The sequence below is a fragment of the Eschscholzia californica genome, unplaced genomic scaffold (assembly GCF_041429995.1).
Source record: "Eschscholzia californica isolate CP2 unplaced genomic scaffold, dmEscCali1.0.p SCAF_1, whole genome shotgun sequence".
Classification (NCBI taxonomy): Eukaryota; Viridiplantae; Streptophyta; class Magnoliopsida; order Ranunculales; family Papaveraceae; genus Eschscholzia; species Eschscholzia californica.
Genome location: NW_028238198.1, coordinates 29,664,514 through 29,899,266, shown reverse-complemented (window position 1 = coordinate 29,899,266; position 234,753 = coordinate 29,664,514). Strand labels below are relative to the sequence as shown.

At 37.7% G+C, this 234,753-nt stretch overlaps 7 protein-coding genes, 1 long non-coding RNA gene and 10 pseudogenes across 13 annotated transcripts; 6 read left to right on the top strand and 12 right to left on the bottom strand.

The window, feature by feature from the left end:
* Nucleotides 1–36,805: 36,805 nt before the first annotated feature.
* LOC147565903 (putative acetyltransferase At3g50280) lies at nt 36,806–52,834 on the bottom strand. The gene is made up of 3 exons (XM_086652967.1): nt 52,327–52,834; nt 37,483–37,616; nt 36,806–37,394 (listed from the first exon to the last, which is right to left on the bottom strand). The coding sequence occupies exons 1-3, from the start codon at nt 52,801–52,803 to the stop codon at nt 36,806–36,808; spliced, it is 1,200 nt and encodes a 399-aa protein (XP_086509093.1). The 5' UTR covers nt 52,804–52,834.
* A 665-nt stretch (nt 52,835–53,499) lies between these two features.
* LOC147565902 (uncharacterized) lies at nt 53,500–55,579 on the bottom strand (annotated as a pseudogene). The gene is made up of 2 exons (XR_015230311.1): nt 54,151–55,579; nt 53,500–53,720 (listed from the first exon to the last, which is right to left on the bottom strand). The product of XR_015230311.1 is annotated as an uncharacterized LOC147565902 (transcript).
* A 5,408-nt stretch (nt 55,580–60,987) lies between these two features.
* LOC147565901 (PLC-like phosphodiesterases superfamily protein) lies at nt 60,988–63,953 on the bottom strand. The gene is made up of 9 exons (XM_086652369.1): nt 63,633–63,953; nt 63,411–63,533; nt 63,199–63,336; nt 63,009–63,107; nt 62,589–62,892; nt 62,098–62,321; nt 61,919–62,005; nt 61,328–61,816; nt 60,988–61,152 (listed from the first exon to the last, which is right to left on the bottom strand). The coding sequence occupies exons 1-8, from the start codon at nt 63,756–63,758 to the stop codon at nt 61,631–61,633; spliced, it is 1,287 nt and encodes a 428-aa protein (XP_086508495.1). The 5' UTR covers nt 63,759–63,953; the 3' UTR covers nt 60,988–61,152; nt 61,328–61,630.
* A 1,006-nt stretch (nt 63,954–64,959) lies between these two features.
* On the bottom strand, nt 64,960–67,634 carry LOC147565900 (uncharacterized). Its single transcript, XR_015230310.1, has 4 exons — nt 67,492–67,634; nt 67,351–67,410; nt 66,463–66,543; nt 64,960–65,256 (listed from the first exon to the last, which is right to left on the bottom strand). It is a non-coding gene; the product is annotated as an uncharacterized LOC147565900 (long non-coding RNA).
* A 9,392-nt stretch (nt 67,635–77,026) lies between these two features.
* Nucleotides 77,027–168,929, top strand: LOC147565891 (uncharacterized). 2 transcript variants are annotated; one of them, XM_086652367.1, is made up of 2 exons: nt 77,027–77,169; nt 166,182–168,929. In XM_086652367.1, exon 2 carries the CDS (start codon nt 166,232–166,234, stop codon nt 168,623–168,625), a length of 2,394 nt encoding a protein of 797 aa, XP_086508493.1. In that variant the 5' UTR covers nt 77,027–77,169; nt 166,182–166,231; the 3' UTR covers nt 168,626–168,929. The 2 variants fall into 2 exon arrangements, with proteins under 2 accessions (XP_086508493.1, XP_086508492.1); XM_086652366.1 differs by lacking the exon at nt 77,027–77,169 and having other exon boundaries at nt 165,877–168,929.
* Nucleotides 91,409–93,258, bottom strand: LOC147565899 (putative acetyltransferase At3g50280 pseudogene; annotated as a pseudogene). The gene has a single exon (XR_015230309.1). The product of XR_015230309.1 is annotated as a putative acetyltransferase At3g50280 pseudogene (transcript).
* Nucleotides 127,665–133,219, bottom strand: LOC147565898 (putative acetyltransferase At3g50280). The gene is made up of 3 exons (XM_086652945.1): nt 132,427–133,219; nt 129,221–129,306; nt 127,665–128,551 (listed from the first exon to the last, which is right to left on the bottom strand). Exons 1-3 carry the CDS (start codon nt 132,944–132,946, stop codon nt 127,673–127,675), a joined length of 1,485 nt encoding a protein of 494 aa, XP_086509071.1. The 5' UTR covers nt 132,947–133,219; the 3' UTR covers nt 127,665–127,672.
* On the top strand, nt 134,967–135,611 carry LOC147565897 (secreted RxLR effector protein 161 pseudogene; annotated as a pseudogene).
* LOC147565896 (putative acetyltransferase At3g50280 pseudogene) lies at nt 136,784–138,621 on the bottom strand (annotated as a pseudogene). The gene has a single exon (XR_015230308.1). The product of XR_015230308.1 is annotated as a putative acetyltransferase At3g50280 pseudogene (transcript).
* On the top strand, nt 140,369–141,013 carry LOC147565895 (secreted RxLR effector protein 161 pseudogene; annotated as a pseudogene).
* LOC147565894 (putative acetyltransferase At3g50280 pseudogene) lies at nt 142,186–144,120 on the bottom strand (annotated as a pseudogene). The gene has a single exon (XR_015230307.1). The product of XR_015230307.1 is annotated as a putative acetyltransferase At3g50280 pseudogene (transcript).
* Nucleotides 143,809–147,451, bottom strand: LOC147565893 (putative acetyltransferase At3g50280; annotated as a pseudogene).
* LOC147565892 (uncharacterized) lies at nt 158,083–159,453 on the bottom strand (annotated as a pseudogene).
* A 1,362-nt stretch (nt 168,930–170,291) lies between the features above and the next one.
* LOC147565890 (uncharacterized) lies at nt 170,292–171,904 on the top strand. Its single transcript, XM_086652893.1, has 4 exons — nt 170,292–170,431; nt 170,761–171,139; nt 171,233–171,458; nt 171,717–171,904. Exons 1-4 carry the CDS (start codon nt 170,292–170,294, stop codon nt 171,902–171,904), a joined length of 933 nt encoding a protein of 310 aa, XP_086509019.1.
* A 2,881-nt stretch (nt 171,905–174,785) lies between these two features.
* Nucleotides 174,786–177,343, top strand: LOC147565889 (cytochrome P450 CYP749A22-like). The gene is made up of 5 exons (XM_086652368.1): nt 174,786–175,285; nt 175,364–175,587; nt 175,679–175,911; nt 176,008–176,392; nt 176,640–177,343. Exons 1-5 carry the CDS (start codon nt 175,003–175,005, stop codon nt 177,066–177,068), a joined length of 1,554 nt encoding a protein of 517 aa, XP_086508494.1. The 5' UTR covers nt 174,786–175,002; the 3' UTR covers nt 177,069–177,343.
* Nucleotides 177,344–177,830: 487 nt separating this feature from the next.
* On the top strand, nt 177,831–179,378 carry LOC147565888 (uncharacterized; annotated as a pseudogene).
* Nucleotides 179,379–191,354: 11,976 nt separating this feature from the next.
* Nucleotides 191,355–192,178, bottom strand: LOC147565887 (putative acetyltransferase At3g50280; annotated as a pseudogene).
* Nucleotides 192,179–233,054: 40,876 nt separating this feature from the next.
* On the bottom strand, nt 233,055–234,573 carry LOC147565886 (uncharacterized). Its single transcript, XM_086668093.1, has one exon. It carries the CDS (start codon nt 234,526–234,528, stop codon nt 233,146–233,148), a length of 1,383 nt encoding a protein of 460 aa, XP_086524219.1. The 5' UTR covers nt 234,529–234,573; the 3' UTR covers nt 233,055–233,145.
* Between the last annotated feature and the right edge of the window lie 180 nt (nt 234,574–234,753).

Genomic DNA, 234,753 nt, shown 5'->3' with positions numbered 1-234,753 from the left:
TTGCTCGTGATGGTGTCTTCCTTGAAAAGGAATTTATTTCCAAGAAGACAAGTGGGAGAAATGTAGATATCCATGAAATTCGATATGAGTAACAGCTAAACAATGATATGTTTATCGACTCCTATCTATCCACAACAGATGTAAGAGGAATATGAGGTAGAGTTAGAGGAACTCGAGGAACCTCCCGCGCAAGTCGAATTAAATTCGCATGAGACATATCAAGTAGTTGACAACACTCCAAAAGTTGCTCAAGCCCCTCGTAGGTCTCAAAGGCCTAAAGAACTATCTCAGAAAATAGACATCCCACTATTAGAAGATAATGAGTCGAGTACCTATAAACAAGCTATGACGAGCCCCGACTCTAAAAAGTGGCTTAATGTCGTGAGATAGGAAATTGATTCCATGTCGGAAAATCAAGTATGGGACTTGGTCGATTTTCCCGATTGAGCGAAACCGATCAGATGCAAATGGGTTTTTAAGATGAAAACTGACAAGGATGGAAACGTTAGCATTTTCAAAGCTAGACTTGTGGCAAAAGGTTACAAACAGATTCATGATATAGACTATGATGAAACTTTTTCCCTTGTCGCGATGTTTAAATCCATTCAGATCATTCTAAGAATTGCAACTCATTATGATTATGAGATTTGGCAAATGGATGTCAAAATGCCTTCTTGAATGGAAATCTGGAAGAGGATGTGTACATGACACAGCCTGAAGGTTTTGAAGACTCAAATAATGTTGGAAAAGTTTGCAAGCTTAAGAGATTCATTTATGGACTAAAGCAAGCAAGCAGGAGTTGGAACCTTCGATTCGAGGAGGTAATCAAAGAGTTTGGTTTTCTCAACAACGCAGAAGAATCCTGTGTTTACAAGAAGGTTAGTGGAAACAACCTAATTTTCTTGGTCCTTTATGTCGATGACATATTAATTATTGGAGACAACATTCAGATGTTAGAATTAATGAAGGACTGGCTTCAGAAATGTTTCTCAGTAATGGATCTAGGGGAGGCAGAATACATATTGGGCATCAAGATCTATAGAGATAGACTGATGAGGATGATTAGATTTCTTCCCATGTCACATGGCATCAAGCTAAGCAAGAATCAGTGTCCTAAGAATCTTGATGAGCTAGCATTCATGCCTGATGTTCCTTACGCTTCGGCAATAGGATCAATCATGTCCGCCATGATATGCACTCGCCTAGACGTCTCATATGCCTTGAGCATGTGTAGTCGTTACAAATCGAATCCAGACGAAGCACACTTGACCGCCACCAAGAATATTCTGAAGTACCTGAGGAGGATTAAGGATCACTTCTTGGTGTATAGCGATGAAGATATACTCATGGTTGTAGGCCATATGGATGCAAGCTTTCAGACAGATAAAGACGATTTCAGATCACAGTCTGGTTACTTCTTCTGTCTGATTGGAGGAGTAGTGAGTTGGAAGAATTCTAAACAGAGCACTGTTGCAGACTCTACCACTGAAGCAGAATACCTAGCATCTTCGGAAGCGGCCAAGGAAGGAGTTTGGATCAAGAAGTTCATAAATGGAACTTGGTGTCGTACCTTGCATACATGAGAGAATAACTTTGTATTGTGACAACAATGGAGCAATCGCCCAAGCCGAGGAACCTAGAGCACACCAGAAATCCGAACATATCCAAAGGAAGTACACGTGATCAAGGAAATCACAGAAAGAAACGATGTGGTCATTTACAAAGTCCATACGGATGACAATTTAGCAGATCCGTTAACTATACCATTACCTTAGCCCAAACACAACTCACACATGAGGGGTATTGGTATAAAGTTCATTGGGGAATGGCACCAAGTATAATTGGGATTCATAAAGGAGTTTATGTATCTAATTAGTTACATTCGATATCTAAATTAAAAAAAAGTTTTATTTTGTCACTTAAATTTGGTTTAGTATTTAAGAGACAATCTGATAAAGAAATACTCCAAATATGCTTATCAGATACGTGATCTGGTGAATGAAACCCTATTAAATGAATTTGGAGTTATTTCGTTATCATCTCCCTAGTCCAGGTCATTGCATGGACAACAATGACTCATGAAGACTAGCACGTGACGTCTACGAGATAATGCAGTGTCATGGGTTATAAGAATAGTGTATTCGACTCGACTACTTGGGTGTGTAATAGGGATTATGCACTGGATAACCTACAAATGAGAGTACATCGAAGTGATGAACGTCAAATACCTCTCATTGACAAGATTGGAAAGATTCCTCAAAACATGAGTGCTCCGCTCATCTTATGTAAGGAATGTTCGACTTTGGTTCCGCCAAACGCCACGCCATAAAAAGAAGTTATAAAAGCGGATACTGGGAAAGACAGGATAGACATGAAGCTGAGTGGGAGTACAAGAATGGATTATATCCTCCTAGTTAAATTAGAATGAAGTATCTCCAGGCCACTTGATGAGTAGCAATTGAAAATGCATGACCGTGCTCAAATAAATTAAAAGTTAATCATTTGTTTTGACAGGTGTACTCGGGATCAAGAAAGTCTGAAAGACATGACGTATCAGATGGGATACTAAGTGACATGGCAATGGAGCATTGCACTTGTTCTAAGTACAAGTGGGAGTCTAAAGGAGATGCCCTTCGACTAAGGATGCAATGCGAGCAATTTGTCGGATAGGGCAATTGATGAAGAAGATCATCAAGTCTGGATGATTTAGGGATCGTAGTGTTTAGTTAGAAACCAACTACGATCGTCGAATCGCAAAGCGATTCGCGGCTAACTTCGTCCAAATCCTACAACGGGTTACACAAAGAGTGTCAACTTGATCAGAAGATATGACTAGAGGGTTGAGACATATATACATGGGTGATGCCCATAAGATATGTCCAAAGGCCTAAAAGAAGTTTAGCCAAAGATAATACAAAAGGCCCGAATGGAGGGATTTTGGGCCGGGGCACCAAAGGTATGTTTTCGGTCCAAGAGTGGGGACGAACATGCTTGATTGGATGCCCTTAGCGGGCCGGAAAGATCTGCCCAAGAAGGGCATGCGTGGAGGCTACTCTTAGGGAATTAGAAAATAGAAACATGTTTCTATTTTCAAGGATTTCCTTAATCTTATTCAAAAGGGATTTTATGGAACTTGGTTAGGATTTTATTCTAACCTATGCTTTTATATAAGGTCTTTTGGGATTTGAATAAGGTGTGGAGAATTGTCAAAAGAGCTCTCTTATTCTACAACATCAAGTAGATTAAGAAAAGGAGAATTATCCCAACTATCTATCTAGTCAAAGAAGAAGGTGTTATTCGCCTAACCACCATTGGTGTTCTAGCTAGCAATAAGGTGGGAGATCAAGGTGATTGCTCGGTGTCCCAAGTAGAGGAGATACAATTGGAGCTCTTGGTCATCTCAAAATCGATTGGAAAGTTCGAGGGAAAACTAACGATAAAGGTATTTACGCAACTAGTTTAACTAAGTTGTCATTATTAACTTATGCCTGAGATCTTGGGAAATACTAATGTTAGACATTAGATGTCTGAGATTCTGCTTAGAACACTAGAAGACACCATAACCCAGCAGAAATCGGGTTAAATATCAAACCCATATTCAAGACACTTTCAACAGTCGTTGTAGGTTTAAAGGAAGGACAAACCCGATGGGTCTATCCATGTACGGTTAAGCTGCAAAGAGCAGACTTGCAGAGTCGGTCGTGCGGTTGTAGTCAGCGACAGAGAGGTCGGTCGGAATCAGGAAGTACAAGGACAAACCCTAATGGTTTGTCTGGCTAGTCCGGAAAGAGTACATACCCTATCGATCTGTCTAGGGAGCAGGCAGACTCCGGTGAACATATCTGAAAGGTATGTTCGATAACTGGGTGTTAAAAACCGAGAACATCCCACTAGGGTTTGTTCCCCGGTAATGGGGTCGCAAGGATAATGAAGAAAATCGATCTGTTTTCCTAAGCAAACTGAGAGACATGGAAATTATTAAAAAAAAAATAGAAAAAAGATGATTAATAGTGAGAAAAGAAAGAACAATCTTTTGCGTGCCGAAAGTGATGATGATATAATAAGAGATAAGAAATAGAAATTCCAAAGCTTGTTCGTAATAGATAATGAAGGGAGATCAAATTTTGGTGAAGCTATAATACATATGAAGTATTAGGAGGCGCATAAATAATTGGAACAAAGGTAATTTCCATTAATGATAGATTACACCTTACAGGGTTACAAAGCTCAAAACCTGAACCTCAAAATTACATTAATGATATCAGTATGGATTGTACACTATCTTCAGCCATTGGATCTTGATAGAGGTTTGGACCTCAGTTGACCGGTCCGGGGGTGTGGTGGCGCCCTTGTCTAATGGCACCTCTCATTAGTCTAATAATTAGGTGGATGATTTGGAAAAATAAGAAAAATATCCAGGGTGCAAAGACTTTCCCAAAAATTAGTCAACTTTTGTTAACTCGTCTTTTTTTAATTGTTAGAGGGATATCATTGTTTTTTCTCTCTTTTTTCCTCTCTTTCTTTCTCTTCTCCTCTTTCTCTTACTAGCTAGCCATTTTCCGGCGACAAAATCGCCGAAAAACGACACTAGTTTGGGGTTCTCCCTAACCTATCGTGTTTGGGAGAACCCCAAGCCACTAGCTGGACCTGGTTTGGGGATTTCCCCAAACTAGATCGGCTTTTCGGCGAAAGGTTTGCCGGATTAAATAAAGAGAGGAAGGGGAGGGAAAAGTAAAGAGAAAAGGGAGAAATAGAGAAGGAAGAGTAGAGAGAAGAAAGATAAACGAAGGTTGTAGTTTTATTGGAAGGAGACAAGAGGAAGAAGAAAAGGAAAAAATGGTGGTGGCTGGAGTTAAAGGCGGTGACTGGAGTTGGTGGTGGTAGCCGGAGTCTGTGGTAAGACACGAGGAAGAAAAAGATGACTTGTCTCCCTTTAAAATTTTGCACCCCGGAAAATTCGTCAAAATTCACATTTTCCCTTTGAAATTTTCTGTCCCGGATATATAATTTTCTTATTCCCCAAATGATCCACCAATAGTTATGTTGGCAGTGGCATGGATGAACTTTTCACAGGCAGAGTTGCAATCAACATAGAAAGATAGAGTGCTCGGTAATGGGAAAACGACCCACTAGAGGGTTAGAGTTAGAGTTGCAATCACTATATTGAACTAGTGTTTTCAATGAAGAGGTCGTAAGCTGAGAGATCATATTAGTTAAAAATGTTGCTTCTTGTTGTTTGGGAAGTTTGGTAGTAGTAATGAGAAGACCCCTTTGTATGTAGAGAAATGGAATCGACTAAAGCAATCAGAAATCAAAAGACAGCTTAAGCAATTTCCATCTTTGACGCGTATAAGAAGAATCATGTATTGAACGACAGCTAAATCAGCTAGCATTCCATTCTAAAAGAAAAGGAAGCAACAACTGTTAAATTTGTAGTAATTTGTGGTCATCCAACTCAAAACCAATTGGCAATGAGTGGAGATAACCTATACAGTATATTCTTGGTTGCTAGTTACCCCTTCTCCCATGTGTGACTATTCTCACACGCCCCCTCACTTGTGGCGTGGTTAGCCTAACACGTATTTTTTTTGGGTGACATGGAGCATGTGTGACTTTTAAGCCTATCACGTGTGGGCCTAGATTTGATACCATGTTAAATTTGTGGTCATCCAACTCAAAAGCAATTGACAATGAGTGGAGAACACATATACTGTTGTAAAATTAGACTGAATTGAACTTGGAGAATGTTGTTTCTTTATTCTCATTAACAGGACTTTAAATAGGTTGCACATAACAAATAATGCTAAAAACTAGGAATCACAATCTCCATGACTAACTAATTCATAAGCTAGTGGACTACACAGTCTACTCCTAAATACTTGCTTATAAACAACGGTTTCTGTAAGAGGCGGTTTCTTGCAATTTCATTGAGGCGGTCTAACAATGAATTGAGGCGGTTTAACGAAGTTAACTGTGGCGGTTTAACAAAGCTCTCCATAAGCGGTTTCCAATCCTATATATAGGATATGATTGAGTGCTTGTTATATCAACAACAAACACAACAACTATTCTTTATAATGTATGTTCATACAGACACTTTTGAAATCCTTCTTCGCCAAAATAAGCATCTATGCGACTGTACCAAGCTCGGGGTGCTTGTTTTAGTCCATAAAGTACCTTTTTTTAGCTTATATACCTTCGTTTCATTACCTTGTTGCACATATCCAGGTGGTTGATCAACGAACACTTGCTCTTGCAAATCTCTATGTAGAAAGGCTGACTTCACATCTAATTGAAAAATATGCCAAGAACTTTGAGCAGCAATTGAGAGCACTAGTCGAATGGTGTCTAACCTCGCAACTGGCGCAAAGACTTCATTGTAGTCTACCCCGAACTCTTTCTTATAGCCTTTTACGACAAGGCGTGCTTTATGTTTATCAATTTTACCATCTCTAGTCAGCTTCGTTTTATATACCCATTTAACTCCAAATGACTTTTGACCTGCATGAAGCTCCGTTAGCTCCCAAGTGTTATTTTTTTCAATGGATTTGATCTTCTCATCTATGGCTTTTCGCCATTTTTCATCTTTCACTGCCTCTTGAAATACAACAAGATCAAATTCTGAAAACAAGGCAAAGTGTGTTAGTTCATGAACATATTCACCCACACCACTAACCTCATAATCTTGCATCCAAGCTGGTCTTCTTTTTTGACGTTGAATTCATGCATCTTTCTGTATTTTGATCAGAAACTCCTTCCAAAGGGCTAGCAGGTTCTACTTCAGTTTTTATAGTTGTTGGCTGATTGCTTCCTGTGATAGTTGCTAAATTGTCTTCATCTTCATTAGTTTCAAGGTCAGCTGGAACATTTTGTTGATTTGTGCTTTTATAATCTGTTTCCACAATCTTTCTTCATCAACTATAACATCACGAGTGGTTATGAGCTTTTTGTTGTCGAGATTGTATAACTTGTAAGCTTCTGAATGCTCGCTAAGTCCAAGAAAAATACATTTTTCTCCCTTTTCGTCAAGTTTATTTCGTTTCTCATCCGGAATATGGGTGTATGCTAAACACCCAAAGATTCTAAAGTGCCTCACTGATGGTTTGTGCCAACTCCAAGCTTCTTCAGAAGTCATATTCTTTACTGATAAGGTTGGACATCTATTTAATATATGAACAGTCCAACTTACCGCTTCAGGCCAGAACTTCTTTGAAACACAACAACTTGCAAACATATTTCGAACCATGTTCAGAATTATACGGTTTTTCCTTTCGAAAACACCATTTTGTTGAGGTGTGTAGGCTGTTGTAAGCTGCCTTTAATTCCGTTCATCTCACAAAAATTGGAAAATTCTTGGGAATTGAATTCTCCACCTCGATCTGTTCGAAGAACCTTAATGCTTATTTCAACTTTTTTTTTCACAAGAGTCTTGAAGCTTTTGAAAACATAAAAAGTTTCTGATTTTTCATGTAAGAAATAAACCCAAGTCTTCCTACTATAATCGTCAGTTAAAGTAAGAAAGTACCTTTTGTTCTCATTAGACAATGGACGTATAGGTCCACAAATGTCTTAATGCACCAGCTCCAAAGGTTTTTGAGTTCTCCAAGCTTTTTTTCTTCGGAAAGACTTCTCTGTGTTGTTTTCCCACAACACACTCCGCACATACTTGTGATGAGCAAATGATTTCTGGAAGCCTTGTAACCATACTCCGTTGATATAGTGTCTTCAAACCATTGAAGTTCAGATGACCATAGCGAAAATGCCAAAGCCATGATGCATTTTTTTTTTCCATTTCATATAAATTATTTGCTTTAATTGATTGACAAGATGCATCATCTGGGTCATTTGGATCATTTGAGCTGCTTACTTCGGTAGTGTGGCAAGCTTCACCTTCTCTTTTAATAATTTTGAGGCTCAACGGGAACAACCGATTTGTAGACATTTGAACCTGAGCAATCATACCCCTGTTTGTACCATATATATGACACACTCTTTCTTGAATGATGACATGATATCCTTTTTCTTGTAGCTGATCATCGAAGCGAGGGATTGAAGGTTGCACAAAGTTGTTGTTTGATGCCACCTACCCTTGTTGAACACTTGCTGCTGCAGATACTAAAAGCTGCTACTTTTCTGTTTTCCCTTTGTTTGTACTTGTCTCCAGGCCTTTTGGATGAAGGCTCGGATACCACTTGTGGTAAAATTAGAGTGAACTGAACTTGGAGAATGTTGTTTCTTTGTTCTCAATAACACGACCTTAAATAGAGTTGTACATGTAGCACTCCCGTAACAAATAGGGAAATGCTAAGTGTACAAAGAATCTTTGACAAGATTCTTGACACGATGAGTCACACGGGTAAAAGAACGGTCAAGATCAAAGTCAAACTTTGAAAAACTTCGAATTTCTTTTGTCTTTTAGTGAAAATGACTCATCATGTCAAGGATTTTGTACATGTAGCACTCCCGTAACAAATAATGCTAAAAACTAGGAATCACAGTCTCCATGACTAACTAATTCATAAGCTAGTGGACTACTCAGTCTACTCCTAAATACTTGCTAACAAACAACTGTTTTCCTGTAGAATAGGTCAACCAAATTTATTCGACATAAGTTTAACACACTGATAGTAGTAAATCTTAACATATACAGTATATTCTTGGTTACTAGTTACCACTTCTCCCATGTGGACTATTCTCACAGCAACTAACCCTTAACCCTTAATTTCTCAGAGGATACAATTTATGACAATTTGGTTCCATCCGAACTCTCAATTAAGCACTACTGATAATGACGAACCTATATAAATTTAAATTCATATCCTTTGAAGAAAAAGATTGCGATGTGGGACTTTTAGGGATCGGCAATATTTTAAACTCCACTTTGAAACAGAGGTACGTACCTCAGTAACAAAATCCATGAACTGAGAGTCATCAGCCATGGCGTCCAAGATCTCCCGAGGAAAGCAAATCTCAACATCTATACTCCCTTCCGTCAATCCAGGATTAGCCATAATCTTCCCATTGTACTTGCACACTAATCCACTTCTTACAGCTATCGGTTGTCCCCAACCTAAGTCATTCCCATACAAGTCAAACTTTAAAGAACCCCCTGCCTTCAAAGTGAACTTGGGACGTGCAGAAGTATCAGAGATGAAGTAAGCAGGTTTTTACACCCATGAATCCCAAGAACCTCGAACCTTAGCATCATTGTGGGACATAATAACTGTTACAAATAATGTCTTCGAATACACAAAGAAGATGAAAAGAAGAGGAATAGAGATTAGAAGCTTGAAACGTGTACTAAGTACACTTTCCTTAAAGCATTATTTGCCCCCTCTCGCTCGAGATTACTTGAAGGTTACAAGGCAAATTGCTTCCCAAGATATGACAAGCCTTTGGGAGACTACACCAAGTAACTTGTGGAGATTTCACTTAAGGAGCATTAGAACATAATGAGGATGGCAAAGGTTTTCCGATATTGTTTCTACATATTGTTTCATCATAATCTAGTTTGTTTAGAGAAAACTTTATTTATAGAAAACAAAAAGACATTTTTCAAATAGAAAATCTTTTCACAAAAAGAGATATCTCTCCATATAATTTATCAAAAGATATAACTATTAGACATAAATTTCAAATTCAAATATTATACGGAGTAAATCTAATTTTTAATTTTGTAAAATAATTTAATTAATAAATTGTCCAAAAATTCCAACAATCCCCCACTTGGACAATTATTAATAAAACTCCTTTGCCAAACTAAATGTATTAGTATTAGTGCATAAAGTATGGTATCTTTCGATTTGAACCATACCTTAGTGTAAGTGCACAAAGTTTTATCGAAATCCCAGGTAGCTTGTAGCTTTGAACCAGTTATTCCTTATGATAAAACCGGTAACACCACACACACAATACATTTGTTCTTTTGCTCCACACTTTTCTCGCTTAACACTTATATGGCCATGTGCTTCTTGGTTTCATGAACTCTCCTTAGATAAACTCTAAATCTAATGAGAGGCGGCACCACCTCTAAGTTCACATAATTGAAGTTCTTCCAGTATCTTTGCTACTTTAGAGATACTTGTCTTTGACTGAACTTCATTAAGAGTTTTAAACTCAACCTCAGTCCGTAGCAACCAACACTTATCATCCTAGATAGGGTTAGATAATAATTTAAGTGTTGAAACTAGTCACTTATCAATGACTTGTTGTTACCCATTGAACCTAAGACTAGTCATTTCCTAGTGTTAGGTTGGGTTGCCGTCAATGGTGACTTTTATGTAAAGAGTTTCAACCCCATCTCTCTAGATGTTAAAGTTTAAACATATCTCTCGTCAGAGATTTGATAAACGATGTTTACATTTTGCAAATGTAACACCATTAATTCCATCTTGAATTATGTGTTTCACACAAACGTATACATTTTTATTTTCTTTACCATATGTACATATTCAAGTGACTTGTCACTATTATAAACTTTTCTCAAAAGTTTTCATATATTTCCAAATTAATATTAGATTCTAAAATCTAATAATCTTATTATATTCAACACATTCTGAATATATAAATTTTCTTTTCTTTTTCTAAATCTCATTTAGAATTGAAAGAAAATGTTTATATTCTATTAACATGTAACTACAATCCTCTTGATATTAGATTGGCCACTCTAATGTCAAGATTGTTACCACTTTGTTGTGAATAATTTTCTAAATTTTATAAGGATCATCAACTCAAATATCTCTTTCGAATATCATCTCATGAAGATGAATTACCCCTACTATTTAAATTTATAAGTTAATTAGTATAATTGTATGTAATCCTCGTCGGTTTACAAATATATTAACCCCCACTATTTTAACTATTCGATAGGTGATTGTCTCTTCACAAATATCTTGTTGAATCTTAAGAGAGTGCATCTTGATTAGGGGTGTACACGAGCCGAGCTCTTAACGAGCTGCTCGAGCTCGGCTCGACTATTGCTCGTGCTCGACTCGACTATTAACGAGCCCGAACTTAACACGAGCTCAAAATCAAGCTCGTTTACATAAACGAGCCGAGCTTGAACATTCTTTAGTGTATCACGAGCTACTCGTGAACAGCTGGTTTAACATACTCTTATAATTTTATAGTACATAATTACGTATTAGTATTGAAATGTGACAAATGATCATTGAAGTATTTTGATGATTTATAAAGTTTTAATTTGAAGTATTTTGATAAACGAGTTTAAAACAATGCGAGCTCGAGTTCGAGCTCGAGCTCGTTCAAACTTATACGAACCGAGCTTGAACAAGTGGACAATTACTCGAACGAGCTCGAGCTCGAACTCGACAGTCAAATACACGAACCGAGCTTGAACATCTTACTACTCGGCTCGGCTCGACTCGAGTACACCCCTAATCTTGATATACATACATAAGTATGTATAAAACATATCAATGAGAAATTAATTACCCCACATTTGGGAAAATATGTTAGCATGATTTTATGTCATCAAGGCCAACCCAGACTAATCAATGTAACATGAAAATTGAAGGAGAGATTGACTCAGTTATAAAAGTACACCCAACTTCTGACTCATAAATTAACAATCAGTGAGATGTTTTGACTCATAAATTATATGGCTAATTTTATACAAATGTTGTCAGTTGTGTACCCAAAGGTCACCAGTTTTCATTAGCCAGCTTCTCAAAATCTTGCAATTTAATTTCTCAAAGAAATCAGTCCTGTAATGAAATCAATTCCATCCAACCAAATGGATTTTGAACAACATAGATCTGCATCTGCCTATACCCAATACCACTTGGTAATTGATCAGCAAAATATACAGTGTATCGACTCATAGGATCATCATCCATTCCAACTAAAACACAGGCTACATCTTTACAAACAAAATCATTATCGTATTCAACTGCATCAGAAGGTCTCTTTGACTAATTCTTCACTCAGTTTCTGCCTCAATAACCCATACAATAAACAAGCAAAATCAGTGTATTTCTTTATCTCTCGAAATTAATTCATTTGAAAAGTTACACCCCGGAATTAACATACACTTTTTGTTCTCATAAATATGGAAGTTCTGCCACATACTGATGACACAGGTTAATGCTCATACCATGCACTTAACTACCAAGTTTGGATAGTCTCCTATTGATAAATTCGATAGTCATATACAAACCGTTCAAGTGTACTTCAAAGAATTACAGTCTAATGTGGTACTGGTATGAAACAAGGATGCTTAATAAGCTTTTGTGAGAAAACATGTTACACCATTAATGGCACATTTGTTATCTAACCTTCTTATGACAGATTGAACTTGCAACCTTGCACAAAAGCCTTAGAAGATGGAAAATAAAGGAGTAGACTCATATGATATTATCATATGACATTAGTTTCCAAACGTTAGGATTTTAAGCATCATAGACTAGACCCTCTAGTATTTAATGCGTGTAGATACAAGACAACCATCAAACAAAATTGATACAAAATCACTGTAAATAATGTCAACATTACAAGTTATCTGAATATAAGTATTTTAATGGTTTAAAATTATATCTAGTAATTATATTATGGTGATCGGTAGAAATCCATAAAAATAGAAATTCTGATTAGAATAAATAAAAATTTAAAGAGAAAGACTTATCTGGCTGATGTTTGTGTATCGATCCTTTCGTGAAAACATGCAGAAAAAAAAATCAATCAAGTTGGTAGGATCGAGGAGAAGAAATATGTCCTACTTCACATGCCCAGTGTATTTCTTACACATTTCAACATTGTTTGTTTTAAATTAAAAAGCACCCGCAAAACTCCCTCCATCAATGAAGCCAACCACCAAATAGTTTATAACAAGAGTATGGCATTCATGAACCCGGACATATTTTCGTTTCCCTCAAGTGCCTTTGTAGAATAGTTTATAACAAGACATAACTTCATCCCACGGTTCTCACCATGAGAATTCCTTGCCGCCCATACATATCTTCATCCAATAGTGTTCTCTGTTGTTTGTAGTTCCAACTTCTCTCTCAAGTTTAAATTTGATCTTGTCATAGTAGTCTTAACCTCCATCAAAATAATGCTTTAAGATTGTTACAAATAATGTCTTCGAATACACAAAGAAGATGAAAAGAAGAGGAATGGAGATTAGAGGCTTGAAATGTGTACTAAGTACACTTTCCTTAAAGCATTATTTGCCCCCTCTCGCTCGAGATTACTTGAAGGTTACAAGGAAAATTGCTTCCCAAGATATGACAAGCCTTTGTGAAACTACACCAAGTAACTTGTGGAGATTTCACTTAAGGAGCATTAGAACATAATGAGGATGGCAAAGATTTTCCGATATTGTTTCTACATATTGTTTCATCATAATCTAGTTTGTTTAGAGAAAACTTTATTTATAGAAAACAAAAAGACATTTTTCAAGTAGAAAATCTTTTCACAAAAAGAGATATCTCTCCATATAATTTATCAAAAGATATAACTATTAGACATAAATTTCAAATTCAAATATTATAAAACTAATTTCTAATTTTGTAAAATAGTTTAATTAATAAATTGTCCAAAAATTCCAACAATAACTTCGTTCAACACCGAAGCCCCGTAGCCGATCCCCTTCTCGAGCAACTCCTCCACATTACTACTTGCTCTTCCCAAGTCGATTGGATTAAATCTTGCTTTGTTCCCCATTGGGAACGCAAACCTATTATTTTCAGTTAGTTCTAAACGTTTCGCGTGTACCACAACTACCCAAAAGTGAGCAAATAATGCTTGGAACAAAGATGACCTTCGACCATCACCTTTAGTTTGTATTTGTCAGTTCGCCTTTGCTTTAAGTCTAGCAATGTTTTTCGCTTCGAAATGAAATACTCTTTCTTGGAAAGGAGTTTGAGTATACTTCAATGTTAAAAGCTCGTTGTAAGAGAAAGGAAGGTGAATCGGGCAATGGGTATCATTAAGAAAACAAGGTTCTATAATAGGAAATTCCATATTAGGATCGTTTGTGCTTGATCTAGAGATCTTAGACCATGAGTTAAGAAAATGCCAAAACGATGTGCCATCACATACAGAATGATTCATACTACAACCTATAAATAAACCATCAGTTAGATGTGTTACCTGAATCGAAAGCAATGGTTTAGATAGACCTTCATGGTTGACTACACCATTAAGAGGAAAGAAAGAGCAAACATTGGAAGGAACATAAATTGGGTTGAGGATATCAGCTATTGTTAAGTTGGCAGTGGCATGGACGAATTCTGCACCGGTAGAGTTGCAATCCATATAGAGAGAAATAGAGCTACCATTGTCGTGCTCGGTACTAGCAAAACGACCCGCCAGAGGGAAGAAATAATCGACTGTTTTCGATAAAGAGGTCTTAAGCTGAGAGATCATATCATCTTCTTGTTGTTTGGAAGTTTTGGTAATAGGGAAAAGAAGACCCCTTTGCATATAGAGATATGGGAGCATTTGAAGATCCCATTGTGATGCAGGAAGATTTTCAGAAGATTTTCTGAAAATCCTAGATATCATCAAATCAAGTTATTTTAGTAGTTTCCTATTATTTTACTAGATAATTATTAGTTTTAACAGTTTTATATTTTTAGGAAACCTTCTGGGTTTTATATTCTAGTATTTTATTTATTTAGAAGTTGTTATTAGAATTTGATTAGGTTTAGGAAACTAGTATTTTATTTATTAGAAATTGTTAATTAAAGTCTGTTGAGGTTTAGGAAAACTCTAATGTCTATATAAAAGGGATTCAGTAGTTGTTTTATTCATTCAAGTTGATCAATAAAATTCAATATTTTAGTTTAATCTTATTAGTTTTGGTTTTACTAGTCCTAAGACGGAGATCTAAAGGTTTTTGCTGGATTCTATAAGTTTTAGACGAAGATATAATTTTTTTTATTAATTTTCCGCTGCGTCAGTTGGCATCAAGAGCGAGGATTTGCCTGGTTCGATATCATCTACGCGAAGATCACTTTAAAACACATCGATGGATTTGCCAAAGATGCATTTAAAGTTGGTTAAAAAAAAAGAATCAGATTATTATTAGTATTCTCTATTTTGTTATCAATCAATCACTATGGAGAATTGCTATCATGGTAACAGTTTTTCAGTTCAAGTGCACCTACGTAGAGAGTATAATGAGTACAAGATCAACGAAAAATACCAATTTTCGATGGGTATTTAACTATAAAAGAGTTCCTTAATTGGCTAGAGAAGGTTGAACGACAAGTTAATATGTCAAATATTGTTCTCAATGATAATATAGTTAAAATTATTGCTTGTAGGCTTAAAGGGGGTGTCGTAGATTGGTGGGATCAATTACAACATCTAAGAATGAGACAAGGAAAGACACCCATCCAGAATTGGCCGTCTATGAAAGAGAACCTGAGAGATAGGTTCTTACCTCCTGATTATCAACAACATTTGTTAAGGATATACCAAAACTGTACACAAGGGTTGCATTCAGTGGGTGAATATTACGAGGAGTTCTCGAAGTTGGCTCAAAGAAACAGTAGAGAAAACTTTACTGAACCTGATAATGTTTTAATAGATCGATTGCTGAACGGATTAAAATTTAGCTTGAGATGTAGTTTGAAAGAAAATGTGAGGTTAGTTAATTTATGGACTATTCAGGACGCATGCAACTTGGCCTTAAAAGCTGAAGCTAGTGAGCGGAAAAATAGGAACTTTGGATTTCAGAGAGAAGAACAACTTCGCTTTAATACAAAAAAGATAAAAGAAACACCATTAGAGAATGTTGAACCACCACGAATTGTCACCATAGCCGATTTTTTATTTAAGCAAAATCCGACGTTAATTTAATATGTTCTTGGTGGTTCTATTCCACATGTTATGTACTGATTTTTTTTATTTAATAAGTTTTTAGTTTATTTATAAATAGATATCCTATTATTTTAGAATTTTTGAGGTTAAAGTCCAAAATTAGAGGGGGTAATTAGTCATATATCCACTCTTAAATTAGTAAATAATATAAAACCAAAATAAACAGAAAATAGAAAATAAGTCCAAAAATTTACTATTTAGTGGGCCCCATGCATCAAGCCATTTATTTCCTCCCATTCTTACCCTTTCATAAATATATATTTAACCATTGGTAAACAAAAGGTATCTAATGGTTGAGTTAATACATTTATTCTTTCCATAAATTTTAAGAGAAATATTTATGGTGGATATTTATTGTCAATATTTATTTCCAAAACTTATATTTGTCTACAGGAACCTACCAAAACAATAGTGATTTACCTAAAACGAGCTCCTCTCTCTCTCTAACTTTATGTTCTTCGAACTTTAAGAAATTGTGAATATGTGATTGGTTTTTTTATCTCTACCTCGATATTTCCATCTCTAAAACATATTTTTTTTTCTTGGAAAATCATTAAGAAAATTGTATACATGTCGATTAAACTTAGAATCTTGTTAAAAATTTATTTTATTATAACAACATTTTTTCGTACATTGTCAATTTTGAATTCTCTATCAATAAAATCTTGTTCTCATAAAAAATTATAAACTGAATTTATTTTTTCTACATTTATAGTATTTTACTAGCATTTTCTTGATTCTATTAACATCTAATATGAATATGTTAGAAGTAGGTTAATAATCATTTTATTATTTCGCTAGCATCTTGTTGATTCTAACAACATTCTTATGTATAACAGAATTCTGAAATATTTTCTAGCATTTTATTTATTTTAAAAATTCAATAATATACTTACAAAAATAAATTCTTCTGAAATTATGATTGTTTTTCTCTACCATCTTATTGATTCTAACAAAATTCTAAAAAATTTATTTAAGAAGAAGGACCATTTTTTTTCTCTAGAATTTATTTGATTCTCCTACAATAATTATATTTCTCTAGCATCTTATTGATTCTAACAAAATTTGTCTGAAATTATATTATGTTAACCAAATTTTTAATATTTCTCTAGCATTTCATTGATTCTCCTGCACATGTCTAAAATTATGTTTCTCTAGCATTTCATTGATTCTCCTGCAATACTTATATTTCTCTAGCATCTTATTTATTCTGACACAATTCTCCTGAAATTATATTGTGTTAACCAAATCTGTATAAAAAAGGTATAAGTAGAAGAAAAAGCATGGTCATTACGATAAACAGAAAATGAAACTTTTGTCGTGGAAGGAAATTTCTTTTGGATTATTTCCCTAATGGCCCCCAACTTTGTGACCAGCTTCCCGCCTGGCCCCCTACTTTACGAGAAATACCGATATGGCCCCCTTCTGTTATAACACCGTCACTCTCTCTGCTAACTCACGCCACATCATCTGTTACGCCACCTCATCACCTTCTCCGGCAGAGGTCGTCGGCCGGTCAAATTTCCGACCGGGCGACCTTCAAATAAAAAAAAAAGTAAAAAAAATTTTCTCTCTTCCTCTCTCTCTCTCTCTAAAATTACTCCAGCGAAGGGAGACCTTCGCCAAGTCTGTTCTTCAAGAACAGACCGAGATCTGTTCTTCAAGAACAGACCACTCCGGCGAAGGTCTCCCTTCGCCGGAGTAATTTTAGAGAGAGAGAGGAAGAGAGAAAAAAAAATTTCTTTTTTTTTTAGTTTGAAGGTCGCCGACCAAAAATTTGGCCGGCCGGCGACCTCTGCCGGAGAAGGTGATGAGGTGGCGTAACGGATGATGTGGCGTGAGTTGGCAGAGAGAGAAAACATGATGGAGGAGAGAGAGTGACGGTGTTATAACGGAAGGGGGCCATATGGGTATTTCTCGTAAAGTAGGGGGCTAGGCGGGAAGCTGGTCACAAAGTTGGGGGCCATTAGGGAAATAACCCATTTCTTTTTTGAGGAAATACTTAGTGAATCTTTAATTTGGGTTAATTTTTTTCACGGTTAGGTAGTAATAAAAAAAATCAATGGTTAGACATTTAAATTATTCTAAGTGGATTTATTTTATATTTCAGATTATCTTTGGGCTCTAGACCCATTGATCATTCGATTTTGGCCTGAAAATCCATCCTCCCATTATTTTATGGCTAGACAGTGATTTCACAACATTCATTGACCTACTTCTTTTTTCTTCTCATTTGGATGGTTCGGTCGAAACCTCCTCAAATTAGGTTAGCCTAGGGTATCTTTTTAATATAATAAACTTAGCCCTAATTTCAATTTTCAAGCATTCTGGGTATCCTGTATTCAAATAAAATCTGCTATATATTGCCTACTTTTTGGTTTCGCTTGACCAAGCTAATGTTCATTTGTTGTTTTGTTGAAAAGCTAATCTTAAGTGAGTAACTATTTTTTTTTTGATGAAATGTGAAGTTAGTAACTTGAAATTCAAAAAAATAAAGGGTTTTGGTATAGGAAGAACACTTTTTAGCAAAGGCAGTGCATTAGATAGGGAGAGCACTCTTTTTAAAATAGGGAGGGATAAACATTTTTTAAAAAAATATCCCAAATTTATACTTTGGTCCCTCCCATCAAACTATTTTGGACCAAAAGAGAGATAAGAGAGTATCCTCCTGTTCGACTAAAAACCTTCAAGAGAGGAGAGAGAATCCTGTTCGATCTAAAACCTTCGATCAAATCAAAGAGAGAGAGAAAAGAGAGATGAACATCCTGAAAAGGAGAAAAGCCCTAAATCTGTTATATTCTACAAAAAGAGAGATGTAGAGATAGAAACCTAAACCCTAGATGACTAACACAACACCCATCTCCATAGAGAGTTTCTAATTCTTGTTATTGCTTGATTTCTCCATAGATTTTTAGGATTTTAACACTAACTAAAGTAACTTTTGAAGATTTCAAGTATCAATAGAATACAAACAAGGATGTAACTCGAAAAATATATAATCGCCATTTACAAAAAAGAAAATTCGCTTAGCATAAATAAAAATCATGAATACCAACTGAAAATTTAAAAAAAATTCGGCCAGTGCGGTTGAAAAAACAGACTAATTTCAGCCATCTCAGCCGAAATTTATTACTATTTTCAGCGGGACGGCCGAAATTTGTTATCTTTTTCAATCGACCCAACCGAAATTTGTCATCTTTTTCAGCCGTTACGACCGAAATTTGTTGTCTTTTTCAGCCGACCCTACCGAAATTTGTTGTCATTTTCCGTCGATCCAACCGAACATTCTTTACAAAAAAAACGACGTAAAACCCTAAAACGTTTGTTCAACCATAGGGGAAGTCAAGAAAATGATATTTCTTCACATGAGGCATATTATCTTCATTATAAATGTCTTTGTTTAAGTTGATAACTTCGTTTAAGTCGATAACTTCGTTTAAGTCGATGATTTCGTTTAAGTCGATGTCTACATTTAAGTCAAAGGAATCTTCTTTCTTGATGTAGGTTGCCTCCTTCATTAACGGTGGTTCTTCATCCGTGAGGTCTTGAGGCACCATTAAAAGCTCGAAACTGACTATAGTGATGGTAAGCTTTGCAAGTTTTTTAATACTAATGGTGATTTTGATAGTAGTGACGAATTAGGGTTTTAGTTGTTTATGTGAGAGAAACTACAAGTGAATAAAATATTAGATTTATTATTAATTTTTATCTAAGTCCTTCTATTTTGGCACTATTTATTAAATGATCCTTATAACGCCCTCTTTAAACTAATTTGGTAAAGGAAGAGCAAATACATAAATTGACCTTTTTAACGCACTGTTTTTACTAAATAGTGTTCTTCCTATACCAAAAGCCAAAATAAAGTAGAGTTTTGAGAAGTGGAAAGATCTGAATGGACAATATTCATTTTAGTTATTTGTGTGAAATGTGTTCAACCGAATTAACAGAGACAGACTCATTGACCATGTCTATCGTACCATTGGTTCCTAACGGGATGGTTACCACTGTGATCACACCGAGACGGGAAAACTACATTTGGTTGGCTGCTGCAAATTACTTTTTGTTTTAATTAGATAAACCTCTTGTAGTAGCTACAAGCAAAAGTGGCGAAGATATTTGATTCGGTAGCTACAAACAAAACTCTTGTAGCTATAAAGTTATGAATTTTTTAGTCTACTTTGAAAACAAAAGGTGAAAGTAGCAACGAGAAAATATGAAAAAGACAGGATAGTAGCAAATTGAAGGTCCTCACTATGTCTAACCCAAAAAGGTCTTCACAATATGAGTCCCCAAAATAAATCCATATCCCCGCGAGAAGAATCCCATAATGTGAAAGTTTCATCATTTGGGGTTTTTTCTTGGGTAATTATTGGCAATTTATTTATTTAGAGAGGAAGTACTTTATCAGTAACAAAATCCATGAACTCAGTGTTGTCAGCCATAGCTTCCAAAACCTCTTGAGGAAAGCATACTTCAATGTCTACACTCCCTTTGATCCTTCCAGGGCTCGCAATTATCTTCCCACTGTACTTGCACACTAATCCACTTCTCACTGCAATCGGCCGTCCCCAACCGAAGTCATTCCCATACATGTTGAAGTTTAAAGAGCCCCCTGATCTCAGACTGATTGTGGGAGTTACAAAAGTATTAGGGCAAAGTAAGAAGGTTCCTCCACCCATGATTCCCAAGAACATCGAATCGAAGCATCGTTATGGGACATAATAATTTCGTTCAACACTGAAGCCCCCCAATTAAGCCCCCTTTCGAGCAAATCCTCTACCTTACAACTTGCTATTCGTAAGTCAACTGAATTTCCAAAGTAAGTTTCGGGTAACGGTGGATTCTGTTGAAAATGGTGATGAGGTGTAAAGCTACTTTGTTTGAAACTTTAGGTGGCATCAACCAAACTCTTGGTGTCAACTATTATGTGAGGTGTCAAGCAACATGAATCACCTATTGTGAATGAGACATCTCACCTTGGTGATAAGTCTCTTACCATTTGAGGTGGCCATTTATCAAGATGACACCATGAGCTTGTGAGACACCTCATTTGTTGAGGTGTCCACACCATATTTCTCCTCCAACACTATAAAAGGAGATGAAGAACTTCAATTTAAAATCATCCCATTCTCATCCCATCCATTCCATCTCATAAGCAAGCCAAGTGAAGAGAAAGTGAGTTAGTATTAGAAAGAGAGTTTATTTTCTTCTAAATACTTGTCTTTCCTTTGGTAAAGAGAGAGTTGATAGTATATCTCATAGAAAAAGAGAGAGGTTGTTCATAATTGTTATCTCCTTATTTAGAGAGAAGAAGTTGTAAGTAATTCATCTCTAAGTGTAAATCTATCTACAAAGTTGTTTATCTTCGTGTTATTCGATATTCGACTTTAGTTGCAATTGAGTGTCTAAGACTCACCTGAAGGATTTATTCGTTCGGTCTGAAGGAGATGTCCTTCCGAAGGAGTGTCCTTCGACCAAGGTGGCAATGCGATCAATTTGTCAGTTAGGATAACGATGACCGCACGTAAAGATCATCCAGTCCGGTCCAATTAGGGGTCGTAATGCTTTGCTAGAAGCCAACTACGATCATCGGATCAAGGAGTTGATTCGAGGCTAACATAGACCGGATCCTACAACGGGTTACACATAAGAGTGGTAACTTGATCAGAGAGTATTGACTAGACGGGAACTGGCTTAAGTTGGATGGGATTCAACCGGGAAGGCCAAAAGGGTCCGAATGGAGATTCGGGACAAGATAGAAAGGAGGCTCTTTGGGCCGGCCATGAGATGGCCGACCAGAGTAAGTGGGCCGGCCATATAAGGCCCATAGTGGGCTGCCCTGGCCGGCCACACTTAAGGGGATTATCAAAATACCCCAAAAAGGGTATTTTGGTAATTATCTTTTCTGTGACCCAGAAAATAGAAAACCTAATCTGAATGAGATTCTAATTAGGGTTTGTCTATATATTGGGTCAGTTAAGAACAGAAAAGGGGTGGATTTTTCTCTAAGGAAAATTATACAGCTCTCTCTCTCTCTGAATATACAGCTATTGGAGAGAGAGGAATATAGAGAAAAAGTTCCCATTCTATCAATCTAGTCAAGAAGAAGAGTTCTTCTCAACCTTCTATTAAGTCCTAGCAGTCTGAAAGGAAGGGAGATCAAGTCTATTCACTCGGTGTCTCAAGTAGAGGAGCTACAGTTGGAGCTCTCGATCTTTGCATGCGATTGGAATGGTTCGAGGGAAAAACGCGTTAAGGTATTTATCCCTCTCTAGTTCATTGATTAGTTTATGCATATAGGTCCTGGGCAATCTAGTGTTAAACATGAGATGTTTGAGATTCCGCTTACAACACTAGGTAGTGTATGAGATACACAAAACCCTGCAGTGGCATCACGAGCCGGTTGCATGAAACTATCTCTGACTAGTCGAATTAGATTCGAGCTTGATTGATTAGATTATTTTATGTTTAAATAGGGATTTAGACATAGAATTGATTAGTTTAAATTAGATTTAGACTTAATCTGATAGAAAATTGAAAGAGTTTCAATGGGAAGACTTTAAAATTTGGTGTTTTTGAAAAGAGTTTTCAAAATAAAATTTTAAAGTGGATGGTTTTTTGAAAAGAGTTTTCAAATTGCTGATTTTGGATGAAGAGTTCATCAAAAACAGCAAAAAGTTGGAGTTTTTTTGAAAAAATTGGAGAAAACAGGGTGCTGTCCAGGAGACCGGACTGACCAGGACGCGTCCCAGGACGCGTCTGGCCAGTCGCGGACGCTCAGGACGCGTCCCAGTCCTTCCCGGACTGGGAATCCGAGAGCGTCTCGGATTAGGACGCGTCCGAGAGTTTCTCGGACAGAGGACGCGTCCGAGAGCGTCTCGGACTGGGAGTCCGAGAGCGTCTCGGACAGGGATCCCGAAGGATCCGCGTCCAGCACCTGAGGTCGCGTCTTCCAGACGCGACCACAGAGACATGTCCGGACGCGTCTCGGATTGAGAATCCGGACGCGACCAGGACAGACCTTCTATATAGCGTCTGGGACGCGTCTGGTGAGACCAGAAGCTACCTCGGACTGGGAGTCCGAGGAGCACAAACTTGGGCAGAGCGTCTAGGACGCGTCTGCTGGGATGGAAGCGTCTGGCCTAGGGCCAGGACGCGACCACCTGAGGGACAAGGCACGGTCTGGAACGTGCCAGTCCGGGTCTGACCTTGGTTCAGACCTTGACCGAGACTTGACTGGGTCAAGTCAAAGGGTCCCTTGACCAAGTTTGACTTAAGTCTTTGGAGTTGGACTCGGGTCTTTTGGGCCTTGACTTAAGTGGGAGGTTATTTTCTTCTGCCAACTTTGACCATATTTTTTCCGAAAGCGACCCGGGCCCACCAAATCCTGAATCGGAGTTTTTCCAAAACGATTTCAAAATCTTTTAGGATAAAACCAAAGCGAGCCATTAGTCAGAATTATGAGATAATTAGACTTAAGGCACGTTAGACATAGAGATGTCGGTAGTATCTCCCGAAAAGCTATCTAGAACATAGCAAACCTAGATTCGACCTGAGTAAGCGAATCTCATACATACTTGGGTGTTTTATGAATGTCATATTATGATGTGTGTATGGATGTGAATGCGGGTTCTAGTATGGCCATAGAATTGTTCTATCTTGTTTTTAAGCACGGATGGGTGCCCGATGTAATGTATTTAATTTCAAGTTTTATACGATCTGCGAATCGTTGAGTCTTGTAATTAGAGTTTAAGGGTACTATTGAGTCCATTGAAGAGCCAAAGGATGAGATCGTGGTTCGAGTGGGAGAATTCAATGGATGTTCGAGGATGGAGATCCAGGCGAACGGAGGCTAAACAAGCAAAGAACCTAAGAAGATTAGATCTTTTAGGTTAGGGGCCATACTAGGATCATATCTGCTTGATTTATTTTCTCGCGCGCATTTACTTATTTACGTTTTGTGTGGTGTATGATTATGTAAGAGTTCACAGTAATGCATGCAAACAAAAACGTAAGAGTCCCCAAAAAGAATTTTGAGTAATGCCTACCCAGATTAAGACACCTGTTGCGCCCTTGTTCATCGATGGTGGGTCATGCCAAAGCAGGGTGCCATCTTTTACCTCGGGACAATACGGGTAGACCTATGAAGAGGTCTACATGTCTAAATGGTTATTCTCAACGAGTCAGCAAAAGAGTTTTGGATTTCGAGGCAAAAGGATGAATTGAACACATAAGTGTTATTCATCAACCAAGAGTCATATGAGATATGATCAGTAAGGAGTTACTCACCCAGGAGGGTGAAGTTAAGGGCAGTGCCAAAGTACGCTTAGCTTCACAGGAATGGGGTCTTGGAATCATATTATTCAAAGGGGGACGGTTTTCACTGAATAATATGGCAAAAAGTGTTTTTGCAATGATAATAAGTTTTAGGATTTTGTTTTATTTTCTTTTAAAAGTAGAGGATATATGACTATTAGAAAAGAGTTTTCCAACCTTCGTTCATTCCTTTAGAAGGAATTAAACGAAAATTATTTTCATGATTGGAAAGGAATCCGAGAAGCGTTCTCGAATTCGAAATAAAGAAAACGTCCGAGAATATATCATTCCTAATGTTCATTGGTTCTTCAGACGACTGAGGATATGATTATCCAAAGTCTTTTGTGAACATCCATAAAATTCTTCTCTCACGTAGAGATTAATGATATGGATGCATACACAACCATTCGACAACTAAAGGAAGAGTTCCACTAGAAGTCGTGAATGGAGAGGATGGTGCCTCTAAGAAAGTCGTCTTGAAAAGAACATTGAGGAAAAGTGAATCTAAGAAACGTTCTTAAGATTCAGTTACCGAAAGAATATAAGAAGAGTTCTTATGATTCAAAAGGTTAAAGGGTCGTTGTAAAAGTTTGGCTAGGCCATTCAAGGAAACTACCCTGAGTACCTGGAAGACGAAAGAAAAGGAATTGGGAATTCTGATTCTTGTATCTTTGTTGACTAAGTTAATCTAGCAAGTTTTGTAGATTCCCTTTGTGGGAATCACATGCTTGACTAAAAGAAGAAAGGATCCAAGAGGGAGCAGAAGCAAGAGTTGCTAAGGATGCTGAAAGGGATCAAAGTCTTCTTTTAGACACTAATCTAGGTAGAACTTAATAAGAGTTATTATGTTCTTCTAGAAACATCAGATGTTTTAAAATAGTGCTAAATTAACGAAAGGTTCTTAGAGAACCAAGAACGTAAACAATGATACGATAGGCTACAATCAAAGGATTCGGAGAGGTCAACTCATGTTTTGTCATTGGTCAAATTGACATAAAACACATGAAGAAGATCCAATGGTATGGATTTCTAAGTCTAATGATTTTGAATCATACGACACATGTGAATTTTGTTCAACGTGGCCATTTGACAAAGTCACCTTTTGGAAAGGGAGAAATGGCTAGTAAGTTAATAGTTTTTGTACATACAGATGTACGTGAGACTATTAACATACTAACTAGAGTTAACCTGAATCCACTTGACGAAAATATAAGTCATTCGATTGGATCGAGATGATGAATGTTTGAATCGAAATTTGATGACCATCAAAAGAAGTTGAGAAATAGTTTCTCACTTTGCTCCACAAACACATCATACGGATGATGAGTCTAGTGGAAGTAATCGAACATGTGAGACATGTGTCGATCAGTGATGGGTTAAGGCCAATCTTCCGAACACTTTCTAGGATATATTCTCAAACACGGTCGTTCTTCCTAGCTAACCATATTCCGTCAAAAGCTGAAAAGACACCATAAGAGTATGGGTTTGGAAGGGTTCCAAAAGTGGTCTTTTCTGAAGGTCTATAGATATGAAACGTAAATGGTTTCCGAGAATCAAGTTTGCATATCAAGAAAGAATATTTATTTATGGGATAAATAAATATTGGGGTTTCTTCCACAAGCAATCAGAGAACAAGGTGGTTGTTGCTCGTGATGGTGTCTTCCTTGAAATAAGAGTTATTTCAAGAAGACAAGTGGGAGAAATATTAGAAATCGAAGAAATTCGATCTGAGCAACAAACTGACACCGTTGTACCGATGTCAGAAGTCGCGATTCCTAACTATTCTGAGCCGATAGAAAAGGAAAGAGAGGAAGAGATGGTAGATCTCGGAGATCCTCCCGCGCAGGGCGAATGAGATTCGCAGGAGAACCCTCAAGGAGTTGAGAGTGTCTCAAAGTTGCTCACACCCCTTATAGACCTTGAAAGCTCATAAATCTGTCTCAGAGGATGGGGATCCGGCTGAAGAAGAAAATGAGCTAGCTGTGACGGAATCACTCCGAAACATGGCTTGGAGCCATATGATCAGAATGGTATCCATGTCTGAAATCAAGTTTGGAACTTGGTCTATTTTGCTTGAAGGAAGGGTTCCTGTTAAGTCCAAATAGGTTTTTCAAAGTGAAAAACAGACAAGGAGGGAAACATTGGTGTTTCCCAAAGCATGACCATAATGATCTATTACTAGCAAAGGAATGTGTACATGACACATTCAGGAGGAAGTTAACTCTTCTAAAGCTAGTGAGAATGCAAGCTTCAAAATCCATCAAGGGATTAAAGCGAGCAAGTAGGAGTTGAAATCTTCGATTCAGCAAAGAATACAAGAGTTGTTTTCTTTGGGAATGAAGAGAAATCTTGAATTTAAGAAGTTCAAGAAGGTTAGTGGGAGTGACCCAGTTTTCTTTGGTCCGGTATGTAGACGACATACTAGAGATTGAGAACAACATTCTGATGTTGAAAACAGTTTAGAACTGACTCAATAAAAGGACCACATAAAGGTGAAATGCTTTTGGGCACCAAAGATCTATGGAGATAGATCGAAAAGGTGATAAGACTTGTTCAAGAAAAGGTCTTGAAAAGTCCAATGTGAAACACTCAAAAACGGAGTATTTCTACCCAAGTCTCATGGCACTAAGCTTAGCAAGATTTAGAATCTGAAGGATTCTAATGAGCAAGCACGCATGAGAAAGATGGTTATGCAAAAGGCATAAGATCGGTCATGTGGGACATGATTAGCATTCGCCTCGACGTCACAAAATACTTGGAGTATTTATGGTCGTCACCAATCAAATCCAGATAAGCTGATCTGGATCACACAATGTACTTGAGAAGAACTTGTGTGATCTCGGTATGAAAATAAAAGGTTGAAAAGTCATATGTTGCAAACTTCCAGAATAAGATGACAATCTTGACTTGGAAGAACAGTAAGCTGGAAGGGTTCCAGGCGGAGACTGTTGCAAACTTTACAAATAAAAGAAAATAGTTAAAACTTGGGAAGTTTTAATTCGGTATGGCGATACTGAAGATTATCATCGGATGATAACAAAACAAAATCCATATAGATTTGATCTATTAACTAAACTGTCACCTTGACTAAGTATGGTGGTAATACTAAGGTCGTAGGCATTAAGCTTTCCTGAAAAGCTTAGACTAGTAAACTTGGGGGTGTAAGGAGTTACACGGGAAGGCTCAAGATTTACAAACTCTTATTATCAGAAATAAGTTAATTATTTCGTCGTTAAATCATGGTTTAGTGTTTAATGACAGTCCAAAAATAATGAGGAATTCCAGGTAGGTTTATCAGATACGTGATCTGGTAAATGGAACCCTACTAAGTGAACGTGGAATAGATTCATTATAGAGTCCCTAGTCCAGGTCATTGCGTGGACAACAATGACTTAAGAAGACTAGCATGGGAATTGACTGATAGCGCAGTTCCATGGGCTATAGGAATATGGTATTTAAGTCAATTACATGGATGTAGATTGGGGAATCTACATTGGATTAACCCAAAGATGAGAGTTTTTTCAAGAAGTTGAAAAAGGCGTCACAAACTCTCATAGGCAAGATTGGAGAGATTCCGTAAACATGAGTGCTCCACTCATCTTATGTGAGGAATGTCGAACTTTGGTACTGTCAAACGCCGCGCCGTAAAAGGAGGTTATAAAGGCAGCATACTGGGGGAGACAGGATAGACATGAAGTTAAGTGGGAGTACAAGACTGGATGATGTCTTCCTATTAAGTTAGGGATAAGTATCTCCGGGCCACTTGAGGAGAAGCAACTGGAAATGTGTGGCCACACTCAAATGGATTAAGAGTTAATCATTTGGTTTGACAGTTGTTCTCTGGATCAAGAAAGTCTGAAACGTGTGACGTATCAGATGGGATACTAAGCGACATGGGAATCGAGCATTGCACTTGTTCTAAGTACAAGTGGGAGACTGAAGGATTTATTCGTTCGGTCTGAAGGAGATGTCCTTCCGAAGGAGTGTCCTTCGACCAAGGTGGCAATGCGATCAATTTGTCAGTTAGGATAACGATGACCGCACGTAAAGATCATCCAGTCCGGTCCAATTAGGGGTCGTAATGCTTTGCTAGAAGCCAACTACGATCATCGGATCAAGGAGTTGATTCGAGGCTAACATAGACCGGATCCTACAACGGGTTACACATAAGAGTGGTAACTTGATCAGAGAGTATTGACTAGACGGGAACTGGCTTAAGTTGGATGGGATTCAACCGGGAAGGCCAAAAGGGTCCGAATGGAGATTCGGGACAAGATAGAAAGGAGGCTCTTTGGGCCGGCCATGAGATGGCCGACCAGAGTAAGTGGGCCGGCCATATAAGGCCCATAGTGGGCTGCCCTGGCCGGCCACACTTAAGGGGATTATCAAAATACCCCAAAAAGGGTATTTTGGTAATTATCTTTTCTGTGACCCAGAAAATAGAAAACCTAATCTGAATGAGATTCTAATTAGGGTTTGTCTATATATTGGGTCAGTTAAGAACAGAAAAGGGGTGGATTTTTCTCTAAGGAAAATTATACAGCTCTCTCTCTCTCTGAATATACAGCTATTGGAGATAGAGGAATATAGAGAAAAAGTTCCCATTCTATCAATCTAGTCAAGAAGAAGAGTTCTTCTCAACCTTCTATTAAGTCCTAGCAGTCTGAAAGGAAGGGAGATCAAGTCTATTCACTCGGTGTCTCAAGTAGAGGAGCTACAGTTGGAGCTCTCGATCTTTGCATGCGATTGGAATGGTTCGAGGGAAAAACGCGTTAAGGTATTTATCCCTCTCTAGTTCATTGATTAGTTTATGCATATAGGTCCTGGGCAATCTAGTGTTAAACATGAGATGTTTGAGATTCCGCTTACAACACTAGGTAGTGTATGAGATACACAAAACCCTGCATCACCACCTTTCTAACAGATTCAACCTTGCTCTATTCCCCATCGGTATAGCGAACTTAGTATTTTCAGTAAGATCTAAATTCTTTGCACGTACAACAGCTACCCAAAAATGAGCAAATAATGCTTGTAACGACGATATCCTCCTACCATCACCCTTCATTTATGTCTCTAAGTTTGCTTTCTCTTTAATGAAATATTCTCTCTACTAGTAAAGGTGGTGGAATATACTTCAATATTAAAAGCTCATCATAAGATAAAGGAAGGCGAATGGGGCAATGGGTATCATTAAGAATAATAGGATACGTTACATAAAGAGGATCGAAAATAAGAGATCCGGCGGTCAAGATAAGTTGCAGAAAAAATATACGTGTATGTACGTGACGGATCGAGAAGACGAGATCCGACGATCAAGAAGAATTCAGAATATTGAAGATATGTGAAGATTTAGTTCATTATATTCAGAATATCTCTTGTAACTATCTAATGGTAATATTAGATAGATTTTGTATTATTTCCTAGTTTAGTAATCAGAAACTAAGAAACCCTAAACCCTAAGTCATCTATAAATAGGAGAGGGTTCTAGGAATAAAACTCATCGAGTTATGTCTGACCAATGTAACCGATCAAACCCACATAAAATTGTATGTGGTGAATTATAATAAAGAAGTTGTTCTCCGTGGATGTAGGTCTTGAGTATTCGACCGAACCACGTTAAATTATCGTGTCTTTTACTTCATGTTCATATCTCCGATTATTATATAATCGTAAATTTAACATGGTATCATGACCAGGTTATTTGTTCGTGTTTTATGCTTCCGCAAAATTCCAACTATTTTTTTAGTTGTGATTATATTATTTTCCAATCGTGTATACGATTTGTTTTCCAAGATTAGTCTTGTGATTATGACGAGAAAATCAAGAGAAATAAGAATTTTTTTTTACTAAGAATACGACACCGGAGATTATCAATGATTATTAAAGTTCATCGAAGAAGCACTTCTTCTCCAACAAAGGTATGATTCTATATTTCTTTCCAATTTTTTCGAAATTTTTTTCAATTTTTTTAGACCTAAAATAGGTCTGAAAATTAAAAATAACACTTCTGGAACCAAAAACGACCAAATCTGGTCTATTCCCGTTCCAGTAGCCCAACCCTATCTCGGTTTTCCCATCCTGGTTTCTTTCTAACCCGCGGCCAAACAACTCTAAGTCATTAGAACACGCTGACTTAATCAACCACAGTTGACCCGTGTTTTTTTACACGTGATGATGTCATCATTACGTCATCATTGACTAAGTTAGCGAGCATTGACCCGAACCTTCTTCTTCTTTCCCGTGAGTGAAACCCTAGGGTTTCATCCTACATTTTCCGGCGACATTTTTGTTCCCAATCGATCATTCCCATCGATTATACATCACAATACTACCCCACCACCGATTTCTTTCGGTTTGGTGACGAATAAACCGGTAATTTTCTCGGTTTTTCGATTAACAATCCATTTTTTCTCTCTAGAAATATATCACCATTGCCGGGTATATATGGCTCAAATTCATTGGCTTTTGGACATGGTAATTACCTCATGTACATTGATTAGGGTTCTTTCAATACCCTATTCATGTTTATACCTCTAATCGAGAAGATGTTAGTTTCTTCAATGAAAACCCAATTTTTTTGGTAAACCCTAATTTAGAAATTTCTAAATTTTTCCCCAATTTCATTATGCAACAGTTTCTCATACCACTATTTCGTGACAGTCACTTGCCACAGTTTTCAACTGTCGGAACATTTCTTTTGTGACAGACCACTACTGTCACCTATATCCAACTATTTATAGTTGTGACGCAATTTTCTGTCACATTTCTCTTCTATTTGTGACACTAAAATAGATTAATTTCATCTATTTTGACTTTTCTTTCCGGATATACTCGTGACATTTCCAAACTCATACTTTGTTTATGAAGATTTTATTTCTCTACCAAAATTTTGGACTTTCTCTTCAACGAATAAATAATTCCTATTTTGGATTTTAGTTCCGGAATTCAACCCGCGAAATTTTCATAATCATATTTTTCTTATGATTATTTTATTTCTTCCAATTATATTTTGGATTTTCCCACCACAAATAAAATATATCTATTTTGATCTTTATTTCTGGATTCTCCCGTGACATTTTCCAACTCATACTTAATCTATGATGACTTGTCTTTTCTACCAAATAACATTTTGGAATATTTCTCCACCGAATAGCATATCTCTTCAATGAATAGAATATCTCTATCTTTTCGGAATTATATCGATCTTGCATATTTTTGGCAATGAATTTAATGTCGACCATCTTTTTGGTTGTTTCTTCTCCAATATTTTTTGGCAATTACGACAATGATTTCTTGTCGATTTTAAACAAAACAACATTATTTTGTTGTCACTCCTAAAGTTCATACTTGACATTTTTATACGACAAGAATTGATCATCACAACCTTTCAATTGTTGACATTTTCTTCATACAATGACCAACTTTACATACATGAGAAAAATACATGTAGTTTCGTTGTCATTGATTTTCGGTCAATTTTTTGACCGCAACTACCAACTTTTTGGTTGTGACTTAATCATCGTCCAATCATCTTCCAACGCATCCACAATCCAAGAGCAAGAAGACGGATCCGACGATCAAGAAGAATTCAGAATATTGAAGATATTTGAAGATATATTGAAGATATGTGAAGATTTAGTTCATTATATTCAGAATATCTCTTGTAACTATCTAATGGTAATATTAGATAGATTTTGTATTATTTCCTAGTTTAGTAATCAGAAACTAGGAAACCCTAAACCCTAAGTCATCTATAATGGTAACCGATCAAACCCACATACAATTGTATGTGGTGAATTATAATAAAGAAGTTGTTCTCCGTGGATGTAGGTCTTGAGTATTCGACCGAACCACGTTAAATTATTGTGTCTTTTACTTCATGTTCATATCTCCGATTATTATATAATCGATTATTATATAATCGTAAATTTAACAAAGAAAACAAGGTTCTATAGTAGGAAACTGGATACTAGTCTCAACTGAGCTTGATTTAGAGATCTTAGACCATGAGTTAAGGAAATGCCAAAACGTTATTCCATCACATACAGAATGATTCATACTACAACCAATAAAGATACCATCAATTAGTTGTGTTACTTGAATAGAAAGCAGGGGTTGGGATCGACCTTCCTGGTTGACCACACCGTTAAGGGGAAAGAAGGAGCAAACAACGGAAGCAACATAAGTTGGGTTGAGAAGATAGAGCCATCATCTTTGTGTTCGGTAACAACAAGACGACCTGCCAGAAGGAAGAAGTGAGCGAGTGTTTTCCATAAAGAAGTCTTAAGCTTAAAGATCATATCATCTTCTTGTTGTTTGGAAGGTTTGGTAGTATTAGTGAAGAGAAGACCCCTTTGCATATAGAGATAAGGGAGCATTTGAAGATCCCATTTAGTTAGCTTAACTCTCCTAGCTTCAGTTGAAAGGTTGGTACTTGCTGGTTTGATTGTACTGCTGGATATGAAATTAATTTCTAAGGTTTCCATTCAGAGATCCAAAACTTAGAAAATCAAACTGGGTTTACTTCCTTATATGGAATCATTTCATGGTCCAATACTAATAGTTGAGGTTAATTCTGTTTTGACCCCTAGTCTGTGACTAACTGACGATTTTGCCCTTCAATTATTCCAACAGTTCGTTTTGTGACCAACTAGCCGCTATGGGGAATACTGGTTTGGTTGCGAGAAATACTGACTTTTGTTGTTAGAAAATTAAGAGCAAAGAAATATTCATCTTTGACCAAGTGGGAATACAACGACTTGGTTTGTCCCTCTCCTCTCTAACTTCACCTCGACGAAAGGTTGCTATCGTACGACCATTACTGACAACCATTCAAAAAGAAATATTCATCTTCTCCTCCCCTCCTTCTACCACGACCACTGTCAGACCCCCACCACCTCCACCATGATACCCGTTTTCTTCTTTCTCAGTTTCTGCAAAGCGGTTGGGTAAAGATGGTGATAGTGGTGGACAAAGATGAGGAGAGAGGTGAGGTAGACAAAAAGTTTAAGTTGGAATTTAAACTAAACAACCGTAAGAGTAGAACTGAAAAAAAAAAATAAGATAGAGAACAAAACAAACCACAAGACACAAATGAGTGACAAAACAATCAGGTTAGTACAAATTGAGGGTCGAAACAGAATTAACCCAATATTTTATAGAGATATGCCAGCAACGACTGAGATTGGTCAAACGGAAGCATGTATTGATCTATGTTTTTTAATGTTATAAGTTATTTGTTTTTAATTTATTTTGTATTTATATTATTTTATGAGTAAACAGTGATTCAACATTTAGTAACCTAACAATTTTTTTCTCATAAATTTGGTGGGAGACACTAAATCCCAATGATGATCATTGAAGTTCCAAGAGCATCTTCAGTGCTAACACTCAAAGAAAAAGTCTAACATTATAGCCCCATACGATCCCTTTTTATAGCAAACCGTTCATTTTACTACTTGTCATTTCCACCTGCTACGACTACCCAAAAGTTTATCAAAATACGATTTCATATGAATGAGTTATCATTGATTTACTTGAAAAGTATACAAGGAAAGTTACAACATGTAATTTATTATTAGTACGATATTGGCTAAATAAGGAAAGTTCTACATCTTTAAATAGACTTTTCCCACATACTAATAATAGATTCTTTGAGACGATGGGGCGCTTGCCGTGGTTTGCACCATGAATCGCGCACGCGCGTTGCGTGGGGGTATAGGGCGCTTTAGATGCGGCTGCACGCACTTTGCACGTGCGCATCATCGCTAGGAGCGATTGAAGCCACTCGTTTTTAAGATCAGAGATCTGCAACGACGATGGAGATGTAATCAACGGATCTGGGCGATCTAACGGTAGGCGTTTGAGGCGCTGGATCTAAATAGATCCGTTAAGATCTGATGGTCGAGATTAAACCTGAAACCCAACAATCAAGTGTGACTGTTGGAAACATCCATTCGTATATAGGAACCCATACGAAGTGTTGCCATTACTCCTATAAATACCATGAGAATTCAACAAACTAATCATCAATTTTTTAGCATTTTCTGGGCATTCATTTTCAAGCATTAGAGTTTAAGGATCATTGTTCAGAAGTTCGTATTGCTTACAAAGTTCGTCAGACTATCATAACAAAGAGGTACCATCTTTACTTTGATGGGTAATTCTTTTTTTCCTGGGAGACATACACCATTACTGTTGGTACTGATATACAAGGTGTAAATTGTCTTAAGGACAGAGGTATCCTCGACTCGGATATCTGTTACCTTTAATATTACTGTTTCGGTTATTTCCCAAATAACCCCTAACTTTCCTGCCTAGCCCCTAACTTTATGAAAAAATCCCAGATGGCCCCTTTTTTCAGGTACCGTTAGAACACCGTTAACCAGTCATCATTCTCTCTCCTACATCTCATCACCTCTCTCTGCCACCTCATCGTCTTCTCCGGCAAGGGTCGTCGGCCGGCCAATTTTCCGGCCGACGACCTTCAAACATAAAAAAAAAAAAAATTCTCTCTCCTCTCTCTCTCTAATTTTTTTTTATTTGGCTCTCTCTCCTCTCTCTAAATACTTCCCTTCGTCGGAGTAGGTCGAAGTGACCTTGAACAGATCGTTCAAGGTCAGTTCGACCTACTCAGGCGAAGGGTTTCCCTTCGCCAGAGTATTTAGAGAGAGAGAGAGGAGAGAGCCAAAAAAAAATTTTTAGAGAGAGAGTGAGAGAGAATTTGAAGGTCGCCAGCCAGTAAATTAGTCGGCCAGCGACCTTCGCCGGAGAAGATGATGAGAAGATGAGGTGACAGAGAGAGGTGATGAGATGTAGGGGAGAGAATTGATGACTGGTTAACGGTGTTCTAACGGTAACTGAAAAAAGGGGTCATCTGGAAATTGTTCATAAAGTTAGGGGCTAGGCAGGAAGTTGGTCACAAAGTTAGAGGCTATTTGGGAAATAACCCTTACTGTTTTCATATATTTTTGATTACTTTAGAGAAGATAACTCTTCCCTGATTTATCAGATAGTACTCTATTTTCTGTTTAAAGACAGAATAAGATTTTTTTTAGGGTTATTTCCCTAATGGCCCCCAACTTTGTGACCAGCTTCCTGCCTAGCCCCCTACTTTACGAGAAATGCCCATATGGCCCCCTCCCGTTATAACACCGTTATTCTCTCTCTTCCATTTCTTTTCTCTCTCCTCCAACATGTTTTCTCTCTCTGCCACCTTGTTAAAACCTGCCAACTCATCATCTTCTTCGGGAAGGTCGTCGGCCGGCGACTTTAAACCTAAAAAAAAAAAAATATATATTTTTTTTCATCTCTCCTCTCTCTCTCTCAAAAAATTTTTTTTTTTTTTCACTTCCCTCTCTTTCTCTAAACTCCGGCGAAGGGGGTTACCCTTCGCCGGAGGACCTTTAAGGTCTGTAATGACCATACGTGCTCAGTAATGACCATTGAACTTCATAAATACAAATCCATAACTTGTTCATCATTCTATGTTTTTTTTCGGGTAAGTTTCTCAGCTAAACTCTAAATTAAGCACTGACAATGTCGAAATTGTAAAAGTAGATTGAAATATGACAAGACCAAGAAAATGTACATTGCAAATGAATTTTAGGTTGTGTTTGTTATCACCTATTTTCATAGTAAGTCGAATATAAACAAAATATTTTAATATTTCTGTATACCTAACCTAATATTTATCTCTAGATTTGTTCAAAATGACATTTTTATCCATCAATACTAGCAACATGCACTTTTACCTGTATATTGGGCGAATGAAATTTTTGTCCTTCTATAATACCAAATTGACATGTTTACCCTTATGTTGGCAAAAAGACATTTTAGCCTTGTTTCCGAAAATTACATTTATACCTTCAAGCTGAGATTTTACCCTTATGTTGTCAAAATGACATTCTTACTCTCTTGTAATACCAATATGACATTTTTACCCTTATGTGATCTGAATGAATGACATCCTTACCTTATCTTACAAAATGATACATTTACCCTTTTATATCAAAATGATATTTTTATATTAATATATTCTCTTTTTGTCCATACTTTGTCATAATAGCATTTTATCTTGTATATTTGCACATTCACATTTTTGTCTTGTTTTATTAAGAGATTGACATTGTTACTCTTAACGTAGCGAAGTAACACTCTTATAAAATGTAATTTGACAAAATAAAGGTAAAAATGTCATCTTGGCAATATAAGTGTAAGAATGTCATTTGACTACACAAGGGTAAAAGTGTCATTTTGACTACACAAGAGGTTTATAAAACTCTTAACTAAATATTATATTCATAAAAGTGATTTGTCAAGCAAATAACAGAATTTGTAATTCCACATTACAATAAATGGGTAAGCAAACGAAAGAACTGTTATTTTTATGAAATATATTCCATGAAAGACTTTCTATGGAAACTCTTTATTTCCATGGAATTATTTCTCTGATATCAAACACAACCTTAAATCCATCTCTTTGAACCAAATAACTTACGATGTGGGACTTTTATGGATCCACAATAATTTAATCTTCACTCCGAAAGGGAGATACTTTAGTAACAAAACCCATGAACTCAGAGTCATCTACCATGGCGTGGAAGACTTCGAGAGGAAGGCAAACCTCAACATCTACGCTTCAATCTACCGATCCAAGACTCACCATAATCATCCCGTTGGACTTGCTCGCTAATCCACTCCTCACAGCTATCGGTTGTCCGCAGCCGAAATCATTCCCGTACAAGTCAAACCTTACAGAACCCCCTACCCACAAAGTGGCGAACTTGGAAGTTGTAGAATGATTAGAGACAAAGTAATCAGGTTTCTCCACCCATGAATCCCAAGAACATTGAATCTTAGTATCGTTGTGGGACATAATAACTTCGTTTAACACGGAAGCCCCATAGACTATCCCTTTCTCGAGCAACTCCTTCACATTACTACTTGCTATACCCAAGTCGATTGAATTTCCAAAGTATGATTCGTGTAATGGTGGATTCAGTCTCGCTCTATTCCCCATTGCGATAGCGAATCTAGTATTTTCAGTTAGTTCTAAACATTTCGCTTGCACCGCAGCTACCCAAAGGTGAGCAAATAATGCTTGCAACGACGATGCCCTTCGACCGCCACGTTTAGTTTTTATCTCTAAGTTTGCCTTTTCCTTAAGTCTAGCAATGTTTTTGGGTTCAAAATGAAATACTTTCGCTTCGGAAAGGAGTTGGGATATACTTCAATTTTAAAAGCTCATTGTAAGAGAAAGGAAGGAGAATCGGGCAATCGGTATCATTAAGAAAACAAGGTTCTAAAATAGGAAACTCGATATTAGGATTATTTGAGTTTGATCTAGAGATCTTAGACCATGAGTTAAGAAAACGCCAAAACGACGTGCCATCACATACAGAATGATTCATACTACAATCTATAAAGATACCATCAGTTAGTTGTGTTACCTGATGTAAGAAGAAGGAATATGTGTGAATGAAGCTAAGGAAGAAGCTAAGGAAGAAGGATTAACTGAAATACCTAACTCTGGATAAAACTAAAGGCACCGCATTCGTATGTGCCAGCTACTCGTGTGCAAGATTAGGTTAGTTAGTTGTTAAACAAGAGATTAACAACTAACCAACTTTTAACTGATTTTCTCTCTCTATCGAACTTTCTCTTTCTAGCTCAAATCTATGTACTATAAATAAATAATCTTTGTAATCGTTTTCTTTTGATGAAAGCTAATAAAAGTAAGACTTTCTCACATGGTACCAGAGCCTTAAGAGTTTCAGATCAAAGCGATTTAGAAAACCTAATTTGGGACGAGACCAATAGAAATCAAAGAAGTTGAAACTTCCGTCATCAAGGAATCAGAGTATTCAATCTTCTAAATCAAAATTCGATAGATACTCTTCTGAATCAAAGAATCAGAGAGTTCATCCCCTCAAATGGATCGTCCAGAGATCATCAACAATCCACCAATTCATAATATGAATCCAAACACAGGTCAGGTTTCATATAACGCTAATATCACTAGTTTAATTTCTATAAAGCTAGATGGTTCAAATTTCTTAATTTGGAAAGATCAGATTGAGAATGCATTTATAGGTAATGATTTAATTTGTTATATTGATGGAACCTATGAAGAATTATGGGCCTAGAAAGGTTACCCTAAATAGGTCTACACCCGCAAGTGCACGGGTGTCAAGTTGTAATTTTTCTGGTAAGACCGGTTCGTTCCTCAGAGACTAAGTCGAATTTCAATTCTAATCTTAAAACTATTAGGTTTTCAAGAAATGGTTTGATTGATAATATTTTTTCTTTAATAAGATAAATAACAATTAAAATTTAAATAATTCTAAAGTGATATTCAGATAAAGGGAACCTAGGGTTTTCGAATCCGTTTTCCTAACAATTCTAAGGACAAATTAATTTGGTCTAATTCGATGGTTCTTTGTATAACTCAGGTTTTCAGTCCATGGACGGTCTAAAAACCCGGAAGATATTATCGTTAAAATAATAAAAACTGTAATAAATTTATCATTAGAATAATCATTAAAACTTCATCTAAAACCCTAGATAGGAAAATTAGTTACTCATGGACAATATATAAAATAAATTGGAAAATAAAATAAAGAGAGGAAGAAGAAAACTTAACTTTTTCGCTCTTTCAAAACCAAACAGGACCTTATGGAAAGGAATTCCTTTTATTTTCCCGGGTTTCAGCCAAACAGACCTTTAGGGAAAGGATTTCCTTCTGATTTTCTACTGCTCTGCCAAACGCACCCTCTGGGAAAACGATTTTCTCGTCTTCCCGGAAGTATTTTCCCTGTGAGAAAATAATTTTCTCACCTGTTTTCTCACCTTCTCCAATTCTCTTTCTCTCTCTACACTTTCTGTTTCTTCTTTCTTACTTACTCTAATCTCTCTCTCTTCCTCTGTAATCTCTCTCTCTTTCTCACTAAGACATTAAGATTCCAAATAAAGAAACCAAAATCAAAATAGATAGCTCTCGGTTTTCTCTCTCTCTACTGTTCTTCTTCTCTGTTTTTTTTTCTTTTCTGTTTTAAAGCTCTCAATCTCTCTGTAACTTCTCTATTTCTCACAAATAAAAGAAATTACAGTTAAATAGATGAAAGAAAAAGAAGCAGAAATCAATGGTCTCGGAATTAATCTCTCTCTCTACTCCTCCTTCTCTGTTTTTCTCTGTTACAGCCGAGTGATACAAATCTCTCTTTCTCTCTTTTCTCTCTCTCTCTCTCTGTAAACTCTTCTCTCGCTAAAAAGTTATAATCAAAAGAAGAAGATGAAAGATAGAAGATGATGATGATGATGATGATGTTTTTCCTCCTCTCTGTCTCTGTTTCTGGTCGTGAGAAGATGATCCCTGGTCTCACCCTCTCTCTCTCTATATAGAAGAAAAATAACCTTCCTTCTCCAACCGGGTCCCCCTTCTCTCTTTCCTTTCTTCTCTCTTATTCACTTTCCTTTCTTCTCTCTTATTCACTTTCCTTCTTTGTCTCTTATCCTATCTTCTCGATTTCTTTCCATTTCTGTTTCAATTTTGAAAAAAAATCTCCTTTTCAAGAAATTAAACAGCTCTCGGTTATAAAAGGAAGAAGAAGATGATGACGTCAGCTGACGTCATCGAGTCGGGTTGGGCTGTCCGGGTCACGCGTACAGCTTGGTGTACCTCTGGACGTGACAGACAGTAGCCCGCGTATTCCCTGGTTCATTCGATTTCTTGCCGGATGCATGCCACGTGTCCCTCTTGACTTTTAGTATACCAAATTTGACCAGAACTTTGACTTGCTCTAATTTATTCATCCGGACTCCGATTTGACTTCCGTTTTCGCCTACGGGTTCATCTTGGACTCTACTTTCCATCCGAGCACTAATACTTATCATGAAATCAGAATCACAAAATGACCAAAATACCCCTGACATCAATTTCTCCCGATTTCATCTGTTTTTCACCCTGAACTCCGTAAAAGACACCTGAGAAAGAAAATCAAGCAAATCATCAGAGTAACAGCTCGAACTGGACTAACTAACCGGAGTTAAGAGATTCAAATGAGACATTTTCACGTCTCATCAAACATCCCCAAACTTAGATTTTGCTAGTCCTCGAGCAAAACAGAAAAATAAAACCAAGCCCAGTTCACCACTTTCGTAGGGAATCACGATTGCACTTAGCTCGTGCAACAAGCCGTTAAACCTCTAGGTTACCCTAAAGGGCGAGTTTTGTCTCGTGAGGGTTTGCAGTGAATATACCCACAAAATTCAAAAATTTCAAAAATGCAGAAGGGTCTAAATATGGTATGGACTAAAAATGTTATCCGGTAAGTTTTTCGAAAGTTAATAGAAATGAAATCAAAGTTGACCAAACCATACAAAGGCTAACAATCCCTTCACTAGTAATCAAGACCTAAAGTGCACATGACCAGCCAATATGAGTATCATTTCGGTTCCGAACAGACAAGACCTCGATTACCTTCTCAATACATTTCGCCTCGACTGTTGCCTCACGGTCATACACTCAAAAATTAAAGTCACTCAGAAATGTTTCACTCAATGTGCGAGTATGAGCATGAAGAAAAACTCAACACATTACAAAAGACGGACTAAATTTTTGGTAAACGATTGATCTCAAAGAAGGAAACAACCACTAATACGGAATGGGGAAGTTAACCAACTCTTCTCACCTAATCTACTATCTAACAATGCTTCCTAGAGGTCAATAGACTATAATGATGATTTGACTAGAACTCCTGAGAACTCGACGTCTTCAAATCTTCAAGAATTACTTCAAGGGATAAACACTTAAACAAAACTACACAAACACCTTTTTTCTTTTTTTTTTCTTTTTTTTTTTGGTAATACAACTCAAAATACACATCTTACTTTCTCAACAATTTCATTGGGTATAATTTTCTCCTCTTTGCTTCATGTCTTATTCTCAGGGTTCTAAATGATGGATGAGATCTATTTTCCTCTAGTTGACATTGCTTTCAAGTTTCTCAGACTACAAGAGAAGGGTTTACTACCTGATGACATCCCTAGTGGTTGTAAAATTTGAACTCAAGAGATCAACTGAGCTCTAATGAATATCGCGAGGTTGAGTAGCTCTTCATTCTACTCGGAGTTATCACAGAAGAGATCACTCAAAACAAAAGGAAAGGCTCAAAATCTCACATAGGTTAAGTCTCCACTAATGATCGATTAAGTTCTCTTAGAAAAGTCAACTCTTCACCTATCTAATACTCACATGGCTAGTGCACAGACAACTTTAAGACTCGAAATTCATGGAAAAACCTTTAGCAAACGGATAGTCTGACAAACTAGACTCTATCACTATTAACAAGCAAAAACTACTAGACTCACATTTTCAATCCAAAAATTAAAAATTTTGAACCCTTTTGAATTTTTGAAATAAGGACTAAAAATTCAATCCCCTATCCCCAAACTTAAACCGAACATTGTCCTCAATGTTCTGAAGACTATGCAAAAATAATAGGATGTAGGGAAAGATGTTACCAGATTTAGAAGTCCTATGCATGGGTTGCCTCCCAGAAAGCGCTAAGTTTAACGTCTTCAGCCAGACGATACAGATGATTCAACAATCCATAAGTAACATCTCCATAAACCAATAGGCGAAACATCTGAGGATCTACCCAAGACACGAAGTGATTAGTGAATGATAGTCTCACACTTGTGTAAATATGTTGCAGTACATGTGAGACTATCGTGATCAGGTAAGAATCCCCAAACTTAGACGACAATAAAGTCGTTAAGTTTGGCCATGGACTAGAAAGAGTATAGTCCTCGTAGAAAGGATCTAGGTATGGAGGAGAAACCAAGTGAGGTATTGCACCAACTTCTAAACATGCTTCCGAGGGATACGATACAAGAGGATTTAGAGGACTATCAAATACACCCAGAGTTAAACAAGAGGTTTCTAAAATAGGTACAAGGAGTTCTTCCAAAGGAATTACTCGGTTACCAGACTTAAGCTCTACCAAAGTTGGTTCAGATAAACCCTCTATAATTTGTTTGATTATGATGTCATTAGTGTCCTTAAAGAACTCCAAATCCTTGACCAAGTCAAGCGAGTAATCATTCTCATTTACCAGATTGAGCAGCCAAGATTCATCATCATCTTTTATGGTGGGTCCATAGCTCAGAGATAGAGCATTTGACTCAAACGATGGAGGTGGTGACTCTAAGGTTGGCAAAGTAATCGGCTCAGACACTAACAAGGAGGTAGACGCTGACATGTTATCTATCTCATTAATACTATCCTCCTCATCTAAGCATAAAAGTGCCAATAGAGTTTCTAAAGGATCCTCGGATAAAGCCTCAGGTAAAGAATCCTGAACGAACATATCTATTAGGTTCATCTCACTAAAATCATTAACATCATCAGGGAAAAGTCCAGCCTTAAAAATGTTCATCTCTACAGTCATGTTTCCAAAAGATAATTTTATAAGTCCACTCCTACAGGATATGACAGCATCAGATGTAGCTAAGAATGGTCGTCCTAAAATGACGTGAATTTGGTTTTGGGTATCACTAACTGGTTCAGTATCTAAGATGATGAAATCTACCGGAAAGATGAATTCACCAACTTTTATCAAAACATCTTCCACTATCCCACGTGGACGCCTAACAGATCGATCTGCCAACTGGAGAACTATAGAAGTGTGTTTTATTTCTCCTAACCCTAACTGTAAGTAAACTGAGTAAGGAAGTAGGTTAACACTGGCACCCAGATCTAACAATGCTCGTTCGATCTCATGTTCCCCTATGGTGCATGGTAAGGTAGGGCTTCCTGGGTCTTTATACTTAGTTGGAAGGGTTTGATGGAGAATAGAGCTGACTTGATTAGTCAAGAAGACTTTCTTATGCACATTCATCTTACGCTTCCTAGTACATAGGTCTTTAAGGAACTTAGCGTAAGCTGGGATTTGTTTAATAGCATCTAGTAATGGAATGTTAATGCTAACCTGTTTGAACATTTCCATTATCTCCTCAAACTGAGTCTTCTTCTTTAGTTCTACCAAACGCTGAGGATATGGGGCTCTAGGAACATATGGCTCAGGTACAATGGGTGGGTTTTCAGACTCAGAAGCCTTCTCAGGCTCTTTACTAGGGATACTAGTTGGTAAGGTGGGTTGTTCAGAGTTTGGTTCACTATCTTCGGGAACTCCTACCTTATTATCAATTACCCTACCACTTCTAAGGGTGGTTACTGCATTGGCCTGGTCCATCGACTGTTTACCCCTCGGGTTTGGTTCTGGTTGACTAGGAAACATACCTTGTTCTCTCTGCCTAAGGGCTTCTCTAAGTTGACCTACCTCGGTTCTTAAACTATTTACAGCTTGGTTGGTCTCTTGTACAGTCTGGTTAGTCTGTTGTAAAGCCTGGTTGGTCTGTTGTATAGCCTGGTTGGTCTGTTGCATAGACTCTCTATGGGTTTTAGCTAGTTGCTTCATGGTTTCCTCTAAAGACTCACTGTTTTGAGAAGGATATTGGGTACTAGATTGACCCTGGTTTTGAGCATAAGGATTCCTCGGAGCATTAAACCCAGGAGGGTTCATGGAGCTACTAACCTGACCCAGATTTTGACCCTTGGACCAAGCAAAATTGGGGTGATTTCTCCAACTCGGATTATAAGTGTTCGAATAAGGATCATATTTCTGACGGTAATCTTGCCTAGAGTTTAGGTAAAGAGCATTAGCTTGCTCTTTTTCGTCAGAAACAAAGAATAGGGTACACTTATTCCCTGTATGAGATGGGTCTCCACAGACGGAGCACGGATAAGAGATGGATTCATTTCCAACACTCATGACCTGAGTGGGATCCTCCCTAACTGCTTTAGGTTGACCAAGCTCTAGGGCTTCTATCCTTCTCGTCATGGCGGCGAGTTTAAGTTCGGAGTCATCAACTCTATAGATGCCGCCTTTATTCGGAGTAGGGTTTGCCCTAGTAGGAGGTCCTCTAGAAGTTTCCCATTGATGGGATTTCTCAGCTAAATCTTCTAGAAACGTCATGCAGTCATCGACGGATTTATAAGTAAATCCGCCACCACAGAATGACTCTACCATGGATGTAGTGGGATAGTCTAGTCCGTCATAGAGAAATTGGACTAGTCTGCCCTTTTCATAACCATGGTGTGGACACTGTAGTTCCAGTTCTTTAAATCTCTCAAGATATTTGTAGAGAGACTCTCCTTCTTTTTGCACAAAATTATTAAGACTTTGCCTTAAAGCGGTGGTTTTGTGTTTGGGAAAGAACTTCAGAAGGAATAAACTGGTTAATTCTTCCCATGTGGTGATGGAGTGAGGTTGTAAGGCATACAACCAAGATTTTGCTTTCTCTCTCAAAGAGAAAGGGAACAACCTAAGCCTCACTATTTCATCAGACATATTGGGGAATCTTATAGTCCCACAGATTTCTTCAAAATCCCTAACATGGTGATAGGGATTCTCGTTCTCAACTCCACGAAAGAGTGGGAGCATTTGGATAATGCTCGGCTTTAACTCAAAGTGAGCCGTGGAGTGGGGTAACTGTATGCATGATGGTTGACATGTTCTAGTAGGGTTCATATAATCCCTGAGTGTCATAGGTGGATTTCCATCCCTGGCTTGATTTAGATTTTCACCCATAGTGTCACTCAAAGAGAGATTGGCTAGAAGATTACTTAGATGAGTTTCTCTACTAATGAAACGACCTCTCTTATCACGAAATCTATCGGGCATAAACTAGAGCCCAATGACCAAGGATATTCTCAACAAAACTTTTTTTTTTTTTTTTTTTTTTAAATCGAAAACCGGGGAATTACTACGAAGACCCTAGAGGAAAGCAAACACAATCAGTCTGACTCCACCAAGCAACCTAAACAGAATCTAGACGAAAGACAAGTTGGTCAGATTTCCCTTAAAAATCTAGACAGCTCCTACTTCGTTACAAAGCTTGAACAATAATGTTTATGAGGGTTACTCCGTCCAAGTACTACGATCAAACAACTCTTGGAGACGACCAACGATAAACGTTGTGATAGCCGTCCAACCTGGTAACGTTTCCTCTTCTCGAGGCGACCTTATAAAGAGTTGAGTGAACTTTCCCTTTAGGAATGCCCAAATAAAAATCAAGTCCCTGAATTGTTTCAAAGATCCTATGAGCTCGTCACCTTAGGGGCTGATGTCTAAATCAAATTTTAGATTTTAAGTGAAGTTTGGGATCGTGAATGTTGTTACCTATTTGGGCAAGAGAACGGTGATGAAATCCGTCTCCTATCTTTCAATTGGGTTATTGCCCTTACTAGAATGCTTACACTAAGCAATTCGATCAAAACAATTAGGCACACGAAACACGCAATTACCCACTGACAGGGGCTTCGTGGGTGATTAGAGAAATTACCTCCCGTTCAGGACGGGCGATGACCCTTGCAGACGACCCGGGCCACTCTCCCCTTGAGTGTTCCAACCCGAGGCTTCGATTTTGGTTTTCGGTTACAATTTATAAAGCCCTCCAATTTAGGGTCAAAACTTTAATACCAAAAATAAAAACTAGAAAGTCTAAAAAGTCTCTCTCTCACCAAAAATAAAAAATTACTAAAAATAAAATGTAAATTTTCCTTCTTGAGCTCCTTTCCTTGTTGCGTCTTTTCCTTCGCTCCTTAGCGTTCTACACACCAAAAATGGAAAAGCAAGTCAAAGTGTCCAAAAATAAAAACTTACCAAAAATAGAAATAAAATTAGATTCAATTCAAACTAAGTCCCCGGCAGCGGCGCCAAAAACTTGATGGGCCTAGAAAGGTTACCCTAAATAGGTCTACACCCGCAAGTGCACGGGTGTCAAGTTGTAATTTTTCCGGTAAGACCGGTTCGTTCCTCAGAGACTAAGTCGAATTTCAATTCTAATCTTAAAACTATTAGGTTTTCAAGAAATGGTTTGATTGATAATATTTTTTCTTTAATAAGATAAATAACAATTAAAATTTAAATAATTCTAAAGTGATATTCAGATAAAGGGAACCTAGGGTTTTCGAATCCGTTTTCCTAACAATTCTAAGGACAAATTAATTTGGTCTAATTCGATGGTTCTTTGTATAACTCAGGTTTTCAGTCCATGGACGGTCTAAAAACCCGGAAGATATTATCGTTAAAATAATAAAAACTGTAATAAATTTATCATTAGAATAATCATTAAAACTTCATCTAAAACCCTAGATAGGAAAATTAGTTACTCATGGACAATATATAAAATAAATTGGAAAATAAAATAAAGAGAGGAAGAAGAAAACTTAACTTTTTCGCTCTTTCAAAACCAAACAGGACCTTATGGAAAGGAATTCCTTTTATTTTCCCGGGTTTCAGCCAAACAGAGCTTTAGGGAAAGGATTTCCTTATGATTTTCTACTGTTCTGCGAAACGCACCCTCTGGGAAAACGATTTTCTCGTCTTCCCGGAAGTATTTTCCCTGTGAGAAAATAATTTTCTCACCTGTTTTCTCACCTTCTCCAATTCTCTTTCTCTCTCTACACTTTCTGTTTCTTCTTTCTTACTTACTCTAATCTCTCTCTCTTCCTCTGTAATCTCTCTCTCTCTTTCATACTAAGACATTAAGATTCCAAATAAAGAAACCAAAATCAAAATAGATAGCTCTCGGTTTTCTCTCTCTCTACTGTTCTTCTTCTCTGTTTTTTTTTCTTTTCTGTTTTAAAGCTCTCAATCTCTCTGTAACTTCTCTATTTCTCACAAATAAAAGAAATTACAGTTAAATAGATAAAAGAAAAAGAAGCAGAAATCAATGGTCTCGGAATTAATCTCTCTCTCTACTACTCCTTCTCTGTTTTTCTCTGTTACAGCCGAGTGATACAAATCTCTCTTTCTCTCTTTTCTCTCTCTCTCGGTAAACTCTTCTCTCACTAAAAAGTTACAATCAAAAGAAGAAGATGAAAGATAGAAGATGATGATGATGATGATGATGTTTTTCCTCCTCTCTGTCTCTGTTTCTGGTCGTGAGAAGATGATCCCTGGTCTCACCCTCTCTCTCTCTATATAGAAGATAAATAACCTTCCTTCTCCAACCCGGGTCCCCCTTCTCTCTTTCCTTTCTTCTCTCTTATTCACTTTCCTTCTTTGTCTCTTATCCTATCTTCTCGATTTCTTTCCATTTCTGTTTCAATTTTGAAAAAAAATCTCCTTTTCAAGAAATTAAACAGCTCTCGGTTATAAAAGGAAGAAGAAGATGATGACGTCATCGAGTCGGGTTGGGCTGTCCGGGTCACGCGTACAGCTTGGTGTACCTCTGGACGTGACAGACAGTAGCCCGCGTATTCCCTGGTTCATTCGATTTCTTGCCGGATGCATGCCACGTGTCCCTCTTGACTTTTAGTATACCAAATTTGACCCGAACTTTGACTTGCTCTAATTTATTCATCCGGACTCCGATTTGACTTCCGTTTTCGCCTACGGGTTCATCTTGGACTCTACTTTCCATCCGAGCACTAATACTGATCATGAAATCAGAATCACAAAATGACCAAAATACCCCTGACATCAATTTCTCCCGATTTCATCTGTTTTTCACCCTGAACTCCGTAAAAGACACCTGAGAAAGAAAATCAAGCAAATCATCAGAGTAACAACTCGAACTGGACTAACTAACCGGAGTTAAGAGATTCAAATGAGACATTTTCACGTCTCATCAAAGAACCACCACAATTGGTTGTGATAGAAGGTAGGGATACAGTAAACCTAGACTATCTTCAATGGAGAAAGAACGATAGTTTTGTAAAATCTTGCATTAAGGCCACAATAAGTCAGTCTACAGCTTCTGATATTCTTGGCTTGAAAACTGCAAGAGATATATGGAGATATCTTGAGCAAATTTATCTCCAAGAATTCGAAGCGAAAAAATCCTCTCTTAGACATAAGCTTCAAACACTTAAAAAGGGAAATTCCTCAATTTCCTAATATCTGAGTATGATCAAGAATCTTGCTGATTCATTAGTAGTAGTAAATGATCGAGTCAGTGATGTTGAATTAGCTAGAATAGCTATTCAAGGATTGGGAAAAGAGTATTCTCAGTTTGTTATCACAATTCAGAATAGGGATGGAGTCTTAAGCTTTGGTGAACTTAGGAGTAGGTTGACTCATCATGAGCATTGGCTCAAAGAACAGGATACAAGTGAAGAAACTGAATCTTTTTTTGTGAAAAGATATCCACCTAGAGTCACCATGAAATCTCCATTCAATAACCCTAGGAGTTCAAATCAAAATCAGGGTTCTAGTGGTTTCAACAGAAAATTCATTATAAACCCAATCAAAGGCAACCTGTGTCACAACCAAGAAATATATTTTTTGATTATACCAGAATACCTTGTGGTATATGCCATAAGTGGGGTCATACTGCAAGATAATGTAGAATGAGATTTAAAGACTTTTCAGATCCCTCTCCTTCAAATAGATTACCACAAAGAAATTCTGCCAATCTACATTTACAAGAACTAGAAGAAGAAGAAGAAGAAGAGGAAGAGGAAGAAGGGTATCCTAAACAACAAAATGAGGAAGAACAAAACCACTATGATGAACAAGCTCACTATCATTATAGTTATGACACTCAAGAACTCATTCAGGAAGAGACACATATGTCATATCAAAGGGGAAATGACAAGAAGTGGATTGCTGACACAGGTGCTAGTAGCCATATGACCCATACAAAAGGTAATCTCACTGAATGCTATCCTTACAAAGGGACAAGTGGTGTTATGATAGGAGATGGCAAGTCTTTACTCATTTCAAATACAGGTCAAGCCAATGTCACTGCTGGATCAGCCTCTTTCCAACTTAAAAAGGTACTTCATGTACCCACAATCCAAAAGAATCTTCTCTCCATTTCAAAATTTACAAAAGAGAATTTTTGTAGTGTTGAATTCCTTCCCTGGGTTTTCTTGTGAGAGATTTATGGTCGAAAGAAGTCTTGGCTGATGGACCCATGGTGAACAATTTGTATAGTATTGATTTCACCATTAGTCCATATACCAACACACAAGAATGTAATGAAGAGGCCTACTCTGTGACAGCATCTGCCAATACTTGGCATAAGAGATTAGGACACCCATCAAAGGATATTATTCTTAGCTTAGAAAAGGAAAAGAGAATTAAGCTCAGCTCAAGAGATTTTCTGTCTCTTTGCTCCTCATGTCAATTGAGTAAGAGTCACAAGTTACCTTTCAGCTCATCAGATAGTCTATCTACTGGCCCTCTTGAGCTAATTCATTGTGATATATGGGGGCCATCTCCTGTCACCACAAAATCAAGTATCAAATACTATATACTGTTCATGGATGATTATAGCAAATTTCTTTGGATATATCCTATGCAACTTAGATCAGACAGTGTAAAGTGCTTCCAAACCTTTCAAAAACACTATGAAAGACTTCTGTCTGTACCCATCAAAAGCTTTCAAAGTGATGGAGCTCCTGAGTTGGCAAAAGGAGATTTTAGAGCTCACTTGCACAAATGTGGTATACTGTTTAGAAGCTCCTGTCCCTACACTCCAGAGCAAAATGGTGCTGCTGAGAGGAAGAACAGACAAGTCACATCTGTTGGTAATACACTATTGATTCAGGCATCTATGCCAAAACAATTTTGGTTTCATGCCTATGACACAGCAGCATACCTCATCAACAGAACACCAACAAAGGTACTTTCATATCTTACTCCTTATGAGGTATTTTTTGGCAAAACCCCAGATTACTCTATGCTTAAAGTCTTTGGTTCTGTGTGTTACCCTTATTTGGGAGATGTGGAGAGTGATAAATTTAGTCCTAGATCAGCTAGGTGTGTGTTTATAGGCTATAGCACATCACACAAAGGGTATAGATGTCTTGATTTCTCCTCTAACAAGGAGTATATCTCAAGGCATGTGATTTTTGATGAGACTTGTTTTCCATTTGCTGAAAATGCAGCAATTCCTACTCAGACAAATCATGAGTACTCCATATCAGTTCTTTCAACTACCTTCTCTACAACAAAGTTCATTACCTTCTATACCATCATATCATAATAGTTATCCAGTGGGTGATCAGGAGTTGTCCCAAACCCAAAGTGATAATACTATATCATCTCATATGTCACCTCCGTTATCATCTCCTTCTAATGATCACACATTGGACATTCCTCCTCCTAGTAATACTCATCCTATGCAAACCAGATTGAAAAGTGGGATAGTGAAACCAAAGGGAATTCCTGATCATGTTATACATTTTAGTATACCTCAGGCTCTCCACACTTCATATCTTGCTGCTTTTTCCCAAATACCTGAACCTAAGACATATAAGATAGCTGCTCTAAATGAGAATTGGGTTCAAGCTATGGAGTCTGAGTATCAAACATTGATTCAAAACAATACATGGATTTTGACTCCAAAGTTACCAAATATGAATATACTTGGGTGTAGATGGGTGTATAAGGTTAAGTATAACTCTGATGGATCTTTAGAAAGATATAAAGCCAGGCTTGTGGCTCAGGGTTACACCCAACAAGAAGGTGTTGATTACCAAGAGACTTTCAGTCCTGTGGTTAAAATTCAAACAGTTAGAGTGGCATTAACCTTGGCTGTGACAAATCACTGGCCTATTCAGCAACTTGATGTCTCCAATGCTTTCCTGCATGGAGATTTGAATGAAGTTGTCTATATGAAACAACCACCTGGTTTTGAAGCTACTAAACATCCTGATTATGTGTGTCTACTTCAAAAGTCTTTGTATGGACTTAAGCAGGCCCTTAGGGCATGGTTTACTAGAATTGCAACCTACTTACTTCATTGGGGTTTTGTGAAAAGCTCCTCAGATACCTCAATGTTTGTGTATTTCTCAGAAGGTCAAATTCTTGTATTTCTACTTTATGTAGATGACATTATACTCACTGGCTCTAGTATGAATTTGGTGAATGAGCTAGTTGGTGACCTTGGTAGTGAATTTGCAATGAAACAATTGGGGTCTCTTCACTATTTCTTGGGTATAGAAGTTAAAGACACTGCTTCTTCTCTTATTTTAACTCAATCCAAGTGTATTACTGAGTTACTTACCAAGGCTGAGCTTCTGGATAGCAAACCAAGTGTTATTCCAGTCTCATTTGGCAAGAGAGCCTCCAAGTTTGATGGAGAACCCATTGACAATCCACTCTTTTACAGAAGCATGGTTGGGGGTCTTCAGTATGCAACTATGACTAGGCCAGACATCACATTTGCTGTCAATTATCTGGCTCAGTTTATTCAAGCACCTAGCACTACTCATCTGGTCTTACTTAAGAAGGTGCTTAGGTATCTAAAAGGAACTTTGGGAGCAGGGATTACTATTTCATCAGGAGATATTTCATGTCTTTATGGTTATTGTGATTCAGATTGTGGGAGCTGTCCTGATTCCAGAAGATCCACCAGTGGCTATTGTCTTTTCTTGGGTTCTACTCTTATTTGCTGGTCTTCCAGGAAGCAACAAGTAGTGTCTCGATCTTCCACTGAGGCAGAGTATAAATCTCTCTCTCTTGCTGTTTCAGAAATGCTATGGCTCTCTTACTTGCTAAAGGAACTTCATCATCCAGTTCAATTACCAATGAAGTTATTCTGTGAGAATATGGGTGCCAAATATTTGGCTTCTAACCCAGTGCTCCATGCCAGAACTAAACATGTGGAAATAGACTTCCATTTCATTAGAGATTTGGTGATGAATGGTACATTTGTGATTTAGTTTGTGGTTACTCAGAAGAATTTGGCAGACATATTCACCAAGGGGGTTCTCTTCTCTACTTTGAGCTCTATAAGAGACAAACTCATGTTTGTTCCACCTTCTCCACATGTGTTTGAGGGGGGCTGTAAGAAGAAGGAAGAAGGAATATGTGTGAATGAAGCTAAGGAAGAAGGATTAACTGAAATACCTAACTCTGGATAAAACTAAAGGCACCGCATTTGTATGTGCCAGCTACTCGTGTGCAAGATTAGGTTAGTTAGTTGTTAAACAAGAGATTAACAACTAACCAACTTTTAACTGATTTTCTCTCTCTATCGAACTTTCTCTTTCTAGCTCAAATCTATGTACTATAAATAAATAATCTTTGTAGTCGTTTTCTTTTGATGAAAGCTAATAAAAGTAAGACTTTCTCACACCTGAATAGAAAGCAATGGTTTAGATCGACCTTCAAGGTTGATTACACCATTAAGAGGAAAAAAAGAGCAAACAATGGAAGGAACATAAGTTGGGTTGAGGATATCAGCTATGGTTAAGTTGGCAGTGGCATGGATGAATTCTGCATCGGAAGAGTTGCAATCGATATAGAGAGAAACTGAGCTGCCATTATTGTGCTCGGTAATGGCAAAACGACCCGCCAGAGGGAAGAAATGATCTAGTGTTTTCGATAAAGATGTCTTAAGCTGAGAGATCATATCATCTACTAATAATCCTGTTTCTTGTTGTTTGGTAGTTGTAGTAGTAGTGAAGAGAAGACCACTTTGCATATAGAGATAAGGGAGCATTTGAAGATCCCATTTTGTTAACTCAATCCTCCTACCTTCACTTGTGAGACTGGTACTTGCTGGTTGGATTAGACTGGTTGATATGTAGCTAACCTCTTCTGGAGTTGTCATTTCTCTCTCAAGCTGCCTCCTTTCTCTCTCTCTGTCTCTAGAGTTTATGTTTTCCATTGATAGAGAAGAGATTTTTCATATATTTTTAATTTAATAAGTTCTTGGTGGTTGGATCACATGTTATGTATTGATTTTTTATTTATGAGTAGACAGTGATTTAACATTCATTGACCTAATACTCTTTCTTTTTTCTCATTAGGATGGTTCCCTTGAAACTTCCTAAAATTATGTTAGTCTGGGCCCTGGGGTATCTTTTTAATATAATAAACTTAGCCCTAATTTCAAGCTTTTTGGGTATCTTGATTCTTGACATGTATTCAAATAAAAATCTGCTATATATTGTCTGCTCTTTGGTTTAGCTTGGGCAAGCTAATGTTAAGTTTCTTTTTTGTTGAAAAGCTAATGTTGAGTTAGTAACTTGAAATTTAAAAAAGTGAAGTAGAGTATTGAGAAGTCAGAAAGATCTGAATGAACAATATTCATTTTAGTTATTTGTGTGAAATGTGTTCAACCAAATTAGCGGAGGCGAACTCGTTGACCACGTCTATCATATCATTGGTTCCTAACGGGATGGTTACCACTATGATCACACGGAGACGGGAAAACTACATTTGGTTGGCTGCTGCAAATTATTTTTTGTTTTAATTAGATAAAACTCTTGTAGCTACAAACAAAACTGGCGAAGATATTTGATTTGGTAGCTACAAACAAAACTCTTGCAGTTATAAAGTTATGAAATTTTTAGTCTAATTTAAAAACAAAAGGTGAAAGTAGCAAGGAGAAAATATGAAATAGACAGGATAGTAGCAAATTGAAGGTCCTCACTATGTCTAAACCCAAAAAGGTCTTCACAAAATCCATATCCCCTCAAGAAGAATCCCTTAACCTTAATGTGAACGTCTCACCATTTAGAGCATCTCCAATGCAAAACTCAATCTTAGAAACTCGGAGTGCCACATAGGATTTTCTGAGTTTTTCTTAAAAAATAATCTCCAATGCAAAACTCAACTACGATCTCAAAGATGATGTGTCGAGATTGGAATAGAGATATCTCAAGAGGACACTCTATTTTCAGAGTGTCCTCTTGAGATATCTCTAATTGTCCAACTCATCAATATTTAAATTTCAACCAATAGAAATCAAGTCTTCGTATATTTCCAAAATAACTAATTATTTTCTTACAAAAATAACCATGACATGTAAGTAAAATAAAAGAGTTTAGAGTGTTGCATTGGAGACATACAAGAATTGAGGATCTCTATTTTCGACACCTAGGAGTGAGAATCTCAATTGGAACTTGACAAATAGGACGAATAGAGATTTTTTTGAGTTTTGCATTGGAGATGCTCTTAGGGATCTTTTTTTCCTATTTAGAGAGGAAGTACTTGATCAGTAACAAAATCCATGAACTCAGAGTCGTCAGCCATAGCTTCCAAAACCTCTTGAGGAAAGCATACTTCAATGTCTACACTCCCTTCAATCGTTCCAGGGCTCGCAATTATCTTCCCACTGTACTTGCACACTAATCCACTTCTCACTGCAATCGGCCGTCCCCAACCGAAATCATTCCCATACAAGTTGAAGTTTAAAGAGCCCCCTGCTCTCAGAGTGATCGTGGGAGTTACACAAGTATTAGCACCGAAGTACGAAGGTTCTTCCACCCATGAATCCCAAGAACATCGAATTGAAGCATCGTTATGGGACATAATAACTTCGTTCAACACTGAAGCCCCCCAAATTAGCCCCCTTTCGAGCAAATCCTGTACCTTACAACTAGCTATTCCTAAGTCAATTGAATTTCCGAAGTAAGTTTCGGGTAATGGTGGATTCAACCTTGCTCTATTCCCCATCGGTATGGCGAATTTAGTATTTTCAGTTAGATCTAAATTCTTTGCGCGTACAACAGCTACCCAAAAATGAGCGAATAATGCTTGTAACGACGATATCCTCCTACCGTCACCCTTCATTTCTGTCGCTAAGTTTGCTTTCGCTTTAAGTCTAGCAATGTTTTGTGGTTCGAAATGAAATATTCTCTCTATTAGTAGAAGAGGTGGAACATACTTCAATGTTAAAAGCTCATCGCCAGAGAAAGGAAGGCGAATGGGGCAATGGGTATCATTAAGAAAACAAGGTTCTATAGTAGGAAATTGGATACTAGTCTCAATCGAGCTTGATTTAGAGATCTTAGACCATGAGTTAATAAAATGCCAAAACGATGTTCCATCACATACAGAATGATTCATACTACAACCAATAAAGATACCGCCAATTAGTTGGGTTACCTGAACAGAAAGCAGGGGTTGGGATCGACCTTCATGGTTGACCACACCGTTAAGGGGAAAGAAGGAGCAAACAATGGAAGGAACATAAGTTGGGTTGATAAGATCAGCTACTGTTACATTGGCAGAGGCATGGATGAACTCTGCACCGGCAGAGTTGCAATCGATATGGAGAGAGATAGAGCCATCATCTTCGTGTTCGGTAACAGCAAGACGACCTGCCAGAGGGAAGAAGTGATCGAGTGTTTTCGATAAAGAAGTCTTAAGCTTAAAGATCATATCATCTTCTTCTTGTTTGGAAGGTTTGGTGGTAGTTGTGAAGAGAAGACCCCTTTGTATATAGAGATAAGGGAGCATTTGAAGATCCCATTTAGTTAACTCAACTCTCCTAGCTTCAGTTGAAAGGTTAGTACTTGCTGGTTTAATTGTACTGCTGGATATGAAATTAATCTCTTGAGAGTAAGTGTTCATCTCTGTCTCTTTTTCGCAATGAGGCAATGAGGTTTCCATTCAGAGATCCAAAACTTAGAAAATCAAATTGGGTTTACTTCCTTATATGGAATCATTTCATAGTCCAATACTAATATTTTAGGTTAATTCTGTTTTGACCCCTAATTTGTGACTAACTGTCGATTTTGCCCTTCAATTATTCCAACGGTTCGTTTTGTGACCAACTAGCCGCTACGGGGAATACTGGTTTGGTCGCGAGAAACACTGACTTTTGGATTTAGAAAATTAAGAGCAAAGAGACTTGGTCAATCATATTTGACCAAGTGGGAATACAACGACTTGGTTTGTCCCTCTCCTCTCTAACTTCACCTCGACGAAAGGTTGCTGTCGTACGACCATTACTGACAACCATTCAAAAAGAAATATTCATCTTCTCCTCCCCTCCTTCTACCACGACCACTGTCAGACCACCACCACCTCCACCATGATCCCCGTTCTCTTCTTTCTCTGTTTCGGCAAAGGGGTGGGGTAAAGATGGTGATAGTGGTGGACAAAGACGAGTACAGAAGTGAGGTAGATAAAAAGTTTAAGCTGAAATTTAAACTAAACAACCATAAGAGTAGAACTGAAAAAAAAGATAGAGAACAAAACAAACCACAAGACACAAATGAGAGACAAAACAATGAGGTTAGTACAAATTGAGGGTCCAAACATAATTAACCCAATATTTTATAGAGATGTGCAGCTATAAATCTTGATAATGCCAGCAACGACTGAGATTGGTCAACCGAAGCATGTATTCATCTATGTTTTTTAATGTTATAAGTTATTATTTTGGTGGCCAATACGCGGACAACCGTTTTTCTTATATGGACAACTATTTTCGGGCCTGATGCGAGTCAACTATGCTTGACTTAGTTGACTTTGATTTAATAAGGGGACAACTCCATAAAGTCTTAAATACTAATAATTAATAACTTGTGGACTACTAATAAAAATAATAGTTAAAGATTGAAAACCTAAACTGTCTTCTTCTTCTTCATCTTCTTCCTTCTTCTTAGTCTTATTCTTCTTTCTTCACTTCTACTAAAAGTAAACTATAGTTTCTACAATTTTTTTTATCAAACCCTAGATGGATGAAGAAGACAAAATCTCTTCTTAGTCTTATTCTTCTTTCTTCACTTCTACGAAAAGTAAACTGTAGTTTCTACCATTTTTTTTTATCAAACCCTAGATGGATGAAGAAGACAAAATCCCTCAATCTGAACCTGAAGAAGTTTTTCCGGGCGTTTCTATAATAGGCATTAATGACATTGATGAGGTAAAACAGAACATAACTTGCGACGAAAATCTGGCAAAATCGGACAATTTTCCAGATTTTCGTAGCAACTTAGCTTCTGTTATGCCGTATTTTCGGAGAAAACCGACGAAAATATTGCACAACAGAAGCTAAGTTGCGACGAAAATCTGGCAAGTTTTCTGATTATGGCAGATTTTCGTCGCAAGTGATGTTCTGTTATGCCATATTTTTGCACAACCCGAATTACCAGATTTATCTTCCTCTTCACCATCGTTTTCAGAGTCGGAACCAACAGATCCATCTTCGTCTTCCACATCTTCTCTAATTTTCTCTGCCATCAGTACCATCTTCTTCTTAATGGTTGGTTTTAGAGTTTTAGGGTTCTAACCTTTGTCTTTGGGGAGATTCTACAACAACTCCCTTGCCTTTGTTTGATGTCATAACCACCAATGCTTCTCCAAGGAGTTTCTCTCTCTAGAAATTTGGGTGATGATGAAGAACAAGTAATTGAAGAGATGAAGACTAAACTAACCTAGGGTTTATGGAGAAAGAGAGAGGTCATCAAATAATACATCTGATTCTAAGAGGACTTGAGTGAAAATAATAGAGAGTTGTCCCCTTAGAAACTGATGTCCATATAAAAATTTAATTTTTTTGCGTTGTCCACATAAGATAGTTGTCCATATAAGAAAAACGGTTGTCCGCGTATTGGCCACCATTATTTTATGAGTAAACAGTGGTTCAACATTTAGTGACCTAATAATTTTTTTTTCTCATAAATTGATTTGGTGGGAGACACCCAATCCCAATGATGATCATTGACGTTCCAAGAGCATCTTCAGTGCAACACTCAAAGAAAAACTCTAACATTATAGCCCCATACGATCAGGGACGGATCCAGGATTTTCACTTAGGGGGTGCAGAATTATATACCTAAATAATTTTTTTTTTTTTTTGCAAACACAATAATTAATAAAAATACTTATATTCATTAATTATATTGATTCATCAACGATTACAAACGCAATTGACCTCTACGAGAGTTCATATTTTGAAATGTTCACATAATCGACTCATTGTCAATTACACCAAAAACTTCTTTTTCAATAAAGACTACTAAACTATCATTTACACGCATCACTCATCCCGATTCTTAAGCGTGTTTTAACTAGCTTCATAGCTGAAAAAGCTCTTTCAACAGAGGCAGTTGTAACCGGCAAAGTTAGTGCTAAAGTGATAAGCAAATAAACTAAATGATATGCTTTATCCCTCTTAGTTTCCACCAATGTTCTAGCAAGATCTCCAATTTCATCTAAATTTGAGAAACCATCATTTTGCCTCATATCGTAAATGTAATTATCAGGCTGAGAACTTAGTAGCATAATATTAAGACTATTGAAATCTGAAGGATAAAATTCAGCAAGACGCATCAATTTACTTTTGTCGAAAAGGGCAAAATCTCTAGATGGACTCAAACATGCCATACAACGAAGCAACTCGGTATTCTTCTCAGTGAAACGAGCATTTAGTTCTTGAAGTTGCACATCAATAACGGCATTGAAAATCTCCACTTGATAGTGATACATGTTTGTAATTTGTTGTGCATTCTTTCTGCTTCTCCCTTGGACTAGGTACGAACCATTAAGATCAAGAACTTCAATATTACGTTTTTCACAAAAAGTACAAACGTTCCAGACCAATGATGACCACTCTTGGTCCCATACATATTGGATTCTAGATTATGGTCCTTTGGTTGAAATGGACCACGTTGTAAATAGTGTCTACGAATTTCATCTCTATATTTGGATTCATAACTTGAAATTGGTAGTCTAAGCCCCTGATCAATTGATAGAGATGATAAATTAAATTCGACAGGACTTACCAATGTCGGAGTCGGTTCCGGTGTTGGAGTCGGTCCTAGTGTTGGAATGGAAAATAACGTTGGAGTCGAGTCCGGAACTTCCGCTGTTGAACTTGATGAACCTGAAGAAAATTTTCTTTTAAAATACCTTTCCATAGTTACTAGTTGAACTTGAACACTTGATTAGATGAATAAGAAGAAGTAGTAGTAGAGGAGAAGTGATTTTTGTGTGGTTTGAGATGAAAAAATGAGAGATATATATAGAGGTAGAAAATTGTGTAGTTGGATGGTTGGGTAGATGAATTGAAGTTTATAAGGGTTTAGGGTAGATTAATTGAATTTTATAAGATTTATGGTAGATGATTTGACGTTTATAGAGTTTAGGCTTTAGGGTAGATGAGTTGAAGTTTGTAGGATTTATGGTTTAGAGTTGAAATTTGTAAGGGTTTAGGGCAGATGAGTTGAAGTTTGCAGGGGGTTTATCGTAGACGAATTGAAGTTTGTAGGGGTTTAGGGTAGATGAATTGAAGTTTGTAGGGGTTTACGGTAGATGAATTGAAATTTATAGAGTTTAGGGTAGATAAATTAAAGTTTGTAGGGGTTTAGGCTAGACGAATTGATTTTATATAGGTTGATAGTTGAATTGATTATATTTTAAAAAATAAAACAAAAATTGGGGGAGGCTGGGCTCGAACCCTTGCCACTTAGGTACCCTGTCCAAAAGAAAATCCGCTCTACCATCCGGCCAATATCTTACTTGGTTATAGCAATACACGCTCATTTAAATATAAACATAAAGGCACTCGCTTTCAAAATGAAAAAATAAAATGCTAACTGTGGGGTTCGAACTCATGACCTTATGCTCAAGCTGATTTGAACTCCATGTTCTATCGGTTACGCCAAAGCCATCTTAATGTCATCAATAGACATCATTATATACATATCTATACATATCTACATATATAAAAAAAAAATTTGTCACTACTACTACATTCTTTTTTCGGGAGGATCCAAGGGGTGCGGCCGCACCCCCTCGCACCCCCATGGATCCGCCCCTGCATACGATCCCTTTTTCGAGCAAACCATTCATTTTACTACGTGTCATTTCCAAGTCCACTGAATTTCCAAAGTAAGATTGGGGTAACTGTGGATTCAACATTGCTCTGTTTCCAATTGGTAAAAACATGATCGACTAGTTGTGTTACATGAACAAAAAGCAACAATTTATACCTTCGAGGTTGACTACACCACCATTAACCGAAAAGAAAGAGCAAACAATGGAGGTGCATAAGTTGGGTTGTGGATATCTGCTATGGTAGCATTGCCAATGGCACCGTTGAACTCTGCACCTCGAGAGTTGCAATATATATAAAGAGATGGGGCCATCATCTCTGTGTTCGGCAATGGCAAGAGGAAACTTGGTGGGTTTACTTCGTGTTACGTGATCATTTCATGGTTGATTACAAATATTTCATGAATATGTATACATCAATAGATCTCATAAATACTTAGTGTTGAAAGTGTCTTGAATACAAATAGACATCTAACCCGATTTGCGACCCGCTAATCCGCTTTCAGGGCAATGGTTAATTGCCTGCGGAGGCCACAGGCCTCGTTATGAAATTTTGGACCTGTTAAGCAGGAGTGATATCCAGAGACAGGGCTTATGTTAAGGCGGTTGTCAATGTTAGATGTATTCATGTGTATTCGGGAATTAGAAAGAGAGTCGGTGAGGCGATGGAATTAAGATTTTTGTAGCTATACATAAACAAAAACTCTATGGATATCTTATTCATTCTCACAAATCTCTTGTGTAACTTGTTTTCTTATCATAGTGGAAACCATCTAGTCGTTATTCTCCGTGGAGTAAGTTTCAGGAACCAAACCACGTAAATCTCTGTGTTCTATGTAATTGTTTACTTTTCGATTACTTTTCTTGATTTACTTGAATTCGTCAGAACGCACAGCAATAGGCAAAATAGCCTATAAAAGTCAAATAGGAGGTTAAGTATTGATCTATTATTTTTGAGTGCCGAAGGAAATTGAATCTTCCTCATATAACCACGTAAACCCTGATCTTAACTCTTAAGCAATATCCATTTTTGACAATTAAGCTGGTAAGAGGAATGAGGAATGAATAGAGGCTTAAGCAGTTACCATTCCATTCGAAAAGAAAAAGCAACTAAGTCTTCTAATATGTACAGAATAGCAACAGGTCTGGCGCTTTTAGTTTTAGCCTTATAAATAAGCATATGAACAAATGTGTGATAATATTATAAAAAACAAAGATGGTCTGAGCAAATTTCACTAGATAAGCAGAATATCAAGAAAAACGAAATACAAACGTCAAAAAAAGAAGGCGCGTAAATGGTGACAGGGAAGGATAAATTCTACCTGAATTCTAAGCTTTCCGCCAACTCTGAGTGCTAATATCTAAAACTAATCGATTCACACAAAACCTGGATTCATAAAGAGAAAAAGACGTGGATTAGATACTTTCATGAAAGATGAGACAACAGATACATCTTAAAGATCAAACTTTTAGGCTCTAAAGAATATGCATAAACATCTCGAAGACCAAAGCCCGGACATATTATACGAAGTAGTACAAGAGGGTACTGAAATGGAATATACCTCAACCATCAATCAGTCTAGTCAGAAAATCTCTCTTGATCAATCTCTGTCACAGATTCACACACACAACGGTATGAACACTTCCGAAAGATTTTCACTCTTCTTCTACAATTAAACTTCGCAACTTCAGCAGCTTGCTCTTTAGTGCTGAAATTCTGCAATCATGTCTAAGTCTAACCTTTTGCTAACCAATTTAGAAATGCAGCCAACTTCACCTACGTTACTCGGACACACTACAAAACCTATAGAAGTGAGCAGCTCATAAAATGGACTGTCGAAGATACTGATGTTTAATATATTTAGTTACAACATAAACACCATTACGAAAAGATGAAACAAGTTTAAGATCAAGAGACTCATAAAATGGATTGTCGAAGCAGATCCTGATAGCTGAACATATCCTTTGAAATTGCCACCACCATTAGGTGTAGCTAAAGGGGTTCTAGTAGATGAACCAATGTCTTTGCAAGTACCATTAGCCACTCCATCCTGGAAAAATCGTGGAAGAGGATTATGGTCAGAAATGAGGAAAAACAAAAAAAAGAAACTCTGAAGAATCGAAGGGGCAGAATAGTCTGAAATTATCTGAACCTGGCAAGCAGCAATGGTACTACAACCACATAAGCTCTGTCCATTCATTCTGTCCACAGCATCAAAAACACCTCCTCCATCACTTCTCTGCACAACTCATATTCCGTCAATCATTACAAAATGTAATTTACATGCATCTCTGGTTCACCTTTGACTCTATAATGTAAAAGTTTGAATACCATGTAAAAGTTCACGGCAATAAAGTTGGGCAGAATATTGCCAGCTGCTTTATAACAGGTCCCAATCATGTCAACAAGACCAACTGAATGCTCTTTGCAGCTTTCTTCTTCAACTGGGTATGTAGGAAAATAGTTCTGTAAGAACAAAGATGCACCTCGAGAATTGAGCGGCAACGATTCCTTTCTGTTAGGGCATAAGCCTGGTGTCACCCCGGGATCTCCAGCTGAAATGCATCACAATAAATACTGAAGCTATTTAGGACTTCCGCTCTTTCTCACTTGATTAGTTAAATTGAACTTCAGCTATGGTAGTTGGTATGAAAGGGAAGAATGAAGATGATGAACCGGATAAAGTGATTGGTTAATTCCCTATAAGAATCACTTATATAGCATTATAGATTTTCTTATGTATAACTCAAATTTGATCTCAAGCTCATAATATAGAAGCAATCTACTATAAAATACTATTAGCCGAAGTTAGTAGTACTTACATTCGTTTTCCACCATGTATCTCCATTGATAGGCAATTCCCTCATCAGCTTCCTTTGAAGCGATAGAAGTGAAAACCAGAAGCCGATAATTGTCAGCAACCATGTCAGTCACAGTAGGCCAATCTTGCCCATTTACAGGCATCTTTGAAACCGGAAACATATACTTAAGTAAACCAGCTGCTGTGAATAGCTTTGTTAACCCTTTCGGAGTATGAACGTAGTCTTCAATTATAATTGTCACAATCTCTGTTGGGTTCTCACTCAAGAACGATTCCACTTCTTTCAGAGTGTTAATTGCAGGTTCCTAAGATGAAAAAAAAACCATACAGTTACAAACCCTTTTTGTTAAAACAGTGACCTCTTCAAATACAAGAACAGACATGATCACACAAAAATTGGAAAGAATTGGGGGATACTTACAAAAGCGGTAAAATTGAAGCATTGCCCACGTAGCGAATGACAAAGCCAAATATCATTTTCAAAGTCATACATGTCCAACATCAACCCTCTTACACCATTCTAAACAAGACAACAAATCCAACAGACAAGAATTAGAAAACTACCCATAGTTCAAAATTTAAAATGAAGAACTAATAATTCTTAAACATACCCTTAATTGATTGGTAACAGTGTCTTCTTGGTTGTAAAATGTCACCCTTTGTACACCAAGAAGAAGTGGTGAATTAACAATGGAGAATGAATTATGGGTCACCAACCATGAGTATTTGTTAAAGGGTAACCCTTTAATCTGCCAAAATCAAGTTTATAAGTACACAAAAAATGAAAAAATGAAGAACAAATCAAAGAGACAGAAGAACTCACAACTGATGTGGGTTGAATTACTTGACCTCTGATGCAGATGGGTTGAGTTTTGGCCATGGCAGGGCAGTTACCACAGTACAAACCAGACCCACAGTCGGTAGGTATGGAACATGAGTCAAGAAGCTGTAATTTTTTCAGAAATTTCATAGGAAAAAAAAAGTACTTTTACTTGTAATGAACTCAGAAATTGATGTTTCTTAAGCTGAATAAATGAAAACAAACCTGGCAATTTCCATTTGAGCAAGCAAAGGAAGTGATTATGAAGAGGGTTTGAGCTAAAATGAGAAAGTGGAACAATTTCCCAAGTGTTGTGCAGTTTGTTGAGAAGAAGCTCAAAGAGTGGAACATTTTCGAGAGAGAGAAAGATACCCAACAGTTTGGTTTGATTAGATTTGTGTTTGAGGAACAGAGATTTACAGATTTGGTGATCAATGGAGAGCTTTACTCTTCTGCTACAATTGTTCTTTTTCTTTTTCCGGGGTCCTCTTTTTCTATTTGTTATGGGGAAATGGGAAAGTGTTGGGTAGGGATGAGAATGTGGTCGGGCTTGGGGAACTACGGCTATGCTACATAGGGGTGGGATTTTGGTCCAGAACCCGCCAACGACGGCCCGCGATCGAAGAGTCCGTGGGCGTCCGATACCTCACTACCGGACTGCCCGAAGGAGCTTAAGCGGAAGGACGCGGGCAAAAGTCGTTTACCCGGTGATCCGCCCGATAATGTCGTTCGCCCGTCCGAACCCGTTTATACAGGTCATTGTTTTGGACTTGTAATCGCAACTTTAAATGTTTTTTTGAGTCATTATGGAGAACTAGCAGTGCTAGTCTGCTAGATCTTCTAGTTAGTTTTGATATTTCAAAATGAATCGACATTCCACATTAGTGTAGATAATTAGATTTTATCTTAAAGTTTGTGAGGGTCGATGGATCGGCAACATACTGGCATGTCAAGATTTTAAATCTAATAATCAACCTCGTGTATCTTTGTCATCATCAGAGTATCTACCAAGTGATGATTTTTTAATTTTTGTATTCATTTACTTTTTTGTAATTGTAAAGAGAGAGGTTCAAAAGTTGTATTTAGCTACTAAACAGTTTTAATTTCGTATAAAAAATTCTACATTTGTTCATTAGTCACATGTGCCCGATCAAGCGATAACTGGTCTGCCCGCCTATTGAAATGGTCACAGACAGACATTTTGTTGAAGAAAAATCCGAAATGTTCGTCCGTTTTGTCCAGTCCGAGTGAAAACTGAGGACTTGTGCCTGTTCCGCCCAGATCGGTTGGGGTTGGTGTTTGTTTTCCTCCGTCCCGGATCGATCCCCACCCCTGACTATGGGTACCTGATGGGCCTAAAAAGTTTCCTAAATCGGTCTACACCCGCAAGTGCACGGGTGTTGTGACGCCCCGTACCCCATAAATAGGCACGAGCACGCCCCGTCAATTCACAGACGAGCCGAAAATTCGGCAGCACCTCCTCTATAAATCGAACCGGTCGCACCTGTAACCTGTCATGCAAACTATACATTCGCATACACAAACACAACGGAAGCTAAAATGAAACATAATCAACTAATAGACTCTGGTTCCAAGCCGAACCACCAGAACTCGGTTAACTCATCCTGAAAAAAAAACACCATACATCCCTGTACAACCTATGTGATACATATATATTTATAATACAAGGTGTCCAGTGTATAAAGGTATAACTTAAAATATAATGAGAAGAAAACAAAAGAAACCAAATAAGACAGCTGTGAAGCCACCCCACGCCCTCTGCGGATCACGAGCCTCAACTGTCTGACAACGAAAATCAAACTACAAAAAAGTACCTGCACACTAAGAACTAGTAGGGGGTCAGTAACTCACCGACACGAGTTAAACTGGTAGAGGAGTCCCAAAACCAAACGGCGATAAAACCATTTTCGCAATAAAACATGCACCCGTATAAATATATATCAATCTTACTCTAACATACAACAGCACCCATGGTATGCTCCTCAATCAACAGAGAGTTACCCAGAGAACTCTATAGTACTTTGGCTAGTACCGTCCCATACCGGCACTAACCAAGGTACTCAAGTTCTCTCGAGAAAGTGGCTTACCCCTAGGAAGGTAAGCCCCTCACCCACTAGGCGACTCCACAGTCATTGAAAAGCTCACCTCGTGATAAATATATACACCTAGCTTAACTAGATACATTTTTTATCTTCACCGAAGTCGAATAGTCAGACCGTACCTCCCGTATTCGTGTTGGGACGAAAAGCATATTCTCATCGGTACCCTAGCATGCAACTATTTTTTTGGTTTTGGAAAAGTATTTATTGTGTCAACAACTGAAATCATAATCTTTTCTTATGAAAACGTCCTTCACCCACAATCTCAGCAGATTCGGAACTCGCCCGTTACACCCTCGACTGAGATAGGCTTTTTAAAACATTATTTATCTTATCACACACAGAAGTGGCGCAACCAAGAGTCATAACAAACGTGCAAAGGGATCCCAATCACCAAACCAGTCGGGCGGTCAGAGGTGTACAGCCCCTGAGCCCCGAGGGTAAGAACAAACAGGCTTACAGTCCAATCGAGCGGTCAAGGGTAGCAAATCCCTGAGCCCCGAGAGTCCAACCTAAACGAGAATCCTGGCCAGAGAGTGGAGCACTACAACTGCCAAGACCCTCATGACTCGTCTCAGTCCACTTCATCAATCACATACCACATACGAAATCGTTACGTTTTTTAAACAACGATTATCACCAACCATTTCAAAAACCATTTCTCTAGAAATCATTCGTAAGACATGCTTGCACATATAAAACCATCGCATCAAGAAAGTCGCATTCACGATACAAAGCTCATGGAAATCAGAGTCTAAATAGTTAACCCATCAATATCAATAGTCCAAACTAACGAGACAACTTTCATTGAAATCAAGGGTTAAAATCATGCATATATGATCACCTACCAGCTACACATAATGATGCATGCATAACTCCTACTTCTAGCATGAATCTAGACAATAGTATAAAAGAAAACAAGAGGTATCCCCTACCTAGCGATTCAGGACTCCGTCCTCATCCGCTTTGCTTCGAGCATCTCGCCCCCAACTCATTTCGGCTTTCCTTCCGACACCCTAGACAAAGATAAACCTTAGATTCTTCCACAAGAATCTTGAAAACATAAGATAAATACAAAAGAAAGAAACGAGAACGAATAAACAAAACACATCCGAGTTCGACTCATCTTGAAACTCTCTCGGCTTCGGATGACTGACAACCAACCATATACTCAAATACTCCTTATATCCACTTCGAAGTATTGCTCTTAAGTTCTCTAACTTACCCGTTTTCTGTCTAAGTATCACTAGTTCGCATACCTTAAAGAGAAGTCGATGAAATTCACGTACTCGCTCTAATCCTTCCATTAAGTCTACTTGTCGGATACCCGCTTAATCACTTATACGGTTGGGAAGATATTCCAAACCCAAACATGGAATTCTTAGCATCTCTAACAATTTCCAAGCGAATAACCTCAAAACGAAGAAAATAAACACAGCAGTGCGTCAATCTGTCCCGAATGCGCGCTGTTCACTCTAACAGCCATAACTCCCTCATCCGGACTCGGAATGATTATCACCATACCATTCTGGAATCGTATCGAGACGAGCTACAAGTTTGTAGAAGACCATAAAAGCTTTCGAACTACCAATCTCGTGCTACAGACCTAACAGTACACTGTTACGGGTATGAAGTCTATAGAACTCGTAATCTCGACCTTATTTCACCTCTAGGTTCCACCATCTCTTAAATCAAGCATCACACTAAAAATACATGAAATTATCACTCATTCAAACCCTAAAATCAGAAAACCCCCAAGTTTCAAATTCATAAACCCTAAAATCAGAATAACACAATTAAATCATCAAAACTACAATTCTTACCTTGAGTTAGTTTCCTTTGATTTGCATGTCAATAAGTTCCATCAATTCCTCTCAAATTCCCTACAAATTCGAATTCAACTCGGTTAAAACTCAAATCACATAACCAATGAGTTCTAGAGAGAGAAACACAAAATCTCTTACCAAAATATCAATAACCTAGGTCAATTCACATCCTCATGCTTTTCATTCAACAAGAACAAGCTTTCCCCTCTGATTTCTAGCCAAAATACTCTCCTTCATCGATTTTTCTCCCCTGCCCTAAACTCTGTTCAGCTAAAAACCACGAGCAACTAAGCCTGGTTCGGTTTTTCCCTTAACCAGCCAAAGTTGCAGTTCAGTCCCTGAGTTTGTCCTCATTGCAAAAAGCCCCCTGATTTGGACCTGATTACACTTTTAGTCCTATCTTAACCCGAATCCATTGCCTCAATAGTCCTTCATCCAACCTTATTATTTCGCTCCTACTATCGGAAAACTTGGGACGCTACAGGTGTCAAGTTGTAATTTTCCGGTAAGACCGGTTCGTTCCTCAGAGACTTAGTCAAACTTAAATTCTAACTTTAATTCTAACTTGGAATCTAACTTGGTTTGATTGGTAATATTTTTCAGATAAAGATAACAAATAAACTTAAATGATATAAAATTCAAGAGATGGAGGAACCCTAGGGTTTCCGAATCCGTCCTTCTTACAATTCTAACGACGATTTATTATGATTTAATTAGCAAATTCTTTATATAACTAAGATTCCAGTCCATGAATGGTCTAAAAATCCAGAAGATTTGATCATGAAAAACAATAAAAATTATTAACAAATCATATCGATAAAATTAAGTACGAAGAACTTCATCTAAAACCCTAGATAAAAGATTAGTTACTCATAGACATTATATAAAAAAAATTGGAAAATAAAGTAAAAAGAGAGAAGAAAACAGACTTTTTCGCTATTTCCAAACCAAACAGGGCCTTAGGGAAATGATTTCCTTCTGTTTTTCCCGGAATTCTGCCAAACGCACCCTCAGGAAAAACGATTTTCTCGTCTTCTCGGAATTGAATTCTGCCAAATCATAGTTTTCCCACCTATTTTCTCATCTTCTTCACTTACTTTCTCTCTCTACTGTTTCTGTCTCTCTCTCTCTAAACTGTCCAGAGATGATAAATAAACTGAAAACTCTTCAAATAACCGAGAAGATGAGATAGATAAAGAGATTTAATAATAAATTGTTTTAAAGAAATATCGATTCTTCTTTCTTTCTCTCACTACAGCACACACACTCTCTCTCTATGAATCTCTCTTTCTCTCACAAAAAGAGAGATTACAAAAGAAGAAGATAAACTGAAATCAGAGATGATGAAGATTATTTAGCCGTGTAGTGGTCTCTGTTTCTCTCTCTAACTCTTGGTTATTTTTTTTCTTTAGCCGTGAGAGGATGTTCTGCCAAAAACCGAGATGATGAAGATGATAAGAATGGTTTTTTTGGTTTCTGTCTTTCTGGCCGTGAGGTGATGTCCCTATTTTCTTTCTCTCCCTGTTATAAAGAACCAACCTATTCTCTTCTTTCCTTCTTTGATTATGGTAAGAAAAACCAATTCAAACTTCTCTCTTTCCATCTTAAAGTTTGTTTCCTTTTATCTCTCTCTACTGTTGTTATATTTTTTTCCAGCCAAGAACAAATCTTCCTCTTTCTTTCCATTTCGAACAAATCTCCAACTCTCTATTCATCTCTTTCTCAATCTTTCCCTTTTCTCCCAATCTATTAATCTCTCTTTCCTTCTCTGTCTCTTATATGCCTTCTATGTTTCCTCTCGGTTATAAGAGGAAGGAAATAATAGAGACGAGAGAGAGAAAATAGCTGGGAAAAATAATCCCAATCTGAATCGCTAGGGCCCACCAGTGAGTAGCTGTCGTGTGGCATGCAAAGGTCGATACGGTGAGTCGCAGAGCAGCTGAGAGAGAGATGAGAAACGTTCCAGATGATGCCACGTTTTTAATCCGACCAATAGATTTGAACGGATGCGCGAAAGGCTCCCGCGCTTGGTTACATGGAATCGTGGGCTCTAGGAACCTTGGTATACCTCCTCTCTGCCCGAATACATCCCGTGAGGCTTGGCGGTCTTGCGATTAAGTTCTGCGTGCCATGTGTCCTCCAGTTGACTTGGAGAGTGGGTTCTGAGCCAAACTTTGACTTGCTCCTATTTTTGCATCCGGGCTCCGATTCCACTTCCGCTTTCGCCGTTGGGTTCGTCTTGGACTCTACTTTCACATGAGCACTAATATTGACCAGAATACCCTTATCATTAAAATGACCAAAATGCCCCTCAAGTATGTCTTTATCACGATGTTTCCGCATCGAACTCCGTAAATGAGACCTGAGAAAGAAAATCAAACAAATCATCAGAGTAACCGCTCGAACTGGACTAACTAACCCGAGTTAAGAGATTCAAATGAGACATTTTCATGTCTCATCAACATCCCCATACTTAGATTTTGCTAGTCCTCGAGCAAAACAGAAAAATAAAACCAAGCCCAGTTTACCACTTTCGTAGGGAATCACGATTGCACTTAGAATGTGGAACAAGCCGTTAAACCTCTAAGTTACCTTAGAGGACGAGTTTTGTCTCGTGAGGGTTTCCAGTGAATATACCCACAAAATTCAAAATTTTAAAAAATACAGAAGGGTTTAAATATGACATGGACTAAAAATGTATCCGGTAGATTTTCGAAAGTTAATAGAAATGAAATCCAAGTCAATCAAGCCATGCAAATACTGAAAATCCCTTCACTAGTAATCAAGACTCGAAGTGCACGTGACCAGCCAATATGAGTATCATTTCGGTTCCAAACAGACAAGACCTCGATTACCTTCTCAATACATTTCGCCTCGACTACTGCCTCACGGTCATACACTCAAAAAGTTAAGTCACTCAGAAATGTTTCACTCAATGTGCGAGTATGAGCATGAAGAAAAACTCAACACATTACAAAAGACAGGCTAAAATTTTTGATGAACGACTGATCTCATAGGAAAGAAACAACCACTAATACGGAATGGGGAAGCTTACCAACTCTTCTCACCTGATCTACTTTCTAACAATGCTTCCTAGAGGTCAATAAATATTAAGGATGTGACTAGAACTCCTGAGAACTCGACGTCTTCAAATCTTCAAGAATTTCTTCAAAGGATAAACACTTAAACTAAACAAACATTTTTTTCTTTCTTTTTCTATTTCTATTTTTTTTTTCACTTCTAGTAATACAACTCAAAATACACAACTCACTTTCTCAACAATTTCCTTGGGTATAATTTTCTCCACTTTGTTTCATGTCTTATTCTCAGGGTTATAAATGATGGATGAGATCTATTTTCCTCTAGTTGACATTGCTTTCAAGTTTCTCAAACTACAAGAGAAGGGTTTACTTCCTGATGACATCCCTAGTGGTTGTAAAATTTGAACTCAAGAGATCAACTGAGCTCTAATGAATATTGCGAGGTTGAGTAGCTCTTCATTCTACTCGGAGTTATCACAGAAGAGATCACTCAAAACAAAAGGAAAGGCTCAGAATCTCACATAGGTTAAGTCTCCACTAATGATCGATTAAGTTCTCTCGGAAAAGTCAACTCTTCACCTATCTAACACTCACATGGCTAGTGCACAACAACTCCAAGACTCGAAATTCGTGGAAAAAAAACTTTCAGCAAAAGCATAGTACGGCCAACTAGACTCTATAACTATTAACAAGCAAAAACAATTAGACTCGCCTTTTCAATCCAAAAATTAAAAATTTTGAACCCTTTTGAATTTTTGAAATAAGGACTAAAAATTCAATCCCCTATCCCCAAACTTAAACCGAACATTGTCCTCAATGTTCTGAAGACTATGCCAAAATAACAGGATGTAAGGAAAGATGTTACCAGATTCAGAAGTCCTATGCATGGGTTGCCTCCCAGAAAGCGCTAAGTTTAACGTCTTCAGCCAGACGAAACTGATCATAGCGGATCAGTCTAGATAGACAGGATCTTCGATAGAAAGATCCTCTGTATCGTTCAACATCTCTAAAAATGGTTTTAACCGTTGTCCATTTACTTTGAACACACTACCATTTTTGTCTTCAATGTCGACCGCACCATAAGGATAAACAAACTTGACCGTGAAAGGTCCTGACCATCTAGAACGGATTTTCCCAGGAAATAAATGCAAACGTTTGTTATATAATAAAACTTTCTGACCCGGTGAAAATGTTTTTCTTAAAATATTTTTATCATGAAACATTTTCATCTTATGCTTATACAACCTATCACTTTCATATGCATCATTTCTCAACTCCTCCAACTCACTGAGTTGCAACTTTCTCTCTCTACCCGCCTTGTCAAGGGAAAAATTCAATTGCTTGATAGCCCAATATGCTCTGTGCTCTAACTCAACAGGTAGGTGACATGCTCTGCCATACACTAGTATATATGGAGACATTCCAATAGGGGTCTTAAACGCTGTACGGTAAGCCCATAGTGCATCGGTTAGTCGTAAAGACCAATCCTTCCTATTGGTGTTAACCGTTTTCTCCAGAATGCGTTTAATCTCCCTATTCGACACCTCCACTTGACCACTAGTCTGTGGATGATATGGGGTTGACACTTTATGGGTAATACCATATTTTTTCATTAAAAGCTCAAACTGCCTATTACAAAAGTGTGTGCCCCTGTCACTAATAATTGCTCGCGGTGTACCAAAACGTGAAAATATGTTTTCCTTTAAGAAAGTGATCACAACTTTGTGATCATTCGTTTTGGAAGCAACCGCCTCTATCCACTTTGACACATAGTCAACTGCAACTAGGATGTACAGATTTCCAAATGAATTTGGGAAGGGACCCATGAAATCGGTGCCCCACACATCCAAGACCTCAACTACCAAAATAGGATTAAGGGGCATCATGTTCCTACGAGAAATGCTTCCCAACTTTTGGCATCGTTCACATGCCAAACAATATGCATGGGTATCCTTAAATATAGACGGCCAGTAAAAACCACATTGTAGAATTTTGGCAGCCGTCTTTTTACCACTAAAATGCCCTCCACATGCATGATCATGACAAAAGGAGATGATTTTGGATTGTTCCTCATCAGGAACACATCTCCTAATGATCTGGTCGGGACAATACTTGAACAAGTATGGGTCATCCCAGAAGAACTGTTTTACCTCAGATAAAAATTTATCACGATCTTGCTTGGTCCAGTGTTTGGGTATTTGACCAGTAGCAAGATAGTTCACTATATCAGCAAACCAAGGTAATTGGGAGATACTAAAAAGTTGCTCATCAGGGAAGCTCTCTCTCATGGGTAACTTGTCTTCTACAGACTCGACTACAAGTCTAGACAAGTGGTCTGCTTCTAGATTCTCGGAACTCTTTTTGTCCCGAATCTCTATGTCAAATTCCTGTAGCAGTAGTATCCATCTAATCAGCCTAGGTTTTGCATCCTTTTTAGAAAGGAGATATTTTAATGCAGCATAATCAGAGAATATAATGACCTTAGACCCAACGAGATATGATCTGAACTTCTCTAGGGCATACACTACAGCTAACAACTCTTTTTCAGTGGTAGAGTAGTTTAGTTGTGCATCGTTCAACGTCTTACTGGCATAGTATATAACGTGAAGAAGTTTATTCTCACGTTGACCTAACACGACTCCAATGGCATAATCAGATGCATCGCACATGATCTCAAATGGAGTACTCCAGTTGGGAGGTTGGACAATAGGGGCAGAAGTAAGCATAAGTTTGAGTTTCTCAAAGGCTTATAAACAAGGCTCATCGAAGACAAATTTGTTCTCTTTTGCCAAAAGATTACAAAGAGGTCTAGATATCTTGCTGAAATCTTTAATAAACCGTCGATAAAATCCAGCATATCCTAAGAACGATTGAATATCTCTAACCGTTTTAGGAACTGGAAGGCTTTTTATCAACTCTACTTTAGCCTTATCTACTTCAATGCCCTTTTCAGAAATGACATGCCCTAAGACTATTCCTGAGCGAACCATAAAGTGACATTTTTCCCAATAGGTTCTTCTCTTTGCATCGAACCAACACGAGTGTGAGGTGATGCAGACACTGATCGAATGATGAGCCAAAGACTGAAAAATCATCCATAAAGACCTCGAGAAACCTCTCTACCATATCTGAAAATATACTCATCAGACATCGTTGAAATGTAGCGGGTGCATTACACAACCCAAAAGGCATCCGACGATAAGCATACGTTCCAAATGGACAAGTGAAAGTGGTTTTCTCTTGGTCTTCAAGGGCTATCGGAATCTGATTATAGCCAGAATAGCCATCTAAGAAACAGTAGTAGCTATGCCCAGCTAGTCTTTCTAGCATCTGATCAATGAAAGGAAGAGGAAAATGGTCTTTCCTCGTGACCGTGTTCAATTTCCTGTAGTCAACACAAACACGCCACCCAGTGGTCATCCTGGTGGGTATTAACTCATTTGACTCGTTCTTGACTACAGTAATGCCTGATTTCTTGGGTACAATTTGAACAGGGCTGACCCAAGTACTATCTGAAATAGGGTATATGATACCCGCTCCTAACAATTTCAGGACTTCAGCTCTAACAACCTCCTTCATGTGAGGGTTAAGTCTAGTTGCATTTCCCTTGACGGTTTAGCATCTTCCTCTAGGTAGATATGGTGCATGCAAACAGAAGGACTTATACCCTTTAAATCACCTATTGACCACCCTAAAGCCTCTTTGTGGTTTCTAAGGACATCTAGTAATTTACTTTCCTGTTCTTTTTCTAACTCAGAAGCAATGATGACAGGTAGAGTTTCAGATGGGCCTAGAAACAAATACTTTAAGTTGTCAAGCAAGGGTTTCAATTCTAAGGAAGGTGGTTTCTCTGTGGATGGAGGCAACTCTAGGATAGAAGGACCACTGGACTCACTGGACTCACTGGTGGATGATAGTTGATTTGTCTCTACAGTTGGCGAGTCAATTGGTTCGGACAAAATGAGGGGTTCAGCTTTCACTTTCCACTTATCAGTATCCAGTAATGGGGTAGAATCCAACAAAGCATTCACCTCATTGATACTTCCCTCCTCATCAAAGTCTAAGCCAAAATGAGCCAACAGTGTTTCTAAAGGATCCTCGGATAAAGTCTCAGGTAAAGAATCCTGAGCAAAGCCTCGATTTGGGCCCCCAATTTTAAGGGCCACATTTTCATTTGTAGTCTTTCTTGTGGGGTGCCGAAAAAAGAATAACCTGGGCCTCACAACAAGAAGCGCGTTGGAGAATTCAAAGAACAGTTTGGCACATCCGCACATGGGGCCCCAAATTGAGTGGGTTTCACGCAACTTTGAAAGTTTTGTTTTTATTTGGCCCATAATTGTGATCAACCGGGAGATGGGGCCCCTAGTTGTTACCAACTACAATATTTAACCCTTGTATTTATCCAGCACTCCAACTTGGCCCCCAAATTGTAATTTCATTAGCAAATCTTAACATTCAATTTCATTAGCAAAATTCAACATTCAATTTCATTAGCAAATTGTTGTTCAAGCATTTGTCAACGAGTTACACACGCGTCGCTCACTCTTTTATTCATATGCCTCTCCCTTCTTTCTCCCGCTCTCCCTCCTCACAGTCAGAAATTCGAGAATTTGAAGGGGAAACACTGCAGAGGGTTTAAATATTTTTTGTCCGAAAAGATTGTGTAAGAACATCTTTTTACGTAACTGGAGATTTTAGATACTTGTAATTCTTATATTAATATGTATATGTATATGTATGTTATATGTATTTTTTTTAATGAACATATGTAGAAACTGAGTCGAATTTCTTATTCATCTTGGTAAAAATACATGTGAACACTTTTTAAACTTCAAGTTCCTGTGGAAACCTATGTAAATTATGAATAATTGTGGAACAACATGTGTCTAAATCTTGCATAATATGTACGGATACTTATAGACTTTATTATGTTCAAATTCCTTCAGATTTTCATTCAAAGTTGAGCTTTAAAAATTTATAGATCATCTGAGAGAAAAGATTATACCTACATGTAACAACGGTTCTCAAATATAATTAAACTAATCCCACTCATTTATGTTTATCAAATTTTGTTGTGTACAAACTATGTGGCTGAGTAGGAGGAATTAAAAAGAGGAAGAAAAAGATCTAATTTAGTACATAAAAATGTAAGTGGTAATTATATCGTGAAAATTTTATGTAAAAAATTATTTTCTTATGTTAAGAGTCGAAAGAACAAATTTCAATCTAGAAGGTAATTTAGCTAATTTTAATTCATTATTGTTAATTTTATGCACGTAAATGATCCCACCTTTGGTTCCGCCTCGGTATATACAAAAAAAGGGTACGGAGTTGGACCAAGCGCACAGAAGGTTCCGAGTTCGAGTCCCTTCACCTACATTTGTTTTTCTATCACATTTTAGTAGATATCCTTTAGGGCACTCCAAGCAGTTTGGGTCTGTGCCCAGTGATACTTCTAAAGTGCCTATGTAGTCTCCTTACTTGATTAACTTACGTCACATCACATGAGAGCTCTTTCAAAGTGTTTGGAAGCACTTTTAATCCCTTGGAAGTTTAGACCATTGTTGTATCGATAACTTATATGTTGATTATTCGCTCTGAAATATACACATTTCTTTTCTTTGTTTCTCCATATGTATTAATGCAAAAACTAAAGTTTTATTTATTGTTATATTTCATTGTATTGAATATTCATTTTGTTGTATGAATACTTCTCGAAATTCATATGTTTGAGTGTTCAATTAAATCATCACGACGTTCGTTGTAGCCGAGGCTGTGTTTTTGATATATAATTACATTATGAGTAAATTAGTTATCGAAATAGTACGTTCATGCAGATTTTCTTGCATAATACTTTTTTGTATGATGTTTTTCAAAATATTACGGCTAAACAGTTTCATATTTTCTTAAATTATATGTGTGAACTTTTTTTATATTATTTCGTGAGGACCCCCGACTAAAAAATCTCGCACCCGACTCTCAAAATCTCAGCCAATTTCGAGAGAGATAGATTTACATATTATTTCTTATTCTTCTTGGTATCATTCTCCAAATGAATCTTCATCTCGATCACAAGAAGCTATGTCTAAACCTGAGCCTTTAATGGATTTTCTTCCCTCATGAGAAGAATAAATTCCACCTACATGCAGTATGCTGAGGACCCACTCTATTTTTATCTCTCTCTCCAGAACCATGTGAGTTGGTCAGTTGGGCGGTGGAAAAAATGGCCATAACAAGTTATAATAGCCATAACAAGTTGGATCTGGGGTTCTCCAATGGGACATTCAATCTCTAACACTTAGAGTGCCACACATGACTTTTTGAAATTTTTGTTAAATAAACATCTCCAATGAGACACTTTGTTAGACACTCTATTATGAGGTGGACACATTTATTATAGAGTGTCTGATGGAGACCATCTTCCTATTGGGCCTCACGGCCATGGTGATAGTGGGCCTCACGGTTAAGAAGCTACATTAGCGTAGTTTCTATAATTAAGTATTTAGGGTTTCCATAATTATGAGTCTTAGCAATCAAGGAAAGTATTATTAGTAGTTATCTTATTTCCTTATTTGAGTCTATATAGGAAAGTACAATCTCTATATAAGAGAAGTCTAGTCTGTCTTTGTTAACCAGATCAGAGAATATTATCAACCAAGTTTATTATTAATCAAGTTTATTGTTTATCGTTATTTTATCAGTTTTATTTCGTTAGTTTAGTTTATTAATAATGGTGGATTCCATTACTTTTACGCTTCCGCAACAATCTACATCAGTGTCTAGAGAGAGAAATTCTAAAACTAGAGTTTCTCTTTGAGACTCTCTAAGTGTCACTTTAAAATTTAAACCAATAGACACCTTGATGTAAACGCAGCGGAATAATTAAAGAACAATAAAATAAACTAAGAACAATTAAAGAAAATTGTAAGAAACGATAAACTAAACTTAAACTCTTAATAATTTCAATTGTTTTTCTCTTTAAGGTGAATAATAACATAGACTAGATCCCCTTTTATAAGATAATAAACCTTCCTAGATAGACTCAAACTAGGATTCCTAAAATAATAAACTACTCAAACATAGAAACTTTAAAATAAAGAAATATCAAATTATAGTAACTTCTTTTCTATTAAATAAACTACTATTATGACTTAATAGGGTGTGGGCACGCGTGGACGTGGGCCCACACGCCTATGCGCCTGCATCAGCACCCTGTTCCCCAGAAGGTTCGCCCCGAACCTTTTCGATGAAGAAAACAATTTGATGCAACCGCATACGATGAATTTCGCCATACCGATCCTTAATTCCCATTTTTCACGAAAGTTCCTGAAAATTCGAAGAAGACAAAAATGGACCAAAACTTTAGATATTTTCCCACGTTCATCTTCGTGAAGCTTATAAACCAAAACTTCATCACAAATTGTCACGTTTGGAACCACCGTAGCCAGTATATCACAAAAATTCAATTTTGTAGTAGAAGTATCTTGTGAAGCAAGAACCGGTGTCCTATTAATTTCTTCCTTGAATGGAAAGAATCGAGTAGGTGAAACCCCATCAAGGGACATTGTATCGAAGACGTGATCGGTATATTCCAATTGGTTCCATGAAGACAACCTAAAAGTTGTAATAAGTTCATGATAATGAGGAGGTAACACCAATGACGACACAATTTGATGTGGAAGAATTTTGTGATTCGAAACAACTAATTCTTCTCTCGAAATTATATACGGATCAAATAAATTGCCGGAGCTTGTGTTATTTAATTGGACCTCTTCTTCTTTATTTGTCTCAACGAATTTCTCTTCATCCCTCATTGAAAAACTAGTATTTATTTTATGAAGAAAATTTCTTTCAACAGTATCGACCATGGAGGTTGAAGGGTTTATGTATGTTAGTGGGAAAACCGGTGAGAGTGGTGATGTAGGGTTGATGTGAATCGGGGTTGTGTTAGGTTGTCCAAGTAGGGAATTTGAAGTTGGTGTTATGGTTGGAAGTGATAATGATGCTTGAGTGGAAGTAGTAGAAGAAGGAGTAGTGGTAAAAGAGGGAGACTTACATATGCCTTCGAGTTGTTTAGATAGCTTCATGATCGAATCATTGACTTGATCGAATTTTTCCATAGTTTCCTTCTTGTGATTTTCGAATTTTTCCATAGTTTCCTTCTTTTAATTTTCGAAAGCTTCTTCCAATTTTGTAACCGAGGATAACTTCTTGTTGATGTTGTCCCATTCGGAGGCAAAAGTTGGTGTCTTCTCTTTGATTGTTGGAGTAGGAACGGTAGAATTAACCATTGTGATTTGTTAAAAAAAATGGCTCTGAATACCACTTGATGTAGACGCAGCGGAATAATTAAAGAACAATAAAATAAACTAAGAACAATTAAAGAAAACTGTAAGAAACGATAAACTAAACTTAAACTCTTAATAATTTCAATTGTTTTTCTCTTCAAGGTGAATAATAACATAGACTAGATCCCCTTTTATAAGATAATAAACCTTCCTAGATAGACTCAAACTAGGATTCCTAAAATAATAAACTACTCAAACATAGAAACTTTAAAATAAAGAAATATCAAATTATAGTAACTTCTTTTCTACTAAATAAACTACTATTATGACTTAATAGGGTGTGGGCACGCGTGGACGTGGGCCCACACGCCTATGCGCCTGCATCACACCTCTTCTTTTCAACTACTTTTTTAATATTCAATTTAAGAGTGACATGTGTATTAAGTAGAGAGATTTTAGAGATCTCTATTGGAGACCAAAAAAATTTAGACTGTCTCTATATTGACACTTAGGAAAGAGAATCTTTATTTGACACTTGACAACTAGATTTTAGAGTTTTTATTAGAGTGTCCCATTGGAGATGCTTTTATGCGGCGCACCTATACAACCGATTTTTCTTAGTAGGGTCCATTCGGGTAAACGCTTATTGAAATGTGCCCAAGTCTGCTCATTTTTAATTAATAGATAGATAGATAGATGGGTTTGGAGTTTATGCTGGTAAACTTGTTAGAGTATTAGGATCGAGATGGATCGAGATTCGAAGATATCAAATATCAACCGTCAAGATATATGAAGATTTGGAATATATTATCTTGTACTTATCCGAGATAGAGTCCTAGAAAATTAAGATACCCAAGTCACTCTATAAATAGAAGTGACCTTTATGTATTTTATTTGTTGAGTTGCATTGAGTCTTCGAGTCTGTAACCAATCAATCGCACGATTGTGGAGATAATATAATACAGCCATTAATTGCTTTCTCCGTAGATGTAGGTCGTGATCCTCCGACCGAACCACGTAAACTATTGTGTTCATTATTTTAGTTTGTATCTTCTAATCTACCAACTAACATGAACTTTCACATGGTACCAAGAGCAGGTTAATCAATCCTAATTAAATTTTCGTAAATTCTCGATTTTTTTTTTATCGATTAAATTATCCTGAGCAGGTTCATCAATCCTGTTTTATCGAATTTTTTTAGGTTCCGTTATTATCGACAATATTTTCATTGTGATACGATTTCTTTTTAATCGCTTTGTGTCGATTTAATATCCACTTGAAGAAAAGTCTCGGTTCCTTCTCATCGTTTTAGTCCCTTGAAGAAAGCTTGGATGGATATCTAACAGGACCAGTAAAGTCAGGTCAACTTTTACTAGCAATGTTAGGGTTCCTAACACTAATAAAGTCAGATTCTTCAATTTCCCTTTGATTTTATTGTTAGTATTTTTAATACTAATGACTAATGTGGACTAATATATGTGTTAATTACATAATACATGTCATTTCACTTAAGGGTCCCAAAATGTGATCTAATTAATTTATACATTATGGACCATAAAATATCAGTTTGAAGTGTGGGGAGCGTATTGGCAATATGTCATGTGTAGAGCCCTCAAAAGTAATTATCAAAGAATAATGGGCTCTTTAATAATTACTTGGGTAACTGCTAGTAACTACCTAGGCAGTTCCCATATTATTCAGGGCAAATCCCTAAACCAGAGAAGAGAGACGTGATTTTCCCAACTCCCATTTTTGAGAAATCAGAAACAACGTCCATTCTCAAGGTTTAGAAGATTTTGTCCAAATCTTAGGGGTAACAAGGAAATCTACTGTATCTTCAAGTATCTTCAAGCTATGGATTCGGGTAAGTACCTAAAACCTCCTCATCTCTTTAATTCATCAAATAAAGATCTTGGTTTAATTTCATTACTTGTGTTTTGTTATTTATATGCATGAGTAATGAATTTTCCATCAAGTGGTATCAGAGCCACTATTTGTATGATTTTTGAGATGGTAGTTGAGAGATATTTGGGTAGATGATATTCTTATGAATTTTATGTTGGATTACCCTCTTAGGTTTCTGTTGGGAGAGATAAAATATAAGTAGTTATTATTTCCTTAATTTCCTCTCCCATCATTTCTCCGTTGAATATTTAATTAGTTAACAGATATTTTAGGTAGATTATATATAACCAATTTTAAGTTTTATTTCTCTGATTAGGTTCTTTACAGAGAAAATATTGGTTAGTATAATTTTGTTTTTTTTTTAAGATTCTGTCAACTATTTTGGGTTCAACTATTTTGGGTCAGAGAAATATTGATTAGATTTTAATTTCTCAATTCCATAATCTCTCTTATTCGGTTGTTTAGAGAGATAATTGGGTATCAATTAATTCCTCCTAACATGGTTTTTTCACTAAATCAAATTTGTTTAGAGAAATTTTGATACCATTACCATTGCTTAGATACTGGAGGTATTAAACGTTATCATACATATATATCGGGCAATACATATAATAGTTTCTAGTGTGGGCGCCCATAGCAATTACCGAGGATGCCTAGAGGAACTAGGGTGCATATAGTATTTGGTTCGGTGCCTATAGCAACAGGGGGATTATACGGCATTGGCGGGTGCCAAAAGCACTAGCTGGGTGCCTATAGCATTTGCAAGGTGCCTATAGCAATAGGGTGTGACATGACGATTCCACTAGTTGGGTGCCTATAGCAATTATAGGGTGCCTATAGTTTTGGGGCGCCTGTAGCACTTGGTGTTAATCGTTTTGGGTGCCTTTAGTAGTTAGTTTGGGTGCTCGTAACATCATTTTGGATGCATACAACATCATATTTGGGCACTTGTAGACCTCTAATTACTCATTTTGGGAACACAACTGCCAGAGAGAGAGAGAGAGATTGAGATCTATTTTTCCGGCGAAGGGAGACCCTCCGCCGGAGTTTCCTCTTCTATATTTTTTTTTGTTCTTCTGTTTCCTCTTCTATGTAGATTTCTTTGATCACCAACAATTACAACTACCTTTTTTCTCTCTCTATCTATCTCTTCATCAACATTGATCATCTGGGAGAAGACGGTGAAGGACAGTGGTTTTAACTGGTAAGTTGGAAGATGAGATCTATAATCACACCTAATCTCACAATCCAAAAACTCATCTCATAATGACATCGATCACAAGATTGGCCCCATCCCTAATCTCACAATCCAAAAACTCATCTCAAAATCATGAACTTCAGATGAGATCTATAATCAAACCCTAATTAGAAAACAAAATCTGCAAACCTCGGTTGGTCTGGGCGGTTAAGTCATAATCTTTACCCTAGATGCTTTGATTCAACAATTAATCTTTTAAATTGGAAGACATAAGAGATTATTTGTTTTTCAAGAAACCTAATGTTATGGTTTTTGATGAAGAAAGATATATTATCAGAAATTACATTTATTGATGGTGATGGGTGGTGGTGGTGGAGCGATTGGTTTCTACGGCAAGATCGGGTGGTGCTTCGTGAAGGTGGTGTGGTGGTAATGTGATTTCTATGGTGGTGTGCGACGATTCTCCGGTGACGGAGGCGGTTTTCTGGCGGCAGCGGCTGTTTTCCGGTGTCGGCGGCGGTTTTCCGGTGACGGCGACGGTTTTCCGGCAAGAAGGCGGTGGTTCTTTTATTAGTTTTACTGTAATATTTTGTCGACCTTTAGGGTCTTTTCATTCACGATCTTTAGGATCTTTTGTCGGCCTTTAGGGTCTTTTGTTTGAGTCAGTGTCTAGTCCCATTTCTTTCTCTTCATGAGGCACTTTGCATTTAAAGGTATGTAACTCTCATGAAGTTTTCAGAGGAGAGAAATAAGAATGAAGTATCATCCATGTAAACATTGTGATTTTATCACTTATTAATGGAAATGGTTCCCTTGGCTTCAAAAAAAAAATTACTCATTTTGGAGTAATGTATGTTTCTCACGTCAATGCACTTGTTCTATTTGTAATGCATGAATTGTGAGTTATTGTTGAGTGCCTTAATTGGGTGTTTGAAGGCACCACAACATGTTTCTACTACTAAATAATGCACATATGATTTTTTGTTTATCGTTAATTATGGTAATTTGACGATGATTTCATGCATATGTGTACTTTGAATTATCAACCTTTAGTGGATATAATATCTATGTTGATATATGCTTAATAAGTAATAAGAAACATGATCAAGTGATTATATGTCAATAATCATTAAACATAAGGTTAGGCTATTGATTAATCTTGCACAAAATATTATGATTTTAATTTTTGTCAAAAACTTAGATGGTTATTGCATTAATTATGGGATTGAACTGACATGTCGCCAAAGTGACCTCTGTCGGGTAAAATACCATAGTCGGTGTAGATAAACATGTCTTAGTCCATGTGAAGTGATCGGCCCAAAGGAAGGTTACTTTGACAGGTCTAAGGGAAGCCTTAAATTGCCTTATGACTAAGATATGTGATATATTTAGGTGTCATGCGAGTATTGTGTCGGTCCAAAGAAAGGCACAACACTTGGCAGATCTTGTATCAATATCAGAGAGTATCACTAGTAAGTTATTATCTCTGTCCAAAGACTAGGTAGTAATGTTACACTTGATATCTTGAAATGGGCCCACAAATTGCAATATTTGGTTAATTGCTAATTTTTATGCATGATTTTAATGAACTCTAATATGAGCATGTGTGTTTTATTGTCTTTTGTATTTAGTATCATTTATATCTGCCAACATAAACAACATTCCGGTGCTTAACGGCATTAACTTTAAGAAATGGAAGAAGCACGTGATGACTGTGCTTGGTTGCATGGATCTTGACATTGCTCTTAGGATGGATCGCCCAATGCCTCTGTCCAGCTTAAGTACTACTGAACAGAAGGTTGTTATGGAAAAATGGGAGAGATCTGATCGGATGAGCCTGATGATCATGCAAAACTCAATTCCAGACTCGATAAGCAGTGGACTGACTAAGGCGAGTGCTAAGGAGTTCCTCAAGCAACTCTCTGATTGCTTTTCAGCGAGTGGGAAAATGGAGACAAGCACTACATTATCTAAGCTTGTCACCATGCGGTATAACGGTAAGGGGAACATACGGGAGTACATTATGAATATGTCTAACCTGGTGACCAAACTCAGGGAACAAATACTTGTATTGTCTGAAGACATACTTGTTCATTTGGTCCTCATATCTCTTCCTGTTCAGTATAACACACTTAAGATCTCCTATAATTCTCAAAAGGAGAAGTGGAGCTTGAACGAGCTCATTGCACATTGTGTTCAGGAAGAAGATAAGATTAACCAGGAAAAGACAGAAAGTGCTCACCTAGCATCAACTTCAGGAGTAAAAAGGCTGGATAAGCAAAAGAAGGATAAAGGTATAGCAAACACAATAACTTCACAAGTCAAAGGCAAGAGAAATTTGGATTCCAGGCATTCATGTTTCTTTTGCAAAAGGACTGGTATCGTGAAGAAAATGTGTTATGAATACGCCGCTTGGCGTGCTAAGAAAGGTTTGCCTCCACTATTGAAAGCCGATTGATGGTGAAAGATACATCTTTGTGGGCTGTAGAACAACCTTGCAGTTGTTGGAAGCACTCAGTGTTTGTTTTATTTGTAGTTCAATTACGTACTGATTGTTATTTGAATTTAGAAGAAACTTTTCATGTACCGTCATTCAGACGGAACTAATTTCTATTTACTTTTGGACAAAGTTGGTTTTAATTGTTCAATTGAAATAGATCATTTAGTGTTTCTCTAAATTCTAATATTGTGGTACTTAAATTGATTAAAGATATATAATCAAACACCATAAAGGCGAATGTGGAGTCAGGCAAAGATATTTGGGGTTCATTCCCTTAGGTATCGTGGAATGACAAACATTGTCTTGTCTGCTTCAATAATGACTCATCGCATTAGGAATACCTTTACTGGAAGCAGTTTGATCGCTCTAACAACCCTTCTTTTTAATCAAGAAACTCATGTTCGTCGAGGATGTTAATTACAGTGGGAGTAATCAGAATAAAGAGATTGTGTTTGAGGATGAGTATGCAAATATTCGTCTTAAAGTCACGACTGACAATAACTAAATTTTTTTTGGATACAATTATTGTTCAGCCTGTGAATTAAAGTATTTAATCAGATACAACCATGTTGATTAATCCCACATTTAGTGAACAACCTTTTCTCGTACTAGTTAATAAAGAACCTCTAAAAGAAACAGAGGAATAGCTAGAGAGATTATGGTTGACATTAACGACCTTGAATTAAGGAACCAATTAGGAGATCCACTATGACTTTGTTGTCTATCTTAATGAGCACAATTATGACTTAAGGTTTGAAGTATTTAACTTCTCCTAGTGAAGTCAAAATGAGCTCAAAAATTTGATGACTGAATTGAGGTCATGAAAGGAGAGTTGAAGTCTATGGACGACATTAACATTAGGATCTTGTCGAGTTACCTGTAGGGTGAGATCAATTGGTTGTAAATGCATTTACGAAACCAAAAGGACTCAAAAGGTAACATCGAAAGATATAAAGCACGTCTAATCGTCAATGACTTTACTCATAAGGGAGGATTAAACTTCGAAGAGGTATTCTCGCCTGACTTTACGAAGTATTCTTTAAGTCAAATAAATTGTACCAAAATTTTGATGAGGTATTTCCTCTTTCGGTTCTATGAGGAAAATATCATCGATCAGTGCATATATCTCAAGATCAGTGGGAGTGAATTTATGATCCTAGAACTATATGTAGGTGTGGTTCTACTAGCAAACACTGATATAGGATTGTAGCATTAGACCAAGGGCTTTCTCTCAAGCGAATTTAAAATGAAAGACCTTGGAAATGCTTCTTATGTTTTGGGTATTCAGATAGACCAAGATCACCCTAAGGACACTCTTGGTCTTTCCCAAAAGGCCTATATCGTTAATTTCTCTATGGCATCCAGAAATATTTGCTAGGAGATACGTCAGTGAATAATGACGGTTTAGTTTGCTCCAACTTGTGAAGTTCAATCTTGAGAAGGAAATTGAGCCAATCCCAAACTCGTCTGTGGTTGGAAGTCTCATGCATGCACAAGTTTGTACATGTTCGGATTTGACACTTGTTGAAGGAATGTTGGGTAGATATCCAAGTAACCCAAGGCTAGACCGTTGAAAGGTCATCCAACGGGTTATGTGATAACTGCAAAAGAGCGAAAGATTACATGCTCACTTTTGAGGAGAACCGATCATAGAGAAATCATGGGTTGCTCCGATACGGATTTACTGGATATCTTTATCATAAGAAATCCAGATCAGGTTACATTTTTGTGGTGGTTGGAAGGGTTAATTATTGGAAAGTGTAAAACAATCCCTATGACCTTCTCGACCATGAAAGCAGAGTTCTTAACATGCTTCTAAGCATCAATCATGCAATTTGGCTTTGAAATTTTGTCTTTAAGTTAGAATGTGGTTGGATACGCAAAACGACCAATGAGGATCTAACATGACGATTAGGCAGCTGAGTTGTACTTAAATAACAACAAAAGCTTTTCAAAGTCCAAATACATTGGTATGTAGTACCTTGCGGTAAAAGGTAACGTTCAGAGTCTTTTGGTATCCATTGAGCACATTGACACAAACTCCAATATGGTGAACCACTCACTAAAGATTTACCGCCTAAAGTTTTTCAGCAAGTATGTGGTTTATATCGGGATTCTAGGATCCCATTGATTAGTGGGAGTTTGTTGTCTTAATTTTTTGGATCCATTTGGTTGTGCTCATTGGAAATGTTTGGTTTCATGTATTGACCTTACGTAGTTTCAGAAATTATATTTTGGTACTCTGAACATAAGGATATAACTTTCTATTGAGGACATCATTGGGAGAAAGTTGGACTCTGTGGAGTCACTGGATTAGTTGGAAATAGACATGTTTTAGATCACAATTGCATGCAATTTCCATGCTACACATCCACACTTGATCTATGTTGTTAATTACATTAGTAATGTGACCATTAAAGGTTTAGTCATGAACTAATGCGACGAACGCCGTTTTGATCCCTTGCTAATGTGATTAATGAACCAGATTGTACGTGATATTTGAAGTCGTGAAATAACAATTTTTGTGCACACTAAGGTTCTTGTATTATGTAATTCGGGAAACATATAAAGTCCAAGTGGGAGATTGTTAGTATTTTTAATACTAATGACTAATGTGGACTAATATATGTGTTAATTACATAATACATGTTATTTCACTTAAGGGTCCCAAAATGTGATCTAATTAATTTATACATTATGGACCATAAAATATCAGTTTGAAGTGTGGGGAGCGTATTGGCAATATGTCATGTGTAGAGCCCTCAAAAGTAATTATCAAGGAATAATGGGCTCTTTAATAATTACTTGGGTAACTGCTAGTAACTACCTAGGCAGTTCCCGTATTATTCAGGGCAAATCCCTAAACCAGAGATGAGAGACGTGATTTTCCCAACTCCCATTTTTGAGAAATCAGAAACAACGTCCATTCTCAAGGTTTAGAAGATTTTGTCCAAATCTTAGGGGTAACAAGGAAATCTACTGTATCTTCAAGTATCTTCAAGCTATGGATTCGGGTAAGTACCTAAAACCTCCTCATCTCTTTAATTCATCAAATAGAGATCTTGGTTTAATTTCATTACTTGTGTTTTGTTATTTATATGCATGAGTAATGAATTTTTCATCATTTATATCAAAAGTCGTAAGGGTTCCAAGAACATTAGCTGCAACTCCAATAGTTCCTCAGGGGACTATCTATCCAATAGTTCTCACAACATGGAGAACGATAATTATCACAGCATAGTAATTGTCCACGTGAATTTGAGAGGCACCAATAACTTCCCCATTCAGGGGGAGTCTACTTCTAAAAAAAACTTGGGCACGTTTTGCTGATTTTCGTCTCTCAGATCAATTAGAAGATAAGCAACCATGTTGCATGCATGATCATCTTATTCGAATCAAAGAGCTATTTTCTTTCAGCCGAATCAAGCTTCCGTATTTCCAACGTTTTTTTTTCTTCGTTGTGATTAAATCATGTAAGTTGAAGTTTTACATATGCTCTATTATCCGTTGCCGACTCCAAACTACATTGAGTTTTGGTTTTACTGGACTTCGTCTCTCTAGCTCACCAGAAATTGGATTGAGAACTTTATTTTTGCCGATTGATTTTCCCGGCCTTCTCTTTTACCAATAGTTTGTTCCTATCGTTTTGGACAATATCTACTAAACCACCACTGACTTTCTTTCAGTTGAGTGATGAATCAACATTTTTTTCGGTTTCTTTTAAACCATCGTCGGTCTCTCTCTACATGTCTATCAACTGCGACTAGGTCATCATCTTCATGGTTTCCTTGAGTTCTTTTTATAAGCAACTCCTTCGTCAGTAATGTCTTCCAGGAACCATCACCACCCTCAGCGAGAAAATAGTTAGACAAATCAGATTCCTCGATAGGCGTCCCCATCAATCAATGATTTTTTTTATGCGCAATGTTCGCTTCCATTGTTTTCTCATCTTTCTCGATGTAAGAAAGAAAGATAGAAAGAAAAGAAGAAAATAAGAAAAGAATGTTATCCAAGCTTACGAAAGAAAGAAAAGAATATTATATCAAGTTAATGTGCGATTACAAGTTCAAGTTGCAGACAAAGTATTCAGCATCATTGCCAATTATTCGACATTAAACAAAAAAAATAAAAAATCAAGTTCAAGTTTTGAATACGATCGTATGCAAGCAACATTCATCTTTCCCAAGTTCAATCTTCAAGTTGGATACTTCACAAGTTCTGCATTCCAACTTGAGGGGGAGTGTTAGAGTATTAGGATCGAGATCCGAAGATATCAAATATCAACCGTCAAGATATATGAAGATTTGGAAGATATTATCTTGTACTTATCCTAGATAGAGTCCTAGAAAAATAAGATACCCAAGTCACTCTATAAACAGAAGTGTCCTCTACGTATTTTATTTGTTGAGTTGCCTTGAGTCTTCGAGTCTGTAACCAATCAATCCCACGATTGTGGAGACAATATAATACGACCATTAATGGCTTTCTCCGTGGATGTAAGTCGTGATCCTCCGACCGAACCACGTAAACTATTGTATTCATTATTTTAGTTTGTATCTTCTAATCTACCAACTAACATGAACTTTCACAAAACTCTAACCGCTTGTTTCCATAGAGGTAACTGAATTAACTACGGAATTTTCATTGGGTGTTCTATGAATCATTTTGTTTGTGATGGGACATCCTTTTGGCATTTCATTAATTCGTGGTCTGAGATTTCTACAACTAGTTCTAACAATATCCAAATCCTCCCATACTCAAACGTTGGTTCCTCAGATAATACTACTTATCCTATTCGCCTTCCTTTTTCTGACCTAGACGACTTTTCCGTTGAGAAGTATCGGTATCTTACACCGCCTCTTGAAGAATGAATTTTTCATTTGACAAGGGAAAATGTTTTGAGGCTTAAAGAGAAAGCCAACTTTGAAAATGATACTAATGGTGTTGTTATTTCATGTTTACAAGCTTTGTTAGCTCATATTTGGATAGCGATAACTCAGAGCTAGGAGTTTAGATCCGAATGAAGAGACTAGTTTTCGGTTAGCGATTGGACATAGAGCAAGACTGTATCCTCCTTTACCCAATACATACTTTGGTAATTCGATATTTGGAGGAGGAGCTAGTAGTATAGCACGAGAATTACTAGAAGAACGAATTGGGTATGCGGCATTGTTATAGAATCAAGCGGTTAAGACATGGAATGATGGAACCGCTCAAAGTTGTCTGCAGTCATGGTCAGAAAAGCCCGTGTTCGTTAGTCGTAATGATTTGGGGCTAATCCTCCTGTGGTTATGGGGAGGTCGCCGTGGTTTGACATGTATGGAAATGATTTTGGATGGGGACGACCGGTAGGAAATCGAAGTGGGGTTGCCAATAAGCACAACGGGACAGTTATGGTCTTTCCTGGATCAATTGAAGGAAGTATAGATTTTGAAGTTTCCCTTTCCTATGGTACTCTGAAGACTATTGAAGATGATTATGAGTTCATGGAGATGATCAATGTCTTACCCGCCTTCCAAAGGGTTTAAGTTCATGAAGATGTTCAATGTTTTATTGTTATCTTTGTCCTTTTCCTTTCTCTAGAACTGCCATATTCATGACTGGCTGTCGATTACATAGGTTAGTTGGGTTTATCTATCAAATTTTGTTTATGTTTTAATTCTTGATTTATATCTTTCTTGTCTTTCTCAGTTTTCTTTTGCGTGATAAGCATATGAGGCAGCTGACCTCGATTTTTAGTCAGTTCGCAATTTAAAGAATCGGGTTGTTGGCTTGGAGGATAAGGGTCCACTTTCGTCAAGTATTCAATTTGGAATTACAGCCTTCAATGGCTAAGGTGCTGTTTGTTTTTCTATTTGCATCTGAATCTGAATTGGCTGAATCTGAAATGCTTGAATCTTTTTAAAAGTTAGATGTTTGTTTTTTAAATCTGAATTATTATGTCTGAATTTAAAAAAATCTAATTTCAGAAAACCCTAAATTATTTCTCTCTCCTGAATAAATTGAAACCCTAAACCTTTCAACTAGAAAAAGAATAGAAACCCTAAACTCCTCTTTCCATCTATCTCAGCCGCCATCTCTCTCTCCCAAACTCTCTCTATCAGTCTCTCCGGCGAGACTGAACCTTTTTACCATCTCTCATTCTCTCTCTCTCTAGCAGTACTGTCGAGATCCCTCTCCTCTTTAACCAAACAACAGTAAGATCTCTAGTTCTAGGTCCCTTCTCCACGAAGATCTCTCTCTCTCTCTCTCTCTTTTTGCCTTACCGAAGATGGGCGAAGTTAAAGTGGCGGGGTTTTTGTGGTTGCGGGGTGTTGTCTTGTGGCCGTGGTGTTGTCTTGTGGCCGTGGTGTTGTCTTGTGGCGGTGTTGTTGTTGTTGTCTGGTGGTGTTGTTGTTGTCTGGTGGTGTTGTCGTCTGGTGGTGGATTTGTGGTGGTGTTCTTGTCTGGTGGTGGATTTGTGGTGGTGTTCTTGTCTGGTGGTCTGGTGGTGGGGTTTTGTGGTGATGGTGGTGGTGGTCTGGTGGTGGTCCGGTTCAGATTGGTGGTGGTCCGGTTCGGATTGGTGGTGATAATAGAAGGATGGAACATGAGAATATCATGAATTGACGGGGGCATAAATGACATTTGACATATTTCAGATATTGGATCTTTGTTTCAGACTTATTTTGAAGTCTGAAAAATATGGGCTAGTTTTCAGCCAATTCAGACCTTGGTCCAATTCAGCCAAATTTTCAGATTTGCTTAACTTCAAAAAACAAACATCTGAAATTTGAATAGGGACCCAATTCAGATTTCAGATCTGAAAAAGTAAAAAAACAAACAGCACCTAAGTGTGCAACTTTCTTGCGAATTTGGCATATAGGCAATGGTGATCGAACATATTTGAATTTTAATACATTAGAATTATGGTATCAAAGCACTAAAACTGCAAGGTTCTTTGTCTTCCATCTTCAATTCAATAGATTCTTCCTCTTAGCTAAAATTGAATCTCAATCAATTGCACAAGTTTTTCAAAGTTAAAATTAAATCGAATGTTTTCTTCAACTTTCTCTCTGAAAATACTACAATAATTTTCTTTTGTCATCTGCTTCTACAACCTATCTTCCCTATTAATCAAGAATTAAAACATAAACAAGATTTGATTGATAAACCCGTGTAACCTAATGTAATTTACAATCAGTCATGAATATCTGGCAGTTCTAGAGAAGGAAGAAGGATGAAGAAATCAGTTGGACTAAGATGATTATGCTAATTATCTCAAAAGTTCATATACTAGCACATTTTTTTTGGATTGGGTCCAAAACTTGAGCCCAAATTTCCACACCCATACCTAAAACTGAGGACAAAGACAACAAGGAAACAATGGCCATGAACTTACACCCTTTGGAAATTAAGAGGGTGAGACAGTGACCATCTCCATGAACTCATCATCATCTTCCATAGTCTTCAGAGTACCAAAAGAAAGGGACACTTCAACATCTATACTTCCTTCAATTGATCCAGGAAATACCATAACTGTCCCATTGTGCTTATTGGCAACCCCACTTCGAACTCCTATCGGTCGTCCCCATCCAAAATCGTTTCCATACATGTCAAACCACGACGAGCTCCCCGTAACCAGAGGAGGATTAGACCCAAACCCGTTAAAACTAACGAACACGGGCTTCTCCAACCACGACTGCAGAAAACTTCGAACAGTTCCATTATTCCAACTCTTAACAACTTGATTCAATAACAATGCTCCATACCCAGTTCCCCCTTGTAGTAATTCCCCGGCTTTACAACTAGCTCCCGCTACAAATATCGAATTACCAAAGTATGTATTGGGTAAAGGCGGATCTAGTCTCGCTCTATGTCCTATTGCTAACTGATAACTAGTCTCTTCATCCGGATCTAAATTCCTAGCTCGAGTTATCGCTATCCAAACATGAGCCAACAAAGCTTGTAAAGACGAAATAACAACACCATTGGTATCATTTTCGAAGTTGACTTTCTCTTTAAGTCTCAAAATATTTTCCCTTGTGAAATGAAAAATTCTTTCTTCAAGTGGCGGAGTAATATATCGATATTTCTCTACGAAAAATTCGTCTAAGTCAGATAAAGGAAGGCGAATCGGATAACAAGTATTATCGAGAAACCAACGTTTGACTATAGGAGGACATGAAATATTATTAGAACTAGTTCTTGAAATCTCAGACCATGAATTAAAGAAATACCAAAAGGATGTCCCATCACAAACAACATGATTTATAGAACACCCAATGAAAATTCCGTCAGTTAATTCAGTTACCTGTACGGAAAGAAGCGGCTGGAATCTACCAGCATAATTGGTCAATTCTTTTAGAGGAGAAAAGAATTGTTGTATAATCGAAGAAGGAACATAAGTTGGATTGAGTATGTCAGAAATAGTTATATCAGTGGCCGCGTGGATGAACTCTGCTCCAGCCGAATTGCAGTCAATGAAAACAGAGATGGTGTCATTAATATCTTCTTTGTGTTTTTCGAAACCAAGGCGTCCGGCGAGAGGGAAGAAAACGGAGAGAGTTTGTGATAATGAAGTTTTGAGATGATCGATTATAACTGTGAAATCTTCTTCTTCTTCTTTCGGGGGAGTAGTGAATAAAAGACCCTTTTGGATGTATTGAAATGAAAGCATGCTTAGATCCCATGGAGTTAACTCTATTCTTTCAATTGGGTCGACCTGATCATTAAATGTGGGTTGGATTGTACTACTGGAGATCAACCGAACTTTTGCATCAGAACTCATTCTTTTTCTCTCTTTTTCTCTCAAACGAACTATATACGATTATCTTGGACTACTCTTTTTAGGATAAGGTAATAAAGCAAGTTCATTAGCATCCGTGTAATATCATCAATCAAATAACATCTTCCCCTGGAATCTAAAGTGAACACTCATAATCTCTCATGGGAATCTTCATTACTCAACTAATAAACGGGTTCCTCTGAATTTGTCCTATTACAACATGAATGTTGATTTCTCATTTTCCACTTTATCTGAAAATATTGGGTAATGGAATAGTTCTTCCTGACCACATATCACAATTCATAGCAGCCACAATTAATACTCAAAAGGACGAATGAAGAAAGTTGTGGTGACAAAGAACAAGCAACCAAGAAAAGTAACGCAGAAGTTTAACAATGACATAAAACACAAGAGATTTACGTGGGTTGGATTGTGAGGACCTACACTACGGCGAACAGTGGGGCGATGATTTCCACTATGATGGAAGAACAACTTAATTATAAAAGGGATTCCGAAGATATCTTTAGGGGTTTAGTTTATGTTTATATAGCCCACTAAAAATAATAATCCCACCACCTCTCTCTTTCTAATTCCGAAATATAATGGATACCATTATTGGCGGATCTAGGATTTTCATCCAACGTAGGTTAAAATCAAAGTTAAAAAACTTTTAATTAGAAATATAGAAATATGTTGTCAAATAAAAAACTCTTGAAAAATCTTGTTTTTCCCTATGAAAACCAATTTCTCCTGTTTGTTATTATTACTCACATTAGTTTTAGGTAAAATTTATTTTCCCTTTACTATAACCCTCACTTGAGAGTTCTGCTAAAACATTTGGTCAAGAGTTCGACTAAAACCCTAGATCGAACGTTAGTTTCAACCAAACCTTCGATCGTAGTTTTATTTCATCCGAACACTCGATAGAGAGTTTTGTCTCTCTTTTTCCCTCTATAATAGAGAAAGGAAACAATGGAGAGAAAAGAGAGAGATGAAGAGAAAGAAACTAGTAATATTGTAGCTCTATAAATAGAGTCTTATAATTCTTTTGTAAACCATCAAGGAATAAAACAATTTCTTTGATCAATTTCAACTTGGTACCAGAGCCAACGGTCTTAAATTTCTTTTCTGATTCTTTGTCGGTTGAAGGAGAAAGAACATTCATCTTCATCTTCATCTTCTTTTTCTATCTTAGCTCCAAAGAAAGAAAAAAAACATTCATCAGTTTTTACTTTAAAGGAAAATAATTTATTTTTGTATTAAAAAGAAGGCAAAAAATGAAAATAATTTACAAGACTTTGAGTTGGTGGACCACATCTTCTCAGAGATTCAGTTTCTAAATTTTCTTATATAAATTTTTCCTTATAATTAATATAGTGGAAAATATGGATCAGACAATTGGTACAATTTTTCAGTCAGGTGGATCTTTTAATTCAATGATTATACTGAATGAAAAAAATTAGAGTTAATTCCTATATGGCCCCCTACTTTGTGACCAGCTTCCTTTATGGCCCCCTTTTTTTCGTAAATTCAAATATAGCCCCCTATTTTCAAGTAAATGTCATTACTACCCTTCTTAATTCTAAATTTAAAACATTTTAAAAAAGTTATTTCCACCTCACCCCTCTCTCTCTCTCCACCTCATCTCTCTTCCCAACTCACCCCTCTCTCTCTCTCCAACTCACCCCTCTCTCTCTCTCTCTCCAACTCACCCTCTCTCTCTCCCTCTCCAACTCACCCCTCTCTCTCTTTCTCCAACTCACCCCTCTCTCTCTCCAACTCACCTTCATCTTCTCCGATTGAAGTCGCCGGCCGGAAAAATTTCCGGCCGGAGACTTCCAAAAAAAAAAAAAAAATTTTTTCTCTCATCTCTCTCTCTCTCTAAAAATCCGGCGAAGGGGGTTTCCCTTCGCCGGAGCCGTGAACAGACCAGATCTGGTCTGCTCGTGAACAGACCAGATAAGGTCTGCTCGTGAACAGACCATATAAGGTCTGCTCGTGAACAGACCAGATCGGTCTGTTCACGGCTCCGGCGAAGGGAAACCCCCTTCGCCGGATTTTTAGAGAGAGAGAGAGATGAGAGAAAATATTTTTTTTTTTTTTTTTTGGAAGTCGCCGGCCGGAAGAATTTCCGGCCGGCGACTTCAATCGGAGAAGATGAAGGTGAGTTGGAGAGAGAGAGGTGAGTTGGAGAGAGAGAGAGGTGATGTGGAGAGAGAGAGTTGACATGGAGAGAGATGTGTGGTGGAGAGGAAATGAGGTGGAATTATAATTTTATTTTTATTTTTAATTTTGAAAGAAGATTTAAAGGAAGGGTAGTTAGGACAATTACATCAAAAAAGGGGGGCATATTTGAATTTACGAAAAAAAGGGGGCCATAAAGGAAGCTGGTCACAAAGTAGGGGGCCATATAGGAATTAACTCAAAAAATTATGATATCTGGTCTCAAATCATGGAGATGCATATTGTTGAAAAAGAAAAACTTTCGTTTATTCGAGGTAATTTATTACCATCTGCTGAAGATGATGTTAAATAAAAGAAGTGGTATGCAGATAATCAAAATGTCAAAAGATGGTTATTGATGGCTATGACTCCAGAAATTATGAAAAGATACATTCGTTTACCTACAACTCGTGATATTCGGGAAGCTTTATCAAAAGTTTTTTATGATGAATCCGATGAGTTGCAAGTCTTCTCTTTGAATCAGATGACATTTTCTGCCAAACATAATGGGAGGATACTCTCAATTTATTACGGTAAACTAGTTGAGATCTTTAGTGAATTAGATCAACGTGATAAATTGATCATGGAAAATGAAAATGATATTATATCTTATCGTAAATCAGTACAACGCCAACATGTACATATTTTTCTTGCTGGGTTAGATGGTGAATTTGAACAAGTTCGTGGTGAAATTTTGAGAAAGGATCTCACTCCTGATTTAGAAGAATGTTATGCTTTGGTTCTTCGTGAGCTTGTTCGACGCACCAGATGAACAGAGAATCTGAAACAATTGATGTTTCCGCAATGATGACTCGAAATAAGACAAAAAATAATCTTGTAAAAGCTATTTGTCAATCTGACAAATCTTCTTATATGTGTGCCCACTGCAAAAAAAAACTGGTCATACCAAAAGTCATTGTTATGAACTAGTAGGTTGTCCAAAATGGTGGGATCATAATCGAAAGAAAAACTCTAAGAAAACCCTTGTAGCTGCACTTGTTGAGACAAAGGAAGAAAACCCAACTGTTGAGCAAGCTTCAGCAATGGTAGTCACTACAGGTAACGTAGAAGCGGAGAAGAAGAACTCTAAGGATAAATTCTGCTACGTGGAGCAGTTAGAGAATCTCAGAAATCAACTAAACGAGTTTCTGCATCAAAAGTGCGAAATGGAGAAGAAACTATAAAGTCTTAGCTCTTTATCTTAAGAAGATATTGCCGCGGATACAAGTATTTTGGTGAAGCAGTTGCAAGAAAAGCTAAGAAACTATGAGTTTGAATTCCAAGAAGCGAGGAAGTTGAAATCATCTCATCAAAACATTGAGTTATTAAAAGAGAAATTACTGGAAGAAAAGGGTCGAAGAGAGCGTGCGGAATTCGAGTTACTTAAACAACAAGAGACTCAATTTGATGTGAGAAAGTCGGAGGATAAACTAATAGCATGGAAGCCATTAACCAATGATATTCCTGGTGTTTCATGTCCAAGTTACGTATAACGTTCACAGGCTTGCAGAAAGAGGCGAGTGAAAATATGACGACGCTTGGTCAAGTAAGCACATGTTTGAAGCAAATAGAGGTAACCCTGAAAGAAACTGAACTTGGTAAACAACATGTAGAATTTGTGGCTCCATTAACCAAGCAGAAGGCAGAAGATTCAGAATCTGAAGTTAAACGGTGTGAATTGATGATCAATTGTCTTACTGAAGAAACAGAAAGATTAAAAAGGACGCTATTGAATTGAAGATGTACATGAATGTGGAAACAAAGAGAGCAACAAAGCAAGGAACTCTTATTCCGAAGTTGGAGGCATCACTTGCTAGAAAGGAATCCTGCATAAAAAAAACTGCAAGGTAAATTATCAGAACAAAATGAGGTCATGGTTAACCAACATAACGAGATAAACCTGCTCAACGAGCGGCTAAACGACGAAGAACATAGGCTAAAATCATTGGAGCAGGAGAGTGACAAGCTCAGTGAAGAAATTTATGTTTTGTAGTCTAAGTTGGGTCATGGTGATAATTTCAAGTCATTTTTGGAATTGGTGGACAAGTGGGGTGTGTGCAATATCTATGCACCAACTTGAGGGGGAGTGGTGGAATATATTTCCATATTTTAAGATATCCCATATATTATTAGGAAATATAAAATATTAGGAACTACTAAATATAGTAGAAGCTAGTAAATCTATTTAATAAAACAAAAGGAAAAACGATGACTGGGACAAACATTTTTTTATTGTCTAGAAGCTCTTCTCAAAATTTAAATTATAGTAGTACTTCTTAGAAATAAAATAACCTATTTCAAGAAAAAAGTAACCATGTCTTTAGAAAAAAATAACTAACTTAAGAAAAAATGAAACAAAAAATATTTCAAGAGTTAAGAAAAGAAATTAAAATCTCTATCAATAAAATAATAACTAATTTAAGAAAATGAAACCAAAGAAAATAATACAATTTTTTTTGAAAATATCCCAATATTAAATATAAAAAATCGGGTTACACGTTTGGAGAGAGCGCCTAGAACAATACTAAAGGGTGACTTTAGAAGTATTGGGTTAGAATTTCATCACATTTGATTAATACAATTGTCCGTTGGGGCACGGGATATACCCTAGTATATTATAAAATTAGAAACTAGTAGTATTGTAACTCTATAAATAGAGTTTTATATTTCTTTTGTAAACCATCAAAGAAAACAACTTCTTTGATCAATTTCAACTGATATCCCCTTTTTCATACTCTCACCATAAAATTTGGCTGCATGCTTGATGCAGGCGCATAAACATGTGGGCCCACGTCTGCGCGTGCCCACACCCTATTGGGTCATAATAGTAGTTTATTTAGTAGAGGAGAAGTTACTTTAATTTGATATATCTTTAATTTTAAGTTTCTATGTTTGAGTAGTTTATTATTTTAGGAATTCTAGTTTGAGTCTATCTAGGAAGGTTTATTATCTTATAAAAGGAGATCTAGTCTATGTTATTATTCACCTTGAAGAGAAAAACAATTGAGTTATTAAGAATTTAAGTTTAGTTTATCGTTTCTTACAGTTTTCTTTAATTGTTCCTAGTTTATTTTATTGTTCTTTAATTATTCCGCTGCGTCTACATCAAGTGGTATTCAGAGCCAAATTTTTTTTAACCAATCACAATGGTTAATCCTACCGTTCCTACTCCAACAATCAAAGAGAAGACACCAACTTTTGCCTCCGAATGGGACAACATCAACAAGAATTTATCCTCGGTTACAAAATTGGAAGAAGCTTTCGAAAATTACAAGAAGGAAACTATGGAAAAATTCGAAAATCACAAGAAGGAAACTATGGAAAAATTCGATCAAGTCAATGATTCGATCATGATGCTAGCTAAACAACTCGAAGGCATATGTAAGTCTCCCTCTTTTACCACCACTCCTTCATCTACTACTTCCATTCAAACATCATTACCACAACCACTCCCAACCACAACACCAATTTCAATTCCCCTACTTGGTCAACCTATCACTAACCCATGCCCGACCACTTTCCTCCCACCGATTCACATCAACCCTACATCACCACTCTTACCGGTTTTCCCATTAACATACATAAATCCTACAACCACTCCAACCACACCACCTTTTTCCTTCAACGACCACCAATCTACTACCAACCCAAGTATAACCCAACCATACCCATTCCAGACCCCTCGGCAATATTATTCACCAAGCACCATTCCACTCGAAACCCACCACCAAAACCGCAACCCCGAACCCTTCTCCAACCAAACATTCCACCACACATATACAAACCCTAATTATGTAGGCTACAACCCGGATTCTATAGGCACCCCTAGTTTCCCTATACATAATATTCAAATTCCATCTATAGCCACCACCCAAATAACCCTACCCCAATATCACCAACATGTTCCTGTTTCCCTCCCAATCTTTTGGTGTCAAACACCATCACCAACACAACAAACCTCTCCTTACTATTCCGTATCCCCAACACTTCTACCAGAAAATTTTGAATCTTCCATATCCCCAACACTTCTGTCAGAAAATTTTGAATCTTCTCCTCAAGTTGAAACTCAGTTATCAACACACCCAAGTAATCAAAACCCAGAATTTAGTGAAGGAAAAGAAGAACAAAAAGCAATTATCAAAACCCATCACAACCAAGAAGAAGAACAACAAGAGAAACAATTAAGAAAAAGAAGAACAAGAAGAACAACCCAGAATTTTCCGAATCAATTATGTCCCACATCGCCGCTTTCTCTATCAAATCTCTTCCTACCAAATTTTCTTCAAACAATTAAGAAAAAGAGGATCAATTTCCCAATTCTTACAATGAACCTATACTCAATGGTCAAAGATCATATACCAATTGAACAACTTCCATCTAGGTTTCACATATCAATTGAAGAAAACAAACAGTGGGCTCCAGGTATTGATCACGTTAGAGTACATAAACTACATGAAGATGAACGTGGAAAAGTCAATTTTGCGTGGCATATCTACACTACATGGTTCCATATCGATATCTTAGTTAGCGATGGTTATGCTTATACTTTGGCTATTGATGAAGTATTTTGGAAATTTGTTACAATTACTCTTACTTCACACTTGCTCATAGTACTTCACACTTTCTTGAAGATTCAGTGGTTGAGCCTACCGTGGGAAGATGGCGAGATGAACATTATTTATTCACTAAGGTTAATTTTGCGAGAATCATTGGCATATGAGTTTGGGTACGAGGTTGACGATTACTTGCACATTAGTATCCTTCCATTCCAGTGCAAACTTCGTTCGAAGTGGAAATTACGGATCGCCATGACAAAGTTCATCGTCTGCGGGTGCATCAACTTGTTTTCTTCATCGAAATCGATTCGGGACGAACCTTCTGGGGAACAGGGTGCTGATGCAGGCGCATAAACGTGTGGGCCCACGTCTACGCGTGCCCACACCCTATTGGGTCATAATAGTAGTTTATTTAGTAGAGGAGAAGTTACTTTAATTTGATATTTCTTTAATTTTAAGTTTCTATGTTTGAGTAGTTTATTATTTTAGGAATTCTAGTTTGAGTCTATCTAGGAAGGTTTATTATCTTATAAAAGGAGATCTAGTCTATGTTATTATTTACCTTGAAGAGAAAAACAATTGAGTTATTAAGAATTTAAGTTTAGTTTATCGTTTCTTACAGTTTTCTTTAATTGTTCCTAGTTTATTTTATTGTTCTTTAATTATTCCGCTGCGTCTACATCAATGCTCCCTTAACACTTCCAAGAGATGCCTTTGAGACATTTTTTTTTTCAGGTGTGGTATAGAATTAAGTTTTTATTTTTCGGACTTTGGAGGTGTATCACGTTGTTATTCTTTGTTGGAAAGTGGGTTGAGTGAGAGGGAAATTGAACCTTCACCACCATCGTTTTTAATCCCGCATTCAACCAGTTCAGCTACCTTTGCATTGTGTTGTTATTGTGATACGCGGGCAACAATTAATGAATTTCTTTTTGAGGTAGTTTTCCGAAAGTGATAGCCTACCCCCGCGCTATACTGGAATTGCCACTAGATATCATTTACATTGATAACCACCTTAGCAGAAGTCCTACCTCAGAGATTAGCCTGCTTATGAGATCAACCCTGCTAAACTGGTCGATCCAAACTTTCGTGTGAAAACAGTTTGCAGGTCTAAAACTGGGTTAGATACCGACCTATATTCAACACACTTTCAACAAAAGTGAAGACAAAATAATCCTCCAAGATCTTCAATTGGCTAAGTCCGAAAACATCTCCTACCTTATAACATAAGGAGATAACTTAAACATAAAGGAAAATCTACAACAACATCAACATGAGATCCAATGACAATCAAGAGAAATGGTAAAGCAAATCAAACATCTCCAGACATCCTTTCAGTCACTCCAGTTTCAATACATTAACCGTAAATGAATACTCAAGCAAACATTTTAACTAAGTGGGCTAGAAAAACTAAAGAAGAGAGATCTTGGCCTTCAGTCCCAACTCCTCTCTCACGTCTCTATTGTAATCATCTTAAATTGTCGTGTTTAACGAAATTTCATTTCAACAACAAAAAAACGTGTCCTTTTAAATACATCCCCTTTTTGTGATTCTTATTTTGTCGCCACTTTAGAAATATAAAATTAATTTTTGAAGAAATTGTTATATTACAAGAAATTTGGGTCTAAGGCGTAAAAATGACTTTAGTAACAACATAAACCCAAACTAATCACAAAAATCCATCAAAACCCAAAAATTTTAAAAGTTTCGAGATTCACACACCGCATTTTGAAATTCATCAAACAAATCATTTTTGCATTACACGGTTATCTCATTGCATTAAATAAAACTTTAAAACCCCTACTTTTTGCAGGTTAATTTCATGCAACTTAGTTTGTATTGCATAAAAAGTAAACTCGTTCCTACACATATCTACACCTACACTAAACAACTAACACATTAGTGCGCTTTTTCATTTTGGAGACATGGCAACAATGTTATATATCGTATTCAATTAAGAAATACCTTTAATGAGATATTGCTACGGTTTCATCAACCAATCCCATAATATATGAACAAAGTAGTGACTAATTTAAAACATCTGATTAATTTGCCGAGTTACGTGTTTGATCCAGTTGAAATCAAAGAATATCCAAAGAAGATCGATGCAGCAAGAATGACACTTAATTTTTGGAACAAAACTACGGAATTAAAATTGTCAATTGAGAATTCGAAGAGAAAGAACATCTAGATTATCTTTATAAGTTGTCTACAAGTTGAATATGATTAAGGAAAAATTTAAAAGCGCCTCCAAGTTGATGCCCTGTTTCTTCATGATCCTCCTTTCAATTTTGTATTGGTGGGTGCCAGTAACACTTTAGAAGGAGGCTTTTAACACTTACTTTATGTCATTTCTACAAAGGGCTTTCACGTGAACTTAAATCGAAAAGTAATGATGTCTAACAAACCGGAGAGTCTTTCAAAAAGAAAAAAAAAAAAAAAAAAAAACAAACCGGAGAACTGTTTCAACAAAAAAAAAAAAAAAGAAAAACAAACCTGAGAACTTACATTGAAAAGGATTAAGGTGTTTACTTCTACATCCAGACTCCAAGCTATGATCACCTAAATCTTATTTATATTGGTCACGCACATTTAGATTCTAGACTCCAGCTATGATACCAAACACATCTTCACCTGTATACAAACAAACTCTTGAGGTAATAGTCACATTATAGCAGACCTTTCAAGAAAAGTTTCTCCATTGTTGCGATTGGGTAGAGAGTCAATTTATAAGTGTGGGAAAAGTCTTACCTCATGACCTAGTTTGAGTAGTGAGAATGGCCTAATACCACCCAACATTGGTATCATCGCCCAGGTATAAAAGTCTCGACCCAATAACTATCGAGGTTAAGAGCCAATGTGTGAGGAGGAGATTGGGATAAACCCTCGGTTGGCTGTGGAAGGGACAGAGGTTGCATTTATAAGTGTAAGAAAAACGTTACCAATTACCTCATAAGCTAGCTTTTGGGGTGAGACTTTGGGAGAGCCCAATACCACCCAACACCTACCACATACACACTGCCTCAAGCTATTGCAGCCAAGCAATCTTCTAAACAAATAGTCCCGTTACTGCCACACACATGCTATGAAGTATCCAAGATGGAAGGGTGGTGTGACTCTTCAATTCAGTGCACTTTTAACAACTCAACATAGAAATTTTGTTTCTTCTCACCGTCCTGAATATTTGGGGGGATGAAAAATCCAAGATAGTGTATATAACCAGTGAAGAGGGATGGACTTCTTGATAATAGAATATGGAGAGAGACAGTTATACCAAGTGTTAAGTTTGTGGTCTCTTGTCCCACGACATTCATGGAAGGATGTAGTGGGACAAGAGACCATGTATTTTGTTTATGCAAGGCAGCCATTTCCTCATTCATAGCATTACGCCAATGAGGAGATACAGAAGCAGTCTTGTAACTACGAGGTTCCTTAATAACAGAGAGAGCTGCAAAAAAAGCTGAGGCAGATAATCCAAAAATATTAGGGTCTCGAGGGGGAAGCGGATACCTTGGCAAGGAGGAAGAAGGTGTCCCGATGGGTGTCGTAGCCGCCACAATCTCTGCCAAGGGACGAAAACCTTGATGACCAAAAGATGGGGGTGAGTCCACTGATGATGATGAAACTGAGCCAAACTGCGAGGACCGAACAGTGCTAGGACTATCAATAGGTGAAATACTGACTGGGGATGATGGAGAAGAGGGTGATGAAGCAGGAAGATTGGATTCGTCAGAGTTAGAATCAAAGGAGGAGTCAGATACATGTGCATCCGGGGCAATAAAGACAGGAGAGAGAGGAGATCCCGAAGGGTCCGAGTTAGGCGGGAAGGCTGAAGTTGGGACATAAAATGAGTCAGTTAAACAGTTTACACGAGATGAGTGTGAGTCAGTCGATGGTATTGGAGAAGAAGGAAGGACGGAGGATGAAGACATAGATGAACTAGAAGAACAAGAAGAAGGATCAAGAAAAGTTACCAAATCCTTAGAAGAAGAGGATATAGTGGAGACCTTGAAGGGAAAAATTGATTCATCAAAGACTACGTGACGAGAGATATAGATTCGATTGGTTGTACGATCAAGACACTTGAATCCTTTGTAATGAGGACTGTACCCTACGAAAACACAAGGCAGACTACGAGGAGACAATTTGTTGAGAGCATAAGGTCGTAAATAGGGAAAACAAAGACAACCGAAAGACCGCAACATAGAATAAGAGGGTACCTGACCATAGAGTACGGAGTACGGCGAGGAGTCATTAAGCACCGGAGTAGGCATGCGGTTGATGAGGTAAGTGGCAGTTTGAAATGCTTCAACCCAGTAACTACTAGGGACACCACTATGAAAAAGAAGACTCAATCCCGTCTCAGTTACGTGGCGATGCTTACGCTCGACGCGGGCATTCTGAGAAGGAGTATAAGGACATGAAATACGTCTTTCAATTCCACATTGAGTCAAAAGAGATAAAAACTCGGAACTTTGAAATTCAGCTCCTCCATCCATTTGCAAAACTTTAGTTTAGTTGTGAAGTAGTTTTCTACTAAGTTTTTAAAAGTGAGAAAGACTGAATAAAAATCAGACTTCATACGAAGAGGGAATAACCACGAAAATCTACTATAGTCATCAACGAACAAAACATAATACTTAAAACCAGATGAAGAGACAACAGGAGAAGGTCCCCATAAATCAATATGAACTAAAAATAAGGGAGAGTCTGCTCGTTAATGATTTAAATCGAAAGGAATGCGATGACTCTTGCTCATGAGACAAGAGGTACAAGATGATGACGTCTGACTAGTAGAAAATTCAACTAAACTATTCTTATTAAGTAAATCTAAAACTTTGGATGAAACGTGACCAAGGCGATAATGCCAAATATCTGGAGGAGCTTTAAGAGACACCGTAGTAGAGGAGAAAAAGGCTGATTGAGGTTGATCGAGAGTGTATAAATTTCCATGCCTACTTCCGGTTGCTAGAATCCTTCCGTTCTCCTGAAAAATGGTGAAACCATGTTTAGAAAAAGTGAGAAGACAATCTAAGTCATCAGTGATACGACTAATTGATAACAAGTTCTTTTTGAGTTGAGGGACAAGAATGGCATTCGGTAAAGTTAGACGACCATGAGAAGTATGAAGAGTAAGGGAACCTTTTTGAGAAATAGGCAATGAGGAACCATCACCTATAATAACGTGACGATTACCATGATAAGGAACTAAACTTGAAAACATACCAGAGGAAGAAGCCATGTGAGTGGAGGCACCACTGTCAGCATACCAAGATGGGTCCTGAGGATCTGTTATAGTCATAGCAGTGAGAGCAGCAGTAACATCATCATTAGGAGAGTCCACAACCATGTGAGCATCATGGTTATGAGCTGGAGAAGAAGCACGGGTACGATTTGATGAAGCCCCTCGGTTAGAGTTGCGATTGTCATTAGGATGACCTCTATTTTGCTTTGTCAACTTGAAACAACGATCAGCTGTATGACCAATCTTCTTACACCATTGGCATATTGGTCGATTTCCAATATCCTGATGATTATTGCTTCGGCGTGGAGGAGGTCGAGACGAAGATGAATAATAAGCTCCCTCATGAGGAGCAACCGTGGTATCAAAAGACTTGGTAATAACATCGTGTGATAGTACCATCTGAAGAAGATCACGAAAAGTCGGCAAAGGAGGTTTAGTTAGAACCGATGAGGCAAAAGACTTGTAGTCAGAACCTAGCCCCTTAAGGAACCAAAATACTTTTTCATCATCTCCTATAGGTGCACCTACCGCTGCCAAAGATTCGAGAAGTACCCGAAATCTTCGAGCATAATCCGAAATGGTAGAGTTACCACGACATCCTTCCATGAATGTCGTTGGCTCCAAATGGGTTTTTCGTACTAAGTTGAAACCAGATGGCTCCGTCGATCGTTATAAGGCTAGATTGGTTGCTCAAGGCTTCAATCAACAACCTGGATTGGATTTTGATGAGACTTTTAGTCCTGTTGTGAAGCCTACTACAATTCGGATTTTATTGTCTATGGCAGTGGCAGGTAATTGGGATATGTTACAGTTAGATGTCAAAAATGCCTTCTTGAATGGAGATCTTCGGAAGGAGGTTTTTATGGCTCAACCACCAGGTTTTGAACATCCTTCTAAATCAGATTATGTGTGTCGCCTGAATAAGGCGCTTTATGGCCTCAAACAAGCTCCCCGTGCATGGTATGAGCGATTTAGCACCTTTCTTCTTACTCTTGGCTTTGTGGTAAGCAAATCAGACAGTTCTCTCTTTATTCTTTCAACATCTTCTGGTAATATTTTTCTTCTATTATATGTGGATGATATTATCCTAACTGGTGCAAATTCAAAAGTCATTACTGCTATTGTTGATAAGTTAAGTATGGAGTTTGAGATGAAGAATTTAGGGGGTCTTCATTACTTTCTTGGGATTGAGGCCACACCTACTACTAAGGGTCTTATACTCACTCAATCCAAGTATGCCTCTGATATATTGTCTACTCTTAATTTGGAAGGGGTTAAGCCTTCATCGACTCCTATGGTCGCCGGTCATCATCTCTCAAGTGAGGAAGTTTTTTTACCTGATCCTACTCTCTATCGCAAGATCGTTGGCTCTCTTCAGTACCTCACTCTGACTAGACCAGATTTGGCTTACTCTGTCAATGTTGCATGTCAGTTCATGCATGCTCCAATAGTTGATCACTTTCAGGCTGTCAAACGCATTCTGCGATATGTCAAAGGCACACTTCATCTCGGCTTACATATTAATCGAGACTCTGCCTGTGATACGTTATTTGCTTATGCTGATTCTGATTGGGCTGGTTGCCCTGACACTCGTCGTTCCACCACAAGTTTCTCTATTTTTCTAGGTTCAAATTTAATTACATGGAGTGCCAGAAAGCAACCAACAGTGTCTCGATCCAGTTCTGAGGCAGAGTACCGCGCCTTAGCTACTATTGCTGCTGATCTCACATGGATTAGTTTTATTCTTCAAGAACTTGGAGTTAATTTGTCTCAACCAGCCTTAATTTATTGTGATAATAAGAGTGCAATTTCAATGACTTCAAATCCAGTGTTTCATGGGCGCACAAAGCACATTGAGTTAGACTATCATTTTGTGCGTGAGAAGGTGCCTTCTGGCTCCCTACATGTAAAGTTCATTCCATCTCACTCTCAACTTGCCGATATTCTCACTAAAAGTTTGTCCCGGCTGCGATTTCTTGAATTGTGTCCCAAATTGAACCTTCGACTTCACCCGACGTTCAATTTGCGGGAGGGTATTAGGAAGGAAAATCACACCGATCTCACAAGATCGGTGGATTCATTAAAATTGGAAAGAGAATCAACTATTAGGAAGAAAGATCACACCGATCTCACAAGATCGGTGGATTCATTAAAATTGGAAAGAGAACCAACTCTTTCCAATGATGATCAATATGGCTGAAACTCTTAAGTTAAGTTTTCTTTTTTGTGTTGTACACATATGTAAAGTTTCCTAAGTATTGTATATTATTCCTAAGTATTGTATATTATTTTCAACTGAGACCGAGACCATTCAGTCATTCTTGTTACCAAGAGATGAATAGAGAGAGAGGTCGACTGAGACCGAGAGAGAGAGAGGTTGAGTGAGACCGAGAGACAGAGAGAGGTGAACAAGTGCAAAAAGAATGTATCGACAGTTGACAGTTAATTCTCTCTGTATTGATGATTAACTTTAGTGTACATAAGTAGTATTTATAGGATACAAAGAATTTAGGGTTTCCTAATCAAGAGATATAGTTTCTAATTTAAATATACAACAAATATATCTTCCTAATATTCGCATGAATCAGTCCACTCGGTTGGCCGAGTGGACCGGGATGGTATCACTTAATACCCCCCCCCCCCCTCCCAAGTTGGAGCAGTAATCGAAGTGACGCCCAACTTACCAATAATAATCTTGAACGGGTCAGCTCCCAAAGGCTTGGTAAATATGTCGGCGAGTTGATTGTTGAAAGATGTGAAGCGCGTGGCATTGACATTATTTTTATCACGAAGATGTGACAATGATTTTAATATGTTTAGTCCGTTCATGGAAGACAGGATTGTCGGCAATGTGAAAAGTTGTCCGATTGTCACAGTAAACTGTCATCGGGCGAGAGTGATCTATACCAAAGTCAAGTAAGAGATATTTGAGTCATTGCAGCTCACAAGTGAGAATAGCAAGAACGCGATATTCTGCTTCCGTAGAAGATTTGGCAACGGTGTGCTGCTTTTTTGATTTCCAGGATAATGGACAAGAACCGAGCATTGTGAAGTAGCAGGTGGTAGAACGTCGAGTAGACGGGCAACTAGCCCAGTTAGAATCACAATAACTTGTAACGTGAAGTGGGTTGTCAGCGGAGAAAAAAAAATTCCTTTGTCAAGAGAGCCTTTTATATAACAAACCACACAATAAGCAACATCTAAGAGGATTTGACTTGGAGTCTGCATAAATTGACTCAAATTATTTACTACATAAGTGATGCCGGGACGCGTGACGTTGAGATAAATAAGTCGACCAATTAGTCGACTGTAAACGGATGAGTCTTTTAAAGGAACCCCATCAGAAGGACTGAGGCATAATTTTTGTTCCATAAGAAAGTCAGAGGGATGGAAGCAGTGTGTCCTGAATCTTTGACGATATCGAAGGCATATTTTCGTTGACAAAGAAATATGTCTTTGGAAGATCTAGAAACCTCTATACCGAGGAAATATTGTAAGCGCCCCAATTCTTTGAGAGGGAAGGTATGATCAAGGAAAGTCTTGAGTTGCAAAATTGCAACAAATACGTGTAATAATGTTATCGTCGACGTAGACGAGAACAAACATCTGAGTGGAAGCCGCATATACGTAAATAGAGAATAATCACTTTTGGATTGAGACAATCCATTAGCTAAAAGGACTAAAGAAAATTTGGAAAACCACTGTCGGGATGCCTGTTTAAAGCCATACAGAGATTTTTGCAGACGAAAAACTTTGGACTCCCTCTGAGAGGAGAATATGGGAGGAAGTTTCATATACACTTCTTCATTTAAATCCGGAATTGAGGGAAACGGAGTACGGGAAGGAATGGATGGTGAGAGTGTTGGGTTTTACACCCTTATACTAATGTCAATGGCGGAAATAAGACATCTAATGTCTACATTAATATTCCCAGGATCACATGCATAAGCCCATAATAATACTAAGCAAAACTAGAAGATGAATACCTTGTTCGCTAGTTTTTTCCTCGAACCTTTCCAATTGCTTTTGAGAAGACCAAGAGCTTCAAACGTAGCTCCTTTACTTGGGACACGAGCAATCAACTTGATCTCCCACCTTGTTGTTAGCTAGCACACCAATGGTGGTTGGAAGAAGAACACCTTTCTTCTTTGACTAGATAGATAGTAATGGGAATTAGCTCACTTTCTCCTCTCTACTTGATGTGGTAGAGTAAGAAAGCTTAGAGAGAAATTCCACACCTTATTCTCTGCACTAAGAGTGTTTATATAGAACCCTCATGAGAATACACCTCCTCAAAGGTTTCCTAAAACACCCTTTAGAATAAGATTTAGGGAAATTGTCGAAAATAACAACTATTGATATTTTCTCAATTACCTAATGAGATGACGTCCAAACTCAGCCAAAATTGTCAGATTTAATGTTCATAACATAAGGAAACGTCCCTCCAAAAATCAGCCCAATCCGAGCCCTAAAAGTGTTCGAATCGGCCTAGGCCCAAAAACCCTATTTTTGGCCTTTTTGTATTATCTTTTCCTGATTCCTTTTTAGGCCTATGAGATATGTTTATGGGACACTCCCATGATTATATCTCACTCCCACTAGTCATATCCTTGATCAAATTGTCACTCTTATGTGTAACCCGTTGTAGGATCCGATCGAAGTTAGCCGCGAATTACTTCGTAATTCGACAATCGTAGTTGGTCTCTAGCTTAAACTCTACGATCCCTAAATCAATCGGACTTTATGATCTTCTACATCAATTGTCCTATCCGAAAAATTGTTCGCATTGACACCTTGGTCGAAGGACCTCTCCTTCAACTCTTTCAGACTCCCACTTGAACTTAGAACAAGTGCAATGCTCGATTCCCATGTCACTTAGTATCCCATCTGATACGTCACGTCATTCAGAGTTTCTTGATCTCGAGTACAACTTTCAAAACAAATGATTAACTTTTAATCCATTTGAGCACGGCCATGCATTTTCAGTTGTTACTCGTGAAGTGGCCCGAGGACACTGTATCCTAACGTAGTTAGGAGGACATAATCCATTCTTGCGCTCCCACTCAACTTCATGTCTATCCTGTCCTTCCCAGTATCCGCCTTTATAACCTCCTTTTACGGCGCGACGTTTAACGGAACCAATGTCTGACATTCCTTACATAAGATGAGCTGAGCATTCATGTTTTGAGGAATCTCTCAAATCTTGTCTTTTATGAGAAGTATTTTTACGCTTCATCGCGCTTGATGAACTTCTCATGTTGAGGGTTATTCCAGTGTATAATCGCTATTATACACTCACGTAGTCAAATCGAATACACTATTCCTATAGCCCTTGAAACTACGCTATCCCATCGACTCCCGTGCTAGTCTTCGTAAGTCATTGTTGTCCATGCAATGACCTGGACTAGGGAATTGATAATGAATTACTCCAAGTTCACTTTGTAGGATTTCATTTATCAGATCACGTATCTGACAAGTCTACTCGGAGTGCTTTCTTTATCTATGGACTGTCTCTTAAAATACTAAACCAAATTTTAAGGACAAAATAAAATTCCTTTTATTTTATTTAATGAATGTAAGTAATTAGGTACATAAACTCTTTTATGAATCCAAATTACATTTGTTGCCATTCCCCAATGCGCTTTATACCAATGCCCCTCATGTGTGAATCATGTTTGGGTTGAGGTAACGGTTTAGTCAACGGATCTGCAATATTGTCATCCGTGTGAACCTTGCAAATGACCACATCTTTTCTCTCTATGATTTCTCTAATCAAGTGGTACTTCCTTTGAATATGTTTAGATTTTTGGTGTGCTCTTGGTTCCTTGGCTTGGGCTATCGCTCCATTGTTGTCACAATAGAGAGTCACTCCCTCTTCTATGCCAGGTAAGACACCAAGTTCTATTATGAACTTCTTTATCCAAACTCCTTTCTTTGCAGCTTCCGAGGCCGCTAGGTATTCTGCTTCAGTGGTAGAGTCTTCAATTGTCTCTGCTTGGAACTTTTCCAACTCACTGCTCCTCTATTCAGACAGTAGACGTAACCGGACTGCGATTTGTAGTCGTCTCTATCCGTCTGAAAGCTTGCATCCACATGGCCTACAACCTTTACTGTATCTTCCCCGCCATAGTAGTCCGTAAAAGTAGTAAAAGAAATTTTTTTGGGGCCCATGCATGTGGTGGGGGCCCTGTGCGGGAGCACGCCCCGCACCCCCCACCACACGCTACTGATAATACTAAGCAAAACTAGAAGATGAATACCTTAATCGTTAGTATTTCCCTCGAACCTTTCCAATTGCTTTTGAGAAGACCAAGAGCTTCAAACGTAGCTCCTCTACTTGGGACACGAGCAATCAACTTGATCTCCCACTTTGTTGTTAGCTAGCACACTAATGGTGGTTAGAAGAAGAACACCTTTCCTCTTTGACTAGATAAATAGTAATGGGAATTAGCTCACTTTCTCCTCTCTACTTGATGTGGTAGAGTAAGAAAGCTTAGAGAGAAATTCCACACTTTATTCTCTGCCTAAGAGTGTTTATATAGAACCCTAATGAGAATACACCTCCTCAAAGATTTCCTAAAACACCCTTTAGAATAAGATTTAGGAAAATTGTCGAAAATAACAACTATTGATATTTTCTCAATTCCCTAAGGAGATAACGTCCAAACCCAGCCAAAATTGACAGATTTAATGTTCATAACATAAGGAAATGTCCCTAAAGAAATCAGTCCAATACGAGCCCTAAAAGTGCCCGAATCGGCCTAGGCCCAAAAACCCTGTTTTTGGCATTTTTGTACTATCTTTCCCTAATTCCTTTTTAGGCCTATGAGATATGTTTATGGCACACTCCCATGATTATATCTCACTCCCACTAGTCATATCCTTGATCAAATTATTACTCTTATGTGTAACCCGTTGTAGGATCCGATCGAAGTTAGCCGCGAATTACTTTGTAATTCGACGATCGTAGTTGGTCTCTAGCTTAAACTCTACGATCTCTAAATAAATCGGACTTGATGGTCTTCTACATCAATTGTCCTATCCGAAAATTTGTTAGCATTGTCACCTTGGTCAAAGGACATCCCTTTCAACTCCTTCAGAGAAAGATGCGGTCGGCCTAGCCATCAGAAACCTATTTGCATAGAACACAACAAACTGTGATCGGGTGAGAGTGATCTATACCAAAGTCAAGTAAGAGATATTTGAGTGATTGCAGCTCACAAGTGAGAATATCAAGAGCACGATATTATGCTTCCGCAGAAGATTTGGCAACGGTGTGCAGCTTTTTTTTTATGTCCAGGATAACGGACTGGAACCGAGCATTGTGATGTAGCCGGTGGTAGAACGTCGAGTAAACAGGCAACTAGCCCAGTCAGAATCACAATAACATGTAATGTGAAGTGATCTGTCAGCGGAGAGAAAAATTCCTTTGTCAAGAGAGCCTTTTAGATAACGAACCACACAATGAGCAACATCTAAGTGGATTTGACTTGGACTCTGCAGAAATTGGCTCAAATTATTTACTGCATAAGTGATGTCAGGACGCGTGACGGTAAGATAAATAAGTCGGCCAATTAGTCGACGGTAAATATATGGGTCTTTTAAAGGAACCCCATCAGAAGGACTGAGGCATAATTTTTGTTCCATAGGAAAGTCAGAGGGACGGAAGCAGTGAGTCCTGAATCTTTGACGATATCGAGGGCATATTTTCATTGACAAAGAAATATGTCTTTGGAAGATCTACAAACCTCTGTACCGAGGAAATATTGTAAGGGCCCAGATCTTTGAGAGATTAGGTATGATCAAAGAAAGTCTTGAGTTGCGAAATTGCAACAAATACCTGTAATAATGATATCGTCGACGTAGACGAGAAAAACCATCTGAGTGGAAGCCGCACAATACGTAAATAGAGAATAATCACTTTTGGATTGAGATAAACCTTTAGTTAAAAGGACTGAAGAAAATTTGAAAAACCACTGTCGGGATGTCTGTTTAAAGCCATACAAAGATTTTTGGAGATGACAGACTTTGGACTCCCCCTGAGAGGAGAATCTGGGAGGAAGTTTCATATAGACTTCTTCATTAAAATCTGGAATTGAGGGAAACGGAGTACGTGAAGGAATGGATGATGAGAGAGATGCGATCGGCTTAGCCATCAGAAACCTAGTTTCAGGGAACACAACAAACCGTGATCGGGCGAGAGTGATCTATACCAAATTCAAGTAAGAGATATTTGAGTCATTGAATCTCACAAGTGAGAATAGCAAGAGCACGATATGCTGCTTCCGCAGAAGATTTAGCAACAGTGTGCTGCTTTTTTTATGTCCAGGATAACGGACTGCAACTGAGCATTGTGAAGTAGCCGGTGGTAGAACGTCGAGTAGATGGGCAACTAGCCCAGTCAGAATCACAATAACTTATAATGTGAAGTGAGCTGTCAGCGGAGAGAAAAATTCCTTTGTCAAGAGAGCCTTATAGATAACGAACCACACAATGAGCAACATCTAAGTGGATTTGACTTGGACTCTGCATAATTGGCTCAAATTATTTACTGCATAAGTGATGTCAGGACGCGTGACGGTGAGATAAATAAGTCGGCCAATTAGTCGACGGTAAACAGATGGGTCTTTTAAAGGAACCCCATCAGAAGGACTGAGGCATTGTTCCATAGTAAAGTCAGAGGGACGAAAGCAGTGAGTCTTAAATCTTTGACGATATCGACGGCATATTTTCATTGACAATGAAATATGTCTTTGGCAGATCTACAAAATTTTTTACCGAGGAAATATTGTAAGCGCCCAAATCTTTGAGATATTAGGTATAATCAAGGAAAGTCTTGAGTTGCGAAATTGCAACAAATACCTGTAATATTGATATCGTCGAAGTAGACGAGAAAAAACATCTGAGTGGAAGCCGCACAATACATAAATAGAGAATAATCACTTTTGGATTGAGATAAACCTTTAGGTAAAAGGACTGAAGAAAATTTGAAAAACCACTGTCGGGATGTCTGTTTAAGGCCATACAGAGATTTTTGGAGACGACAGACTTTTGACTCCCCCTGAGAGGATAATCTGGGAGGAAGTTTGATATAGACTTCTTCATTTAAATCTGGAATTGAGGGAAACAGAGCTCGGGAAGGAATGGATGGTGACAGAGATGCGATCGGCCTAGCCATCAGAAGCCTAGTTTCAGGGAACACAACAAACTGTGATCGGGCGAGAGTGATCTATACCAAAGTCAAGTAAGAGATATTTGAGTCATTGAATCTCACAAGTGAGAATAGCAAGAGCACGATATGCTGCTTCCGCAAAAGATTTGGCAACAGTGTGCTGCTTTTATGTCTAGGATAACGGACTGAAATCGACCATTGTGAAGTAGCCGGTGGTAGAACGTCGAGTAGATTGGCAACTAGCCCAGTCAGAATCACAATAACAGTGTAATGTGAAGGGAGCTGTCAGCGGAGTCAAGAGAGCCTTTTAGATAACGAACTACACAATGAGCAACATCGAAGTGGATTTGACATGGACTCTGCATAATTGGCTCAAATTGTTTACTGCATAAGTGATGTCAGGACGCGTGACGGTGAGATAAATAAGTCGGCCAATTAGTCGACGATAAACAGATGGGTCTTTTAAAGGAACCCCATCAGAAGCACTGAGGCATTGTTCCATAGGAAAGTCAGAGGGACGAAAGTAGTGAGTCTTGAATCTTTGACGATATCGACGGCATATTTTCATTGACAAAGAAATATGTCTCTGGCAGATCTACAAACTTTTTTACCGAGGAAATATTGGAAGCGCCCAAATCTTTGAGATATTAGGTATAATCAAGGAAAGTCTTGAGTTGCGAAATTGCAACAAATACCTGTAATATTGATATCGTCGAAGTAGACGAGAAAAAACATCTGAGTGGAAGCCGCTCAATACGTAAATAGAGAATAATCACTTTTGGATTGAGATAAACCTTTAGCTACAAGGACTGAAAAAAATTTGAAAAACCACTGTCGGGATGTCTGTTTAAGGCCATACAGAGATTTTTGGAGACGACAGACTTTTGACTCCCCCTGAGAGGAGAATCTGGGAGGAAGTTTGATATAGACTTCTTCATTTAAATCTGGATTTGAGGGAAACGGAGCTCGGGAAGGAATGGATGGTGAGAGAGATGCGATCGGCCTAGCCATCAGAAGCCTAGTTTCAGAGAACACATCAAACTGTGATCGGGCGAGAGTGATCTATACCAAAGTCAAGTAAGAGATATTTGAGTCATTGAATCTCACAAGTGAGAATAGCAAGAGCACAATATGCTGCTTCCGCAGAAGATTTAGCAACAGTGTGCTGCTTTTTTTATGTCAAGGATAACGGACTGAAACCGACCATTGTGAAGTAGCCGGTGGTAGAACGTCGAGTAGATTGGCAACTAGCCCAGTCAGAATCACAATAACAGTGTAATGTGAAGGGAGCTGTCAGCGGAGAGAAAAATTTCATTATCAAGAGAGCCTTTTAGATAACGAACTACACAATGAGCAACATCTAAGTGGATTTGACATGGACTCTGCATAATTGGCTCAAATTGTTTACCGCATAAGTGATATCAGGACGCGTGACGGTGAGATAAATAAGTCGGCCAATTAGTCGACGGTAAACAGATGGGTCTTTTAAAGGAACCCCATCAGAAGGACTGAGGCATAATTTTTGTTCCATAGGAAAGTCAGAGGGACGGAAGCAGTGAGTCTTAAATATTTGACGATATCGAGGGCATATTATCATTGACAAAGAATTATGTCTTTGGAAGATCTACAAACCTCTTTACCGAGGAAATATTGTAAGCGCCCAAATCTTTGAGAGATTAGGTATAATCAAGGAAAGTCTTGAGTTGCGAAATTGCAACAAATACCTGTAATAATGATATCGTCGACGTAGACGAGAAAAAACATCTGAGTGGAAGCCACACAATACGTAAATAGAGAATAATCACTTTTGCATTGAGATAAACCTTTAGCTAAAAGGACTGAAGAAAATTTGAAAAACCACTGTCGGGATGCCTGTTTAAGGCCATACAGAGAGTTTTGGAGACGACATACTTTGGACTGCCCCTGAGAGGAAAATCTGGAAGGAAGTTTCATATAGACTTCTTCATTTACATCTGGAATTGAGGGAAACAGAGTACGGGAAGGAATGAATGGTGAGAGAGATGTGATCGGCCTAGTCATCAGAAACCTAGTTTCAGGGAACACAACAAACTGTGATCGGGCGAGAGTGATCTATACCAAAGTCAAGTAAGAGATATTTGAGTCATTGAATCTCACAAGTAAGAATAGCAAGAACACGATATGCTGCTTCCGCAGAAGATTTGGCAACAGTGTGCTGCTTTTTTTATGTCCAGGATAACGGACTGCAACCGAGCATTGTGAAGTAGCCGATGGTAGAACGTCGAGTAGATGGGCAACTAGCCCAGTCAGAATCACAATAACTTGTAATGTGAAGTGAGCTGTCAGCGGAGAGAAAAATTCCTTTGTCAAGAGAGCCTTTTAGATAACGAACTACACAATGAGCAACATCTAAGTGGATTTGACTTGGACTCTGCATAATTGGCTCAAATTATTTACTGCATAAGTGATGTCAGGACGCGTGACGGTGAGATAAATAAGTCGGCCAATTAGTCGACGGTAAACAAATGGGTCTTTTAAAGGAACCCCATCAGAAGGACTGAGGCATAATTTTTGTTCCATAGGAAAGTCAGAGGGACGGAAGCAGTGAGTCTTAAATCTTTGACGATATCGAGGGCATATTTTCATTGACAAAGAAATATGTCTTTGGAAGATCTACAAACCTCTTTACCGAGGAAATATTGTAAGCGCCCAAATCTTTGAGAGATTAGGTATAATCAAGGAAAGTCTTGAGTTGCGAAATTACAACAAATACCTGTAGTAATGATATCGTCGACGTAGACGAGAAAAAACATCTGAGTGGAAGCCGCAGAATACTTAAGTAGAGAATAATCACTTTTGGATTGAGATAAACCTTTAGCCAAAAGGACTGAAGAAAATTTGAAAAACCACTGTCGGGATGCCTGTTTAAGGCCATACAGAGATTTTTGGAAACGACAGACTTTGGACTCCCCCTGAGAGGAGAATCTGGAAGGAAGTTTCATATAGACTTCTTCATTTAAATCTGAAATTGAGGGAAACGGAGTACGGGAAAGAATGGATGGTGAAAGAGATGCGATCGGCCTAGCTATCAGAAACCTAGTTTCATGGAACACAACAAACTGTGATCGGGCGAGAGTGATCTATACCAAAGTCAAGTAAGAGATATTTGAGTCATTGAATCTCACAAGTGAGAATAGCAAGAGCACGATATGCTGCTTCTGCAGAAGATTTCGCAACAGTGTGCTGCTTTTTTTATGTCTAGGATAACGGACTGCAACCGAGCATTGTGAAGTAGCCGGTGGAAGAACGTCGAGTAGATGGGCAACTAGCCCAGTCAGAATCACAATAACTTGTAATGTGAAGTGAGATGTCAGCGGAGATAAAAATTCCTTTGTCAAGAGAGCCTTTTAGATAACGAACCACACAATGAGCAACATCTTAGTGGATTTGACTTGGACTCTGTTGAGATACGTGTGTAAACACGTGATATAAGAGACGAATCGGATGAGGAGATCCGACAATCAAGACTAAAGATATGTGAAGATCAAGAATATTCAGTTTCATATATTTAGAATATTTCTTGTAATAATCTAATATCATTATTAGATATATTTTATATTGTTTCTTAGTTTAGTTAGGATAAACTAGGAACCCTGATCCTAATTTCTCTATAAATAAGAAAGGGTTCTAAGGATTAAATCATTCGATTACTAATCAATCATTGTAACGAATCACCACAGTTGTGGTTAATAAAGTATGTAGTCATTCTGGCTTTCTCCAAGGATGTAGGTCGTGAATGTCCGACTGAACCTCGTTAAATATGGTGTTCTTTATTTATGTTCATCTATCTCCAATTATCACATTTTCGTGAATTTCTACATGGTATCCGAGCCAGGGCGATTGTTATTATCTATGAGAAGACTTCCTCTTCTTCGCGAAGATTGATCCAGACAAGACTAAACCAAAATCAATTTATCCTGGTTTGAATCTCTTGTTCTGATTTCTTCATTTGAACTTCTCAAGTCAAAACCCTAGGTTTGAATTCAGATTCAAAAAAAAAAAAAAAAAAATCCTCTCTTTCCAACGATTTTCTTTCATTGTGATTTCACTTTCCAGTCACTTTGTTGATTTGTTCGACTTTTACAAAATTCTCTTGTGTTTATTGTTCTCACTTCCAACCCGAGAATACCGGGTAGAAGATGACATTATGTTATCAGTTATGGCTAATGAGGTTTTCAAGAAGAGTGTGAAGAAGGTTTTGGATGTGATTATTTCACTCTTTTCTTCAAGTCGGTCACTTCAAAAGTTTTGTGTTCCGACTTGCGGGAGGGTGTTGAGATACGTGTGTAAACACGTGATATAAGAGACGAATCGAGATGAGGAGATCCGACAATCAAGACTAAAGATATTTGAAGATATGTGAAGATCAAGAATATTCAGTTTCATATGTATAGAATATTTCTTGTAATAATCTAATATTATTATTAGATATATTTTATATTGTTTCTTAGTTTAGTTAGGATAAACTAGGAACCCTGATCCTAATTTCTCTATAAATAAGAAAGGGTTCTGAGGATTAAATCATTCGATTACTAATCAATCATTGTAACGAATCACCACAATTGTGGTTAATAAAGTATGTAGTCATTCTGGCTTTCTCCGAGGATGTAGGTCGTGAATGTCCGACTGAACCTCGTTAAATATGGTGTTCTTTATTTATGTTCATCTATCTCCAATTATCACATTTTCGTGAATTTCTACAGACTCTACATAATTGGCTCAAATTATTTCCTGCATAAGTGATGTCAGGACGCGTGACGCTGAGATAAATAAGTCGGCCAATTAGTCGACGGTAAACAGATGGGTCCTTTAAAGGAACCCCATCAGAAGGATTGAGGCATAATTTTTGTTCCATAGGAAAGTCAGAGGGACGGAAGCAGTGAGTCTTGAATCTTTGACGATATCGAGGGCATATTTTCATTGACAAAGAAATATGTCTTTGGAAGATCTACAAACCTCTTTACCGAGGAAATATTGTAAGCGCCCACATTTTTGAGAGATTAGGATTCCATGATGATTATCAAGCTACATGTCTTGATGATATATGGATTTCATGATGATTTTGGCTCCTAGCCAAAATCTAGAGTCAGTTTCCGTCTCTCCGTAGGTCTTTTATCTCTTCAGAAATAACCTTTATTTTCTGAGTCTTTGAGATTACTTTTGATCTTAAGGGCTTTTGAACAACAATTTGGAGTACTCTCAGTCGCTTGAGTGTTCTCTTGCGAATGACATTCGCGTTTGTACGGTAGGTTTATAAGATCATATCTTTACCCTATCCTTTTCTGAGGAGCCGCAGTTTTGTTGCTCTTAGTCGAATTTAATCGTCCTGTACAAGTTTCATGATTGTTCTTCATGACTCTTCATGATTTTTCTCATTATCGAATTAATTCGACTTGTACTTTTCTCCCACTTATTCTTGTATTAATTAGTACCTTTCTCCGAGAAATGCTAATTACTATAAGAATACTATCATGAGCAACAAAAACTTTGTTCTCTTGATTGTATATGGTGGAAGAAGCCCAAATTTCTTCTAAAGAAATTGCGTCATGTATTAACTAATTTTGTAACGCTGTTACAAGTTTTAGCTTTAGACGGAGTAGGTTAAGTGTGAAAACAATCGTGTCTAGAATATATCCCAATGTATTCGGAAGACTGGCTTAAACCCATCATTGATCGAATCATGCATAGCAGTGTTCGATTACTCCCACTGAATCCACCATCCGTCGGATGTGTTCCATGGAGCAGAGTTGGGAAACTGTTTTTAACTCCTTTGATGGTTATCAAGTGTTTGACTCTAGTTTTTACTATCTTGTCAAAGTGATTCTTTACTTCGGTTTGTACTTTGTTTGAACCTTTCAAACATTCCGACTCACACTTTATGATTTGTACGTTTCCATATTTCATGAAGTTTATCGGAATACGTATTGAAGTATCTCTCCTTAGCTTCTGCAAGTAAACTTATAGGTCTACATAATACCGTATGAGTCCTAATAGGTTACCAGTCTTATGCCCTTTTGATAGGGTGACTTTGTCAATTAGTCCTCAAGACCTAATCGACAATGCTGAAGTTGATGAGTTTGAATCTCTTGATATCAGCCATTATCAATGTTAACCTTTAGTTTATTTACCACTGGTTTAAAACATCACATGTTTCTAGAAGAACAAAATAATAATTATTAAGTTCTAAGCTAGATTTGTGTCTAAGAGAAGACTTCGATCCCTTTCAGCATCCTTAGCATTACTGGTTCTGCTCCCTCTTGGATCTTTACTTCTTTTAGTCAAGTATGTGATTCCCTTGAGCTTTACCGAGCCGCTCATCCGGTCTTAAAATTACCTGATGAAGGAATTTTACAATACTTGTTTAGCTTTGTTAACAAGGATATGGAACCGGAATTCATAATTCCATTCCTTTTGTCCTCCAGATGCTAAGGGTAGTTTCCTTTTGAATGGTCTAGCCATTATTTGGAAACATTGACAGTAATGAGGAATACTCTTGATCATGTACTCGGCAACTGCTTTTATTTGATCAAATGTTTGTCTCACTTGACTGACCCTTTGCCCTTTTGAATCTCAAGAGCTCCTTCTTAGATTCTTTGTACCAAATCTCAAGAACCTTTCTTAGATTGGATATTCCCATATGTTTTGCTCAGTTTGTTCGTAACAACCTAAGTGACTCATTTAAGGTCTTATCTATCTTTGTTCAATCGATATTGAAATTAGGTGATAGATGTATTCTGTTGTCTTCCCTTAGGGTGAGTTTTAGATTTCCTTCGAGATCTCGTACTTCCCCATTTATGACTTCTATTGGAATTTCTTCCTCAGTTTGTCTTAATGGTCGTGCTAGCATCCATTGCTCTTTCAAAGAGAACGTTATACGTTTGCTTGCAAAAGGCTTTTGACCTTCTCTTGTATGGGTCAACATTGGGATTGGGTATTCTAGTGACCTTCCTTTTGAATCTGAGAACTATTCTCGGATTCATTCTTCCATTCTAGGAAGTGAATCAACACCTCCCTTAGGTGTGGTTTAAAGTTGAAATCGTTTCCTAGTGTCATCTTTAAAACTACATAAAGAAATGGCAAAGTTTTAAAACTCGTTATCGCTTTTTGAAAAACACTAGTTTTCCCACATTATTCAATAAAATCATCCCCCATTGAATAAGTGATTCCAAGTTCTCAGTTTTTCGGTGTAAAGCGGACGAAGGCCCTACCCTTTGACTCCGTCTTTCCGGGTGAGCGAAATACCTCACTGATCATACTTTATGACTCTTGGTTGATAGGTTTCATTGATGAATTAATGACTAATCTATCCTTTTGCCTCGAGTATCTAAGACTCTCTTGCTGATCTCGTTGAGTAGAACCATTTAGACACGTAGGCCTCTTCTATAGGCCTACCCGCATTGTCCCAAGGTAGAGGAGGTACTCTGCGAAGGCCGACCCACCTTCCTCGAACAAGGGCGCAAAGGGTGTCTTAATCTGGATAAGCGATTACTTAAGATTACGTTTGGGGACTTTTACGCTAGTCTAGCGTTTGTTATAGTGAACTATTTAGCCTAACTAACATCCACGACATAAAGCGTAAATAAGTAAGTAAATGCGCGCGAGAAAGTAAATCAAGCAGACATGAATCCTAATATGGCCCCTAACCTAGAGGATCTAATCTCCTTTGGTTTTCTTCTTGTTTCGTCTTTTGGTTCGTCTTAGATCGCCATCCTTGAACCTCCATTGTTTTCTCCCACTCGCCTTTGGACTCCTTCCTTGAGCTTCTTCAACGGACTTATTGACCCTAAACTCTAATTACAAGACTCTAACGATTCGCAGATCGTATAAACTTGGAATTAAAATTACAAATATGCACCCATCCGTGCTTAAAACAAGAATAAGAAGTAAATCTATGGCCATACTAGTTTCCCGCATTCACATCACATGCATTCATATAATATATCAAGGCTAAGAATTATATATGCATGATGATCTTGGGAGATACTTTTGTCGACATCATATGTCACATTACGGACCTTAAGTCTAAATTCGAAGAATTGGACTAATGGTGCGTTCAAGTTTTATCTTTTATGATCTGGTCAGACTCGTCCACAGCTGCTACTGGTCCGGCCAGGAAGCTTTCTGGCCGGATTTCATGAGTTTCTAAAGACTCATGTTTCCAAAAAAAAATTTTCTTTTGCAACTCTAAGTTGCTATTTTCCAATTTTAAAACACTTCTAAAATTCTTCCAAATCTTTTTAGAATACTTCTAAAATTCCAAATTTTGTTTTTCAAAGTTTCCAAAAACTCAAAAATAACTCTTAATCAAATCAATTTTGGATCAAAATCTAGGTTTTTGAAACAATTCCAATAACAAATTTTGAAATCAATTTGACAAATTCTTGAATCCTATTCAAAATTAATCAAAATTTTATGTTTAAAATACTTTTAAACACTACTATCTATCTAAACAAGCATAGATTGGATCAAAATCTAGGTTTTTGAAACACTTTCAATCATCAATTTTGATTTTCAATTTGAAAACTTATTGAATCTTGTTCATTGTAATCAAATTGTGAGTTTAAAATACTTTTAAAAAACTTTTAAACACTTTTATAAACTCAATCTATCAAACATATCAAATATCAATTAGTTCGATTTTTAGCAAAAACTAGTTAATTGCAAGAGGCTCTGACGCCACTGTAGGGTTATGGTGGTGTCTACTAATGTCGTATAAGCGGAATCTCAGACATCTAATGTCTTGACATTAGTATTGGTCCCATGATCATCATGCATAAACTAGTAATTAAACTAATGGAGATAGTAGATTACCTTAATCGCTATTTCCTCGAATCTAGTAGAATAGGTTAAAGAAGACCAAGAGCTCCAATCGTCGCTCCTCTGCTTGGGACAGCGAATGGTGTATTTAATATCCCTCCTAGAAAGCTTGCTAGCACTCCAATGGTGGTTTGATAATAAGAAGACCTTCTTCTTGCTTGACTAGAAGATAGCTTGGGAATTAGCTCACTTTCTCCTCTGTACTTGATGTGGTAGAGCAAGAAAGCTTAAGGATCCACACCTTATTCTCTGCCCTAAGAGTGTGTATATAGAACCCTAATGAGAATACACCTCCTTAAAGGTTTCCTAAAACACCCTTTAGAATAAGATTTAGGGAAATTATCGAAAATAGCAACTAGTTGATATTTTCTCAATTCCCTAAGGAGATGACGTCCAAACCCAGCCAAAATTGGCAGATTTAATTTTCATAACATAAGGAAACGTCCCTCCAAACATCAGCCCAATCCAGCCTTAAAAGTGCCAGAATCGGTTTAGGCCCAAAACCCTTATTTCAGGCCTTTTTGCTATCTTTCGCCCAAATTCTATTTAGGCCTATGAGATATGTTTATGGGGTATTCCCAATGTTATATCACACTCCCGCTAGTCATATCATCCGTTTAAATACCCATTCTTATGTGTAATCCGATGTAGGATCCGATCGAAGTTAGCGTCGAATTACTTCGTTATTCGACGATCGTAGTTGGTTCCTAGCATAAACTCTACGACCCCTAAATCAATCGGACTTGATGATCTTCTTCATCAATTGTCCTAACCGACAAATTGCTCGCTTTGCAATCTTGGTCGAAGGACATCTCCTTCAACTCCTTCATACCATGCCCTATTATCCTCCTCGTTGTTCGGTCCTAAAAGACACACAATTCAGAGTCAAATAAAATGGTGCTTCGTAGAGATTTAGAAATTCGAGAGATTGAGATGAGATTAATTTTAAAAGATGGAATGTGAAGCACATCTTGTAAAAAAAAAATCATTAGAGAAGAAAACTGAACCTATATGAAGAACACAGACTCGTGAACCATCCGGTAATCTAAGATAAAGGTTAGGAGGTGCGATTGAATATGTAGAAAAATGAGTAAGCGTCGAACATATATATATATTTAACGCCCGAATCGATAACCCAAGGAGGGAAAAAAAGAGGAAGAGAACGTACCCATGAGATTGATTTGAGGAGTGCCAAAGGAAGAAGTACTAGCCGGATTCTTCTGTTGATCCAAATGTGCTATAAGTGACTTGTATTGATCGGCAGTGAAGGACGACGCTAGAGGAATCGAATTACCGGTTGGTTCTTGAACCGAAGCAGCTAGTTGGTCTGGTCGATTGCGGGTGCGTAGGCGAGCACCGGTCAGAGCGGATAGCTATGAAGTTGATAGCAGGTTGATATGTGATGGTCGTGGATTTTACAATGATCACAATATGGGCGTGGACCCTTTGGACGTGGCCTATCTAATCGATCAGAAAAAGGTCGTCCATTGTCGTGGGGCCCGACGGCGAGAGTAGCAGCTTCATTAATGATAATGGTGGAGTTGATTAAACTTTGTTGCACTTATTCTTGCTTAACAAGAGAATGAATACGAAGAATGGATGGAAAATGATGCATTAATAAAATTTGGCTTCGAATAACCGAAAACCGGTCGTCGAGACCTTGAAGAAATTCCATTGCTCTATCTTGATTAGTACGTTTGAGAACATACATTCCATGTCCGCAAATACATGTTTCTGTAAGCATCAGAGAATTTAACTCGTCTTGAAGAGCTTTGAGATTAGTAAAATATTTGGAGATGTCATAACCATCTGGCTTAAGGGAAGAAATAACTCGTTCGAGTTGAAAAACCTTCGGAGCATTAGTTTGATAGAAACATCATGGAGATTTTTTCAGACGTCACATGCATTATCATCATAAAGAATTGATGAACGAAGAGAATGATCGACTGAGTTGATAAGCCGACTAGAAACTAAGTTGTTACAACGACCCCATAGATGCAACTCATTAGGATCAATAGTTTTGGAGATTGCCCCGTCGAGAAAACCTAATTTATTCTTAACTCGAAGAGCCTTGATCATTCCTAGAGACCATGAGGAGTAGTTATCACCAGGAGTAGTTATCACCAGTTAGAAGTGGTATGAGAATCCGAATGATGAACATCGAGTAGACCACCAAGATTAGGAAGAGAATTAGTAACAGTTTCAGAAAAGTCGTCGGAAGACATAACTTAAAAAAATACTCCTCTTATACAATATGAAGAGGAATGAACCTTTTGATAATAGAATATGGAGAGAGACAGTTAGACTGAGAGATAGAGAGAAAGAGAGACATAGGGAGAGGTCGAGTGAGACCGAGAGAGGGAGAGGTCGAGTGAGACCGAGAGATAGGGAGAGAGGTGAACAAGTACAAAGAGAATGTAAAGACAATTGCCTGTTAATCCTCTCTGTATTGATGAGTAACTTTAGTGTACATAACTAGTATTTATAGGGCTACAACGAATTTAGGGTTTCCTAATCAAGTGATGTAGTTTCTAATATAAATATGCAACAAATATATCTTCCTAATATTTGCAAGAATCGGTCCACTCGGTTGGCCGAGTGGACCCGGGATGGTATCTCCTAATAATTGTTATCCAAGAGTATTTCCACATGTCTTGAAGAGTTGTTAATAAGAGTGTTTTCACACATCTTGAAGAGTTGGTTAATCCTCTATTTGTTTAGGGAAGAGTTGGTATCCAAGAGTGTTTCCACACATCTTGAAGAGTTGGTTAATCCTCTATTTGTTTAGGCAAGAGTTGTTATCCAAGAGTGTTTCCACACTTCTTGAAGAGTTGGTTATCATCTATTTGTTTAGGAAAGACTTGTTATCTAAGAGTGTTTCTGCACATCTTGAAGAATTGGTGTATCCACCATAGGTTTGGTCAAGAATTGTGTAACCCATTATTTAATCATAGTGGAAGATTTCGGGACTAGGTCCCGAGGTTATTTTACCTTTTATCTAGGAATGGTTTTTACCACGTTAAATTATCTTGGGGTCTCTACTTTCAGTTTCGCATCTTTTATCTTCGTATTCATGAACAAGTTAATTAGTTTATTTTTCCTAACGAGTGGTATCAGAGCTCAAGGTTAGATGTGATAACTTTGGTTATTGGTTTGTTTGTGTTAGTGATGGAAAATATGGGTAGATTGATAAGTTTGAATGGTGCAAATTATCATGTATAGAAGGGTCAGATGGAAGACTTGCTCTTTGTGAAGGAACTTCACGTTCCGATGTTTCATGAGAAGAAACCCGATGAGAACTAATGGAAATTGTTACATCGCTAAGTGTTTGGTTTGATGAGGCAATAGGTAGATGATAATGTGTTGCATCATATTGAGAATGAGACTAATACTCGTTCTTTGTGGTTGAAGCTAGAGCAGTTATTTGTTTGGAAGACAGGAAACAATAAGGTGTATACGATGGAAAATGTCAGAGTTGAGATATCTTCGAGGGACTTCTGATTTGAAGCTTACCTTTAGAGCTGGATAGTCAATACTGTGCTTGTTTTTCCCACCTAGTCGGAGGGGGTAGGGGGGGGGGGGGGGGAGTTTGTTGGGTTTTGGGTTTTCCTCCTAGTGGGGAAACCTAGTTGGGTTTTGGTCTAGTAAACCAAATCCGGGCCCAAGTCGAGTTTCTATGGGTTGGTGGAATTAGGATTAAGGGGGAGTGTTTAAATACTACCTTAATCTAATTTAGTTTTGTGCGAGAAGCACCAACACAATTAGAAACGTACAACAGAAGAGAGGAGGGAGAAAGAGGTCTGTCGAGAGGAAGTTGTCGGCGGGGCTGAGTATTTTCAACACGTATAGTCTCCGGTGTTTAGGAAATCCGACAGTGAGATCTTCTCCGATTGAGCTGAAATTTTGCAGAGGTATTCCTGACTTGTTCATCTAAAATTTATACGGCGGGATTGATATTTGGTGACTGGGATCCTAGTGAATTTAGGGTCGTTTTGGACTGCATATTTCTGGGTTGTTTAAATATTTCTAGTGAATTTAGGAATCAATCTCAAACACAAAGAAAGCCTCACAAGAAAGATTAAAACATCTCAAAAATATGCAGTCTAAAACGACCCTAAATTCACTAGGATTCCGGCCACCAAATATCAATCCCGTCGTACAAATACTAGATGAACAAGTCAGGAATACCTCTGCAAAATTTCAGCTCAATCGGAGAAGATCTCACCGTCGGATTTCCCGAACACCGAAGCATATATGTGATGAAAATACTCAGCCCCGCTGACAACTTCCTCTCGGCAGACCTCTACGAAATTGGACACTTCTTCTCCAAGCCAACTACCGATTCTAAAATCGCAAACTGAAAACATAAATAAAAATCAAGGTTCGTTGCCTCATATGCTCATCACAAAAGGAAAGAAACAGCGAAACACAGTCAAGATACCGATCAAAAATGAAAAAGTAAACAAAATGTGATCAATACCCAAGTAACCTATCTAATAGGCAATAAGTCATGAATTTCTGGCAGTTCTAGAGAAGGAAACAATAAAACAGTGAACATCTCTATGAACTTAAACCCTTAAGAAAGAGGGCAAGACAGTGACCATCTCCATGAACTCAGCATCATCTTCCATAGTCTTCAGAGTACCAAAAGAAAGGGAAACTTCAACGTCTATACTTCCTTTAATTGATCCAGGAAATACCGTAACTCGCCCATTGTGCTTATTAGCAACCCCACTTCGAACTCCTATGGGTCGTCCCCATCCAAAATCATTTCCATACATGTCAAACCACGGCGAGCTCCCCGTAACCAAAGGAGGATTAGGCCCAAACCCGTTAAAACTAACGAACACGGGCTCCTCCCACCACGCCTGCAGAAAACTTCGGACAGTTCCATCATTCCAAGTTTTAACAACTTGATTCATTAACAATGCTCCATACCCAATTCCCCCTTGTAGTAATTCCCCTGCTTTACAACTAGGTCCCGCTGCAAATATCGAATTACCAAAGTATGTATTGGGCAAAGGAGGGTTAAGTCTCGTTCTATGTCCCATTGCTAACCAATAACTAGTCTCTTCATTTGGATCTAAATTCCTAGCTCGAGTTATCGCAATCCAAATATGAGCCAACATAGCTTGTAAAGACGAAATAACAACACCATTTGTATCATTTTCGAAGTTGGCTTTCTTTTTAAGTCTGAAAATATTTTCCCTTGTGAAATGAAAAATTCTTTCTTCAAGTGGGGTTGTAATATATCGATATTTCTCTATGAAAAAATCGTCTAGGTCGGATAACGGAAGGCGAACAGGATAATTAGTAATGTCGAGAAACCAACGTTTCAGTATAGGAGGATTTGAAATATTATTAGAACTTAATAGAGATGATAGAGATGATAGAGAGAGACGATGTAATGGAAGTGTAATCGTGATGTAAAGGGAGTGTAAACTCGGCTTAAATAGGTTAATAGGTAGTGCCCATAACGAGGGTCATTTTCGTCTTTTAAGCTGAAGAGAAAGTTTGTTATAACAAACTTTCCCTCCAACTCTTTCTCTCTCTACTCGAGCTATATAAACTCGATTGTAATACCATTTGATAATAATAACAAATACATCTTCTCAAACTCAATCTCTCTTCTCTCTCTAAACTTCTCTAAAACTCACATGGTATCAGAGCTCTAGGGTTTTCTTCGATCTAACAATGGAGGAAACAAGCTCACACTCGAATCCTTCTTCATCTTCTAATTCAAATCATTTTCCGTCCTTTAATGTTACAAATTTCATAGCAGAGAAGCTTGATGAAACAAACTTTTTGCTTTGGAGAGATCAATTCGAAACTATCTTGATCAGTAATGATCTAATTGGCTATGTCGATGGATCTGTAACTGAACCAGAAGCTTCGATCTATGAAAATGATAGAGAAATTCTAAATCCAGCTTAACAGATCTGGAGAAAGCAAGATAACTTTGTTAAATCATGTCTAAAAGCTACCTTTTCTAGATCTGTTTCTTCAGATGTGCTTGGATTGAAGACTTCTCAACAAATTTGGGAGTATTTGAATACTGTTTATGCAGAAGAATTCGAAGCTAAGCAAGATCTTCTTCGAAGAGAGATTCAAAATACCAGAAAAGGATCAGCTACAATTAGTGAGTATTTACGAAAAATCAAATCCTTATCTGATTCTTTAATTGCTGTTAATGATAAGATTTCTGAAAAGGAGATAATTAGAATCGTTTTAGCTGGATTAGGAAAGGATTATAGTCAATTTATAGTTGCTATTGATAATAGAACAACTAGAATAAACTTTCCTGAACTTAGATCTCGTCTTCTTCATCATGAGCAATGGCTATCTGCTCAAGAGAAGTTTGATGAACAATCTGCTTATTATGTGAAGAACACAGACTATCATAAACCATCCACATCTAATCAAAAGAACAATTATAACCAAAACAAGTCAAATTACTCAAAACCAGGCTATACTAGATACAATTCAGATCGAAATCAGACATCAAATCAAGTTAAACCAAGAAACTTTTCTCAAACAAAGCCTCAAACATCTGAAACACAACATCCACTTCATAACCAAAAAGCTGAGAACTTTGATTTCTCTAGCATTCCTTGTGGAATATGTCACAAATGGGGTCATAAGGCTAGCAAATGTAGATTTCGATATGCTCCTCCTTCTAGACCTTCAGATTCACCCTCTTTTGCTGGACTTCATATTGGAGAATCATCAAAATCTCCTCAAATTGATGGTGATTCTGATCCATCTCAAGAAGAGTGTCATATTGCTGTAACAGAAGAAGGTCTTACTGCTGGTATTCTTACTTCATCTAACTCAAAGTCCTGGATAGCAGACACAGGAGCATCAAGTCATATGACACATGACTCAAAGGTACTTACACACTCTACTCCTTATCTTGGTAGTGAATCAGTAATGGTTGGTAGTGGTAACACCATTAGTATTGCTAGTACTGGTAGCTCCAAAATGATGTCTGCCTCACAAGAATTTGATCTTCATGACATTTTACTTGTACCAAGTATTAGGAAGAACCTACTGTCCATTTCAAAATTCACTAAAGACAATGATTGCCAAAAGAAATGCCAAAAGGATATTATAACAATAACCTATGTTTGTAAATCATACAATTTTTAATGGGTTATTAGTTTGGTAATCTCAGTTTGTTAAGCGAAAAACTTATGTATATCGATTAAGACGTTTGATGGTTATTAGTTTCGTAATTGTGTTCTTATTTGTTTCATTGTTACAGGAAGGGCTATTCAAATTGATAAACAAATTTTGGAGCCGAATGTTTGTGGAGTTGAAAATCCATACCCTTTTGCGGTCTTTTATTTTTCAGCTCGGATTCAGTGACAACCAACAACATCCCAACATCTCAAACACAACCGGTTCAAAGATGGTAAAGTCTTGGTTCTATGACTTGCCCATTATATGCTTGTAATTTTTCTCAAATTAGCATGAAGTTGTTTGCTCTCAAATTACCACATTGCTTCTTTTGTTGTTCCATTCATCGAATATTTGTCCCATTTTCAAAGGATATGTTTTTATGTCACAAAATACATCTACGTTTATTCTTTTAATTCGAGGGACTAGCTCGTAATGGACTTCTTTTGTTTTTTGATTTTTCTTAAGAGTTACCTCCCCATAAATCAAATTGAGGAGACTATATTGTTCGATTTTGATTGTGATATCATTATCTTATCTGTTTCTGCTTTGACGCAAGAGATCTCATATCAATGTGACAACATCCGAACAGTCTATATTATAATGTAGGTATGATAGTTTTCTTCTTTCGAAAAATAATATATTGATTGCGTGAGTACCATGAGTACATTTTTCGACAATGCTCAGTCTCAAGATTTGTTTTGGATTATTCGATATTTAACATAGGATTGCTCTCAATACTTCAATATTTTAAACATTAATAATCTTTCCTCCAAATAATTGCTTTACTTAATTTGTTTTACATTAATCATTCACGGTAATCTGTTAGATATTAAACTGAGATAAGTCTTGACGTAGTGTACACATACACCATGTTAGGAGCATGTTGTATTTTTCTGAAGTCAAATGAAGTAAAATTTGTTATTGGTTTTTTTTATTTCTTTTGCTGATTAATACTTATTCTAAAAATTAAACCCTTTGTTTGTAGTCTTTACCTATTGAAATAATTTGGATAATACCATGACTGTCTTACTTTCTTAATTTATTGAGGTTTGGTTTACATGTTACTTCTGTAGTCTGTACTCATATTATCCAATTTGTTTTAAAGTAATAGATAGCTCTTTCAAATGTATAGAAGTTTCTTTCTCTATGTATCTCTTTCATCTGACCTGGGCTACGGTGGTTTGAAATAAAGACTTTGTTGAGTATTTGACATGATGGTCATGAGCTATTGCAAGTATATTTCAAATTCTTTTCCATCTCTACCAAAAACTACTTATAAAATAAATGACTAAAAATGTGAGTCTAATTTGTCAGTCAGACGTTAGTTTGTACCACAATATCTTGACGTTAGTTTGGGCTACGGTGGTTTATTGTTAAAATAATTAATTTAAGAAAAAAAAAATTCAAGGGTAAAAAAAAAATTAAAATCTCTTTCCCTCTCTCAATAAAATAATAACTAATTTAAGAGAAAAGAAACAAAAAAAAAATAATTAATAAATTCTCTCTCCCCATGAAATATAACAATGAATTTCGTAACATTTGATCGATACAAGTGTCCGTGCCCTAGGGCACGGGATATACCCTAGTAATAATTATAATGGATATTTAGTCCAAATTAGTTACAGGAAATTGGGCCGGATGTCCAATTTCATGTGTTTTTTTGTCAAAAAGACAAGTTATCTTTTTGTCCTTTTAGGCCCCATATATAGTTTGGAAATAGTCATGAAGGACAATTCTAAAAACACTCCCATTTCTAATGCCGAAATTGCCCTTAGAATCTTAGCTTGAGAAGTTTTGCAAACTGGTTTGCACTGCTTTGCAATCTGATTTACAGAGCTCTGCAAAATGGTTTGCACTGCTTTGCAGTCTGGTTTACAGAGCTTTGCAAACTGGTTTGCACTGCTTTGCAATCTGATTTGCAGAGCTTTGCAATCCAGTTTGCAATCTGGTTTGCCTTGCAATGACTCTGCTCATAATTTGCAATCTGTTTGCAGAGCTTTGCAAACTAGAGACCACAAACATTCAACAACAACAAAAATAATATCCAAAAATAGAAACTCGAATCAGAGCTAAATAATATCCACCATGAATTAAAGAAAGTAAGACAGTCAATACTAAAAGGATGTCCCATCACAAACACCATGATTTATAGAACACCCAATGAAAAATCCGTCAGTTAATTCAGTTACCTGTACGGAAAGAAGCGGCTGGAATCTACCAGCATAATTGATCAATTCTTTTAGAGGAGAAAAGAACTGTTGTATAATCGAAGAAGGAACATAAGTTGGATTGAGTATGTCAGAGATTGATACATCAATGGCGGCATGAATGAACTCTGCTCCGGCGGAATTGCAGTCAATGAAAACAGAGATGGTGTCATTAGTATCTTCTTCATGTTTTTCGAAACCAAGACGACCAGCAAGAGGGAAGAAGAAGGAGAGAGTTTGTGATAATGAAGTTTTGAGGTGATTGATTGTATTTGTGAAATCTTCTTGTTTTGGGGGATTGGTGAATAAGAGACCTTTTTGGATGTATTGAATTGAAAGCATCCTTAAATCCCATGGAGTTAACTCTATTCTTTCAATTGGGTTGACCTGGGTTTTTGATGTGGGTTGGATTGTACTGGTGGAGATGAACCTAACTTTTGCATCGGAATTCATTCTCTCTTGCTCTCTAGAATCTCGATCTCTCTCTCTTTTTCTATAACACTGTACTATATACAATTTAGAGCTGCCTCGAGTGCTCAGCAGGTGCTTCTATAGGCGCATCTCCTTTGTTTACTTTTGGATCTCCCTCACATTCAGCGCCCCCATAGATTGAGGCAGTCCGAGGGCACTCAGACAGTTCTTTTCCGTGTTGGCTTGAACATCCCGAATTCAAGTCAATTTGATTGCTATCGGACTGTCCCAATCCATGGGCCTCGGATTGCTCAGTGCGAGACCCAGGAGAAGTGCCTAGAAAGGGGTGGTTTAAGAAGAAAAAGACGGGGCGGGGCGCTTTCAGAGACACCGTCTACTATTTTGGAATTATCCATCTAGGGTAAGGTAACAAAGTGATGTCCATTTGGGAAATGTCACGATACCTAACTTTGTCTCTTTGTCCTCCTTTTGAGGGTCTTAGGGGCTATTTGTTTTTTCATTACCTATTAATCTGAAATCTGAAATAAACAATATGTAATTACTTATATAACTTGAGAATTTGCATGTGTTTACTTTTCTAACCAATCAGACATTAAAACAAAGTCTTCTTTTCAAATTCAGACTTGTTTTAAAAGCTGAAATCATATGCGTCGAATATGAACACTTGTTTTAAGATCTTAATATAAAAGGATACAAAACAACTAAAATTGCATACCTAATCATTTCAGTTTTCAGATTCAGATTTATAAAAAAACATACGGCACCTTATTTTGCTGTCACTTTTAGAAAAATAATTTGATTTTTTAAGAAAACTTTACAATCCAGGGAGGATGTTGTTGGTTCATTATGATGATGATATGAGACTCTAGAAAACAATTCAGATGATTTGTTATATGGTTGCATACAAACTGTTTGTGTGTTTGCTTCTTAGAGTTTCTTTAGTTAATTTCCTGCCACTCTTTTGCGACACTTTTGCCATACACTTTTTGCTACTCTCCAGCACACTTTTGACCGTACATTTTTTCCCATGCTTTTAGTGACACTTTTTGCGTTCCATTACCAATAGACCAGTTACGCTTTTTCTTTTATGCTTTTGGCATGCTTCTGGTGTTACTTTTGGCCACGCTTTTATGACATTTTTGACCATGCTTTAGTACAAAGCTTTTATCATGCTTTTGACTGGAGTTCGCCATGCCTTCTCATAAGGTGTTTCTTACTTCCGTCATTACTACGGAAGAACCAACATCTTACACAGCCACTAAGAATATTCCAGAATGACGTGCCGCTATGGCTAAAGAAATTTCAACTCTCGAGCACAATAACACTTGGTCTCTGACTTCATTGCCACCTGGCAAGAAATCTATTGGTTGTAAATGAGTTTACAAAATTAAATACCGCTCAGATGGTACGATTGAACGTCATAAAGCGCGACTTGTTGCTAAGGATTACACACAAGTCGAAGGCATCGACTATCACGACACATTCGCTCCAGTTGCCTAATTGGTCACTGTTCGTGTCTTATTATCTCTTGCTGCCATTTGTGGATGGCCACTACATCAGTTAGATGTCAATAAGGCTTTCCTCCAAGGTGATTTGGATGAAGAAGTATATATGACCATCCCTCCAGGTTTTAGCAAACCAGGTGACCATAAAGTTTGTCGCCTGAAGAAATCTCTTTATGGCTTAAAACAAGCTTCTCGGTAATGGTTTGACAAATTTTCTTCTGGCCTAAAGGCCGAAGGTTTCACACAATCTTCATCCGACCATTCCCTTTTCTATTTTTTCAATGGTCCGACTTATATATATATATATACTTGTCTATGTTGATATTATCATCATGGGCAATGACAATAAGGAAATTTTTTCTCTCCGACAACGTCTCGAGAAACGATTCTCTCTTAAAAATCTCGGAAGACTTCAATATTTTCTAGGGATCGAGGTTTCTCAATCTCCTAAGGGTATCTTTCTGTGTCAACGAAAGTACACCTAGGATATTCTTCGAGATTCTGGCCTCCTCGGAACCAATCCCATTTCATTCCCAATGGAACAACATTTGAAATTGTTACCAATAGATGGTACACCATTAGATGATCCGACTCAGTTTCGACGTTTGATTGGTCGACTTATTTATGTCCCTGTTACACGACCTGACATTGCGTTTTCAGTAAACTACCTTAGTCAATTCATGCAACATCCCCGTACTACACATATGGATGCCGCGACTCGAGTTCTACGATATTTGAAAGGTACCCTAGATCACGGGATTCTACTTTCTTCTTCTAGTTCTCTGAATATTTCTGGGTTTACTGACTCTGATTGGGTCAGTTGCCCTATTACTCGACGCTCTACCACCGGCTACTTCACTATGCTTGGTGCGAGCTCGTTGTCTTGGAAGTCCAAGAAACAACGGATTGTTTCTCGTTCCTCTGCCGAGGCAGAATATCACGCCCTTGCTTCTCTAACGACAGAACTTCAATGGCTGAAATATCTATTTCAGGACTTACTTAATCCAATTCTTGATCCATTTCAGGTTTATTGCGACAACATGGCGGCCATGCACATTGCCGCTAATCCTGTTTTTCACGAACGAACTAAACATATCGAGCTCGATTGTCACTCTTTGTTCGTGAGAAAATTGAATCTGGTCTTATTAAGACGACTCATATTCGCTCTTCTGATCAAGTAGCTGACATTTTTACGAAGCCGCTTGGTTCGGACCAATTTCACCGATTAAATAAGTTTCATGTAACGTCTATAAATACTTGTGTAAATGAATGAATTAACTTACATTTGATTTTAACTTATCAGTGTGCAAGAGGAGTTTTTATTTTATCACAAAGGGTTTAAGTTCATGAAGATGTTCAATGTTGTCTTTGTCCTCTTCCTTTCTCTAGAACTGCCATATTCATGACTTTATGTCGATTACATAGGTTAGTTGGGTTTTATCGATCAAATTTTGTTTATGTTTTAATTCTTGATTAATATCGATCTTTCTTGTGTTTCTCAGTTTTTATTTTGCGTGATAAGCATATGAGGCAGCTGACCTCGAATTTTAGTCAGTTCGCAAGTTAAAGAATGGGGTTGTTGGCTTGGAGAATAAGGGTCCAGCTTCGTCAAGTATTCTAATTGGGAATTATAGCAGTCAATGGCTAAGGGTGCAACTTTTTTGGGAACTTTGCATATAGGCAATGCCGATCGACAAATTTGAATTTTAATACCTTTGAATTATGGTATCAAAGCCCTAAAACTGCAACGTTCTTCCATCTTCAGTTCAATAGAGTTCTTCCTCTTAGCTAATCTTGAATCTCAATCAATTGCACAAGTTTTTCAAAGTAATGTTTTCTTCAACTTTCTCTCTGAAAATACTACCATAATTTTCTTTTGTCATCTGCTTCTACAACCTATCTTCCCTATTAATCAAGAATTAAAACATAAACAAAGGCATATTCAGGGATAAATCACGCTCGGTGGACCACATCTTCTTCGCGGCTAAATGTCTTATTTACCATTGGAGCAGATCTTACGGGTGGGTCAAAACCTACACGTTTAATAACATGGTTGAAACATGGGATAGTTTTTTGGTTTCTCTGTAATTCCTAATGTCTTTTCCTTGACCTGGCTCCTCATCCTTGATCCGATATAGGAAATAGCCGGATCTCAAGGAGGGAACCGGCTCTTGAGAGGCTGCTAGGCACTCTCGTTTTTTTGTAACCTTTTGGCTCCCTTTTAAATTAATTCATATCCGTTTAAAAAAAAACATAACAAAATTTGGTCGATAAACCCATGTAACCTATGTAATCGACAATCAGTCATGAATATCTGGCAGTTCTAGAGAAAGAAGCAGGATGAAGAAATAAGTTGGACTAAGATGATTATGCTGATTATCTCAAAAGTTCATATAGTAGCACATTTTTATAGGATTGGGTCCAAAACTTGATCTCAAAAGTTCTTATAGTAGCACATTTTTTTTAGGAGCCCAAAGTTCCACACCCATACCTAAAACTAAGGACAAAGATAACAACAAAACAGTGGCCATGAACTTACACCCTTTGGAAAGAGGGTAAGACAGTGACCATCTCCATGAACTCATCATCATCTTCCATAGTCTTCAGAGTACCAAAAGAAAGGGACACTTCAACATCTATACTTCCTTCAATTGATCCAGGAAATACCGTAACTGTCCCATTGTGCTTATTAGCAACCCCGCTTCGAACTCCTATCGGTCGTCCCCATCCAAAATCGTTTCCATACATGTCAAACCACGGCGAGCTCCCCGTAACCAGAGGAGGATTAGACCCAAACTCGTTAAAACTAACGAACGCGGGCTTCTCCAACCACGACTGCAGAAAACTTCGAACAGTTCCATTATTCCAAGTCTTAACAACTTGATTCAATAACAATGCTCCATACCCAATTCCCCCTTGTAGTAATTCCCCTGCTTTACAACTAGGTCCCGCTGCAAATATCGAATTACCAAAGTATGTATTGGGCAGAGGAGGGTTCAGTCTCGCTCTATGTCCCATTGCTAACCGATAACTAGTCTCTTCATTCGGATCTAAATTCCTAGCTCGAGTTATCGCAATCCAAATATGAGCCAACAAAGCTTGTAAAGACGAAATAACAACACCATTGGTATCATTTTCGAAGTTGGCTTTCTCTTTAAGTCTCAAAATATTTTCCCTTTTGAAATGAAAAATTCTTTCTTCTAGTGGCGGAGTAATATATCGATATTTCTCTACGAAGCGTTCGTCTAAGTCAGATAAAGGAAGGCGGACCGGATAACAAGTATTGTCGAGAAACCAATGTTTGAGTATAGGGGGACTTGAAATATTATTAGAACTAGTTCTTGAAATCTCAGACCATGAATTAAAGAAATGCCAAAAGGATGTCCCATCACAAACAACATGATTTATAGAACACCCAATGAAAACTCCGTCAGTCAATTCAGTTACCTGTACGGAAAGAAGCGGTTGGAATCTACCAGCATAATTGGTCAATTCTTTTACAGGAGAAAAGAATTGTTGTATAATCGAAGAAGGAACATAAGTTGGATTGAGTATGTCAGAGATTGATACATCAATGGCGGCATGAATGAACTCTGCTCCGGCGTAATTGCAGTCAATGAAAACAGAGATGGTGTCATTAGTATCTTCTTCATGTTTTTCGAAACCAAGACGACCAGCAAGAGGGAAGAAGAAGGAGAGAGTTTGTGATAATGAAGTTTTGAGGTGATTGATTGTATTTGTGAAATCTTCTTGTTTTGGGGGATTGGTGAATAAGAGACCTTTTTGGATGTATTGAATTGAAAGCATCCTTAAATCCCATGGAGTTAACTCTATTCTTTCAATTGGGTTGACCTGGGTTTTTGATGTGGGTTGGATTGTACTGGTGGAGATGAACCTAACTTTTGCATCGGAATTCATTCTCTCTTGCTCTCTAGAATCTCGATCTCTCTCTCTTTTTCTATAACACTGTACTATATACAATTTAGAGCTGCCTCGAGTGCTCAGCAGGTGCTTCTATAGGCGCATCTCCTTTGTTTACTTTTGGATCTCCCTCACATTCAGCGCCCCCATAGATTGAGGCAGTCCGAGGGCACTCAGACAGTTCTTTTCCGTGTTGGCTTGAACATCCCGAATTCAAGTCAATTTGATTGCTATCGGACTGTCCCAATCCATGGGCCTCGGATTGCTCAGTGCGAGACCCAGGAGAAGTGCCTAGAAAGGGGTGGTTTAAGAAGAAAAAGACGGGGCGGGGCGCTTTCAGAGACACCGTCTACTATTTTGGAATTATCCATCTAGGGTAAGGTAACAAAGTGATGTCCATTTGGGAAATGTCACGATACCTAACTTTGTCTCTTTGTCCTCCTTTTGAGGGTCTTAGGGGCTATTTGTTTTTTCATTACCTATTAATCTGAAATCTGAAATAAACAATATGTAATTACTTATATAACTTGAGAATTTGCATGTGTTTACTTTTCTAACCAATCAGACATTAAAACAAAGTCTTCTTTTCAAATTCAGACTTGTTTTAAAAGCTGAAATCATATGCGTCGAATATGAACACTTGTTTTAAGATCTTAATATAAAAGGATACAAAACAACTAAAATTGCATACCTAATCATTTCAGTTTTCAGATTCAGATTTATAAAAAAACATACGGCACCTTATTTTGCTGTCACTTTTAGAAAAATAATTTGATTTTTTAAGAAAACTTTACAATCCAGGGAGGATGTTGTTGGTTCATTATGATGATGATATGAGACTCTAGAAAACAATTCAGATGATTTGTTATATGGTTGCATACAAACTGTTTGTGTGTTTGCTTCTTAGAGTTTCTTTAGTTAATTTCCTGCCACTCTTTTGCGACACTTTTGCCATACACTTTTTGCTACTCTCCAGCACACTTTTGACCGTACATTTTTTCCCATGCTTTTAGCGACACTTTTTGCGTTCCATTACCAATAGACCAGTTACGCTTTTTCTTTTATGCTTTTGGCATGCTTCTGGTGTTACTTTTGGCCACGCTTTTATGACATTTTTGACCATGCTTTAGTACAAAGCTTTTATCATGCTTTTGACTGGAGTTCGCCATGCCTTCTCATAAGGTGTTTCTTACTTCCGTCATTACTACGGAAGAACCAACATCTTACACAGCCACTAAGAATATTCCAGAATGACGTGCCGCTATGGCTAAAGAAATTTCAACTCTCGAGCACAATAACACTTGGTCTCTGACTTCATTGCCACCTGGCAAGAAATCTATTGGTTGTAAATGAGTTTACAAAATTAAATACCGCTCAGATGGTACGATTGAACGTCATAAAGCGCGACTTGTTGCTAAGGATTACACACAAGTCGAAGGCATCGACTATCACGACACATTCGCTCCAGTTGCCTAATTGGTCACTGTTCGTGTCTTATTATCTCTTGCTGCCATTTGTGGATGGCCACTACGTCAGTTAGATGTCAATAAGGCTTTCCTCCAAGGTGATTTGGATGAAGAAGTATATATGACCATCCCTCCAGGTTTTAGCAAACCAGGTGACCATAAAGTTTGTCGCCTGAAGAAATCTCTTTATGGCTTAAAACAAGCTTCTCGGTAATGGTTTGACAAATTTTCTTCTGGCCTAAAGGCCGAAGGTTTCACACAATCTTCATCCGACCATTCCCTTTTCTATTTTTTCAATGGTCCGACTTATATATATATATATACTTGTCTATGTTGATATTATCATCATGGGCAATGACAATAAGGAAATTTTTTCTCTCCGACAACGTCTCGAGAAACGATTCTCTCTTAAAAATCTCGGAAGACTTCAATATTTTCTAGGGATCGAGGTTTCTCAATCTCCTAAGGGTATCTTTCTGTGTCAACGAAAGTACACCTAGGATATTCTTCGAGATTCTGGCCTCCTCGGAACCAATCCCATTTCATTCCCAATGGAACAACATTTGAAATTGTTACCAATAGATGGTACACCATTAGATGATCCGACTCAGTTTCGACGTTTGATTGGTCGACTTATTTATGTCCCTGTTACACGACCTGACATTGCGTTTTCAGTAAACTACCTTAGTCAATTCATGCAACATCCCCGTACTACACATATGGATGCCGCGACTCGAGTTCTACGATATTTGAAAGGTACCCTAGATCACGGGATTCTACTTTCTTCTTCTAGTTCTCTGAATATTTCTGGGTTTACTGACTCTGATTGGGTCAGTTGCCCTATTACTCGACGCTCTACCACCGGCTACTTCACTATGCTTGGTGCGAGCTCGTTGTCTTGGAAGTCCAAGAAACAACGGATTGTTTCTCGTTCCTCTGCCGAGGCAGAATATCACGCCCTTGCTTCTCTAACGACAGAACTTCAATGGCTGAAATATCTATTTCAGGACTTACTTAATCCAATTCTTGATCCATTTCAGGTTTATTGCGACAACATGGCGGCCATGCACATTGCCGCTAATCCTGTTTTTCACGAACGAACTAAACATATCGAGCTCGATTGTCACTCTTTGTTCGTGAGAAAATTGAATCTGGTCTTATTAAGACGACTCATATTCGCTCTTCTGATCAAGTAGCTGACATTTTTACGAAGCCGCTTGGTTCGGACCAATTTCACCGATTAAATAAGTTTCATGTAACGTCTATAAATACTTGTGTAAATGAATGAATTAACTTACATTTGATTTTAACTTATCAGTGTGCAAGAGGAGTTTTTATTTTATCACAAAGGGTTTAAGTTCATGAAGATGTTCAATGTTGTCTTTGTCCTCTTCCTTTCTCTAGAACTGCCATATTCATGACTTTATGTCGATTACATAGGTTAGTTGGGTTTTATCGATCAAATTTTGTTTATGTTTTAATTCTTGATTAATATCGATCTTTCTTGTGTTTCTCAGTTTTTATTTTGCGTGATAAGCATATGAGGCAGCTGACCTCGAATTTTAGTCAGTTCGCAAGTTAAAGAATGGGGTTGTTGGCTTGGAGAATAAGGGTCCAGCTTCGTCAAGTATTCTAATTGGGAATTATAGCAGTCAATGGCTAAGGGTGCAACTTTTTTGGGAACTTTGCATATAGGCAATGCCGATCGACAAATTTGAATTTTAATACCTTTGAATTATGGTATCAAAGCCCTAAAACTGCAACGTTCTTCCATCTTCAGTTCAATAGAGTTCTTCCTCTTAGCTAATCTTGAATCTCAATCAATTGCACAAGTTTTTCAAAGTAATGTTTTCTTCAACTTTCTCTCTGAAAATACTACCATAATTTTCTTTTGTCATCTGCTTCTACAACCTATCTTCCCTATTAATCAAGAATTAAAACATAAACAAAGGCATATTCAGGGATAAATCACGCTCGGTGGACCACATCTTCTTCGCGGCTAAATGTCTTATTTACCATTGGAGCAGATCTTACGGGTGGGTCAAAACCTACACGTTTAATAACATGGTTGAAACATGGGATAGTTTTTTGGTTTCTCTGTAATTCCTAATGTCTTTTCCTTGACCTGGCTCCTCATCCTTGATCCGATATAGGAAATAGCCGGATCTCAAGGAGGGAACCGGCTCTTGAGAGGCTGCTAGGCACTCTCGTTTTTTTGTAACCTTTTGGCTCCCTTTTAAATTAATTCATATCCGTTTAAAAAAAAACATAACAAAATTTGGTCGATAAACCCATGTAACCTATGTAATCGACAATCAGTCATGAATATCTGGCAGTTCTAGAGAAAGAAGCAGGATGAAGAAATAAGTTGGACTAAGATGATTATGCTGATTATCTCAAAAGTTCATATAGTAGCACATTTTTATAGGATTGGGTCCAAAACTTGATCTCAAAAGTTCTTATAGTAGCACATTTTTTTTAGGAGCCCAAAGTTCCACACCCATACCTAAAACTAAGGACAAAGATAACAACAAAACAGTGGCCATGAACTTACACCCTTTGGAAAGAGGGTAAGACAGTGACCATCTCCATGAACTCATCATCATCTTCCATAGTCTTCAGAGTACCAAAAGAAAGGGACACTTCAACATCTATACTTCCTTCAATTGATCCAGGAAATACCGTAACTGTCCCATTGTGCTTATTAGCAACCCCGCTTCGAACTCCTATCGGTCGTCCCCATCCAAAATCGTTTCCATACATGTCAAACCACGGCGAGCTCCCCGTAACCAGAGGAGGATTAGACCCAAACTCGTTAAAACTAACGAACGCGGGCTTCTCCAACCACGACTGCAGAAAACTTCGAACAGTTCCATTATTCCAAGTCTTAACAACTTGATTCAATAACAATGCTCCATACCCAATTCCCCCTTGTAGTAATTCCCCTGCTTTACAACTAGGTCCCGCTGCAAATATCGAATTACCAAAGTATGTATTGGGCAGAGGAGGGTTCAGTCTCGCTCTATGTCCCATTGCTAACCGATAACTAGTCTCTTCATTCGGATCTAAATTCCTAGCTCGAGTTATCGCAATCCAAATATGAGCCAACAAAGCTTGTAAAGACGAAATAACAACACCATTGGTATCATTTTCGAAGTTGGCTTTCTCTTTAAGTCTCAAAATATTTTCCCTTTTGAAATGAAAAATTCTTTCTTCTAGTGGCGGAGTAATATATCGATATTTCTCTACGAAGCGTTCGTCTAAGTCAGATAAAGGAAGGCGGACCGGATAACAAGTATTGTCGAGAAACCAATGTTTGAGTATAGGGGGACTTGAAATATTATTAGAACTAGTTCTTGAAATCTCAGACCATGAATTAAAGAAATGCCAAAAGGATGTCCCATCACAAACAACATGATTTATAGAACACCCAATGAAAACTCCGTCAGTCAATTCAGTTACCTGTACGGAAAGAAGCGGTTGGAATCTACCAGCATAATTGGTCAATTCTTTTACAGGAGAAAAGAATTGTTGTATAATCGAAGAAGGAACATAAGTTGGATTGAGTATGTCAGAGATTGATACATCAATGGCGGCATGAATGAACTCTGCTCCGGCGTAATTGCAGTCAATGAAAACAGAGATGGTGTCATTAGTATCTTCTTCATGTTTTTCGAAACCAAGACGACCAGCAAGAGGGAAGAAGAAGGAGAGAGTTTGTGATAATGAAGTTTTGAGGTGATTGATTGTATTTGTGAAATCTTCTTCTTGTTTTGGGGGATTGGTGAATAAGAGACCTTTTTGGATGTATTGAATTGAAAGCATCCTTAAATCCCATGGAGTTAACTCTATTCTTTCAATTGGGTTGACCTGGGTTTTTGATGTGGGTTGGATTGTACTGGTGGAGATGAACCTAACTTTTGCATCGGAATTCATTTTCTCTTGCTCTCTAGAATCTTGATCTCTCTCTCTCTTTTTCTATAACACAGTACTATATACAATTATAGAGCTGCCTCAAGTGCTCAGCAGGTGCTTCTATAGGCGCATCTCCTTTGTTTACTTTTGGATCTCCCTCACATTCAGCACTTCCATAGATTGAGGCAGTCCGAGGGCACTCAGACAGTTCTTTTCCGTGTTGGCTTGAACATCCCGAATTCAAGTCAACTTGATTGCTATCGGACTGTCCCAATCCATGGGCATCGGATTGCTCAGTGCGAGACCCAGGAGAAGTGCCTAGAAAGGGGTGGTTTAAGAACAAAAAGACGGGGAGCTTTCAGAGACACCGTCTGCTATTTTGGAATTATCCTTCTAGGATAAGGTAACAAAGTAAAGTCCATTTGGGAAATGTCAGGATACCTAACTTTGTCTCTTTGTCCTCCTTTTGGGGGACTTAGGTGCTATTTGTTTTTTCATTACCTCTTAATCTGAAATCTGAAATAAACAATATGTAATTACTTATATAATTTGAGAATTTGCATGTGTTTACTTTTCTTATCAATCATATGCATTCAATTTGAACACTTGTTTTAAGATCTTAATATAAAAGGATGCAAAACAACTAAAATTGCATTCCTAATCATTTTAGTTTTCAGATTCAGATTTATAAAAAAAAACAAACGGCACCTTATTTTGCTGTCACTTTTAGAAAAATAATTTGATTTTTTAAGAAAACTTTACAATCCAGGAAGGATGTTGTTGGTTCATTATGATGATGATATGAGACTCTAGAAAACAGTTCAGATGATTTGTTGTATGGTTGCATACAAACTGTTTGTGTGTTTGCTTCTTAGAGTTTCTTTAGTTAATTTCCAGCACACTTTTGACCGTACATTTTTTCCCATGCTTTTAGTGACCCTTTTCGCGTTCCATTACCAATAGACCAGTTACGCTTTTTCTTTTATGCTTTTGGCATGCTTCTGGTGACACTTTTTGCCACGCTTTTATGACATTTTTTACCACGCTTTAGTACAAAGCTTTTATCATGCTTCGGACAGGAGTTTCGCCATGCTTTTGACAGGACTATCTGTTATGCTCCTCAATGAACTTTTAACTAAACTTTTAATACGGTTTTGCTGGCACTTTTGGCCACTCTCTTTGTTCGCCTTTGCTTAAATTAGCTCTTGTCTCTGCAGTTAGAAGACTAGAGCCTACTCGACCATCGAAATTTTAACATGACTAAATCTTGGTGACATTAAGATAAGGTAATGAAGATAAAAGATCAAATTTGGAAAATGACAGGGTTGACTTGATGGTTATCTTACTTTGCTTCTTTGAGGTCTTATGAGTTATGATTACTTACATATCATAATTTTCTTCGAGTCAGATTCGAATTATCACCTCTTAGTATATTTAAAGTACTCACTAACATCTACATTATTGTCCAAGACAGAATCCAAGTTTTTCAACTTACGATTTGAATGTTATGTTAATGGTTGTTGTTTTATATTAGTGGGAAGTTGGTACCAAACTCCATGAATTTAGCATTATCCTCCATAGCCTTCAAGGTCTCAAGAGAAAGAGAAGCTTCAATACTTATACTTCCTTCAACTGGTCCAGCCATTGCTACCATCTTCCCATCAAGCTTGCAAGTAATCCCGCTTCTTACTGCAATCAGTCGGCCCCATCTGAAATCATTGCCATACATGTTGAACCTTGAATATCCTCCACTCACCAAAGCAGTATATGGAGACTCAGAACAGGTATATCCATCCATGACTCCCAGTAATCGTTAATTACTATTTCATTATGAGACATGACCATCTGATTCAGTAGCAAAGCTCCCCACGAGTGTCCCTTTTCAAGTAATTCACCCACAGTAGTAGTGGTGAATCGAGGTTGAACTGAGTTCCCGAAAGTATGTTTCAGACAAATGTGGATTTATTTTTTCTCTGTTTCTGATCACTAACCAATAACTAGTCTCTTGATTTTGATCTAATGAAGATATTCTTCATCTTGCACGAAGAAAGGCTACCCAAACATGAGCTAATAGAGCCTGTAAAGATGAGATATTGTTTTTGTTATGATCTATCTTAAGTTCCAAGTTTGCCTTGGATTTAAGTTCTGCAACATTTTCTCTTGTGAAATGAAAGACTCTCTTCAAATTGAGATGGATGATATGGTACTGTTAAAAATTCACCCGTGGGGATCGGAAGACGAATGGGGCAATCAGAATTACTCAGAAAACGACGTTCGAAAACAGGAGGGCGTGAGATGTGCCATCACAAACAACATGGTTTATGCTACAACCTATAAAAATACCGTCAATTAGTTCTGTTACCTGCACAGAGAGTAACGGTTTTGACTGACCCTCGTGGTTGGCAACTCCGTTAAGGGAGAAGAACGAGCGAACTATGTGAGGAACATAAGTTGGGTTAAGGATGTCAGCTATGGTTCCTTTTTTCCTCTAGTGATGCCTCAAAGGTCCACAAGAAAGTTTGTGGACCAGACCTATCTCTTGGTTGGTACCACCACAAATTATTCCAAAGAAATGTATATCACAAGAGTATAAGTGATATGTTGTATTCAAATATTCCTTTTCCAAATTATTCGTAGTTGTGATCTACTGATCAATTAGGACTTATCCTGCTTTTTCTTGATTATACTGATTACTAAAATATATCCTTCAGTCTTCTTGTAACACTTCCCTTTCGACTCTGAGATATCAACAAGTTAGACGGTTGAGGTGGACTAGCGTGGTCTGTAAAATTTGGTTTTGGTTTGAGATATCGATGAGTTCTCAAGAACTTGTGAATTTTATTTGCTAATTTTGAGAATCAGTGGTCATTTGGAGCTCCATCAGTAAGTGTCAACATTTATCTTATCAAATTCAGGTCTAGCCTGGCCCGATCCCAAAATACTGATTGATACTTTGTTTCTCTTTTTGCATGCATATCTCGACCCTGCCTGCACAACGAGACGTTATCATCTAGACAACGTGTCGGACCAAGTGCCAACGAAAGAGATAACTGAGAGTGCCTGCCCACACCACAATCTGCTGCCCACGAGGCAATGAATCGGCCCAAATCCTTTGGAAGGAGGTGTCAAAGTGAGTGAGGGAGTAAGAGCTCGGCCTGATCACGCTAGACCCGGCTCCCTGCCGCATCTCAAGTTGTGACAGCGAGAAACACCCTATAAGGGGTTGTAGGAGAGGGTGAGAGCCTTGTAATGCCCAGATATCCTACCACACCACAGGGCGCTACCCTCGCGGGAGGCTTCTATTATGCATTTCATTAGGTGACAACTCCAATTTATAGAAAAGAATAGGTTGGATTTGAGACTCATATATAAATTGTCCCAAGTCCCATAGTACTTATGGTTTTTTTTTTTTTTTTTTTTTTTTTGTTGAGGATAGTACTTATGGTATTGATATTCTATATGAATGACTATTAGAATTATATGACTTGTATGAATGGCTATTAAAAGATGTTAGAGTATATCACCAGGCCCAGCCCATCGGACAAGCCCAACCGACCGAAGCATGCAAAGCATGCAAGCCCGACCGACCGAACAAGAGGCCGGCAAACCGACTAGGGTTTGTTATTAGAGAAAGTTGTTATTTTATATTAGAGAAAGTTGTTAGTTTATGTAATAATTATGTACAAGGAAGTTTCCCAAAATTCCTTGATTACTTCCATATGTAAATCACATGTAAACCTATAAATACTAATGTAATCCTATTAAAAAAAATGTAAACTTATGAATAAAATACACAGAGAAATCTTCTCACGTATCTCTCTCTACTTCTCACGTTTTCTCTCCATCTCTGTGTTCAAGTTATTTATTATTATTCAAGAGGTAATTTACCTCTTCACATGGTATAAGAGCCAATTCAATTTTTTTTCTCTGAATATCAATTCCTTCAATTATGACTACTGATATTGATTCCGGAGATTATACTCCTCACGCTCCACCTAATCCGGTGTTTGATGTTCATCACTCTGATTCACCTACTACGATCCTAATTACTCCATTATTAATGGGAGATAACTATGTCTCCTGGTCAAGAGCTATGAAGATGGCTCTTCGAGCTAAGGATAAGCTAGGGTTTGTGGATGGTTCTATTCCCAAACCTACCTCTCCATCTCAATTACACTCATGGGGAAGTGTAATTATCTTGTTAGTAGTTGGATAATCAACTCCATTGCTCCGGACATTCGATCTTCCGTTTTATATGATGATAATGCCGCCGATATTTGGCGCAATCTCTATGATAGGTTTTTCCAATCCAATGCTCCAAGATTTCTCAATTAAAGAGAGCTATTTCTTCCTTCAAACAAGAAGGACATGATGTTTCTTCATACTTCACTCAACTTAACACTCTTCAAGATGAGTTACAATCTCTTTTAGTTGTTGATCCATGTATTTGTGGACAAGGGAAATCACTACCTGATCGTTCTAATCAAGAACGTGCTATGGAATTCTTCAAGGACTTCATGATCGTTTTTCGGAAATTCAGAGTCAAGTTTTGTTAATGGATTCTTTTCCTTCAATCTTAAAGATTCATTCACTTGTCAAACAAGAGGAAATCCAACAAAACATCATGGCCGCTACTTTCAATCCACTTGAGGCCGCCGCCCTTGCAACCTACAACAATGATCAACGACTTTTTCGCATGGAGAAAAAAAAAAACGCTCACCGACCTAAACGAGCTCGTCCCTTTTGTGACTATTGTCAACAACATGGCCACATTAGGGCTTCATGTGTACCAACTACACGGTTATCCAAACCGGTCCAACTCAGGTGCTCGACCACCCCGGCCAAATCGACCGAACGTCTCCCTTGCTGCCATCGTGACCGAGACGACGGAAACCCCCACGGGAGCGCGCCTAGCAACTTCATTAACTCAAGAGGAATACCAAGGCCTTATTTCCCTTCTTGACCACCAATGCCATTTTGCAGGCACCTCCAACACTAATCAAGGACCAACCGACGCAGGTATTAATTTTACAGGTATTCAATTCGTCTTTTCTCCTTGGGTTATTGATTCTAGCGCCGCCAAACACATATGTAGCTCTTTATCTCGTTTCTCTAATTATATTGATGCTCCCCCACAATGTTTTATCCGTTTACCGGATGGTACACGTATTCAAGTACGTCACATTGGAATGATTGTTTTCAATTCCAATTTAATCCTCAAAAACGTATTACATGTTCCGGAATTTAAAATCAGTTTAATTTCTGTCTCCCAACTCACCAATTCTCTTCGATGTTTAGTAACATTTGATTTCGCTTTTTGTGTCTTTCAGGACCCATGACTAAAGCGAGGATTGGACTTGGTGATCTCCATGAAGGACTATAGTTTCTTCACACGGATCTTAAGATTTGTTCTTTTTCAATTTCTAGTAATAGTCTCCATAATAAAGATGTTTCCGATATATGGCATTGGCGCCCCGGACATCCTTCTTTTTCTACTTGTAAGTTTTTAATTTCTAGTAATAGCCTCCATAATAAAGATTTGTTCTTTTTCAATTTCTAGTAATAGTCTCCTCCCAAATTTGACCATCTTCGGGTCTTTGGATGTCTATGTTATACTAGACGACCATTAGTCAAAACCAAGTTGGAATCCCGCGCCTCTCCGGGAATTTTTGTCGGCTATCCTCACAATCAAAAGGGATATTGCGTTTTCGACTTGGCTTCTCTCAAAATAATCACATCTCGTGATGCCCTTTTTCACGAAAATAAACTCCCGATGATGACTACACATCCGGTTCCTCAGCCTCCTCCTTCCCGATCGATGGTCTCCATCCCGGACGATGGCACATTTATTTTTTCCCACCATCTCATTTCCTTCTCTTATTTCGGGTTCTCGTTCCGTTCATCATGACCAGGCCGATGTGCCTCTAAGCACACCCTCTCGGGTTCCCGGCATTACCCATGCCGCGTCTCGCAACTCGGGTCAGCCCAACCGAGCTTTGTCTCCGAGCACCTCCGGGCAACATATAGATATCTCCACTAGCCCAGCTCCTTCGTCCAACGATCACACGCCCATTTCCCTAGAGGCACCCTCACCGGATGAACCGGTTCCACATGCTCGGCCTCCACGAATCCGCCGTCCGCCGACCCGTCTCGACGACTACGTTTGTCATTCTTACCCAGATCCTAAAGTGGTATACCCTCTTACTGAATATCTCAATTTAGAACAATTTTTGGACTCTCACCAAGTCTTTCACAATTCGGTTATCATTACCGTTGAGCCTACTTCATTTTCTCAGGCTGTCAAATCACCTCATTGGCGCGAGGCAATGGAAAAGGAAATTGCCGCTTTAGAATCCAATAACACATGGACCATTACAGACCTCCCCTCCGGAAAAAGGGCAATTGGCTGTAAATGAGTCTATAAAATCAAATTTAAAGCCGTTGGCTCCATTGAACGCTATAAAGCTCGTCTTGTCTCAAAATGATACACACAAATCGAGGGTCTTCATTTTTATGACACCTTTGCTCCCGTAGCAAAGTTAGTTACCGTCCGCGTTCTTCTCTCCATCGCGGCTGTTAAAGGTTGGTCTCTCCATCAACTGGATGTCAATAATGCCGTTCTCCAAGGCGACCTCGATGAAGAGGTCTTCATGAAACTTCTTCCTGGTTTTTCCAAACAGGGGAGTCCAAAGTATGTGGATTACAGAAATCTCTCTATGGCTTGAAACAAGAATCTCGTCAATGGTTCTCAAAATTTTCTTCTGTCCTAATCAAGAAAGGTTTCACACAGTCCCTTTCTGACTGTTCATTATTCTCTCTCTGTACATCCTTTGTTCGTCTATACGTGTTGGTTTACGTAGACGATATTGTCATCACTGGAAATGACGAATACGCTCTCGACATCATTACAGACTCAGGTCTTTCGACCTGTCGTCCTTCTCCATTTCCAATGGAACAAAAGCTTCGTCTCAGTCCTTCCGATGGTGATCCCCTTCCAGATACATACGTCTGATTGGCCGTCTTCTGTATCTTCCGATGGTGATCCCCTTCTGCTCCAACTTGAGGGGGACTGTTAGAGTATATGACCAGGCCCAGCCCATCGGACAAGCCCAACCGACCGAAGCATGCAAAGCATGCAAGCCCGACCGACCAAACAAGAGGTAAACCGACTAGGGTTTGTTATTAGAGAAAGTTGTTATTTTATATTAGAGAAAGTTGTTAGTTTATGTAATAATCATGTACAAGGAAGTTTCCCAAAATTCCTTGATTACCTTTGTTACAACTAAAAGTCGCGGAAGCTCGAACCTATCCTAGAAATTGATCCGACTATGAAGATTAATCGTAAAGCTAAGCCAAAATCTAAATATGCGGACAGAATTAACGAGGTTCGGCTTTAAAGCCTACGTCCTCGGGCGAACAAGAAATCTTTATTGAAGGATATATGAAGACGACTTACACAACCCGCAAGTTCGTCCCAAGATGGGACCATATAGAAATGAACCTTCTATACTAAATCTTCGACGACCAAGAAATTAAACACCGCTCAAAACTATGAACAAAATTTATCTCTTACTTGCTCTCTCTCTAATTCTCTCTAAAGAAGAGTTGTTGAGTTATTGTTGTGGTGTGTTTTACAAAGACTCAAGACCCCTATTTATATTATAATATAAGCCGGTGGGATCCTCCAATTTTGGAAACCAATTCCAATTTAGAATTGGAAACCGCCACAATCAGTTTAAACCGCCTATTGAAGCCAAGACGCCACAAGCAAACATCCATGCCTCCAAAACCGCCTCTTCAATTTTTAGAAACTGCCTCTTACAATTCTCCCCCTCGTACACAATTTGATATACTTCAAATTTTGGACGAACACCAGGATACTCCTTGTAAGATATATCTTCTTCTTGTAACTTCATTCGACTGCACCATATGACCATGGTTGCCTACGTACCCTTTTATAGGATCAAGCCTACCGTAGTTCTGCCAACTCTTCGCATAAAGATTACCTTGTTGCCATTACGTCCTTTCGGGCAACTTAACACGAGCCGATTTGTAGCAATTCCAGGCAATGCTGAAACTTGCTACATGTCACCACTTTAGTCAACATGTCTGCGGGATTCTCATCTGTGTGTACCTTCATAAGAGAAACATCACCTTCCTCTATGACATCTCGTACAAAGTGATAACTTACATCGATATGTTTAGTACGAGCATGATGGACCTGATTCTTCGCCAAATGGATCGCACTTGACTATCACACCATACATCTATGCACTTCTGCTTAACCCCTAGATCATCCAGAAGACCACACAACCACAATGCTTCCTTCACACCCTCGGCCATAGCCATATACTCGGCCTCCGTAGTAGATAACACAACTGTAGATTGTAACATCGATCGCCAACTAACTGGAGCACCATGTACCTTAAATATATACCCAGTAGTAGATCATCTTCTATCTAGATCGCCAGCATAATCCGAGTCAACATAACCGCTTACCTGACATGTGTCTCCACCAAAGCACAAAGCCGTATCAACAGTACCCTTCAAGTATCTCAAGACCCACTTCACAGCTTCCCAATGTGTCTTCCCCGGGTTTGCCATAAACCTACTAACCACATTAACCGCCTGTGAAATGTCCGGACGAGTACACACCATAGCGTACATCAAACTGCCAACTGCACTAGCATACGGTACACGATCCATATGATCCTTCTCCACCGTAGTAGTGGGAGATTGTTTTCCCGAGAGCCTGAAGTGTGGTGCCAAAGGTGTTGACACCGCCTTCGCATTCTGCATCCCGAACCGAGAAACTACTCGTTCGATGTAACCTTTCTGATTCAAGTAAAGTTTCTTACTTGACCGCTCTCTCTTAATCTCCATTCCCAGTATCTTCTTTGCAGCGCCCATGTCTTTCATCTCAAACTCTTGACTGAGTTGAGATTTCAACTTATCTATCTCCACCATGCTTCTAGAAGCAATAAGCATGTCATCCACATACAAAAGGAGATAAATAAAGTCACCTTCGCTAAGCTTCTTGATGTATACATAATAATCATAGTCACTTCTGCGAAAACCATGTTTTAGCATGAAAAAATTAAATCGTTTGTACCATTGGCGAGGGGATTGTTTCAATCCGTAAAGAGACTTCCTCAAACGACATACTTGATTTTCTTTGCCCTCAACCTTGTATCCCTCCGGTTGAGCCATATAAATTTCTTCTTCCAAATCACCGTGCAAGAAGGCGGTTTTAACATCGAGTTGTTCCAGCTCAAGATCACTGTGAGAAACAATACTCAATAGCACCCGAATAGAAGTATGTTTCACGACCGGTGAGAAAATCTCATTGTAGTCGACCCCTTCTTTCTGTGCATAACCCTTGACCACTAGTTTTGCCTTATACCTTGTACCCTTGATCTCGGAAGAATCTTCTTTCTTCTTACCTTCGGGCAATGGGACAACCTCCCATATCTTGTTCTTGTGAAGAGACTTCATCTCTTCTTGCATAGCAACCAACCAACTCTCTCTATCCTCCGCGGTAATAGCTTGTTTGAAGGTGATCGGCTCGTTATCTTCCATCGAGAGTGCATATTCAACCACATTTGCCTGCCCGTAATGCCTAAGAGGTTTGTCTGACCCTAACCTCTGTACCGACTTAGATAACCGTTTCGGCCTAGTGTGTACCGAAACATCCTACTGTTGTTGTTGTAAAACTTGTGTACCTTCTCCTTGAACCTCTTTATGATCGGGTTCATCAATTTCCTCGTCCTGAGTACTATCCTGATGCTCCACCTGATCATGATTCCTAGAAACCCGTTGGTCTTCGGCTTCTACTTCCACTACTTGAGCTTTAGTAGACCCAACATCACCACAACTAGGCACCGTATCTTTCGCCATAGCTACAATAGATGACTCGTCAAACACCACATCTCTGCTGATTACAAACTTCTCGTCTTCCGTACACCATAGTCGATAACCCTTGACTCCTGTAGAATATCCTACGAAAATTGCCTTCTTTGCTCTATTGTCAAGTTTGTTACCTTTGACATGGTAATAGGCCGTACAACCGAAAACCTTAAGTCTCCCATAATCTGCATGTTCACCTGACCACACCTCGTAAGGTATGTCTCCATCTAAAGAAGAATGTGGAGACCTGTTCACAATATAACAAGCTGTAGCAACAGATTCTGCCCACCATTCTACGCCTAATCCCGAATTGGAGCGCATACATCTAGCCTTCTCAAGTAGTGTACGGTTCAATCTCTCTGCGACTCCATTCTGCTGAGGTGTGTTTACTACTGTCCAGTGCCTCACAATGCCTTCCTGATTACAAAACTCCTTGAATGCCCCATCCGTGTACTCGGTCCCATTATCCGATCTTAACGTCTTCAGCTTTCGACCAGTTTTGTTCTCAACCATTGCTTTCCACACCAGGAACGTGTTGAATACCTCATTCTTATGCTTTAAAAAATAAAGCCAGACAAATCTCGAATGATCATCAACGAATGTAACAAAATACCTAGAACCACCTTTGGAAGGTAACTTTGCCGGTCCCCAGACATCGGTATGTACGTAGTCTAATACCTCTTTGCTCCTGTGTTTGCTTGTAGAGAACGTCACCCTGTGTGCCTTCCCGAACACACAATGCTCACAAAACTCCCTGCAAGGCTTCTTCATGTCCTTCAACAAGCCTTTCCCGCACATCAAAGAAAGACCCTTTTCTGACATATGCCCAAGGCGCATATGTCAAAGCCTCGTACTAGCCGTTGGATCCCTTCCACTGATTCCTACTGCTACATCTCCCGTAATTGTTGTCCCCAAAAGTTTGTATAAATTACCGTAACGAGTACCTCTCATTACCACCAAAGAACCCTTAACGACTTTTATGGAGCCATTCTCTATAATTATCTTAGCCGTTCCGCTCCAACACACCAAGGGAAATTAGATTTTTCCGCAAATCGGGTATGTGTCTTACGTCCGTCAATGTTCTCACCACTCCATCGTGCTTCTTGATACGTATTGTTCCGAGTCCCACAGTTTTACATATACTATCATCACCCAGTATAACTGTACCACCATCTATACTCCTATAGGTAGTAAACCACTCCCTATTTGGACACATATGGTGTGACGCCCCTGAATCAAGCATCCACTTATCGGAGATCTTCTCAGACACCTCTGTCACCGAGAAACATTCGTCAGGGTCTTCTGACACATATCCCGCTTCTTGCATATCTTGTTTCCCCTTGTAGCCTTCGTTCTTTTGCTTCAACTTTCTCTTTGGGCAAGCCGCTTTAAAGTGGTCAAGCTCACCACAACTAAAGCACGTTTTCTTGAAAGAGCCTCTAGATTTGGATCTAGATTTCCCGCCTTTTCCCTTTCCCCTTTCATTACTCCTCCCCCTCGTTACAAACAACCATTGTGCTTGATTCTTGTCTACTCCACCCGACGCCATACTGTTAGTAGCAACCTTACGAAGGTCATTCGCTAATAACCAATTTCTCGTCTCTTCCATGCTTAGACTATCACCAACAAGCATCAAAGTTTGAACAAGGTTCTCATAGGATTTAGGTAATGAAAGTAACAATATGAGGGCTTGGTCCTCATCCTCAACCTTAACATCAATATCCTTCAAATCTGAGATAATCCTGTCAAACCTATTCACATATTCCTGAATAGAAGAACCCTCTTCCATTCTACATGTGAATAATTTGGATTTTAAGTAGACCCGATTTGTTAAAGTTTTTGTCATGAAACTGCTTTCTAGCTTTAACCACACACTCGCCGCCGTTGTTTCTCCGTCTACTAGGAACGCCACGTCCCTCTCAAGACACAACATAATGGTTGTCCGTGCTTCGAGATCTAACTCTTCCCAATCCTCATCTGACATATCTCCTGGTTTCTTTCCCGTCAACGTCTTGTGTAATTTCTGCGAGATTAACAGATTCTTCATCTGCATCCGCCAATATGAAAAATCGTTTTTCCCACTGAACTTCTCTATCTCATATTTCCCTGATTTGACAGTACCACTTCTCGATCCCATCTTCTCTTCGTTCAATCTCAACAAGGCTCTTGATACCTATTGTTAGAACTAAAAGTCGCGGAAGCTCGAACCTATACTAGAAATTGATCCGACTATGAAGATTAATCGTAAAGCTAAGCCAAAATCTAAATATGCGAACAGAATTAACGAGGTTCGGCTTTAAAGCCTACGTCCTCGGGCGAACAAAAAATCTTTATTGAAGGATAGATGAAGACGACTTACACAACCCGCAAGTTCGTCCCAAGATGGGAACATATAAAAATGAGTTAATTCCTATATGGCCCCCTACTTTGTGACCAGCTTCCTTTATGGCCCCCTATTTTCTGTAAATTCAAATTTGGCCCCCTATTTTCATTTAAATGTCATAACTACCCCTCCCATTAATATAATTTTAAAATAAATTTAGTTAGGAAATATTTCTCTCCACCTCACTTCCACCTCTACCACACATGTCTCTCCACCTCATCTCTCTCTCCACCTCATCTCTTTCTTCTCCGACGAAGGTTGCCGGCCGGAAATTTTTCCGGCCGGCGACCTTCAACATAAAAAAAAAAAACTTTTTTTTAAACTCTCCTCTTTCTCTTTCTCTCTCTCTCTAAAAAAAATAAATAAATAAATAAAAAAAAAAAAAAACTCCATCCTCTCTCTCTCTAAATATTCCGGCGAAGGGGAAGGTCTGGTTTGAACCAGATCTGGTCTGGTGTCAAACCAGATCGGGATCTGGTTTAAACAACCAGATCCCGGTCTGGTTTGAAACCAGACCAGATCTGGTTTCATCAACCAGAACTCTGTCTGGTTGATGAAACCAGATCCCGTCTGGTTTCATCAACCAGACCGAGTTCTGGTTAATGAAACTAGATTCCGGTCTGGTTTCAAACCAGACCGGGATCTGGTTGTTTAAACCAGATCTCGGTCTGGTTTGAAACCAGACCAGATCTGGTTTCAACCCAGACCTTGAAGGTCTGGTTTCAGTTCGAAACCAGACCTTCAAGGTTTGGTTTTTCCGGCGAAGGGGAACCCCCTTCGCCGGAATATTTAGAGAGAGAGAGAGAGAGAAGGGAGTTTTTTTTTTTTTTTTAGAGAGAGAAAGAGAAAGAGGAGAGTTTAAAAAAAAAATTATTATTTTTTATGTTGAAGGTCGCCCGGCCGGAAAATTTTCCGGCCGGCAACTTTCGTCGGAGAAGAAAGAGGTGAGGTGGAGAGAGAGATGAGGTGGAGAGACATGTGTGGTGGAGAGGGATGTGAGGTGGAAATGAGGTGGAGAGAGATATTTCCTAACTAAATTTATTTTAAACTTATATTAATGGGAGGGGTAGTTATGGCATTTACATGAAAATAGGGGGCCAAATTTGAATTTACAGAAAATAGGGGGCCATAAAGGAAGCTGGTCACAAAGTAGGGGGCCATATAGGAATTAACTCTATAAAAATTAACCTTCTATACTAAATCTTCGACGACCGAGAAATTAAACACCGCTCAAAACTATGAACAAAATTTCTCTCTTACTTTCTCTCTCTCTAATTCTCTCTAAAGAAGAGTTGTTGAGTTGTTGTTGTGGTGTGTTTTACAAAGACTCAAGACCCCTATTTATATTATAATATAAGCCGGTGGGATCCTCCAATTTTGAAAACCAATTCCAATTTAGAATTGGAAACCGCCACAATCAGTTTAAACCGCCTATTGAAGCCAAACCGCCACAAGCAAACATCCATGCCTCCAAAACCGCCTCTTCAATTTTTAGAAACGGCCTCTTACAACCTTCATATGTAAATCACATGTAAACCTATTAAAAAAAATGTAAACCTATGAATAAAATACACAGAGAAATCTTCACACATATCTCTCTCTACTTCTCACGTTTTCTCTCCATCTCTGTGTTCAAGTTATTTATTATTATTATTCAAGAGGTAATTTACCTCTCCACAAAAGATCTTATTTTTGTGCATGTAGATCAATGGTTTGGATGAATGCAACTACCTTAAGGTGGATTAGTCGAATTATGTGATGATGAAGGGAAATTATTATTGACTTGCTTTAAAGAAAGCACATAGGTTAGCTAGAAATTGTTATTGATTTGCTTCAAAGAAACCATTTTTATACTATACCATGTGCCTCACTAGATATGATTTCATGCGCACATCTCTCGGAGGGTTTTCTTGGAATCATTAGTGGGTCGAATAGTCCGAGAAGTTATTCAAAATTAATTTCAAAGGAATGAGATATTGGTGATCGAACTTCGAACTAATGAACTTATTCGTGTCGATGGTTCACATGTTTACACAACAAAACTAAAACAGCACCAATAAACTACTTTAAGATCTGAAAATGAGGTAAAACTGTAACAAACTCCATAAACTCAGTATCTTTTGCCATGGCCTCAAATGTCTCTACCCTAAGGCAAGCTTGGATATCTATACTCCCTTCCTCGCGCCCAGCAGTCACCCCGGCCATACCCTCAAACTTACAGGCATTTCCACTTCGAGTCGCTATCGGTTTTCCCCATCCAAAATCGTTGCCATATTGTTTAAAATTCGGAGAATTACCCGTTGCCATACTAAAAAACGGGTTTTTAATTGGAAAAAATAACTGAGGATTATCAACCCAATACTCCAAATGACTTCGAATGCGTTCATCGGTATGAGACACAACCAACTCGTTAAATTTTGAAGCGGCCCAACCAAGACCATTTTCTAGCAAATCTCCTGCTCTAACCTTGACGTGTTTCACACTAACTGAATTGCCGAAGTACTCATCAGGTAAAGGTGGATTTAACCTGGACCTATTTCCCAAAGCTAAAGCATGAACTGTTTCTTGATGTGGGTCTAAACATTTAGCTTTTATTACTCCCTTCCAGAAATGACCTAACAATGCTTGAAAAGATGAGATTATCAGTTTACCCCCTGTTTCTTGATTTGCCTTTGCTTTTAATCTTGCTATATTTTCTCTAGTGAAATGAAATATTCCATCTTCTAGTACTAAAGATGGAACATATGGGTTTCTTTTCGTTAGACGTTGTTGGACGTCTATTGGAAATGGAATGCTAATGGGATACTCAGTGTCGTTTGGAAACCAACGTTTGAGAACGGGTGGCCGAGAGATACTATTTTCACCCGTCTCAGATCTGGAAATCTCAGACCATGAGCTAAAGAAATGCCAAAGCGATGAGCCATCCGCTACACAATGGTTCATACTGCATCCTATGAACATACCATCTTTAAGTTCTGTCACTTGGACTGAAACCAAAGGGTAGTTTTGACCATCATAACCAATTAAATCGTTTAGGCGAAAGAATGACCGAACAATATGGGGAACGAATTTTTGGTCGACGATATCAGATATTGTTATATCTGCACTGGCATGGACGAACTCGACTCCAGCTGAGTTGCAGTTAATGTAAACAGACATGGTTGCATTTTTATTGTTGTTTTCTATAACGAACCGACCGGCTAGAGGGTAGAAATGGTCTAGGGTTTTCGACAATGAAGCCTTAAGGTGAGAGATGCCATTGGTTTTGTTCTTTGGGCTACTGAAGAGAAGACCAGATTGCATATAACGTATAGGGAGGAATGTGATATCCCATGGAGTCAAGTCTATCCTTTTGTGAGCTTCCTCTAGATTTGATGGTAAGACTTTGTCGATCGACACTATCCGAATTTCCTCTGCACAACTCTGCCCCATAACCATGATCTCTCTGACTCTCGATTGGTTGGTGATTTATTGATTAAAACTGAATAGAATTTCGATTATGATATGAAAATATATATAGGCTGAGATATCAGATTACGATATGAAAATATATATAGGCAGAGATATTAGGTTACGATATGAAAATATATATAGACCGAGATATTAGATTACGATATGAAAATATATATAGGCAGAGATATCAATTTCATAATGTTATTTGCGAAGATTCACGTGGGTGGAGCACATCTTTAACATTTCCTATTTCAAAAGTAAATAACTTCCTGCCGCATCTATTGGGTCTCAATGTTTATTTTAATCCATTTATGTAGATCACCGGCCTATAAACAATCCACGTTAACCTGGCCATAATGTGAAAGATATTTATATATCACAGAGGAAAAATGCTGCCAGTGACATATTTTCATGTGTACGTCTTTTTAGCCTATTTCATTGAATTTTGCAATAGTTGGTGGGATTAAAAGGATAAACTAATACTTTCTTACTATAAACAAGATAGTTTGTTAAACTAATGGCCTGAGTCCTTTGGAAAATGGTAAACTGAACTTATACTTTTGCCATAGTTGACCATAAAATGAATTTTATTTCGGAAACAGATAACTTCATTGATAAAGCCAAGGGCTGTAAGTACAAACAGAACAAAGTAAAAAAGTGGACTGAAATACAAAGATTGCAAAGGATAAGGCCTATGGTGGGATAAACTAAGGTGGCCTAAAGCTGAGTGGTCTAGTGAATGAGCTAACGTATTAGCTTCCCTATAACAAAATCGAAGAGCCCATTGAGGGGAGGCGTCCAATCCCATTTTTGCTTCTAGACGAAGGGTTTACTTCTCCATGGGATGAAATCTGAGTCGTTTGTTACTCCTTCTATGAGAGACATGAAGTCCCCTTCGAGAATTAAAGGTATCTGCCTTAACTCCTTTCTAAGTTGCACCGCCACTAGCAAAGCTTGAACTTTACTTTCCAAGGTCGATTCAGCTTCAATCCTCTGTGTCTTTTGGCGAAGTATTTCTCCTCTTCCATCTCGAATGACGACCCCATTTGCAGATCTAACTCTGGTGTATGCTCCATCAAAATTGATCTTTAGATCTCGATTTTGTGGTGGTATCCATGTCGTCTGCTGAGGGACCTGTGCCGGAATAGTAGATCTGTTGGTAAAAATTAAAGCATTGAGTTTGGCTAGATGAATAATCAAGGAGGGATTCAGATGTTGGGTTCTGAATATGAGATCGTTGCACCCTATCCAGAAGTCACAAATGAGGTAAGCCATAAAAACTGCTGGGTTATACCACTACCTAACGTTGTTAGCGGAATCTCAAACATCTAGTATGTCTAACACTAGGTTTCGAGGATCACATGCATGAAATAATTATGAACTAAATATGGAAAGAAGAATACCATATTCGCTTTCCCTCGAACTAGAATTCGTTGCCTTTTCGGAAGATTGAAAGCTTCAAAAGAGTAGCTCCTCTACTTGAGACACCGAGTAGGTTAACTCGAACTCCCTCCCTTTAAGTCAGCTAGGACCTTGATGAAGGTTTAGATGAAGAACTGCTTCTTCTTGACTAGTTAGAAAGAACTGGGACCTTTTTCTCTAAAATCCCCCCTCTCTCTAAGATGTCTGAGAGATTAGTTTTCTTGAGAAAATTCCACACCTTTTCTGTTTGTCTAGTTGGTCTATATATGGAGAAACGCTAATAGGAATCCAATTCCAATTTGGATTTAATCTAGACTACAAAAAAGATAACTATCGGAAACCTTTCTGATTGGGAATCCCAGATGGGAAGGAATTTCCCATCTAGGGTTTCCCACAATGTGGCCGGCCAGAGTAGCCCACTAATGGGCTTGGCCTGGCCGGCCCACTCTCGTGTTATGGCAAGTTGGATCAACCCATTACTGGGCTTGATCCACCCGGTCCAAAACATGTTTTTAAGCCTTTCCGAGTTTCCCTTTCGAGCCCAGTTCTTTCTTTTTATTTAACACTGTCATACTGGATCACATCCGTCTATAAGAAAGCTCCCACTAGTCAAGTCTCTCCGTTCAAGACACAACTTATATGTGTAACCCGTTGTAGGATCTGGTCTCTGTTAGTTGCGGACAACTGAAGTGATTTGACGATCCTAAGCGGCTTCTAGCCTGGCCCCACTAAAGGTCATAATTCTTGGAATTAGAAAGTGTTAAGGAAGCACTGCGACCTTATCTCTGATATGATAATCTGGGAAGTTAACACAGGAGAACTAATTAATATATGGGGGGACAACTGGATCCCGGGTCAGTCTGGCCTATCGCCCAATATCTATAACTCGGATCTAGTCAAAGTCTCTCAACTTATTACCAATCAGACCTGGAATGACACTATCATTACTGCCACCTTTGCTACTCCCTTGATTAATCTCATCATAACCATCCCACTCAACAACAATGGCGTAGATCAAATGAAATGGTCCCTTACTGAATCAGGTCTCTTTACTGTTAAATCTATGTAGTGTCACCTAAACAGCAACTTCCACTCGGAGCCGACTACTGAGATCAACTGGAACTTCATTTCGACGCTCCACACCGTCCCCCGAATCAAATTGTTTATTTGGAAGATCTGTACTAATGCTCTTCCAGTTCGGAAGAGAATAGGTACGTATATCCGTAACATTCTTTTTTGCCCAAATTGCACTAATATTGAATTTATTGAACATGCAATGCTACACTGCCCTTTAGCTAAGAATATATGTTTCTACTTTAATATTATTTCCACGAACATTACATCTTTATCAGAATGGATCTTCTCCTGGCAAGACACGAAACAAACCTCTCTCACGTCGAAAACACAATCTCTTCTACGAGCACGGTGATTAAAATGATAATGTATTTCCCGAAAAACAGCTTACCTAAGGAAAGAACAGCTCCAATATCTGCAGAAAAATGGAAATCTCCGCTATATCCCTACTTGAAAATTAATGTGGATGCATCTTTCACTGCTATTTCGGCTAACATTGGAACTAGCTTAATGGTTCATAATTCAGAATCAAAATTTATAGAAGCGAAAGGGTCCTCGGGCAGAGCACGTAATAGTGAAGAAAGCGAAGTAATAGCTATTCTCAATGGCCTCTTGTGGGCAAGCGAAACCAATCAAAGTAGTATTATTATCGAACGCGACAACATCAATATTATCAAGCATTTGAACAACAGAAGACACCAGATCCAATGGCAATCAAAAATCCATATTAGCAAAATCCGAGAAATGAAGGTCAAATTTGATAATGTCAAGTTCATACACACTAAACGACATCTCGATACACAGGCAGACAAGTTGGCTAAGTGGGCTCGAAAGAAGGATCAGTCTAAGACATGGAAAAAAGTATCTTATTGTCTAGCTTCAATGTATTGTAATAATACTCTTGTTAATTAATGTATGGCATCTGTTCATCAAAGAAAAATGATACAAAAAATTATAATCCCACAAGAAGAAACAGAACAACAAATAACAAATCAACTTATACTCATCTAGAAGTAGAAACGGTATTGCACAATTTATACTCGTATTTATAAGACTTGAGATAATAGAATATATTACCAAATTACACAAGACGATATATGTTACAGCCACATCAACTTTAAATCTATATATAACAATGAGTGGACGTCAACAACTTGGCTAAGAGACATATAAACAAGAAGATTCTTGTTCGTTGTTATTGGTTTAGAGCTTTTTTTAAGAACATTAAAGATCAGCGTACGTTATTGGTTCAGAGCCTTTTTTAAGATCTTTAAAAGTCAGTGTTATTAGTTTAGAACCTTTTTTAAGAAGTTTTACGGGACGTGTTACTCGTTTTTTTACGAGACATTCAGATATTTTAGTTGAAAATCTGTCTCGGACCTTTTGGAGACGTTTGTACTTGTATTTTTGCCTAATTAAAGGATCCACCTATTTACGTAGAACTTTAAAGTGCTAATTAATATGGATGTGCATAAAAATTCTAGGGTTGAAACAACTAACACCCAAACCCAAAACCCTACTTCTCCTTATAAAAAACGACTAAACATCTCAAAACTCACGTAGATATCTGACTTCTGTCCTCCTATCTCTTTATCCCTGTGCTTCAAGCTGCCAACCATGTACTACTTTTTGTTTGTTTATGTTTATTTTTATGTTTATGTTTATGTTTATGTTTAGGTTAGGTTCATCATAGAATAGATTAGAGAAATAGAAAACAAAAAACACATCACGATGAGACATCAATATTTCATAGTCTAGAGAGATAAAGTGGTCTAGAGAGATAAACGTCTTCTCTCATTAAACCCATACTTCTTTCTCTGAGTAAAACTGTTTTGTATATTGTGCAAAACTAGGTTAAGTGGAGGTGGGATTAAATAATTAATAGTGAAAGGTGAACAATGTTACTTTTTTTTCCCTACTGTTCTTTTTTTTTTTTTTTTTTGAAAGGTAATACATTAATATAAAGAGAGTATTACAACAAACTACAAAGAAAATTAAAATTACAGTACATAAAATAGTAAAACAAAATAACAGAATTAAAGAAGTGCACAAAATATCTTCGATTTGTCGAACAGTCTTCATTCTGTAACTTGCTAAGCTGGCAGCTCTTCTTTAGTATGATATGATATTTGCTCTTGAGATTCCGTCTGATTGATTTGAAGATGAAACTTTTTCCTAGCTTCCTGTAACACTTGAGATGGATTAAGCATACATCTAAAATTTCTTGAAGAAATAGAGATGTTTGCAAGATGGAATCAAACAATGATTCCTGGGTATCCCGCCAGTATTCTCCATATAAAGAGACCATATCTAGTTGAATTCTACAATGTTAATAGTGAAGGGTGAACAATGTTATGTTTTTTTTTTTTGTTAAGATGTGAACAATGTTATGTTGGCAGTAGGTAGGTATGATGTTATGTTTTTTTTTTTGAAATATTTAATGATGTTATGTTATGTTAGATTATTTAATTATTGTAAGAATAAAGTCTCTGAAAAACAACATAAGTTAGGTATTTAATTAGTATTGTAAAAAAGAGAGGTTATATTATTTTCGAATTGATTGTTTGATATTTGTTCCATACTTTTTTTTGAGATATTTGTTTCATATTTAGTATGATAATATTTTTATGATCAATTTAGATATAAATGTTGTCCATTTTTAATTTGTTTTGATTAGATGAATTCAGAGAAAAAATATATATGAAGTGGAATTTAAATGAGAATGAGTTTCTACTTCAACTTGTTGTTGAAGTCGTGAATAGTGGTAAAGATGGTTCGCTTTCAAAGAATTACTATGAACAAGTTGTTATTCCAACTCTAAATCAAAAATGCAACGGGAATAAAACATGGAAACATGTAAGTAGTAAAATTAAGAAATGGAAAAGCAAGTATAAACAAATTAGAGGCTTAATGGCTTCCTGCTCTGGGTTTGGTTGGGATGAAAGTACCGGTAAGATCACCGCTCCACAAGAAGTTTGGGATGATTATTTTAAGCTAAACTCAAATTTACTTCATAAATAGAAAAGATATTGCTTATTTAAATATTGATTCAAGTAGTTTATTGCATAAACACCCTGATGCTAAAGATTACCTGAATGGAAAATTTTCAGAATACATAGATTTGTCAACAGTTTTTTATGGGTCTTATGTTGTTAGAGATAATGCATGTGAAGCATCAACCGAAGATTTACAAGGAATTAATGTAGACAATTTTGATGTCGACTTTGACCCTTTTCCAAGTGAGACTAACAATGACGAACCTAACAATCCTTAACTGGGAACAACAATACTTGTAGATCCCAACAACCTAATAGAAGCAAACTACCTCTCGAACGAAAATGAGCAAGGACACATCATGATGATGTTAGTGAACGAATGTCTTTGAGTCTTGAACAACTAGTTCAGACTACAAAAAGTGCAAACGATTGGTGTAAAGAACTTTATCATATTCCTGATCTGGACTACTCAATGAAAATGGAAGGAGCAAAACTTTTAAAAACACCAGAGCAGAAAATGATGTTTGCCATGCTGAATATGGATGAGAGAAAAAATTGGATACTGCCTGAGCTTGATAAGTGAGAGCTTAGAGTCCAGGGTTTAGAATTTATTTTGGTTTGTTTAGTTTATGATTTAATTTAGATACTATGTGAGCCTAATAAATGAGAGTTTAGAGTTTAGGATTTAAGATTCATATTGGTTTATTTACTTCAGTTTATTACTTTTTCTTGAAACTTCATATGCTATATTTTTCATGTTGATCTTATTAAAGCTTAATATTAAGTCTTATAGAATAACTTTTTTTTTCTTACGTATTTTATGTGATGGAGACCATCAAGATGGGCCTCACGGTCGAACTAGTTAGAGGGCCTCATGGCCGAGCCCATTAGGGTTAGAGTTTAGGAGTTTTCATGTTTTAGTATTTCCTACTAAGTCTAGGTTTAGAAGTTTCTATATTTGAGTATCTTTGATATTTAGGAATCCTAATTTGAGTCTATCTAGAAGTTTCTAAGTTCCTATAAAAGGAAGTCAGATCTGTCCTTGTTATTCAGATCAGAGAATATTATCAATCGAGTTTACTATTAATCAGGTTTATCGTTTTGTTCTTTACTTTATCAATTTATTTACGGATTTTATCAGTTTATTTACGTATTTTATCATTGTTATAATGGTGGATTCCATTACTTTTACGCTTCCGCAACAATCTACATCAGCTGGTATTCAGAGCTTTAAAAATCTGGGAACAAAAGATGAAATTTTTTTCATGGATACATCTCTCCTTGAGTGTTGGAAATTTTTTCCACGTTTAGATTGGGATCCCTTTCGAGATTCAAAACAATTCTATGTTGATCGAAAAGATCAAGAAAAAATTAATACCGTTTCCAAAATTCCTCTATTCGACGGTCAATATCATATAGACTTTTGGATTCAACAGATGGAGGATTGGTTCATAAATCAAGATGTACATGACGAAGATAAAGTTTTTGTCGTGGAACAACATATGTCTGAAAGAATTTATGAACAATTCAATGCAATGCAATGGAGACTCATTGATGAAGGGAAAAAATTCATCGATGATTGGACTACTTTGAAAATTTTATTCAGGTATGTTTTCCTTCCTTTGGATGAATATTTGTCTTATGTAGGAACAAAGATTGAATCGAGAAGGCAATACTGCGAACTTAATTCTATCTCTGTGATCAGTGATATTGAAGAAGAACTTCTTGACAAAAGGAACAAAATTTTCTCAATGGTCGAGGAAGAAGAAATAATTGATTTTCCTTCATCAAACCTAAACTCTATTCGTGATACGAAGAAACCAAGTCCGGACCAATTATTTGATCCATATACGATTCCGGGAGAAGAAATTCTCGTTTCGAATCACAAAATTCTTTCAGATCATTCTCTGTCGTCATTGATTTTATCTCCTACAAACCAACATACTCAGAAATCAAAATCCAAACAGTGGAACAAGGAAACACAATCTCCTTATACCCAAATCCTAGTTCCGTCTCTTTCTGGCGACAACAACCCACTCCAATACCGAGAAAAACTCAATTCGACCCTACTACACCAACAACTCGGACAACACCGCATGTCTGTTGATATAAAATTAAGGGTAAGGTTTGAACGTTTAGGGAAAGAAGAGATGCTTCAACGACTTTCAAAGAACAACAACGGTCTTGCTTACTTCACATACGATGAGAAGAAAAAGCTTGGATATGGTACTCAAAGAGAGAGACTTGGGAAGGATTCAATAAAACCCTTTGATTCTTGTTGTCTCTGCTTGAAACCCTTCATGGCTCCTCTTTCTTGTCAAAAAGGTCATATTTTCTACAAAGAATGCATTCTGGAGTATTTATTATCCCAAAAGAAAGATATCCAAAGGAAGCTAGCATCTCATGCTATCCAACAGAAGCAAGAGAAAGAGGAAGAAGATGAGAAATTACAGCTTCAAAAAACTAGAGAGCTAGATGCCTTCAATCAACAAAATCACAACGCACTTCCTCAACCCAATGACAGAAACTACTCTAGGGACAAGAATGGCTTCCATGGGGCAAATAGTTTGAAAGTAACATCATATGAGGATGAAGCCTTTCGAAACATGAAAGCTTTTTGGCTACCATCTGCAACACCAGAAACTCCCATTAAAGTCGATCTCCCACCCACCTCTACTATCTGTCCAGAAGGCAAAAAGAAACTCAAATTGAAAACCCTTTTCAACGTTTACTTCACCGAAGAAACTAACGAGCAAGAGAAGTCAAACTCTATAAACAAAACCTACGTTTGCCCTAACTTCAAGGTAACTTTAACTAATACACTTACCCTTGTGGCTCTAAACACATGTGGGCATGTATTTTATAGTAAATGTGGACATAGGTTTATGGCTGTTGATAAGGTGTTATCTGTTATTGGGCTTCTACAAGACGAAGTTGTGGTGGCCGTTATGAAGGTAGACACAACTCTATTGGAGTCTTGTGCATACATTTGTGGCCTAAAGGCACAAATTCAGGTAATCAAAGAGGCATTTGAACAATTCAGGATGAAAAAACTATTTTGGCACACTAAAATCTCACAAATGGCTGCAATTTATCTTGGGAATATTCATGAACCTATTACAAGTTTTTGGTTTTCTTCATGGAATCAAGTGGACGACGCCCATCACCTATTCGATTTCATGTTTCTTAGAGTTTTTTTCCCTACTCGATTAATTCGAGTGAAGACAATGGTCCTTACTAAACAATACAATTCAGCTGAAATAACGATGGTTTCATGTGGTGATGTTTCTCATGTATTTCCTAACTTGACGTATTATGATCGAGTTTTGGTTTATAAGCATCACGAAGACGAACGTGGAAAGATAATGCAAGTTGTTTTTAAGCAGGAAGAAACAGAGACAGTGATGAAGTGGACGAAGATATTCAAGGTTGATTTTTTCATAAAGTATTATGTGGTGTTTGTGGTCTTCTTCATCAATTTAAAAGATGACGGGAGATGTTGCAATTTGTTGGAAGTTTCTTTCCTACATTTATTTTTGCAAGATTCTTTGCACTATGAGATTGAAGCTAGTGATTTCGTCCAAGTGGGTGTCCTTCAACCCCAATGCACTGTTCGCTCGAAGTGGGAATTAAGGATTGCATTGTTGAGTCTCACTTGAGGGCAAGTTCGTTCTCGGTCGGGGAGTATGATGGAGACCATCAAGATGGGCCTCACGGCCGAACTAGTTAGAGGGCCTCATGGCCGAGCCCATTAGGGTTAGAGTTTAGGAGTTTCCATGTTTTAGTATTTCCTACTAAGTCTAGGTTTAGAAGTTTCTATTTCAGTATCTTTGATATTTAGGAATCCTAATTTGAGTCTATCTAGAAGTTTCTAAGTTCCTATAAAAGGAAGTCAGATCTGTCCTTGTTATTTAGATCAGAGAATATTATCAATCGAGTTTACTATTAATCAGGTTTATCGTTTTGTTCTTTACTTTATCAATTTATTTACGTATTTTATCAGTTTATTTACGTATTTTATCATTGTTATAATGGTGGATTCCATTACTTTTACGCTTCCGCAACAATCTACATCATTATGTTTATGTTGATTTATTAGGATTTTTCAGATGGATAATAAATATTGTTTTCGAGATCATGAACAGGCACCAATAATTAATAGTAAAAATGAAATTATTATGGGATATTTAGTAAATGCCCCCCACTTATTTAGTGATATTAGGACTTCACCCCTAAAAACATTATCGTTCAGGCGTTAACCCCCAAAGCCCTTTTTTTCGTCAAAAACTCGTTATGTAGTGGGCGTGCGAGTCACTTGCTTCTCATCGGACGAAAATACCCCCATAATAATCTGATGGTCACTAGAGGCTTACACTATCAACGACCAAGATAAAATCCATCAAATAAACAGTAACAAGATCATCTCTTTCTCTCTCGTAATTACTCAAGCATGGATTCTTCATCTCAATTACAGAAACCAGCACAACCCCATCTGAGTATCAAGTCATCTTCTTCTTCCCAAATCGAAAATCAAAATTTCAATGGCGAAGATCATCCACACCTCACTTTCGGTCTCCTCAATACTAATTCTTCTTTTTCTTCACCCAACAACAGAAATCTATCAAACCCCAATCTCAAATTTCATCATTCTGTTTCAAGTCCCTTACAAGAGATTGTTCTTCTCTATCCAACCCCTAACAAGAAATTCAGAACCAGAAATTTTAAAAAGATTGAAATGGCGGAAGAACCAATTGATGGGGTTGGCCCTAAAAAACAATCTAAGAGTAAAGCTTCTTCAATGTCTCCACCTAAATCTTCTTCTCATGTAATCAGAATAAAAGAACACATAATCAAGAACTCAGATCAGAAATCTTATCTATCATCAATTAATCAACAAACCGACAAAAAAGATTTCATTTTTGTGCCATAGAGCTACTGTAATTTCTAGAGAGAGAATTACTACTTCCATTAAAGCTCCCACCTTGATGAAGATGTTGCTGAACTAAATCATAATATTAAGAAGGAAAAGATCCAAAACCATCACCCATCATTAACCCATTACTACTAACCCAATTAAAAGTCAGTAAAGTTCTAATGAATTAGATCCATTGGGTAGATTTTTGGGAATCATTTTTGGTTATTCTAATGGATGCTTCTAGCAAGATTGGTGGGTAGATTTACATGTTCTTGAATCAAATCGCCGACTCAATCAGATCGTTGCGTCATCTCCACCACAATCACCACCACCTCCCACCAAGTAATTAGAAAGATTAGTGGGTAGATTTCAACCATTAACTAAATCTAGATTTGCAAAAAACACGATTGATGCCAGTTTGGGAGGTTTCTGAACAACCTGAATCTCCTCCTTACTTTGAATCAAATATAGAACAAGTTAAGTTGGAAAATGATGGAATCATTGAAGGGGAAGAAGAGATTGAACCACCACCTGCTGTTCCATTTTCTAGGTTATTTGCTTATGCATAGCTTCGATTAGGACGATTTTAAAGTGAAAGACAAAATCTTGGTCGTTGATCATGTGTGCCTCCACTGACCGTCAGATTATGTTGGGGGTATTTTCGTCCGATGAGAAGCACGTGACTCGCACACCCACCACATAACAAGCTTTTGACGGAAAAATTGATTTTGGGGGTTAACGCCTGAACGATAATGTTTTTAGGGGTGAAGTCCTAATATCACTAAATAAATGGGGGGCATTTACTAAATATCCCAATTATTATTCATATCGTTGCAATAACTTGTTATAATATCCATGTCGCAAACTTAATGCTTCAAGAAAGTCAATCACTGGTAAAGGATTCATTTACATGCAAAGCAAATTGGATGATTCGCCTGATGAATTTCGTGAGATTTATAGGATGTATCCAGATACATTTCTCAAGTTATGCCGTATTTTAAAGGAAAAATCATTATTAGAGGGCACACGCTATGTCAATGTGGAAGAGATATTTGGTATGTTTCTCTTAAAGGTTGGCCAGAATAATAGTTACTCTGTAACTAGGGAAAGATTTGATAGATCCAAATTTTGTACAAGCATGAACTTCAATAAAGTGTTGAAGGCATTGACTTTATTAGCTCAAGAGTTAATGGCGAAAACTCCAACAACCACCTCATTGAAGATCCTAACGGATGACCGCTTTAATCGTTACTTTCTGGTAATAGAAACTTTTTATTTATGATTAAATTCAATTTAATTTTATATTTTATTTGTATTCAACTACATTAATCATTTTATGTATGAAAACCAGGATTGTGTTGGAGCAATTGACAGTACATATATTCCAGCTATGGTACCAATAAAAAATTCAATTGCCTATCGTAATAGAAAAGGAGTTGTATCACAAAATGTTTTGGCAGCGTGCACCTTTGATGTGCAATTTATATATGTTCGAAGTGGGTGGGAAGGTTTAGCAAATGACGCTCGAGTACTAAAAGATGCTTTAGAGGGTAACAGTGGATTTAAAATTCGTCGAGGTAAGTTTTACTTGGCAGATGTCGGATATCCTAATCGTCCTCAATTTTTAACACCATATCGAGGTGTTAGATACCATTTAAGAGATTTTTTGGGAGTACTCGACGTCCAGAAACTAAAGAAGAATTATTTAATCATCGTCATTCTTCGATAAGAACTGCGGTGGAAAGAATATTCGGTATATTTAAAGCTAGATTCAAAATTTTCAAAACTGCTCCGTTCCATTTAATCACAAGCACAGTTAGTTTTAGCATGTGCAGGATCGCACAACTTTATTCGAAGAGAATGTAGTTCAGACGAATTTGCTCTAGATGAAGAAGAAATCGATGAGTGTTCCCTGGACGAAGATTATGATGAAGAGTTACAAACTCAAGAGCAACAAAGACAACAAGCTTGTGATTGGAGAGATAATATTGCTGAAAGAATGTTGAATGACAGGGTCGTCTAGTTATGTCGAATATATGACTATTTTTACTTCTTTTGTCGAATTTTAGTAGTTATTATCGTATTTTACGGACTAAAAACGCAGAATATTTGATTTAATTTATTTTTACGGACTAAAAACGCAGAATATTTGATTTAATTATCTGATTTTTTCTATGTATCATTTTTACATAGGATACACGTATATAGAAAGAGAGAGAGAGAAAAAAACTACACTTCCACTTTTATATCTTCTCGTATTTACATAAGAGTAAACAACTACTAATATTCAAAATAATGTGTTTTCGTTTTAATCTCAACCATTAGTTTGGGCGGCTAAGATTTAAAACGAACCTCCTAAAGATCTAACAAAAAGATCTAGATCTTCAAAGTTTTAATAAAAAAGATTCTGAAATTATAATGATCTAGGACTTTAATGTCTCAGGTTTTTAAAAGTTTCAGAACTTAACAGTTTCTGAACCTTTAAAGTTTTAAACATTTAAGGGCCATAACTCTTAAAAGTTTTGAGATCTTTGGGGGTCGGGAACAAAAAGATCTGGTAAAAAAGTCTTAACGAATAACATACCCTATTAAGAGACAATGAAGAAGCTCATCCTTAATTGAGATATAAGTCCGCATCTGCATTAGTTTAGAGTTAGCATGACGTCAACCATGATTTTTTAATACCCCTAGGCAATAAAATACAAATCTTAAGGGTTGAAAATGCATATCAAGAATAACAAAAGATATTTAGGGATAAAAACCTATTAAAAGTAAGAAAAATAAGAAACACTTGTAGCTAATTGAAAAGAAAATAAATAAAGAACAGAAATCATAAATGTATTATCAATCCTTTTATGATTGTTCGTTAATTCGATTCCAGAAAACAATAAATCGTAACCTATGTAAAAAAGGATTAAAGCAAACATATCTGTTTGGAAGATCTTGACAAGTTGACATAGATTTTGAAAGATATAATCTGCTTAAACTCGAAGAAGGTAGAGAAATCCATAAGCGCGTAGCCATAGAATCCTGCAGCCGTATAAACTGAGTTAAAGATATTATCAAACAGTTGTAATGCAATGAATGAAATTACAGCAACTTAGTCTGTTTATCACACAATTAGAAGGCAATGAATGAAATTCAAATTAATCGATAAAATGATTCCGAAAAAGTGATAATCAGAAATCTAAGAATTAAAGTGAAAAAAATTTCAAATCACTAATGGTGTGTTTGGTTACAGGATTCCTATCAAAAGTGGGATTTGTAGGAATCATGAATCCTTAGGCTATTTGGCTACCAAGAATCCTAGGACTCTTGAATCCTAAGGATTCCAAAATTTGTATTGGACGAAAATCGAAATTTAATTTTGCAGCAAGGTATTAAAGAACAATGACGAAATAAATCGGAACACCAACTGTACTATTTTGAAGCAACTGGTTAACTTTCAATTTCACAAAAATTCATGTTGGAACTTAATTAAGAATTAAGGCCAGCGCTTTGGGGAAAGCTAAATAGTTTCCGGGGTGTGAAATTTTACAGGAAATATGTAAAATTTTGAAAATTTTCCGGGAAAATTTTCCACCTCACCTCTCTCTCTTCTCCGACAAAGTCGCCGGCCGGAAATCTTTTCCGGGCGGCGACTTTTAAACCTAGAAAAAAACAAAAACTTTTTACTCTCTCCTGTCTTTCTCTCTAAAACTTTTTTTTTGTTCAAGGTCTGGCCAGGACCTTGAACAGACTTCCTCTCTCTCTATCTCTAGATCTAGAGAGAGAGAGAGGAAAGAAAATAAAAATTGAGTGAGAGAGGAGAGAGATTTTTTTTTAAGTTTAAAGGTTGTCGGCCAGAAATTTTTCGGGCAGCGAATTTTGCCGGAGAAGATAATGAGGTGGCGAGAAGGTGAGGTGGCAGAGAGAGTGAGGTGGTGAAAGAGAGGTGAGGTGGGGAGAGAGAGGTGAGGTGGAGAGAGAGTGAGGTGAGGTGGAGGGAAGTGAGGTGGAGGTTTTTATTTCCCTTTAACAACTTACAAAATAAAATTGTCAAACAAAGTGGACCAATTTTTGACCCCTGAAAACTATTTTGCTTTCCCCAAAGCGCTGGCCAGAATGAACTTTTGAACTTCTAATTCTCACCAATTTGGAAATAAAGAAAAATACCGTTTCAAAAATGAAATACTTAAATTGAGTTCACAAAATCTACCAAATTGAATTAACTTTTGAACTTCCAATTTTCACTAAATTGGGAATAAAAAAATCCTATTTCAAAAATTAAATACTCCTTAAATTAAGTTCGGTTTTTGCTACAAAAAGTCATAAATTTAGAGCTCAGTCAAAGAAATTAAAGAGAAGGAACACGAAGAGTGTTGCCATAAGAATTTTTCTCCTATAGTATTAGTCTGCATGTGCAGTTAAGGGTGGATAAGAGTAATTAAGACATATATTAGAAAAATTGAACTGTCAACATCTATAAGAAAGTAATGAAAATTTAAATATAAGGACTAAATCAAGAAAAAAAATCCCTAGAATATTATTAATTAAGAAAGGGGTTTGTCCCAGTCAGCATTTTCCCTTCTGTTTTATATAAATCTATATTTGCATGTGCAGTTAAGGGTGGATAAGAGTAATTAAAACATATATTAGAAAAATTGAACGGTCAACACCTATAAGAAAGTAATGAAAAATTAAATATAAGGATTAAATCAAGAAAAAAAAATCCCTAGACAATATCCTTTATTAAAAAATGATGTTTGTCTCAGTCTGCATTTTCCCTTCTATTTTATATAAGTCTATATTATCTCTTTCTACTTAAAAATAATAAGTGAGTCGTGGACAAGACAATTAGGATTTTAGATCTAGACTTGAAAGATATCCTTAACAAAAAAAAGAAATAGACTTGAAAGATAATTGTAAAGAGTCGTTACAAGTTTTAGCATCAATGTTCTTCTCTCTTTGCCACATTTTTAGACTCCAAAATTATCCACCTTCCTTTCAAGATTATTTCCAACCAAAATTATCCAGCTTTCAGGATTATTTCCAAGCAAATCTATAGATCCTCATCCAATTCTCCATCTCTCTCTATCTCTCTGTCTCTCAACAAAGTTTTTTGTTAGAGAAAGTGACGAAATGGGAGTCTCAATTTTAATGGTATTAGTCTATTATTTGCTTCCTCTGTTCTTATTATTAGCTCTTACCATGTTCCTACACAAAGTATGGTGGAAACCAATTCGAATAAGTACTATATTAGCTTCACAAGGAATCAAAGGTCCTCCTTACAAATTTCTTCATGGAAACACCAAAGAAATCTTCAACATGTTAAAGGAATCAAGAAACAAACCAATGGAATATTTGTCCCATGACATCTTTCCCAAGCTTCAACCTTTTACACATTTATGCATCAAAACTTATGGTATTGTTACTACTACAATTCTAGATCGTTTTTTATCGAATTAATATCGATTTTCTAATATGGGTACATGAAAAATAGGTAAAGTTTATCTTTCTTGGTATGGTCCTACACCTCAGTTGAACATAACCGAACCCGAATTGATCAAGGAGGTTTTTAACAATAGAGATGGAGTATTTGTGAAGAAGAAGGCTCAAGGGTTCTTAAAGAAGCTTCTAGGAGATGGGCTTCTGACAACCGAAGGCCGAAAATGGGTCAAGCAACGAAAATTAGCTAACCATGCTTTCCATGCCGAAAGCTTAAAGGTTTTTCTTTTTTTTTCTTGTTAGTTTTCTATCTATAAATGAAAATATATGTATGTATCTTCTTTTAAGCTACTTCTTGCTTTGGTTGAAGGGAATGGTTCCTGCCATGATCGCATCCGTTGAGTCCATGTTAGAGAGATGGAAGCATAAAGAAGGCAAGGAGATCGAAGTACTGGATGAATATAGGGTTTTAACGTCGGAAATAATATCAAGAACTGCATTTGGGAGTAGTTATGTTGAAGGAAAGAACATTTTTGAGATGTTGATGAAGTTGACCTTAATTTTATCTTCAAATTCATTTAAGATAAGGTTCCCTGGTATTGGGTAAGCTTACATACAATTATTGAACAAAATCAACTATATATATAAGTGTATGAATTGCATGAAAAGCGAATGCTAAATCAATTCATATTGTTGCAGAAAATTTTGGCCAACGAAGGACGAGATCGAAGCAAACAAATTAGAACAAGAAATACAAAAAATGATCTTAGAGATAATAAAGAGAAGAGAAGAACAGATGAAGAGAGGAGAGGTAGATGGTTATGGGAGTGATTATCTTGGATTGCTAGTAAAAGCTGATAAGGATCCCGATGAGAGCAAAAGAGTTTCGATCGAAGATATGATCGACGAGTGCAAAACATTTTACATCGCTGGTCATGAAACCATAACAAGTTTGTTAACATGGACATGTCTACTTCTAGCCATTAACATAGATTGGCAAGACAAGGCAAGAACAGAGGTGATGGACTTGTTTGGTTCAAATAATCCGACGCCGGATGATATTTGGAATGCAAGATTAAAGACAGTAAGTATAAACTTTTACCCACAGTCTTACTCAACACATTGATGACACAACCTCTGTACTTTTGATTTCAAAATTACCAGTTTTTCAATAAATTGATGGAAGTATGTGGTCAAATAGATGTCACATAAGCTTATGAGTCAAACTAAGTCGAGCTCTGAGTGAGGGAAAAGAATTATTTCCCATAATTTAAGCCAATCTACAATCATTTCTTCTTCTTCTCATTGCTTTTTTACGTTTTTTTTTGCAGATGAACATGATTATTAATGAAACCCTAAGGCTTTATATTCCAGTTCCTACCATAATAAGAACAGTTTCAAAAGAAGTAAGACTTGGAAAGTATACTCTTCCACCAAATATAGATGTTAGTATGGCGATTATAGCAAATCAACATGATCCTAAGATATGGGGAGAAGACGTTCTTCTGTTTAAACCAGAGAGATTTTCAGAAGGTGTGGTAAAAGCAACAAACAACAATCCCGCCGTCTTTCTTCCGTTTGGTTTGGGGCCTCGATCTTGTGTTGGTATGAACTTTGCAATAACCGAAACGAAGATTGCTCTTGCAATGATTTTGCAACGGTACCATTTTACCCTTTCGCCTGCTTACGTTCACTCCCCATCTCAACGTCTCACTACTCAACCACAACATGGACTTCAAATCATTCTGCACGCGGTATGATAGAAGCTTTCCGATATGCATATATGATAGAGACCATCAACATGGGTCTCTCGGGCAAACTCGAACATAGTTATTAAGAGAGTCCAAGTTTTAGAAGTTTCTTTATTTCATGATTCTATTGGGGGTAATAGCAATCAAGAAGAGTTTAGTTATTTAGAACTTATCTCTTTCCTAGTTTGTGTTTATCTAGAAGTCCTAGGACTCTATAAAAGGAGTTCAGCCTGTCCTTGTTATTTACATCTTTGAGTATGGAATAAAAATTATCCTGATTGCAACTTCTTTTCTAGTTTATTTATCTTAAATTAGTTTAGTTTATCATAGTTCTAATGGTGGATTCCATTACTTTAACGCTTCCGCAACAATCTACATCAACTGGTATTCAGAGCTTGAAGAATCTGGGAACCGATGAATATTTTTTATTGATACGTCTCTTCTTGAATGTTGGAAAACTTTCCATGTTTATGTTGGGATCTTAAGATGAAAGAAAAAATCATAAAGTTTCGAAAATTCAACTCTTCAACGGTCAATTTCATATAAATTTCTGGATTCAACACATGGAAGATTGGTTCAGAAATCAAGATGTTCATGCCAAAAGTAAGATTTTTTTTGGTTGAACAACACATGTCTGAAAGAATCTATGAACCATTCAATGCAATGCAATGAAGACTCATTAATCAAGGAAAAAAAAATTCATAGACGATTGGACTACATGGAAAAGTATCTTCGGGTATGTTGTTCTTCCTTTGGATGAATATTTGTCATATGCAGAAACAAAGATTGAATCAATTAGACAGTTCTCCAACATTAATTCATTCCCCGGCGAAAACTGCGGGAAAAATTGGTCTTTCTGTTCAAGTTGATGAATCTTATTGAAGTTATACCAGGGTATTGCTTGGAAAGTAGGCTTTTTGTTGGGTGAGATGTGGTGGGTTTAATTTCAGAGACTTGTGTTAATCTCAAGCTCTGGGATCTTGTGGAGACCTTAATTAATCATGGAATTGTTACTAAGTTATCTTCAACTAATTTGACTGACAATTTAGTGAAGAAGAGATCAGATTTATTTTGTCTCTGTATTAAGCATATTTCAGATATTCAATCCTCTAATCTTCTAACCCTTTTAAAGTACTTTCTCTCTCTACCTAAAAGTGGGTATAAAACTATGAAAAATGTGAGAAAAGATTGGGAAAATCAATCCCTTTTAGCTATTGAAAAGGCAATTAATCAAAATACCCATGAATCTTTAGCTAAACAAGCTTCAATCTTACTCATGATTGCATATGATGAGTTCTCATCATCTAAACTCTGTTTACATTATCTATTTGCATCTTCATAGATTGGCATTATCATTTTCTCTGTCTCGATTGAATGGAACATAGATATTGGGTTTAGTTAGGTACTCGGGTAAGTGGTTAAGGTAGTATGCGAAGTTTCCTCAAGCAGTTCTTTGCCCTAAAGCTTCATCGATATTAGGTCTTAGAGCAAGTCCAGCCTCAGCCACCCGCTCCAAGCCCAGCCGCTTGGAGCGGAGGCTGGGGCTCTTCCTTCAGTCGCCCCTAATGTTAGGGGCGACTGAAGGGGTCCCCATGTGACCGTTGGGGACGCCAACGGTCACATGGGGGACAGATCTGGCCGTTGGTTTATCCAACGGCCAGATCTGTTTGTTTTTTTTTATTTTTTTTTAAACAATTAAAAAATTATAAATAACTTAAAAATCAAAATACATTTTTTGTAATTCTAATTAGTTTTAATTTTTTTTTTAAAATTCTAGAAAAACATAAATATTAGTAATTAAAATACATCCCACCAAATGTCGGTTCCCGAATATATTTTTTTTCGAAAAATAGTTCAAACACGTATTTTATATATACATAAAATCACACACGTTTTTCGCACACCAACTAAAAGTGCACACACGCGTTTCCCACATGAACAAATTTTCGGCCTCAAGAGAGACTGGGGCTGGAGCTGAATTTTAGAGGCTGAGCTGAGGCCAATAATTTTAGGTGAAAAAGTGGTTTTTTCGGCCTAAGACAGGCTGGGATTGGACTTGCTCTTAAAGCTTGTGAATGGGTTCCTTCACTTGAATCTGAAGTGAAGGATCATTGGTTGGTTTTGGTTGAGTATATTTCTTCATTGGTTTTATATGTTGAATTACATGATAAGCTTATACTGATTGATAGGGTTGTGAAATCTTTATCCTCAGAAGCTAGATTATCTTGTTTTGTTGTTGATATTGTCGAGAATTTGAAGTCAGAAGTTGATTCTCGAAAAGATGCATATGATCTTTTGAAAGAGATGGGTGTATGCTAATTTATTGTTTGATAAATTGTTCCTTCGAGTTCTTGACACGACAACTTATGATAGAGTTTTGGTTTATAAACTTCACCACGATGAACGTGGGAATATGATTCAAGTTGTCATTGAAAGGGAAGATATAGAGAGAGTGATGAAGTGGCTGCCGAAATTCAGAGTTGATTTTTTCATAAAGATCAACCTGGTGGTTTTCATCGAATTACTAGATGACGGGAGATGTAGAAACTTGTTGGAAGTTTGTTTCCTCCAATTGATTTTTCGAGACTCCATGTTTTTTTAGTTAAAAAGACATCTTACCTTTTTAATGAGCTAGGCCCAAATAAACTTTTAAAATATTCTTGAATGACAATTTTGTAGGCACTCACATTTTCAAGGTCAAAAATACCCTTTGCTTATCTAAAAATACCAGGAAACCCTAGAATGCTAAATTATAATAAACATGAATGACTGAAATAGAGAAACGACCGTGGCTTATTTGGAAATTTCGCGGAGCAAGTTAAAGTCAATTTCTTGCTATAAGATCATAAACATATTTTAGGTTTTGGTGATTAAATCTCTTTACTTGTTGTTAGAAGATGATTTTGAAGGGTTTGAGTTAAGTTTTGGTGAAGAATTTTAGAGAGAGAAAGTTGTAGTTTCCAATTTTTGAACCTTTAGGGTTGAAGTAATTTTTTGGTATGTTAGTTCTGATGTTTTGTTAGTTCTGATATTTTGTTCAAACTTATTTGTTAGATTTGTATGGAAGTTGTGGAAATATAGTTGATGAAAGAAATGTATTTGATAAAATGCTTGAAAGAGATGTTGTTGCTTGGAATGCAATGTTAGTTGGTCATACAAGATTTGAGTTGGTAGAAATAGCTATAAAGTTGTTTGATTAAATGTCCGTGAGAAATGTTTCTTCTTGGACAATCATGATAGGATCTTATGTTCAAATTGAGAATTTCACGAAAGCTTTGGAAGTTTTTCGAAAAAATATAAAAAGATGGTGCTAGAGCTCAGCAAGGTGTTTGCAAGGCTATGCAAGGTATTTGCAAGGCTCTGCAAGGTGTTTGCAAAAGCTTTTCAAGCTTAGCAAAACTTTGAAAACTTTTCCCATGATTGATCAAAATCAGTTGAAATAACCATGAACTCTATTCACATCATGTTCGTCTTCTTTTTACAGGGGTTCGGGGGGCGGAGCCCCCATTTTTTTAAAGAAATTTATATGCATCTTTATATTGTAAATGTTTTTGACCTTCTTTTTACAGGGGTCCTAACCCCATTACAAAAATATGTAGCTAGAATTTATATTGCAAATGTTGTTGACGTTCTTTTTACGAGTATTCGGTGGCGGAAACCCCGTTTTTTCGAAGAAATTTTCAAAGTTATTCATACAAATAATATGGACTTTAAAATTTGTAACTTTGTAAGACATTGCAAGTACTTTGCAAGACTATGCAAGGTGTTTGCAAGGCTATGCAAGGTGTTCGCAAGGCACTGCAATTACTGTGCAAGGCAGTGCAATCACTTTGCAAGGCACTGCAAGGAGTTTGCAATCTATTCAAAATATGTAAATACAATATGAAAATAAGAATACACAAACATTGTTCAAAATGTAATTATCTCATCCAACCAATCAACAAAATATTAATAAAAATATTTATTCATTCATCAAAAGATTCATATCTAAGAGACAAATTTAATTTTTTTTTTCTCTTTTTTCTTACCAACAGTAATTCTCATCAGAAATTATATCAACAACTAACTTTCCTCTAATTTTAGTCATCTGAGATGGTTTGATGTGCATTTCTTCAATATCACCCTACTTAGTCATATTTGAAATAAATTGGCACGCGTATAAAGCACAATCGACTCTGTAAAGAAAAGATAAGTCATTAAGTTGATAAATAACCAAAAACATTTCTTGCTATAATAAAAAAATTATGATTTTATACTTACGAAGTTTCTAATTATTGTGGACAATTTACTTGCATTCTCGTTATTCGTGGAGGTTTTAGACGCGAATGGTTACTATTGTAAGCATAAATAAGACAAACATCTACAATATAAAATAAATAATTAGTTTGCATGGAGTTTTCAAGACTTTGCAATCACTCTGCAAGCCTTTGCAAAGACACTGCAAGGCTCTGCATGGACTCTACAAGGCAATGAGTGTGCAATCTATTTAAAACATATTGTAATGACAAAATGAAAGCAAAAAAGAAGACAAACACCAAGGGTTCAAATTTACCACTCCCTTTCCATACGTTAAGAATTTGTCGGCCTTCCTCTTAAGATTCTCGTTGTTTGGCATCATGGAGTTCAAGTGATGTCATTTCCAAGGATTCAATGTCAATACAAAAAACGTTCAATAATAACCACTGAGTTCATTCTTTGACTTCCGATGATTGATTGAGAATCTCAACATTTCAGAGGAATCATCAAAGTTTGATAATTTTGAAGTGTTTCGGTTCTTCTGGAAAACTATTAAAAAAGATTAAAAGAAATATGTAAGTATTCTGTCATTATTTTTCCAACTCTATGAAATCAATTCAAAAAACATTTTACAATTGAGTTGTTTATAGTGAAAGTTGTTTGCCACTTAGACGCAAAGGCTTTCCAAAGACTTTGCAAGACAGTCGAAAGTGTTTGCAAGACAGTGCAAAGACTTTGCAAGGCTCTGCAAGCACTCTGCAAGCTAATGCGTACATAAATTTTTAGTATACATGAGAGCAAATATGAATATAAATCAATTGTACTCAAAGATGATAATAAAATATTTAAAGATACTCAGTTCGAACCCTTTAGTTCAGATATGCAGTTGCTTAATCCATTTAAGCTTGACCGCATTGATAATTTTCTTTCTACGATCGCTTTAGCATTTGATCCCTTTCATTTTTTTTTGTGTTTCTACTTTACCCATACTGTCCATAAAAAGAATTTTATGGGTAGTCAAGAGATTATAAACCTTACAAAGATGTTATATTGTCTAATTATATAACATAAATTAAACTTAACAAGGTGTTTGCAAGACAGTGCAAGGTGTTTGCAAGACTCTGCAAGGCAGTGCAAGGTGTCTGCAAGGCTTTGCAAGGCAATGCAAGGTATTTTGCAAGGCAGTGCAAGGTATTTTGCAAGGCAGTGCAAGGTGTTTTGCAAGACAGTGCAAGGTGTTTGCAAGGCAGTGCAAGATGTTTGCAAGGCAGTGCAAGGTGTCTGCAAGGTGTTTGCAAGGTGTCTGCAAGGTGTTTGCAAGGCAGTGCAAGCTCATTGAAGAATTTCGTCGAGCAGGTACTGTGCATCATTTAAACATCTATGAACAATACATCTATGAACAATACATCTATAAACAATACATGCTAAAATCAACAGAAAGTAATGTTAAACCCTAGCTTTCCATAGGGAACTCACTTTTTGGATTGAAATCTGAGTTATTAGAGTTTTCTAGCTGATCTGTATACCTTATCTCCTCCCAATTTTGTTTAGGTCTATGAGAACTAACAGATTATAACGCAGTTGAAAAATCACCTATTTCTTTTAACCTAACATTTGCGTGTCTCTGCCTTTTCGAATTCATACCCAAAAGCATCATTTCTTTGCATCCCTGTAATCGTGCGTGGTAAACCAAATTAACAAAAACAATTCAAATAACTTTAGTTCAAACACAATTTGGTTACCACAACTTCTTCAATCTAATTACAAGGTACATTTCATCAATCTCCCCTTGCTAAAATCAAATTCTAAAACTCAAAATGCTAAACTCAGAAATAGTGCGTGGGTTTAGAGAGAGCCAGAGACTATAATTGTGGGGTTAGAGAGAGAGAGAGAGTGTAATTTCTTACACTAGGGTTAGGTTGGTCTTTTCACTGAAATAGAAAATTACATAATTGCCACCAGGGAGGTGAAGCCTAAAAAAGTTTGATGAATCTTTTTTAACCAAAGTCATAATTTTTTAGGGAGTTTTGGCCAAATTCCCGTTTTCGAGATCCTTCGCATCATGGTTTATGGATTGTATTTGGTGATTTGGTTCATATCTGTCTTCTTCGGATTTTCGACACCTCTCGTTCAAAATGGGAATTAAGTATCGCATTGTTGAGTCTCACTTCAAGGCAAGTTCGTTCTCGAACGGGGAGTATGATGGCGACCATCAACATGGGCCTCTCGGGCATAACAATAATGGGCCTCTCGGGCAAACTCCAAGATAGTTATTAAGAGAGTCCAAGTTTTAGAAGTTTCTTTATTTCATAATTCTATTGAGGGTAATAGCAATCAAGAAGAGTTTAGTTATTTAGAAGTTATCTCTTTCCTAGTTTGTGTTTATCTAGAAGTCCTAAGATTCTATAAAAGTTCAGTCTGTCCTTGTTATTTACATCTGTGAGTATTGAATAAAAATTATCTTGATTGCAACTTCTTTTCTAGTTCATTTATCTTAAATTAGTTTAGTTTATCATATTTCTAATGGTGGATTCCATTACTTTAAAGCTTCCGCAACAATGTACATCAATATATGATTATCCGGGTAAGATCGACTCGTACTTATACTTAATCTCATGGTGTTTTATGTTCTATTTTATAAACGAGGTATATAGTTTAACATTGCTTATTAAATGGACCCTTTTCAGTGTTCTTCTAGAACTAATAGTCTGCAATTTCAGATCGATGTACAAAGCAAGCCGATCATTCACATAAGAAGAGATTAAACAACAAGTAGCTAGAAAGTATACATAAGCAACTAATTTCTATTCCAATATCATTTCATGTTCTCGAAAAAGTTTAGTGACTTTTAACAAGCAAGAGGACAGGATAATTTTATAAGAACACAAGATAAATGAATAAGTGAACATAGTACCCGTAAGTTTACTTCTTTCTTTGATTCCTAAAGTAAGATATCGGGTTTTTCTCAAAGCCTTCCCTGATGATCCTGTGATTTCTTCCTGGAGCCTTCGTCGTCTTCAGAGGAATGAAACCAATACGTTTTGAAATCCACCCTATAATCAGCACAACAAGCACAAACCAATAAGGATGTTCTTTGAACTTCTCTACTAAGAAGATCCCAAAGACATTGACAGAAGGCATACGTTCCTTCACTTCATTTACTGCAAAAGCTACAGAGCTCTTAACATACGGAATCACTTCGAATTTCTTTGCTGCAAAACTTAAAAAGCTCTTAACATAATGTATAACTTCTTCGAGTTTCTCTACTGCAAAAGAGAAAGAGCTCTTAACAAGAGCAATGAGTACTTCTTCGACTTCCTCTATTACAAAATAGAAAGAACTCTTAACAAGAGGAATGAGTACTTCTTCGACTTCCTCTATTGCAAAACAGAAAGAACTCTTAACAAGAGGAATGAGTACTTCTTCGACTTTCTCTACTGCGAAATAGAAAGAACTCTTGAAATAAGGAACTGTTTTGTTTACTTTAGTTGATTTGATTCTCATTAAAACTAAAATGAATTAGTACAAGAGTATTTAAAGAGCAATTACAACTAACTCTATAACAAATACCTAATTCTATAACAAACTCAAAACAGAAATGGTTTCTCTCTCTAACTAACTATAACAAACTCAAGGTAGTTGGGTTAGGCTGAGTTGAGGGTGGACGAGAACTGGTTCAGCCATAACCAACTTAACAGAAATTGAAGTGTTATGATTAGGTATATAGGAGCCAAACAAGGAGCTGTCCAACCCAATTAAATTATACCCAATTTGAATTATTCTCTATCTCTATTACCCTCCCTCAAGCTAAGCAATTGGAAAGAGCTTAAGCTTGGATCTGAGTTGTGTGAAAGGAGGTCCTGGAAGAGCTTTAGTAAGAATGTCTGCTGGCTGATCTGAAGTGTGGACATATGAGAGCTGAATTCTCTTATTTACCACCAACTCTCGAATGAAATGGAAGTCCAATGCAAGATGTTTTATCTTGGAGTGAAAAACAGGATTTGATGCTAAGGCCAAAGCTGAAACATTATCACACCATAGAGTTGGTGGAACAGAGATAAAGCAATGTAAATCCTTTAGAAGAGAACAAATCCATAAGGTTTCAGCTGCAGTGTGTGCAAGAGAACGATACTCTGCCTCTGTAGAAGACCTAGACACAGTGGGCTGCTTTTTAGCTGACCAAGAGATGGGATTTCCACCCAAGTATATAATGAAACCAGATGTAGATCGACTGTCACAAACACTACCAGCCCAATCTGCATCTGCAAATCCTTGTATTTCTAAAGATTTGCTTTTAGTAAAATGAATTCCATGTGTGATGGTTCCCTTCAGATATCTCAGAATTCTTTTCACAGCTAACAGATGTGAAGTCCTTGGTTGACTCATAAATTGACAAACAAGATTAACTGAATAACTTAAATCAGGTCTTGTCCAAGTAAGATACTGCAAGGCCCCCACTAAACTTCTATAATAGGTAGGATCAGTAAGAAGCTCACCATCATTTGGACTTAGTTTTGTTCTGTGAGGGAGTGGAGTAGAACATGGTTTTGCATCAGCCATTTGTGCCTTTTGAAGAAGATCCAAAGCATATTTAGTTTGGGAAAGATGAAGTCCAGACACATCTCTTTTAGCTTCCATTCCTAAAAAATAATGAAGAGGACCTAAGTCCTTCATAGCAAATTGTGAACTTAGAGTTTTGATTAGGGAATCACAAGCTGAGATAGAGTTACCAGTGACCAATATATCATCTACATATACTAACACATACAGAAGAATCCCATTGTCTGAGAGAACAAATAGAGATGTATCTGAGAATGATTTTTGAAAGCCTATGGCTAGCAATGAATCCACTAATTCTTCATACCAGGCTCTTGGAGCTTGCTTCAAACCATAAAGTGATTTATGAAGCTTACAAACATAATTTGGATAGCAGATGTCTTGAAAACCTGGAGGTTGGGTCATATAGACCTCTTCTTTGAGATGACCATGAAGAAAAGCATTACTCACATCAAGTTGTTTAACTAACCAATCATTTTGAACAGCAAGAGAGAGAAGGACTCGAATTGTGGTTGGTTTAGCCACAGGACTAAAGGTCTCTGAATAATCAATTCCTTCTCTTTGGTGAAATCCCTTGGCCACTAACCTGGCTTTATATCTTTCAACACTACCATCAGGCTTCTGTTTTAACTTAAAAACCCATTTGCATCCTACCAAATTCTGATTAGGGGAGGGAGGCACAAGAGACCAAGTGTTGAGATCTTGTAAAGCCTTAAATTCTGTGGCCATAGCTTCTCTCCATTGAGGACTCTTGTTAGCTTGGGTAAAACAAGTTGGTGTTGGGGGTAAAGCTATATTGGTCAATGTAGGGGAGATAGGATGTTTGGTTGAAAATGCTTTTGGTTTAAAAATTCCAGACTTAGCTCTTGTCTGCATTGGGTGAGTGGACTGAATTGGTTGAATTGGTAGTGGTTCATGAATTGGTGGTTGGTTAAGTATAGGAGGTTGAACCACAGGTGATGGAGTTTCATGTATAAGTGGTGGAGTTTCATGAACAGGTGACTGAGGTTCATGAATAGGAGATAAGGGTGGAGTATGAACCTCAGGTGCAGGAAGAGGTGAATCAGGTTCCTCATGAACAGGATTTCCAATAAGAGGCTGTTCAGGAGGTATGTCAGGCTGAAAGAAAGATGGTGAAATAGGAACTATATCTTGATGACTAATGGATGAATTATCAGAAGTACCAATGTTAGAATACTTGGTAGAAGATAAAGGAAAGTAATCTTCATTAAAAACCACATGTCTCGAAATATAAACTCGACCATTTGTCGGGTCTAAACACTTATATCCCTTTTGGTCAGTAGCATATCCTATAAAAATACATTCCTTACTCCTTGGTGCAAGCTTATCTTGTGCATATGGTCGCAACCAAGGATAACAAGCACAACCATAAACTCTAATAAAGTCATAATCAGGAGTGCAAAAGAATAGTTTCTCTAATGGTGACACATTTTGTAAAGATAATAGAGGAAGCCTATTAATGAGATAATTGGCTGAATTGAGAGCTTCAAGCCAATAGGAGCTAGGAAGTGAAGATTGAATCAGTAATGTTCTAGTGATATCAAGCAGATGCTTGTGTTTAGACTCAGCCACTCCATTTTGTTCTGGAGTATGAGGACAAGTCATTTGATGAGTAATTCCTTTACTTTGAAGAAACAACTTAAGAGAAGTAGCAATAAACTCTCCTCCTCCATCTGTCCTAATGGTTTTAACCTTGTGACCCAACTGATTTTCAATAGAAGTGACAAAGGACATAAAAGCTGAAGCAAAATGTGATTTATTTGATAAAGGTAGTATCCAACAATACTTAGAGTAGTCATCTATCACATTAGCATAGTATTTGTAGCCACTAACTGAAACACTAGGAGCAGGACCCCATAGGTCTATATGTAACAAATGTAAAGGAGTAGATGCTACATTATTAGAAGGTTGAAAAGAAAGTTTCTTGCTTCTCCCTAATTGACAGTCTGAGCAAAAGATTGGTTTGATAGCAGCATCAGTAAAGAGATACTTCAATTTCTGCAGAGATTGAAATGAAGGATGGCCCAGCCTTTTGTGCCAAATAACAGAAGAAGTAGGCCTTGCTAGCAAAGCTTTTATTTGAGGTTTAGAAGAGACACCAGCACCAAGCATTATTGGGTACAGACCACCTTTAGCTGGCCCTTGGAAAAGAGTCTGGTTCGAGATTAGATCCTTCACAGAATATTGAACAGGATCAAATGTCAAAGAACAATTGTTATCTCTTGTGAATTTGTTCACAGATAACAAATTGTGTGTAGCTTGAGGGACAACCAACACATTCTTAAGAGAGAAAGTATGATTCATATGCTTAAAGATAGAATTACCAGTTTGAGCAATAGGCATACCTTGGCCATTAGCTGTGGAGACTATCTCTTTGCCTTTATAGGTGGAAGAAGATGCTATATTAGAAGCATCTGGAGTTATATGATGTGAAGCTCCAGTATCTGCATACCAAGGGTTTTCTCCCAAAATGTTGGTTGTAGCAAGCATAGCTGCCAAATTACTTGGTGGGTTTCGACCTTGATAGGAGAAATTCATGCGATGATAGCACTCAACTGCAGTATGCCCTACTTTATGGAAAATTTGACATATAGGCTTGTCACCATTATTGGTTCTTGAAGCTTGTTGAGAGTAATTCTTTGCTTGAGAAGCACTATTACTAGAACTCTTGCCTTGAAAAGAATTATTGCTATAATTCCTTGTATTTTTAAATCGATTAGGATATGGATTAGAAGAATTACCAGTACTGAACCTTGGTTGATTCAATCGAACTTGAGGATTAGTGAATAAGACTTGATTCACATTGAGCATAGACCTCTTCTGTTTCTCAAAGATAGTGATTTCCTCACTTATTAAAAGATTTTGTAACTCAGACACAGAAACAGGAGGTTTTCTTAACCTAATAGCTGCTGAAAAAGAATCATATTCTGATGGAAGAGCTCTCAAAATACTCACGACTAACTCAACATTAGAAGCTGGACTACCAGCAGCAGCAAGAGAATCTGATATCTTCTTTACTTTAGTGAGAAATTCAGGCATTTTCTCTGAATCTTTCTTCAAATCACGAAGGTTTTCTTGTAGCTGGAAGACATGAGAAGTAGAGGCTGAAGCAAAAGAATCCTCAAGATTCTTCCAAAGTTCTTGAGAAGACGTATTTCCTACCACATAAGGAATCACAGAGTCTGATAAAGTTGAATTTATCCAAATCAATAAAGTTTGATCTTCTTCTAACCATTCAAGATATTCAGGATTGATTTCCTTTGATTCAGTATTTAGAAATTGAGTAGGTTGAGGGCGAGTTCCATCTATGAGATCGAGTACTTTGTATTTCTTAAGTATAGGAAGAAACAGTGACTTCCAAGCCAAATAGTTATCACTTTGAAGTTTAATTGGGATTACATTTCCCATTGAATTGATAGACAAAGATGTGATTTTAGGATTCTCCATGGTTGAATTAGAAGATAAAAGACAGATGATGAAGACGAAGAAGAAATTGATGAAGAAACAGATGAAGACGATGAAGAAATTGATGAAGAAACAGAAGAAGACGACGAAGAGGATGAAGTTCTAGAGAGAGAAAACGAGAAAAGGATTTTCAGAGAATGAGCGCACTTAGCTCTGATACCATAGTTGATTTGATTCTCATTAAAACTAAAATGAATTAGTACAAGAGTATTTAAAGAGCAATTACAACTAACTCTATAACAAACTCAAAACAGAAATGGTTTCTCTCTCTAACTAACTATAACAAACTCAAGGTAGTTGGGTTAGGCTGAGTTGAGGGTGGACGAGAACTGGTTCAGCCATAACCAACTTAACAGAAATTGAAGTGTTATGATTAGGTATATAGGAGCCAAACAAGGAGCTGTCCAACCCAATTAAATTATACCCAATTTGAATTATTCTCATCTCTATTATACTTTCTCTTTCGCAAAAAAGAAAGAGGTCTTAACATAAGGAATAGCTTCGTATGTTTTTCCATTGCAAAATACGAAAATAAGGAACGACTTCCTTCGCCTTCTCCTCTGCGTAATACAAAGAGCTCTTAAGATAAGGAATGGCTTCTTCCACTTTCTCTACTGCAATTACTTTAAAGCTCTTTAAACCAGAATTTGATCTTTCAATTACAAAGCTTAAAATCGTTTTAAGATAAGGAAGAATTTGATCAACTCTTTTCTCTGCAGAATCTACCAAGCCATTTACACATAAAATTACTTCATTCACTGCCTCCATATTGTCTAATCCAAGAAAGCTACTTCCCAGAGTGAGAGTTTTGTTTAACTTCTCTACAACAATGAGTTTCCACGACGAACCGTAGGTTTCTGTCACAATTGGGTAATAATTTAAGATATATACACAACAAGCCAATGTTTTTCGCTTTCAATATAGTTACCTATTCGACTAGAACTAAATTTTTTAAATTAATAACTACAAACTTAGAGGTTAGGCCTTTTAGGTGCGAAGCACTTGGTCTCACAAGACCTAGTCTTACATAGAGGTTAGGCCTTTTGGGTGTGTCTGCCTCCCCATGTCCAGACTCCAGGCAGAGCCGTCTGGGCATCTTAAAAGGGAGAGTTCTCTGCCAGATTTTAGTCTCGTCCCTGAATTGACTGGACGTCTCTTCTGCGCAATATGTTGCACTTACGAAAGACAATATAATTGGTACTGAGACAGGTGTTACATCAACATGTTTTACCAATAATTGAGGTGGGTAGAAATCAAAATTTATACTACAGTTTTGTTAGACTAAATAATTCCTCTACTCCTTTGAGTTTTAACTCTAACTGAAAAATCCTAAAAATAAAACATGGTATTAAGCTCAATGAAACTGCACATTAAGATCACAAGGAAATGGAAACAAATATCAAGAAAAAGAAGAGACTTACCATTACTTGAAGCAGAAGTAGGGAAAGAGAGAGCTCCCATTAAAATTAAAATCATTAGAAAGAGGAGGAAGAAACCTATTGGGTTTGAAGTTGAACCAAGTTCCCATCTTTGCTACTCTCTACCACACTTTTGACCGTACATTTTTCCCCATGCTTTTAACGACCCTTTTTGCGTTCCATTACCGATAGACCAGTGACGCTTTTTTCTTTTATGCTTCTGGTGATACTTTTTACAACGCTTTTATGACACTTTTGGCCACGCTTTAGTACAAAACTTGCCATGTTTGTGACAGGAATTTCACCACGCTTTTGACAGGACAGTCTGCCATGCTCCTGAATGAACTTTCAACTAAACTTCTAGTACGGTTTTGGTGGCCCCATTTGCCACTCTCTTTATTTGCCTTTGCTTAAATTAGCTCTTGTGTCTGCAGAAGACTAGAGACTACTCGATCATCGAAATCTGAACACATGAATAAATCTTCGTGACATTAAGATAAGGTAATGAAGATACAAGATCAAATTTGGAAAATGACAGGGTCGATAGGTAATGAAGATATTCTTGATCTTGCAGGAAGAAAGGCTACCCAAACATGAGCTATAATAGAGCCTGTAAAGATGATATATTGTTCTTGTTATGATCTATCTTAAGTTTGAAGTTTTCATTTGATTTAAGTTCTGCAACATTTCTCTTGTGAAATGAAAGACTCTCTCTTTAAATTGAGATGGATAATATGGTACTGTTGGAAATTCACCCATGGGTTTCGGAAGACGAATGGGGCAATCAGTATTACTCAGAAAACGACGTTCGAAAACAGGAGGGTGTGAGATATGATCTGAACCTCTAGAGATCTCAGACCATGAATTGAAGAAGTGGCATGAAGATGTGCCATCACAAACAACATGGTTTATGCTACAACCTATAAAAATACCGTCAATTAGTTCTGTTACCTGCACAGAGAGTAACGGTTTTGACTGACCCTCGTGGTTGGCAACTCCGTTAAGGGAGAAGAACGAGCGAACTATGTGAGGAACATAAGTTGGGTTGAGGATGTTAGTTATGGTTACTTCTGCAGTGGTGTGGATGAATGCTGCGCCTGCAGAATTGCAGTTGATGTACGGAGAGAAAGTACTATCGTCATTATGTTTAGTTATAGCAATAAGACCCGCAAGAGGGAAAAAGTAATCTGGTGTGGTTGATAAAGAGGTCTTGAGATGATCAATCAAAATTTTCTTCTCTTGTATGGATTGTTTGCAGGTAGTGGGATCAGTGAAGAGAAATCCCCTTTGCATATATTGGTGTGGGAGGAAAAAGAGATCCCATGGGGTCAAGTCAATCCGTCTAGGGCTTGTGTAGCTCTGATCAGTAGCTGGTCGGACTGTACTAGTAGAGATGCATAAAACTTCTGCTTCAGAGATCATTCTCACTCTATTTCTCTATAGTTTTGGATAACAAACTGTGAAATTTATAACTTAAAGAGAGAGAGATGGGGAGGAGACTAAATCTAATCTCTGTGTATTTGATATATTAATTGTTACCAAGTATACCAACTACATATCTATTATATAAAACAGAAGGGAAAACGATGACTGGGACAAACATCTTTTTTTAATAAAGGATATTGTCTAGAGGCCCTTCTCAAAATTTAAAATATAGTCCCTCGTAGAAATAAAGTTACCTATTTAAAGAATAATATCTTTTCCTTCTTAGAAAAAAGAATTCTAATTTAAGAAAAAAAGAAACAAAATAAATTTCAAGGATTAAAAAAAGAAATTAAAATCACTCTCTCTCAATAAAATAATAACAAATTTAAAAGAAAATAAACACAAGAATAATACAAAAAAATAATAACTAATAAAAATCTCTCTCTTTCAATAAAATATTAAATAATTAAAATCTCTCTCAAGTGTCCGTGCCCTAAGGCACGGGATATACCCTAGTATGGAAATATAAGATAAGTAACCGTGAAGGTACATAAAAAATAAAATCGACCAGTTCTCAAGAGGTGGTGGATTTTAATTGATAATATCGAGAACCAGTGATCATTTGTAGATCGATATAGTTGTCAATATTTATCTTATTCTATACAACATGGACAACTGGCCACACATTTTTTTTTCTTTTTTTCTTTTTTCTGTTGAAAACATGTTTTTCTTATTACCTAAGATGTATAAATATTTTAACAAAATAATTGAATTATTTTGGAATGAGTATCAAGACATCTCTCTATTCTACACTAAGGTGCTGTTTGTTTTTTGTTTTTTTTTCAGATCTGAAATCTGAATTGATACCAATTCAGATTTCAGATGTTTGTTTTTCTTATTTGTAAAAATCTGAAATGTCCACTGAATCAACTAAATGTCTGAATTAGCTAAAAAAGACCCACATTTTTCAGACTTCAAAACAAGTCTGAAACCAATGCCAAAATCTGAATTTGTGTTAATTTACACTAGTAACCCCTTGAATTAAAAAACTTCCACCACCAACACCACTTCCACCACCACCACCACCACCACCACCACCACAACAGAACCAGCACCACTTCCACCACCACCACCACCACCACCACCAGAAAACCACCACCACCACAGAACTGCTAACTACCACCACTAACCACCACCACTAACCACCACCACCACCAGCAACCACCACCACCGAACCAACACCACCAGCAACCACCACCACCGAACCAACACCACTAACCACCAGAGAACCACCACACAACCATCACTACCACCACCACGAACTAGCCACCACCACCACAACAAACCAAACCTCCACCACAACAAACCAAACCGCCGCCACAACAAACCAAACCTCCACCACAACAAAGCAAACCGCCACCACAACCAATGCGCCACCACCACATCAAAATCACGGAGACCACCATCACCCACGGCCACCACATCTGAGAGGTGCGTGAAGAGAGAGAGAGAGAGAGAGACAGAGAGAGAGGCTCCTACCACTTATTAGGGTTTTGGGTTTTTTTTGGCTAATGGAGGAAGAAAGAGGGAGAGCTGGAAAGTAGAGAAAGATATTAGGGTTTCTTTTGGCTGAAATAGGAGAAGGATAAAGAGATTGGTGAATTAGGGTTTTGGGTTAAAAAGAAGAAAGGAGGGCATAAATGTCAAAATTCTAATTCAGGCCCAATAATTCAAACTTAAAAAACAAACATCTAACTTCTAAAATAATTTGGCAAATTCAGATTCAGCGAATTCAGTTCCGCCAATTCAGATTCAGCCAATTCAGATTCAGACACAAATAAAAAAACAAACAGCACCTAAAACTGCACTGATTTTAAGGCCACTCTATGATTAAGACATCTCTATCCTATTCAATTTTTTCATTCCTAGAGTTAATGTTCCTTGTTCGGGAAATCAGAGATTCTCTAATCTGAATGTGAAAACAACAATTCTATCGAGTCTAGGTGATGCGTATCATATTGGGCCTCACGACCTTGAGAGAAAAGACCCAATCAGACAATCCATAATTAGGTCTTTTATTCTAGGGTTATTTCCCTAATAGCCCCCAACTCTGTGACCAGCTTCCCGCCTAGCCCCCTAAATTAGCAAAAATACCCAGCCGGCGACTTATGCCGAAGAAGATGATGATGTGCCGTGATAGATGATGTGGCATATTTTTGCTAATTTAGGGGGCTAGGCGGGAAGCTGGTCACAAAGTTGGGGCCTATTAGGGAAATAACCCTTTATTCTATCAGAAGTTAGAGTAATTATTATTTCCAAGTTTTAGCAAACAAGAAACTAGAGTTTAGGATTTATGTCTTTCCCAATGTTTATCTAGGAGTCTCTAAAAACCTTATCAAAGGGAGTCTATTATGTCTTGCTTTTCATCTTTGAATATTATCAATAAAATATATATCTTGTTTGCATCTCTTTTATCAATATTTACTCGTTATTTGACTTAGTTTATCGTTAGTTTAATTACTTGTTTCAGTTTCATAGCGTCTACATCATGTGGTATTCAGAGCCACCAAATTCTTGGGTGAACTATACTGTAAAAAAAATGTAGAAATTTTTTATTATAATCAATCGAATTCTATTCCTCAAGGGATGATGAATAAAAGGCTCATGCAGAACATGTTTTTCATCAAATAGTTCGTATAATTATCATCAGAATCCCGGAGAACTCGTAAGAGAAATTTCACCACCTCCATACTCTTCGTATACACCACCACCACCTCCACCTTATTATTATTATCCAACACCATCACAACCCCATCTTATAATCCAACACATTCTTCACCATCACCACAACCGTCTTCTCTTTCTTTAGAAACACTTCAATCGATTAAGTCTGACATCAATAAGATGATACAATTATGTGACAAGATCGAGACACTAAAACTTCGACCATCTTCAATGCCTATTATATCTCACAACCATGAAGAAGTAAGATATGCTCAAGAAGCACATGGCAGAGAAATAAAGAGGATCATTTCAATAATATTGATGTTGATCAATCAAATTACAATGAACCTGATCGAACTACCAATATGTTTGTTCCATTAGCTCAGAAATTTGCGTATCTTAAAAAACAATCAAACATTCTTAGAGAATAGGCCTTTAATTTTATTTGGGAACCTAGTGGAACCATTATATCATTCAATAGATATCATAATGTTTTGATCCTACCCAGGAATCTAAAGTTGGTGATGATTATTATTTTTCCAAGTCCCAAATTAGACACCCAATTCTCAATTATTTCACTAATTTGCTTTCAATAAGAAGAGAAAAATCTAGACGATTCAAAATTGCAAATAAGAAGATCTTGACATTCTTTCATGCTTGCTCTCGTCTCTTGTTTCCAATCATTCCTACGCACGACACAAAGAAGGCTACTTTTGGTTAAACAGGGTCTGTGAAAATTTTCTGCACTTCAGAAACCCACCAGATTCTTCTTACCACACAGTTTGGGACGAACTTCTTGAGAGAAGGGGAGGGTGATGCAGATATATTAGGTCTCACGATCATGAGAGAAAAGACCCACTCAGACGGCCCACAGATCAGGTCTTTTATCTTATTAGAAGTTAGATATTTATTAATTTCAAGTTTATCGGATTAGGTTATTTAGCAAACAAGAAACTAGAGTTTAGGATTTATTTCTTTCCCAATTTATGCTTATCTAGCAGTATCTAAAAACCCTATAAAAGGGGGTCTATTATGTCTTGTTTTCTCTCATGGGCTTTTCTCTCATGGTCTAGCACTATTTAAAAACTTTAACTTATGTTTATCTAGTAGTGTTAGAAAGATGATAAACATGACATAATAGACTCCCTTTTATAGGGTTTTTAAAGACTCCTAGATAAACATAAATTGGGAAAGACATAAATCCTAAACTCTAGTTTCTTGTTTGCCAAATAATTCAAAGTGATCAAAGAAATTATTTTATTCCTTGATGGTTTCAAAAGAAATACAAGACTCTATTTATAGAGTTGGAACGATACTAGTTTCTAATTTACTAGTTGCTAATATCTAATAGTTTCTAATATCTAATAGTTTATAATATATTTACTAGTTTCTAATATTTACTAGTTTCTAATATCTCAATGCATGAAAGTTATTATATGAAATATTTCAATATAAGAAAGAATCTCAACACTCCTCCTCAAATTGGTGCATAGATATCACACACGCCCAACTTGTCCACCAATCCAAAAAGTATTCGGCTTAAAATTGTTTTGGTAAAAACGTCAACCACTTTATTAACCATTTGCAACACCTTCGTACTTGCAACACCATGACCCAACTCAGACTCTAAAACATAAATTTCTTCACTGAGTTGGTCACTCTCCCGCTCCAATAATTTTAGCCTCCGTACTTCGTTGTATAGCCGCTCGCTGCGCTCATTGAGCAGGTTTATCTCGTTATATTGGTCATCCATGCCTCCTTTTGTTCTGATAATTTAACTTCCAGTACTTTAATGGAGAATTCATTTCTAGCCAGTGATGTCTCCAAATTCTGATTAAGAGTTCTTTGCTCGGTTGCCCTCGCTGTTTCCATATTCCTGTGCATCTTCAAATCAATAACCTCCTTTTTTAATTTTTCTCTTTCTTCAGTAAGATAACTGATCATCAAATCACGTTGTTTACCTTCTGATACTAGGTCTTCTGCTTTCTGGTTGTCAATGAGGCCACAAATTCTGCATGTTATTTACCAAGTTCAGGTGCTTCAAGAGTTACCTCCATTTGCTTTAAACGTGCGCTTACTTTACCAACTACCGTCATATTTCCAGTCACTTCTTTCTGTAAGCCTGCGAACTTAATACGTATGTGACTTGGACATGAAACACTAGGAATATCATTGGTTAATGACTTCGATGCCATTAGTTCATCCTCTAACTTTCTCGCATCAAATTGAGTCTCTTGTTGTTGAAACATTTCCAGTAGTTTTGGCCCTTTTCTTCCAATAATTTCTCTTTTAATAACTCACTGTTTTGATAAGATAATTGCAACTTCCTTGCTTCTTGGACTTTAAACTCACAGTTCCTTTGCTTTTCTTGCAACTGCTTCACCAAAATACTTGTATCTGCAGAAGTACCTTCTTGAGATAAAGAACTAAGACTTGCAAAGTTTCTTCTCCACTTCACACTTTTGGTGCAAACACTCGTTTAGTTGATTTCTGAGATTCTCTAACTGCTCCACGCAGCAGAGTTTATCCCTAAAGTTCTTCCTCTCTTTTTCCACGTTACTTGTAGTGACTATCATTGCTGAAGCTTGCTCAACAGTTGGATTTTCTTCCTCTGTCTCAACAAGTGCAGCTAAAAGGGTTTTCTTAGAGTTTTCTTTCGATTGTGATCCCACCATCCTGGATAAGCTTGTAGTTCATAACAATGACTTTGGTATGACCAGTTTTGTTACGACGGGTACACTTGTAAGAAAATTGGTCGGATTGATAAATAGCTTTAACAAGATTATTTTTTATCTTATTTCAAGTCATCATTGCGGAAGAATCATTTGTTTCACATTCACCATTAATCGTTGTGCACCGAACAAGCTTACGGTGAACCAAAGCATAACGCTCTTCTAAATCAGGAGTGGGATCCTTTCTTAAAATTTCACCACGAATTTGTTCAAATTCGCCATCTAACCCGACAAGAAAAATGTGCACACGTTGTCGTTCAACTGATTTACGATATGATACAATATCGTTTTCGTTTTCCATGATCACTTTGTCGCGGTGATCTAATTCACTAAAGATCTCAACCAATTCACCGTAATAAATCGAGTTCTCATTCTGTTTGGCAGAAAACGCCCTCTGATTCAAATAGAAGACTTGCAACTCATCAGATCTATCCTAAAATGTTTTAGATAAAGCTTTTCAAATATCACGAGTTGTAGGTAAACGAATGTATCTCTATATAATTTTTGGAGTCGTAGACATCAACAACCATCTCTTGACTTTTTGATTTTCTGCGTACCACTTCTCATATTTAACGTCATGTTCAGCTGGTGGTAATGAATTACCTCAAAGAAATGAAAGTTTTTATTTTTCAGCAATATGCATCTCCATGATTTGAGATCACATATCATAATTTTTTTCATTCAATATAATCACTGAATTAAAGGATCCTCCTGACTGAAAAATTGTACCAATTGTCTGGTCCATTTTTTCTACTATATTAATTATAAGTAAAAGTTTATATCAGAAAATTTAAGAAATTGAATCTCTGAGAAGATAGTTCCACCAACTCAAAGTCTTGTAAATTGTGAGACAATATAGATCACACAGTAAAAATTAAAGTTATTGTTTTGTCTTTTTGCCTTCTTTCTAAAACCAAAATAAATTCTTTCTCTTTAAAATATTGATACAGGTTTTTTTTCGTTCTTCGGAACTAAGATAGGAAAAGAATATGAAGATACAGGTTCTTTCTCCAGCAATCGACAAAAATTTCAAAAATACAAATTTAAAACTGTTGGCTCTGGTACCAAGTTCAAAGTGATCAAAGAAATTATTTTATTCCTTGATGATTTTCAAAAGAAATACAAGACTCTATTTATAGAGTTATAACACTACTGTATCTAATTTCCTAGTTGCTAATAGTTAATAGTTTCTAATATCTAATCGCTTCTAATATCTTTACTAGTTTCTAATATTTACTACTCCCTCCGTCTCACAATGAAAGTCCATTATCGAAACTCACCCGATTTATTTTCGTTTTGTGTGTTCCCATATTGTCCTCATTAAATAAGAGTGCTAGCATTTATTGTAATACAATCTAGTGAATTTTATTGGACAAAACTAGTGCATGCACTATCTTTCCTAATAAATGCACTTGATGTTGATAGAATTAAAGAGGGGTATATTTGCCAAAATATTGGATATTATAGGTTATATATGGTATGGGACTTTCATTGTGAGACAACCCAAAAAGGAATAATGGACTATCATTGTGAGACGGAGGGAGTATTATCTAATATCTCAATGTATGAAAGTTATTATATGAAATATTTCAATATAAGAAAGAATATCAACACAAATAACCTAACCTGATAAACTTGCAAATTGTAAATACTTAACTTCTAATAAAATAAAAGACCTAATCTATGGGTCGCCTGAGTGGGCCTTTTCTCTCATGGTCGTGAGGCCTGATGAGACATGGAAATGTCCCATCTGAATCTCTTAACTCGGACTAGTTAGTCCAATTCGAGCAGTTATTCTCATGAATTACTTGTTTCTCTTTCTCAGGTGACTTTTACGAAGTTCAGTGTAAAAAACGATTAAAATCGGAAGAAAGACATGCTAAGGGAATTTTGGTCATTTAGTGGTGATGGTGCTCTAGTAGTTTGGTATATTTTGATACTCGGATGAAAGTGTAGTCCAAGACGAGCCCGTGGGTGAAAACGGAGGTCAAATCGGAGTCCGGACGAGTAAAATAGACTAAGTCAAAGTTTGGGTCAAAGCTAGTTGACTAAAGTGAAGCAAATACCGTCTAGAGACACGTGGCGACCAACCAGACGGCGAGGGATACATTTTCGGTATTCTGGTGGGCACGCCCGGGACTATTTCGGGATCTATACCAGGCGCTGATCTCGTACACTCGGGCACAAGATGTTACCATGCTCCTATACGCAGCCAACCAAATCTACGTCTGAGATCATTCCTTGGCACATGACTCTATCTAAAGGTGTGTCCCAATCGACTAACTTGTCCCGAGATGTACCATATCGTGTTCACTTGACAGTCAACACAACAGCTCACGTCCCTTGCGTTGCTATCCTCTCCATTTAAAACCGAATATCTCTTAACAGTAGAGAGATAAAACGGAGATACTAAGGAACCGAGAGAGGTGATAGTGATGGAGATAGAAAGGAAACAAAGATTTCCTTATATTATTTAGAAGGAAAGAAGGAGAATTGTGGGATGAATTAGAACCGAGAAGGAAAGGAAGGATTCGGGAATATTGTTTAGAGAGAGAAAGAAAACCGAGACAGAGAAGGAAAGAGAGGGAGAGAGGTATAGGGTCTCGGCTATAAGAAATAACCAGGAGGAACTGATTGTGGGGGCTCGGTTTTTGGGAGCTCACGGCTGAAACCATTAATCATCTTCTCCACAGCTAAAGAAACAGAAAGAGTTTAGAGAGAGAGAGGCAGCTCGGCCATTGAAGAAGAAACCAAGAGCTAGAGAGAGAAAGTGAGTGAAAGAATATTTTTTTTGTTTTCTTTTTCTTCTTCTGTCATCCTTCTCTTTGTGAGAGAGAGAGGGGAATAGATTGAGAGAGTTAAAGAGAGAGAGAATTACTGTTTTCTGTAGAGAGAGAGAGATTGAAATCAATTTATAAAATCAATTTTAAATCATCTTTTTCTTCTTCTTCCTTTTCTGTTACTGTTAGAGAGATAGAGAGAGCTCCTGTGTTTATTATAGAGATAAAGAGAAAGTTTAGAGAGAGAAAGAAAGAGAAAACAGTAGAGAGAGAGAAAAACCAGAGAAGGAAAATAATTTTCTCCCTAGGAAATCGTTTCCGGGAAGACGAGAAAATTATTTTCCCTAAGGGTCTGTTTGGCTGCATAGAGGAAAATTTGCGAGAAAAAAAGTGTTTTCTTCTCCGATTCATTTTCTTTCTTTAATGTTATTATTTCTCATTCATCCCACCATGATTATGATCTCTTTAGTCATGAGTAGCTAATCATCTAATCTAGGTTTAGGATGAAGCCTTAGTTTTGTATGAGGAAATGACATTTTTCTCACGATAAAAATCTTTGATGTGCTTTAATAGACAAATTTAATTTCTTTGCACTTGTTTCATAGTAACTCCTTCATTGATTATGCTTACATTTTGATGTTACATGTTTAGACTTAGTGTCTTTAATGTATCATACTTAGGGTTTGATAAGCAATAGTTGGAGCATCTCTTAAATTTTTGTCTCGAAATTAAAATACTAGATGTGTATGTCGCTTTGAAAGATTATTATTATCCGAGGTTTGGTACGAATGGTTACCTTCTCTTGAGTTATAAAAAGATTTAAGTTGTGAAGAATTAGGTCATTTTACATACATGATAAGGTAGATTCTGAAACCCTAGGTTTTCTCCTCATAAGTTTCTCCATTAATTATATTTCCGTTGTTTTAATCAAGTTTGTTATTTTTATCGTCTCATCACAAAAATCAATTTCAAAAGAAAACCTTATTAGTTATAGGATCTTAGAATAGATTGACTTAGTCTCTGAGGAACGAACCGGTCTTACCGGAACTATTACTTGACGCCCGTATACTTGCGGTTGGTGACCTATTTAGGGTAACCTTTTAGGCCCATCAAGTTTTTGGCACCGCTGCCGGGGACTAAGTGTGAATTTGTCTTATCTTATTTCTATATTTGGAAAGTTTTATTTTTGGTAAGTTTTTATTTTTGGACGCTTTGACTTGCTTTTCCATTTTTGGTGTGTAGAACGCTAAAACGCGAAGGAAAAGGCGCAACAAGGAGAGGAGCTCAAGAAGGAAAATTTACAATTTTATATTTAGTATTTTTTTATTTTTGGTGAGAGAGAGACTTTTAGACTTTCTAGTTTTTTTTATTTTGGTTTTAAAGTTTTGACCCTAAATTGGAGGGCTTTATAAATTGTAACCGAAAACCAAAACGAAGCCTCGGGTTCGAACACTCACGGGAGAGTGGCCCTGGTCTACAAGGGTCATCACCCGTCTTGAACGGGAGGTAATTTCTCTAATCAACCACGAAGCCCCTGTCACTGGGTAATTGCATGTTTTGTGTGCCTAATTGCTTTGATCGAATTGTTTAGTATAAGCATTCTAGTAAGGGCAATAACCCAATTGAAAGATAGGAGACGGATTTCATCACCGTTCTCTTGCCCAAATAGGTAACAACATTCACGATCCTAAACCTCACCTAAAAACTAAAATCTGAATTAGACATCAGCCCCTAAGGTTACGAGTTCATAGGATCTTTGAAACAATTCAGGGACTTGATACTTATTTGGGCATTCCTCAAAGGAAAGTGTCACTCAATTCTTTAAAAGGTCACCTCGAGAAGAGGCAACGCTACCGAAGGTTGGACGGCTATCACAACGTTCATCGTTGCTCGTCACCAAGAATTGTTTGACCGTATTACTTTGACGGAGTAACCCTTATAACAGTTATAGTTCAGGCTTTGTTACAATATAGGAGCTGTCTAGACTTTTAAGTGAAATTGAACACCCTGTCAGTCATCTAGATTTTCTTTAGGTTGCTTGGTTGAGTCAGCTTGATTGTGGTTGTTTTCCTTCTAGGATCTTCGTAGTGCTTCCCCGGTTTTCGATTTTAAAAAAAAATAATAAAAAATATTGATGAGACATGGATAGATCGTGGTCCCAACATAATGGCAGAAGGGACGAGAGTTCTTCAAATCTACCATGGTGGTATTTAGCAAATGGGCAGAATAGTAGTAGTCATCCTAGAGACAATGTGCATAATGATGGTCGTAGGGATTATTATCAACCTCAAGAAGGTTATGAACCATATTATAGATATCCTGACAGATCATCTTACATGCATTATAGTAGAGAGTCTTATGCTCCAAATGTGTCCCAACCTCAATGAGAAAACATTGAAACTAATGACTCTTACATGCATTATAACGAAGAATTTTATGCTTCACACGTATCTCAACCTCAATGGGATAACGGTGAAACTATTGATCCTTCATCTTTAGAATCATCTTCGTTGGCCGAAACTATGAGTATGTTAAAGAAGGTTCATGAAGAGTCTATCAGTGCGCTAAGGAGGATTAATGGAGAGTCTTATACTCCACACGTGTCTCAACCTCAATGGGATAAGGGTGAAAAGGTTGACTCTCCATCTTTAGAATCATCTTCGTTGGCCGAAACTATGAGTATGTTAAAGAAGGTTCATGAAGAGTCTATTAGTGCGCTAAGGAGGATTAATGGAGAGTCTTCTGCTCCACACGTGTCTCAACCTCAATGGGATAACGGTGAAAAGGTTGACTCTCCATCTTTAGGATCATCTTCGTTGGCCGAAACTGTTAGTGATCTTCAAAAGAGTACTTTCGAGTTTTGTCAGACTTTAGAAGAAAAGAATGACAATACCTATAGAACTCTAAAAGAAATAACAACTAGTATTATAGAAGAAGATCACCATGAGAATGTAGAGTACGGTCCACAATGTCCCGTGTACTATGATGACGAGGATACAATTTTAGAGGAGTACAGTTCTCCCGACAACATCGTTATTGAGACTAAAGTCTCAGCAATGATGGAGCCCAATATAGAGATATCCTCTCATTGTACCAAACTTGAAATCCATTCAGACCATAATGAAGAGTTCATTAGAGTTGAGGATGATTTGCTAAATGAGAGTAATGACCCGTCTGACTTAGACGATGATCTAGAATTTTTAGAGGACCCCGATTACATCGTGATAAAAGAGATTACAGAATGTCTATCCGACCCGACTTCTAGGGACTTTGAGTCTGATAGTAGGGTTTCTCCATTGAAGGAACCTAAATTACCTGTTTTAGAGAACCCTAGTTTAAGTCCGGGTGTCATTGATAGTCCTCTAGATTACTTTGCGTTTTGTCCCTCAAAACCATGTGTAGATTTTGAAGCACTCACTCCCTCTGTCGATCATCCATATGAAGACCCATTCTATCCGGTCTGTACTCTCTCTAGTGCGGTGCCAAACTTAACGACCTTATTATAGTCTAAGTTTGGGGATTGCCCTTCTTACTTGATAGTCTCACATGCACTCTCTCCAATTCACAAAAATGTGAGACTATCTTTCACTGAAAACTTTGTGTTTTGGGTGGACCCACAGATGTATCGATTATTGGTTTACAGTTAGTTACGCTTTTGTAATCCAGTAGGTATAATCTTTTCTATTTTTCGAGTCATCTGTTTCGTCTGGCTGAAGACGTTAAACTTAGCGCTTTCTGGGAGGCAACCCATGCAAAGGACGTTGAATCGGGTAATATCTCTCCCTTCACCCTGTTATTTTTTTGCATGGTCTTCAGAACATTGAGGACAATGTTAGGTTTAAGTTTGGGGATATGGGATTGAATTTTTTGCTAAGTCCTTATTTCAAAAATTCAAAAGGGTTCAAAATTTTTCAAAATTATAAAATTTTTGGATTGAAAATGTGAGTCTAGTTGTTTTTGCTTGTTAATAGTTATAGAGTCTAGTTTGTCAGACTATCCGTTTGCTAAAGGTTTTTCCACGAATTTCGAGTCTTGAAGTTGTTTGTGCACTAGCCATGTGAGCGTTAGATAGGTGAAGAGTTGACTTTTCTGAGAGAACTTAATCGATCATTAGTGGAGACTTAACCTATGTGAGATTCTGAGCTTTGCTTTTTTGCTTTGAGTGATCTTTCTGCGCTAACTCCGAGTAGAGTGAAGAGCTACTCAACCTCGCAATATTTAAACGAACTCATTTGATCTCCTGAGTTCAAATTTTACAACCACTAGGGATGTAATCAGGAAGTGAACCTTTCTCTTGTAGTCTGGAACCTTGAACACGGTGTCAACTAGAGGAAGATAGAAATCCATTTGTTAGAACCCTGAGAATAAGGCATGAAGAAATATGAAGAGAATTTTACCCAAGGAAAGAATAATGTGAAGAAAGTCCTATCTGTATTATGATTACCAGAGTCTATATAAAGAAAAAAAAAGAAATAGTAAAATCAAAGAAAAAAAGTGTGTTTGTTTAAGTGTTTATCCCTTGAAGTAGTTCTTGAATATTTGAAGACGTCGAGTTCTCAGGAGTTCTAGTCACATCCTCATTAGTGTCTATCGACCTCTAGGAAGCATTGTTAGATAGTAGATCAGGTGAGAAGAGTTGGTTAGCTTCCCCATTCCATATTAGTGGTTGTTTCCTTCCTATGAGATCAGTCATTCACAAAAATTATAGTCCGTCCTTTTCTTGTGTTGAGTTTTCCTTCATATTCATACTAACACATAGAGGGAACCATTCTTGAGTGACTTTAATTTTTAAGTGTATGACCGTGAGGCAGTCGAGGCGAAATGTATCGAGAAAGTAACCTAAGTCTTGTCTGTTCTGAACCGAAATGATACTCATATTGGCTTGTCACGTGCACTTCAGGTCTTGATTACTAGTGAAGGAATTTTTAGCATTTGTATGGTTTTGTCAACTTTGATTTCATTTCTATTAACTTTCGAAAACTTACCGGATAAACATTTTTAGTCCATATCATATTTAGACCCTTCTGCATTTTTCGAAATTTTTGAATTTTGTGGGTATATTCACTGCAAACCCTCACGAGACAAAACTCGTCCTCTAGGGCAACCTAGAGGTTTAACGGCTTGTTGCACGTGCTAAGTGCAATTGTGATTCCCTACGAAAGTGATGAACTGGGCTTAGCTTTATTTTTCTGTTTTGCTCGAGGACTAGCAAAATCTAAGTTTGGGGATGTTTCTATGGGATTGAATTTTTTGCTAAGTCCTTATTTCAAAAATTCAAAAGGGTTCAAAAATTTTCAAAATTTTAAAATTTTTGGATTGAAAATGTGAGTCTAGTTGTTTTTGCTTGTTAATAGTTATAGAGTCTAGTTTGTCAGACTATCCGTTTGCTAAAGGTTTTTCCACGAATTTCGAGTCTTGAAGTTGTTTGTGCACTAGCCATGTGAGCGTTAGATAGGTGAAGAGTTGACTTTTCTGAGAGAACTTAATCGATCATTAGTGGAGACTTAACCTATGTGAGATTCTGAGCCTTGCTTTTTGCTTTGAGTGATCTCTTCTGCGCTAACTCCGAGTAGAGTGAAGAGCTACTCAACCTCGCAATATTTAAACGAACTCATTTGATCTCCTGAGTTCAAATTTTACAACCACTAGGGATGTAATCAGGAAGTGAACCTTTCTCTTGTAGTCTGGAACCTTGAACACAGTGTCAACTAGAGGAAGATAGAAATCCATTTGTTAGAACCCTGAGAATAAGGCATGAAGAAATATGAAGAGAATTTTACCCAAGGAAAGAATAATGTGAAGAAAGTCCTATCTGTATTATGATTACCAGAGTCTATATAAAGAAAAAAAAAAAAAATAGTAAAATCAAAGAAAAAAAGTGTGTTTGTTTAAGTGTTTATCCCTTGAAGTAGTTCTTGAATATTTGAAGACGTCGAGTTCTAGTCAGATCCTCATTAGTGTCTATCGACCTCTAGGAAGCATTGTTAGATAGTAGATCAGGTGAGAAGAGTTGGTTAGCTTCCCCATTCCATATTAGTGGTTGTTTCCTTCCTATGAGATCAGTCATTCACAAAACTTATAGTCCGTCCTTTTCTTGTGTTGAATTTTCCTTCATATTCATACTAACACATAGAGGGAACCATTCTTGAGTGACTTTAATTTTTGAGTGTATGACCGTGAGGCAGTCGAGGCGAAATGTATCGAGAAAGTAACCAAAGTCTTATCTGTTCTGAACCGAAATGATACTCATATTGGCTTGTCACGTGCACTTCGGGTCTTGATTACTAGTGAAGGAATTTTTAGCATTTTTATGGTTTTGTCAACTTTGATTTCATTTCTATTAACTTTCGAAAACTTACCGGATAAACATTTTTAGTCCATATCATATTTAGACCCTTCTGCATTTTTTGAAAATTTTGAATTTTGTGGGTATATTCACTGCAAACCCTCACGAGACAAAACTCGTCCTCTAGGGCAACCTAGAGGTTTAACGGCTTGTTGCACGTGCTAAGTGAAATCGTTATTCCCTACGAAAGTGATGAACTGGGCTTAGCTTTATTTTTCTGTTTTGCTCGAGGACTAGCAAAATCTAAGTTTGGGGATGTTTCTATGGGACTGAATTTTTTGCTAAGTCCTTATTTCAAAAATTCAAAAGGGTTCAAAAATTTTCAAAATTTTAAAATTTTTGGATTGAAAATGTGAGTCTAGTTGTTTTTGCTTGTTAATAGTTATAAAGTCTGATAGTAGGGTTTCTCCATTGAAGGAACCTGAATTACTTGTTTTAGAGAACCCTAGTTTAAGTCCGGGTGTCATTGATAGTCCTCTAGATTACTTTGCGTTTTGTCCCTCAAACCCATGTGTAGATTTTGAAGCACTCACTCCCTCTGTCGATCATCCATATGAAGACCCATTCTATCCGGTCTGTACTCTCTCTAGTGCGGTGCCAAACTTAACGACCTTATTATCGTCTAAGTTTGGGGATTGCCGTTCTTACTTGATAGTCTCACATGCACTCTCTCTAATTCACAAAAATGTGAGACTATCTTTCACTGAAAACTTTGTGTTTTGGGTGGACCCACAGATGTATCGATTATTGGTTTACAGCTAGTTACGCTTTTGTAATCCAGTAGGTATAATCTTTTCTATTTTTCGAGTCATCTGTTTCGTCTGGCTGAAGACGTTAAACTTAACGCTTTCTGGGAGGCAACCCATGCAGAGGACGTTGAATCGGGTAATATCTCTCCCTTCACCCTGTTATTTTTTTTGCATGGTCTTCAGAACATTGAGGACAATGTTAGGTTTAAGTTTGGGGATATGGGATTGAATTTTTTGCTAAGTCCTTATTTCAAATATTCAAAAGGGTTCAAAATTTTTCAAAATTATAAAATTTTTGGATTGAAAATGTGAGTCTAGTTGTTTTTGCTTGTTAATAGTTATGGAGTCTAGTTTGTCAGACTATCCGTTTGCTAAAGGTTTTTCCACGAATTTCGAGTCTTTAAGTTGTTTGTGCACTAGCCATGTGAGAGTTAGATAGGTGAAGAGTTGACTTTTCTGAGAGAACTTAATCGATCATTAGTGGAGACTTAACCTATGTGAGATTCTGAGCTTTGCGTTTTTGCTTTGAGTGATCTTTCTGCGCTAACTCCGAGTAGAGTGAAGAGCTACTCAACCTCGTAATATTTAAACGAACTCATTTGATCTCCTGAGTTCAAATTTTACAACCACTAGGGATGTAATCAGGAAGTGAACCTTTCTCTTGTAGTCTGGAACCTTGAACACAGTGTCAACTAGAGGAAGATAGAAATCCATTTGTTAGAACCCTGAGAATAAGGCATGAAGAAATATGAAGAGAATTTTACCCAAGGAAAGAATAATGTGAAGAAAGTCCTATCTGTATTATGATTACCAGAGTCTATATAAAGAAAAAAAAAAAGAAATAGTAAAATCAAAGAAAAAAAGTGTGTTTGTTTAAGTGTTTATCCCTTGAAGTAGTTCTTGAATATTTGAAGACGTCGAGTTCTCAGGAGTTCTAGTCACATCCTCATTAGTGTCTATCGACCTCTAGGAAGCATTGTTAGATAGTAGATCAGGTGAGAAGAGTTGGTTAGCTTCCCCATTCCATATTAGTGGTTGTTTCCTTCCTATGAGATCAGTCATTCACAAAAATTATAGTCCGTCCTTTTCTTGTGTTGAGTTTTCCTTCATATTCATACTAACACATAGAGGGAACCATTCTTGAGTGACTTTAATTTTTGAGTGTATGACCGTGAGGCAGTCGAGGCGAATGTATCGAGAAAGTAACCAAAGTCTTGTCTGTTCTGAACCGAAATGATACTCATATTGGCTTGTCACGTGCACTTCGGGTCTTGATTACTAGTGAAGGAATTTTTAGCATTTGTATGGTTTTGTCAACTTTGATTTCATTTCTATTAACTTTCGAAAACTTACCGGATAAACATTTTTAGTCCATAACATATTTAGACCCTTCTGCATTTTTTGACATTTTTTAATTTTGTGGGTATATTCACTGCAAACCCTCACGAGACAAAACTCGTCCTCTAGGGCAACCTAGAGGTTTAACGGCTTGTTGCACGTGCTAAGTGCAATCGTGATTCCCTACGAAAGTGATGAACTGGGCTTAGCTTTATTTTTCTGTTTTGCTCGAGGACTAGCAAAATCTAAGTTTGGGGATGTTTCTATGGGATTGAATTTTTTGCTAAGTCCTTATTTCAAAAATTCAAAAGGGTTCAAAATTTTTCAAAATTTTAAAATTTTTGGATTGAAAATGTGAGTCTAGTTATTTTTGCTTGTTAATAGTTATAGAGTCTAGTTTGTCAGACTATCCGTTTGCTAAAGGTTTTTCCACGAATTTCGAGTCTTGAAGTTGTTTGTGCACTAGCCATGTGAGCGTTAGATAGGTGAAGAGTTGACTTTTCTGAGAGAACTTAATCGATCATTAGTGGAGACTTAACCTATTTGAGATTCTGAGCCTTGCTTTTTTGCTTTGAGTGATCTCTTCTGCGCTAACTCCGAGTAGAGTGAAGAGCTACTCAACCTCGCAATATTTAAACGAACTCATTTGATCTCCTGAGTTCAAATTTTACAACCACTAGGGATGTCATCAGGAAGTGAACCTTTCTCTTGTAGTCTGGAACCTTGAAAACAGTGTCAACTAGAGGAAGATAGAAATCCATTTGTTAGAACCTTGAGAATAAGGCATGAAGCAAAATGAAGAGAATTTTAGCCAAGGAAAGAATAATGTGAAGAAAGTCCTATCTGTATTATGATTACCAGAGTCTATATATAGAGAAAAAAAAAAAGAAATAGTAAAATCAAAGAAAAAAAGTGTGTTTGTTGAAGTGTTTATCCCTTGAAGTAGTTCTTGAATATTTGAAGACGTCGAGTTCTCAAGAGTTCTAGTCAGATCCTCATTAGTGTCTATCGACCTCTAGGAAGCATTGTTAGATAGTAGATCAGGTGAGAAGAGTTTGTTAGCTTCCCCATTCCATATTAGTGGTTGTTTCCTTCCTATGAGATCAGTCATTCACAAAAATTATACACCGTCCTTTTCTTGTGTTGAATTTTCCTTCATATTCATACTAACACATAGAGGGAACCATTCTTGAGTGACTTTAATTTTTGAGTGTATGACCGTGAGGTAGTCGAGGCGAAATGTATCGAGAAAGTAACCAAAGTCTTGTCTGTTCTGAACCGAAATGATACTCATATTGGCTTGTCACGTGCACTTCGGGTCTTGATTACTAGTGAAGGAATTTTTAGCATTTTTATGGTTTTGTCAACTTTGATTTCATTTCTATTAACTTTCGAAAACTTACCGGATAAACATTTTTAGTCCATATCATATTTAGACCCTTCTGCATTTTTTGAAATTTTTGAATTTTGTGGGTATATTCACTGCAAACCCTCACGAGACAAAACTCGTCCTCTAGGGCAACCTAGAGGTTTAACGGCTTGTTGCACGTGCTAAGTGCAATCGTGATTCCCTACGAAAGTGATGAACTGGGCTTAGCTTTATTTTTCTGTTTTGCTCGAGGACTAGCAAAATCTAAGTTTGGGGATGTTTCTATGGGACTGAATTTTTTGCTAAGTCCTTATTTCAAAAATTCAAAAGGGTTCAAAAATTTTCAAAATTTTAAAATTTTTGGATTGAAAATGTGAGTCTAGTTGTTTTTGCTTGTTAATAGTTCTAGAGTCTAGTTTGTCAGACTATCCGTTTGCTAAAGGTTTTTCCACGAATTTCGAGTCTTGAAGTTGTTTGTGCACTAGCCATGTGAGCGTTAGATAGGTGAAGAGGTGACTTTTCTGAGAGAACTTAATCGATCATTAGTGGAGACTTAACCTATGTGAGATTCTGACCCTTGCTTTTTGCTTTGAGTGATCTCTTCTGCGCTAATTCCGAGTAGAGTGAAGAGCTACTCAACCTCGCAATATTTAAACGAACTCATTTAGAGAACCCGAGACAGAGAGAGATCAAATCGAGAAAGATTGGAAAGAAATAGAGATTGCCCTGAGTATATCTTCTCTCGTCTTGTTGTACTGATATTGGAGAGAGAGAATAAGAGCTTGAAAGGGAAAGACATTGCTGGAAATATTCGATTCATGAAGTAAGAATGAAATTGTCAAAGGGATAATCTTCTCAATACTAGAAATTAATGAGACAAGAAGGAAAGAGAGCTTAAAACAGAGTATAAGATTATCATATTGAAGACAAAATAGGGATTTTCAGTGATTGAAGGAAGAGATTTTATTCTTGGAGTAAGAGAGTTGGAATCGGTTTCTTCATATCTCTATATAATTAGAAGTCAGAAAACAGAGGGGGTTATCTTCTCTTTGGGAGGAACAGGGACTGAACTAGAATTGAAATAAAACTCTGTTCTTCATCTTCTGAAGAGCTTTAAAGAAATATTAGTGAGAGAGAGAAGAAGAAGAACAGAGAAACAAAACTTATTGTATCATCTTCTTTATTCTACATTTCATGTTTTCTAATTTCAGAAAAAGAAACAAATAATGTTTGTATAGAGAGAGAGAGATAGAGTTTTATGAGTTGTTCTTCTTCCATATGCATTATAAACATCACAGAGGAATTATTCTTTCATATTATTTTTCTGTTAAAAGAAGTTCAAAGTTTGTGTGAGAGAGAGAAAAAAAGAATATGTGTTTCTTTGAGTCTTTGTGAGAGGGACTTCATACAAACTCATCACACTCCATCACACTCTATCATATACATTAACATTGAGGAGCATCTGGCAGCATCATCATTTTTGTGATATTTCTCTTACTCTTCTTTTGATCTTAACTCATATAATGAAACTCTTTATGATCTCTTTAATGAACATGAATAGCTAAGTCTGTTTCTCTAGAGTGAAGATGAAGCTTTGAACATGAATATATAGTTTGGTCGTTTTTTTTTCTTCTTGTCATGTTTCTCGTTAAGTGCTCATTATTATCTAACTATACCCATTCGATTTCATAGAATAATGATAGTAGCTTCATCGTTTATGCTTATAGCTTGATAGGTCATACTTAGAAGTAAGATTCTTTGATGATTTATGCTTGTAATTTGATAAGCGATAGTTGGGATATAATTATTTAGGACTTGAAATTGGGATAGTACATCTTGAATATGTTTGCTTAGAATGTTATATGTTCCGATGTTTAGATAATGTTATTTTTCTAAACATTGAGTTATAAAGTTAGAGAATCATGTTAAGTAGGAGATAAAATCAATTGTGATACTTTAAGGTGGATTCTGAAACTCTAGGTTGTCCCCCATTTGAATTTCATTTGTATTGTTTCAATATTCTTTTATCACCAATATCACTTTTCAAAGAAAACCGTACTGATTCTAGGTTTTAGAATAGGTTTCACTTAGTCTCTGAGGAACGAACCGGTCTTACCGGGATTTTATTACTTGACGCCCGTGCACTTGCGGGTGTAGACCTATTTAAGGTAACCTTTTAGGCCCATCAAGGCCCAGGCCCAGTATGATCTGCATCACTAGGTCTAGCGTGGTCTGATCCCGAAATATTGATCCATGTGATGCTTCTCTTTTCGTATGTGTTTAATATAAAGTAAGGGGTGCCTGAGAAGGTCGGAGCCTGTTGTGCCTGCACAACTAGAAGTTATCAACGAGGCAATGGGTCGGGCCAAGATCCCACAAAAGAAACAACCGAGTGCCCAGTATGATCTGCATCACTAGGTCTAGCTTGGCCTGATCCCAAGATACTGATTCATGCGATGCTTCTGTTTTCGTATGTGTATAATATAAAGTAAGGGCGCCTAAGAAGGTCGGAGCCTGTTGTGCCTGCACAATTAGAAGTTATCAACGAGGCGTTGGGTTGGACCAAAATCCCAGAAGAGAAACAACCGAGAGCAGTGGCGGATGTAAGTTGGGACTACGGGGTCTATAACCACCCCCACACCCCCCCCCCCCCCCCCCCCCCCCCCCCGCCCCAACCTTTGTAAACAAACATATAACATTAATAAAAAAAACCAAAAAGTATATGTTGATATAGGATGAGTAAAACCACATTGCTTTTGCAGACAATTCCTATTGTTGGCCCAACCGGTAAAGTGTTTGCTCCTTTGGATGAGGTCAATCTTATGTATTCTATAAGCTTTTAGTTCCGTTGTAAAATCAAGCCAGAATAGTAATCCGTTTTTAGACAAAACAGAATTGACCCTTGGCTGATTGGTTAGTTCTGCTTCTCTTGTAGGATTGAGCAAGAGGTAGTTAGTTCAATCTCCTTTGCACTATTTTGGGTTAATTTTTAAGTTTTTTTTTTTATATATTTTTTGCTCTATTTTGCTAAGTTTTTTTCATTAAGTCAATAGTCAGGTAATACCATGTTTGTATACATAGAAAATGATATATCTATAGATTTTGGCAATGAGACAATCCAAGCAACGGAAGTGATAAATCTGAAGAGATCGATAATGAGATAATTATGAAAAACTTCTAAGCATTGAAAACTCGTAGTAATCAATTATGAATGTACGAATTATAAAAGTATGAAATCTATTTAAAATATTGAGTTTTTGAATCTCTTAGTAGCAAATAATTTTATCATTAAATTTTATTATCTGTTCAAGTTTGTGGTTTTACATTTTGAACATAGTAATTTTTAGACCCCCCTCAAAGTATTTTCTAGATACGCCACTGACTGAGAGTGACTGTCCACACCACAATTTGCTGCCAGCGAGGCAACAGACTGACCCAAATCCTTAAGAGCTTTGCTCTATCACGCTAAACCCTACCACGTCTCGACTTGTGACAGCGAGAACCCCCCAAGAAGGGTTTGTAGAAGAGGGTGAGAGCCTTGTCGTGGCCAAATCCTGCCACACCACCAAGCACTTGTTGGGTTTTCGGTGTACCGATTCACTAGTGTAACTGGTTACTACTTTGATTTTATTTGTAAATCAATCAAAAACACTTTCGTTCTAAATTAATGGAGAAAGACTAAGGAATATAACAACTCAATATCTTTCGTATTTCTAACCGAAAATGTATGTTGTCCAGAACAGATGATTCGTAGTCGAATCTCACTATCGATTTAAGATTGGAAAGAGGAATTGTATTCCTTCTGTGTTTACTGATTTATTACTTAAAAAAATCAACACACTTCTCATTTGGAAAATCAGAATGTCTTTGATTAAGAAATCAGATAGACTAAGAAGAAAAATCGAAGGATAAGAAGAAGAAGATTTTTAATCGAATCGAGGTATTCCTCTTACCTTAAGACAGTTGACGCCCTGTATAGTACCGAACAGTTACCGACGTTTGTCTCCCAGGATACAACGATTAACCTTTCGATTCAATGGTACTTCGAATCAGAAAGCAGTCGAACTTGAAAGTATACTAACCTCTAACTTAATGCAAATGGACCAAACTTCTTGCTTACCAAACTCCTTGAAAACTCTGCTAAATCTTTCTCTTAGACACTCTAATATGATCTCCTAATAATGTTGGATACTCTGGAAAAAACGAACGAATTTGGAGTTGATTTGGGTCCTATAAATAGGTCTCGAATAGACACATTCATTAGGGACATGTTTGTTGGCTTTTAGGGACGAATCTGTTGAGAAAGGAAGTGACGGTTCACTCATTTAGCAACAGATCTCTGACGGCAGCAATGAGGAGCGTCAGATCTTGCTCAAAAAGCTCGGGAGGAACGCCCTCCGTTAGATCATTCCCGAATTGCGCTCAACAGGAGTTAGAGTAACCGTTAGACGAGGTAAGGGAGATGTCCCACTCCGTGCCCGACACGGACCTAACGCCATCCATTGGATCTGGCCTTTAGCACAGAGAGAACGCCGACCGACAGATCTGGACGTGTTCCCTTTGCGCGAATGGCCCCAGACAAACTTTTTCGTATTGTCTTTTGGTCCCTAACTTAATCACTTTCCGTCCAAACTTCAAACTTGAATATCTCATTCATCCGAAATCGGATTTGAGTGATTCTTGGCTCTAAACTTAAGAGCTCGATGAGACGAACACAATAGCGTACTTCGTTTCTGAGTTTGACGATTTGAACCGGTCCGAAATCGACTCCGATTCCAACAGCACTACCCTCCAAGGAGGCTTCTATGATGCATTAATAGGAATTGAATCTCATATATAAAGTCTCCCAAGTCCCGTAGTGCCTATTTTTGGATATGCCATCACATTTGGCATTACTTCTACATTGTAACTCTTGCTTGTTAATGACTAAGTGATTGAGACAACCAAAAATGAAAATAAGGAATTAATTAAATTAAATCAGATTAAGAGGAGTAGACCAGCAATTCAGGATCACCGATCACTTCAGTACTACTTGTGCATGGACATCAATGGTTTGGATGAGCGAAACTATGTTAAGTTATTATTAAGTTGCTTTGAAGAAAGCATTTTCAAGCCTGATGGGGGATCTCCGGTACACTTGGTGGTGTATTCCCCCTACTAGGACAAAGGGTATTTAGTTATTTTCACAGTGTGAAAAGACTAAAATATCTCTTGTCTTATTAGCCACCTAAACAATGAGGTACACCAAGGAAATGCACGGAGAGGAAACCTTATTCCTCTTCAAGCATTATTATACTGCTCCATGTGCCTCACTGAACAAATATTTCTATATAGATAATATAAGGGTTAGCTTTGTTTTGGACTTCTAAAGATGACTAACTCACCAAAATGGACCCCTAAAGATGACCAGCTTCCATTTTGGACTCCTTTTTCATTTTTCCGTCTATTCCTCCGTCAGACTTTAATTACTCGTCATCAACTTTCCTAATTTACCCCTCTGACTAAAGGTTTTTGTCTGCCACAAAGTTTTTGACTTAAGGTACAACCAATAAATAAAGAAAACACAGTAAATTTTTTTCCTTCTTCTTAGAAAACCGTTTCTCTCTTTTCTCTTTGGTCTTGATAATGGAGGGGGAAGAACAAACCAACACAAAACAGTAAATTTTATTCATTTTAAGGTACAACCAATAAATAAAAAATTTAGAGACAGAATAATTTGATTTAAGATATCATAAAAAACAAACTGATCTCATGAATGATGATCAATTAAAATCGCAAGGGGAGAAAGAATCCGTTCCATTAAATCTTGAAAAAATTATTTTTTGACTCTAATCGAGAAAATTTTCCATTATAAGCAACACATCAAATCTCCATACATAGTTGCAGATATCAAATGGTTCAAATTGATCATAGTTCAATATCAAATGGTTTAAATTGATCATAGTTGCACATCAAAATTTGAACATGATTGATCATAGGGGAAAATTGATCATAGTTGAATATGTGGATAAAACCTCTCCTCATTCATCAGATCATAGTTGCATCTAAGTAATTGATCGCAGTGAGTGTAATAGATGAACAATATCATTACTTTTAGAGATAGAAAATCGATGAAAAACGTTTTTAGAGAGAGGAAGTAAGTGTACACCTTCAAATCACTCTTCAAATATACTCTCTCAAACAACAAAATGGATCAGGGAGGATGAAATGAGAACAAGTAGAACAAGATTGTTAGGATCTGCGACAAACTCCTCCATTTTCGGCAAAATTATAAATGAAAGTAGAGTAATTCACAAAACCAATCTTCTTTCCCACACCCTCACTCTCTCTATATAAATTTTGGTCTTTCCTGCAACTCTCTCTAAAATTTTCTCTCTCTACAATTTATTCATCTCTAAGGGTGATTGATCTATTTTGGTCCCCTAGATTTTAGTCTTTCCACATCAAAAACTTTATATTCACTGATGGAGGTGTTCAGAGATGTGACAACGGATTGGTTGTTTCAATTTAAGTTTTGGGGTTTTAATGGATGGTTGTTGATGCGGAGGGAGAGTTGAGTTTTGATGCAAATTAAAAGGCTTGATCTGAAGGGAGAGACGGAAGTTAAAAAAGTATTTCAAAAATTGTAAAAAGTTAGTTTGATTTGAGAGACAAGGTTAGACCACTAATAATGACAGGCATGACACCTTAGATTTGGTGTTGAGACAAGAATATTTAGTCAGAAGGGCAAATTGGGTAACAAAATGATGAGTCACTTGAAGGGGAATAACCTAGTGTATCTCATACACCTAATTGAATAGCGTTGGTAGCGGAATCTCAAACATCATATGTTTAACACTATTTCCAGGATCTATACATGAACATACCAATGAACTAGATTGGAAAGATGATTACCTCTTAATCGCTTTCCCACGAACTAAATTCCGATCAGTATTCGGAAGATAAGAGCTCCAAGTGTAGCTCCTCTACTTGAGACACCGAGTAATGACTTGAACTCCCTCCTTTCAGTCAGCTAGGACCTTCTTGAAGGTTGAGATGAAGAACTCCTTCTTCTTGACTAGATACTTAAGAAAACTCCTTTTCTCTCTCTCTCTCTGAGATGTATATTCTGAAACTCTTTCAGTTAACCCTCTCAGTTGTTGAGAATTCAATCTCTCTCTTTAGGTTGTATAATTAGGTATATATAGAAATCCCTAGAAGAGGTATTAGACTCAAACTAGGATTCCATAAACCTAACTATTAGGCAACACCCAAAATACCCTCCATTGGGTCTCTTAAGTGTGGCCGGCCAACATAGCCCTTTATGGGCTTCCTTGGCCGGCCCACTTAGGGCCTAGCCAGCCATCACATGGCCGGCCCTATTGCCTGGGCCGGCCATCACATGGCCGGCCTCCCTAAAGCCATTCCGGGCCTCCCTTTTGGGCCCGGACATGTTTATCTCTTCGGACTTCTCCGAATCTTTCAGGACTTACCAATAACGGATCCAATCCACTTATTTGCCATTATCCATCTAGTCAATTCTCTTCGTTCAAATCATTACTCTGTTGTGTAACCCTTGTAGGATCCGGTCTATGTTAGCCTCGAATCAACTCTTGATTCGACAATCGTAGTTGGCTTCTAGCTAAGCATTACGACCCCTAATTGGACCGGACTAATGATCTTCCGAATAAGGTCATTAAGATCCTAATAGCCAAATTGCACGCATTGCATCCTTGGTCGAAGGACACTCCTTCGAAAGGATACCATTCCTTCAGACTTTAGGCATCATATCCTTCAGTCTCCCACTTGTACTTAGAACAAGTGCAATGCTCGATTCCCATGTTTTTTCGTATCTCATTTGATATGTCATATTTATCAGACTCTCTTGATCCCGATAACAACTTTCAATCCAAACGATTAACTCTTAATCCGTTTGAGCACGGCCATGCATTTTTCAGTTGTTTCTCATCAAGTGGCCCGGAGATACTTTATCCTGATTTTACTCAGGAAAACATAATCCATTCTTGTACTCCCACTCAATTTCATGTCTATCCTGTCTCCCCCAGTATGCCGCTTTTATAACCACTTTTTACGGATGGCGTTTGACGGTACCAAAGTTCGACATTCCTTCCATAAACTGAGTGAGTACTCATGTTTTGAGGAATCTCTCCAATTTGCTTAAATGAGAGTTATGACATCTTATAACTTCAACTCTTGAAGTACTCTCATTCGGCGGGTTTCCAGTGTATCAACTATACACCCATGAAGTTGACCTTTGAATACTCCTATTCCCATAGCCCAAGAAACAGCGCTATCTTGTCAATCACTCATGCTAGTCTTCCTAAGTCATTATTGTCCAACTAATGACCTGGACTAGGGATAGTAGGATGATGTGCTTCCATGTTCACTTAGTAGGGTTTCTTTCATTAGATCACGTATCTAATAAACCTACCTGGAACACTCCATCCTTTTGGACTGTCGTCTAAATTCTAAACCACAATTTAGATGACGAAATAAACCCAGTTTATTTCGGATAACAAGAGTTTGTAAAATTTGAGCACCCGCGTGAACTCCTTCACGTTCTCAATTTTACAAGTCTTTTTAGGATTCTCCTCCTGGATCCTAATTCCTTAGACCCGAGCATCTCATGATCGTTCTAAGGTGACAGTTTAGTTTCCTTTTCACTTCGCTTTATTATTATCTTGCTTTCGAACTCTTCGTAAGCTGTTATGATAATATCAGTTTTCTCCCACTGAAATTAGCACTTCCCAAGTTCTAATTTTACTTTCTTATCTAGTAGAGTTAAGCAACGACTCCCAGCATGGAAAACTCTTTCCCATCTGTTAGCCCTTCCTAAAAGATTCATATCTTTATTTTCGGAAGATTACTTTTATGACTTTCTTCAATCTTCTGACTTGTATGGGCGACGTCATCCTTTCGTACTCCAAGTACTTATAGATGTTCGGGTAAACAACAATCATCTCATGATCGTTCTTATGTTTTCTAACATAAGTGTCTCTCCTGTGTTTATCACGGGAGTTGGGTAGAATTTCTCTCCAAGATAACTTCTTATTCAGACTTCTTCAAAATTCCTTTTGAACGAGTCTTTATCATCCTCCGGTCTATCTCCATAGACTTTTGATGCCCATGGTTAATTCACCCTCGTCTTCTTGTCCTTTCTTGTATGTCTCCTACATACAGGACCTGAAACAACTCTTGTTTCACTCCCACTTACCTTCTTGTCTCACAAGATTTAACCATTCTTACTCTTATCTCTTTGGATTTCCGATCCAATTTCAGAGTGGTTTCTGCTATAGTTCTTTTGAATCTTCTAAAGATTCCTTGGGGTTTTTGAGCAACCTTCTTAACTCCTTAAGAAGTTTCCAGGCGATCGTCTCTTTGAACCATTCAAGTCGACATCCCTTGTCACGTAAGCCGAGTAACTCTTACTCTCTTTCGTTTTAAGCCGAGTAACTCTTACTCTCTTTTGTTTCAAGGCAAGTAACTCCTTACTTCCTCTTGTTGCTCTTTATCGAATCCCATTCGATTTTTCCTCCCACTTGTCTTCTTAGAAGGACCCTCCTTTTAATGAAGACACCATCGAGAGCAACAATCTCATTGTGTTCCGATGATTGGCGAGAAAACCCCGTTCTTCTTCTTGAAGAACTTATGTCTAACACGCTTTAGACATTAGAATAATTGACAAATTTTAGAACTCCTTCTAAAATAATATCCATATTCAGATGGACTCAATTATTCACTATAGCTTTTTAGGTTTTTAGTGGTTTGGCAGATACGTATTAGACTTTGTGTTTTGGAAGACCGATGACTATCGAACTTATGATCTCATCATATTCTTTAGTCATCCAGACCCACTTCTTGATTTTGGATTTGTTTTTAAAACTTCTCCACAATCAAGTCTTACGTCCATTCTAATCACACTAATCGCAGACTTTCATGTCTAACATTATTTTCTACGATTAACTGAACTCTTGTACTCTTACAAGATTTAGAATGACTAAGTCGGATCATTCGTTAAAATTACTTAAAAGTTAGATAGGCTCTTTTAAGAACATCATAAAATATCTCATATTTTATTCACTCCCATAATCTCATTACAGAGTCATTGTTCTAAAAAGAAAAAGAAATACTAAAACTACTTTAAAGTATTGCCTATCGAGTCTATGATCCTTCTTGAGCTTTTCCAGCAACTCTTGCCTTCTCAGCTTTCGACAGGTTCATCTCCTCTTCAATAAATACTCAGCTCCCTCTTGCTCCTGTCATTCATAATGATAAGAGTCTTTTAAGTATCACATACCTCGAGGAATGTGTATTTAATTGAATAACTTTTAATAATTTTTACCTTGACCGGAACTCCCAGCTCCGTCGTTTAGATCTTCCAAGAATCGCGGGCAATCTCTTAATCGAATATGAGATGTACTACCGCACACAAGACATATCTTATTAGGAAGGATAGTTCTGGGTCTTGGTGCTTTCCTGCCCATTCTCCTGCCAGACTGCTTCCTTCTCCTAACGTCTTCCGTTCCCGTATTTACAGTCTCCTGAATTCCTAGAATTTCTTCTAGAGTTTCAGGGGTGCTGAATCTACTTTCAGCTACTTCCAGAATCGCCAGTAGACTTTCGAAGGATACCCGTCCAAACTTATCTTCAAAGTTTGCTACTACATCCTGAAACCTTTCATCCAATGAATTCAGGATGATGTCAACTGCCATTACGACTGGCATAGGAGACCCCATCCATTCCATGTCTTTGAAGTGATCAATCATCTCCAAAACATGATAACGGACGGGTTTCCCTTTCTCCAGTCGCATTCCCAGTGTCACCATTGTGATTCTAAATCTTTCCATTCGACATTGTGTTCCAAACACTTCTCTGAGCCGTCGAATAATGGTGTATGCCTCCATTTCAATGAACATATCTATATATTTTCTTTCCATGGCCATTAGCATTAAACCGGTTACTGGCGCTGACTTCCTTCGAATATCGTCTACTTGCTTACGTTCTTCATCAGAAGAAGTTTTCTGAAAGCACGGGGATCGGAATGTCCAATATTTCTGCGCTTTCTCCTAGAACCTTTTTCAGGTTCCTCTCCCATTGAACGAAGTTGGTATCGTTCAATTTCTCAAGTATGGTGTAGAGGTTGAAGATGTTTGTTGTCATAATTAAACTACATGTAAGAAATGCGAAAGTGATTAAACTTGTTATCCTGGCAATTTTTCTTAATTTGCCTATATTATTCTACTTTTGATGTCCCCTTAGAATAATATAATTCCAAGATCCCATTCCTTCGAAATTAAGCGTACTTTGGCACTGCCCTTAATTCGTCGTCCTGGGTGAGTAACTCCTTACTGATCATATCTCATATGACTCTTGGTTAACGATTTAAACATTAAATCGTCCTTTAGCCTCGAAGTCCAAAACCCTTTTGCTGACTCGTTTGAGAATAACCATTTAGACATGTAGACCTCTTCATAGATCTACCCGTATTGTCCCGAGGTAAAAGATGGCACCCTGCTTTGGCATGACCCACCATCGATGAACAAGGGCTCAACAGGTGTCTTAATCTGGGTAGGCTTTACTCAAAATTCTTTTTGGGACTTATTACGTAATTTATCAAGTTGCGTTACTGTGAACTCTTGCATAACCATTCATGATTTATTACGTAAAAGTTTATGTGGGTTTGCGTAATGATTTGTTAAATCTTAGTATTACCCCTTAAAAGATCCCATCTTTTAAGTTTATTTCTTGTTCGCCTATGGTTCGACTGGATTCATATCCAAGAACCTCTATTGACTACTCCCACTTGAACCATGATCTCATCATTCAGTTCGTCAATAGATTCTAAGACCCTATACTCTAAGTATTATTCGGGCACAACTCCTTGCGCTTAGAACAAGAAACGATAATCCTATCTAAAGGTATACTATTCTACGCAATCACACACATCCATACATACAAAAATATGACAATCATAATAAATAAAGTATGTATCCTAGATTCGTTTCTAGGTTTTGCTATCGTATAGCTATTCGTGGGAATTTGTGACATCTCTATGTCTAATGTTTCTAAAGTTTCGTATTCTCAATACTTAAACTAGAAGCACATTATGTTTCTTCCTTAATTGTTTTCCAAAATCAATATAAGGAAAAACTCCGTTCGGGTTCTCCTCTAACCCGGGTCTATTTCGGAAAAAAAAAAATTATGCTCGGAACCGGGAGAAAAGTCTGAAAAACTCCCTTTCAGATCATGGCCCAAAAAGCCCTTGAGTCTCACTCAAAAAGATCTGAGTCAACTCTGGTCAAAGTCCCTTGACTGGTCTCTGGTCAACTCTTGACTCAGCCTGGTCAAGGTCCGGTCCTAGAGACAGCACCTTCCTGCCGTGCTTTGTCTCTCGGGCAGACGCGTCCTAGCCCAGCTAGACGCTTCTGTCCTAGGACAGACCATAGACATCTCGGGTGAGATGTCTAGGATGCTTCCTGGTCGCGTCCCAGACGCGTCCAGACCATCCGGTCGCCTTATATGCCTCTCGGATGCTCAATCCGAGAGCTGTTGGAACTCCCAGACGCGTCCCAGGCGTGTCTGGTCTCGGGACAGCACATGTGCCATCTCGGATGTTCGGTCCGAGATGCACCCGTGCTCCACAGTCGCGTCCCAGACGCTTCTGTGCACAGACGGCAAGGCCATCCCATCTGGGATGCCTTCTGGACGCGTCCAGACGCGTCCTAGACGCTTCTGGATGCTCCGGTCGCATCCGAGTTGCGTCCGGAAGCTTCCAGTCGCATCCGAGATGCTTCTGGTTGCTCCAGACGCATCCTGGATGCATCCGGACACTCGTCCAGTGTCTCGGTCCTAGACCGAGACTCTAAATAGGTTCCCTCGAGCGCGTCCCAGACGCGTCAGGGATATCCGAGACGCTCCTGTCTCAGAATCCTATTCCGTCTCGAACTGGGATGTCCCAGACGCGTCCCACGCGCTGGGACGTCCGAGACCCGAGAGTCTCGGACTCCTAGTCCGTGTTGGACTTGGATATCCCAGACGCGTCCTAGACGCTCTGGGATGTCCGAGACCCGAGAGTCTCGGACTCCTAGTCCAGCTCGGACTAGGATTCCCGGTCCTTCACGGACTGGGATTTCCAGTCCGTGTCCCTGTCTGTCCGAGACGTGCTGGTCCGGCCCAGACGCGTCCTGGAAGCGTCCTGGCCGGTCCGGCCAGTAGGGTTTCCAAACTTTTTGGAAATCCAACCGTCCCAACTGATTTTTCTTTTCTTTTCTTTTGTTCCAGCTGCTGTTAGGTACTGTTTTTGATCAATTCATCAACCAATCTTCATGGTTTTGATGATTTTTATCAAAATTCTAATACCCTAACACTTGTTTATGAAAACTCTTTTCATAAAACTATGTTTCTAGTGTTTCTAGGTCATGAATCTCATCCAAAACCCTGATTTGATCTCATCAAACTTATGTTTAAATCTCTATTCAAACATTAAAACACTAATATCTAGTTGTTCAAGTAAGAATCTAATTCATCTAGTCAAAGATAGTTCATGCAAACGGCTCGTGATGCCACTGAAGGGGAATAACCTAGTGTATCTCATACACCTAATTGAATAGCGTTGGTAGCGGAATCTCAAACATCATATGTTTAACACTATTTCCAGGATCTATACATGAACATACCAATGAACTAGATTGGAAAGATGATTACCTCTTAATCGCTTTCCCACGAACTAAATTCCGATCAGTATTCGGAAGATAAGAGCTCCAAGTGTAGCTCCTCTACTTGAGACACCGAGTAATGACTTGAACTCCCTCCTTTCAGTCAGCTAGGACCTTCTTGAAGGTTGAGATGAAGAACTCCTTCTTCTTGACTAGATACTTGAGAAAACTCCTTTTCTCTCTCTCTCTCTGAGATGTATATTCTGAAACTCTTTCAGTTAACCCTCTCAGTTGTTGAGAATTCAATCTCTCTCTTTAGGTTGTATAATTAGGTATATATAGAAATCCCTAGAAGAGGTATTAGACTCAAACTAGGATTCCATAAACCTAACTATTAGGCAACACCCAAAATACCCTCCATTGGGTCTCTTAAGTGTGGCCGGCCAACATAGCCCTTTATGGGCTTCCTTGGCCGGCCCACTTAGGGCCTAGCCAGCCATCACATGGCCGGCCCTATTGCCTGGGCCAGCCATGAAGGATATGGTGCCTGAAGTCTGAAGGAATGGTATCCTTCCGAAGGAGTGTCCTTCGACCAAGGATGCAATGCGTGCAATTTGGCTATTAGGATCTTAATGACCTTATTCGGAAGATCATTAGTCCGGTCCAATTAGGGGTCGTAATGCTTAGCTAGAAGCCAACTACGATCGTCGAATCAAGAGTTGATTCGCGGCTAACATAGACCGGATCCTACAAGGGTTACACAACAGAATAATGATTTGAACGGAGAGAATTGACTAGATGGATAATGGCAAATAAGTGGATTGGATCCGTTATTGGTAAGTCCAGAAAGATTCGGAGAAGTCCGAAAGAGATAAACATGTCCGGGCCCAAAAGGGAGGCCCGGAATGGCTTTAGGGAAGCCGGCCATGTGATGGCCGGCCAAGGCAATAGGGCCGGCCATGTGATGGCCGGCTAGGCCCTAAGTGGGCCGGCCAAGGAAGCCCATAAAGGGCTATGTTGGCCGGCCACACTTAAGTGACCCAATGGAGGGTATTTTGGGTGTTGCCTAATAATTAGGTTTATGGAATCCTAGTTTGAGTCTAATACCTCTTCTAGGGACTTCTATATATACCTAATTATACAACCTAAAGAGAGAGGCAATTCAGAGATTGAATTCTCAACAACTGAGAGGGTTAACTGAAAGAGTTTCAGAATATACATCTCAGAGAGAGAGAGAGAAAAGGAGTTTTCTCAAGTATCTAGTCAAGAAGAAGGAGTTCTTCATCTCAACCTTCAAGAAGGTCCTAGCTGACTGAAAGGAGGGAGTTCAAGTCATTATTCGGTGTCTCAAGTAGAGGAGCTACACTTGGAGCTCTTATCTTCCGAATACTGATCGGAATTTAGTTCGTGGGAAAGCGATTAAGAGGTAATCTTCTTTCCAATCTAGTTCATTGGTATGTTCATGTATAGATCCTGGAATCAGTGTTAAACATATGATGTTTGAGATTCCGCTACCAACACTAATAGACAATTAGGTGTATGAGATACACTAGGTTATTCCCCATCAGTGGTATCAGAGCCGTTTGCATGAACTATCTTTGACTAGATGAATTAGATTCATACTTGAACAACTAGATATTAGTGTTTTAATGTTTGAATAGAGATTTAAACATAAGTTTGATGAGATCAAATTAGGGTTTTGGATGAGATTCATGGCCTAGAAACACTAGAAACAAAGTTTTATGAAAAGAGTTTTCATAAACAAGTGTTAGGGTTTTAGAATTTTGATAGAAATCATCAAAACCATGAAGATTGGTTGATGAATTGATCAAAAACAGTACCTAACAGCAGCTGGAACAGAAAGAAAGAAAAAAAAAAAAAAAAAAAAAAAAAAAAAAAAAAAAATTGGAAACCCTACTGGCCGGACCGGCCAGGACGCGTCCGGGCCGGACCAGCACGTCTCGGACAGACAGTCCGAGACAGACAGGAACACGGACTGGAAATCCCAGTCCGTGAAGGACCGGGAATCCTAGTCCGAGCTGGACTAGGAGTCCGAGACTCTCGGGTCTCGGACATCCCAGAGCGTCTAGGACGCGTCTGGGAATCCCAGTCCAACACGGACTAGGAGTCCGAGACTCTCGGGTCTCGGACGTCCCAGCGCGTGGGACGCGTCTGGGACATCCCAGTCCGAGACGGAATAGGATTCCGAGACAGGAGTGTCTCGGATATCCCTGACGCGTCTGGGACGCGCTCGAGGGAACCTATTTAGAGTCTCGGTCTAGGACCGAGACACTGGACGAGCGTCCGGATGCATCGAGGATGCGTCTGGAGCAACCAGAAGCATCTCGGATGCGACTGGAAGCTTCCGGACGCAACTCGGATGCGACCGGAGCATCCAGAAGCGTCTAGGACTCGTCTGGACGCGTCCAGAAGGCATCCCAGATGGGATGGCCTAGCCGTCTGTGCACAGAAGCGTCTGGGACGCGACTGTGGGGCACGGGTGCATCCCGGACCAAAAATCCGAGATGGCACGTGTGCTGTCCCGAGACCAGACACGTCGGGGACGCGTCTGGGAGTTCCAACAGCTCTCGAATTAAGCATCCGAGAGGCATATGCAGCAACCGGATGGTCTGGACGCGTCTAGGACGCGACCAGGACGCATCCTAGACATCTCACCCGAGATGTCTATGGTCTGTCCTAGGCTAGATGCGTCTAGCTGGGCTAGGACGCGTCTGCCCGAGAGACATAGCACGGCAGGAAGGTGCTGTCTCTAGGACCGGACCTTGACCAGGCTGAGTCAAGAGTTGACCAGAGACCAGTCAAGGGGCTTTGACCAGGGTTGACTCAGATTCTTTTGAGTGAGACTCAAGGGCCTTTTGGGCCATGATCTGAAAGGGAGTTTTTCAGACTTTTCTCCCGGTTCCGAGCATAATTTTTCCGACTTAGACCCGGGTTAGAGGAGTACCCGAACGGAGTTTTTCCTTATTTTGATTTTGGAAACAGTTAAGGAAGAAACGTAATGTTTTAGTTTAAGTATTGAGAATACGAAACTTTAGAAACATTAGACATAGAGATGTCACAAAATCCCACGAATAGCTATGCGATAGCAAAACCTAGAAACGAATCTAGGATACATACTTTATTTATTATGATTGTCATATTTTTGTATGTATGGATGTATGTGATTGCGTAGAATAGTATACCTTTAGATAGGATTATCGTTTCTTGTTCTAAGCGCAAGGAGTTGTGCCCGAATAATACTTAGAGTATAGGGTCTTAGAATCTATTGACGAACTGAATGATGAGATCATGGTTCAAGTGGGAGTAGTCAATAGAGGTTCTTGGATAAGAATCCAATCGAACCATAGGCGAACAAGAAATAAACTTAAAAGATGGGATCTTTTAAGGGGTATTACTAAGATTTAACAAATCATTACGCAAACCCACATAAACTTTTACGTAATAAATCATGAATGGTTATGCAAGAGTTCACAGTAACGCAACTTGATAAATTACGTAATAAGTCCCAAAAAGAATTTTGAGTAAAGCCTACCCAGATTAAGACACCTGTTGAGCCCTTGTTCATCGATGGTGGGTCATGCCAAAGCAGGGTGCCATCTTTTACCTCGGGACAATACGGGTAGATCTATGAAGAGGTCTACATGTCTAAATGGTTATTCTCAAACGAGTCAGCAAAAGGGTTTTGGATTTCGAGGCTAAAGGACGATTTAATGTTTAAATCGTTAACCAAGAGTCATATGAGATATGATCAGTAAGGAGTTACTCACCCAGGAGGGTGAAGTTAAGGGCAGTGCCAAAGTACGCTTAGCTTCACAGGAATGGGATCTTGGAATTATATTATTCTAAGGGGACAACAAAAGTAGAATAATATAGGCAAATTAGGAAAATTGCCAGGATAACAAGTTTAATCACTTTCGCATTTCTTACATGTAGTTTAATTATGACAACAAAAGACTCAAGCAGCATTCGCTGGCTTCTGGAAAAAGAAAAGTTGAATGGTGACAACTTTATGGTATGGGAAAGGAACTTAGGACTTGTCCTAAGATCCGAACATAAGGCAAACGTGTTAGACACACCTATTCCTGTTCTCAATGAAGATTCGACTGAACAAGAAAGGGAGCAAGAAAGGAACATTCGGAAGAGGTCCGAACCCATAACATGCCTCATGTTGGCAACCATGGAACCTAATCTTCAGGATAAGTTCATAGAGATGGATGCCTACACCATGATTCGACAACTTAGGAATTTGTTCCAAAAGAAGTCAAGAATGGAGAGGTATGAGATTTCAAGGACGATATTGGATATGCGTCTTGAAAAGGGAAAGCCTGTAGGGCCACATGTTTTCAAAATGATTAGTCTTTTTGAAAAACTGAATCGACTGGGAGTCGATAATGGCCGAGATTTTGCCACTGATATTATTTTGCATTCACTTCATAGTGGGTTTAATCAATTTAGAATGCACTATAATATGAATGGCTGGGACAAATCTCTAGAAGAACTACACGCTATGCTCCAAACAGCCGAAGAGAACATTGTAATAGCTGAACCTAAGAAAGAAGTTCTAATGGTTCATAAAGAAAAGGGATTTAAGAAGGACGGGAAGCAGAAATTCAAAAGGAAGAAAACGGGTAGAGTGAAAGGTAAAGAAGTTGCCATGAACAAGAGTACCCATTCTGATTCCAAGTGTTTCTATTGCGATGGCACGGGCCATTGGAAAAGAAACTGTCCAAAATTCCTGGAAGACAGAAAGAGCGGAGCTGGGAGTTCCGGTCAAAGTAAAAATTGTTAAAAGTTATTCAATTAAATACACATTCCTCAAGGTATGCGATACCTAAAAGACTCTTATCATTGTGAATGACAGGAGCGAGAGGGAGCTGAGTATTTATTGAAGAGGAGATGAACCTGTCGAAAGCTGAAGAAGGCAAGAGTTGCTGGAAAAGCTCAAGAAGGATCATAGACTCGATAGGCAATACTTTAAAGTAGTTTTAGTATTTCTATTTCTTTTTAGAACATTGACTCTGTAATGAGATTATGGGAGTGAATAAAATATGAGATATTTTATGATGTTCTTAAAAGAGCCTATCTAACTTTTAAGCAAATTTTAACGGACGATCCGACTTAGTCATTCTAAATCTTGTAAGAGTATACAAGAGTACAGTTAATCGTAGAAAACAATGTTGGACATGAAAGTCTGCGATTAGTGTGATTAGAATGGACATAAGACTTGATTGTGGAGGAGTTTTAGAAACAAATCCAAAATCGAGAAATGGATCTGGATGACTAAAGAATATGATGAGATCATGAGTTCGATAGTCATCAGTCTTCCAAAACACAAAGTCTAATACGTATCTGCCAAACCACTAAAAACCTAAAAGCTATAGTGAATAATTGAGTCCATCCGGATATGGACATCATTTTAGAAGGAGTTCTAAAATTATCAATTATTCCAATGTCTAAAGCGTGTTAGACATAGGTTCTTCAAGAAGAAGAACGGGGTTTTCCTGCCAAACATCGGAACACAATGAGATTGTTGCTCTCGATGGTGTCTTCATTAAAAGGAGGGTCCTTCTAAGAAGACAAGTGGGAAGAAAAATCGAATGGGATTCGATAAAGAGCAACAAGAGGAAGTAAGGAGTTACTTGCCTTAAAACGAAAGAGAGTAAGAGTTACTCGTTTTACGTGACAAGGGATGTCGACTTGAATGGTTCAAGGGACGATCGCCTAGAAACTTCTTAAGGAGTTAAGAAGGTTGCTCAAAAACCCCAATGAGTCTTGGGAAGATTCAAAAGAACTATATATAGCAGAAACCACTCTGAAATTGGACCGGAAATCCAAAGAGATAAGAGTAAGAATGGTTGAATCTTGTGAGACAAGAAGGTAAGTGGGAGTGAAACAAGAGTTGTTTCAGGGGTCCTGTATGTGGGAGACATACAAGAAAGGACAAGAAGACGAGGGTGAATTAACCATGGGCATCAAAAGTCTATGGAGATAGACCTTAGATGATAAAGACTCGTTCAAAAGGAGTTTTGGAGAGGTCTAAATAAGAAATTCTCTTGGAGAGAAATTCTACCCAACTCCCGTGATAAACACAGGAGAGACACTTATGTTAGGAAACATAAGAACGATCATGAGATGATTGTTGTTTACCCGTACATCTAAAAGGTACTTGGAGTACGAAAAGATGTCGTCGCCCATACAAGTCAGAAGATTGAAGAAAGTCATAAAAGTAATCTTCCGAAAACAAAGATAGAAATCTTTTAGGAAGGGCTAACAGATGGGAAAGAGTTTTCCATGCTGGGAGTCGTTACTTAACTCTACTAGATAAGAAAGTAAAATTAGAACTTGGGAAGTACTAATTTCAGTGGGAGAAAACTGATAATATCATAACAGCTTACGAAGAGTTCGAAAGCAAGATAATTACAAAGCGAAGTGAAAAGGAAACTAAACTGTCACCTTAGAACGATCATGAGATGCTCGGGTCTAAGGAATTAGGATCCAGGAGGAGAATCCTAAAAAGACTTGTAAAATTGAGAACGTGAAGGAGTTCACGCGGGTGCTCAAATTTTACAAACTCTTGTTATCCGAAATAAACTGGGTTTATTTCGTCATCTAAATTGTGGTTTAGAATTTAGACGACAGTCCAAAAGGATGGAGTGTTCCAGGTAGGTTTATTAGATACGTGATCTAATGAAAGAAACCCTACTAAGTGAACATGGAAGCACATCATCCTACTATCCCTAGTCCAGGTCATTAGTTGGACAATAATGACTTATGAAGATTAGCATGAGTGATTGACAAGATAGCGCTGTTTCTTGGGCTATGGGAATAGGAGTATTCAAAGGTCAACTTCATGGGTGTATAGTTGATACACTGGAAACCCGCCGAATGAGAGTACTTCAAGAGTTGAAGTTATAAGATGTCATAACTCTCATTTAAGCAAATTGGAGAGATTCCTCAAAACATGAGTACTCACTCAGTTTATGGAAGGAATGTCGAACTTTGGTACCGTCAAACGCCATCCGTAAAAAGTGGTTATAAAAGCGGCATACTGGGGGAGACAGGATAGACATGAAATTGAGTGGGAGTACAAGAATGGATTATGTTTTCCTGAGTAAAATCGGGATAAAGTATCTCCGGGCCACTTGATGAGAAACAACTGAAAAATGCATGGCCGTGCTCAAACGGATTAAGAGTTAATCGTTTGGATTGGAAGTTGTTCTCGGGATCAAGAGAGTCTGATAAATATGACATATCAGATGAGATACGAAAAAACATGGGAATCGAGCATTGCACTTGTTCTAAGTACAAGTGGGAGACTGAAGGATATGGTGCCTGAAGTCTGAAGGAATGGTATCCTTCCGAAGGAGTGTCCTTCGACCAAGGATGCAATGCGTGCAATTTGGCTATTAGGATCTTAATGACCTTATTCGGAAGATCATTAGTCCGGTCCAATTAGGGGTCGTAATGCTTAGCTAGAAGCCAACTACGATCGTCGAATCAAGAGTTGATTCGCGGCTAACATAGACCGGATCCTACAAGGGTTACACAACAGAGTAATGATTTGAACGGAGAGAATTGACTAGATGGCTAATGGCAAATAAGTGGATTGGATCCGTTATTGGTAAGTCCTGAAAGATTCGGAGAAGTCCGAAAGAGATAAACATGTCCGGGCCCAAAAGGGAGGCCCGGAATGGCTTTAGGGAAGCCGGCCATGTGATGGCCGGCTAGGCCCTAAGTGGGCCGGCCAAGGAAGCCCATAAAGGGCTATGTTGGCCGGCCACACTTAAGTGACCTAATGGAGGGTATTTTGGGTGTTGCCTAATAATTAGGTTTATGGAATCCTAGTTTGAGTCTAATACCTCTTCTAGGGACTTCTATATATACCTAATTATACAACCTAAAGAGAGAGGCAATTCAGAGATTGAATTCTCAACAACTGAGAGGGTTAACTGAAAGAGTTTCAGAATATACATCTCAGAGAGAGAGAGAGAAAAGGAGTTTTCTCAAGTATCTAGTCAAGAAGAAGGAGTTCTTCATCTCAACCTTCAAGAAGGTCCTAGCTGACTGAAAGGAGGGAGTTCAAGTCATTATTCGGTGTCTCAAGTAGAGGAGCTACACTTGGAGCTCTTATCTTCCGAATACTGATCGGAATTTAGTTCGTGAGAAAGCGATTAAGAGGTAATCTTCTTTCCAATCTAGTTCATTGGTATGTTCATGTATAGATCCTGGAATTAGTGTTAAACATATGATGTTTGAGATTCCGCTACCAACACTAATAGACAATTAGGTGTATGAGATACACTAGGTTATTCCCCATCAAGCCATCACATGGCCGGCCTCCCTAAAGCCATTCCGGGCCTCCCTTTTGGGCCCGGACATGTTTATCTCTTCGGACTTCTCCGAATCTTTCAGGACTTACCAATAACGGATCCAATCCACTTATTTGCCATTAGCCATCTAGTCAATTCTCTCCGTTCAAATCATTACTCTGTTGTGTAACCCTTGTAGGATCCGGTCTATGTTAGCCTCGAATCAACTCTTGATTCGACGATCGTAGTGGGCTTCTAGCTAAGCATTACGACCCCTAATTGGACCGGACTAATGATCTTCCGAATAAGGTCATTAAGATCCTAATAGCCAAATTGCACGCATTGCATCCTTGGTCGAAGGACACTCCTTCGGAAGGATACCATTCCTTCAGACTTTAGGCATCATATCCTTCATCACTAACTTCTGACGGAACAATTGACGGAAAAATAAAAAAGGGGGTCACACTGGAAACTTGTCATCTTTAGGGGGCTATTTTGGTGACCTGGTCATCTTTAGGGGGCCAAAATGGAATTAACCCACAATATAAAGATAGGAAAATGATGGTACTCTTATCACGGATTTCATGTGCACATCTCTGGGAGGGTTTTTTCCGAATTGTTGGTGGGTGGAAATATTTGGGAGTTATCACTTTTTCCAACTTGCAAATGGTTTCCGCTCATCTAAAACTGAAGTTTTACTTAAAATCGTGTTCCTTTCATTAAGCTCTCAAATTTAGAACAAAAAATTGTTCAAATTAATTCAAATGAATGAGATATTGATGATCGAAATTTGAACTAATGAGTTCAAATGTAAGTAAAACTTCAGTTTTACTAAAAGATCACAAAAGAATTGTAAGTGAAACTTCAGTTTTATAATGAATTTATTGGTGTTGATGGTTCACAAAACTAAAAGACACCAATAAACAAACAATTGAAAAACTTCAAACAACACAAACACTCAAAAAATGAGGTAAAACGGTAACAAACTCCATGAACTCAGGATCTTTTGCCATAGCTTCGAATGTCTCTACCCTAAGGCAAGCTTGGATATCTATACTCCCTTCCTCACGCCCAGCAGTCACCCCAGTCATACCCTCAAACTTACAGGCATTTCCACTTCGGGTTGCTATTGGTTTTCCCCATCCAAAATCGTTGCCATATTGTTTAAAATTCGGAGAATTACCCGTTGCCATACTAAAAAACGGATCTTTAGTTGGAAAAAATAACTGAGGATTATCAACCCAATACTCCAAATAACTTCGAATCCATTCATCGGTATGAGACACAACCAACTCGTTAAACTTTGAAGCGGCCCAACCAAGACCATTTTCTAGCAAATCTCCTGCTCTAACATTTGCGCATTTCACACTAACTGAATTGCCGAAGTACTCATCAGGTAAAGGTGGATTTAACCTGGACCTATTTCCCAAAGCTAAAGCATGAACTGTTTCTTGATGTGGGTCTAAACATTTAGCTTTTATTACTCCCTTCCAGAAATGACCTAACAATGCTTGAAAAGATGAGATTATCAGTTTACCCCCTGTTTCTTGATTTGCCTTTGCTTTTAATCTTGCTATATTTTCTCTAGTGAAATGAAATATTCCATCTTCTAGTACTAAAGATGGAACATATGGGTTTCTTTTTGTTAGACGTTTTTCGACGTCTGTTGGAAATGGAATGCTAATGGGATACTCAGTGTCGTTTGGAAACCAACGTTTGAGAACTGGTGGCCGTGAGATACTATTTTCACCCGTCTCAGATCTAGAGATCTCAGACCATGAGCTAAAGAAATGCCAAAGCGATGAGCCATCCGCTACACAATGGTTCATACTGCATCCTATGAACATACCATCTTTAAGTTCTGTCACTTGGACTGAAACCAAAGGATAGTTTTGACCATCATAACCAATTAAATCGTTTAGACGAAAGAACGACCGAACAATATGGGGAACAAACTTTTGGTCGACGATATTAGATATTGTTATATCTGCTCTGGCATGGACGAACTCGACTCCAGCTGAGTTGCAGTTAATGTAGACAGAAATGGTTTGGCTTTTATTGTTGTTTTCGATAACGAACCGGCCGGCTAGAGGGTAGAAATGGTCTAGGGTTTTCGACAATGAAGCCTTCAGGTGAGAGATGGCACTGGTTGTGTTCTTTGGGCTACTAAACAGAAGACCAGATTGCATATAACGTATAGGGAGGAATATGATATCCCATGGGGTCAAGTCTATCCGTTTGTGAGCTTCCTCTAGATTTGATGGTCGGACTTTGTCGATTGACACTATTCGAATTTCCTCTTCACAACTCTTCCCCATAACCATGATCTCTTTCTACCTCTGGATTTGTTGGTGACTTATTGTTAAAAAATGAATAGAATTTGATTACGATATGAAAATATATATAGGCAGAGATATCATTTAATAATGTTCTTTGCGAAGATTCACGTGGAGCACATCTTTAACATTTCGTATTTCAAAAACAAAATTATCGCCGCATCTATTGGATCTCAATGTTTATTTTAATGGTTTTATACATAGTAAGAGCCT

What these genes read in the sequence shown, in the direction of transcription:
- LOC147565889 (XM_086652368.1), top strand. Translation starts at nt 175,003, where the DNA reads ATGGGAGTCTCAATTTTAATGGTATTAGTCTATTATTTGCTTCCTCTG. An exon ending in TTTATGCATCAAAACTTATG is followed by an intron (nt 175,286 to 175,363) that starts GTATTGTTACTA and finishes CATGAAAAATAG; the next exon opens with GTAAAGTTTATCTTTCTTGG. An exon ending in ATAAGGTTCCCTGGTATTGG is followed by an intron (nt 175,912 to 176,007) that starts GTAAGCTTACAT and finishes ATATTGTTGCAG; the next exon opens with AAAATTTTGGCCAACGAAGG.
- LOC147565891 (XM_086652366.1), top strand. Translation starts at nt 166,136, where the DNA reads ATGGTGGATTCCATTACTTTTACGCTTCCGCAACAATCTACATCAGCT.
- LOC147565901 (XM_086652369.1), bottom strand. Translation starts at nt 63,758, where the DNA reads ATGTTCCACTCTTTGAGCTTCTTCTCAACAAACTGCACAACACTTGGG. An exon ending in TAATTCAACCCACATCAGTT is followed by an intron (nt 63,337 to 63,410) that starts GTGAGTTCTTCT and finishes TGATTTTGGCAG; the next exon opens with ATTAAAGGGTTACCCTTTAA. An exon ending in TTGCCGTGAACTTTTACATG is followed by an intron (nt 62,006 to 62,097) that starts GTATTCAAACTT and finishes TGAGTTGTGCAG; the next exon opens with AGAAGTGATGGAGGAGGTGT.
- LOC147565890 (XM_086652893.1), top strand. Translation starts at nt 170,292, where the DNA reads ATGCCAGTTTGGGAGGTTTCTGAACAACCTGAATCTCCTCCTTACTTT. An exon ending in CCTGCTGTTCCATTTTCTAG is followed by an intron (nt 170,432 to 170,760) that starts GTTATTTGCTTA and finishes TAATGCTTCAAG; the next exon opens with AAAGTCAATCACTGGTAAAG. An exon ending in TGGATTTAAAATTCGTCGAG is followed by an intron (nt 171,459 to 171,716) that starts GTAAGTTTTACT and finishes TAGCATGTGCAG; the next exon opens with GATCGCACAACTTTATTCGA.
- LOC147565886 (XM_086668093.1), bottom strand. Translation starts at nt 234,528, where the DNA reads ATGGTTATGGGGAAGAGTTGTGAAGAGGAAATTCGAATAGTGTCAATC.
- LOC147565898 (XM_086652945.1), bottom strand. Translation starts at nt 132,946, where the DNA reads ATGAATTCCGATGCAAAAGTTAGGTTCATCTCCACCAGTACAATCCAA. An exon ending in TGGGTGTTCTATAAATCATG is followed by an intron (nt 129,307 to 132,426) that starts GTGTTTGTGATG and finishes TCTCCTTTTCAG; the next exon opens with AAATCTTATCATTAACAGCA. An exon ending in TTGTAGCTGATCCTTTTCTG is followed by an intron (nt 128,552 to 129,220) that starts GTATTTTGAATC and finishes AACCTATTTAAG; the next exon opens with CCGAGTTTACACTCCCTTTA.
- LOC147565903 (XM_086652967.1), bottom strand. Translation starts at nt 52,803, where the DNA reads ATGACAACTCCAGAAGAGGTTAGCTACATATCAACCAGTCTAATCCAA. An exon ending in AACCATTGCTTTCTATTCAG is followed by an intron (nt 37,617 to 52,326) that starts GTGTGAGAAAGT and finishes TTCTTACATCAG; the next exon opens with GTAACACAACTAACTGATGG. An exon ending in TCAAATAATCCTAATATCGA is followed by an intron (nt 37,395 to 37,482) that starts GTTTCCTATTTT and finishes TTAAAATTGAAG; the next exon opens with TATATCCCAACTCCTTTCCG.